The 275294-nt window shown below is 40.8% G+C and overlaps 1 protein-coding gene across 2 annotated transcripts; it reads right to left on the bottom strand.

Moving 5' to 3' along the window:
* Positions 1-22740: 22740 nt before the first annotated feature.
* On the bottom strand, positions 22741-180535 carry RORB (RAR related orphan receptor B). Of its 2 annotated transcripts, XM_077344784.1 has the most exons (11): positions 179769-180535; positions 81155-81240; positions 75586-75727; positions 67788-68189; positions 41287-41408; positions 38294-38426; positions 37252-37359; positions 35913-36023; positions 33732-33844; positions 33162-33221; positions 22741-26151 (listed from the first exon to the last, which is right to left on the bottom strand). In XM_077344784.1, exons 1-11 carry the CDS (start codon positions 179773-179775, stop codon positions 26143-26145), a joined length of 1293 nt encoding a protein of 430 aa, XP_077200899.1. In that variant the 5' UTR covers positions 179776-180535; the 3' UTR covers positions 22741-26142. The 2 variants fall into 2 exon arrangements, with proteins under 2 accessions (XP_077200899.1, XP_077200897.1); XM_077344782.1 differs by lacking the exon at positions 22741-26151 and having other exon boundaries at positions 31417-33221; positions 179769-180532.
* Positions 180536-275294: the final 94759 nt, after the last annotated feature.

Raw genomic sequence — 275294 nt, forward strand, 5'->3', positions numbered from 1 at the left:
AACTTTCTATCACTTGAGCAAATGGGGAGTGCAAAACATAAATGGAAAAATTACAAGAGCCCCGTTCTATGTTTAATTTAAAATTAATTTAAAAATTAGCGCAAAAACTGGAACCTATTAATGGTCATCCTCCAAAACTTGGTTCCCAGCATATTCCTTTGTTGTTGTATGCCGACGATACTACAATACTCTCATATACAAGGGTTGGCTTACAACGATACTTATCCACCTTTTACCAATATTGCCAAGATAATAAGTTAGTAATTAACTATGGTAAAACAAAAGTTTTGGTTTTCTCTAAGAGCTGACATGCAATGACTTGGTCTATTGGAGGCACTTCAATAGAACAAGTCAAAACATTTAAGTATCTAGGTGTTACCTTCCAATATAACAAGAAATGGCGCTCCCACTGCCAACGAGCTATCAATCTGGCCAAATCCTCATCTTCCTTGATAAAACAGTTCTTTTTCTCTGCGAAAGGTAACCAATTTATTCCTGCAGCAATTAAAATTTTTAATGCCAAAGTAATGTCCCAGCTCCTGTTTGGATGCCCCTTATGGGTTCCTGCCTTTAATAAATCTATTGAGAGTGTTCAATCTGCTTTCTATAGGCAAATTGCAGGGGTTCCCAATTGTGTCTCCTACCATGCCATTTGCGCAGAATTTGGCCAAATTAGGGTAGAGACAAGGGCCTGGATAGCTACTTTTAAATTTTGGGTCAGACTGTTTTTTAGAATAGAAACTGGCAGCCTTTTAACTTGTCTAAAAAGTGACCCTCTTAAATTTCAATGGTTCCAGGCTATTGAACAAAAATTAGTCTCCATTGACATCGATCTGAACTCCCTACTACCTCTGGAAGAAAAATGTATCTTCCAGATTATTAAACAAATAATATTAGACCATGAGCAGCAGGAACTCATACCTACCCGGCCTCGAGTCTGTTCACCAGCATTCTTTGGCATGATTATGCAGAGAAATATTATGTCTACATATTTGCCTCCTTGATGTCCCACCCCTGAGAAGAGCTTTTCTCCTGGCACGAATGAATGCTTTCCCCTCAAAGGTCTTAGAGGGAAGATTCCACCATATCCCATACCATGCGAGACTCTGTCCGTGTGGTTCTGGCTGCCCTGACTCTGTCTCATACATTTTGTTAGATTGCCCCTTATATGAGCAGTGTCAGGATGGCAGCTTTGTTGCTTTGCTGGGAAACAAGCCTTCTGTAAGTAAATCTATGACCTTGCAATTTCTGCTCTCTGACAAAGACCCAGAGGTAATCATTTTAGTTGCCAGAGTTTTAACTAAGATGCTTTTATAATATGCTGCCTACCTTGTATTTTATCTTTTATAGTCTATTTAATCATTTTAAGATCTGTTTGGTTATGTAACCCTATTTTATTATTTTGTTTAAATTTTAAACCCTATTTTTATATGTTTTATACATATTTTATGCCAATAAAAGGTTACTGACTGACTAATTTAAAATAAATATAGTAATCCCACAGTTCTTACATGATCTCTACATGGTGGATTCCTGTGAGTGCCATTTAAATGAGATAAACTTACTTTGTATAGTAATAAATTCCAGACATGTTAAAGACACTAACATTTCATTAGCTTATAACAAATTCTACAAACAAACTTGAATTTACAGCACACTTCATATTTGAGGTCAGTCTTATACCATCTCAGTACTTTCCCCTTTTCAGTCTTTTTCTTTATTTCCCCATTTTCTGCTAAGCTTGCCACATGAGGAGCACCAAAAGTAACACAATGTAAGATCAGAAGAATACAGATTTATTTTAATGTAGCCTGTATTGGATGTACATTAGGGTATTTGTCTGATGATGTGTTAATTAAAGTTGCTTGTTGCAGTAAAAGCACCTGTCTTCTTTTTCATGACTTTTTTTTTAAATAAAGAAGGAACTGTACCTTAAAATAAAGAACAGGTGGCAAGCCTACTCCCTGTCATTTATGACAACTTAAAGGCTAACATGTTTGACAACTGAAATAACTATACATAGGAGATTGCACATTTCATGCAAATGTATTTAAGGAAATTACAGGATCATCTTTTAATATGAGAAGGTAATGTTGGGAGACAGAAATACAGATTGGACAAAAGGGACCAGGTGCTTAAAGTCCTTACTTGCCTGCTCCAAGTAGTCTTCTCAGTGACTTCTGTTTCCCTGTCCTCTCTCCTGCATTCCAATACTCTCTGTGCAAATGTAAGTATGTCTTCCCAGTGCTTGGGAGAACCAGAGTATCCAACAGAGCCCTCCATTTCAATCTCGATTCAGACTAGAATTTGGAACAGAGTCTACTTTGGTCCCCTTGGCTGATGACCTCTATTCAGAACTACGGGGAGGAAATGTGACCTGTTTGTTCTACTGGATCTCTCAGCAGACTTTGATACTATTCACAAGGTGAACCTTAATCCTGACAAGAAAGAAGTTCTCTGGGTTAGCAGAAAGATACACCAGGGACTTTAGATCTCCCATTCTGGATTAGGTTGACAACCAGGTTCATATGGGTCTCCTTAGAAACCCAGGTGACTGATATGGTTTGGAATGCATTTGTCCAGCTTTTTCTGGTTGCCAGCTGCATCTGTTCCTGACTCAATCAAATTTAGTCACAGTGATCTAGCCTTTGTTATATAGACTAGGCTTGCAATGTGGTCTCTTGGGTAAGGTGACCAGATTTTAACATTGGTAAAGCGGGACACCATTGACCGGGGGGGGGGGGTCGATTTAAAATGTGGTCTATATGGAGCAACAAAAAGTTTCATAGAACGCATAGAATGCAAAAATAGTATTGTAATATATATATATTTAATTTCAACATAAGTACAATTTGCCAGGTACCCCCAGATGTCCCTCCAAAAGTGGGACAATCTGGTCACCTTACACTTGGGGCTACCCTTGAAGAGCATTCAGAAGTTGCAACTAGTGCACAATGATTGGCCTAGACTGCTAGTCAGGGCAAGCAAACAGAAACACATGGCCTCTGTACTAAAGGATTTACACAGGATACCAATGTGCTCCTGAGCCCTATTCAAAGTGTTGGTTTTGCTCTTAAAAGCCCTACATGGCTAGAGGCTGCAATTTCTGAAGGCTTATTTTCTTTATACAGTCTTGCCTGGGAATTAAGATTGTGGGGAGGTGCCCTCCTGACTGACCCACCAATTAAAAATGCTTGTTTAGTGAGTTCAGGAGAGAGCAACCTCTCCAGGGATGTGTGTCTGGTCCCCTCATTGTTGATTTTCCAAAGGCGGTTGAAGACAGTTTTATCTAGGACTTCATTTTATTTGATTTAGCCTTTATTACTAACAGTACAAATTAGATTTTTAAAATTATGAGTTTTATGGATTTTATAATAATATTTTGTGTTTTATATTTTATTTATACTGTAAGCCACATTGGGTTCAGTAACGGAGAAAGGTGGTTAATAAATATTTAAAATACATATATAAAGGTAAAGGTAAAGGTATCCCCTGTGCAAGCACGGGGTCATGTCTGATCCTTGGGGTGACGCCCTCTAGAGTTTTCATGGCAGACTCAATACGGGGTGGTTTGCCAGTGCCTTCCCCAGTCATTACTGTTTACCCCACAGCAAGTTGGGTACTCATTTTACCGACCTCGGAAGGATGGAAGGCGGAGTCAACCTTGAGCTGGCTGCTGGGATTGAACTCCTAGCCTCATGGGCAGAGCTTTCAGACGGCTGCCTTACCACTCTGCGCCACAAGAGGCTCTTAAAATACATATATACATAAGTGGTTTATAGACCCAGTGCATCATATTTTTGTTTCAGTAATTGAAAAAAAATTATAATGTAATTCAGGTTTTGCTGTTTTTCCCCATTAAAAACAAAAGTATAGAGAGGTTTCTTCTTGAGCATTAACATGCTCATCAGTTTGTATTCTTAAAACTATGTTACAGAAACAGTAACCTTGTCATTGGTAACTATGAGCATTTTTCTTCTTTTCAGACTTTTTTCAAACATTCCTTATTGTCATAAGATCTTTTAATCTTTTCTGTCCTGTACAGGATATGTCTTGAATTCTCCAAGAAGACACTTCAGTCCCCTAATTTACAAAAGCCCCACAAGGAACAAAAGTGTCAAAGAATAAAAACATTTTTCTATTCAGCATTTTCAAACATGTATAAAAATTGTGGTAACATACACAAAATAGAGCGAGAAAGCTGCTCTGTTTAAACATATTAACTGTTGGTACTTTTTTGTTAAAAGTTTTATTTATAGTGGTGAACTATGCATGCCACTCCACCAGGTGCTACTATAGAATTGTATTCAAATATTCTTTGTATTATAATTTAAGCAGCGAGGTTGAAACTTCCTGTTTCTCAAGAGTATGATGGGACAGATTAAATGCAAATTGCTACCATGCCTCTGTCAGCTTGCTGCTGAACAGAGTGAGTCCAAAGGACTAAAAGAGGCCTTGAATCCCAGAGGCCTCCTCTTTTTAGCCTATCTGCCATAAAACCCTCATCTCTTTGAGCTCCTGCTAGCACGATGCAGAACTGTGATCCCAGCTATATACTGTTAACCTGCTGAGGATGCCAAGCACTTTTTGGCTGTTTCCAACCCTCTCCTTCCCAGCTGCATCACAGGTGGCAGGCCAGTCTGCTCCCTGGACCTGGCTCTCCTTTTGCCCTTTAACTGCCCCCCAAAGCAATCTTGCATTCTGCATCAGTAAATTTTATGACTGAATTTTCAGGATGTGAAAATAGATCAGTCTGCTGGCTTCCCCACAGACTCATTGTCCCTAAACGCACAGATCTCTCTCCATACCTAGGCTCTGTCTGTGGCCAAGGCAGCACTGGCAACTTCAGGGACCAGGCCAACAGGAAAGAAAGAGCCAGGCAAGTCATTGCCCAAGGAAGAACACGTGGGACATTTCCAGATCCACTTGTACCCACCATATGACACAGCAGGGCTCCATCGCTGAACTGCACTTGCCGGCAGACCCACTGTTGAGGCGAGCAGCTTCCCTTCTTGGGCCTGTGTAGGCTGAGGAGGTCTTTTGAGGCAGTGGGGAAGGGGAGGATGTATGGAGGGGAGGTCCAAATGGACCTCCTAGAGCTCCATTCCATATCATGAGACTTTAGATGAGCCCAGAGTTTTCCTCTTCCTAGGGGCTCCTTTAAAAGGCAGGACTCTGAGCAGCCAAGGAGAAAGTTCAACATAGTACTGACTTGCTTGCTGGAAAAAGGTTGGCCTGGATGAGTTGAACCACTCTCCTACCTCAGTGGCTGAGGCATTTCCTGTGACCAACCTCAAAAGGTCACTGAAGGCCATGGCAACTCTGGATTCCAATCTGAGATCTTCATAAACTCTTTCTCAGTCACAGATGAGCCCTCATTTATAGCAAAGCCCCTTTGTGATGAGGAGAGGCCACTTGCACCATTCCTTCATGTAGCTAGTGAGAGAAGTCACCCTTGTGACCCAGGCAAGGGATGCTGCTGTTTCTCTGCTTATGGAGGGTCTGCAGCTCATTCTGCATTTGCTGCATCTTCTGCTTTAACTGGCTTCTTAAAGAAACAAACCATTTAATGGAAAATATTCTTGTGAATTTCCAAATGTTCCCATTTAAAATCACCAAATGGCCTTGAATATGGCAACCCTACTCATTTTTTTGCAACCATCGAAATTAACCGGAGTTTCCTCTATTTAAACCTGTTCGAAGTCAGTACATCCTAAGTTCTTCAAGAGGAGTAAAATGCTATTATTTATATTGCCTTGTTTGGCATGAAGTAAAAAAATAAACAGGAAGGGGCCACTGTACATGTGCATTAAATTACTTCAGGTAATAACTGTTATGTAAATAATCCTCCCTGGAGCCATTAGATAAGCCACTTCATGTGAAATTACACATTTTGTGACCACTTTGTTAAATTGGATACAACTCAGCTAGCGGGCAAATAAGTAGTGATGTAAGAGTAACTATTTACATAAGTAGCCTTTTAGTCTTAATATATACTGCACAAATGAGGACCCTGTGGAGAATCTTAATTCATTTCTTACACTGAGTGACCATAATCACTGGAAACTGTAGCCACGTCAACAGCAGCCATTGGGGGACCAGGGAGTGTTATGGTTTATGGGCTGTAGGGAATTATGCAAGGCAGCTAATTGCCACATGCCCTTTTGAGCATGCTTTCAGTCTGCAAAAGTTAACCCTTTGAATTTTAACCACTGTTCAGGGGTAATACTCATTTTTATTTTTCATGCTCGCAAGATAACTGAATCTGTCGAGTGTGTTGCTTACAATGAAAGTGACCTCACCACTCTTTAATATTCTAGAAACTGTTTATATAGCATCATTAATATTCTACAGAGTACAGTACAGACAAAAAGTGGTTCCTACATTGAGAAACTTACGTAAGGGCAGATGGATGGTGTCCTTACTGGGCAGGGCTCTCCATACCTGAACAGGAGAGTCTGTCCACTGAGAACATCTGTCTGCCCGGTCTAAACTTTTTTGTCTGCGTTATTTTATTTATGGTACATTGGTAAAATTTATGATGGACATTGTTACCAAGGGACAGAAGGGAATGCATGTGCATCTCTTGATCCCAAAGCATCTCTGGATCCCAAATTTGTGAATATACAAATGCAATCTTGAGGTTGAATTTCAGGTGAAACAGTAAAAGGCACAAAGGGAAACATCAGCTTAGAACTAGAACTAAGAATGGGCTTTGAAAGCTCCCCTCCCCCGCCCATGCTGCTTAAGGTGCTCGGACTCTGGTGCAGCTCGCAGTTGGATCAAGTGGTGCAGGCAGGGGCTGGCCATCAGCAGGCCCGGTACAGAGCTTGTTAGCAGGGTGGGATGGGACAGAGCTCATTAGCACAGGGTGGGACGGAGCAGCCCGGACGGGATGGAGGTCATTAGCAGCCCAGGATGCGATGGAGGACGTTAGGAGCCCTGGACAGAGGTCGTTAGCGGCCTGTAGGGCTTTCCCCCTCCACCACCACCGTTTGCCAAGGGCCCTCTCCCCTGACCTGCTGCTGGCTCCAGCAACGAGGCTCGTCTGAGAGCAAAGTGGGTAGCATTCAGGAACAGAGGGCAGGAGCTGTAGGGGCAGGGCCAATCAGAGTGCTGGCCACATCCTGATTGGCCCTATTCCAACTCGGACACCCTGGACACATTTCACCCCCCAGGCTGTTTCATAAATTTTAAGAGGAACAATGGATAAGAATATGTAAGCTGAAATAAGAAAGAAAGTGAATGAAGGTGCAGAAAATGCAATAAACTGTACCAAAATTTGGAGGATATGCTAAATCTGGTTACCTACCTGTTTTTGGGCACAATTCAAAATGCTGGTTCTTACCTTTTAAGGTAAATAGCTTGGGGTCAGGGCACCTATCAGGAACGACCTGGCTCTCTCCCTTTTGCGCCCCTGCCTTCAAAGGCAAGGTGGATAGTGACCAGAGATAAGGCATTTTCTGTGGTGGCACCTCACCTTTGGAATGTTTAAAGGTGGAATCTTTGCATTTCACAGCGTAGCAAAAGTGAAAAGTTCACCCCCTTCTCCATCCTGGGTGCTCAGCATCATGTCATCTTGGAGAAAGAACTTGGGGATGATTATAGCTCTTGGAAAGGAGGAGGTCAGCAGATGACAGTCCCCCTACAAAGATGCAGATCTTACCAAACCATCATACGGAAACAAATTACATAACCTTCCCACCTCTTTGGGCTCCACAGCACCCAGGGTATCCATAATTCCCCACTTCTTGGGATACATTTTTTCATGCAGTACACCAACTGAGGAGTGTTTGTGTCTCCTGAGCATTATGGATGCCAGGCTAGGCAAGTTGTTAAGCCTGTGCATTGTCCGATTTCCTCATGTCTAGAGACAGAACAAGATATACTTTTTAAGCTGTATTAAACTACTTTCAACTACATATTGCATTAAATGGATAGCCCTATTTTATTTTATGACCTGGATTTTGATTTGATGTTCATGCAGATTAACACTAAGCTAAGGGTGATTAAATAAACTCTCTAACATCAGAATCATTTTAATACCGAGGTGGAGATCATTTAACTTAGATGCCATGAATGTGTTATGGTATCTAAAGAGATGGGGGACAAGATTTTTGCCTTCCTCTACAGATTTTAGAGGCTAGCGGTTGCATTCTTGTCTATTTGGCAAACCCCAAAGAGTTCTGGAGTGATCTACCCTGGGTTTGGTCATGAGGGACAGAATGCATCTTTTCTAAAGGAAAAAAGTTTAATTCTATGTAACTTTTCAAATATATTATGAAAAGGGCAGAAAACTGTATTTCAGTATCTGGCTAATTATGCAGATGATTGCAGTTCTGGGAACTAACTTATACAAATAGTGCTTCTTTTATATGCGTGGAACACTGGTCTTGGTGTCCCCAGGGGGAAAATATGAAAGGTTAAACTGCTATATAAAAGTCAGGAAATGTCTTCATATCACTTCTTCCCAATCCCTGGAGATAGCAGTATCTCTTCTTATCATAGTGAAAAACAGTATGGATACTGCCTGGGCCACCTGTGGGGCCTTTTGCATCCTGTGCTCCTTTAATTTAATTTAATTTAATTGTTTAGATTTTTCTTTCCCACCACTCCTGGAACTGGCTTGTGGTGGGTTACCAATAGTCCATTAGTTAAAACCTAGATGATCCTGGAAATCCCTTCCAATTCTATGATTCTAACATCTTCATCATCATCATACTCAGCAATACAATTAAAATAAAACACTATGACCCCTCAATAGCACATGTGACCTTTCCAGGGTAAAAGCTCTTGCCATTGTGGCACATGTCCTGGTGACCTCTAGATTAGTTTATTGCTAAGTGCTATAAGTAGAGCTGCCCTTCAAGAGTATTTGGAAGCTACGGCTGGTACAATATGCTGATTGGAGTGGGACATAGGAACCATCTGTCTGCAAGTCTGAGTCACATACACTAGTTTCTAGTCAGTTTTGGGTCCAACTGAAGGTGTTAGCATTAACCTTTCAAGCCCTGTGCCACTTTGGGGCTAACATACTGTAGGGAATAGGCTCTGTACCTGTGTGCAGGCACTGGGTCATGTGCCACCACCGGTGCCGCCCCTCCCCCACACACCGCGGTGCTGGCCGCCTCGGGCTTGAAAGGCCACTGAAGTGGCCGAAGCACACCAAAGCGCACAAGCCTCATAGGGACTGCCTATTCCAATATGAACCTTCCCATCCATACTTGTCATCTTCAGGGACCCTACTGCCACCAGAATTATGGATTTCACTCTGGGATTCATCTGTCCACCTTGATGTCTGTCTTTTACTAGCAGGTGAAGACTTAGTTGCTCTTGTTTAGCACTCTGTCACTGACTCACCTTCCTGTTTATATGCTTTAAGTATTTATGTGTTTGTTCAATGCTTATTTAATTGGTTTATAGCATCTATTTTAAAAACTTGTTTAATTATTTTGAGTGTTCTCTGCCTTGGGGACCCTAAATTGAGGCAGTAAAGGTGTGACATGAAATGTTTGAAATAAAAAATAATACTTAAAATAGCATGCAAAGAAAAGTCTTATGTTTTCTCCAAAAAAAGACTTTTTTGTTTTGTCAGGATCAAAGTGGATCACTTGAAGCAGCAGCCTGACACTAAAGACTCATCACATTTATCTAGTCATGTGGGTAGGATTTTGGCAGGATCTTTCTTGAAGGATGTGGAGAAGTGTCTTACAGAGAAAGGTATTTCTTGACCATATTGTGTGGCAGTAAAGAAAAGAATCAGGATTTTGTGATTCATGGTTCCAGGTCATACATGTTTTTATTCCACAGTTTAAATATTTCTGTAAGTATTTTGGTCACTTAATTATGCAGAAAAGATATTCTATGTCTTTAGTCAACAGCACATTTTAGCCAGAATTCATAAGAAATCAGTGTGGATGTATATATATTGCCATCAAGTCATAGCTGAGATGGCAACCCCAAAGGGCTTTCAAGGCAAGAGTCATTCAGAGGTGCTTTGCCATTGCCTGCCTCCATGTCATGACCCTGGCATTCCTTGGAGACTTCCTATTCAAACACTAGCCAACACTAGCCCTGCTTAGCTTCCAGGATCAGATGAGATCAAGCTAGCCTGGGTTATCCAGGCCAGTAAATAGAGCTGCATATGGTGACAGTATCAAGCATACTTACCTAGAAGTAACTTTTGGTGAAACTAAAAGAGTTAGAAGAGAAAGAGTTAATAAGAGTGTAAAAGGTTTTGGTTGAGGAATTTGTATTCTGGTGAATATTATATTCTACAATATGAAAATGCATGTAGGTGGATTTAAAAAAATAGTGCTGAATTCCCACATGTGATAAATGAGCCTATTGTAATTAGGCAAGCACTTCTTTAAAAAAAATTACTAAACTGATCAGATGCATGATGTGAAAGGCCAATTGAACAGTCAATGGTTTTCCTGGAAAATTCTGTTGTTTTCTAGACAGAACATTGAAAAACAGTGTGTGCATGTTAAGAGCCATCATGTCACTTCTGACTTATGGCAACCCTATAGTGACCTCCAAACTGGCCTGTTGTTAATAGCGTTGTTCAGGTCTTGCAAATGGATGACCACAGATTCCTTTATTAAGTCAATCTTTCTCATGCTGGATTTTCCTCTTTTCCTTCTGCCTTCCTCTTTTTCTAGCATTTTGTTCTACGTTAATGCAGAGAATTCAAAAGAAGTTTAAATCCAGAATCTAATCCAGAAGTTCCAGCTGGGCTGGGTGGCTAGCAGGTATCTCAATTTTGCTAGTACTATTGTGCTACTTTGAAGGTTAGCACTTAAGATTCAGTCTTGGCTGAGATAATAATCTCTCCTGATTTTAAATAGCGGTATTTGAGGTCACTATCTATACTTCTCTTAAGTGTTGCACCAGTTGTGAATTCCATTTTGACAGTGCAATTAACTTGCAACAGCATATAAATACAATCCCCATTCATGATATGTTATAAAACAAACATTTAAATGAGAACTGAATCATAAATGTATCTTTCTTAAATATCCTAGTTTTTAACAGAAGGTTCCAAATGACCTCTCTTTCCCCCCTCTTTCCATGGCTGTATACTGACCAAAGAAATAGGTAAAGGAAGTTTATGGTATGATAAAAAAGAGCTTTATTGGGTGATAAAAGAACATTCACACAACACTATATTGCCATTGTCTTTCGGGATAACTAAAACAGACCTGGCTACAATTATTCAAAGGTATTTTCTAGAAACTGGCATCCCATCACCACTGATATTGACTGGTATTGTCTTCATTGATATTGTCTCAAGCAATGCAGGACAACTCATGTAGGTATATTTATTATTGGTATATTTCCTGATAAATATGAATCAAAGCAGAAGGAATTGTGAAGTGAATATATGCCTGAATGTACAGAAGTCAGTGGAATTTAGAGGAAAAAAAAAACATCTACCCTCGAACACTGACTTTAACAGTCCCAGAATGGTAGGGATCCATTATCTGTACATTGCCTCAAGATTTTCATTGAACTCCAGCTGTGCTTTGGACAAACTGCTGAAAACCCAGCTCTTTGAAATCATGGTTTGTGTGGATCCATGATTTGTGATATTTCACCCTATATATCTAGTCAAAGCAGGAGACCATAACTATTACCTCAAAGCACCAGTGGAGTTCATGCACGATAAGCAGTATGTAAGGCATCTTACCATTTCTGTCCTGAGTGCCAAATATCCATGTTGTTCCATCAGCAGGCTGACCCACATCTCAGGCTTGAACTTCAATGCCCGGAGTTTGAAACTCATAGTTCCTAAGAGAAGCTGGATTAATATGCTGTGATCCCATGCTGACTCCATCAATGCCTCCCTATGAACATCCCCCATTATCCGAAGAGCTCTGTTAACTAAACCTATTATCTCCCCCCCCCCCCTTGGTTTTCAAGTTGAGAGAGGGAAAGCAACTTCTTTAATGGCCCACAGATTGATGATTAACATTTTACATGTCCCTGCTGGTAAGTAAAAGAACTGCTTTGTGGACAGTGAAAATGCCTTTGAGAAGGAAGCGGGAGTCAACTTGCTTTATTAAGTTGTGCTGCTTCATTAATCACCCTCTTTTTTATTGCAGCGCTTCAAGCCAAATCCACTGTGCTTCCCTGGAATGGGTTAGATCAAAACCAAGTGCTCTTAATGCACCTTTGACATCTGGCCTAGCAGCTGGCTATCTGCTACATAGCTCTCAAGAACCGTGGAGAGCCCTGTTCACTGTGACCATTCTAGCCCTTCTGATTTAAAGCTACTGCAGAGGGCAATGAATTACCTTAAAGGAGCTTCTCTATAAAACCACTAAGTTTTATGCCAGACCCCTGCCGGCCTCACTACTTTGTGAGCATGAACAATCAGACAATTGAACTGATTTGACTTTGCCGCTCCTGGAGTTTCATTGCCTTTAACCTGGGGGTGTAATGATGGTAATGCTATGCTAAGTGCTTTTCTTACAAGGGGTGTCAGATCAAGTAGAGCAACCATTCTTGTTAGTTGAAAACTGCAGTGATTTGCAGCGATAGGGAAAATAGATTGAGCCTGATTAACTTAGATTGGAATGTAGCTTATTTTCATTTAAGACTTTCAGAGTTTGGAAGTGTCCTGATTATCTTCCTTAATTGTCTGCTCATTACAAGGCAAGATTGTTGTGAAATTCTATAAACTTCTAGGTCAACTTTTCTGTTGTGCAACTGTTAATGGGGGCCACTACATAGCATGAGGAATCCACTTATAGAGAATAGGCTCATTGATCCAGAGTGTTGGGAACAGCAAAGGGAAATCCATCATCCCTGTCTCTGATGAAAATGTGCTTGTAATTATGTACCAATCACATTGAGCTAAAATTATGAATATCAAACTAAGGGGACTTTTGTGAAAGGCAGTTAAAAGTGAAAGAAGGGCAGCTTTAGAGGTCGGAGTTTTACACACAAGAACATGCTTGTGTGGTTTCCTCATTGCTGCTGATACAGTGGAATGCCAATACGGTTTCCACATGGCATGTTTTCTTGTAGTTTCCCAGCCCCAGTGGCCTCACTGGAACCATCCTCAATCTCTCTTGTACTACCAGGACTTTACACGGGTTTTTTTTTTAAATCAGTAACAGAACATCATTATAATGTTATGACTATCTGTGTATCAGGTTTTCCAAATTCCCAGCTTTCATTTTTTAAAGTCTCTAGGCTTTTTCATTAAGTCTCAGAAATGAAAGAGACAAATAACTTTAAAAAAAAAAAGAAAGCTGGGAATTTAATGTCCCATCTAGCTCTTAAAGATGATAGGCTGTTTGACCAGAAAAAGACAGCATTATACAACAAAAAAGTTATGGCTGCTTAATATTCGATAAAACATTTAATTGCCACAGCTATATATTTGCACACAGCTAATAAGATATTAAAATCCAGGTGTGCTAATGGAGTCATTAAATGATAGAAGAGCGGGCAGGCTTCTTATTGGCCCATTATGCACAGGCCATAAGGCCCGCACTCGCGGCAGCAGCGCTTCAGTTAAAATCACCGAGAACCGCACGCTGCCACCGTGAGTGCGGGAGCCTCCCGGCCCTGGGCTCCAGAAGACCCGCGTTAAGCGAACGCAGGATCTTCCAGAGCTTCCCAGGTAAGTTGGGGCGGCGGCGGCCCGGCGCTGTGCATAATCGGCAGCGCCAGACTTGTTGGGCCGTCCAGCATCAACCTGCGGTGTCCCTTAAGGGACACCGCTCGCCCCTGCAGGCTCCGTGGCAGCACGGAGCTGGCAGGGGCAACCCCCTGCCACCCCCCACTCCCCCAGCCCCTCCCCAGCCCCTCCTCACCTCCCCCGCCGTGCCGTGCATAAAGGGCCCTTTAGAGGAGGATTCAGATATTTTCTTCTCAGATATGAATAAATTGCACAGAAAAAGAAATGCCCAATAGTTTCTAACAAAGACCTATCACAGATGCAAACTCTAGATCCCACTTTTTGGCCTGTATGACAGCAAGCGGAAGTGAATTCATTAATGCAAAAAAAAAATATTTGATAGTATTGGTGCTGTAATTTGGTATCAGGTATTGATTCAAGTATGAATATCCAAAGTACATGGGTGCTACTTCCTTTCCTGAAGACCACACCATTCTTCTGCCACAAGGTGGCTTCTAATCAAGCCAGAAGCACCAGTCTATCCTAAGGTTGGAAGAAAGAAGCAATCCAAATCAGGTGAGTTCAGTTATCTATGAGCAGATGAATTGATCTAGGTTTAAAATAATCTAATACTGACAGTTAAACTAGTGATTCTTTACTCTCTATTGTGAGCCAATATTTAATAAACATAAACCAGGCTTAGAAGAAAAATTGTCATCTGGCCACTTTCTATTAACAAAGAGGATACGACTAGGACATCTCAAAACTGATATAAGGAAAAGTGTCTGGATTATATTTGGGCACATGGGTAGTGTGATGGACAGAACTTAGAAAATAAGGCTCGAAGTGCTGCTGAAACAACAGCATAAGTTAGTGAGGAGTTTAAAATCCTTACTAGGGGCTGCAGCCTGCTTTAAGCCCTGTGATTGGCCTCACAGCTGGGTCGTTGATATGCTGGCTGTGGGCTGGATGGAGGGGAGTTCAGTCTGAGAATGGTCTGATAGAGGTCTGATTCTGATTCTTGACTGATTAAGTCCTCTGGGAAGGAACTCTAGTGAGAGTGAACAGAGTTTTCTATTGACAGTTAATTCACACAGTGTCTGAATAACTTGGGCAGTTGCTTGTTGTGGCTGTGTGGCCATAGTTTGGTAGTTTTAATATCAGACGTTTTATGGTCCCAAACATTTTCTCCCATAGCTGTGGCTGTCATCTTCAGAGGTAGGACATGGCAAGATGGGCATCTCTCCATACCATTGTGTACAGTGTATGAGTAGTTGCTGGACATTTAATTTACTTCTTAGGACGTGTATGTAACACATCACGTTCCTGTCTTGTCTGGGAGTCTCCCAGGGGATGAACTGAAATTGGGAAGTACCTTTCTTTTGTCTGTATAAAGTTCATTAGAAAGTCTATTAGGAAGTGTTTTTCCTAAGTCTTGGTGGAGTTCATTAGAAAGTCTATTAGTCAAGGTCTTACCGGTCTTATCTGATGAATTGTTGCAAGGTGTTTTTAGTGTCCCACTTTTTTTATTCTGGTTTTCTAAAGGATTGATAACAGCAATTATTCACACACTCCACACTTTGGTATGGAATGATTACCATCTTGCTATGCCCCACCTCTGAAGATGTCATAGGTACTAGTGAAATGTCAGAGACTAAAACTACCAGCCCACAACTACACTGCCCCAAAACACCACAACAACTAGTTGACTTTGGCTATAAAGGCCTTCGACAATTCAACTAAGGCAGTTATTTAACAATGGGGAGTGTTTACTCCCCAATCAGACAAAAGTGGAAGGAAAATCGTTCTAAGGAAGAGAAGGTGGATTCCTGTCTAGTTTGTAAAGGGATATTAAGGGTGAATTTCCTAAGATATGTGTGTAAGAGCATCAGTTACCTCAGAAGGTGGTGGGAGACTGGTTCATCAAAAAACGGAGAAAGTGGTGGCATAAGCTAAGTGTGACCACTTTCTAGGACCCAGAGGGGGGAATCTACAGATTCAGGAGAATTTTACAGATTAAAAGAACAAAGTAAAACTAATGTAATTTCGGGATAAGCACAGTAAAGAAACCTCTCTAAGGAAATTTTAACATATTAAAAAAGTCTAAGAACATTTGAAAAGCCTGTGTTTAAGAACCAGAAGCCATGAAATAACTGAATTGTATAAAGAAAACTGATCCCTAAATTCCAACTACCCTTTCCTTCTTAGTAAATAATTTTTTAAAATAATTTGGTGCCATTTTGACAAAGGGTTGTTTTGTTTTGTTTTTTAAAGAAAGGACAGCACTCCATCTACCCAAAAAATTCCAGGGCAAATAAAGGCAAAAAAATCGAATGGTGACAGGGCGTGACAGTGAGCATTATTATTATTATAATAAAGAAAACCACTCTTTTTAGTGATCAAGAAAATTAGTTTGGCACATCTTCAGGCAGAGAAGCAGTCATGCATAAGCAAAAATTGTATCTTATTTACCAAGGTATAACCTGGCCTTGATGTGCAGATACAAGTGGCTATATGCAGGCCCCAAACAGAGATATGATGCTGTAGCAGGGGTCGCCAATTTTTTTCAGTCTGGCACAGGTGGTGGGTGCAACTAGAAAATGGCTGCCACAGGAGGCAGAGCCAACCATAATATGTCTGCCAGAACAGGTAGAGCCAACCACAAAGTCAGAGAGTTGGCTCATGCATAACTCTGGAAGGAAATCTTCAATATTTTGGGTAAATGCTCTGTTTAACAGGATGACTTTAAAATTAACATATAGTTTAAAAATATGTTCCTGGATTCACACAGCTTGCCTTCAGTCATGCAGTGGACGTTCTTGTGCTATGTGGCAGCTGCTGTCAAAGCAACTTTCAAAGATCTATACAGCCAATCAGATCTTTAAAGGTCAATCAGAAGTTTCCGAGGCAAAAGCCCTATCAGACCTTGCTCACTTTCTAAAACACTTGGTAGTTGCCAGGAAAGGCACTGGGGGCCAGGAAAGGGAACCACAGGCAACTTGCAGGTGATCTCTGAGATATAATGTCTGCCCTTCAATGCTGCTATTTTTCCAGGGGAACTGATCCCTGTAGCCTGGAGATGAGCTGAAATTCTTTGAGAACTCCATGCCCCACTTAGAAGCTGGCACCTTAACTATGGATTACATTCATACTGAAGTTCTCTGTATCCCTGATGTGTACAATGTTTTGCCCCGAGCCGTGGATTAGCAACTAGTGCAGTCCCAGATAATGAAGTCGCTCATGCAAGCAGCTTATACATAGAATTAGAAAGACCTTCCCAAGCCACTGAGATGGTGCAGTGATTGTTGGGAAATGGAAATATAATGCACAGAGAGCACTTTAGGGACAGTCTTGTTCTGAAGTAATATTGTCAAACTCTCTTGGTAGGAGTCCCTGCTGAGTCTCTGTGTTCACTCTTCATCTTGCTGCATTATGCCTTGTGGAACAAAAATAGAAAATAGTGTTCACAAGGCACTAGAGTCTATGCAAGAAATGGTTGCCTCTTCTCATTATTTCCAGATTTATTAATTTTTTGCTTAGAATAACTTAATACCTGTACTAAGAAAAGGTTTGTTTGGTCCATGTTTTGATTAGTCTTTACCCAAATGCACAGCCCTAGTATTCACTGAAAATTCAGCGGAGACTACTGAGAACCACAGCAGGTTCCTGGAATTTAAACACTCTCAACCGAATCATAGACCAGCATTTTGTAATATCAATACAAATCAGTAGCGTAACTGAGCAAATAAGGGTTGAGGCACATGCTGAATGCACCTTTGGGGCTGGCGAGATTCCTATTACCAACCTTGGTGGGGTCCAACAACTTTGGTCTTTAAGAATAACAAGAACTTTCATGAAGCAAGTAAATAGAGAAGCTTCGACCGAGAAGGGCTGGGAAGTGATAACTGAGTTTCAAAGTTAAATATTTAGCTAAATGCCCAATCTGCTCATGTTGGACAACGTACATTGAGTGGAGATGTAGAACATTCTCCAAACTACAGTAGGTATGATTAATATAAAAGGACTGACTCCTCAGAGTTCCTATTACAAAAATAGGCGCTGCAATTGTAGACACAGAATGGCATCCAAAATATGAAAGTTCAAGATGGAATTCCAGATAAAAGTGCATTTCAATGACTCTGCTCCAGTTTGCCTTGCCATTATCTTCTTCAAATGAAATAATTCAAACATATTAATCCAGTAATTGGATTCCAGCCTTGAATATTAAAATGGGGAAAATCTTTCTCTTCCACTCTAGGCAAATGATGTATTTGATATTTTCAGATGGTGTACCTTCCTTGTTGTTTGGCCTTTTATAATCACCTATTCAGTTTCAGGTATTGGAATATGCAATACCTGCAATGTGCCTGATAAAAGACATATGATGAATATTTTGTAGGGGGCATCAGAGGATATGTGTGTTTAGCATAGTTAGACTAGGAACTTCTAGATATTTTTTCAAATAGTCTCCTCCTATGCCTGATTGGAGAGAGCCTCTTGTGGTGCAGAGTGGTAAGGCAGCAGACATGCAGTCTGAAAGCTCTGCCCATGAGGCTGGGAGTTCGATCCCAGCAACCGGCTCAAGGTTGACTCAGCCTTCCATCCTTCTGAGGTCAATAAAATGAGTACCCAGCTTGCTGGGGGGTAAATGGTAATGACTGGGGAAGGCACTGCCAAACCACCCCGTATTGAGTCTGCCATGAAAACACTAGAGGGCATCACCCCAAGGGTCAGACATGACTCCGTGTTTCCACAGGGGATACCTTTACCTTTACCTTTATGCCTATTGGCTCTTTTGGAGAATTCCTGCTTCTTTGAGCACACTTCTTCTCTGCTTGCCTCCAGAACAGACAGAATGTACAAAACAGAGTGGTTAGAGCTAATTCTCTCACCCCTTATTCTATGCAAAGTTATTTCTTTTTTTCATAAAGATAGCTTATTCTTTTAAACATCCTGTTGCTCTGCTTCTCTTTGCATATTCAAACTCTGCCCACAGCAGGAACACTCTTACAAGTTTCAGGCCTTTCTTCCCATAACTCTCCTGACAATGTGGTTCAGTTTTTAACTGGCGCTTCAGTCTAACATAGGGTTAACAGATCCCCCCTGGCCACCAGTGGACAATGAGGGGTAGATTTGCCTGATCCAGGGTGGGAAACTCCTCGAGATTTGGAGATGGAACTTGGAGAGAACAAGGGCCTCAGTAAAATACAATGTCATAGAGTCCACTCAGTCCAAGGGAATTGATCTTTGTACTATGGAGATTAGTTGTCATTCCAATAGATCCCCAAGCATCCCTAGTCTGACAGCAGGAGTACAAACCCTCTGCTTCTGCTTCCACAAGGCCCACTGGTGTCCTCACAGCTCTCAAGGCAGTTTCCTCTTAGACCGATTATACATGATGGGGGCCGTGCCACCACTGCTTCCTAGTGGCAGAGACCTGCGTATGCATGGGGAAACACCGAAGGTGTGGAGGAAGAGCCGGGCCTAAAAGCCCTGGCTTGCCCCTTACACACAGGCCTGCCCCAACTGAGTCTCTGCTAGCCACAGCAGCAAAACAGGGAATGCAGAAGAATCCATGCTCCTTTGCTGTAGGCTATCCAAGGCCCTGATTTGGGCCACAGCCAGGAGGGGGCCGCAGTGGCGGTGATATTGTGCCTATGCGGGGATTAGCCCTTCTGTCCTGTCACCACAAGCTCGACCTTTCTGTCCCATGCATAATTGGTCTTCCTGTAGTTTCCCCTCAAATTATGCTCTCTTAATTCCCTCCCTGTTTACCTGCCCTTTTTTCTGTTACTTTACCCTCAGGGAAAAGACAACTGTTACTTTGGAATGAACAAAATCTGAATCCAGTGTCATCTCTAAGACCAACAAAGTTTTACTCATGGTATAAGCTTTCATGTACAAGCACACCACTTAAATGTGCCACTGGATTCAAACTTTGTTCTGATGCTTCAGATCCACATGGCTACCCACCTGACTCTAAGTAAGAGTCAGTGCAGTTGGGAGATGTAGGGCCGAACTAAATGTGACAATCTCCTTTTTGCAATGGCACCTTTTAAAAGATGTTTTAAAATACCTTGTAGGCCTGGGCTTGCAGCACAGCTTTCTTGTCTCACTCTTTTTCAAAAAAGCAACCAAGGGTGGGGGTGCTGTTTCAGCACTGAAAAGGCACAGGGGGAACAAGAGTTCAGTGCTATAGGCCTTCATAGCTCTTGAAAAGGTCTAAAATGATGGTCCTCATGGTTGTATAGAGGTCATTGTCATGTTTAGTAGTTTATTAAATCCATTGGACTATGTTTAGTAGTCTAATACAATTTCTCTCTAGTGACCAGTCTAGTGACCTTCCCTATATATTCTAATACTAACACATTCTTTAATATGTCATATAGCCATAAAAGTATTTATTTACAATAGTTCTATGCTGCATCTTCAGTGTGTTCAAGAATGCATGAGTATTGTCTTGGAACTGTTTTATTGCTTGGAACTGTGACATGTATATTAATTAGAACAATTAATAATCAGTGAAGTTATTGCCATTTGTGGCAAATAATTTCCCAGCTTTGTCTGTGATTTTTATTTATTTACTTCATTAAAATCCCACAATTCCGCCCAGTGGGGCCCCAGAGCACCATAAATGGTTCTGTTCCCCACCATTTCATCCTCACAACAACCCTGTTAGGCTCAGCTTAGGCTCACTAAGCTTCCATTGCAGAGTGGCATTCAAACACTGACAAGATGTCAGCTATGGCTATGCCAGGCATGCAGTGGTGGAGGATTCACAAGAGGTTATGGTAATGGTACCTTGCCAAGTCTTCTGAGAGTGCTGATGCTAGAATATGGTCACACAAGGCTGTCATCTGGCCTGATCTCTTATGTTGCTATGAGTGCTCAGTTTACCTATCACTCAAATCACAGCAGTGAATTTACAACACGCAGGGTATAAAATGTGGGTCCTCAACTAAAGTATTCAGTAACTAAGGCCCACCACTTAACATGAATACGCAGATGTGGTAGAGCCCTGAGTCGGCCTAAGATCCAAACTTTGGCTCTTCACTCAGCCAAGACACTATGCCCCACCACTTGGTGTGAGCAGAGCGACAGGGTTGGCTCAGAGTTCTGACTCTACCTAACACCCAAATCCCAGCAGTGAAGAGTTGATCACAACCAGGAGGGAATAAATGAATACACTCTGCTAGCCGGCTTTTAACAAGTTCCCTGTCTTTCTGTGAAACTGTGACACAAACAGCTGACAGACAAAAGGCTGTGGAACTGAGTTGAGCATATATATGACTTTCTGATCCCATAGAGCAGAATGGGATGTTATTGGCAGCCAGCAGTGCCTGTTAAGCTTTGGAGGTATTGTAGTGGTGTCATAACCATTTTAGTGGAGTTGGTGTAGTATTGGTGTTGTAACCAGTTTACTTTAGTGGAGCTAGTTTACCAGGGAATTTATCCATTTACGAACAACACTAAAGTTCATGGAATATTTGTGCTGGACAACCTTCTACGAACATTGCTTTGCAAACCACAAAGGGGCCAAAATTCATGACATACTTTAGTTCATGAGCTGCTTCATGTCCATCCTTAATTAGAAATGTAAGCCCTATTTATAAACTGAATTTTCTTGTTGTCCTTTCAGTTTAAAAACAAACAGAACCAAATTTGTCTCATGTAAAAGTCTGAGGTAAATTCAGTGCCTGAATTTTTAAAAAGTACACGCTTAGAAGTAAGTAAAATGTTTTTCCTAAAAAGTTCAGAGGGGTTGTGCATATCCTTCCCAAGTATAGTAAGGCAGCCAAGCAGGCAATTAAAGTTTTTATTATATAGAGTTTTTCAGTATGTAGGCCTTGGCTCTTTGTTATCCTAAAGATTGCCCCTGATTAAGAAGTCTTCAAGGGGCTTCAATGTACATAGGGGACTCCCCATCTACAATGTTCATGTTCATGTGCAAAGCATTTTTTATACTGAAAATGCCAGCATGAGGAAAGCTCTAATTGTAGTAACCCCTATGTACAAATCAGAATGCTATCACACACACACTATTCAGCTGTTTATAAAATCCGAATCACAGTACCTGGCTTTTGAGTGGCATAGAATGAATAAAGTATATTCTGAATGATATGAATTTTAGCTTTCTTCTACCAGCTAAGGTGGTCCTCATTCAAATAGCTAATAGATTATATAGTCTAAATAATTTAGAATTGTACATAATATATGGATATATGTAAACAGAATAACCTGTTTATATGTTACTATCTTCAAAGCCCGTTCCTAAGAATGTGACTTGAAAGGGCCCCTCCCCTGGGCCCCGTCCAGGCAGCTTAAGGTGGCTTTGGGCCGCAGCTTGCAACCGGATCAAGTGGGGCAGGTGGGGGCTGGCCAGCTTGTTAGCAGGCCCAGGACAGAGCTCCTTAGCAGGCAGTCAGCAGGCCGGGAGGCCCTCCTTAGCAGGCCTGGCCTAGCAGGGCAAGAGGCCCTTGTTAGGAGGCCCAGCCTAGCAGGCCAAGAGGCCCCTCGTTAGCAAACCCTCCACCACAACCCTTTGCCCAGGGCCCTCTCCCCTTACCTGCTGCTGGCTCCAGGCACTGAGGCATGTCTGAGAGCAAAGAGGCTAGAGTCCAGGGATGGAGGGCGGGAGCTGCAGGGGCAGGGTCAATCAAAGCTTTGCTGGCTGCACCCTGATTAGCCCTATTCCAATTTGGGCAGCTGGACACATCCCACCCCCCAGGCTGTTTCACAAATATATAGAGGAACAATGGATAAGGATGGCCTTGATTTTTAGATACCTCCAGTTTAAAATGAGCAAAATACCTATTCTTGTGAGGTGTGGAGGGCTGGAGACAATATCTGTGTCTTGCAGGGATGACTAAGAATGTGTGAGAACACCACATGGGGGTTTTTTTGATGTGGAATGCTGCTTATGGTCCCTGGGCACAAGAGCCACTTTTGTTCCTCTCAAGCATCCTAAATAATAGTTTTTAATTTATGCCTTAGCATTTAATGGGAGCCCTGAACTACTGACAATGTATTTCTGCATTCTTTCACCCTTCTTGACAAAAGAAGCTACAACCAGACTATTTTCTTATAGATTTTTTTTATTTTGTTCAGCATTAAAGAAAGGAACTTCATCAACATTGATTGTCATTTACAGAAAACATTCAAAAATCATGTGTGCATTATTATGGAATGCTAACAAGTATCAAACTAATAACTTACAGGACATAATAAAATAAGACAAAAGGCTATTACATTCTAAAGGAATATAAAACCTTTTAAAAACTTTGACAGGGGAATGCTGGTCCTAAAACATTTATAAGAAAAAAATTTAATGGTCACTTTCTAAATGAATCAGGCTGTAGTTTTTTAAACTCACGTTCACAAAAATATCAAACAAGGGAGAAAGAGCAGAAAGAGAGGGAGGTCAGAAGGAACCGCAGATGTCAAACAAACGTTATGTCACCTGTTGTGTATTTGCTACAGGTCAATAAAATATACTGTTGTTGATATTTTCATACAATTAAGTTTCATGGGGATAAAAATGATGTTGAGACTATCTGGTGTTTGTTAAAAAAAATTCTTACAGTTGGTTTAAAGTTCTACATTTAGGGTGAACTTTTTTTTTCTGTATGCTTGTTTTCAGGCAACACAACCCCAAAGTAGTTTCTAACTGTGGTGAGCATGCTTGACAAAAAAAAAGCAAACTACTCCAAAAAGGAAAATAAAAATAAATTTACAACACTGACTAACAGCTACAGCCAAGCACCAAATAACTTGTGGCTTCAAATTTACAAGATGGACTGGCTCACTTCACATCAACAAAAATTACTGGAAACAGGATAGAATATTAAACCTTTGAAACTCGGAAGTATATGAAAATTGGTTTCTTTCAGAATTCTAAAAGTGAGGAAGAATTTCCAGGGATTTTTCAAAAAAATATCACAAAGTTTTATTTAAATCTAAATATCTTTTTTTCTTAAATAAATTGGTCATCATAAAATACTCCCCATGAAAAACAAACCTGGGTACCTAGAAAGGCACACCAAATACTTTGCACTTGGAGTTTTTCTTCTGCCTACTCCCATCCCCCCCATTGTTGTTAATATACTAGAGATACTTTTTCTTCCTATGATGATCCTTAAAACATTTATTTGGTGAAGATCAGTTATGGCTTCATATTGTAGATACTGAGTGGCTGAAGATCAAATTTAAATAGGAAATGAAGTGTACAAAAATATTCATTGGGGGAAAAAGATTTGTTTTTCTGAGAATCTATGCTTGGAAAGTTTGTCAAAAAGCATCCAGTTAAAGATTGCCTGGAAGTTTTCCTGTGCCAGCCACATTGAAAGGAATGGGAGATTCACAGGAGCATGCTAGGCTCCTACTAGGACCATGCAGTGCTCTCTGGCACAACTGTCATTCATTTCAAAGTGGGGCCATCTGGGTGGCTTGTATTCTGACGCTGTAAGGAAATCTTATTGGCTTGAGTAATTGCTTGACTAGTAGAATTTTTCTTGTGCAGTCCATGGGTGATTAGCACATTTTCCAGTTTATAGTCCCATATGGAATAGGGTTCACTAACAGCTCTTCCCCCCCCCCCCCGTTATAAAACAGGAGTATGACACTAAACACCAAGGCTGTTCAAAAGGCTTTATCTGTTACAATCAGTTTTCATTTTAAAAAAACTGAATACATTACACTCATAGGAAGCAAGTACATAATTTGCTTTTTGATGTCCCCCCTTTAAAAAAGCATTACAAAGTCTTATGCTTAAACAGAGACATAGAAAAAAATCAGCGTTTTCACTGTCCCCAAGTTATTTACAAGAAAAAATTACAGAGACAGCATACATAGTATTAGACCTTCTGTGAGTATATATTAAAAGTAATTCCATTTGAAAAAATATTGTATTTGTCCTCTACATTTCTACAATACATACTCAGGTTTTGTTTGTTTCTGTGACTTTCTTCAATGTTGATCAAATGAGGCAAACAGCAGAGCTGAGTGGTAAGCAAAGGGGCTTTGTAAGTATTCTGATTCCTAATGAATGCCAGTTGCCTCCCAGAGTCAGAACAAGTGACTTTGACATGCAGATTATCTGAAGGCTGCTTTTTGCATTGATTGTTACTCATGCAGGCCCACCTTTGTAATCATGTCCAGATTTTGAAAATATAAGCAAATACAATTTATGTATAGTTTGTCCCATTCAGAAGACACAGACTATGCCAACATACCCAATTTCATATCTTTTCCTGATGTCACCTTGAACCAGTCCAAAGGCCAGCTCAGACAATGGTTCTGAGAAATGCAGTGGCTTGAGCTTCGATGAACGCAAGTGTGAGGGAATCCTCTAAGTGAGGGCAGTCACTAGAATAGGTTCTCTCTATGTCCTTGCTTGAAAGTATCTAACATGCAGAAGATGTTCATGGTAGCTTTTAAAATGAAATAGCAGTCTGTTGCAGATGCCCAAATGGATTCTTGTGACATTTTAATTGTGGCATTAATTCTTTTGTGGACTAGACTCCATTTCATGGTACACAGGGTCAGAGGCAAAATAAACTTGAACCCTGTAAAACTTTATGTGACAATGTATCTGTTTGCTGGATTTCAAAGAACATAGTAGAGCACAATGAATGGGGTGGTGGTGGTCTCTAAGTTCTCTTGACCTTAAGCTATTTATTCATACAAACGTAAATAGCAGGGGTGGAATCTGAGGGAACATCTTACTAGCAGCAGCTGAATAAGTTCTGGGCTGAATTTGTATCTCCTTTGTCTGTAAGGTATTCAGCCTGTGCCAGTGACATGAATCTTTGGCAAGAACTGAAGGGGTCTTTGCTCTTGGCATTGCATGTTATAGCCCACTGAATGTGGTTTAATGCACTAACTTTTTTGTTCCTTTTACCTGGCAATATTAGTATGCTAATGTGGATCCCTCTTGGGGAAAAAAGTGTGTGTGTGTGTGTGTGGGGGGGGAATCTAAATAAATAATTTGTTATCCTGGCAGAAAAACAAAAATCAGTTCATAATGGAGTCACTTCATTCATGGAGCTTTCCATGACAGACTGATATCTTTATTTACCTACAGAATAGTGAAGTACCCATGTGCAGTGCTACTGGGGCTTTCTGACCAAGGCTTCCTCGGCTTTGTATTCCTTCTCCTCTCCTGAGCATTGTGGTATCTCTCCCTGGTGCTGCCGCTACTCGCTTCTTTCCCTTTAATTGACTTGCTGTATCCCATGGCAGCATTTGGCTGCCCAGTGTTCCCCTTCAGCACTGGCATGTGAGAGTCCTCCTGTGCAGCAGATGTCCTGGTCATGGAGGAAGGTGAGGACATAGAACAACTAATGCAAAAAGCAGCCTCCGGGGTAAAACGTTAGGCTAATCAGCATCACAACATCCCTACCTACCGTGTTTCAAGAGGGGTTTGGAAAGCTCAGTATGTTTCGTTTGTGCTTTAATTATGGCCACAAGTACAATCGCTGTGCCTCAGTGTTTGCATGCTGTAGGCCATGCTACAAGATCTGGAGAGGCAAAGAGAACCACATTTGTTAATGCCATTCTATGGCTTTCCAAAATAAGTGCATGAGCGAATCCCCATCATCCAGACAGGAATGCATGGGTCACATGACAGAACTTCAAAAGGTCACGTTATTGTAGAACATCATATTAAATAACATACTTTTTTTTGCCTGATTCAGACATTGAAGTGACACATTGAAAATAACACAATCATAGTGCATTTGATCCATAGAAGCTGACAGACTAATCTATTTTGCTTCAATCCATTAAGCTGGGAATCTAATCAAAGACAAATATAAGTGCTTTTTAATAAGCTGTTTAAGTAGAACACTCTGAAATGTAAAGTCTGTTCTCTGCAGCTGCCCATCGTCATACGATTCTTCAATACATATTGGGCTTCTGCTGCTCAAACAACAAAGAACCAATGTGGCAATGTAATAAAAAGGTAACATTTTCTTTTCTAGCCATGTCTGAATTTCATTTTTCGAACATACTTGACTGTTGCCAGTGCATACCTAAGCTAAAAATCTCTGCCTTTCTCAAATAAGCATACATTCCCCTTCTCCCAACATCAGTATCTTCAGTCACAAATTAGCAGCTCCACCCCACCCACCCCCAATCGGAAAAAAACCCACACTGGTATATCTACAGTAGATGAAGCTTTTTTTCCTTTATGTTAGCTTACAGAAGATAGCGTGCAAAGCAAACATTTTCTGCAAATGTTTGTAAAAAAAGAGAAAACACTCAGATTTTATTGCTGCTATATCCAATGCTGTTGTCTTTCACTCATCCTGTGTTCTGTAGCTGAACAACTGGGATGAGAAAAATAGGCAAGTATTATACATCACATTACTAAACTCACTGTACGCAGTTTAATCCTCCTTCTCTGCAGAAATGCCAAGAACTGTTTAGACCCCGTATTACAGTCACCTCTTTTCACAAATGTTTGTGCGTTTCTTTATTTTATTTTTTTAATGTAAACTGAATAGATGGAGTTTTTCAAAAAATATAAAACATCAGTAGATGAGCACAATCAATCCATGTCACTATACATTCAAACTGCTGTTTTAGGAAGTACTGATATATTCATTACCACTGGAGAAATATGTAGTACTTCCATAGTAAGGAAGAACAACTGTTTACTAACTGCGGGAAAGCATAGATTGGAACTAGGTTTTGTGAAGAAGTCCCTAGCTGTAAGTGTGCTTGGAAACAAATTTAAATTATTTTGACTAGATTTACCAAATGAGCATGTGATCTGATACTAAAGTTGTAATATTGAGGTTTTGTAACAAATTTGTACATTTAAATCTATAGGAATTAAGTGTCTGTAATATACAGATATATTATAGAATATACACTAAAACTTGTACAAAGTGTCCTACGTATATCCTGTGATCCAGGCAATATTTGTAATGGCTTGGGAGTTGATCTTCTTTGCATGTTTGTTGAACAAAAGGTGTTGGATTTGACTCCAGTAGCATCTTAGAGAGCAACAAGAAATGAGAGCACAAGGATACTTTTTGCTTATGAAGATTTCTTCTGGCCATCCTGTTTATACTGCTTTCTTTTAATGACTGAGGACACATGCTACCCAAGGATGACTGGAGAATGGCTGAGAGTAGCAATGACTGTGTGAACGGGTTCTATTATGCTGTTCAGACTAGGAATCTCCATGAAAAGCCTGAGATTATAAAAAAATAGCTGGAAGATTCTTTAATCACTACTGCTAGCTCATATATTTCTCCATGTGGTAAATCAGCAAAACTATAGAAATTGCTGCCAGCATGCTAGGATTAGTTTCCAAGATTTTGATTCTAATGTATTACCTGAATTAAGTTTAAAGTCACACAGCAAACTTGTTTCCAAGTAAGTGTGTTTATACGTGGAGTGTAAGTAATGTGTCCTTTGATCACAACAAAATGTCTTTGCAACCATTTTGCCAGTACTCTGAAATTCCATTCCTCTGTGCAGAGTTTGATGCTGAAGGAAGAAAGTTCACAATATGGATTTTGTGCTCACAATCAAATGCGAAATCAGTGAAAAGGGTGACATGGGTGTGGAGGAGCAGAGGAAATCTTGACAGTGAATTCAGTTTCTAACTGCATCTTGTCTAATAGCTGGCTTGAAAGCCTTGTCTGGGTCTTCCTCATTTTGGCATCAAAATTCGTGCCTTTCAACACATTTCTAATCATTGTTTCTTTATTATTACTGTCATTTTATATATCTTATTTTTAAAGAATGCAATAATATCCCTGAGTGGCATACAGTGCAACATCTGCATTACGCAGTGATTGTCATTTACAAAGTGTGAAGATTTAAAAGGAAATAATAAGAATGGCATTAGTTTTGACCACATGGTTCTGACAGCATTTCAGAGATACATGTTAGGTTTCAGAGAGGAAGCAGAATGCATCATTCACTCTCTTCCTCTCTTTCACAACATATCCATACATACAACTTCCGAGTGCCAGGGAAAAACAAAGCTGTTTGTCTTAGGTTTCCAAGTTCAGCTCCACAGGGACTTAGGCCTTGGACCCACATTACCATATTGGAGACTATATTTCCGTACTATTTTGAAGCTTCATATTTGATCAAATGAGCACATGAGGCTTTTGCATGTGCAATTAACACCATTAATTTCAAATGAACTAATCTGATCGGGGGGGAGAAAAAAGAATCAGTGCAATTCTACTTGTGTATCACAGGTCCCATTGCGCATATGAATGGTTGGAATGGGGGGGGGGGAATAACAGCTAGGGACACTGTCAACAGGTCTACTGGCATTCTCTGTCCTTAGTGATGTGAGCTTCATTGTACATGCTCATTCAAGAATTAAAAAGGAGTTGGAATACTGACATGGTCTTGTTCAACCTCCAGTTTTACCACATTTGCAGTATGAATGGAATTAAAGTTATAAACAGTCATAATCTTTTGTTTATATAACTGAGGAAGAAAAATAGATTTAACCCAAATGCTGCAGCTGGGAAGTCTCCAACTGCCCCACAATGTAGAACTAAGACAGAGGGAAAAGAAAGAAGGAAATTATATTAGAGGGGTTGAAAGAGCTCAAGACCTCCCAGCCTCCAATCCTGCAAGGTCCCTAACACAAACCAATCATCAAATATATATTGCATTTGGAAACAGCTTGGTTTAATTGAGTGTCTTCTATTACCCTGTTTTCCTAGCAATCAGTAAAGTAATCTTTCCATTAGAAGGAAATATGACTCTTGGAATTAATTCTTTATACAGAGAGCCAGCAGGAGTGACATTTATACAAAATTAAGTCCCTGTAGAAGTGTAACAAGCAGTCTACATCTGTCTGCTCAGACACTGAGAATAAAGTGGCTCAGTGCTCTTACATTATCACCATCACCATACAATATAAAGTGTTATTGCTGTGTTGGTTCCAGAGGAGGAGAGACAAATCAAGTAAAGGAAGAAGGGATAACATTTACAGGGACTGCTGTTGATTTGTCTCTCTCTATTCTGTTGTTTGAAGAGGAAAAGCGGGCAGGAAAAGTAGCCGAGCTTATCCAAGACTATTCAATGGATGGTTTTTTATTGATTTCAATAGGTCTATGGTCCATCTTGTAAATAATAATAGTAATAAGAGCTTCACACTGAAAAAGTGGCATTTATAGCACAATCCCTCTCTATCTCTCTCTGTGTGTTCTGTCTCTTTAACTATATTATCCTAAGTGAAGTTACACTCCTCTGAACTCACTGAGTTCAATGGATTGAGAAAGGTGTAACTTTGTTTAGAATTGCACCATATGCATCAGGTGGCCTGCAAAGATAAGAAAAGATGTCAATTACAAAAGCAGCCTAGAATGGGCAAGAGAGAAGGAACAGGCCTCTTCATGTTTGTATCATAGATTCAGCATGTCACTGGCATAAATTCTGAATCATATATTTCAAAATAATTCCACCGAACTCTTAGCTTCAGAGGTTAATAGATAAGAATAAATTAAGTGCAAGTATATTGGCCCCAGCGAATATTGGACTCTGAACAGTTCTGATTTTCCACTATCTCATTTGCAAGACAAATTTATCAGTTATGTCAGATTCCCTAGGTAGCATTCTAGTAACACTGCAAATTAATTTAGTTCTGAAGGAGATTTTAAGATAATTTGTATGTGTCAAATAATGTGTCCCTGTTTTGGAAAAATGGAGCAACGGTGGTTTCAAAGATTGTCAGTGTGATTTGTGAACTCTGTCCTGGAAGGGTACTGCAGCAGTGCATTTTCCAAACTAAAAACTGGAATGTAGAGAACTGGCTACAGCATGGAGATGATCTTCATTAAGTGTTGTGATTGCCAAGGAAAATAGCATTAGAGTTGAGAAGCTACAAATAATGGCCTTGTGCCACGCCAAAAAAGTGAGACTGGATGGAAGGCTAAAGCAAAGGGAAGAAGAGAAGAGCTGGAGACTTTCCATAGTTCACATTTAAGAATTTGCTGGAAGTCTTCCACAAGGAATGGAAGATGTAGCAGGGCAGTGCTAGAATCCAGAGATCCGCTACTTAGGCATGGAAAAACCATATATGGAATACCCAGGACTTTGCAAGCATCTTGTACAGCTATTTGAAAGCCATTGAACAGTTGCACAATCACAAAGAATTACTCTGATAACATAGACTTGGGCAGGTCCCCACCCCTGATGAAGTTACACACTATGCTGGGTTGGACCTAGTATACAGTGAAAAAAGAATTTTTTCCACATCCCCAACCACGAGGGTGAAATACTTTTAATACAAAACTCTCCCAGTAGCTAGTGGAGAAAATGCTATGTGAAACAATTAACTTCCCCTTTGTGGATTGAGGATCTGTTGTGTACTGGCCTCATCTGTTAATGATAAATGCTTTTGTACACTAAGCTACTATCACAGTTTAGTTAAGAGGTTGCTAAACTGCTATGAGAGCCCTGGATATGAAATGAACCGGTGAAAACAGCTGTCTATCCTGACACTGGAATATTACAATTGCTATTACAATAGATGATGGTATGGAAAGTTTTCACTCTTATCTCATCACTCAGAGTCATGCTTAGCTGATGAATGATAGTTTGCTATTTTGTAACTTTTATAAGTCTTCAAAGGTATAGTATGGGCTCACTCCTGTACTCCCCTGGAGACAAACCAGAGCAATACTGAACTCTATAACTATTTGTGTTTCAGGAAGTGTTACTAAAATAAAATAAACTCTTTTTCTGATTCACAAAAAATGTACCATTTGGGATGGTGCACATTTTATTCTGTGTTTTAAATACTCTATTGGCATTGAGTTCTATAATATTCATATATGTTTAATTCCTATCACTGAGAAAAAAAATCTCCCAATAAGTTTCTCTCTGACCATTTGAATTATCCAGACAAGGCTTTGGCACCAATAATACTAACCTGACTTTTTATTCACTGACTGCGTACTGCATACACATTATATACAAACTGATCAGAAAGGGCACCATCTTGTCATTATATATGGATGGATGGCAGAGCAAATCCTAATTGCTCAACGCAAGTCTAATACATTACACCGAGAGTTTAAAAATGCAGGAGAGCATCTCTAGAAAATAGGCATTTTTTTAAGCTACAGCAAGTGTGTGCGTATTCCATATATATATATTGATATCTATATATATATATAGATATATATATTATAATAAATATATGTACTGTATTGGTATATAGCAGGCATGGCTAACTGGTGACCCATAAAGCAGTTTCATTCAGACTCTGGTGTTGCTATCATATTTGAATCAAAGTGTGTCAAATATAGTTTTACCCATAAGAAAAGAACATTATTTTCAAAACAGGATGTGTGTGTGTGTGTGTGTGTGTGCGCGCGCATATATGTGGGATTCCACATTTTATTACTGCATCCCTCTTTGGGCTTTGTATAGAATGTACTACTGGCAGACTTCATTAGGAGTTAACCGCTAGTGCAGGGGATTGAGTTGTGTTGTAAAATACACTTCTTGTTCCTAATCACTGTCTGAAAGACAGAGCAGCCCTGAGAATACAGAAGTTGGCCATCCCTGGTATATACTATCCATTCCATATACACATAGGGTATGATCTTTGCCTGTGCATGCAAGAATTCCCATATGGCTCAGCTGAGGCCTGTTTTTTATTCCTTTACCCCGACCCTAGGTGCATATACAAGCAGCTCAACCAACAGTATAAAGGAATGGGAATTCTCGAAAGTTCAGAAGGAGACCAAGCAGAAGAGGGGTGGGGTGAATGGGGTTAGGAGAGCCACACAGACCTTTTGTTCTGCATGTCCTGGCATGCTCTATACAAACACTTATGAGAAGGTAGAAAATAGGATTCCTTTAAATCCCCTGGAGAAACCTCCATGCACAGGCAGTGTACCCATACAGGGAAAGATCATGCCCATATATATTACATACACGCACACTTATTTCCAAGACAGCTACAAATTGCCACATGCATTAATCTAGCTAAAAACATAGTAATTGGTAAGTCTAATTTAGTGGAGTTTTCTTAAATTATATTTGAACAATAAACAGCAAGAGTAGCACTGCAACGTACTCCTCTGTTTTCATTTATATCTACAATAAAGTTCTATAAACAGTTGTCTCCCAAAACATACCCCCCAATAAAATAAAATAAAAAATAAAGGTAACACCCAGTGTTCTCTATTTGCAAATTTATGATCAGTTAAAAATTAAAAAGGGGGGAAATAACAAAAAGAAGAGAAACAAAAACAGGCCCCACTCAGAGGTGCATATTTACATTCTTCAAACTGTAGCGGTGAAAAATAATTCTATTAAGTGCAGGACATTCCTAGTGTTGTAGTAGTGACATTTTTAGCAAGTCTTCATGAAAACAATTCTTTTGTCTTAACAGTGATGCATTCCAGGACTATGTGACATTATTAGTTTTTCCCCTTCACTTGCAGCCAGTGGTAGAATCTGGATTGAAAAGTTCCTTGTATAGCGGAGGAAATAGCGTGTTCACTATGTCAGGATGAGATTGTTTAAATACCTGCAGTTTCTCTCCGTGCAAGTTGCAAAGTGCTGTAATGGTTGGTATCTTGGCTACTAACTGCAAAACAAATAAATAAAGGAAGAGAGAGAAAGTTTATACCGAAGAACTGCTGTCACAAAATCTATGAAATACATTCAAGGTTTATTTCACACCTCTGTCTTTGTAAACCCCCCCTTTTCATTATAATGTGACATTCCTTAGACAGCTTTTGTTGCCTTAGACAGTTTTTCATTTGCAGAGTCCAGACAATTGCCAGCTACTCTTCCAGACTTTAGTACATGATTCATTGAATGCCCCCAAACTCTTGTGCGAGCAGTTTTTTCAATTTATAAGCAAATGGAGCTATCTTAGCCAGTGATGCATACCACTCAGTAGGGGAAACATGAGGGTACCACTTGTGCCTACAAGAAACCGCTGTGTCTGGGCAATTCTAATGTTGTGAAATACTACAAAAGTACTTACTAATCAGAAATAAGAAAAATTAAATATTAGAATTATGAGTTATACACTTGTACAGTTAGTATACTGAAACCTCTACTGAACAGTGAGTCCAAATTGAGGGTCTACCTTTGCCAATGTCTCATCATCAAGATGATTCTTCTGGATCACATGCTGAAGTGCAAAATATATTTTTTCCTGAAGCTTCTGGACCTTTCTTGGTTCCAACAGCCAAGCCCGATCTGGTAAAACAAAAACAAAACCAATATATTACATGGCTGATCTATAATCACAACAAATACACACACACACAGTAAAGCTAGTAGGAGATGAAAATAACAAATTAATAGTAATGACTAGTAATGAATCTATGAAGCAGCCCTTTGCTGAAACAGAATAGTGATCTATCTAACGCAGGACTGTGTATTCTGCCGTGCAGTGGCTCCACCAGACCACAAGAAGAGTATTTTTTCCTAGTCCTTTTATCCAGATTGAATCTGTATCTTTCTGCAGACAAAGCAATGTTGAGGCATCAGTAATAATCACTGCAGTGCTCACTACTTAAAACAGTCTCACTGTTTGCAGCAAGGGCAGTACTCTGCCTCTTAATCAACCCAGTCTTTGAAGAACTAAATTGTAGAAATTGGTTTGAAACTTTTTGGAATCCTGAGCTTAGCTTTCTCATTTGCTACAGTGATGTAATCCTCCTTACTCTTGCTCCATTGCCTTTCTGTTGTGCATCACAGCTACCCCATGCTGTTTGTAGAGCCCTGGCATCCAAACCCATGCTAGACATGGTTTTAGTTATCATACCATGACTTTTAGTCCACAAATTTCCATTGAAATTATGGTGATTTGTTTTCAACTCAATGTGTTTAAGGCTTATTTGGCCACACTGTCCTGATAACCACTGAACATTTTCATAACTGGCATTCCTGCTTAGCTTCCTGCTACCTAAATCCTTATGGTTGTGTTATCCAAGATAGCTCTTTCGTGGCCAATGTGAGCAGCTGTTCGACCGATATGAAGGACAGCTGCTGAATGTCCTCATTCCCTCCTCCTGTCTCATGCCCTCAAGATGAGAGCTTCCTGAATAGGAATGGTACCTACTATCAGGAGATACATTTGGCAAATTGCTTATGGAAACTGGCATTGATCAAATGGATAAGTTACAACTAACACCATGTAGTTGGGGCTGCTTTTTGCCCTTGTATTTCCTCCTTATTGTATTCATGATAAATATCAAGTTCAAGCATAACACAAACCTAGCTAGTAGTTTCCCTGTAATATTAAATCCATGGATTCTTGCCAATAATGACAGGTGTTGAAAAAATACTACAAGTTCTACTAATCTGGGAGAAAACAATTGATTTTAGGAAAAGTTTTACTATTGCTGCAAAACATATTGAACAGAAGTGGATGTGGCACAGTGGGGTCGTGTTTTGAACAATATACTGAGCTGCTTGGCTACATGAGCTCTTTGCCAGATTCTGCCTCCTGACTTCCCTTTCATTAATAAGTCTCACAACTTTCACAGAAATATATAATCAGCTTGTCAGTCTTTATTCCAGCCCTCAAGGCATCCTATTATAATAATTATCTACATACTTCATTCAGCCTAATATAAATTTAAGAGGCAGAATCTGAATAAATTACACACAGGATGTTTTTAGCCTGCAGAGAACAGAGCTACAGATACAGTAGTTATTTGGTCAAAACAGAGAAGCTACAATTGTAAACAGCCATTTTCCTCCTGCTCTGCTAATCCAACTCCATGTAGGACATTTTCATCCCTCATACTCAGCTGTAATTGCCAGTATTTTTACATTTATCAGCTACCAGAAAGACAATCACTGCTCTTGACCATTTGATGAGGAAAGCACCACAAAGCTCTGTACTATGAGGAACTTTAAAGAGCCTGCCACAAGAAGCATTCCTCACAAACCCTTTGATGCAATGCTTACTTTAATCCTGGAAGCCATATGAAGCTGCCTTATACTGAGTCAGGACTCTTGTCCATCTATGCATTGTTTCCTCTCTCTGTGGCAATAGCTCTACAAAGTCTTAGGCACAGCAAGATCTTTCCCAACACTAGCTTTCAAAGATTCTTTCACCGGGAGCTGAACTGGGGACTTACTAGATGCAAAGCATGTGCTCTACCATTTCCTCCCAAAATCAAATCCATTCAAACTTCAGTTACTCATTGCACATCTTTAGATGGTAACAATGGTAACAAAAAAAATAGCTTAAATGGTGGCATTTGTATGGGAGCTGGGTGGGAAATAATATTAATAAAGAAGTTATAATTACCAGGTGATATCAGAACAGCAGATGAAAACAAGGCAATTTCTTCCTCAGTCAACTGCAAAGAACATAAATTCTTTGCAAAGTCAAATGCTTCATTCACCAGGTCATCAGAACCTTTAAATAACACAGAATACAAATTTATCATGTCCAAAAATATGCAGCCCATATAACATTTTCCTTAAACATGAATATCTTTATTTGTGAACAACTGAATGTATATTTCAATCCTGGACAAGCACTGCTTCTCCCCACCCTTTGTTAGGCACAATCATATTTGAGTTGTGGAGTCTCCTCAATTTCTTTATGTGTGCTACCTGATTATCACTAGGCCTTCTCCATTATTCCATTTTATCAACCTAAAACCGACCCAGTGGAGTATTATTGGGTTTTTCAGGGAAATCCATGTGTGCTCAAAGGAACATATAAGTCTTCCCACAAATACATCCTTGGACTATTTCATTTTCTTGGGTAAATGGAGTTGTGAAGAAGACTCCATGTGCACACAGTTGCCAGGCCACATTGGGGCTTGTCAGAGAGTCTCCTGCTATGACAAGCCTAATACTGCCATGGCCTGAATCTTAATTGGGCACCACATGCACAAGACTGTCTGACACAAAGTAGGGCCGATACCCATGTACTCCCTAATGGGTGAAGATAGTGTATGACATGAAGAAGATCCAATAGCATCCCCACCATTCATTTTCATTACTGGGACTTCTAAGAAAACACTTTAAGAGAACTCTATAATCTGCTTTGAATAGCTTCGTTTTTTTTTTTAGAAAACTTCTGTCAATAAACTGAGAATCAGATCTCTCTCTCTCTCTCTCTCTCTCTCTCTCTCTCTCTCTCTCTCTCTCTTAGATTTGTTTCCTACCACTCCCACCCTAGCTGGCTTGTGGCGAGTTACATGGTAAAAACCCAACAATGAAATCCCAATTGAAATCCTAGTTATATCCCATCCTTACAGTTCACCCAGCAGTGAAATAGTTAAAATTCTTAACCCACCCTCCTCCCCTCAACTCAACATGATAATTGCTATGTTCTGTTCTAAAAGAAAAGGTGGTGTATCAGAAAGCAGAAGCCTCAACAATAGTAGCAAGATATTCAGATAAATGAGTATGACAGCCTTATATGCAAACAGGCAGATCTTGAAAACACTCAGAACATTTGAATTAGAAAGAATTGGCCGCAGCAGGTTATATGATATTGCATTTATCTCAAATATTGTATGTTGCAATGGTAATGTTAAGGTATGCTAAATTTGAAATTTGGTTGAAAGAGTCTGAAAGCAAATATATATCCAACTTATTCAATAATTCTAAAAACCAAAAATCCAGCCTACCTAAAGCCTTGAACATTTGCATGCCTCCATATTTTCCTTCAAACAGAACAGTGTTGTTGAGTGGATTGAAGGCACGGCACATTCTCACCAAAACCACTTCCAGGCAGCCTAGAGAGACAGATAATGTTCACATTTAAATATCCAACTAGGATATTTTCAAACACTTTTTGGAAGCATAAAGGATTTTAAAACATACAATTTCTTAACCAAATCTTCTCAGAAACAGTATACACTGCAAGATTTCTGCTGAAATAAAATTAAAATATCTTGACCTAGATAGCTTTTGCTTGGCAGATCTTGGAAGCTAAGCAGGGTTGACCGTGGCTAGTACGTGACATGGAGGCAAGCAATGGCAAACCACCTCTGAATGTCTGTTGACTTGAGAAGAACCCTATGGTGTCATCATTAGTCAGCTGTGACTTGATGGTAAAACAACAGAATATTGGGCTACAGTCTGAACAGATTTGAGGTTATCAACATTTGTTCAAACTTATTTTGGGATTGTACGTTTTGGTCCTTAAAGAGAAAAAAGATATCACTCTGAGCTTGACCTGAAAGGACAGCAGTTTATAGTTCAACACCACCACTAGCTTATGTTCCTAATCTCCTCTAGGACAGTTAAAATGTGCATGATCTCCTTTAATCTTAAGATTAGTAAAGCAAATAGAAAGAATTATCAGCAATCTGATACAATTTCTAGTCCTCCAAGCATCATTATCTAAACACAGTAACTGTGTTTATCAGCCAACTAATATATATATTAACAGTTCCATGCTTAGGTTGGAGAATCCATACTGACCACTGATTTACTAATAGTGCTATCTGAAGCAGTTTTTTGCCCATCTGCATCAAATTCCACTAGTGACATAAAGCCTTTCCTATCCCTGTGGCCTCTGTGACATTCTGTGACAAACCCTTACCACACAGCATCTATATTGCTCATCAGCATTTCTGAACAACACTCTTGTCTCAGCAGTTTGTTGCTTCCCAAACATAAAGATGCTCAGCAAAGCATGGCAACATTTCACTCTTCTCTATTCACCTGATTTGAGAAGTAGAATTTGATCATTTTGACAGAGCTCCATAAAGCCCGTTATCCGCTTTGCAAATTCCACCACATACTGAATAGCATGAGTGATCTGGATTGCACACTGCTGCCATAATGCTTCTCTTGACTTCCAGAAGAAATGAACATGGAAAAGGAAAGAATACAGTGAGTACATTTTATTTAAATAATAAAATTGATCCTGCATTGTTGTTAAAAATTACTCCACTATGTCTACTTGAAGCCTGTTTTTTAAATTCAGTATTGATGATAACGGCACATGCCAAAAATGCAGACACTATGTTAACAGAACTAACATGCAATGGGACTGAGTAGCTATGAGGATCACAAAGTATGCAAATAAAAATAGTGAGATGATTTCTGCCTGCTAGCATATATGCTACATTTAAATTTATTGCTTCCAAGAGCTCACAGAGATAGCAATACATGTTTATCCCATTTCCGTATGAAAATCATCAGAGTGAAAATAGTACTCATACCATAACCATTATTTCACATTCATTCAGAGCAACAGTAGGCTAGGTGGTGGACATGACAGAGGCAGAAAAAGAAACACCTTATATTCAGTTGTAGTGCAAACACCAAAATAATCTCTGCCCATTTTTTGGACAATATTTGAAAGAATGAACAAGCAATTAGTCCTTATGACTAAGGACTTGAGAGCCTCCCTTTTTAATACTCTTAGTTATCATTCATCAATGCTAGCAACATATTATTTTTCCAGTCCCACACAGAGATGTATTTATAATCTAGGTGGATAATTTGGCAGGTCTTGCCTATGCACTGTTGTTAATTCATTGATTTAGCAGTTTTTATGTGCATTAAGTACATTTAGAGAAGGAAATCCTATTTAGAGATTACTTGGAAATGTGAGGGGGGTTTTAAGGGGTAAATGGGTTGTTTTGGTTTCAGTGGGATCTTTGAACTGCACTGATTTGGAATCTGGGAAATCAATGATTTTTTAGAACCTAAACCCATAAATAAAATCTAAGAAAACAGTCAGAGTTGACTGCAGAATGATCTGTCTTCATTTCGGATCTGTCACAGTGGCCTCTTGACACCCCCATAGAAAGGCAGAGCAGAGAGAGAGGGCTATTATTATTATTATTATTATTATTATTATTATTATTATTATTATTATTATTATTATCATCATCATCATCATCATCATCATCATCATCATCATCATCATCATCATCATCATCATCATCATCATTATTATTTAATTTTTAGACCGGCGTTCTCCAAATAGGCCTCAGGGCGGTTTACAACATAAACAGTTAAAACACAATAAAATCCCCATAAAAAAACCAATTTACGTCAAAAAACAAGTCACGTATAACATATATACCTTATTGCAACCCTGTGAGTAGTTCCAAAACCTGTATTCTAAATGTTGATGCACAAGCCACTTAAAATGTCTGTTATATTTAAATTACAATTCTGAGGGAAAGGTAGGTGACAACACTGCCTAACAGGAACTCAAGAGCTGAGGAGTGATAACCCTGCTGCCTTTCAGCCAACCTTTTGATCTGCTTGAGGGGAGGAAGAGTCATTAAACATCCCGTACTGAAAGAACAGACTCCCCCACTGTGGTCAGTGGCTCAGCAAATGAACTATGGGGGAAAGCCATGTATTATATTTACTCCTGATTCTGGGTTACACTGGGGTCTCTGTTCTTACTTTGGAATAAAAAGGATCTTATCCCAGTGTTATTTGGCCAATTCTATGAGGACTGGAAAGCCTGGATAATCATTGTCTATGGCATCGCGATGGGTCGGACACGACTTCACAACTAACAACAAATGCATATTTTAGTAATAGCCAGATAAGACTTTGTTTCTTGGTCTAGCTCAAGGTGTTGTTTTTGATCCTTGAGCCCTAAAATAATCAGTTTTGAAGGCTAGCCCCTTCTCAAATGCTTAGAGCATGGTGTGAGGCCATCTTTCAAGTTCCTCTACCCAGAAGGTGGCCAAACTGGAATGCTTTTCTGATACAGGACCTAGAATATGGAATGCCCTCTCAAGTGAGGTCTGTAAACTCTTCATGTTTTTAGGCATAATATCAATGTTGAGTTTAGCTAGTAAACTTGTCTTTTTATATGCCTTGTCTGGTTTCATCATTTATACATTAACTCTGCTGTTTTTTATAACATAAACTCCCAGATTACACCAACAAGTTGTTTTAGAATAGGTTTATTGGGTGTAGGCTTATTTTTGTCTGCTGAGTTCTCTTTACTGGTTGTTCCTTGTTTACTGAGTTCCTTCTTTTTTCCCATTTGATTGATTTATATTAATTTTGTGGATTCCTTTATATAGCCTTCTATTCTTAGCCTGTGACCTAAAGTGCAGCATTTTCTTAGATCAGTGGGCTGCAAGGAGGAGGCAGAAAATGTCCAGTCTGCTAAGGGAAAATACCATTTTTTAAATTAATTCTAGCATGCTAGAATAATTTGGCAGGATTTACTTATGGTTCAGACTCTGATTCCATATATTGTACTTCATGAGATAGCCATGTAAGGCTATCAGGTAGGCATTACCTTTCTACTTTGGTTCTTATGAAATCAGAATTTGGATACTTTTTCTGAAATTAAGAGCAGGGTTGACAACCAGTAGCTGGCATCTGGTGGGAGGCTAGAAGGGACACTGACAAGGAGTATGCGATTGTGTAAGCAACTGGATTTCACCTGGAAATGACATCACACAACTGATATAATAGTGATTTCCGCCCCTGCAAACACATGCACACAGACATACACACACAGACAAGTCTATTACTATAACAGGAGACCTGACAATCCTATTAGCCAGAGTCCATTAAATCTTATGTTTAAACAAGTAACAGGCTATATTGAAGCTATAATAAGACCATCATTGTCAAGACTATACACCATGGAAGTTGCTAAATGATTAACAGCAAAAAAACAAAATTGAATGACCGCTATTGTGGAAGAAACAAAAGAATGGTACCTTGCTCTGGTATACTTTGATTTCTTCATATGTGTGGGTTTGCCAGGCTAGCTGATGTAGTTCCTCTATTGTATATTGACATGTCTCCAGATGGGACTTGATGATATTCTGTGCAATTCGATCTAATAAAGAGAGACAGAAGGGAAAACAAATCCTTAAAATTTGCTTCAGGAGTAATCTATCACATCAATCAGTTCTGCACGGTAGTCACCATATGACTCTGGCTGCTGAATAAAGATACTAAGAATGCTTTCTCTGGTACTGCATCTTAGAACACCAAGACACTCTTATTAAATGGTATCCACTGCTACGATCAGACCAAATGGAAAATTGAACCAATAACTCAATGCAACTCCAGCAGGCTATTAATGGAATTAATCAACAGGTTATTGTAGAAGTCTATTGAAGTCTCTAGCATAAAAATGTCTACTGGTGCAATCAACACATATATTTCATTGTACACCTGGCTGCAAATTATTCATCACTTGTGTGTTCTTGAGATCACTATGATGCAGCAACTAGCTTTTGCCTCAAAGCAGTAAGTATATACAGAATGTCATTTCTGAAAAAAACTGAAGTAAACCCGCAGTAAGGACAGCCCTGGACATTCTGTTATGAAGCAATAGTAACAAATCAGTGACCCTCAGACTATCACACAGTGAGTTATTTGTGCCAAAGAGTGTCTCAGCACATGAACCATAAAGTGTTTACTATTCTACCACAAACATTGAAAAATATAAAGATGACAGTGTGTCCAAATTTGTTTTCTGTGCACAGCCACTGAGATAGTCACGTTTTAGTCTTAAAGACTAGTTTTAATTGCACTTCTCTTTAATGTAAGAGGGAGATATTGACAACATGCTTTTAATCTGTATTTAATTTTTTTAAAATAGCACAACCCATCTAAACTATGAAATATATGAAAAATACTCCTCTCCTGGGTAAGTATGTTTGTTGTTAATGGATATTTAAATTGCTCACCAGTAACTCTTTTTAGACTAAACAGGTTTGGGCACAGGACAGAAAAAGTGTGATTTTGTTAGTAGGTTTAAGCTATATGTACACAAATGGTACACATGCACATTCTGCAAACATAAATATACAGACAGCAAGGGGTAGAGTTTGATGCCATGTTTCCAGTCCTTCGTCATCCTTTTAAATGTGTGGGAAAATCCACAGGATGATTATCTATTAACTGGTAATTCAATCAATACCAAACTTTTACCCCCATGGAATTATTCTTTTCCCATATCCTGATTCACGAGGAGTCCTTTTTTAACAAGGGCAACAAAGTCATTTTTAAGGGCCTAACTGCTAAGATTCGAATTTGGGCAGGTTTCTTGGCTTATCTGCTCAATAGTAGCTAGTTATCACTTTGACAAATCACATTTTAAATATCTCTACTACTTAAGCTGTGATAATTGCTACCAACTATGGATATTCCTAACCTTTCAACCCCAAAAGAGGATATTTTCATCAGTCCAGGAAGACGGACACCAAAAAAAAAAAAGAACATCTGGTTACATGCATAAGCACTATGTTCAGAATTTCTTAGCACATATTTGCATTTTATACTACAAATGCAACCCACCCACCTACCCTGTGACATCTTTCTGTAAGTACACCTGAGTTAGTGATGACTCGTGTCTGCAGACAGCATATTTGACTCAGCTAAACCATTTTTGTGAGTTTTTAGATTCTATCTAGCTCCAGGCTAAGATAGTGGTCTAAGAGCCCTCATCCTCAGGAATAAAGAACTGTATGAAACATTTCCTACAAGCTGGTCTGCAGGTAAAAACAAATGGAGTCTCAAAATTGTAATTTTGATTTAGCAAGCTGGTAATATTTTCATTTGCACAGTTGAGAGTTTACACCTTCTGCTTGTTTTATTCTATTTTTGAGGGGAAATCGTATCACTTTTGAAAGGAGCTGGATTAGCAGCATTCCCCATGTTTCTATGTTTGGCATCAGAAACTACAACACTGTACAGCTACACAGAGGGCTGTTTCCAAACAATCTCGCTGATTGTCACAATGATAGCAGACCTACATATATAGGTGCACGATGCCTTAGGGCAGGCAGCAGAAACAGCCACTTTCAAGAAGGCTCCCTTCTGCTGCCATTTGAACCCGAGCCAAGTCCTAAGGCAGACTTGAGATTCTTGAGCCGCAGGCCAGCAGAGCAGGAGTGTATCCTAGAAAGGCCGCTCTTGGACTCAGGGGACTGGAGTCTGACAGCTCATTCTGTTGGCTGATTATCATTGCATAAGCATTGGGGGCAGCTTTCTTTCTGTCTGAGTTGGCAGTGATGAAAGGGACAGAGTGGATTAGACTGGAAGACAGTGGGCTGAAAGGCTTCCAAAAAGTCTTTTTGATAAAAGCTGAAGATGAATAGTACAGTTGATGTGGGTTTTCTTTTTCAAAGTTGACAACAGAGCACAAGTCATTTGAAGGGGTGGGTGGGTAAAAGAGGTACAGAATGGTGCTTTATTTTGCCAGGGAACACAAGGACTACTGCAGCTTACACAGCCTTTCCCTCATCCAGGAAAATTGCCATTATCTCAATGGCCTGATAATTGGGATTCACTATACATCCTCCCACCACTCACACACATATTGCTCCTTTGGCCTCTGAACATACCCACCATGAAGCAGCTTGTTAACAACTTGTTAGAAGTCCTGTCTATGATACTACAGCAGGGAAACTTCAGTTCTATTGTCTACATTGGTTGGATGGATCTTCTGTATCGGATTATTCATTTATCTTCTGTCTTGCTGAGGTATTCATAGTTCTCTCCTCCCAATCAGTTATTTGGCGTCACCTGCTCTTCTTCAATGGAAAATAAGGCCTGTCCAGTACTGTCCATATCGGTGCCATAATTAAACTCTGTTCTCGTTTCCCACCTTTATCTTCCAATTCTCATAGGCCACAACTCCTTTATTTTGGCTCTTTCATTTCATCTTTTATCACCAGTTGCATGCCATGAATCTTTGTTAACATTGAGTATGACTTAGGTGGCCTCTTGGGGCAGAAAAATGGGATGCACATAGGAGGCTGTTAGGCATATTTTATCATTTGTTTCTTGTTCACTTACTTAGAACTCAGCCCTGTGCAAATACTTGTATTACAGTTTTATTTTCCATTTCATTCAAAGCATAAGGTGTACAACCACGAATAAAGTTGCAGTTATTAATTTTGACCCTGTTGTTCCTCCAAGAAGCACACTTATAAATCATTTCCCCTCCTACATTTTATCCTTACAACAACCCTGTGAGTGACTAGCCCAACATCACTTAGCAGCCTTCATAGCTAGAGATGTGACTGCCTGAGGGGGGGTGGGGGGTGACACACAAATTATGTGTGTGTGTGTGCATGTGTGAAAACTCAAACAAGTTTTCTACTCTTTTTTCCAGAGTACCTAAAATAATTCTGACAGAAACATTTGGAAAATTTGGGAAGTACTGAAAAAGAGGCTCTTAGGAGCAATATTTTTCTTTTGGATTGGATAGAATGCTTCTTCTCCAAGCAAGGCTATTCTTTATTTAAAATGAGTATTGCCCTGCAGGGGAATACCTTCTCGCCATAAAGACATGGAAACGTTTTGGCACTGTGCTATAATGTGTTTGTGTTTTGTGCTATCAAGTCATTTCTGATTTACAAACCAATTATGCATGGGAGGGATAAGCTGGGCTGGGCAACAGCAGGGCAAATTTCGATTGATGCACAATTTTGCTGACAGCCCAGCCCTGGCCCTGCTTTAAGGGAATGCTTCAGTGTTCCCTTTAGTAATGTGGGAGACATTAGTGGCCAGGCCCTTGCATACAGCAAAAAAACAGGCCCCTCCCCAACCTCAGTAGGGACACATAATGCCCTGTGCAGCTCCACAGCACTTTGTAATGCCATGGAGCCAAATTGGGGGGGGGTATTTTTACTCCCACAATGGTGGGATAGCATTGTGATGCTATCCCACCTTTGTAAAGTGAAGACCCCCCCCCCCACTGCCTACCACCACTGCAGCGAGGCATGGAAGAACCTTTCTGCCCCAACTTTGTGTGTGCACATGAAAAGCCAGGGCGGACTATGTCTGGCAGGGGAAATCTTCCCCCATTGGTACACAGGATACAGCAGAGAATGCTTCCTTGTAGCCAGAAACTGGTGGCGGTCTGGTGCAGTTGCCACCATGCATAATTGGTCACGTTGACCCCATGAATGAATGAATAAGTTTGGAAATTGCTAAAGCGTTTGTGCTATCAAGTCTTTTCTGACTTATGCAACCCTATGAATTAATAACCTCAAAATGTCCTGACAGCCTTGCTCAGGTCTTGCTTCATTGAATCAATCCCTCTCATGTTAGGGCTTCCTCTTTTCCCACTCCCTTCAACTTCTCCTAGAATTATTGTTTTTCCAGGGAATCTTGTATTCTCATTCTCAGGCTTGATTTGATCTAGAACTTTTAATCAATCTAGTTTTATTTGTTCAATGAATTTAATAACACATTATTAAATGTGTTGCAATGATTTCAGTATTGTTAACTTGATATCTAAATATGCTGGTGATAATGTTTCTGTAAAAATAATGGTTTATTTTGTTCACTAAAGAATTTATTTGCTGGCTTTTGTTTTTTTCTTTGCCTACTTCTCAGATGTCAATTAATATACATAGGCTAAGGTAATATATTTTTCAGCAGTTTAGAAATCTCTCTCCCTATCTTTCAGTTATTTAATGTATTTGCAATTTTCCTTAAAGAAACCAAAAACATTTGTACTTTTAAATCCCCTAAATCCCATGCTCAATCCATAACAGTCGGGCTTCCATTCTGGCAACGAGGTAGAGACGGTTTTGGTCACCTTGGTGGATGATCTCCAGTGCCAGCTGGATCAGGGTGGTTCAGTCATCCTAATGATGCTCAATCTGTTGGCCGTGACTGACATGGGTGTCAATCATCAGAAAGGCCAAAACTGAGAGTGAGCTAAGATTGGCCAGGGAAGCCCATTGTAACAAGAAAAGATTTTTCAGTTATGTGAGGAGCAAACGTAAAGTAAAGGAGGCAATAGGCCCACTGTTGGGTGCGGATGGACAAACTCTAACGGAAGATGCAGAGAAAGCAGAAAGGCTTAGTGCCTATTTTACATCTGTTTTTTCCCACAGGTCAAAGGGTTTAGGCACATCTAGAGATGGCAGTAGCCGAAGGATAGTGTCTGGGTGGCAGGTTAACATGGATAGAGAAGTTGTCGAGAGGCATTTAGCTGCACTGGATGAGTTCAAATTCCCTGGGCCGGATGAAATGCACCCGAGAGTGCTCAAAGAACTTTCCAGATAACTTGCACAGCCCTTGTCCATCATCTTCGGGACCTCTTTAAGGACTGGAGATGTCCCGGAGGACTGGAAGAGAGCAAACATTATTCTGATCTTCAAAAAAGGGAGGAAGGATGACCTGGGAAACTACAGACCAGTGAGTCTGACCTCTGTTGTGGGGAAGATAATGGAGCAGATATTAAAGGGAGCGATCTGCAAACATCTGGAGGACAATTTGGTGATCCAAGGAAGTCAGCATGGATTTGTCTCCAACAGGTCCTGTCAGACCAACCTGGTTTCGTTTTTTGACCAAGTAACAGGTTTGCTGGATCGTGGAAATTTGGTTGATGTCGTTTACTTGGATTTTAGTAAAGCTTTTGATAAGGTTCCCCATGATGTTCTGATGGATAAGTTGAAGGACTGCAATCTGGATTTTCAGATAGTTAGGTGGATAGGGAATTGGTTAGAGAACCGCCCTCAAAGAGTTGTTGTCAATGGTGTTTCATCAGACTGGAGGGAGGTGAGTAGCAAGATACCTCAGGGCTCAGGGCTCGGCCCGGTACTTTTTAACATATTTATTAATGATCTAGATGAGGGGGTGGAGGGACTACTCATCAAGTTTGCAGATGACACCAAATTGGGAGGACTGGCAAATACTCCGGAAGATAGAGACAGAGTTCAATGAGATCTGAACACAATGGAAAAATGGGCAAATGAGAACAAGATGCAATTTAATAAAGATAAGTGTAAAGTTCTGCATCTGGGTCAGAAAAATGAAAAGCATGCCTACTGGATGGGTAACACTGTGTGTGAACGAGACCTTGTGATACTTGTGGACATGAGCAGGCAGTGTGATGCAGCGATAAAAAAGGCAAATGCCATTTCGGGTTGTATCAACAGGGGCATCACATCAAAATCACAAGATGTCATAGTCCCATTGTATACGGCACTGGTCAGATCACACCTGGAATATTGTGTGCAGTTCTGGAGGCCTCACTTCAAGAAGGAGGTAGATAAAATTGAAAGGGTACAGAGGAGAGCGACGAAGGTGATCTAGGGCCAAGGTTGAAGATAGGTTGTGGGACTTGGGAATGTTCAGCCTGGAGAAAAGGAGGTTGAGAGGGGACATGATAGCCCTCTTTAAGTATTTGAAAGGTTGTAACTTGGAGGAGGGTAGGATGCTGTTTCTGTTGGCTGCAGAGGAGAGGACATGCAGTAATGGGTTTAAACTACAAGTACAACGATATAGGCTAGATATCAGGGAAAAAAATTTCACAGTCAGAGTAGTTCAGCAGTGGAATAGGCTGCCTAAGGAGGCTGCCTAACTCCCCCTCACTGGCAGTCTTCAAGCCAAGGTTGGATACACACTTTTCTTGGATGCTTTAGGATGCTTAGGGCTGATCCTGCGTTGAGCAGGGGGTTGGACTAGATGGCCCCTTCCAACTCTATGATTCTAAACTGCATGGAGCTTTTATTCCAACCTCAGGTCGATTCAGTCCCTGCCCTCTACACAGAATGCGATTTCCGTTTTGATTTGGGGTGATTTAAATTTTCCTTCTGCAGCAAGAAGGATTGATCCGGAGTGACCCTACCTTTATTGTGCGATATCTTAGAGTGCTTTTAACCCTCAATATATTTTAAAATCGCATTGTTTTGAACCTGGGCTCTCCTCTGTGGTAGAGAAACCATGATTGGCCACAGGTGGCCATGTGACAAACTTGCCTTAAAGGAGAAGCCCCTAATTTCTCTCAACTTCTGTCAGTCTTGGATTTTTTTTCTGCCTACTTCGATCCCCCCCACTTCAAGAAAAGAAAGGATTTTTTTCCTCCCTCCTCTGACTTCTTCGATCTTCTTTCCCCCTTCAAAAAAACAAAGAATGAGTCTCTATTTGCCTCCCCCCCTCTTCTGAGCCTCCCTAACCATGTGCAGAACACTTTCCTGTTTCAATGGGGAGGGGGGGGAGAGGAAGACTCGAGTTCAAATCGATCTGAATTCAACAGGATTGACAATGGAATAAACAAAGTAAGTGCTGACTCTGCCATGGTCAACCGGAGCCAGGATTTGGAGGATAACCCTTGAATGGTTGTGCTCCTTTCTCTGTAATGGGATGCAGAGAGTGGCTGTGGGGGAGGATTTATCATGCCCTTATTGACTCACTTGTGGGGTCCCTCAGGGAACAGTACTTAACATCTTTATGCACCCTCTGGCACAGCTGGTCCAGAGCTAAGGGCTGGAATTTCACCAAAATACAGATGACACCCAGCTCTATCTCCTTATGGATGGCTACCCAGACTCCCCCCGGTTAGATTTGCCTGGTGATTGGAAGCCATTGCTAGATGGTTAGAGTGGAGTCGCTTGAAACTCAGCCTCTCCAAGATGGAGGTCCTGTTGCTAGGCAGAAAGGCAGAGGATCAGGAAGTGTGTTTACCCACTCTGGCCGGGGTGCAGCTTAACACCGCAAGCCAGGAATTTGGGGGTGATTCTGGATACCTACCTTTCTATGGAGTCTCAGGTCACCTGAGTAGTTTCCCGGACATTTTACCATCTTTGCCAGGCAAAGCTACTAGTGCCCTACCTTCTGCTGGACTGTCTAGGCACAATGATCCATGCAATGATCACCTATAAATTGGACTTCTGTAACTTGCTCTATGCAGGCATACCCTTATCCCTGACCCAGAAACTCCAGCTGGTACAGAACACAGCTGCTAGGGTCTTCACTGGTATACCTTGAAGGGCCCATATCCAGCCTGTGCTCAGGCAGCTGTATTGGTTGCCAGTTGTGGCCTGGATCAGGTTTAAGGTATTGGTGCTGATCTTTAAGGCCATTCACAGTTTGAGCCCTGCCTATCTGAGGGACCGTCTGTTTCCTTATACCTCTTGCAGGGCTCTCTGCTCTGCGGGTGCTAAACTCCTGGTCCTAAGGAAGCATGCCTGGCCTTAATCTGGGCTAGAGCCTTTTTGGTCCTGGTCCTGACCTGGTAGAATGAGCTCCAGGGATAGTTTAGGGCCCTAATCGAGCTCTCAGCATTCCGCAGGGGCTATAAAACGGAGCTCTTCTGCAAGGTCTTTGGCTGAGATCAGAGTTAGGAACAGGCTATATGGTGACAGTTCCTTGCCTGGGGGTGGATGTCTGTGGGAAATGGGGGTGGGGTGGGGGTTATACTGCCAATCTTGGTTCAGGTTGCTTTTTAAATGTCCTGTCGGCATCGTTATGGGACTAGATGGAGTTTTACATGTTTTATGGGAATTTTATATTATAACCTGCCATGAGTGCCTAGAGGCTAAAAATCTAATAAATAAATATGCCAAATAGTACAATTTTATATGTTAAGTTATAAATGATGGATGATATATACTTAAATCAATAAAACACATTAGGTTTACTAGTAAATTAAATATTACATATTACATATATTCCACTTTTACCCAAATTTCCTTTTTGTTTGTTTGCTTGGTAGGGGAGGAAATGAAAGTAGTTGTTTTCTGGGGTTCAAAATTTCCAGATAGCAGATTTGAGATTCGAATTTGGGTCATCCAGTTTCTCATTCAGCCATGGAAAAGGCCTCTGTATGATTACTGTTATCAGCCACTGTACAAATGTGTAGTGTCTGCTACGTATTTCTGCCACGTGTGGCCTTGCAACAGAAATAGCTATACAATATAATGAACACATGTACAAGTTATAACAGCAGTGAGAAAGCATTTCAATTGTTCTGCATCTAACCTTGACAACATGAGCCAGTTTGTTGTAGTGGTTAAGAGCAGTAGTGACTAATCTGGAGAGCTGGGTTTGATTTCCCATTCCTCCACATGCAGCCAGCTGGTTGACCTTGGAGTAGTCAGTCTTGTTCTCACAACTATCTCAGTCCCGCCTACCTCACAGGGTGTCTACTGTGGGGAAAGGAAGGGAAGGCAACTGTAAGCTGCTTTGAGACTTCTTTGGGAAGTGAAAAGTGGGGCATAAAAACCAACTCTTCTTCTTTTTCAACATATAGTGTAGCCTCCAAACTTTATTTATTTAGATTTTTATACCGCCCTTCCATACATGCTAGAATTGTAGGTAGATATGGGTATAATTTTTTACCCTGTTATAATTAGTGTTGTGGGAATGATTTGTAGATGACTGAAAAGTCATTCCCATTTCCACAGGGATCTTACCATGTAACTTACCAAGCAAAAGTCAGCAGGGAAAACGCTATTTGTTTAAAACTACACTGTGATTTATCAAATTTCAAAAAGGGATCCATGATAGATTTTGTAAGGCTGGCCTAATTTATGATGAAAAATGAACTGCGGTGGAAAGTGACAATGTGTGGTTTACGGCTTTGATGTTGAAGAACTGGAGTTCTATAGCGCTGAGTTTCAAAATAGCACCTGACCTTTTCTATTTCTGATTTCAGTAGCTTTTCTTCCTGACACCGTAGCTCTTATTTTAGGCTACAACAGGCTTCTCAGGATATGCATGTCTTCAAAGATTATTTACAACTAAAATGTGGATTCGGCTGGAGGTTTAAACACAATATTTGGGCACCTTGGACATTTATGGAAATTGAAGAGATCTTAAGCTGTTATAAGAAAAAAAAATATTGGTTTCAGTAGAAAAGCACCAAAAATATGCAGCATACATCCTGTGCTCTCAAAGCTCTCTGCTATTCCTTATTAGCTTAGTAAAGGCCAGCTGCTCATAGTTTTTGGATCTTTCCATCTCTATAAATGTGTGAAGGATTTTGCCAAAGATAGGTTGCCTCTGACATGCCTGGGAATTGACAGACTTGATTTTCGACATTAGTGTCAAAAGCTCCTGAGCTGCAGCTCTCCAAAACCTTGAAGCTGGAGCTGAGAAAAGGTGTAAGTACATAGCTTTGGACTAAAATTGTTGTTATATGGAATTTCTGTTTTCTTTCCTCTTCCCGTGAGTGTGTTAAAAAAAGTTAAAATCAGCCAGGGATTGTGAAAGGAAATAGATGGAGAAAGGATGCTTTCCCATCTGCTCATTTTCAAGGTGAAAGAATAAATTTCCCAAGTAGTATTTTCACTTGTGGGAAAAATATGGAAACTTTCCTTATTCTTCCCACCATTGTGTGCTGGGCAGGCTGATTTTGGCTTGCATGCCACCAGATGGAAAAGAAGAAGAGTTAGTTCTTATACGCTGCTTTTCTCTACCCGAAGGAGTCTCAAAGCAGCTTACATTTGCCTTCCCTTTCCTCTCCCCACAACAGACACCCTGTGAGGTAGGTGAGGCTGAGAGAGCCCTGAGATTGCTCTGTTAGAACAACTTTATCAGCGATGTGGCAAGTCCAAGGTCACCCAGCTGGTTGCATGTGGGGGAGTACAGAATCAAACCTGGCTTGCCAGATTAGAGGTTCGTGCTCCTAACCACTACACCAAGCTGGCTCTCCAGGATTACATATACTGTTTCCAACTGTCCTTTCTAGTCTGCCTGGACTATGTAGGTTCAAAAACAAACATGAGTAATATACAGCTTGAGCTTATACATACTATACTGTGCAAGCAAGCAGTACATTTGATTCATGATTCCTTTATCCATTGTATTATGAATAGGATCTAGTTCCCTAGTCTTGGGCAATTATTTGAGAATGCCTTTTTGTCATTCCCTGTTCAGCTTCCTTTAATGTTCCTGCAAAAAGAAACAGGAGTCGTGATGAGGAGTTCTCCATTTGAAGGGTACTGTCTTCAAAGCAGGCGTGATTTTTCAAACCTGTTTGTCTCTTTCCTAAGTCTTTTTTAACCATTTCACCAATTTTCAGCCACAAAATTTATGTTTTAAAATTAAAGTCTTGAAATATGGCAATTAAATGGTAAAACCAAGAGGAAAAAAACTTGTTTTTGAGGAGTAGTATCAAAACACATCAAACATGAATTCTAAGACAACAGAGTGAAATCCCTGGATAAAGGGTCAAGGAGGATAGAGCTGGTAGAATGAAGGTAAGCACTGAAACAGAACAGAGCGGCCTTTAGTTCTTATGATAAAAGGGAGGCAAAGGGGAGGACTAAAGATGCTGCGAATTGTAGTACAGTTTCTTAATGCATAGAGAAGAGCAAATGGAGTACCAATCTAGTTTCATTAGATTTTCAGTATTTCATAAAGCTAAGCATAGAATCAGATAATTATCAGTTCAGATAATTAAATAGCAAATCTGACACATTTTTGTTTGCTGGAAACCTAATAGGGAATGCCATGCGACAGCTGAGGTGAGTAAGCAGGTCACGTCAAAGATTGATGAAACCAAGAGTGGCATATATGGCAGAGAAGTATCTAGCCCTAGCAAATGGTTCACCATAGAGCTTTCATATCTTTTAATTCAGGACTGTTCTCCCAACTAAATCTAAACTGTTCAAAGGATTGTGTGCTCAGTACATCTCTTAAGCACCTTCCTTCTTCCGTTTGTTCCTCTTTTCTCTTGAGAAAGCCTCGCTTTCTACGCATCCACTTCTTATGCACAGGGAACCACAGAACTTTGAAGTGTGTCTCCTAAAATACTGATAATCATCCTCAATTAAAATGAATAATGAATTTTAATTTGCCACTTACCCTTAGGATATAGCTGAGTAGCTAAAAGCTCATTTCAGTTTATACCCTAACTTGAGCTCTCTTAGGGATCCAGTTTGAATTAATATGATAGTGATTCCTATGATTCGCTCAGTGGTGTTTGGAAGTTTTTGTATAATTTCTTTAAAAGAAATCATTTCTTACATTTCTAATGAAAGCACTATTTCAACAATACTGCTTGCCTATAAGTGACAAAGACAAGATTCTGAATGCCAAAACTGGTGAACATTTTTGGAGAAGCTATATAAACAAACATATCCTCAAAAATGGCTGTACACAAAAAGAAACAATTTATATCCAAATAGCAGGTTTTAATAAACAAAAAATAACTGTATGAAAAAGAAACACATGTAAATTATAATAGGTGATGATGACATGTAGTCCAGATAGCATATACCTCTTCCTTGAGAGAAATCAAGGGCACTCCACTCCTCCATTTTATCAAAACAGCAAAAAATTAAATACACACAAATGAGTCAACTGTTACTTCTCAGGAAGAGAAGGCCACATAGAGAACACATGTCCAAAAGGAACACCAGGAAGAAACCCTGAACTCAACAGGCTGCCAGCAATAGACAAACTGAACTAGAAAGTGAAACTGCTCTTTCTAGTATGGCAAGCCAACTGGGCCAATATTCTTCTCTACATTTACAGATGTACATTTATACTTGCTGGCCTCTGATTTGGGGCCATTTTATGTCATATCCCCCACCCCCACCCTGCTTTTGAACTCCTATATGGAAGCTGCAAGAAAATGTTCATGTAGTATATGGTAGAGTTTCCCACTCTGGGTTAGGAAATTCCTGGGGATTTGTAGGTGGAATTTGGGGGCCATAAGATATAGGGAGGAGAAAGACCTCAGTGGGGTATAATTCCATGTAGTTCATCTGCCACAGCAGCTGTTTTCTCTAGGACCCTTTATGCACTGGAGGTTTCATGCCAGGCTGCAGGCTGGAGTTTTAGTCATGGCAGGTTGTCCCACCTCTTCCTGCACCCACACAGGCCCATTATGCACGGCCGCTGAAACGGCGATTTCGGGTCACATGGAAAACGCGGAGGGGGAAGACGCGATGCATACTGGTTATGTACGGGGCGGGGCGCGACGGCGGCAAAACCCAGAGTAACCGATTATGCACGCGGCGATCCGGGCGCTGCTTCTGGTTGCGCCCCGGTCACCCGGAAGCTGCGCTTTCTTCCACGTTTCACTGACGCGGCTTTTTCGGCGGCATGCACCGAAGCTGCGGCCGGTTGCAGCCGGCTCCGTGCGTTATCGGTGATTTTAGTCACCGCCATTCCACCCCGAATGTGCGCTAAAACCCCCGTGCATAATGGGTCACATGGGGAGCTTTTGGCCTGGTGCACCACATCTGCCCCCGATTAGTGCTCCTGCATGGGAGCTGGGGCAGTGAAGTTCCCAGTGCATAAACGGTCTAGGGGGAAAAAAATCTCTGTAATCTGGCAATCAGTTGTAATTTCAGGAGATCTGCAGGCCTCACCTGGAGGCTTGTCACTCTAATCTTTGAAACATTTTAGTGTCAGTCATGTAGAATATACATAGGGTTTCCAAAACATGTTTGCTGCTTGCATTTGACTGCTTGCATTTGACATCAATGCTGGGACATATGTTTTTATGGTTGTTCCCTTACATGCATTCAGAATAAGAAATAGTGGGGTTAGTCCTTAATATGAGCTTGCATCAAACCATATTCATTGAATGCATGTGTCATTCAAGGTAGAATTAGGAACAGAAAAGTATCCTGAGGAACTAAAGCATCCATCACCCAGCATGTTGCCATAATTTCTTCAAATTTCTGACATTCGGCATCCCATGGCAACTTGGGAAGGTTTGAGAGTGACTGAGAAACTAATATGATTATTATACTTAAAGTTTCCATTCTGCTAAGGGAATCTGTACCAAAACTTGGATTTTTAAAAGTTTGCCTAAGTTCTCCATGGGACCTTGATAAGGCAGGTAGGAAGGCTCTAGACATGAATGCTAACTTCCAGGTTGTACAACAGACAAAAACTGGGATACACAGTAAATGGAAAACACCATTTAAAATGGGCTGTGTAAAAGTGGCTCTAAAACTACAGTAAATAATGCCTCCATCAGTGCAAAATAGTCATTTACAAAACATAAAGATAATCATCAGTAATAACCATACACTACAATAGTGTACAATATCAAGGATTTGGTAGTCCCCCATTTCGCAAGGTGGCTTCTACAGTAGACCCAATAGGAATAATATAATATCAACATGTTCCTCAAGCAAATAAATAACAAATTGAATCAGAAGAATTCTCCAAAAAGGGAATTAATTTATTATATCTAATAGTACTTTTTTCAATGTGCACAGCCTGCTCAATAATCCAGGAAAGGAAGAAACTACAATGGTGGACTGCCAGATCCACTTTTAGAGGCATTTTTACTGTGGTTTTTGATCCACTGTTACATACTCTAGACTGCAGAGATCAATTTCCCTGGAGCAAATGGCTTCTTTGAAGGGTGGGCTGTATGGCATTATATTCCTCTGAGGTCCCCCCTGCCCCAACCCTGCCTTCCTTGAGATCCATACCCACTCTCCAGGAATTCCTCAACCCAAGGTTGATAACAATACTTTGGAAGAATATTTATTTAGAGAATAGGACTATCAATTTTTTGAAATGAAATGATTTCAACACAATTTGACATCGTTTTGTTATAGCCTAAGACTGCATGGACATGTGGGGCATTCCCCATTCTTAGTGTCACTCGCCAATATCCCTCATATAATTACAGCCAAAATGATCCCCATTTGGAGATTTAACCACTCATCTTTTTCTAATCTAACTTTGAACAACATTCTTGTCATTCAGAGGACTCATTGTGCAAAATGTTGGTAGAGTTTCAGCTTTAGTGCTTTCATTCCCTTGTCACTTGTAATATTCGCATTTATCAGATTTAATGATTTATTTGCTTGCCAGTTGAGCTCTGTGCCCAGGGATTTTATTCTGCTTCTATTACTATTCTTTTGACCTTTAATGAGCATGCTGGATATTTTATCCTATAGCTCACTGAGAAATGAACTTTTTATTATTACGTTCTTAGACATGCAAGTCACAAGGTCACAGCAAGAAGGAAACTACTATACTAGTATTTTGTGCCTTTAGGTAAGAACATTTCCCATCCATACAGCTCATTTTCTTGCATTTTCACACATACTAGAATTTGTACTTTAATCTGTAATATTCCAATCTTGAATTATTAACTTTGGGATTTTACCTTGAGATCTGATTAATTGAGATTGTCAGTGTTGTGGGATATTTTAATTACTGGGTTACAGGGGATGACCATGTTAACATCCCTGTTTTGTCTTTCTAAAAGGGAGGGTATTCTATTTAGGAAAGGTGCTGTTTTATCATACCATCTGATCTGATAAAAAGCATTATATAGAATCTGCACACAAGTGTATATTTATTTAAGTGCATTTATGCCCTGCCTTTCTCCCCAGCAGGGACCCAAAGTGGCTTACATTTGTCTCCATCTCTCCATGTTATCCTCACAACAACCCTGTACGGTAGGCTTGGTTAAACTGAGAGTGTGTGATTGGCTCAAGGCCATCTAGCAGCTTTAAGCTTCCATGGCACAGTGAGGATTTATAGCCAGGTATTTTAGATCCTAGTCTAACACTCTTAACTGCTGCACTATGCAGATTCTCCAATTGCAGTGAAAAGGTTATCGAGTTGTGATATAGAAAGTCCCTAGTTATAATCACACACTCATCAAGAGATCAGACAAAACTTTATCTCAGCTTTTCATCTGTATGTGCAATGTGAAGGTGTATTGACTTTTCCTACAGGGTTCATGCACAGATTGTAGAGATAATGAAACACTATGAATGTTCTTGTTATTTTCCAGTCACACTTGAAAACTAAAACATTTCTCATGTTTCTGTGGTTACATTCATTTAAAACTCAAACTCTTCAGTGTTATGACAGCTGTATGCTTGTGTCACTTTATCCAAAATTATACGTCATCCGTGCTTATAGCGCATGTGTATGACACAGGTAGCTTCCAATGTGCTTATAGCATGTTTCAGAATTACATAAATACATATTTTATTTAATTTTTTAAAAAAAAGAATTGATTGGTTGCAATGAATTGATTTGTTAGGTTACTAGAGAAATGTGATGATTTTCTTGGCTTTTTTTTAAAGACTGCAATCCGTTGTATGGATTTCCCTAGCCACATAGCATCCTTTCATTCTCTATTAAGAAGAAGAAGAGTTGGTTCTTATATGCCGCTTTTCCCTACCTGAAGGAGGCTCAAAGCGGCTTACAGTCACCTTCCCATTCCCACAACAGACACCCTGTGGGTTGGGTGAGGCTGAGAGAGTCCTGATATTCATGCTCGGTCAGAACAGTTTTATCAGTGCTGTGGCGAGCCCAAGGTCACCCAGTTGACTGCATGTGGGGGAGTGGGGAATCGAACCTGGCATGCCAGATTAGAAGTCCACACTCCTAACCACTACACCAAACTGGCTCTCTTAACTATGGCATGGGCATGTTACGCAGGATCCTTGGAACAAGCCTGGCAAATTTAGGGTGGCAACTATTGTTAGATACCAAGTATATAAAATGCAACATTTATTTTGCCTTTAGATGTTTTTCACTGTGCAACATCCTTTTAATAAATGTTGCTGCTGCTATTCTCACTTTGTTTCTTTTATAACATTTTAATTTCATTTGATTCATTCCTTTTATGCCATTTATGTGTATAAATTTGTGTATATTTACATGTATAAATTGATGAAAGAATAATTTTAGAGTCTTTCAACAGAAAAAAATGAAAGGGAAAAATGAGTGAGAAAACAGTGCACAAAAGAAAAAACAACACTGAAATGGGGATTTTCAAGTTGAAATAGTGGGGCTGAAAAATGTGGCAGCCCTTCAATTATTAGAAATCAGCTAAATGTCATCAGGTGTTGAATATCAAATGCAGACACATGAAAGCCAGTGTGGTGTGATGATTAGAGGGTCTGATTAAGATTTGGGATACCAGGTTTGAACCCCCACTCTGCCATGGAATCCTGCTCGATGACAGTGGGCCAGTAACACATTCTCAGCCTAACCTACCCCCCAAGGCTGTTGTGAGTGTAAAATGGAAAAGAACAATATAAGTAGCTTTGGGTCCTTGCTGGGTAGAAAAGCAGGTATAAATAAAGTGAATAAACAAATGATAAACTATAGAAAACAGAAGATATCTACTGTAGCCTGACAGTGGCCAGGCTACTTTGGGTGCCAGCAATGGCTGAAAAGTGTGGTATAAATATATTAAATAATAATGACAAAGATGTATCAGCTTTCCTGTCAATTCCTTCTTTAAAAGCTCTTTTGCCCGTCCCCCAACTCCCTTGAATTTCACAAGGTCACAGCAAGAAGGTGATTGATTGGCTGCCTGTCCTAACTGACAGGCAGAAGAGAGGAGCATGTCTAGTGTGTTCCCCTCTTCTGCCATTCCATACAGGAAGTGGAGTGGCAAGACATGCGAGAGGGTGGCAGAGGAGCCAGGAGATGAGGAATTGCTGGAGGCGCATTTTTTTCTAGCATTATGCCATTGTGCTTTTTTTTTTATGTGCGGAAAAGCCCTGAGAGAATTTCTGTGTGAGAACAGCTCTAACTACTGTGATTAATCCAACGTCACCCAGATGGTTGCATGTGGAGGAGTGGGGAATCAAAACCGGCTTTCCAGGTTAGAGACCACCACTCTTAACCACTACACCAAGCTGGCTCTCATGTGCACCATGATAAGTCTGAACTTCTTCTCTTTTCATCCATTTGTTCCTCCACCTTCCCATCTTCCCACTGAGCTATCTGCACTAGATGGACATTTACCACAATCTGGTGATATACATCATTGGAAATATTAAAGAGATGTAAAGTTTCTGGAAATATTAAAGCTATGGGAGGATGAAGAATGGGAGAAATGAAAACTGAAATATATTCAATAATTATCATACCTAAACTGCTTTAACAATTATGTTTTAACAACATGAAATGAGTCATTAATAACCTAACATATAAAACTGTACTACTTGGCATATCTAAGAAGTATAGAAATATAAATTCTTTAATCTTCTGTTGATGATATTGTAAATGTATCTGATACTGGAGGGATAATCGCACACAACAGAGAGAGATCCAAAATGCTCCATTTTATGCTAATTTAGTACATGTATCTTAGTTTTTGACATTTGAGGAAGGAAAATATATATTGAAAATAGAAAACAAAAGCTTTGTAGTAAGCAAAAATACCCCAAACAGAACTTTGTCACACACTTACAATGGAACTAGCAACATATTTGCATATCGTCAATAAAACTTATATCAGTCATCTCTTAAACAGAGTATTGTCCTTATACAGATCTTAAGTATATTAACTGTGCACCGAATCAGTCACAGTAAAAGAATAACTACAAAAGCATTTATCTCATTCTAAAACAGAAAAATATTACATAGGAGCCTTTTTTTCCTCCATTAGGCTCTTCATGGCTACATGGTTGAGTCCAGAGATATTATTAAGGACGAATGCATAAAGACTGTATTTTATTCTATTTTAATGTTATGTCCTTTGTTCTCTTTTTAAGTTAGCCTTGACTTACTCAGTTTTTAGTCTTCACCTCTTTCTCTCAGTGCCAACATCTCCTCTTCCTCTCTTGTTTGGGTGGGTTAGAGTAGCATGAAGGCTGAGTAGATGAAAAGTTAGGGAATTTTGATTAGTTAGGCTATTATTATTTACCTTGTAAGCACAGGGCTTTTGTTTTATTTTTAATTCAAAACATTTGAGATTTGTTTTAACTATTATTTAAATTTAATTATTTGTTCACCTGAGTGATTTTAACCATTTTAATTAACACCTGGTGAAGCCATTTGAGGCTTGCACTCTGTGCTTGAATTGTATTCATTTTACTTATGGTCTTTATAAGCTGTTTTGGTAGTCTTTGGTTTGTCTTGTCCTATCTTTGTTGTTCTATGTTACAGCTGATTTTATTGAGTGGTTTGATTGTTTTAGTAATGAGTAGCAGCCTGGATAACAGCATTCCATCTTCTTTATTCGCCTCCTCCTTCCCTTCCTCAGGGTGAGTTAGATGAATTGGTAAGGTTAGGGGAGCTTGATTGCCAAACTGTGCTTTGATTCCTATCTCAAGGGGCTCTGGACTTGGTCCGTTAGCTCCCTCTATTTCTTCTCATTTTTTGTTCAACCTTTTGGTAAGGAAAGGTAAGTGGATGTTAGCCCCACTTTTCAATGACTCCTTCTTTTTCAGTGTTCTGTTCTTGTGTCACTGCTGTCTTTGCCCCCTCATTTCTGTTATCTCCTTTTCCTCTGTTGCTGTCCTCCCGGTCTCTGTATCTTGAACTCTTCTTCCTTCAATTTCAGTTTTTTGTCCTCTTTTGTTTCCCCCCCCCAACTTCTCTCCACCCCTCTGTGAATTTACTGATAGAAGCAAACAACTCTTTCATTCTCACAACTTATACTAGTGAAAGTACTCTTAAATATGGCCAGGCTGTATGCAAACATGCTAAAAACTTCACCAGGAACATCTCAGTTGGACTGTTCAGATATTCTAAAATGGACAATCTCCCATATTCCACTATTGATGGGCTTGGGTAGATTTTAGATAACCCTCTAAAGGATTTTAAGGTTGAGTGACCAGACTGTGTTCTGAATCCTTGGCCCCCAGGAAATTAAATCGTCCTCAGCCAGGGCCTTTTCCACCCTGTTCTCAGCCTGATGGAATGCACTGGCAAATGAGATCAGAGCCATGTGGGACCTTAGACAGTTCCTCAGGGCTTGTAAGCCTGAGACCCATTCCACACAAGGATCAATGTGGCAAATTGCTTGCAGAAAGAAATAATGGAATTTAAAATAGTGGAATTCGGCGTAACGGATACCTGCCTTTGTAGTGGAATCCAGTAGCATTTCAATCATTTCCCACAGGTTTTCGGTCTCGCCAAAAATCGCTAGAAAGGAAGCGATTTTTTCCGTGCTTTGTCCCGCCTCTGGCCGTCAATCAAATGATCAGCCAATGGGCGGTTGTTACCATGCTAAAGAAAAGCCCCTTTCCCTTTAAGAACAGGTTAAAAAAAAAAAGAAAAACACACCTTGCAACGAATATGCCTTGATTCCTTGATTCCTTGCCTCCTCCTAATGTAGAGACCCATCTAGCTGGCAGCTGGCCTGTGAGCTGCCGTGAGCTGCTGATTCATCGTTGCCACGCTCCCCCGAGTGGAAAAAAAATCCCCCCCCACCGTGCACAGGAGTGATTTTCGGCCGAAAATAAAGGGAACTTGCAAACAGGGCTATGTTGAGCACAACTTAGCACAACTATTGATGGGCTTGGGTAGATTTTAGATAACCCTCTAAAGGATTTTAAGGTTGGTGACTTAGGGGAGCTTTAAAGCAGCTCTGTGGAGGGACTGCAGCCGGAGAAGCCTCGCTGGTGAATGAAGGCTCGCCGGTTCGTTGCTCTCTGCTCGCTCCGAGAAAAGAAAATGGCAAATTAGTAGCGTTTACAATTTGCCACACTCCTGCTACATTTAACTTGTGCAGAATGGGCCTGAGTTGTTCTGCCAGACCTATGATTGAAGGCTGAAATGACACCTAAACCTCTCTCCTACTATACCCTACAGTGAGGGTTGCATTATTATGAGCCCTCTTTTCCTATGTGTTAAACAAATCATCATGAGTGACATTTTATGATGTTTTAAGATTTAATTTTATGATGTTTTAAGATTTCTATTTTGTAGTTTTTAGAATTTTAAATGTAGTTTTACCTATATTGTGATCCACCCTGAATCTATAGATAAATGTCACTACAACGATATGGGAAACTGCTGAAAAGGACAGGTATTTTGAAGACAGACAAAGGGAGAAGCAGCTGCAAACAGTTCACAGAACTTGTGAGTTTTGCTCCTGAATGTAACACATATATGCTTTGTTCAAGGAGCTCAGAGTTAGATACATTGTTTTCCCCTTCATTTAAACCTCACAACAATATTATGGTTAGGCTAAGAGAGGGCTTTTAGACTAAGGAAACTTGGAGAGCTTCAAGGCAGGAGAAGGCATTGATGCTAGGGCATCTAGATCCTAGTCCAACAATCTAACCACTATAGAAAACTGCAAATGGTTGTAAACATTAGAGTAAAATTTAAACACTTTACATGTGTAGACTTTAACAGGATTTTGCACAGACCTTGTAAGCCTTTGAAGGATGTATAGTGGTGGTAGGATCGCAGAGGTAGCTTTATAATAAATTATACAATGTTTTCTATCACTTGTTCTCACACTAATTTTGCAATCTGTGGTGTTATTCTTTGGCTTTCAACTGAGATGGACACAGTGAAAAATTGGAAAATGTTCAAGGCATCCAGAAGGTCCAGGAAAGAGCTGTGGCATAAACGCAGACCTGCCAATGCCCTCATCCTTTGAAGCTGGTTTCTTATTTTCTTCCACAATTTTTTTTAAGTGTTTAAAGTAAAAATTTTTTCCAAAGTTTGTTCTGATAGTGTCCAGTTTTATTTGAGATTATGAAATTTTGGAATAGGTTTTTATGTAAGGTTTTGACTATATGATGAAGTCATGAGATGACCTAATTGGCTAAAAATGATAATTGGCTGACTGACCCTGATACCAATGCTATAGTCCTGACGTGGAGTTCTCCTAATTGTTGAAATTGTTTCCTTTCAATATTTTCTACACCCTGAGTAATACAGTTGAAATAGTTTACATTTTGTAAAAACCTTGTATCCTCGATTTGACACATGACAAAATAGTAAAAAATGACATTGATGACAACAACAATAATAATAAATAATTATTAGAACTTGCAGATGCCCTATGAATAAGTGGTGTCTAAAAAGGCTTGTTCTCTGAACTACTAGGTGGCCCAGGCTAGCCCAATCACATCTGATTTTGTAAGTTAATAGTGTCAGTCCTGGTTAACACTCTGGTGGGAGACCTCCAAGGAAGTCCAGGGTCACAAAGTAGTGGCAGGTAATGGTAAACCACCTCTGAATGCCTCTTGCAAACTCTACAGGGTTGGAATAAATCAGCTGTTACTTGACAGCAGGGGGAAACTTCCACATAAGATTCAGATTATGGCAATAGTTAATTTACTCACTAGATGGCAACATTGATCCATATAAATATAGTTGAAATTCATGCTAGTTGTCTGTAAAGATACAAGGTGTTTGTGGGATAGAGATATACTAAAAAGTCTTCTAAATACATATAAATAAATATTTAAAAGAGACATTTGGAAATAAACCCAAAACATTTTAATTGAATATTTGTGGAGTTTCCCACTTGCTTCCAAATTGATTTATGTTTTTAAAGTGCACATTTTGAAAGTTTACAGACTTGTTGTGTACTCTTGGGCAGACAGGGGAAAAATATTTTCAGAGGTAACTGTACAATATATAATAGGTCAACCCATTTTTCAGGAAAACTCCTGAATTGGTCACGTTGTGGCCTAGATCAAGGTCAAAGTTTTAGTATTGACCTTTAAGACCCTTCATGGTCTGGGACCCACATACCTGAGGGACTGCCTATCATCTCATGCTTCCTGCAGGGCTCTATGCTTTGCAGGTACAAATTTGTTAGTGGTTCCTGGCCTGAGGGAGATTTGCCTGATCTCGACCTGTCTTGGTGGAATGAGCTCCAGGAAGAGCTGAGAGTCCTGCAGGAGCTTGCATGGTTCTACAGGGTGTGTAAGATGAAGTTCTTCCACTAGATCTTTGGTTGAGGCTAGGGCATGGAAGACCTGGGACCCCTCCACATTGAACATCCACCTGTATTAGGATTGTTGGCACCTCTGAATGTTTCGGCCCCCTGAGGCACCAGGAGAAGGAGGGGAGTGGGCAGAGTTGGATTTTTATTGATTGTCACATCACAGGTGTTGGTTCTTGGTCTTATATGTAATTGGAGCTTTTAATATTTTTATTGTAACTTATCCTGATGTGCTGTGCAATACTGGTAGGAAATGAATCCAAGTAATAAATTTTAAAAATTAGTAATTTAGGGGAGTGGTCCCAATATGAATGGCTGGTGTTTGACTAGAATACCTATATAGAATGGGTCATGGTTCTCCTAGGGACTCCTGGGAAGAAGAACTCTGAGACAATTATATATCTTACAACAGTCCAGCAACAATTTTCATGATAAACTGTGGGGAGGCATACCTGTATAATTCCATTTGAAATTGATATATAAGTGTGTATAAGTTTCAAAGGGGAGCCCTAAGTCGTATGGAAAATACATGAGAGCTTTTTTCCATTTAATTTTGGGAGAATTTCTAGTACCTTCAGGCTGAAAATAAATTATTGATAATAAATAGTAAGGGTTTTTTTAAGTACCTGCTAAAAGTTTATTTGCTCAACAGTTATTTGAGGTATAGGTTTCCCATTTCTTTAGGAGCTTGACCTTCTATGCATAGTAAAACAAATTTTTGTTTCTTGGCATGTGTAAAGAAAACATTAGTAATCTATCTAGTAATCCATATCTCCCCCATATCACTGAACCATTCTTCATTATAACTGACACATTTAGATTAAACTAATTTCTAATTTTCCTTTTTAAAAAGTTAACATACTTTCATGTTTTGGATGAATCAGGGCCAGCTGGGGTGTTGCCTCTAGAGCTAATGCCTTTTTATTGGTCCCACTCTTATGTCATAAATGCCAGTCTTGGTGCTTGTGCTACTGTTTATCCTTACCACAAAAAGGTTTCAGCTGCTCCTTATGAAACTTATTAAACACATAGAAACAAGACCAGAAAAGCAGGTGGCAAACTTTCAGCCCTATATTTTTCAGTAGTGTTTGTACTTCCTTTCTAAAAAGGGACATGCCATCTAGAAGCCATGGGGACAGAGACACAGGCAGTAAGGGCTTTGATGGTTTCCACAGGAGAAGGAATTGTGGCAGGGATTCCTCATCATACAAAGAAGATGAAATGGCTGAAATTTCTCTTCTCACACAACTGTTTAAGGTACAGGAATTCTCCTTTGCCCTTGTTATGCTAGGCCTGCCTTCAGTTTCCTGCAGTGTGTAGATCAGCTGTGATTGGTCAAGCACAAGGCACTTGGTTTCTTTACATGTCCTTTGGCTGAGTTCAGGCCATGAAAACAGTCTAACAAAGGAAAGAGCTGAAGAGAAATCTGCCAGTGTCTTCAGTATAATAAGAAGAGGCTGTCAAAGGAGGGAGGCACCAGTGTTGTCATTGCAAGACCGCTTGGCTGCTGAATGGTGAGTAGCATCAGCAGGGGAAGCAGAGGCCCCGAGGTAGCCATGACAAATGAGCAAATGGCATTCCTTCATTTGTTTTTAATAAATGTAATGTGATTTATTTTTTATTTTATTTATTTATTATATTTATATACCGCCCTCCCCGAAGGCTCATGCATTTGCTCATTTTTCTAAATATTTTAAATATATTTATATTAAAAATCCAAGCTATAAGTCTTACCTCCTGACCACATTTGGCATTCTTTTTGTTGTTGTTATTCATTCCTTACATAGGACTCTCAGGCCTAGTGTACACGATATAGTCTCCACATGGTACTTTTTGTTTTTATATGAAATGTTTGTAAAGATCACAACATGCATTTTATTATGTAGAGTTGTTAGTTTGCCATCTTATGAATCTACCACAAGGACTCTGTAATGATTTAAAAAGGCGTTTGAAATCTTTAAGTTAGACTTCGTATCTGCTGGCCTTTGAGTTTTGATTCCAGATTGTCTGAAGAAATGTAGACTTTCTGTCTGTCACATATAGTTTTACAAATTACTTTAGAATATTACCAAGGACTTGTGGCATATGGAATCTCTAGAGCTATGAGAGAGGGGAGAAACATATCACAAGTGAAAGTACCATGCAATGCATATAATTGTTTGCAACAAACAATGTTTGTGGAAGATGTTCATATCACACCTTTTGTCATCAAATGGCAACAGATCAAGTGTAACATTTATGCCAAGCCTTAGTCATTACAGAACATAGAGCAAGGGAAAGTTAAATAAACACATCACTATGTGCTAATCCATATAACTAGTTCTATTTTTCATCCAGCCCCTAATATTTTCTAAGACCAGGGTAGCTAAGAAGGCTGGGGAGAAAACTGGTGGGAGAAAATTCCTGGGGCCCAAGCCAGCTGGAGGTCCTCTGAAGCTAGAGTCATGCTGCATTCAACAAATGCATCAGGATTATTATAGTTCTAATGCAGTTTGATGTTGCATTTACTAGGGGCACAAGGACAGAGCACAGCAGTAGCTCTGCTGGCTGGGTCTTTCTGCAAAATTTACTGCTAGGCTGAGTAAAAGCCTTACCCACAGTCAATGTAAGGGGATGACTATACCATCATTCCCCATTAACATGATGTAAGAAGGTAACCTGAGATGTTGCTTTGTTCCAAATGATTTTTCTATATGTATGATTTTCAAAGATGGCTGGAAGTGTCTTGTCTTAGTCCCATATCTTATGATCTTCAAACATCAAGGGCCAAGCTAGACATGCCATTGAAAATATGTGACAATTATCTCACTTTTTCTAAAAAGGCCAGGAAAATTGTATAGGAGAGGGACTGGTTAACTCTCTGCTCTGGACTAATTTTTCAATGTAAAAATTCCCTCCCCATATCTGCAGTTAGCTTTTCAGGGGAGCGGGAAGATACTGATGCTGTGGTTGTCTTCTTCCCCCCCCCCCTCCACACAGATGATTGCAGTTTGATGTTTATAATATAGATTTACAAAATAATATAGAATTACAATTTGACTAAAATTCTTTCAGAATTAGCAGATGCTAATAGGATAAAAGTAGCCAGTTTGAGGATAATAATCTGAGGGTATCAGCCAATTCTCATCTGAGCCAGAAAAATTTACAATAAGTTGATTCAGCAGTTTGTTTCAAATGGACCTAAATAATATAAATACAGTGCCTGAAAGAAAAAGCCATTGATAATTGACTGCTTATTGTAGTTAGAACCTTCATCTTTGTACAAACCAGGACATTATTTACTACATGGAGCAACTGCTGATCAGGTCATGTTGTCTATTACTTGAATCAAACCTGAAAAATTACATGGTAACATTTGGCTCCATTATCCCCCAAAGAGTTTACACAGACAGCAAGAACCCATCTATTTCAGATTCAGAGAATAATTTTGTTCATATCAAGTTAGAGTGATCAGTGAAAGATCACACAGTGCAGTTGTGTACTGTAATTACATTAAGAGTTAGTTCTCTTAATGATCCACCTTCAGATCTCTTTGTTGACAAGAATGTGTATAGTTGTCAAAAAGATCATTAAACCCTTCTGTTAATGAGCTCGTTTGATACAAACTCCCTATTTAGTAATTATCACTTGATTGATTCATCAGTAGCTTTAGCATTCCAGCTTTATAATCAGATCATGAATTGTTCTATTTAAGAAATGTAAACATTTTGGAATTCGGTTAACAGAACCCACAACAAACTCAGCCAAGGCCAGTAATTTCCACGTGCAACTTTCCAGTTCCACACATGCTTAAACGAAAATAAAATTATATACGCATGCTATTACTGCAAAAGGGAAACAGAGTATTAAATGTACTATGGTGCTTACCTATTTCCGCCATGGTTATTCCTGGAGCTAACTGCCCGTTGTTGCAAGAGCTATAGGTAAACAAGTTTGGTACAGAAGTGAGGTCATAGATAGGTTCCTGCTTGATCTGTTTGATTCCAGTCATGTCTAAGCCAGACTGATCAGGGGAGGGCTGGGCAGAATCCACATTGTAATAACCCTCTGACTTGGGCAGATCAATGACATGCCCATTGGAGTAAGTGCCACCAGTTTCATTGTTCAGGTTGCTCAGGCCATTGCTGATGCTGTTACTGTAGACACGGGCCAGAGCTTCAGCTTCACCACTCTGCTGCTGCCGCTGCTCCTGCAGTCGCTGCTGATGCTTCTGTACCTCAGCATACAGACTGTCCCTCTGCTTTTTGGACATTCTTCCAAATTTTACAGCTGAAACAAATCAAAGAAGAAAGCCAGAACTAATTGTTGTCTTTTATTATCAATCAGCTCTATAAACAACATTTAGCAAGCAGAGTACTTCAGAGTAATTAGCTCATTCATCCTTTCAACAATTCTGTGAGACAGTTTGTTGATTTTCTTATTGTAGAGGGGGAGAAACTGAGGCGCAGAGAAAATGACCTGCTCAAGGCTGCCAGAGAATTCATGGCTGAGCAAACCTAACACTTTGCGTTCCTTTCTGCGTTCCTTCCATGTGTATTCACCACCTTAAACAGCTGCAAAACAGGCAGGGCCATTCCACACAGTTGCTGAAATGTTACCATTGTGTAACCCTATTTATTTTTCGTTATTCACGACGTCGTACACAATCTGCAACACTCCTGCAACACTCCCACAAAAATCGCTTCATTGTAGCGCTTCTCAGGGAATCCACTTTTGTGGAAGCGCTACAAAATCCACAAAAGTGGATTCCCCCTAAAATACCCGCTAGACTGCTAGACTCTTGAGAACAACCTGCAACACATCCAAAAATGACATGTGCATTCTCAGTATAGCGGTAGCAAGCATGTCCCTCCCTAAGCTCTCGCACCTGAGCTTCTGGCGTTGCGATCGCCAGTTTCCCCCCTTAAACCGGCAAAAGCAATGAATAAGCAATGCTTCTTTGGCTGAAATCCCTCCATAAGCAATTGTCTGTAAAGTTTCCAAGCACAATACAGCCCCCCGTTCAACACTGCCCGTAATTTCAGCAAGAAATAGCATTGGGGGGGGGTTTACTTTAAGAGCGTGTAAACGATTAAGAGCCAACTCCCATGCCAGCGAAAAAGGTCTTTCTGATGCATATGGTAATCTATATGGTAGATTATTTCTAATTCTTATAAATTTCACTATGTTGCTTATATTGCTTTTAATGTAAGCTATTGTGACAAATGCTTTGGATTACTAGAGGAATTTCCTATCCCCACTCTGTCTCCCTCCTTGTGGTCCATTACCCCTCCTTTCTTCCTTCTTCTGCATCTCATTTCCCATTCCTTATAATCAGTCTTCTGTTAGCTCATTATTTCTTTGCTCACCAAAACTCCTATTTAATGTTTATGGGGGTTTTGGTGTCAAAATAAAATTGCCAACATTGTGTGACATCTTGGTAGGCATTTAGGTTGCCTAGGCAACCACAGACCATATAACCAATGTTGTTTGAGATTGTCTACGTAATCCAAAATGGCCACTAAACTCTTGTGTTGTATTCTTGTGATAACTTTGCACTTTAATTTACTTGCCTTTATTTTATATCCATCCACCTGTAAAATGTCACTTTCCCACAAACATTTAGCTGGACCACATTGTGGGGACAAGATGTTAAGTTAAATGAAGTTAAATGAATATATGCAGTCGACTCACAATGACTTACAAGGGGCATCTCATTTTCCTCTGTTACTCCCTACTATTTCCTCTTTCCTTTAACTGGTATTCCCCATCCCATCTCCTATTTTCCTGTTTCCTTCTACTCTTCCCACCCACCAGCCAGCCTACCTTTATCTGCTCTTAATTCTTCAGCTTTCCCAGCTTCCCTCCTTCTGGAAAAGTCTGCCTGAGTTGGGCATTGACTTCCACTGCTGAGTGGAACATAATTGTATGGTGATCAGCCATGGCATCAGGCTTGGCCTGACAGTGTGGTGGCTGGTGGCAGCACTGGGATGGGCCAAGTAGCCCAGTGGCCACCATCAAGCTAGATCTACTTGTGCAGCAACTGCCATCAATCTGAACCCCGTTTCACGGGAGCTGCTTTACCGGGCAGAGTTGGTGTGAGGAATGAGTCTCTGGTTGCTGCTTGATTCATCAGTGGTGACTTCTTCTCAATCAGGAGACATGATGGAAGTGGGAGAGGAACCATTCTAGGGCGGTTTTGGTGTTCAAGTCTACCCCTGCTCCATCCCATGACTTTGCTCTATAGAAGCCAAGGCTTGGAAGGCTCAGCAATATTGCTATGGCCAACCCCAAACTGGTGACTGAGAGCAGGATGGGCTTTGTTTTTGTAAAGCTACAGACATGGGCTTTCTTATTTGAGGGAGTTTTATTTTTCTTTGTTTGTTTTAGATTTAAGATTTTCTGAAAATTTAGAACTTTGTTTCCAGGTTTGTAGAGAAATCCATCCTATCTGTCCCTACATCCATTTTGCAGATGTGTGACTATGACCAGTTCAAAGTTTGATATGAATTAATTATATTATATTCATTTGAAGGGGTTTGTGTTTTGTTCTTTCCATGCATTCTTTTGTTTCTCCATAACAAATGACAAGCAATAAATCTCTATGATACTTGCACATATTCAATATTTGTTTCTAGAGACAAAATGCATCAATTCCCCCATTTAGAGATTTAAATTATAGAACCACTGGGGAGAAAGTTAAACCCTGAAGAAATAACAGTTCTAGCAAGACACACTAACAAAATTTTAACTGCAGCCCAGAATGCAAAAATAGGAACAAACAAACCACAGTCAGAGATTCACAGGTTTCAGAAAATAAGGGCAGATTCTGGTAAATCAGGACGGTGTGCACTGTTATCACAAAAGGAGAGCACACAGTTATCTAACATTTGTAGTAAGCCTGCTGCTGTATTTTTGACAGACAAAGCTTTAGGGCCTAGTTGTGATCCTAACCATAATCACTTGCACAAAAGTAAATTCAATTGAAATCAATAGGACATCCTTCCAAGCAAATGTGCCACGCAGCCAGCCCCCTGCCGTGAATAATGAACAGGCCTGACATTTCTTTTTTTCATCTCCACATGTTCACCAAACAGCAAACCAAAGGTCTATAAAAATGTACAGCCTTCAGATTTGTATCCTGTGTGTTTTATCAATTTTCTCCCAACCTTTAATCTGTGCACTAACAGGATTAGTACCTTCTGAAGATAACAAGCCCTAAAGCCCTATTATCACAACCTGTCAACAGGGCTGTTATCTTCACATACTTATTTTTTTTTCTAAATGAATGTTACAGGTTAGAGTTAAGGCCTAGAGGAAAATAGCAGTCTTGAAGGTAAACACTCCATAGGAATGCCACTTCCTCCAAAAAAGCAACATTCATGGATTACTTTCCAGTCATACATTTGCAACATATAATCTTTAAGTGCCAAGTGCATTCATCCCTCCTGAGAAGAAAGGGAGAAAATTGTGGCTCTGTTGGAATAAGCTGATGTTAAAATGCAAAGCTACTTCTCTGTCATTTGCAAGAGGTAAAGCAAGACTAATGTTTTCATAGTGCTGTAGTCAAATTTGATGTGTGCTGACAGTAGGTGGACTATGAAAGAGAAGAAGGCAGACTGCCTTCTCCTTGTGGCTCCTCCTTGTTTCAAGTAATACAGTACAGTAACAGGACTTTATGGGTGCATCCACATGGGGATACTCCCCCTCCCCTTCCGCACCAGAGGGCCCCTGCAGTAAACAGGAGTATCTACATAATGTTGTGACTCATCTTATTCCTGTGTTTTCCCCCTTTGAACCATGGCAAATTTTAAAATTATATTAGTACAAAACTTTAGTGCCTTTCACATGGTTCAACATGCATATAGAAAATGGATGTTACATGATACACATGGTGATCACTTTGTCTGAAAGGGGCAGCATGTGTAGCTATGCTGTTCCATCTGATAAATCCTTTTGTGATCAGTTGTGTAGAGCTGGAAGATTTAGCTTTCTACCATCTTGTGTTGGCAATTTTTATAGTTTCAAGGTTTTAAAGGGGATTTTATGAGGTTTTATGGGGTGTTATCATGTTATCCACCTTGAGTCCAAGGTCTATAAATTGATAAATATATAAAAATAGCATAACTCTTATGTGTGGAGGCTCATGTTGTCTCTTTCAAGCAAAATGGATGTTGTGCATATTGCAAGAATTGTAAGTAGTACCTTCTGCCCATACATGTGTGAGACAGACAAAGCCTGCCTGTTGCCGTTTTCATATCTGCCCCCTCCTCTTTGTACCCTGATTGTATGAAGAGAAAGTCATCAATAGCCCATTTATTCCCTTGAGACTTTCAGAAAGAGAAAGGAGGGAGAGTGTACTTTGGAAGAACTGTTATGATTTAACCCAGGAGTGGATAACTTGAATAGTGGCAAGCTCTGACAAGCCAATAATATTTCTTTGGCTGTTTTCCCAGCTGTGCTTGGTGGTATGACATCACAGTTTGGTGTGGGCAATAGTCCTCAGTTGATACCAAAATCAATACATGCTCATTGCGAGGGTAGTGGCACTGGACTAAGTGGAGGCTCTCTTGCCAAAAATATTTTAGTGGCCATTTCTGCCTCTCCAACTTGTCATAGCATGGTGGAATGTAACTATTGGAAAAACTTTCTTTAAATATCTAGGATATGGAAAGCAAACTTAACAAAAATTGTAATCATGCTCCTATTGTCCATTATGTATATCTCCTACCATACAAAGGAATCCTGCCTGGCTTACACACATTCCCATTTTCTAAAACCTGGGTTGAACTCAAAGAAAGGTCATTCAGCTGATTTGTTAGGAACAATGAATACAGTCTGGGAGGGTATGGAATTTTAGTGATAAGTTTCAGCCCTGATGCTTTTTTTGCCATCAGGTCAAACCAAACATATGGTGACCTAATTTTGTTTTCAAGGCAAGAGACATTCAGAAATGGTTTGCCATTGTCTGCCTTTGTAAGATGACCCTGGTATTCCTTTTTGATCTCCTATTCAAATACTGACCATGGCCACCACTGCTTAACTTTTGAGATTTGACAAGATCAGTCTAGCCTGAGCTATCTTGGTCATGGCAACTCTTACATGCATTGGACCCTTATCCTGTATGGCTTGTATAATCACATGACCTTCCAGGGAAGGTTTGCATGAATGGGGTAATGGTGGCAAAAATTTCTGCAGCACTGCTGATTTCCCCACTTTCTCTCTGTGTTGATTCTTTTTGGAATGTCATCTGAAAAGATTGGAATGTTGGGCCAGGAACAGAAACTGAAATTTAGAACAATGCCAAAACAACTATTTAACTCAAAAACTAACTATATAAAATTAACCAAATATTTGCAGGAATAAATATGTTAATACTATTTCCCTTAAAAGTTCAGGCATCTCTCTAGGAGCATCACAATAGAGGCCAGTTGAGGACAAATGCCAACAGAAGTCTTTCTCTGATCTACATAATAAACTTCTTGGGTTGATAGAACATGAGGCAGCTCAATATTCTTGGTGTTTCAGAGAGAGAAGCTATTTCGTACCAGATGCTAGGTACAATGTTGTGTTTTTCAGCTAAATATAAGATGATATTTATGTACAGGTAATAGGTGTGTGTGTGTAATAGATAAGATATATATATACAATGAGGTAAGAAACAGAAGTGCTAACCATTACACAGAAGGTTTAAAATAATTGTAGCAAATATGGAATTCATAATCTGCTGGCTACAATCCTGTTGCTATTTGAAGACCATATTTAGATTTTATTCATTCCAAGGGACAGGAAGACTGACAGAAAATGAAAGGGAGTTTTGCATCTTACATCATAATTTATGTGGTGACTAAAACTTATTTAATATCAGCTTGGTGTATATTGCTGTCAAGATTTTATTTTTTTAAACTTATATTCTACCTTTCTGTTCTAGCGCACCCAAGGCATCTCATAATTAATATACCCTCCCCCCTTTGAATAATACAATAATCAGTAAAAATTTACCTATTGTAAAAAAATAATAGGTTGGAACCTAGAGAGTATTTCCACAGAAAGAACAATTTCCATCAATGAAGGACAACTTTGTATGCCTTTTGTTTCCTGCTGAAGCACAAATTGTCTACAATGGGAGGGGAGAGGTAATAAAGTTGTGCTCTGTGGACAGAAATCCTTCTTTCTGCAGAAACACTGTTGGATTGAAGCCAGTGGGCTTTATAAGAGAGGATTCTTTTTTAAACTGAAAACCTCAGAGAGGTCAAACATCCTTGCTTCTTTTTATATATTCATTAATTGGCCTCTCCTGTTGTTGCCCATTAGCACTTGCCTCTTTGTAACAGAAATCGGTGTCATAAACAACTGAGGTGGGCGTGTTACACAGTCCCTTGGGGTTAAAAAGAATTCCGACAAAGACTGTTCCAAACCGCCTCTGAACATCACATTTCATTGTCTCTCTCGGAATGGCTAAACTATAAAGATTTGACAAGCATCATGGGGTGATACTGCTTTCCTGACCAAATAATAGAAACCTATGATAAAGGGTTTCAAACTTTTTGAAAACTTTTGGACAGGTCAAGGGCACAGCACTGACAGCATACCCAAACACTCGAGTGATGCTGCATCAAAACCCTCCAGGGCAGTTAGGAGATCCTCCTTTAATGGCAGTACTTTTAACACAATTTCAGTAACTTTTCAGGGGAAGAAAAGACTTGGAAGGGAGGAATGCTGAACATTGACATCCATTTATATTTTAAAGACAAAGCTTATTCACTTCCTCAGACTGACTAGCATCCTGCCCATATGAATTATAAAATGAAACTATTAGTGTGGTAGAACTTTGCATACAAACATATAATTCTAACCTGAAATTAAATATGAAGCAATATACATTATTCTGCCTCCATACAGAGTCATGTGATTTTATAATTCCGTTTGCAGCTTCCTATGCATTTTCCACTGTCTCTCTTGAAAAATTAGATGCCTGAATTAGGCTTCTTTATTATTTATGTACAGACGTGGCCTCTTGCTTTAAATTGGAGCTTTCACGCTGCATGAGATTTTTTAATTCATTTTTTTCTTTGAAAGGCTCTACTTGAAGAAGATTTATCATTCCGAAATGTACATGAGATTCTTTAAATCCCCAGCTGGATGTGTGATTTGGTATGACATTCTTTGGAGCAAATGTACTTACAGCAGACACAGTCCTATACATTTAGCAGATTGTTTTAAAAGTTATGATAGCTGATCTGACCATGGAACAAGCATACTTCAAATGGATTTTAAATTTGAAACTGGTTTCCCTTCCTGCTGGGTGGTCGGCAGCAGTCAAAACTTTAAAAATCACCTCAGGTTGTATGCATGCTGTTCCCTATCTTGTATTATGGCTGTGTTCAACACAGGCCTAGTAGTCTTTTCAGTTCTTCCTTCCCAAATCCAGCTCAGTAACACAATACCATGTTTAGGATTGCTTTACCATTCTCATGCTACCTCCTTATCCATTGTTATTTTCCTTCCCACTTGCACACCATCCACCCTATTAAAATGCCTCAGGTTTTGGAAACCACACCAGTCTATGTTACAGAGTGGCAAGCTGCCTTTCTTCCTCTCCAGACATCTGTTGGGGGTAAAAGCAGAAAGCAATGGAGAACAGTTTCAAAGGATTGATCTGTGAAGCAGGAAGCAAGCTCTTTACCATCTCTAGACATTCCTAGGGCAAGACACTTCTGCAGTCGGCAGTGTTGGCAACGATTTCTGTTGGTTCTGTCAATTAAACAGTTTCTCTGCCTTGGGCAGGAATATGAGGCATTGTTCTGTTGACTCCTCCTAAAGAATCCCTAGTGAGAGAAAGAAAGAGAGAGAGAAAGAGAGACAAAGCTAGATCACTGCATACAGTGGGGAACCCTAATACCATAAACATAGTGAAAACGGCTTGTAGTGAAATGCAGCTTTTTCATGAACAAATAAAGCCAAAAAAGAATTAACATCTCCATGCAGTGTTCTGTATGAAAACAAGGATCTCTCTATATGCCAGGCTTTTGAGATTGGAGATCTAGTGTGGTTAAAGCATTAGGCCAGTAGACTTAGTCCAAATCCCAATTTGCATGATGCTCATTAGCTGACCCTGAGTCAATCACAATTCTTTACCTAACCTACATCATGGGGCTACATCATGGGGCATCCTGAAAAACAGGATATATATGTCACCAACCAAGAACTACTTGGAGAAAGCAGAGTATGGGTTTACATTAGGTTAATGTGAACTGGAAAAAAAATCTGAAAAAATGCCTATATTATTTCAGCCAGATATAGATCAGGCTGAATTCTGGCTATCCTATATGGTCAAGCCCCCCCCCAATCCTGAAAATATTCAGGATTTTTCAAGACCACCCTATATCTGGAGTTAAAAGACGTTTAAAGAGATTGAATGATCTCTCAACTTGAGGAAGGCATTTAAGGGAATTATAAGACCTTTAAATGCCTCTAGAGTTCAATCCAAACCAAAGTCACAGAATAGAGAAGGCATTTAAAGGGGTCATGACCCTTTAAACATCTTTCCCCCTTCAACTGGAATTTTCTTTGGGTGCCCATATTGATATTTATACTCTACGGCAGGGATAGCCATACTGTGGCTCTCCAGATGTCCCTGGCAGGGACTCATGGGAATTGTCATCCAGGGATATCTGGAGAGCCACAGTTTGGCCACCCCTGCCCTATAGTAGTCCTCACTGGGTATAATGTAGCTGAAAAAATGCAGGGAACCTATTATTTAACAAATTTGAATACCATATCAATATTGGGATTCAGAAATATCAGGAAGTACCAATATTTTGAGGGGTCAATATACCCAAACCCCCCCAAATACTATTTTTTCATACCTCTAGAACAGAGTATAAACTTATGTTGTCAGGGATTAGCCTCAGAACCTGTTACATGCTAGCATTTATCTTTGCAAACCTTAAAGTCATAGTAAATATTAGAATATCATTCAGCAAGTATAGAAATTATGTGAACTAATCACCGAAATATGGCTCCTTGACAGACTTGGTAAGATTTTGTGTAGGGACTAATTAAAATAAGCATAGAACATTTTCAGAGCTGAAATAGTTTAGTCTTTACTTTTCTCCATGTTAGCAAACATCTGTATCTTTTTTGTCTATACATTGTTTTAAAAACATTTTGGGAGGACAGGAAACAATTCCCTTAGAATCCTCTCCTTAAGCAATGTTTTTATTGAATGTTAATTGGAAGTTATATTTTTACTCCTGTGAGGCAATATATGGTTGTTAAATCAGGTTAAAATAACAAATATGTGGGAAGTGTTGTCAGAGGAAAGGATTTAGAAGGTAAAATGTATACTGGTTCATTTACCACTATACTAATTCCAAATAGTAAATATTGTGTGGTTTGAAATTCAATTATATATTCAGATGAAGCATCTGCTCAGCATTTTTGGTCTGAACAGATTTATATCACTCTTGTATTTACCCTTAAAAATTACCATAGATACATTATGAAATCCTGGCAGTGATGGTAGTGCTGGACCTTATAAACAGTGGGAAATAAAGGTTTTTCCTTTTTATCACACCTCTTATCTTGGAAACTAACGAAGATTCATTTGAATCAATGATTTAAAAGATAACATTATATTTGAGGATAATAGAGGTGTGTCAGTATGTGTAACAGAGTTAAGATAGCTTTCTGGTCCTGCAGTTGAAAATAATACTAGCAGTAACAGGGACCTTCAAATAGTTCCTGCAATGGAAGCTGGCAATTCCCACCTCACACATATACTACAGAAAGGCTGTGGCAAAAGGGATTAAGCTAATTGATTTGATACTTTAAAAGTGGCTCAAAAACAATGGGACTAAACCTGCTTGAAGTGGAAGCACTTCTCCCTTATCTGCATGAGCTGTCTATATGTGGCAAAGCTGAAGGGGATCATCTGCTCACAGGCCCATACAAGGGTAACCATTAATACTAATCACATCTAAACAGGACTCAGCCTTGAAGCAATGCTGGACAGACTGAATGCCCAGAGACAAGAAGCTCTGTTCAAAGCAACACTTGTTGTGATTGTCTTTGTACTGGGTTTTCAATGATCAAATCAATCAAACTAATCCATTGCTGTGACCATGATAAAGAGATGGGGATTTTTCCTGCCCAAGAACAGTAAGTCCTTCCATTGCAATAATGAGAATATTCCAAAATTGAAAATGGGGAAAACACAGATTTAAAGATGCTGCTGCAAAAACCACTCTGTGCACATGCATTTTATGAGCGTCTCATCAAACAACCATAAACACCTATTGAACATTTTTCAAGTATTTGTTTGTGATGTTGCAAAGAAATATGAGTAGTTTGTGACTGAACATGAAGTATTTCCCCATCACTAGAGATCACTCGAAGGCATCAAGTGTTACATTTTCACCAGAGTTCCAACCTCTGTCCATTGACTTCAATGCACCTAACTCTGGTTAGATTGCCACTATGCAGTGCTGAAGGGAAAATTCCAAACAACCTCTCCTTGTTATTGTTGTTGTTATTATTGTTATTGTTATTATTATTATTATTATTATTATTATTATTATTATTAATTAGATTTATTTCCCGCCACTCCCCATAGGCTCATGGCGGGTCACAATAGTCTTATCCCCATTAAAATACCCATTAAAAGACTTTAAAAACAATCCCAACATGGCGGAAGCTCTCATTATTCCTACCCCCTGCTATCATAGTGGCAGGGAGGGTGGGGAGGAGATCTAACTTACTAGGGGGGGGAATGCTGGCACTCATTCGCTGACCCCGGCCTCAACCAAAAACCTGGTGGAAGAGCTCCGTCTTAAGTAAATCCCGCAGGGCCCGCAGCTCACCCGGGAGCTCATTCTACCAGGTAGGAGCCAGGACCAAAAAGGCGAGGCCAGGCGCGCTTCTCTACGGCCAGGAACGGTCAGGAGATGCTCCCCCGCCGAGCGTGAAGCCCTGCGGGGGATATAGGGCGGTAGGCGGTCCCTCAGGTATGTGGGTCCCAACCTGCGTATAGCCTTAAAGGTTAAAACCAGAACCTTGAACCTGATCTGGGCAGCAATTGGCAACCAATGCAGCTGCCTTAGCACAGGCTGGATATGGGCCCTCCAAGGTGTACCAGTGAGGACCCAAGCAGCTGCATTTTGCACTAGCTGGAGTTTCCAGATCAGAGACAAGGGTAGGCCAGCATAGAGCGAGTTACAGAAATCTATTCTGGAGGTGACTGTCGCATGGATCACTGTAGCCAAGTGGTCAGGGGACAGGTAGAGCACTAGTAGTCGGGCCTGGATAGATAGAAAGATAGAAAAACGCCTGACCCGCTACTCTCTTGACCTGAGCCTCCATAGTCAGGGAGGTATCGATGGTCAGCCCCAGATTCCTGTCCTGGCACGTGATGGTAAGTTGCGCTCCTGCCAGGGTGGGTAGGCGCGCTGCCTGGTCCTGCCCTCTGCCTCCCAGCCACAGGACCTTCGTCTTGGAGGGGTTGAGTTTCAGGCGACTCTGCTCGAACCATTCAGTTACTGCTTCCAAACATCTGGCGAATGGTTCTGGTGGGGAGTCCGGGCGGCCGTCCATGAGGAGATAGAGCTGGGTGTCATCAGCGTACTGGTGGCAACCCAGCCCAAAACTCTGTACCAGTTGGGCCAGAGGGCGCATAAAGATGTTAAATAACGTGGGGGAGAGGACTGCGCCCTGCGGTACCCCACAAGGGAGTCCGTAGGGATGCGAGAACTCATCCCCCACTGCAACCCTCTGGGTCCGGTTCTGGAGAAGGGAGCGTATCCAGCGCAAGGCTGTGGTCTGTATCCCCGTGCCGGCGAGGCGATGGATCTGAAGGTCATGATCCACGATGTCAAAGGCCGCCTACAAGGCACCATAGATTTTGGTGGTGGGTTCCCTAGAAGGACTGCAGCCTCAGTAACATCTAAGCTTGGTACTAATATTGAGATTAGGGCTAATATGGAGGTTAGGGCTTTGAGACCAGGAGTAGTCACCTGAATGAGGGAGGTAACAAAAAACAGTCACTTCCCAAAACTTCACCTAAGCAGTTAGAAGTGCCACAGAATGATAATGAACAATAATTAGTTGATTTTAATTTGCTTATTTTTTAAACAACACTTAAAACGTGGGAACTTATATGGTCCTAGTGTGACATGTAAGCATCACACCTCACTAGCTTCTAATTAAATAATTATTAGAAGAAGAAGAAGAAGAGTTGGTTCTTATATGCCGCTGTTCCCTACCCGAAGGAGGCTCAAAGCGGCTTACAGTCGCCGTCCCATTCCTCTCCCCACAACAGACACCCTGTGGGGTTGGTGAGGCTGAGAGAGCCCTGATATCACTGCCCGGTCAGAACAGTTTTATCAGTGCTGTGACTAGCCCAAGGCCACCCAGCTGGTTGCATGTGGGGGAGCACAGAATCGAACCCAGCATGCCAGATTAGAAGTCCGCACTCCTAACCACTACACCAAACTGGCTCTCTTACACATAAGCACGTTAATATGTCTTGGAGTTTGGGAAGTACAATAGCTAATCGGGGATTTCTGGCTAAAATCACTTAATTTAAAAGGTTTAAAAGATCTTTTTTGCTATCTTAGGGTCTTATGGTTTGCACTGAAATCCATTTGAAACCATAATATATCTGATTATTACTTATATTATCACTAATCAAAACCACAGAAAGTTTTACACATTGGGAGCATTCTGGGTGAAGGAATGAAAATTTTGATTATCTTGACTGCTATGAGAAAATGTCCAAAGAAAAGAATGTGCAAGGATAAAATGGGTGTGTGGACAACAATGTAAGCCACTTGGAGTTTCTACTGAGGAGTATAAATGAAGTATATAAATTAAGTAAATAATAAAATAATACATTTTGAAATTATTATTATCCTTAAATCTATTGGGCTTAATATACTTAACCAGAAGAAAACAGTTGAAAGCAACTTTAAAGACAATCTATAATGGGACATTTTGGTATTGACCTCTGTAAGAATGTTCTCTGAAACTATCATCAATAATTCCAAGATTTCATTGTAAAATAATTTGATTGTGGAGTCAGGAATACAACCTGTACAATTTACTGAACCTGGAAAGCAACACCATTCAACGGGCACCAAATCTGCCTACCAGAATTTCTTGTAGCCTCTCCTCTGTTTGAAATGATAAAAAACCATAAGCCCAAAAGTGCTGGAAACTATCATGGAAAATAAGAACAATGAACAGAGATCTCATACCTTGCAGCCTTCACATGTAATGACTCCATAGTGTATTCCAGAGGACTTGTCACCACAAATTTTGCATGGTATCACTTCAATTTGTGCTGAAAAAGAAACAAAGAGTTAGTGCACGCTTGGCAATGCAATTTTCTCTTTTAATTTTGCATCATGGAAGGGGCAGATGGACAAGAACTTTTCTTACCGGACGTCACAAGCAACTGTGAAATTGTCCCTGCTTGTCCCTTGCTGAATATCTTCAAACCCTTACAGCAATTTGTTTGTACCATGCTGCAATGCTACTCTTATTTGTTAGTAATGGTACTGCACAGAGTTTGCCCTAAACTTACCCTGCCGTTAATTATGACTTCTGCTTTTTGCTAATTATGACTTATTGCTGTCTATTCACTTTGTCTTTAAATTAGTTTTCTTACTTCTCACCATTCCTGAAATAATATTGCAGACATGATCTCTTTCACAGCCCTGAGTAATGTGTTGTGTAATTACATGTCCCTTCAGTTGCACTTGACTTGATGAAATTTATATCCTAAGAGCACCAATACAAATGTTCCTTTTCTACAACCCCCACAAAGCATCGGGTGGCCAGTTTATCATAAACTTATGAACTTATGCAGATTATTTGTATCCAATAGCAAGACTGCACTTGGGAAACTGGGGAGATTCTATTATTTCCCCTTCCCCCAGGCCAATTCATGTGTTTTCATGCACCTTAGTATGCTCTTGTATGGTAAGGTGTTTGTGTGAAACTATTCTCGGATGGAAAAAACCTGAAAGCAACCATGTCAGAGCAAAAAGTCTGAAAAACAGCATTTTCCTTCAAATTTTGATTTCCAAAGCATGCAAACTAGAAACAAACTTTCTTTAAGTTAAAATGCTGAGTATTAATCAACTTATGTTAGTAGTAAAAAATTATGAAGAGACTTATAAATCCGGAACTGTTGTGTATATGTGAAGGGAATTTTAACATCTGTATTTTACAGTCAACCTAATAAGTCATCATAGGAAAAAGACTTTAGATGAGTGTGCTGCCCCCCAGTATCTTTCAGGTTTGGATGCACTGAACCCTCCAGATATTGGCATTTCATATTTCTGAATCTCAATATTAGTATGGTATTGGAATTCAGTAAGTGTTTGGGAATGCTGAATTTTTTTGGCTCTATTAAATCCTATGGGGACTATCATAGTCAATGGTCTCTATGGCCTATTATGCATGGACGCTGAAACGGTAGCATGGAGAACGAGGAGGAGGAAGAAGCGAAGCAAACTGATTACGCACGGGACGGAACACAACGGCAGCAAAACCCAGAGTATCCGATTATGCACGTGGATACTCCGGAGCCGCTTCTGGTTGTGCCCTGGTCCCGGGAAGCTCCACTTTCTTCCGCATCTCACTAACGCGGCTTTTTCGGCGGCGTACGTTGACTCTGCGCCTGGTTGCCGCCTGCAGTGTGCATAACTGGTGATTTTAGCCGCTGTCATTCCACCCTGAATGTGGACTTTCCACTCCGTGCATAATGGGCCTATAGGACACATTTTCTCAACGAGGATTTTATGAAACCCTGAGGTTTCTTGATGGCCCTGGAATTTAAATTTAATAAATTAAAAAAATTATTAAACATTAATTGGGTGATATGACCATATATGGTCATGGTGACCAGTCACACCTTCCAAAAAGGCCAGTGATGTGCCTTGAGGGGGTAGGAAGGGGTGGGGATCTGGTTGGGTGTTTACACGGGTATACTTCTCAACCATGTTCTGCATGATTGTGCCACTTTTGGGGTTTCTTGAAGCCAGAAGAATGTTTCAGGGGTTTCTCCATGGTCAAAAAGTTGAGAAAGGCTACCTTAGGTTATAATGGAGAATCAATCCAGGGATATCTAGGAATCTGGGGGAGCTGTTTTTTTTGAGCTAGAGGTCTAAAATTTGCAGCTTAGCTGCTGGTGCCTCTCCTCACCCCCTGCCCAAGTCACAAAAAATTGAACCAGGGGTCTAATTCTATGAGCTTTCGAAGCAGGAGCTCCTAGCTTCCATTGATTTTAATGAAAGGGGGATGAAGATATTTATAGGGGACTCAGTCCATTTAGAATTTAAATGCCTTTTTCAAGCTATGCCGTGACTGAACTCTGAAAGTGTTTAAAGGACTTGCTATCCCTTTAAACACATTTATTAAACTATTTATTTATTTATTGGGTTTCTAGACTGCTACTCTCGGTGGTTCCAATAATAATTCTATGGGAATTGATTACCTGGAAGTTTACCTGGAAGTTATCTAAAGGGTCAGCAACCCCCTTAAATGCTTTACAACTTCAGCTATCTAATGGTCCCCCAAATCCCAAATATTTTGGGGATTTTTCAAGTTTGGCCTTTTTGGGTACCTGAAAAATATCAAATCTATATCTGGCTGAAATAATACTTGAAAAATGCCAATATGCAGTTGCATATTTAAACTCTTCCAACAGGACCAAATCAGATGGAAGTTTGAAAGAATGCATCTTACAGAAATTTTAGGCTCTGAGAGAGCTGCATCAGGCATGATGAAGGAGCAGAACCACTTCTGACACCATGTGGTAGTTGGCTCCTCTGTAAAGTGTGCACTGTGGGGGTGGGTAAATGTCTACCATAGGACCAGAGAGAAGTAACAGACAGGATGTTTTCAAAATGTGATTTAATGTGTAAATCAGCAAGGCAGGAAACATCACAAACATAACAATAGCTGGAGTCCTAACTACCAACAATCCATTTCTAATTAATATATTCCAGAATAAATACTTTTAGGACCTAAGCCTTAAAGAGTCAAGTTCCATATATGACACCCACAGCCCCAAGGAATCAGGGTAGACTGAAAGACCAAGCCCATCTAGATTGCTGAGACTGGAAGAGCTGGAACACCTCTACTTCATGTCTGTATAGGTAACTACTTGAAAGCACACATTGTCCTGTAGAATAAATGCATCCACATTCTGTCATAACTAAAGAAAGTGGATCAACTAAGTTCCACATTTGTCATGACAGAGCTGATTGTTGCAACAGTGACAGCACGTGGATAGGCATCACCACTAAGCAAGAAAAAAAGGAGATTAACAAAGTTAGAAAATGCAGACTCAGTGTCGTTCTCCTAGGCACTCCTCTTTTGTCTGAAAGACAGCAGGACAGTTTAAGCATTTGTAACAGAAAACTCCAGTCAATTAATTGCACTGGGGAGAAGAAAAAGAAGCCAGTGTATTCTCAGAAACATCTTGAATTACTGTAATTAACACCCAGTGTACCAGGTTTCCTTTGCAGATTTAATGATTGCCAGCAGCTCCTACACCTTGTTCACATTGCAGCTTTGTTCAACAGGCTAGAACTAGGTTTCATTCTCTTTTTTCATCCCACCCTTCCCCATCAGTCAGTCAAATAACTGACAAAATACTACATCCTGTATCTCGTTCCATTCAATTGATGTAAAAGAAGAAGAACACCATATCAAGTATATCTAAGGAGGCAAATTTCAAGTTTGGAAAAGTGTTTTGCAGAACTGTGATGCTTTTATATCACTTTGAACATAGGAAATACAAATGTACTGATGCAAACAATGTTCATTCCTGCTCTCTGCTTGCACTATGATGTTATCTTGATTATATAGTCTTGTCGGCTCCTTTCATTTATGCAATAAAATCCCTCACATCTAACCAATACCTTAAGGTGTAGTGTTCTTTGCTGCTTTCCAAAGGTCATGCAATATGGATCTACTATCTCTTCACATATGGTATTCTGCTATTTTCTAGCATTTGAGGTGGCTGGAAAATGACAACAAAAGGCTTTTCTTCTTCATGTACAAGTTCATAAACCTACTCTTCAAAAAGCTGCTTATATATGAAGGGAAGACCCAGAAACAGATTATAATTAACATCCCCAAGAACAAGAGGTTGTGATCTCATGCAGGCAGTCCCATGTAATTAGATATCTGACTTCAGGCCATCTTTTTAGCTTTGCATAATGAAGCCTGCCTTATATGATGTAAAGCTGCATATAGAAATATTGTGGGAAGTCCATTCAAATGTTCAATACTGAATATATGTCAGGTCAAATAGTTTTTCCTGTTCCCAGGACTAGTTGGTTTTGAGGAAAGGGAGCTCTGAAGCAACTTTCCTCTATTTACTGAAATCTTCTTTTTTTAAAGGTGCCAACAATCCAAACAGATTGGCCTTAAAATGCTAAATAAGTAGTTAAAATTCACACTGAAGTGGGGATTAGGTATCTGTGATGATAGCAGAGCAAAGAAAGATTCATGTTGCAGCAGGAACTTCCAGTTCCTGAAAGTGGGTACATTTGTACATTTTCTTTTAAAAAATCATTGTTGTTGATCTTGATGATAATTAGTCAACTTTTCAAGCCTTGAATAGGCAATATGTTCAGGAAAACATGTTTGTGCATTGGGGTGTGTGTGCTGAGATGATGCTTCCTGCAAATTCCCTACCTTGTCACTTATACCTCTACAGAAGAGAAAGTCAAAAGAACAGGTGAAATACTAGGGTGAGCAGGCACTATCTTAATTCTGCCTCCCTGGACACAGCCAGCGTAGAGCAGCAGGCTCTAATCCCGCACTCCTTCTTGAAAAGTCAGTCACAGTTCTTTCTGAACTCTCTCCGTCCCACCTACCTCACAAGGTGCCTGCTGTGTTGAGAGGAGAGGACTGTGCTTGTAAGCCACTTAGATTCCTTCAGGTAGAGAAAAATGAGTTATAAAAACCATGCTTGTTATTTTGGGTGTGGGCTTTGTACAGGGCTTCACAAGCTGCCTTTGCTGTTGTTTCATCAATCACATCATTTGTGTTCCGACTCCTTTGTAATTGTGTTCTCCCTATGCTGTGATACCCACAGTCTAATGAGGCCACATGGTTTGTGGCAGTGTCAGGAGAACATTGGTTCACTGTTCCATAATTCCCTCTTTTTTGGTTTGCATTGTCACTAACTACACCTGGGACGTTTTGTGATGGAATAAAGACAAGCAAGTGGAAGCAGCCCATGCATGAATTGAACACACAAACGGTTTGCCACTCCAGTTGCCCACTCTGCCTCTTGTTATTCATGTGGAGAGAGTCTGATTCTTTTCTCATCAGTTACAACAGCCAGGACCCACAAACTATAGTTGCTGTTCTCTAAGCACCCAAAGGGACTGCGAATGTCTGTTTGTCAAACAGCTGCTGCTTTACTGCATGGCAAATTGAGGAGTGCTTCAAAAGCAGTGTGCCAAAAGTATACACCAAAGAAAGAATGTTAAAAATCCCACTGGATATGTTCAGGCCAGCTGAATCCCAGCCTATATTTGTTAGCATTCCATGATATCATAACAGCTGAACCCAAAGTGTGTGATTTTATGTTTGGGGGGCTGTTAAGAAAGGAACCTCAGATAATAGCCACTTTAAAGTATACTTTGGCTGGTATCCCTCCAAATATGCATGCAGGAGGCTTAAGCTAGCCTCATGAAAATGTTGACCTTTTTCTTTAAGTAGTTGACCCTCCTTTATATGGAACTCTTTTCAGTTCCCAGAGCAATGTGTTATGTGGATTTTGTTCAAGGGAGGAAGAAACAAGTCTGAAACTTCTTTAGGCTTTACATATGAAAACATGCTGTAACTATTTGCTTTCTTATACCTTTCAGGATATATCTATGAGCTTGAATCAGATATTGAGAATCTGGGCCAATCATGGTTATTTAGAGAAGCTCTCTCTATATATATTCTCAGTACTTGCACTGGGCTACAAACCAAATGGGTTGTTAGTTTGACTGCCAACGAAAGACAGAACAGTGAAACACATGAAGAATTAGTGGTCCTTCGACCTAGGCTTCAAAGATTCAAGACACTGTTTTTTCTGATACTGCACATTTTCCCTAAAGAGATTACTACTGTAATCCCAAATATTATGCTATGCAGGCCATCTCATATTAGAGCTCATCAGATCCTATGTTTTGCACATAATCTCCAGCAGCTTTAGCCGGGGGGGGGGGTGTTTATATAAGCTGACCAGGTTATGGCGGTATTGAAAAAGTAATGGCCACAAAGCGAAGTAGTCATGACTATTCTTTTCCCATACAAGGGGGTTGGCAAACATTACATTTTCCTTCTTGGTTGCTGTTCTAGAAAGTACCACAATTATTAAAATCTGCATGCTAACTGAGCATGCTCTTGCTAAATATACAATACTCCATTCCTGTCAAAATGTTGTGTGTGTTTTTTTCTGGATGTGGTAGTTCATATACAACTGCTCTGTGATTTATTAACAGCATGTTTTGATTTACTCCCCAACATTTCAGCCTGATATTTTAGAGATTGGTAAAGTAGCATCTCAAGCAGGACCATTTTAAAACTGCTACAAATACCCTATTACACATTCCCCAAGAATTCACAGATGAAGACATGAATACACTATGACTATTATTTTCACTCCCCTATGCATTATTAGAGAGTCACTGATATTCTCCATGATGTATCTTATTTTTTTCCCTGCTAGTTGTCTACTGGAGTCTTCTGCCCACAGGCTGTTGAAGGAAATGAAATGTTTAGGGCACATGTCATATGGTATTTAGGTTGCATCTTCATTGTGTGACTGCAGAGGAAAAAAAATGCCTATGGTATTTTGGTGAATCTTGGCAGCCCTGTCTGAAATATGTGTTTTTTCTGATTAAAGAAAAATAGAACTGTCTGACAATAACCAACATGACTATCATCAAGACTTCTGAGACCTGGGAACCATCTGTGTACAGCAGTAGCAGCAGTGGTGGCAGACCTGGTGGCCTGGAGAGGGAATGCAAAATAACATCTTCAATTGGTCCTGACAGCAGAACCAGGAGTTTCAGCACTTGGACATCCACCTAGATTTATCTGACACTATCAAGAGCAAAACCAAATCACTTGAAGAAGGGTCCTTACCTATTTTTTTTAAAAAGTCCATTAGTACCTTAAAGACGAATAACATTTGTAAGTTGCAGTTTACTTCCTCTCTTTGCCTCCAGAATTCTCACAAACTCATGAGGTTACAATGGCTAAAAGCCATTTTTTCCATTATCAGAACACTATTACCTATCTGATGTTGTTATTGTGAACTGCTTAAAAACTGTTATAATTAAATACACACACACATATGTTACATGTTCAACATATATTTGAACTACTGAAATGTCAGCTTATAATACATTGTACTTTAATGGCAATGCTCAAGTACACATATGCAGTGGAGACAAGATACATCCACCCAGTAATTATGAGGATTAACTTTTGATAAGACAAAAAATTAAAATTCACTTAACCCTGAGTGGCCCCCTGTGCTTGCACTTTGAGCAGAGATATTCAATGACTATAAAAACACATACAATAAACTATGAAATTGTGAACAATAGTCACAAAAAGTAGACAAAATAAAATAGTTCACATGAACATATAAGAACAAAAAAGGCATATCTATGCATCTCTAGAGATAGGACTGATAACAAAATTATTATATCTGTTACTGATTGGTGACCTAGCTGTCAATTATAGGAAGAGACATGAACCAGTTCACAAACTTAAGTTCATAATGAAGGCTTGATCTTTAAGGTACAGTTTGTAAGATCCAGTTTAGGAATATACCATATATCCACAGTATAACTTGTAACATGTGAAGTGGTTTAATACTTTTCTCCTATATATGGTCTTCTATAGTAGATGTGCGATCAGTGATAGTCCCCATTTATGCGACATGCCCTTTTTGTGTGCTTATAGTAAAAATAAACAAGTTATGCACCCATCTGCTACATTATAGGGTGTACAGGGGTACATTATAAGTACACCAATGACTAGATCAGTGATTCTCAACCTTACCTTCACAGTGACCCCAGCTTGGCAGTGGCTGGTGCGGTGACAGTGTACACGCACAGCAAGAGTGTGCACAGGGGTGGTGTGCGCGTGCACGGGTGGTACGCACATGCACACAACAATTGAGGTGGTGTGGAGGCAGCCATTGCCATGGCTCCCCCATCTCTGCCAGCCACCAGCTGTCACCTCCGCCCGCTGCCGCTGCAAAATGCTGCCACCGCCCACCGCCACCATCCACCACTGCTGCTGCCGCCACAGCAGCGGGCAACCTGCTAACCCCAGGAAAGGGTCCAGGTGACCCCAATTTGGTTCCTGACCCCAAGGTTGAGAACCACTGCACTAGATGATAGTTCCCTTTGATAAGGTTCACATGGAAGAGGAACATATACTGATACTTATAAAGCCAGGACCTTTACTTAATGTTCCATTTTCCAGAACAAGATTGGACTTCTATATGAAGAAGCATTTCTGTCAAGTGTCTGTCTCATGAATATCATTATCTCAATGATAGAGGTGAATGGTTCACGGGTTCTTTCACCATATAAACCAGACTTAGAATACCTGCCAATCACAATGTCTAAAACAGTCAACATTTACAAATGAATTCAATGCATCAAAAAGAGAGCTGGAACTGTACTGCCAGTTTAGAACTACAGTGTGGTGGTGGAAAGTTCTGTCAGATCCCAGCTGACTTATGGCAACTTCATAGGTTTTCAGAGCAAGAGATGTTCAGCAGTGGTTGCCAGTGATTGCTTTTGCCCTGTACTTCCCATCCAAATATTAATCAGGATCTATCCTGCTTAGCTTTCAAGATCTGATGAGATCTTGAATTGCTTGACTTTTAACAGTGTAGCAAAGTCAAACTCAAATCTTTCTGCATTGAAAATGGAGCAGTATGGTATGATTGTGAAAAAAATAGTCTTGTGGTAAAACTTTTACTATGTCCTGGTTAATTCATGTTCTTACAAGCTTTTATATTTCTAAGCTCCTTCTGCTTGACTACATTCAAGAGATACAAGACAGCCTTGCCTTTCATTCATGAGATACAGTACAGCCTCTCCTTCTACTGTACTCTTGAACATTTTTTTAAAGGATGCTCTGGTAATGGCAAAACTTCAAACACAGTTTGCAGAATGACAGTACACTTTCAGGTGAAGTACCTGTGTTTCTGTGCTTCAGCAAAAGTAAAAAAAGTCTTGCGGTGCCTAAAGACGAACATATATACTGAAGCTGAAGCTTTTGTGTATGTAAATATTGCTTGGGTTCGTTAACTAGGTTTGAGCGTGCCACGGGACAATTTAATACATTTTCAAAAACAAGAACCACTTTATAAATCTATTTATGTTTTTTGAAATTTCTAGACTTTCTTCCAAATTAACCATCAGCCATCACTTTTTGATCTAAATAAATTTGGTTGAAATTCCTTGTACAGAGAAATAAATGTTTGAGAGCAATTCTCTTTGATAATATTTCAAGACATTCCTTAAGCTTAGTTTTTTATCACCTTGGTAAGGCATGTTTATGAGTAATGTTTAGCTTTGTTAAAATTTCAGTATTTTTGCATTTACTTAAACTTTAAAATAATAAACCATACAAAACTCTAATGCACTAAAATGAATGCTGGCTTTAGACATCTACCCTTTTGGCTGCAGTGTTTCATAGCCATTGCACCTTTGCTGATCCAAACCTGGAGCCTAATTTGGTTGCATTAATAAGATTAAACATGCAAAGTATTACTGGCATAGATTGATCAATTTAATCAAACAAAGGTGTGAAACTGTCTGAGGAAATAATGGATGAAAGGTTGTTTGGGCTCTATGTTTGCTATGGATACTGTGGTACTAATTCTCCCCACTGGGATTATTTTTTAACAGATGACATTTATGGACAACCCTGATATTGGATGCTCCCTAGCACTCACATGTGCCAGCCTTCACTGGCAACACAACAGGTGTTGGAAAAGGGGAAAGAACCACAGGAGTAAGACTCATGCTGAGTATAGAAAGGGTGAAATTGCACTGAAGAGGGACTTTGTACAGAGAGTTTTACTGTTTGATGTTTTCACATACATCTTATGCAACTCTATGGCCTATTATGCACGGCCGCCGAAATAGCGATTTCGGGTCACATGGAAAGCACGGAGGGGGAATACACAAAGTAAACCGCTTACGCACAGGACGGGATGCGATGGTGGCAAAACCCAGAATAACCAATTATGCACGCGGCGACCCCTGGTCGCCCTGAAGCTCCGCTTTCTTCCGCGTTTCGCTAACGCGGCTTTTTCAGCTGCATGCACCAAATCTGTGGGTGGTTGCAGCCGGCATAGTGCGTTATCGGTGATTTTAGGTGATGCCATTCCACCCCGAATGCAGATCTTCCCCTCCATGCATAATGGGCCTATAATTCTCACAACTTTTCCCCCAAAGCAGCTTACAAGTGCTCTGCCCCTGATTTCCCTATAACAACAGCCCTGTTTGTGAGGGTAGGATAAGAGAGAAAGAAAATGGTCCAAAGGCTACCCAGCAAACTTTATGGCAGAGTGGGAATTTAAACCTGGTTATCAGAATGTACTCTAATACTCTAAACATTCCTCCTGTATCTGTCTGAATAGAGTGAAAATTCCAACAATTCACTTTAATGAATATAGTGAATATCAAAGCAAAATAAATAATTTCCTAGTAATAGCAGAGGTGGAAAGCCATTTGATACAATTGATTACTGTAGTGAGATTCTATGTTGTATGTAAAGAGAGTAATATATGAAAAACTGCAAAGAAAACAAGCTGGAAGGTAGGTCATATGAAGAATTTTTTAAATAAATGCCATGGCCAAAAGGACTACTAATAACTTCTGTTGTGCATATGCTAGAATTAGACTCTGAAGATGACATCATGGGTTGCTGATTTAGCAGCTTGGATATTGTTGAGACATGACATGATTTTTTAAATATATCTTGTAACTTTTTGGGAAGAAAACAAACTAAAATATTTGTAAACAAACAGATGTTAAGTCTTTTGACATTAAAATATATTTCAGGTTTGCTTTTTTTCTGTATACAGACCTAAATATTCTAATATCCAGATCTACTTTTTATGAAACTGTAATTTGAATGTATATTACAAAAGAAACTGCCTTGAAAATTGGACTAACTGTTAAAAATGAAGGACAAATACAAGTCAGCTTGTATTTAAGTTTCACTACTATCTGCTGACAGTGAACAGGTTAGCTTTAACTTGCTTTTATTGTAATATGGTTTTAATGTGATGCATTTGTCTAGATTGTGCCCCAAGTTCAAGCAGGGCAAAACTGTACAAATAGCATGCCGCCTCTCTTTGTTTCATGACAGTTTAGAATTCCAAAGTAAATTGTCATATAGCAATTATGTTACATAGTCATAATACACAAGATTGCCAGGTCTTTGATGGTGATCACTTGTTCTTCTACAACTGTCAAGAAATTAAAGAAATTACAGATAGGCTCATATGATAACTACTGTCTTTTTCTGAAGAAATTATGGATATAGAAATTTCCACCGAGGTCAGTATTAATATTCCAGTGCTATTTTACTCATAGAATCATAGAATCATAGAGTTAGAAGGGGCCATACAGGCCATCTAGTCCAACCCCCTGCAGTTTGTGATACTGTTCAAGAAAACCATCATGATTGTAAATATCATGATTGTGGTTCAGTTCTTCATCTGCAGAGTGTACTTTGTAGTGGGGGGGGGGGCTCTGGGAGCTCTGGTTCATAGAGTTGGTTCACTAGCCTCAATTGAAGGCTTGGTGGAAGAACTCCATTTTGCAGGCCCTGCAGAATTTTTAAAATTCCCATTTAAAATGGGAGCTCATTCCCCAAGTGTGGGGCCAGGATAGAGAAAACCCTGCGTCATGCCCACCCCAGTTGCACTACCAGTGCCACACCCGGAGCCACCAGGAGATCCGGTCTCAGACTGCCTGGATTAAAAGCAGCTGGGGCCTAGCCAGACTGAGATGCAGCCCTTTGTGCCAGCTTATGTCAAGCCCCAGGAAAAGACCTCTATGAGCCCCAGGGATTTGCCAGAGGGGCAACATCACCAACATCAGAGCAAGACCCCTTCAAGCCCTGGGCATTTTCTGGAGGGGTAGCAACGATGAAGGTAATCTATTTTGACAGCTGTCAGAAGATCTGCAGGCTTGGCAGCTCACTGTCAAGGTAGATAGGGCCTAACTACAGCTTCCTCTGATGAGGATTAGCTTCAGGTACAGGCCCTTTGGCTGGGGGTTGCTCCACCCAGTTCTGGCTATTTCAGAAGGACCTTGAAGCAACATCCTTCATGGGGGCAATATGTGCGTTACCCTGCCCATTTTCCCAGATGACTTCTGTTCCAGTTTCCCATGGTGAACTTCTGCTCCTTGGACTCCCAGTTCCAGACCCTGGCCTGACTTTGACTACATTCCCGGTTCCAGATTCTTGACTTGGCATCAACTACATCCTGGCTCCTGACCTTCAGCTGGGCTACTGACTCCACTCTTGAATCCAGTTTGGCTTTTGACTTTCTCCCTGGCTTGTCTTGACTCCACTCCCCTCCCTGCTTGCTGTGAACTCAGTCTCACTTGACTCTGGACCTCCCAGACTGGACTCTGGTCTCTGCTTGGCCCTCTGTCTCGGCACAAACACCTGGTTGAGTAGGTGCAGCCTGGCAGAGCAGCACATCCTGGACCTAGTCAAGGCCAAATAAGCTTCCCTAGGTTCAGGGATCACCAGCTTGTTGGTGTTTATAGGGCATAGTGCTCTATTGGAGACATTGGTAGAAAGGTGGTCCCTCAAGTACTCAGGGTCCAGACACTGTATTGCCTTGAAGGTAATTACCAGTTGTAGTTTCTGGATCACAGATAAGGATAGGCCTGCATAGAGTGAGTTGCAGAAGTCTAGCCTAGAGATGACCATTGCTTGGATTACTGTGGCTAAGTATTCTGGGGACAGATAGGGCACTAGTATCTTAGCTTTACATAGGTGGAAAAACATGAGCCATGCTACTCCATGGACAGGGAGGTGTCAAAGATCATGCCCAGGTTCCTGGTTGAGTGGTCTACTAATAGTTGCATCCAGGTTGGGCTGTTGTGCTTCCTTGCCTGGACCCTTCCTAACAAACCACAGGACCTCTGTTTGAAGGACTGAGTTTCCTGCTTCATCCAGGAATGCTGTCAGTTGGTCTACAGCAGCTCTTTCTACCACCTTTCTTAGAAAAACCTGCCAACATTGTATAAATTTAATCCTTCTTATACAACTTGCCCTAGACCAACAGAAATCTGAATTTTTGATTTAAAATGATTAGTTGTCAGCCATAACATAAAGGGAGACATCTGACAGGGGCTCCCTAAAGTTACTCCACAATGACCTTTGTATTTTTTTCAAGTATCTTTTTAACTCCACCAGATCAGTGAAAATCAGAGTTTTCCAATTAAAGTGATTAGTAATGTTAGCCATGACAGAAGGGCAGACATCAGGCAAGAACATCCCAAAGTTACCCCACAACAGCAAGTATTCAGAAAAGCCTACATCTCAAGGATGACAGCATCTCAAATGGTCCTGACAGTGCTCTCCAGCCCCAGAGAATCCTTCAACATCAGGTGAAGCAGGTGGACTAGGGAGATGATGCCACTGAGGCATGCAGCCTTCACCATGACCAGCATTTTGTAGCCACAGATGATGCTGCCACTGTCCGCCCACTCCTTCAGGCTACTCTACCATGCAGCCTGCATCTATCCCCTGTGCATGGAGGAGAACTACATTGTAGCCTAATGACTGAACTGTCAACTCCTGGGACCTGGGCAGTGTCCCAACATACTAGACACTGCCAGACATACATATCCTCTGGATAGCTGTGAAGGAGACGTATTCATGCTACAGGCTGCTTCAGAGGTCTGTTGTGAGGTGCACAGTTTTGCCACATGCTCTGGGTAGCTCAGTCTTGACCATTGCCACTACAGAGTTGTACATGATGGGCAAGACTCATCAGTTCATAGTCCTCCACAATGGGATGGAATACTAAGGAGCCAGGTATTGCAGCAGCCAATAAAAAACTATATCCTCTATGAGGGAGAAAGTTTGGCCATCCACAGCAATCATCTTGCCAATGAAGCAAATGTTTGCTTCCTGGGACCTCCACTTAGTCCTTCAAGATGGCACTGTCAGTGTTCCCATGGACACTAGCCTGCCTTGATATTGCCTTGTCCCCTCATCTTTTGGTGTAGTTGTTTCATACATTTTATGAGTCCCAGGATAAATGTGAAACCTGTCAAATGAAAAGGTAACATACAGCCTATAAACATGACTATTTACACAATCCTGCCAGTTCAATACCTGAAACAAACCTGTTTCCAAACAACCAATCAGCTCTCCATTTTGCCAGCTGCTACTTTTATGAAAACACATCCACCACTCTTAGAAAAACATTTCAAAAAGCACAGCATAGGCTAGAATAAATTCTATCGGGGCAAATACTTCCAAGTTGCTCTTACTAAGCAAAAAGAATGATCTCATTTACATCAGAAAGAGGCCTTTTCTCAATCATTCATTTATCAAACAATACAATAGATTTAAAAAAAAACCTTTTAATAAGATAATTGTTGTTGTTAGGTACAAAGTTGTGTCTGACCTATCGCGACTCCATGGACAATACGATACTAGGCATGTGCAAAAAAAAAAATCCATTTCGTTTTTGGCCCAAATTGATTCGGCCCGAATCTGAAGCACCCAAACCACTATATTTTTCATTTTGGTAGACCCAAATGCACACTCCTAATCCCTTGGCTGAGTAGAGCATGCCAAAGAAAAAGCACCAGTAGTGTCCTGAGACCTGGTGAAGTTTTCAAAATGAGTGCTTTCACTGTGAGAAGCCATTATTACCCTCAGGGAACATCATCAGATGCATCTGTAGACTTGCTCTTTTATCTGCATTTCACCCATGAAAACTGTCTGAAAATTAACACAAATGTATTTCTAGATTGAAACCTTGAGCTACACTTTGGGATGTCTATGTCTGAGAATACAGCAACCGCAGAACCAAGATGAAGAAGCTTGCTTTTCAAAGATATGAATCCAATAAATATATAACAGAGAAAGGGAATCTAGTACTTATATCGCTTTATATTCTCCAGTGAAGTTCATACTATGATAAAAGTACTCATCAACAAGAAGGTATTCTAGTTTTGCTTGGTTCTATTTTTTAAAGCCTGTATCATTTAAATGGCACAAATGGGAAAGGATGGACCCATTTTTATAGCTCTATTGTTTGGCTTTCTTTTGAAAATGAATGGTATGTCAATGTTGCACTCTAAGTAATTTCTTTGCCTCACCTTTTTAGCTCTACATGCCAGGTGTGAGTTTTCTATTAATAAAGGACTACCTTATTAAAATAAAGAATTTTGGACATATATTTAGTGTTTAAGGGTTTTCTTTGATATTCACCCTTTCTTTCAACATGGAGCCATACTAGGACCTTTCATGTATATACATTTTCTATGGTCTTCTGCAATTGTATCCTAGCCTTCAAGGAGCACTTTTAAGGATATCAGAGGATCATTTTATCCTTTACAACAGAGGGTAGTTAGGCTGAAAGGGTGTGAAATGCTCAAGCAAATCTTCACATGACTAGGAATTCAAATTGGGTTTCCCATGTTCAAGCTTCGTACTGTATCTTCAGAGCCATGCAGATGGAGATAACAGCTTTCTGAACTGCATGTGTTAGAAAGTGCTATGTATCAGGAACCAATACACAGAAAAGTAACACCATTCACCGAAATTTTTAATATGGTCATCTCTTGCATTGAAAACTCTGTGAAGCTGCTGTACATTAGCAGATCAGATCAGATTCCAATATATATGTGTAAGCAATACTTTAATGTCCTCTTATACTTAGTGTAACAGATTTTTACAAAATGAGTTAAAACCTCTCATGCACAATGATCTTTACTATTCTTTCTCTGCTTAGGAACATTGTATGCATTGTCCCATTGTAAGCATGGGTGTATGTAGCAGTAGAGGGAAATACTTTTGAGCAGAATGGGAAGCCCACTGCATGCTTAATCTTCTGGTTGACACTCAGTATAAGTGGGAGTAAATGGTAAAAAAAAGGCTTGAAGATGTTCAATCCTGATCCAAATGGAACTGTAATGTTATGTTCATGTCAAGTCCTCGTAATCAATTAACAGGCATTCTCACATTAGTCTCTGCCAAACATGGCAGTTTGCCAAGCTACTTGTTTTTCAAATACAAACATATATACTTCTACACATATACACACACAAAGCACATACACACAGAGAGAGAGATGCATATATACATATACACACATGCATACAGAAGTCTGGTAAATGTTCAGGGAAGACACCTTCCCTAAATATCTGTTTAGGGATTACAAACCAGGCCAAGTTTGTGCTGAACTGTTTCGTGCCAATCCCTAGTTGTCAGCTTCCAGAGTAAGCTGTTAGTTCAGTATTAGAGACAGAATATTGTTTGGCAGATTTTCACAGCTCCAAGATTCTTATGCAATACAACACAGACCATGTATTTTGATTCAGATATGAGGGTTTAGCTGACTGGGGATTAGCCCCTACAACATCCTCCCAAATGAATCCATTGGAAATATCTTGAGAAATATGGGATTTACGAAGCAGAATACTCTGCTAGGTAATAGTTGTAGATCTTCACAATTCTAGGCTTCCAGCAAGTATGCAGATGTGTATTCCTATTTGTCTAATCAGTTGTGTGGCTATAGGAATGGAAGCCATATCAAGCTGATTGTGAGCATGGTCCAAACTTAGTTTTCAAGTGGGCCTTGGAAAAACAGGCAGGTGGCGAAGTCAGCTCTGAAAGAAAGCATCACTGCTGGGTTTCTAATCCTGAGCTCATTAATAATACAAAATACAACATCAGATCTTTCTAAAACAACAAGCCCAGAACTTCACTTTAATCACTCTGTCAGCAATTCTTATTTGTACTCCTGGAGACCAACACTGTGCTTGGCGACAAAAAGAGCTCATTCACTTTAAGCCATTCTTCTAAAACACCAAAGGCTTCTGTTTCTAAGTGCAGCCAGTGAATAATGCACACAAGGGCTGACTTTTGTTAATGTACAGAGAGAAGGAAGAGATTTTAGCTGACTGAAAGGTCACTGCTGTGGTCTGGGAAATAAACTTAATTGGAGAGAAGTAACCATCATTGTAATTATATTATTCAGCTTTCTGAATCTTTGTGCTTTCACAGGGTGTGTGCATATACTCTGGTTTCATTGACTACAGAGGTTTTTCTTTTTTAAGAAAATATTTATTGCAACTAGTCTCCTTAAAATCAACCCTGAAGTTAAAGCAGACCTTAGTTTCTCAGATGAAAGACAAAAAAAAAGTAACAGGAAAAACAGCCTATGGTAAAGCCATTTTAATCTATCTAACTCTTTAATAGTGACTAATGAGTCACATGCACATCTACCAATTTAAACATGTCACTTTTGCACAAAAGAAGTTCCATAGAGATGCTATGTAATGACTCTAAATGACAATACTCAGAATTCCTGGGAAGCCATAACAATTAACTGGTATAAAGCAGGTGCAAGTCTGAGACAGGCAAGTTTTGCTCAAGAGATAGACCTGGGTATAAACTGCATGGAGCTTTTATTCCAATCCCAGGTCAATTCAGTCCCTGCCCTCTACACAGAATGCGACTTCTGTTTGGATTTGGGACGATTTAAATTTTCCTTCTGCAGCAAGAAGGATTGATCTGGAGTGACCCTACCTTTATTGTGCGATATCTTAGAGTGCTTTTAATGCTCAATATTTTTCAAATCCGGATTGGGAAATCAAGCTCTGTGGTAGATAACCTCTGATAGGTCATACCTAGTCATGTGACAAGCTTGCCTTAAAGGAGAAGCCCCTAATTTCTCTCAACTTCTGTCGGTCCTGGATTTTTTCTCCCTTTTCTGCCTTTTTCGATCTGCTCCCCCCCCTCCAAGAAAATAAAGAGGCTTACAATAGTAAGTTTTTAATGTAAGATCTTGAATACAAATGTATAAAGAAGTGACTCCTGAGCAAAAATATCCTCTAAATTCTTATGATATGGGGCATTGGGGAGATATGCTTTTAGCCACATATACCCTGCGTTACATAACTGAGCATATAAATAAAATGATAAGAGGGTGCTGGGAGTAGTTGGGACTCTTTGCCTACCAATCAGGTAGGCTGCCCCTGCTGTCCTGTCCCTGATTGGCTATCTGTCCAATGAATGGCCAAACAGGAGGGATGTCCTGCCCCTGGCTGCATCCCCCTTCGATCTGGAAGAAGTACCAGCCTGGTAAGCAGGAGGGTGGAGGGCCTGGAACTGTGAGCCCAGTGGGGATGGGGGAAGGAGGGAGGTAGCCCCCACCAGCATTTACACCTGTCCTGAGCAGCACCGGCTGCAGCCACATCAGGCCTTGGCAGTGCTGCTGGGGGGAAAGGGCAAACCAGTCCCCACCAGCACCCCCACTGCCCCAAGCATCTCGAGCTGTGGCCTTGGCAGGGCTGCCTGGGGCAGAGGGGATGAATGGGTCCCCACCACCCAAAAAAGGTTTGCCCAAATCTCTTTTCCAGGCCTTAGCATCTAGCATCATTGATCTAGCATCATTGTTTTTTGCTAGTTATATATATAATATTGTTCTATGAAACTCCATTTTAATTTGTCTCCCTTTCACGTATTTACTTTGTTTTTTAATTTAAAAAAATCGGAAAAAAAGAACTGTTTGTATAATTCATGAATAATTTTGCTACCTAAAAGGAAATTAGGGTAAGAATGTTACAGGAAGTAAATGGGAAGAGAACAAAACCAGCCTCTCATTAGTAGCTGAGAAACTGAGAAACAACACCAATTAAATAGGACTTGGATGTTTTTATACTCCCCCTATCAGCAAGAGATCATTGCTACGTTTAAAAACAGTTTCAGAGAGGTTTTGAAAACTGAATGTCAGGATGCTTCTTCCCCATTTCTGACTGTTCATATTATTTGCCAAGCAGAATTCTTTTCTTTCAGCTTATGTCACTCTGTTGTCACTGTGGGAGTTTGGTTTCCTCTGTGAAGTCTTCCTATGTGCATGGCTCAAGTTGTAGACTCAATATGATGGATCAGAGGAACATGATGAAATAAGAGCAGGAGGCTGCCGTGTCTCCTCAACAATGTGGGTAGAACTAGCTTCATCTAGTGTGGTAGGTACTGGCATTGTAAAAATCTATTGTTAGTAGAGAGAACCACCTAAGGCAAACATACATTCTGCATGACAATCAATCTGAAACGACAAGGAGCTTTCCAGGAGCCTAGCTGACAATGGCTTATCCCTTCTATCAACATCTCAAGGAACTAATCAGTTGCCATGGGTGATTTAAAGCATTGTGAAAAATCAAAGGAATACTCTAAATGGTACATTAGGAACAACTACATTATCTTAGGTTTATGGGATGCCTTTTTGCAGCCCCTAAATCTGCAGAGAGCATTAAATGTTTCTGTAGATGAGAAATGGGAGGCAAACCTCCCAGAACCACTATAGTGCAATTACGTTAGGAGAGAAGTAATTTGTACTGTAATACACAAATGTTGAACAACATTTACAATTACCACAGGTGATCATTTACGGATAGTTTAGATGGGTGGAATAAAACTACCTGAAGTGAAATATGGAAGAATCATTACCTATCTGATCATAAAAATAATCATATAAATGTATCTGTTGATATATTGGAGTTACAGAAAATGCTTCTGCTTGTATAACAGAACAAGCTGTCTATGGTAGCTGATTTTGCCACATATGATTAAAATTCACTCACAAAAATCACTTTCATATAAGAATTTGCATGAAACTATCATATAGGATATATCATATCATATAAGGCTACTATCATATAAGTATATATACTTGATGTATGTACTAGAATGATACATGGGTATTACATATAACAAAATGACAAAAAAACCAGAGCTCTACGGGTTGTATCTAATGATGTACAAACTGAAAAAAGGAAATCTACTTAGCATAGCTCTGCTCACAGAAACAATTGAACAAGATGTTGTGCAACATCTCAACCAATCAACAGTGCAATAGGACTAGGAATACAAAATTCAAAGACAATGTGAGCAAGTTTTCTAAAGATTGTACAGGGACAGTCCTTAAATAAATTACTTTTTCCTGCTTTTAACCCAGCCTAGGATTGTGGGAAAAAATGACCTGGTGAATTCCGTATTCTAAAGAGAAGCACTTCTCTTAATCTAAAAGAGACCATTTCCCCTTTATCTCTTATATATCCACACATGGAACTTTCTTCTGTGCAACCAAACTTGTTTTCATGAAATTATATTTGAACCCATCTTGTTGTATCACTAACAAAAGAAGCTCCAGATGGTTTGAAAAAAGGTCATATCCAATTTGCATGCAGACCATAGAGACAGCTTTCTGTAGTAGTTAAGAGTGCTAGCTTCTATCTTTCAAACCAAGTTTGATTCCACACTCTTTATTATGGGGATAAAGAGAGAATGACTATGAATCCCTCTAGGATGGAGCTGGGAGAACCTGTTCATTCCCACTATTTACCCTTTCTTCATGATATAGACCCATTATGCACGGGGGTTTTAGCGTGCGTTCGGGGTGGAATGGCGGCGACTAAAATCACCGATAACGCACGGAGTTGGCTGCAACTGGCCACAGATTCGGTGCATGCCGCCGAAAAAGCCGCATTAGCAGCACACGGAAGAAAGAAAGCGCAGCTTCCCGGGCGACCAGGGCACAACCGGAGGCAGCGCCGAATTGACCACGTGCATAATGGGGGAGGCTGGAGGGTCGAGGCGGCGCGACCGCTCAAGCGGCTGCCAGAACGAACGGTGGCGCAGGCTGGGAGGAACCCAAGGGAACACGGACAGAAAGGCGGCCGGAGAGCTCACAGTGGAGGGAGGCGAGGGGATCGCCGCGGCTAAGGATGGCAGAGGATGGCCACCCACCTCCAACCCATTCCCAAACACACACCCCAACCACAAACGAGAACGGAGGCGAGGTCTCTAAGAAAATACAAAAACTTTATAAAACAGTGTGAATGAACAAAGCACAAATATACAATAGAAAGCTTAAAGTAGGGGAAACAATTTAAAGGGGAAACCTATGGGGCAGAGGAACCGGGGCAGCAAAGAAGGGGAGAGGCGAACTTGGGAGTAAACTAAGGGGAAGGGGAAACATGCTCCCTCCCTCTCCATGCCTGACAAACCCAGCAGGGCTGCACCTGCGCAGGCTGCTTCCACCCTTCCTGGCCTCCGCCTCCAACGCTCGCCAATGCAGCGGCGCGCTCGCCTCGCTTCCCCTTGGCTCTGCATCGATGCCTCGACACCCGCCGCTCCGGGTTTTGCTGCCGTCGCGCCCCGTCCCATGCATAACCAGTTTGCTTCGCGTCTTCCCCCTCTGCGTTTTCCATGTGACCCGAAATCGCCATTTTGGCAGCCGTGCATAATGGGCCCTAGAGAGCTCTAAGTAAAAGAGAATATATTTTTTCTCTTGGATCTCACTCTTTCATCTACTGGTCAAGAGGGTGCAAAACAACTAAGATGTGGCCAAGGAAAAAAACCTTCAAGGTCAAATCAGAATAGGAATTGATTAGGCATGCAGTGATTGTTGCAGAGCTGACAGCATACTTGGGCTGATTCTGCACTTACTTTGTTTTTTTTTCCGGTATGGATCCTGCTGAATCCAGATCTATTTCAACTCAGTCTTCCTCTCCCCCCCCCTCTCCCCACTGAAACAGAAAAGTGTTCTGCACAAGGTTAGGGAGGCTCAGAAGGGGAGGGTGGAGCCAAGACCAGACAGAGCCTCTTTCTTTTCTTGAATGGGGGGGGGGGGACAGAGAGGATTGAAGACAAGACAGGAGAGAGAAAAAAACCACGTTGCAAATCTCTACCCACACAAGTTACTGCTTCTGCAGCTTCTGGGGAGAGAAAATTAGGATTTTCCATTTAAGAAAAGCTTACAGTCTGGGCAGCCTTGGCCTATCATGGCTTCTCTACCACGGGAGTCAGCCCTGATCAATCATGGCTTCTCTACTACGGCAAATATGAAGCAGCCTGAGATCCAGATGTTTTCTCAATCTGATTCTGAAAATATTGAGGGTTAAAAGCACTCTTGGATATTGTGAGGAAAAGGAAGGGTGACTCCAGATCAATCCTGCTTGTTGCAGAAGGAACATTTAAATCACCCAAAATCAAAACAGAAATCGCATTCAGTGGAGATGGCAGGGACTGAATCGACCTGGGATTGAAATAAAAGCTCCATGCAGGTTACACCCTGGTCTGGATTTTTCCATTTCAGCCTGAAGAGAGACTTAATGTGTTCATGGTAAGTGGCTCAGAATAAGGCCCTCTGAAAGCAATGGCAATGATGTTATGGCCTGCTGTTCATCTAGCCTTGGGTACCACCACATTTTAATTCCATAAATTGTTATTATTATTTACTACATTTAAAGCCCATTGTAGATGATACAGTGGGCGCTAGCATGGGGAAAGGGGTGAGAACAGCAGAGGTAGAAAGAAAGAGAGTAATAAAGAGAGAAAGATAGAAAGTGACAGAGATATAGGATGGAGAAAGAAAGAACGAACGAACGAACGAACGAAAGAAAGAAAGAAAGAAAGAAAGAAAGAAAGAAAGAAAGAAAGAAAGAAAGAAAGAAAGAAAGAAAGAAAGAAAGAAAGAAGAGGGAGTGCTAGTGAGAAATGTAGGTAGAAAGTAGTATATTTTGGGGGGGGGGATGCAAGCTGAGGTGCCCCTTTGTAACAGGGCATGGCAGCACAACCACTTTCTGAACACAACCTGTCAAGAAAGGTACAGGAGGTGGAAGGTAGCTGGTGCCCTTGTTTCTTAGTACAGAGGCTGGCTTGCAGGCTCCCGCATTTCCCCTGCACTCACCAAGAAGAGTAGTCTGTGCTCTCTTGGGCTCTTGTTGGGCAGGGCTGTGCTTGGGCTATAGGCCCTCCCTCTGGATCTGAGGTTGCACAAGGATCCTGTGGGAGAGGGTCTGGTGATACAGGCATCCTCCCGCTCACCTTGGCACCTCACTTGTTGGGGCAGTGCTTGTCAGGCTGGTACAACCCAGCCAAGGCTCCTGGAGCCATGGCTGGGTCGCACAAAGCAGTCCCCCTCCCCCTCCCTTCATCCCCAGTGAGCCAAATTGCCAGCACAACCCACACCCCTCCTCCTGTTCCTGGTGAGTCAAATTGCTGGCATGACCCAGTCAAGGCTCCAGAAGCCACTTTTGTGGTTCCTGGAGATGTGGCTGGGGCACGCAAAGCAGCCCCTCCTCCCACCGTCCTCCCCCCGAAAGGAGTGGGACAAGGTAGGCCGAAAGGAGTGGGACAAGGCAGGCAGTCAAGGCAGTCAGCCCCTTCTTCCCCTCCATGAGCAAAATGCCTGGGACGACCTAGGCAATGGTCCCGGGGTGTTTGGGGAGGTCGTGCTATGCTGCTTCCTGAGACCTACCTCTGTTCCTGGTAACATCCAGTGTCCCAGTGGTGGCCACTGGACTCGCTGGGTTTCTGGGGTGTGGGCCTGAGGGGGCCCAGCCAATCAGGAGCCAGGTGGCTTTTGATTGGGCCGGATTCAAGTCCAAACACTCTGGAAGGAGCCAGACAGTCTCCACGCAGGAGGCCGTTTCACAAATATTTAGAGGAGCAAAAAGTGTTAAAGATTGTATTTATTGCCTACAATTTTTCTTTGGACTAAACTATGTTCAGCTGGGCCAGGCCAGAGGAACAACACATCATCTGAAGGCATGACAGTACAAAAGCACTAGAGAGAAAGTTATAGGGACCTTTGTTTCATGAATGATACTTCCACACATAGATTAGGGAAGCTGAGATTTAAGAATGGCATGCCAAATTTAAATGAGCTATAAAAGCAATATTCTTGGCAATCTATTCCGCCTATTTCATAAATGGGTAGTGTGGAGTTGTATGTTTAACAAAAAGAAACTACATTTTGAACCACATATTTTGCAAGTATTATCTGTATCTGAGAATGAGAGGACATTACTCACAGGTCCTAGGTGTAAAAAGAGAAGAGAAGGGAAAGGAACCATTACCTAAATCATCTAACCCAGTAACCTCTAAGAAAATGTACATGACTAGTGATTTTACAAAGACACCCCAGCAGTCTACAGCAAACAAAACATGGGGGAAAATCTATAATAGAATTATAGGGGGAAGGAAGTAATCTTTCTCAGTCTCAATCCCTAGTCTAAAGGACTATCAACATTTGCACCAAGACAAACCGATCTGACACTGAGTGCCCACTCAGCAGAGTAGAAGTCCGTCACATTTCTCGGACAAACATGATACTGCACAAAACATGAACTGATTATTATGATGCTTTGAAGGATGTTCAATTTTTTAAAAGCTAGGTGTGCAACTAAAAATATAATGTATGAAAATATATCTACAGAGGCCTCTTTATGGTAATAAATATTCGGTGCCTGAGAGGAAAAGTATATAAGGCTATGCTCTTAAATTCATTTACTGAGGAATAAGAGAGCTTCAGCCTCAGAAGCATCCCAAATAATTACAATAAGAGTGAAAGACATGCATACCTTGTACCATTTTTCAGCCTTATGGTAAAACTTATGGTAAAAGGTGGAGGTACTATATTAATATGTTGGATTTGATTTCTGTTGCAGATATTGTCGTTCTGCTGGTGTAGACAAGTATTGCAGACTGTTCCTTATGTTTGATTCTTATGCATGTTGTTCAGAGGAAAAAGTGCGGAGTGGCAGGGAATACATTTGGAACTAATACAGAATATGGGAGGGTGAAACTGGTAAATTTTTGCCCCATTTCTGAAGCCAGTCCAGAAATATAATGTCATTGTAAAGGTCAAAGAGGGTTGAAGCCCCTTTTCCCTCAACAGTAGGTATGGTAGAAATGACTTGCAAGTAGGTAAGACAGAAATGGGTACAAACTTTGCATTGTAACTCAATAATATGCAATTGGTGAAAAATTTTTAGAGTGAATGTACAAATCATTGAAAAAGCAATGGGGATGAGGGAAGGACCTTCTTTGTGGTGAAGAAAATTTTCATTGGCAATTGGATATCTTATAACCTTAATTCTGGATATCCACAGAAACCTTCTGGAACAAATCATGTATCTGTAGATTTTCTGGTTATTTCTAAATATCCTTTTGAATATAAAAAAATTATCTAAAATCTTGTTGGTCCTATAAGTTTTACCATTGATTCATATCAATTATAGTCCCTGTAAAATAAGAACCAACAGGAGACATTGAAATGGCAAGATTTCCTCCTATCTGTGATATAAATCAGATTAAGTCTCTTAGAAATAGAAGTAAAATTTACATAGGGTTTGAAATATTTCATGTCTATCCTAGAAAGACATATTTTAAATCAGCAGAACAGTTTTTGAGTCCAGTAGCACCTTTAAGACCAACAAAGTTTTATTTAAGGTATGAGCTTTCATTGACCGTTTATGCACTGGGAACCACTGCCCTGGCTTCCATGCAGGAGCACAAATTGGTTGCGGATGAGGTACACCAGGCCAAATGCTCCCCCATGTGGGTGCAGGAAGAGGTGGGGCTACCTGCCATGACTAAAACTCCAGCCTGCAGCCTGGCATGAAACCTCCAGTGTGTAAACGGTCATGTACACGCACACTTCTTCAGATGCAATGTCATTTTAAATCAGGTTTGTGTTTCAGTGTGGACAACTGGCTTGTATTTCAAACAGGTGTGCCAAGGCTTCAAAGAAGGGTTTTCCTCCAACTTCTTCTAGGAGATGCCCCTTAAATAAAGAGGTGAGCTGATGAAGAATTTCAGGACTCTAGTTTCTTTGGCCTCTAGTGAAGCAGCTTCTCTAGGCTTGGGTGGGGTCCGTGAAGAATGGATGCTAGTTCCAACAGTTTTTTTTTAAATTGTGCTTGTATACAAACTTCTCAACTTGCTCAGGTTGGTTTGCATCTAGATATATCTGTATTTTCCCCTCTGAATAATGTACACAGAAGTTTGCACATTTAGTCATCAGGCTTTTTTTTCAAATGGAGATTTAACCTGATGGAATAAGTAAAATCCTGGATTCCTATCTGTGTTAGTAGAACAATAATTTCCTTGTTATATATTGAATCTGGCAGACTATTTCATCATCCCTATCATGAGTCTCTGAACAGTCCATCTGTCTATGTCTTCAATGACCTTAAATCAAGCTTCCAAATGGTCTCCCCAAAATTTAGGCCTATAATTTGTCTATTCCCACGTTGCTGTTTTTAAACTTTAACTCTGTTATTTCCATTTCTGCTTCCTCATATAAATGAGAAGAGCAGAATTTCTTTCAAACAGAACAATTTCCAAGCCAATCAGCAAAGACTGTCTTAGCACCACTAGTTGTTGACACTTCAAATTGAAGGGAGGAAGGGAAATCTTTAAATATATACAAACTAATGGTGTTAGCAGCTGCATTTGAGACACATTTTGGCTAAAAGCCTGCTGTTACATGTAATAATCCCCTTTTCTTACTGAAGGGGGAAAGTGTCTGAGTCACCTGAAGAAACAGGATTCATTTTTTTCAGACATGTCTTTTTTTCTGCATGCTGTTTAAAGACTAAACTGTATAAAACAGAATTGACATGATGTAATTACTTGCCTTTTACACTGTGCTAACTTAATTTGCTTTTCATTCCCAGGTATTTAAAAGACCATTATTTTCGCATCAGACATTACTGTCTGCCAATTAAGGCATTAGATCGATGAAGTGGAGAGAAAAAAAGAGAGAACTTTGTTATAAAGGTTTCCAGGTAGATATACGAGCAGAGAGGAAAGAGACTGCTTCGCACCATTTGGAGTATGTTTGTTTTTTTAACATCCACATTGTTTAATGATATGCCTGGCCTTTTAATTATTCCTTTTACATCACAGTTTGGATCTGGAGACGATGGACATTCTTTGTTGACCAAATGGCATTAATAGAAAAGTAATGGGAGCTGAATCACGTTGTTGCAGATATTTTTAATGTTCGCATTGCTCTTTGGGGAGTACCAAGTAATGCTGTATCCAATTAAGGATGTGTTATCAGAGGCTGCAAAAGTGGTACCTGTCCTATAGTAATGTTATGCTTCTCACTGGCTAGCTGGCTGATTCTCACTAGGCTTACCATTACAGCTTCACCTCAGTCTTTTCAGTAGCATGATCAGAAATCATTAGTGTCCAAGGAAACATAAGCCTAGAGATGGATAATAAGGAAAGTATAACCACCCAAAATGCAAGTGCTGTTCCCTTATTCACTACCATTTTGAGTGATAAAAAGCACTAAGGTCTGTCTGTCATGTACAGTACTTTGAATTCAGGATAGCCCCCCCCCCCCGTGTAGTTATGGAAAATGTTAGCACTTAGGAGGTACAGAAAGTCATACATATGGAGCAGCTTTACATTTATACTGAACTACCTTATCCTAGAACACTGGTCTAGCTAGTCAGTGCACTGTTGCCTTCTCTGACTGGCAGCCAATTTCCAGAATCTCAGGCACAGGCAAACCTTTTTTAATGCTTGAAGTCCTTTGACTGGAAATGGCCAGGACTGACCATGGGGCCTTCTTATGCTGAATATGGGACTCATTAGGTGCTGAGCTACTGCCCTTCTCCTGAGCAATAACTGCATAGGCAAATGGAAAGACCAGGCTAATTTCCTCTTTCTAAATAAACATGAAAATATTACATTAGACATGTCATTATAAAAAGACACTTAAAACCTTTGCCTCAGGTAGTTTGTTGATACTTCAGCTAAATATTTCATTTTGACATTTTACAAGAGACAAGGCCATAGGAATTCATGGAAAATGCAACAAAAGAATACTTTAGAAGGTTAGGCATGCAAGGCCGCAGCACTGTGAGAGCTTCTGCTTAAAATGTCTCATCTTTGTCATTAAGAGATTCATGATATAAATGATGTGAACAGAATGTATTTGACTCTGTGCTGCCGTCAGTTTTCATGTTCATACACACATGCATGCACACCCATGAGCAACCATGTTTCATCTTTTTAAAAGCTTTTTCTTCAGCTAGCAGATTAATTAAGTTACAAGACACCAATAGAATCTCCTGTAGATTTTTTAAAATTTATGGGTATCAATTTTTTTATATCGTTTGCATTAATTTTTATTACCTAGGAGTCAATAACTCTCAACAGAGATTTCCATTAACTGATTGAATACTATTGCATTATATATCCTTCTCTAGCATAAATAATTCAAAAGTGCCATCACACAATATGGCAGAAGCTATGGAAGGTAGAAAAGAGGCAATCCAGAAATGAGGTCGTCATGGGCACATATATTTAACTCACAATAAACACATGTTTCTGCTTTGTATGTGATGAGCAAGTCATTTGCAAATCCCTTAAGTATCTCATATGTTAAGTGACTATCAGCAGTCACCTTCTTGCAGACTGACAGCTCCAACTCAGGCCCACTTTAAAAACTGGTCATGAAAATAATACTACACTGCTTATTATCATCAGATTCTAGCAGCAAACTTGCACATACCAGCTGACTTTAGAACATGACCATATCAGTTAAAATGTGCTGGAGAATATGTTTAAATGCTTTGCAGCACTAATACTCCCTTGCATAATGGAAAACCAGCTATAAGTCAAAGCTATATCCTTCCTCCGCGATGTACAGACTTTCCAAAAGTAAGGTTTTATTTTTGTTTTAACAATTGGTGTCACTCAAATATAGACTACTATCTGCATCTATCCAACATTTTATGGATGTGTTGAATGCTCTAAGCTTGTCCTTTGTGTCCATCTTGAGATCTTGTATGAGTTTGAGAGATGTGATATAAGATGAGTAAAAACCATAGCAACACCATATGCTACATGCAGATTTAGAAATGTGATAGAAAATATCCTAAAAGCTGGAAGCAGAATTGCCAATGGTCTGTAGAAAAATGTCCTGTCATTTTAATAAAGGCTTAATGTGATATTATTTCTCAAGTGAAGTTATTTACGTCCATGCTATGAAAAGCCTATGAACATATGAAGCTGCCTTGCACTAAATTAGACCCTTGGCACACGAATGTTAGTGTTGTCTACTCTGACTGCTCTTCAGGTTCTCAAACAGATGTATTTCATGTCACCTGTTATTCTAAACTATCATGCTAGAGGCATTGTTGAAGGCTTATCGTGCTGTGGGAAGCATGAGACATGTGAATAGGTCTCAGTTAAAACATCTCTAGTAAAAGGACCAGGTGACGTGAAAGACTTCAACCTGAGAACAAGGAAAGTGGCTCCACATCATAGTAGAAATACTGCCCTTAACACATGAACTTGGCAGGACTTGGCAAACTTCATGTGTGTTCAGATGAATGTATATAAAAGGATGGGTTGCTACAAGGATGAAAAATTAGGACATAGCAGAGGAAGAAGACAGGGCATCAGTCTGAGAATCCAATAAAACATGACAAGCTGTGCTGTACCAAAATGTCAGGAAGATGGCACAGGCTATGATGGCAATTTATGGATGCTTACTTGGGAGAAAGCTTCACTGAACTCTGTGGGGCTTACTTCCTAATCAATTTGAAAGTAATTCAATAGCACACTTACCGAGCTGCACAGAGTAGACTTATTACAAATAAACAATAATATCTCATTCATTAAATTATGTATAAAACCAGCATGCTGCTCAAGCAAGCCAAATCTGAACCAAAGAAAAGGCCTGCCAAAGACCTGGGAAAGTCACTGCCATGCCCTCTGTTTGTTGTCTGAATTATTTTCTCTTTGCACATTTTTACTCCATAGAAGCAACTGTTCCTTTTGTGGAAGATGGAAATATTGCACTTTTATTTGAGGTGTGAATGTAAAGGAAATGACACAGAGGCTATTCTGCAACAGTGTCTGTGAAATGCTGCTTAATAATAGAAGTCTCCGCTGTTCCAAGAGAAAGGATCAGAAAAGAATATGTGAAAGTTATCAATTCTCAAATTTCCTCTTATTGTAGATAATAATCACTTTCTATTGGAATTTGTTCTGACCAGTTAATTCCTGAATTTTGGTTTAATTTATGTATATTTTAACACAGTTTCCAGATCATTCTTGTAACCTATCATTCTTGTAACCTATCACACAGAGCTCAGAACAGAGAGAAAGATAGAGATAACAGAGTGGGGGAAGGGGATAGGAAGGCTCAAGCACCCTCATTTTTAAAATAGTTATTTTCACAATTGTTCCAGGCTTAAAGTCACAACTGCTTGAACCCAGGCAGTCCCTTGCCCAAGTGGAAGGCATTTGGCTGTCTCATCCCAAGAAGCGATTATTTGATTTCAGATGAACAACAGCCTCTGTAGCATATACTTTACCATTTGAGATGCAGTGATCCATAACAGTGATTTTTTTCAGGAGTACAGTGAAGAACAGGAGATGGGAAAACTCAGGTCCATTCCGCACGACTTAAATATAGCAGAAGTCTTACCTTTGGTAAATGCTACAAATTCAAGGTTCCGCATGACGTCGCACACAATCTGCAGCACTCCTGCAACACTCCCGCAAAAATCACTTCGTTGTAGCGCTTTTTGGGAAATTGGGAAAAGTGGATTCCCCCTGAAAAAAATCGCTACACTTCTGAGCACAAGCTGCAACACATCAGCGAAAGACATGTGCGTTCTCAATGTAGCGGTAAAAAGAAATTCCCTCCCCCGCTCTCGTCCCCGAACTTCCGGAGAAGTGATCACCATTTTTTCCCCTTAGACTGGGGAAAGCAACGAATGAGCGAGGCTTCTCAGAGGCTTCTCTGGCTAAAGTCCCTCCATAGAAGTGAAGCGAACTTCCAGAGAAGTGAGTGCCCTAGAGTCAGCGCTTATGCCTCAGTAGCAGAAAGACCCGTGGTTAGAACGGCTCTGGCTGAGCTCATATGGAGTGGTGCTGCCTGGCAGGCGAGGCGACAGGCGAGAAGGAGCCCTAGAGCGGGTCTGGGTGGCAGCAGCGGCGGCGGCAGCGGCAGCGGCAGCGGGGGGTCCCTGAAGACAGCAGCAGCTCCCAAGGAAGAAGACGGGTTCCTGACCCTCTTCACAGCCCCCCAACTACTGGAGTGTCAATAGCCCTGCAGCAAGTCCAGAAACCTCCCCCCCCTCGCTTTTCAGCATGCCAGCAGCCCACAGTTTGCAAGGGGATCTTTCCCAGTCAGCACGCTTATTGTCACTCTTGCCATTTTTTTCCCCTTAGACCGGCAAAAGCAACGAATGAGCGAGGCTTCTCAGGCTAAAGTCCCTCCACAGAAGTGATTAACACAGTAAAACAAAGCTCCCTACTGCAAGTGTCTTTAAAGTTCCCAAGCACAACACAGCCCCCCCGTTCAGCGCTCCCTGTAATTTTGGCCACAAATCGCGCATGTGGGAGGGGGGATTTTTTTTCTACTTGAGGAGCATGTAAACAATTAATCGCCAGCTCGTATGCCAGCAAAAAGGTCTTTCCCATGCAACGATTGAACACAGATTCGTTGCAATGGGTGTGTTTAGTTTTTTTTTAAACAGTTCTTAAAGGGAAATGGGCTTTTCAGGAGCATGAACACAACAGCCCATTAGCTGTTCCATTTGATTGACGGCCAGGGGTGGGAAGAAGCGCAGAAAAAGATCACTTCCTTTGTTGCGATTCCAGCGAGACCGGAAACCTGTGGGGAATGTATGAAATGCTACTGGGACTTCTATAATCCACTAAAAAAAAGGTATGCGGAATTACGAAATTCCACTATTTAATATAGCGTTTCTGCATTCTGTGAACAATTGGCAACATTGGTCCTTGTGCGGAATGGCCCTCAGATGTATTATTGGAACTGTTTTCATGCTTCTCTGTATCCAAGCTGTTGACATCTTAAATTCCCTCCTACCTACATGATAATTCATTCCCCGACATGTTGGGCCTTTAGAAGAGTTGATAGAGGCCAAGGTATATGTACAAAAGGTGAGATGGCCTGTATGAAGAATTTACCAGTGTTTACATTTGGAACATAAATTTCAGGGCCAGTAGTCAGGCCTTGGAATATCTGAAGTCATGACCATGATTGTGCCTTTGAATGTATGAAGTTTGGAGCATTTCTCTCCCTAGTTACGAACCAAAGACTCCATATGAATCTGAGACTAGGAGATTATGCATCCAGGACACGGAATGTTGCTTAAGCATCAGCAACTGTATTAATTCAGATCTCATGCAGCAATGCATTAGATAATCATGCTTTACCCAAAAGAATATTTGCTACATTCACTGTATATGAAGTACACTTTTCATGGTCATATTTCCTACATAAAATAGGCTAAAATTGTTGATTTCTATTTTCTTGAAGGTAGGACATCATAATGACCAATTATCTTGAAAAATAATATAATCACCTATTTAATCACATCTTCTGCTATTGTAGCCATGAAAGCCAAGATTTGATTTAGGTTTTAAAATATCTTCTGCTAGCTTAATATGTTGTACTGCTTTATGACTTTAGATTTTTCCCCCCTATATTGTTTCTAAAATCACATTTACAGTGTTTTACTTCTCTCATAATTTTTGGAGCAAACTATACATTACAGTTTAAACACATTTCCAACCCCCCCTTTTTTAAATGAAAAAAATTGAACCTTACATTTTCTTTCCCCTGTAATTTTCATATTTCAGACCTGTGATTTCCTCAGTCATTTTTAACTTCTAGGGATTAATGACCTATTTCTGAAATGCTAAATTAAATTTATTCACTGAAGGCAATTATGGTTGCATGTAGATGAAAATTGGAGTTTCGCATGCTCACTTTGAAAGGATACTTACTTTCTATTCCATGTATTGAGATGTTACAAAACTTTTTACTAATACTTAAGCCACCAAATGTACAAAGCGAAGGTATAAGATATGAAGCTTTTCTGATGGTAACTAAATTGCCTGCAGTAATTCTAAATCGTTTTGGATCATTTTCTTCCATATAAAAATCAAGAAGAACCAATATATTTATGGAAAACTCTTTAAAAATTTAACAAAGTGCATTCTTTACTCAGGGCCTTTCTGCACCCGTTAAATGTAGCAAAATCCTTACCTTAGATAGTCATTATATTCTGACCACTCCACATGATGTTGCCAACATCCAGTGTCCAGGCAGCAAACGGCTGGCTACATCCTCCATTTTAAAGTGCTAGTTGGGGAATCGCATAAAGTGGATTCCCCAACCTAATAAGCGCCAGCTAGAGGAGAGCAACCAGCAGGCCACCAACAACAAAAAAATGTGTGGAGGTGAAGAAACACTATTTCTGCCTCCATGTCCTGCCCTCACACCTGCCTGCCTCTCCCTTCTCCAAGGGACAGGATTTTTTTAAAGCAAACTGTCTGGAGCAACGAATAGGCATACAAGCATGCAGGCAAAGCCAAAAATTATTTTCCCCCAAAGTTGGCACACAAAGCATGCCTCTCTAAAGACCCCCCCCCCCCAAAAAAAAATCAGGAATGAGATATTTTTTAAGTATCAAGACTCATAATTCCATAAGGGGTAGCAATAAAAAAGCACTACGGATCTATGATAATATGCATAGGTGTTTCAACGAAGTATTGATGAAAAAAATAGTGGGCATCGCGGGCCCTTTAAAACATTCAGAAAGGAGATTGGTTGCCAGGATTGATTGACAGGACAATTAATTTTGTAGTATTATACCAAGGCACAATATCTTGTACATCAAAAGAGAAAACTAGAAGGAACTGCAGAACTACTCCTGTCTGTATCTAACAGTTCCATTTGTTTTTTCCTATTTTTAAAAAAAGTTTGGAACATGCAGTTAGTGTACTGAAAAATATAGTTGATAATCAGTTTAAATTCAAGCAGTGCACCCAAGACCTGTAGCTAATTGAATGATTTGAATTTTATGTTGCTATGATCAGAGCAGGAAATCTAAAGAAAATGAGTGAGTCTGTAGCAAAAGCTATTTTAAATATTGTTGAAATAATCTCTGGTGACCATACTGGCTCTTCTGACCTTCAGTTCAGGTGGAATAACATTCTTTGATTCATCGGCATAGTACAAGTGTACTTAGCCTCCTATTTCTTTAGGCCACTCCAAACATTCAAACTTTTTCTAAGCATGCTGGGAACGAATGCATATTTAGTTGGTAAGTGAACATGCTATGTTCGAACTCCCTTGAATACATGTGTTGAAAGCTCCTGATTGTATCATCTGCATGTTCCCTGTCAAAGTTTCTCTTGAACACAGTTTTATGTCTGCTTAGCAAGTTTTGTGTCTGCACAGTAGCTTCTTAGCTGTTTCAGTTTGTACCACTTTTTGCTCAGTTCAAGAACTAAGTCTAATTTACTGAAGAAGAGGCAGCATTTCTTGGGTTGTAAAATTGACTGACTTGTGCAAAGCATCGAGTTACTTGCAGTTTGTCCCCGGTTTGTACCTGCACAGTTGGAAGCATTCTTTAAATGACTACCATTTGGCCAATTATATTCCCTGATTTTTGCACCTCTGAAATTTTTGCATCTCTTTGAAAAATGATTGCAAGAACAGATCACAGATTAGCTTTGTTCATGAATATACACTGAATGCACAATGAGACACTCAGGCCCATTCTTCACCGGCGGCACCACTCTGGACTGCCACCAGTTCTTCGCGATGGGGCAGCTGCCCTGCCTCTTCTCATGTCCAGACAGGGGAAGATTTTCTCCTTGAGATCTGGCCTGCCCCAGATTATTGCCTCCACATGAGGCAATTGGGGCACAGAGGTTCCACTGTGCTTTGCGGTGGCAAGTGGGAGATATTTTCACAAAACTGGGATTGCATAACAGCACAATCCCACCTTTGTGGAAATTGTGAAAATTTTAAAAATATCCCAGTCAACTCCATACTGCAGTGAAGTGTCGCGGAGCCAACTGAGGTATTTTTGTCCCTTCCATGATGCTGTAGGCAGGGGACGAGCCGGGCAGGAAGGGCTAACCCTTCCCCTTCCACATGGGCCTGGCTTGATTGGTGCCTGGGGTGAAAAGGGGAATGTGGAAATATTGCTTTCTCTTCCCACAACCAATGGCCTGATTTGGGCCAGGGCCAGGCCGGTGCCAATGTCATATGGAAGCAGGGATTAGCACTGCTACCAGATGAGTGCCAGCCTGGCCTTTAATCTTCATGCAGAAAGGTCTCAGTTTTTACTCTAAAATCTCAAACTGATATTTGAGGAAAAATGGAGATCTTTTCCACATGAGGATTAAAGGCCAGGCCAGCACTCATCTGGTAGCAGCGCTAATCCCTGCTCCTGAGATTTTTTACTCAAATAAGCAGAGGTAGCATTTGCTCCTGAGTGGTGATGGGTGGCAAGAAAATATTCAAATAATATGAGCAAGTAGTGCAATTAGGAAAATGGGACATATCCTATTGAGCCATTAAACAACTGGCTCCCACTTTGCAATGAGGGAGCAGGATAAAAGCCAAACTGGTGAGTGATTGAGTGCTATCAGATCTTTCCTGTGAAATGCTATATGTTGGCAACTAGAAATTCAGCCATGTAGAGAATGCAATATGTAATCCAGGAGATCCCTGAAACCATTTGCAGTTATCTAGAAGTAATTCTGAAGGAGCTTCTATAACTGCAGATTTGCTGCAGCTATGTCTATGGAGGGACTGACTTACACTATAAACATAAATATATCTTTAAGGATGGCCATAAGAAGAACTTCTGGAATGTAACTATTAAGGCACCATTGTGTTTTACACTTGGCTGTTATACTTTGATGGATATAACATTTTATTACATATTTTAATATAAAGTTTTGTTTGCTTGATTACTGTATTCTAAATAAGCAAATAAAATAACTGATCTTGGATTTAGCTCTCCAAAATAGAAGGAGAAGGATAATATTTTAGAGGATTTATGAGACAAGAGACTAAAATATCAAGGGAAGTTACAACCTATTACCAGCACATGGTACTACAGGGTTAAAGGTAAAGGTATCTCCTGTGCAAGCACTGGGTCATGTCTGACCCTTGGGGTGATGCCCTCCAGCGTTTTCATGGCAGACTCATTATGGGGAGGTTTGCCAGTGCCTTCCCCAGTCATTACCATTTACCCCCCAGCAAGCTGGGTACTCATTTTACCGACCTCGGAAGGATGGAAGGATGAGTCAACCTTGAACCGGCTGCTGGGATCGAACTCCCAGCCTCATGGGCAGAGCTTCAGACTGCATGTCTGCTGCCTTACCACCCTGTGCCATAAGAGTCTCTAACTACAGGGTTAGTTCCTGCCAATTACTTCTCTTTGTGTGTGTGTGTCTGTGTGTGTGTGTGTTCCAGATCTCAGACTTCCATTCAATGTTGTTCCTGGGTGCTCCTGCCCAGGTAAGAGTAGCATTTTGTGCTGCAGCTGAAGGAGGAAGCAGACACTTCAGGCACTGCTGGTTGAATCTTTCTGGTTGAATCTTTCAGATGAGATTTACAGCAGGATCCAAGCCACAGAGAGGAAGTCTAAGATGAAGTAGAAAGTTTATCTTGGCTGGTTAACTATTTAGAGACCTTGCTATATATTTTTTAAAGATAACCTAATGCACTAGATAAATACTAAGGCCACAAAAGAGTTGCCTACTATTCAGCATATTGAATCTCCTACCATAGTTCCTTTTCAATGTTGGCAGTCATGGCATAGAATCATAGAATCATAGAGTTGGAAGGGTCCATACAGGCCATCTAGTCCAACCCCCTGCTCAATGCAGGATCAGCCCAAAGCATCCTAAGGCATATACTTAATGGCACATGTAAAATCTAATAATCCTTTCAGAATTCTTCTCTGTCTTCAGCTATTAAAAATATGGAATAAATCTAAATATAATAAAATGCATCATGTACTTCTGACAACAAGCTGAAGGTTCCAAAGCCTCCTATTGGTAGAATCTCCCCCTTTAGCACCAATTTCTGCTCATGCTCAGGGATCTTCACACATGCCCCTCCCCTCCAAGCCTGCTGTGAAGCCTCCAATAGCCCCTGACTGAGGCAAGAGATGTGTTTCCAAGAGCAACACAAAGAGGTATGTGCGCATGCGTGGGCATTCCTTTTGAGGGGGATAGCTTTTCCCTTCTGCCTAACCATTGGCTGACAGGGAAGCCACAGAAAAACCAGGAAGTCTTTGAAATGATGCCCTGGCCAATCAGAGAAGACTACTTTGTTCTGAGGCATGGAACAGTGAGTTAATTTGAACAAAGCAAAAATCTGCACATTTACTCATGGCGGTTTCTGAAATATTGAGGCTTATGTCCACTCCAGGATATCGTGGGGGAAAGGTAGGGTTACCATGAATCAATCATGCATGTTGCAAAGGGAAAATTTAAAGCACCCCAAATCAAAATAGAAATGGAATTCAGTGTAGAATTCAACAGGTAACAGGCTTTACTACTAGTTACACCGTGCAACAGGCTTTACTACTAGTTAATAAAAAAGAAGGAAAGGGAGAAACTAGTATCTGTAACGGTTCCGCGGGAGCGGTATAAATAAAAGGGTAAGGGGATTAAGGGTGGGCCATGTCTGGGATGGGCAAGGGGAACCATTGGCCCCTTGCCCAAGGACTAACGAGTCAGGAGTCCAACCTCGGCCGCCTTCAGGCAGCTGCCGCCATTACGTGGCTGCCCGTCTACAAAGTAGGTTGGCGACCGACCGGGGGAGCCTTCAGCTCGGGCCTCGACCCTCCGAGACCCGCGTGGAAGCACTGGGGAGGGGCCCAGACGTGGGAGGCTTCCCGCGGCCTGGGAGCACACCCAACACGTCAGGTGTGCTTGCTGAGCCCCGCGCAAGCCACAGCCCGGCCTTTGAATCTACTGGCCAAGCGACTCTTCCCAGCGACTGGAAAAGACCTTTGTTTGCTCTGCCAACTCTGTGTTTCCCCACTCTTCTTCCACCTCTTGCAATGCAAGCAGTGCCCCATTTTTCACTTGAAGTCCCCTCACAGACTAGCTCCCCATCAACAACAGGGACACTCTCATGGCCTGCTCGCCCTGCCCACCCCTTCACCCGGCTGCCTTGCCTTGCCTGGCAGCTCTGCCCGTGTCGCACCCCCCCTCGCCCCGCTCGACTCTGTGTTGCTGGGCCTCTTGGTACAGGCCTTTCTGAGGCAGAGTAGAAAGAATGCACTTCTTCAGTGCTGCCCCAGAGTTCTTTGACTCCTGTGGGGGGTGAGTTGCTGCTTTCACCCGACGCCTGCTCTTAATGGGGTTATCGCAGGCTACTGTCCCTCAGTCCTGGACTCCTGTTGCTGACAACAATGTGGCCGCTGAGGGGGGGGGGCTTCAGAGTCCGTTCTTAGGAACGGGCTTTGATTTCTAGTCCCTTATAAGTGTACAATATTGATACTATTAAGAGAAACCAAGATCCACATTATTATACAAGATTTTTCAGTGGATAGCCAAACAAGCAAGAAAAAAATCATTACTAGTACATTTTACATGTTGGTCCTGAGAGGGAGAGAAATGCCCCAACATTCTTACTGCCAGGTAAATTTTAAAGCTACTACATTTCCTGAATTCACAGTGCTATTTCTTCAAAAGTGCTATTGATCTCAACCAAAATACAGTCTGGAATGTAGCATTTTCTCCATTGAGAGCAAGCTCACAGAGGTAAAATGAATAGCTTATGAATGTGAAAAGTCTAGCAGTCAACTTCACAGTTTAAAATTCCATTCCTGAGCATAGGTTGAAACCGTGATTAAGACAGACTATTTCCCTGAGTTTCTCCAAGTGTCCTACTCTTTCTTTATAATATCAATAATTGTATTAACTCCCCAGTCACTCACTAATTATTTACACTACAAGTGAAAGTTGTTACTTGAATTCAAAGTTGACGATCAGCCATCCCATTTCAGAATAAAGCATTTAAGCATTTGACTGTTTAAAACATTATTAGACAGACAGATAAATTTATTATGGTACTAGACGAGTAGTCAATTTACAAAATACATAAAATCAACTGGCATTAACAAGATAAAAGAATAATTGATAACTAAAATATTATAAAATTTAAAAACATTCCAGCTATAAGAAGCATTCTGATTTTAAAACTCACAAGCATTATCTCAAGCAATTGAGACTATCTCTACCTAAGTTGCTCCGAATTCAACCAGCTCTTCCTTGTTTTGATAGCTCTCCAAGCAGAAGTTATTTCACAACAGAAGTTATTTCTGTGCTTTTGTCTGACAACATGTCTGTGGTTGCCTCTGAGTTGGGCTTATTCTTATACTAAAACATTATTTTACAAGAGCCTCTTGTGGCGCAGAGTGGTAAGGCAGCAGATATGCAGTCTGAAAGCTCTGCCCATGAGGCTGGGAGTTCAATCCCAGCAGCCGGCTCAAGGTTGACTCAGCCTTCCATCCTTCTGAGGTCGGTAAAATGAGTACCCAGCTTGCTGGGGGGTAAACGGTAATGACTGGGGAAGGCACTGGCAAACCACCCCGTATTGAGTCTGCCATGAAAACGCTAGAGGGCGTCACCCCAAGGGTCAGACATGACTCGGTTGCTTGCACAGGGGATACCTTTACCTTTACCTTTTTAAAACATTATTACACTGAAATACACCCCAAGGGTCAGACATGACTCGGTTGCTTGCACAGGGGATACCTTTACCTTTACCTTTTTAAAACATTATTACACTGAAATACATTATAATGTAGATTGAGCATTTCCCTAATAAAATCATAGTACCATTGATTTACAGTCCCACACATATTTCATCTGAGTAAAACCTATTGTTTTCAGAAGGAACTTTTCTTATGTGATATATTTAGGTTTAGCAGGGAGGACGTATTTCCAAACATTTTAAGCACTTCAAGGCAAAAACATATGACATTTGAGATGATATTTCCCTGACAAAGGCAAATGCATTGGAACAAATGTGTAAACCCATAAGTTCAGGGACAAGTTCTTTACGTTGCATTGCTTTGGCATGTAGTGCTGTTACCTTATTTTTCACATAGGAATTCTTTTTCTGCATCCTAATTATACTCCTTGAATTTATTTTGCTTTCATCTTCATTTTTTCTGTTCCTTCTTTTCAATTTGCAATGGCTTTTGTTATACACTTTTCTCAATGCCTGTCTTCCAGTCTTTTAGCCCTAGAGGTCTGCTATCCATAAAGCACGTAGGACACTAACATTGTATTTAACAAAGGATATCACACAGTACTTTCAGTACACATGGGTGTCATTGTAAAGTCAAGCATACTGGTTCAAAACATTACTAAAACCAAAATCAAACTCTGGGGACAACCCAAAGCCATTAACTGTTATAGAGGAAGTCTTGCATCTGATTCTGAGAGCAGGAAAATTAGAATCAAGATATAAGTTCTATTTCTGGCAATGCTACTTCAGTGTTTTGGAGCCATGGAGAATTCTGTAGAGCTATCCCTCTTTAAATGGACTATTATTGCTTATGCTGGTAATTGCAATATCAAGTTGTCTCGGGAAGCTGGAAGGACATGTTTGGCTTGCACATTCTGAATCGGAGGGCTGTATTTAGAGCTGGAAATGCATTGTCCACCTGGGTTTTAGGGACTCCATGTTTTGCTTACTTGAGGGTTTGTCAGCAGCAAAAACAAAATGTAGAGAGTAGCTTTCTATACAGTGTTTGCTATAGCTGTATTATTTGATCCAGCCATGTGAAATCATTGTCTTTTCACATGACCTGACATGGGCTAGATATAAAAATAAATATTTTATGTATGTTACAGTGGATGTCCAAAAGGCAGACGATTGGCATTCACAAGGGAATGTTAGCAATCATTCACCCATTTGATATATGGCCCAAAGCACGCTAGTCAATGAACACAGATATTCCGGTATTTTTACAAGTTTGCAAAAAATACAATCATCTCAGAGATTATCAATATAAACTGATGTAATTCCATAATTTCATTTATATGTATGCAGAATTCTCAATGTTCTTTCAGAAGTGGCCCCATAATTTTAGATGTGGCCCCATAAGCAGCAGCTTATATACTAACAACCAAATGAGTATTTCTTGTCACAAGAACTCCTTTGCTATTTTTGCTTTTTAGATAAGGCTCAGAAGAGAGCAAATTCAGCCACTCTGCTCCAAATTCTAAATCTAAATGATCGTAGTCAAAAGCTGAGAAGCCAAAACATGATCTGTCCTTTTGTGATACTGCACTAATATAATTCATGTTTTAATTGTATTCCACTTTCCACTCCAAGTGGGAACCTAAAGTGACATTTCACATTGTTCTTCCCTCCTGTACTTAATCCTTCCTTATAACAACAACGTTGGAAGCATAGGTTAGGTTGAGAGAATGGGATGGGCCCAAGGGCACACAGAGGACTTCCATGTTACAGCAGGAATTTGAACATGGTTGTTCCTAGTGTAACAATCTAGTCACTACAGAAAGCCAGCCAGCTGTTCTGTAGAGCTTTAAATAAAAAGCAAGAGAACCTATAGAAATACATTAACTCAGCATCAGAAATAACTCTTATACAGAACAATGCTCAAAGTCCAAAGGAAAAGTCTTCCAAAATAAATGTAAAATGTCAACTTCATTATCAACTCTAGAAACAATATGATAAAAATGATGATGAAACACTATGATTAAAGATCAAGCTGCTCCCGTTTCAAGGCTGCCATTTAGCCACCTAGAGGAAACTTCTCAATAGTACAGAGTCTGTTTAAGGTAATGTTATATCCTTGAAATTCACTCTTAGTGGGGGGGAAAAACACACTTTTGTGCTGCAAAGTGGAAAGGATGGGAAAGTTCCCGTGTAAAAAGCTCATGTTCATAAAGATTGCAACAGCTTTACATAATAGTGGATACATCAGTATCAATACCTTCATTAGTTCTTCTACGGCATTTAAAATGAAATTGCTTAACTGGTCACTGTGCTGAAACAATTGAACATGTTTTAAAACTACGGTACTGTTTTTTTTTTCTTTTAGGATATGGCTGAAGGCTGATTGTACATCATCAGGCTTTTGGGAAGAGAGGGGGAGAACAGCACAGCTGACTCCCTCCCCCCACGCTCCTTAACCACTTTAACCACAAGTATAACAAAAATTAGGGTTACCTGTATTTTATTCAGCAGGGATAAGATAAGTCCAAGGGTGGATTTTTCAGTGGAAAAACAGCAAATAGAGGAAAAGTTAAAAGTCCCCTTCCCTCTACATCTTGGCAGCTACATGTGCATAAGGGGGAAAGGTCTCTTAGAATTACACATAACACATAGTTTCACGCTTCATGTCTGGTGATACTAGCAACTTACATGTTCTTCTTGTTCTCAGGAAATTTCCTATTGTCTTACTAGAGATGCTCTACAATACATAATGACTTCTTCCACTATCAGAAATGTTGATTTTATGAATTTAGGCATAGTGTGAGTGGATGTGCCAGTGTTGGTCTCTCACGGCCTTTCCTTGAATACCCAAGGAAGGGTAAGCTGTGGAATGGCAGGAGTGGAGTGGTAGGTGAATTTCCTCCAGGCCAGGCTGGATTCTGGAAATTTTTGGTGGAGGGATCTTTAATAGTTGTATTGCTATTAAGTCTCATTTTGCTTTTGTAAAATAGTCAATGGTATTTAATGGTTCTCATAAAGACTGACTTTTATGGTTTTAAAAATTCTAAAGTTTTACTGCTGAAGCATTTCTAACCTCTTTATTATTTACTAGCAAGGAAGCCCATTGCAACCAGGAATGCAATGGAAACTAGGACCCAGGGGACACTGGGAGGTGCATATCTCTTTCTGCGCATCTCTCTCTCCCTCCACTGCGTGTTTCTCCATGTGCTTTGCAGCAGGAGGCATAGCAGGTAATAAGGGCTCGTTCTTAGGAGAGAAGCAGGGCTGGTGTGCAGTTTGGGTCAGCTCTCTCTCTCTCTCTCTCTCTCTCTCTCTCTCCCTCCTCAGGGGCAGCTTTCTCTGTGTCTCTTTGTGCCTCCCTCGCAGCAGGAGCGATAGGAGGGAATGAGGCTCATGTTCGGTCTGGCAGGGCTCTGTGTGTCTCTCTCTGTTTCTGGCGTGTCTGAGGAACATGGCTAGTGTCCAGGGAGGGAGGGAGCATAGGAGCTGTAGGGGCAGGGCCATTTAGGGTTTAGCCAGCTGGACATGTTCCACCCCCCCCCCAGGCTGTTTCACAAATATATAGAGGAACCATGGATAAGGATTACCTTCCTTTTTTACTGCCATTGTTTATTAGTGCATTTAAAATTTTGGTCTAAATGACTATAAATAAAGATTGATTGGTGGAGGGATCACCCATGAAATTGGGGTCACCATGGGTGGGCAGGTAGTTGTGAGTTCCTGCATTGTGCACGGAGTTGGACTAGATGACCCTGGAAGTCACTTCCGACCCTATGGTTCTATGATTCAGTAGAATAAGGGAGATACAGACATGATAGCAAGTGGGACTGGAAATGGGCAGTGGGGTTATATAGACCATATTTACTCAAAAGGAAAGTAAAACAACCTCTTTAAAAGACAATCCCTTGAAAGTAAGACAACCTCCTTAAAAATATTATAAACAATGTTATTATTGGACATAACTATTATGTATGCAAATGTAAGATTTTGTGGTATACCTGTGGGGGAGAAAAACCTCATCTTGCATTTCAATAAATACTGTACCACCTTCCTGCTTGCTGTACTGAGCTCCCTAGCCCTTTACTTCACATGCAATTTGACATTAACCATTATAGTGGTTGCTAAGCTGACAAAAAAAATGAGATTTCAATGCTTCTGCATTCACTTGGAGGACCAAATTTCATTCAAGATTGCAAAGTAATTTTTTTAATGGAGTAATGTATGACCTTAAGTCTGAATTGGTGATGGTCACAAATGATTCCAAACAGTATACAGGTAGGTGGGGGAATTGTTGTGTTACAAGGAAATACATGATGCAATTGGCCAAACTCGTTTCCTAAATCAGGGCTCACTTGTTAAACCTGACCCGGACCAAAGATGCTTCAAGGAAAGCAAGCAGGGGATGTGCTAGTCTATATTACGCTCTTCTTACCCAGGAACCCAGAGCTGTTTTGTGGCCTCACCACTTAAAGAAACATTCTAAACCCTCTCTGGCTACACCCCATCCTGCTTGCTTTTATCCATTGCCACTTTGCTCTGGCAGGATAGAAAATAGCACGCTTGTTAAAATATTAATTAAAAAAGCATTTCCCTCAACAGTCTTCTTGCCGCATCTTTGTGGGACTGCTCCATTAACTCCAATTTAGTTGCTGGGATCCATCCTGGTGACTGCAAAATGCTCTTGCCCTGTATCTTTCCCAAAGTGGTACAACTCATCAGCAAGCCCTTGCTAATTGAATTTGATTTAGTGTCAACAACACTGTCACAGCCACACCAAAGAACACCAGTGAAATTCCAGCCCTCCTTTCCTGCAATCATTAAGCCTGGTTGTCTGACAACAGGAGCTCTGCCTCTGTGCTGAAGGTTGTCAGATCAAGCTCACGGGAGCTCTGTGTTACAATACCCCTGAAATTCTTAAACGAATGGCAAAATACACCTGTTCAAATAACACGAGTAAAGCAAATGCTGCTTTTGATTTTCCTGCCTATTCGATCTTTTGAAAGAAAATATTGCCAAGGATGCATGTGAATGAGTACATGAACAGAACTATTTAAAACTGCATCAAAAATAGTTCTTCAAACTATTGCTTTTTAGTTATGGCTGAAGAGAGCGCAAAAAAGCCAGGGCACACTAGCATCCACAGTGGGACTTTTAACAAAATATTAAGCAGTTTGTATTGTATAGCTGCTGTTGAAACTTCCCCTGAGTTTAAAGGCAGTCTTGAGGTGGGAAGAGCTGCTCTCTGGAAATGTTCTTAAAAATCCTACTGGATGTGCACAGTCTTATTCATAATGTAAAATTAGAAACACATATTTCCAACAACTATACGATAGTCATTAACCCCAATCTAATAACAACACATTGCACAGTTAAAGAATAACTGTATACCAGTGTCATCTTTTAAGATATACTGTATTATTTCCCTTCCTTTGTAGGATATCAGTATTTTTCACTTAAAAATGTACATTCTTAAAGTGCAATCCAAAATGGACTAAGAAAGGTATAGCTTTGTTTAATATTACACTATAAACCTCTACAGAATGCATGCCTGTAACAGAAGGGTGACTTCTACCCTGCCTTATTAGGGGTGTGCATTGAGAAATTTGTGAACTGAAAATATACATAAAAATTATTGTTTAGGATTCTTCCCAAAACTCAATGATTCATAGGCAACTTTGTTGTTTCTCACCTTTGGGTGCATACCACCAGCAGCAGGCATCTTATTTTTCTTTGACTCTCCTGATTTCCAGGCAATGTCACTTCTTACTTCCAACCGGATCCATGAAAAGGATCAGGAGATGAGGTCACCAACTAATCATCTTTGGAGACAAGCCCCAAAGAATGAATTTTGGTGCAGTAGTTTGTGTCAAAACTGTGAGTGTTCAGACTACTCCATGTTCAGCTCCAGCTCATTGCAGATAACATCCCCATTGGGCGTTCTTTAGTATCAGGAAAGAAGTGGGGGATAACCAGATCACAAAAATGAGCAGAATGCATAGTAGTGGTGTGTGCAAACAAGATCTTGGGGGTACTTGTGGACTGTAAGGTAAATATGGGCAGATTGTGTAATATGGCAGTAAAGAAGGTGAATGCAGTCTTGGGCTGTATCAGCAGAGGCATCCCATCAAAATCACAGGATGTTATATTCCCACTGTATATCACATTGGTCAGATTACACCTAGAATACTGTGTGCATTCTGGAGACCTCACTTCAAAAAAGGATGTAGACAAAATTAAGAGGGTACAGAAGAGAACAGTGAGGATGATCTGTGGCCTGAGGACCAAGCCCTATGAGAAAAGGCTGAGGGACTTGAGAATGTTCAGCCTAAAGAAGAGGAAGTTGAAAAAGGACATGATTGCTCACTAAGTATTTGAAAGGTTGTCACCTCAAGGAGTGCAAGGAGTGGTTCCAGTTGGAAACAAAGACTAGGATCTGCAGTAATCGCTTTAAACTACATGTAGAATGGTACTGGCTAGATATCAGGAAAAAAATCCACAGAGTAGTTCAGTAATGGAGTAGATTGCCTAAGGAGGTGGTGAGCTCCTTCTCACCAGCTGGACAGATATTTGTCATGGATGCTTTAAGCTGATCCTGCATTGAACAGGGGATTGGACTAGATGGCTTGTATGGTCCCTTCCAACTCTATGATTCTATGACAGGAGCACCTCTTCCACTTGTGCTGCCAATCACAAGCAAAATCAACTTCTATGGCTTTTAAAGCAATGCTCTTGGAGCTGACCTGTGACTCTGATCAAATTCAGCAACAACTTGTAAACAGAAATATCATGTAGCGTAGACCTTGGACTCTTATACACCTCCCCCAGGAATTCCTTAAATAGTAATGCTGATTACCAATTAAAATATCCCCACAACAGATGCCCAATGTGAAGACATGTGTCTCCATTCAGCTTGAAATTTAGGTTGTCTTTAGAGTAAATTAGTTCTTGCAAATTTAGAATCATAGAAAATTACGTAGGAGTGAATTTACCCTCAGCCCCCCCCCTCCCAATTTCTTTCTTCATAGCAAAATTTCCTTGAGAAGGGAAATAAAGGAATCTTCCTTAAAAGATGTGAAAGCTTGTCAGAACACTAATGGTGTATACTTTCCTGTGCTACAAGGTCAGTGAATTGGTCCATGAAGGACAGAAAATAAGGGCCACATACCCAGTAGAACTGATATCACAAAATACTTTTAAGAGCAATAGGGTTTTTTGAGAAGCTTCAAAATCTCTTCCATTTCTAATGATACCAGTTTCATACCATCCTTTATAAAGGTTTTATATTTATTACCTCCAGTTTTGAAGTTTGTATTATCAGTGGTTTCAGATTCAGAATCATTTCCCCTTTAGATACCAGATCTTGCAAATCTGAGCATAGATGAGTAATGTTTTAGATCTAGAGAAAAAGCTAAATAAGTACCATGAAAGCTTTGTTATCCAGCACTCACAGGGAATGGAGGCTGATGGTCAGTCAAATGTGCCAGTTACTCAAGCTTATCCTCCATCACCCAAGGAATGTGCAGCAGCCAAAGCTCACTTGGTGGCATCTTTCTCCCCTGGGACCTAGAACCACCCTACACAGCAGGCAGACAAGTGGGTCAGCTGCATGGGAGTCCTCTGGGACGGCTCACCCAAGAAGACTGGCTGGTGAAGTAGACTTACTAGAATTAATAATGCCCATTATATTTTTTCAGAAATGCCGACTATCTTTTTTCAAACACATTATACTTGCAGCCATTCAATTTTTTGTAAGTATACATTATTTCCACAAACAGAAATGCATTTACATGCTTTGGGAGGAAAGGGTTTTTTTAAGTGTCATACAAAAATTAACCCATATGCCATCGCCAGTACACTTTTCAAAATCAGTCTATCTTGTTCAATGATTTTCCTATAGTCTTCTCTTTTTTACCATATTGTATATTGCACGACTTCTTAATTTCCTTTTCTTACAATGTAGACACATCCAGGGTTGGAGCTATGGTGAGTTACATATTCACAAGCATAGGTCCTGTTTTAACACACATTCATTGTCTTGGATAATTTTTCTGGATATTTTTGGTTGCAAATTGTGATTGCATTGAGATCTAGGGTGAAGAAGGGCTCATCAATCACATGGGCAAAACAGAAGACTTGTCTTTCAAAACATCCAGTTGTTAACTGCCTTGTGCAGCTCTTGCAAACTGAAGGCCATGGCTTCCTTATTCAGTCAATCCATCTCATGGGCTGTTTATGCACTGGGAACTTCACTGCCCCAACTCTCATGCAGGAGAACAAATTGGGGGCAGATGAGGCACACCAGGACAAATGCTCCCCCGTGTAGGTACAAGAAGACGTGGGGCAACCTGCCACGACTAAAACTCCAGCCTGCAGCCCAGCTTGAAACCTCCAGTGCATAAACGGTCATGCTGGTTCAGTCTCTTCTCTACAGCTCTTTCTAGTGTTATTGTCTTTTCCAGCTAGTCTTGTCTTCTCATAATGTGACCAAAGTGTGACAGCCTCAGTCTGGTCATTTTAACTTCAAGCTTGATTTAATCTAGAACCCACTTGTTTGTTATCTGTAAAACTCTTCTCCAATACCACATTTCAAAGGAATCAGCTTTCTCCATTGCCCATTTTTCACAGGGATATTTAGTAATGGAAAATATTATGGCATGACTTAACTTGCTTGTGGTCACCAGTGATATATTCACCATATATCCATCATAAAACAATCACCTCTAGTACCTGTATCAGAACTTCCATTTAAATTCACTTCAAAACAATGTTTGTATGTGTGTGTTGTCAGACAATGAATTTGTTACTTCTGGCATTTCCAAATTGTATAAACCCGTCCATTTTTCTGTATCAGATAATGCAAAACCATAGTAATTCTTTATATGCTTAAGGAGAATGATGCAGTGTGGCCTTGAGTGAAATATGCATAGATGAGAAATATTTATGTTGGTGTGGGGTTTAAAGTGAAATGCATGTATAAATGGAAGGCATCTAGGGCCTCGCCAATTGCCAATATACATAGACTAGATGGAGAAATAGAGCCAGAACAAATTGGCATAGGCAGATGAAGTTTCCACTAAAATCGGATGCTTAAGGTTCAGAAAGCAGAACAGGAAATGGAATGCCTCTTGTCAGTTTTGCAGTTGCAGCCCCTGAATAAGAATGACCTGGGAAGCTGTCCTTCCACTTGCTCATCATGTCCACACAATGCTGGGTAAAGAATTATATCTTACTAAGACATGGGCCAGCAAAATTTGCAGAGTATGACTGATGAGTCCTTAAATTGCTTTGAGACTAAGCTGCTGCCAGCAGGAAGAGAAGGGAGGAGGGAGGAGATTTACACTGCCCTCAAATCCAAATAGTTGTATATCAAAACAGCTGCTTAGCACCAGAGAAGGAAAGGGCATAAGATGTATAAAAATCAGCCTTGATGCCTGAGGCATTTCATGCAAAACAGTGGATTTCAGACTAATTCAATGAGTATATGTTTTTGACATGTTCCTCCCTCCATTGTTTTCAGTAAATAATCTCTGTAGGAAGAAGTTAAATGCATATGGTTTACTTACTCTGCTTGCTGCCACACTGCCAAAATAATTTAATGATGATGTACCATTTGTCTAATCCCATTGTGTTTTTGTACAGCCCAATATGCACAGTACATCAGGTATATTGGGAGGATTCTCTAACAGGGTCTGACTGCTGTGTAATAACCTAGCTACTTGCACATTCCTCAAAATGCATCTTTGCAAAGTGCTGTAGATTACTCTGACATACCAGTAAGAGCTAATCCTGTAATGCAAGGAATTTTCTTGAACACTTCAGCCTCCAAATGTGCAAAGTTGTTAGCAGTTACTTTCATGGTTGTAGATGTACAGCATGCACTGCAAATATTTGAATCTCTTAACATACAGAGTTGGATAGATTTATTCTGATCAGTGGGCATCAGCAGTTTTTCACTTCTTAGAGTCCTGATATTTTAAGCATAGTTTTAGCTGGACTCAGCATTGTGGTTTTTCTGAAATCCCTTAGAAAATTTGTTGGGGAGCGGGGAGTTGTATTATTGTTAATCTACTGTGTGTGGGTATGTGTGTATGTGTGGGAAGTAACAGTACCATTCTCAATCCTGAGGCTAGCTGTCATTTTTCTTGTTTCATTAGGCATAAAAGGAGGTAGAATAATAATAATTACTCTGACTTCTGTTTCCGGAAAATTAATGTAAATGCATTCAGAAAGTAAATGCAGAAACAAATTAATTCAACTTAGAAAGTGCTGTCCAGTGCTGAATTTTGTTTTGATTGTAAAGTTTAAATATTATGAACACTGCTGTGTATTTTGAACTTCTTTGGATGCTCTGGGGAGCTTTTATAGGGCAGAAACATGGTGTTTACATTTAAAAACCAAGACGTAAAATTAGAATTGAGTCTTTCTTGCCTAAGCTTCAGGGGCTAATAAGTGATTTACCTTATGATAAAGAGCTACTATATTAAGTTATTTGAATTCTATAGTGTTCAACAACAATGTGTGCAGACTTTCTAGTATGACAGCACTTATTCAATGTACATGTTCATACATGATAAATACAATTTTTCAAATCCAAATTCACAAACACTAGCAGGGAAAAAAGAGACATGTACACAGTTTTGTTTGCAGCCACAATTCCCACTTCCGAAGAGACACAGAGATATTCTATCAAAACAGGGGTTTGCCTCTTAACCAGTGGGAACTGATGCTTTAAAAAAAACCCCTGCAAGAAATGTTGTAATGGTATAGTCAATACAACATTGCTTTGCACATCCCTTCTTGGGCTATTAGTATGAAAAGCAATACAAACCCCAGCTATCCTGGTAGTGGCAAAAAAGATGCTTATTTATGCCCTATCAAGCTTTGTGGAAAATGTCATTAATTTTATCACAAGTATATCTGCTGTCCTGGGTTTTCTGAGAATCTTAGCTTTTTCATAGAATCATAGAATCATAGAGCTGGAAGGGGCCATACAGGCCATCTAGTCCAACCCCCTGCTCAACGCAGGATTAGCCCTAAGCATCCTAAAGCATCCAAGAAAAGTGTGTATCCAACCTTTGCTTGAAGACTTCCAGTGAGGGGGAGCTCACCACCTCCTTAGGCAGCCTATTCCACTGCTGAACTACTCTGACTGTGAAAAACCTTTTCCTGATATCTAGCCTATATCGTTGTACTTGAAGTTTAAACCCATTACTGCGTGTCCTCTCCTCTGCAGCCAGCAGAAACAGCATCCTGCCCTCCTCCAAGTGACAACCTTTCAAATACTTAAAGAGAACCTCAGCTGGCCAAAATGCATGTCCAAGCTTTTTAAGGTAACACTTGGGCTTTATTTTATTCCTGACCTGAAGGGCCCAGGCTAGCCAATATTGTTAGGTCTTGGAAGCTAAGCAATGTCAGCCAGGGTCTTGATATGGAAGGAGGCAAAAGACCACCCCAAATTGTTTCTTACCTTTAAAACCATATGGGGTCACCATAAGTCCTCTGTGAGTTGACAGCAAAAAAAGGCTTTATTTTGACCTCCTTTAACTTGCTGCAGACATTTCTTTTTCCTTTAATAGCTTTTCAATTAACTGAAAGGGATTTTTTTCCTTGGGAAAAAACATAAATATACTGTTCTTGCCTTTGGCCTTCTTTTAAAACACTTCTCCTTTTTTACAAACTACTTTAATTAAATCCTGAGTATTGCACCCTTCTCTAAACATTCTGGGATTAAGCAGTTAGGTCACAGTTTTGTGATGAATACTTGATTATAATTTCAATCATCACATAATTAGCAGTGGCAATTATAATTCTTCAAAAAGAAGTTTAATTGAGTAGTTCAAAATTACCAAAGGCTTCATTAAATGTAATGTGGGCCAAAAAAAGGTGGTAGCCAAAAAGTAAACTCAAGGATATATAGTTTACAAAAGATTTCAAGGTCATTTAGAAATATGGAACACAGAGACAAATAGGATACTGCAGACAATTCAGTTCTTTCAGAATCATGACATTGACTGTGTGAGATAGCCTAACAGGATTTCCCAGTGACAGATATCTGAGGGTGAGTAGCCTGAGCATTCCTGTAGGCCTGTTTTTAAGGAATGGTAATGGCAGATCCGTGCATGACTATGCAGAACAAATTTTTCAGTGCATAAAGACTTCTCAATGGCTCGTGATACCCTCATTAATTGCATCTTTCTGGATCCCCTATTTGAGCTGGAATTGGAAGGCACCATTCTATAGTGGTTCCAGACCTACCTGGAAAATAGATTTCAAAATGTGCATCTGGGGAACTGCTGTTCATTCCCTTGGCCTTTGGCCTACAGGGCCCTTAAAGTTCCATTTTGTTCCCTATTTTCTTCAGCATCTACATGGAACAGCTGAGTGAGGTATGTGCTGTAGGGGTAAGAGCAGTAGACTCTAATCTGTAGTTTCCCTTTAGTTTATTGTTATTGTTGTAGCCATAGACCACAACAACCCAGCATTACCAAACAGGATAAAATTTTAAACATTTCAAGCTAAGATGAAAGAAATAAATGCAAGACGAGAAAAAAATCCATAGGATAACATGGAGTTACAATTTAGCTAAAATTATTGCTGAATTGGCAGATACAAATTTCTTCCTTATTTCTTCATTGACAAAAAGATAAAAGTAGCCACTTTAAGGGTGACAAAAAGGGCAGCATCAGTCAGTAAAAAGTTAATACACTCCTCATCTGACCTGAAAGAAATTTCAAGAAGTTGATTTGGCAATTTGTTTTAAATGGAGTAATCAAAAGAGAATGCAGTGTACAATGTCTTCCACAAGGGCAGGGGTGTTGTTCCACAAACGTTTTTTGAAATTGGCTCTGTAAATTCTCAGAAGACATAGTTTGATCATGTGCACTAGTGAATGTATTTCTTAAACCAATTATACATAGTAGCAGCTGTGCTGGGCTGCTGCCGGTTGCTGGTGGCAGGGTACGAGCCCCTTAGCATCCAGAGAACGCATGAGGGAAGGACTCCCTGGTGCACGCAGATCGCCCTGACATTTTGCTTTTGCACGTGTAACACCGGGGCTGGGAGGGCCTACCGTGCCATGCGGCAGCAAGGAAAGAGTGGGGGGAGTGCCCCCATGGCATGCCAGTTTCCCACCATCATGGGGATGGAAGAACACCCCGGTCAGTGCCGCAAAGCTGACAGGGGCATTTGGTGTCCCTGCAGGGACACTGTTGGTTGGGGGAGGAGCTGAGCCCAAAGGCCAGTGCCTCTGATGACCCGGCAGGGCTGTGGATGGCAACTGCAGCTTCACAGGGAACACAGACATATCCACATTCCCTTTATTGTGGGCTATCCAGGGCTCTGTCTGATGCCCTCTCCTCCACATGAAGCCTGCTGGGTGACCCTTGGATAGATACAATTCTCTCTGAACTCTATCAGACCCATCTATCTCACACTATGTCCTTTGTGGGGAGAGGAAGGGAATATGATAGTAAGATGCTTTAACACTTCTTAAGGTAAAGAAAGGTTGGGAATAATAACCTCTTATTCTTCATCATTATAAAATTTGGGCTAGGCAGTCACCAATATGCAGGTGATGGCCACCTCTATTTTTGCATTTTCAGTCAATACCAGGGTGGCTGTAGAAACCCTGGACTGTTGAATGGAGGCAGTTTTGGAATGGATGCAGGCTAATAAAATGATGCTTAATCCCAGATGATGGAAGTGCTACTGGAAGGCAGATGGTCTGGTCCAGAATTTGAGGTATGACCTATTCTGGATGGGGTCGCAGGTCTGTTGTCTGACAGTGCTCCCAGATCCAGGGCTACTAATGTCAGTAGTCTTTTAAAATTATATGTTTGGGTCATCATTTGCTACTTTGTCGCATTCTCCATTACTTGGGAGACCAATTTGTACTACAGATGGGGACCTGAGCAATATTTTCCTGTCTGGGTCCATCAGCTCTTTTTAAAAAAATAGCAAAATGGATGCTAGCCAAAAAATAAATAAGAGTTTTCAAAAGTTTATTTAGAATATAATGAAATATATACATGAAGCAGGGTTTGTTGTGAGGTCATCTAAGAACTTTTTGAAAGTTTCTACTTTTCGATTTTCTCAGGGTAAATTTATTTCTTTAGCAATCTTGTCATGGTCTAATAAAAGAACCCAAATCACAGTTGAGACTAAAGTTTCCACTGTCATTTTTTGCAAAAGACAATTTAGGGTCATATGCTATTCAGAGCACAGCCTTCATGATTGAAATATAAAGCATTACATCTGTGACAGTCTGAATGATACAACATGCTGACTCTCAACTTGGAGCTACAGATTGTGCTTTAGCTCACCAGAAAGTAAAAAGAGCTGGAAAAGAGAAAAGTACAAGAAGAAAACCACTTCCTTTAATTACTGCTTGACAATTAGAGCTTTGTGATATGCAATATTCCCAAGTTCATTTGGCTTGTGCCAGTCTGCATTGTCTTTCTCCATCTCAGAAATGAGATGACAATCCTAGAACAACATGAGACAATTTCCATTTTAGCTGTTCTGTGCCTGTTCTGCTATTTTGACTGGAAAGAAAGATAGGGAGCGAGTGGAGAAGAAGAGAGCCAGTGAAAGTGGAAGGTGCTACCAAATATGCCTTTGGTTCATCAAAATTTTCAGGCTTCTGTTTCAAGTTCTCTCTCCCCCCCTCCTTTGTATTAACTCATTCTTCAACAAAAAAGTGTTTGTCTTGAAGCAGCAATCAGATAAGTGACTGAGGAAAAAGGACACCAGCCTTTCATTCTCGTTAAAAAAAAATTATTCAAACTGGATTTCTGCTGAAATTTAAACTCCAGGTACTTCTTGACCGTCTTCTCAAATTCACCTCATGATACACTAGAGATTGCCACTTTTTAATTATTCAGACAAAACAAAGCACCAGCATTAATAACATGCCAGAAGAGAAAACAGCTAGAAAATGATCTAAACATTAAAAAACAAAAGTCTGACATGAGTACCTGGCTAAATGCAACAGAAGCTCAATCAAGGCTCATGTGACAAAGAACTTGAGCCAGGAGAAATAATGGTCAATGAGACTGTACCCAATTTAGCGGAACTTGGATTTCCCTGTATGGATTGGATTTACTAAAAAGTGTCCCCAATTTATAACAATAGCAGATGGCAAGTCCCATCTTCAGACATTCCACATTCTCTATCACACAGGACACAATATCTCTTCTAAACTAGTATAAGCATTATCTGTGCATTCATCTACTTCTTTCAGAAGTATTGTCTTATTGCATTATATTGTTTTGTTCATATACAGATTTAATCAGTTAATTAGCAAAATAAATTAATTACATGCTATAATTTCCATCAGTATTTCTCCCAATACTAAATATCAGACATGCTAGTGGACATGCTATATGACTGAGAGGCTGATTCTGTGAAAGCTTAAGGGGGTGGCAGGCTACAGTGGATGAGTGATAGGGTTCTGAGTGTCCTGCACAGTGCAGGGAGTTGGACTAGATGGCCCATGAGGTCCCTTCCAACTCTATGATTCTATGATTCTATGACAAGGTATTAGGCATCCATACCACTAAGCAAGAAAATGCATTAAATCCCAGCTTGCTAGAAGACTTACTGAATGGAATTGTATATAAATCTCCACTTCACAGAAAGGTACATTCTCTATAAAAGCCTTGCCCCAATTATCTGATCAGGAGGATGATTCCACAAAATCCTTGTGAACAAGTTCGCCCATCTCTATAAAATTACTTTGTTTCTTACTGGAACAATTCAGTGCACAACACTACACACAAAGAGATATAATAAGAATGTACACTGGATTGTTATTCAGTATATCATAAGATTTTCTTTTATTAAAAAGTTGGAGGACCTCTGCTGTGTGTAGGGGGAGGACGGCTTATTGTGCTTTAAAGTGATACTGGATGATTTTGAAATTCCTTTCCGATTAGAATGAAGAACTAGTCCTGAGTTTGAAACCAGCTTTGTCCTTGCATATCTTTCTATGTGCAAAAAAGAATCTGTCATCTTTAAAGGACTGTCTAATGGAATTTATCCATATTATGGGATGGGAGGTTTTAGAGTTTTAATGCATTGTAAGTAGATAATAAAACCTCAGGGGGTTCAGTGTAATCTAAGAGTAACTGTTCCCTTCTGTGCCTCAAAGACTCCTTTCCCCCAGTTTTGCCTCTCAAAATGACACCTGGATATGAAAATGGATAAAATGTATAAAAGGTAAGACTGTTTGAGTGCTTTTATCCTAAAAAGGGAAGCTAATAGGCAGCAACTTGCTGTCAAAGAGGCCTGATATTGTACCTGAGTTTAGATGAAGCAGGTAACGACAGCCTTGACCTCATGATTTGTATGAAGCCCCAGGATGGGTTTATAAGTATATGTGCACGTGTGCATGCAATTTTTCTCCTGCCATCATTTTCAAAACAGAAAACAAAGAGAGAAGGTGCGGTCAGAACACAGATAGACATTCTAAAAAATCATTCTAAGTTTACCAATTTAACTTAGAATTTAGTCATAACAATGTTTAATAACAAACTACAAAAGTTTACATGACCTTGCATTTTTGCACTTTTCTTTATACATTTTCATTAAAGAGGCAACATCATGTGTGTCATCCTCCCCTTTTGCAACAGAATGCATAGAAAACTGACCGATTGTTATACGAAAGGCTGCTGGGTTTTTTTTTTTTAATGTAAAATAAGATACATCTTTCACCTTGTTCTCCAGGGCTCCAAACTGCTAAGCATGTGATATGCTGTCACAGCTTATGCCCAACTGACTGGTTACAGTGCCTGCTGATCTATATGGAGAGGTGAGAATTTGTCACTGTGCATAAGCAGAAAGATCAGTCAGATACAAGTGATAGATCTGTTCCTTGCCTGGATTCGTCTGCTGCTATATTAAGGAGGCTCAGCAGCTGCCAAATCAGATTCTAAGCCTAGTTTAGTGGTTAACAAAACAGAAAAAGAAGTAGTGCTGTCCTGATGGGGACATCACTTTGGGACACAATAACTGTAGAAGCAATAAACGTATTAGTCTTATTAGTACGTCAAAATACTCTAAGCAGCCCTTGCCTCCCAGCTCAGCTGCAGGGAGCCCAGTGCTATTCCTCCGTCTTCCCCAGTTTACTGTAGTGCTTGCATAAAAGGGTCCTTAGCATTTCATAGCGAGGCACTAGGACACAAATAAATATCCAATCTTCTTTTGATCTATTCAGTGTGAAAGAGGCTTCTTCAGGCTGAAATAACCGTAGACTTCTATGGCTCTGTGGTATTCTATGGGATCCATTCAATCCAGGCTCCGATCTTAGAGAGGCCCAAGACGAGGCATTATCTGAAGAACTATCTATTTTGCAAAATATTCTTGCTACAAGGCCTCATTCTGTGTGGGTAGCTTTGTATACTTTAAGTGCTATATAGAGTTTACAATATAATCCTACATTGAGACACATACAAGAAAGTTATGGAGAGGAATGTGGCTAGGAACATGTTGCAATATGCTACAAATACTTGTAAAAAAACAATTTTGGCTGTTTTTGTTTCCAGTTGACTAAGCTAACATCATTATGGCACCACCAAATTGTATAATTGACAAGGAGGGAGATACTATGGCCGGCTACTTTTGATTATTCTAGCCAAATAGCCCAGATACTCATCCACTGATGACATAAGTGACAATCAGTGTGAAAAGTGATTTAGCAATTTCGGCATCCTTCTGCAAGTAGCAATTGGAACTGTAAAATTCTGTCTTTTCAATACCCATGTAAACCTGCCAGGAGAGATCATCTGGAAATCTGGGGCAAGTGGCCACCAATATCAGGATACCACTTATATCTATTTCAAATTTCCAACAGATCCCAGGGAGGTCATGGAAATCATTAAAAGGTGCTTGGAGGCAGTTTTAGAATGAATGTGGACTAACAAACTTATTATAGACAAAATGGAAGTGCTAGTGCTGGTGGGAGGAAAATTTTACCCAGATGAAATAGTGAACAGAGGTTGGCTGTTAGCCACTTGTTGTCCTTTCTAGACAGGAAAGATCTTGCTTGGTAACATCTAGATTAGATTACTGCAATGCTCTTTACATGGGAATGTCCCTGAAATCTGTAGTTAGTACAGAATGCTGCAACCAGAATGTTAACTGGAGTTAATTATAGGGTCCATTTCACTCCAGCCTGGTTCCATATATACAGGCTCCAAATTTGCTTCCAGGCCCAAGTCAAGGTGCTGGTATTGAATTGTAATGCCCTATATGGCTTGAGACTAACATTTTTGAAGGGCTGTCTTCTCTTATATGAATCTACCTGTCCACTGTTGTCCTCTTTGCAGGTCCTGCTTTGGGTGACCTTACCATCTGAGGCTATATGGGTAGCAACCCAAGAAAGGATTTTCTCAGTCATGGTGCTAAAACATTACAATTTCTTCTGCAGAGAGATTACTCTGTCTCTGTTTACCAGTATGTTCTGAAAGAGAGTGAAAACTATTATATTTTGTTTGGAGTACTAGCAATAACTGTTATGTGCCATCCTCCCTGATTTTGTGTGTTTTATTAAATTGTTTAAATATATTATGTATAGTTTATATTTAGGTGCTGTTTTAATGTATCAACTATTTTAATTTTGAAAGGTTTTAATATTCTCTATCTCAGGGACCTATTTGAGTGGAAAGATGGCATAGAAATGTTCAAAAGACATAAACTGCATATAGAGACCCAGTGATTCTTTATAGGAAGTCACAAGCATTCTGTCTAAGAAAATATGTCTGCAGCTTTTTGTCCCTGTATTCCACCTTCCAGTTTCAACCACTGCTAGCTTCTTTCAGCCTTGTACGTCAACCAATATCCTATATTATGAACCAGAAGCTAATGAAGGGAATCCCACAGAAAATCAAGCATAAGCCCTTCAAACACCACCTGATACAGATGACTAAAACAAAGAATATTCATACACCATGGGTAAATTTTGGTCATTTGCATCATTTTATAAAGTTCTTCTGTTATCAGTGGGAAACGATCACTTATAAGACAGTTATTATCAACCATAAACAACTTAACTAATTGAACAGATCTGGAGACAAAGTAAAATAATAACACTTGTGCCTTGAAAATTGATAAAGGTAGAATCAGGATCCTACATGCCATTAATTTTTTAAAAAACATTTATGTGCCATCTTTCTATAAAAATAGGGCCCCCTAAGCAGAGAATATTAAAAATTTTCAAAATTAACTTATGTGATACATTTAAAAAAAACCAAAGTAAACTATGCATAATATATTTAAACAATCTACATTGACAAATAAAGCATTTAAAAACTAGATCCATTAAATACTGACCAGCTTTAGGAATTTCCCATCTAAAGAACTGCACACCAAAAAAGAGTTTTCCAGAATTTGGGGGGGGGGATTCCTATCTTTTGTGACTAATCTAAAATAGTCACAAAATGGTAAATCCAAGAGGGGCAGTATAAAAATCAACCTATAAATAAATGAAATAATCTTCAGTAGAGCTCCCAGTCCAGTTATTAAGATCACCCACAAATATAAATTTCCAGCCCATTGCAGAATATATCTTAGGGGGCTGAAATAGCCACCCTACTATTGGATAAAATATACTTATCAAGCAATAGGAAACATTGCCCCCCCCCTTTCACCTTGAAAATGTCCTCAGATATTCAGTATTGGGCAAGGTACCAAGCCTAATCTTCCCAGGACTACCTGAATATATTTTGCCATCCTAGGCAGCCACATCAGTCACCCACCCCACAATTCAAAATCTGGAAGGAGTGGGTAATATATCTATTCCAGCGCATTTTCCCCTTGCTTGCCTGCTTGCTTGCTTAGATCATTTACCTCCCCTCCCCCCATATTTGGTGGGACATCAATCTGTTCAGCAAGGGTAGCCTTATCCTGATTCTTAGGTGTGTGGCTGCACTTGCTGAAGACACTGAAAACAGTCTTCTGTTTGCAGCTAGCAGGAAAGAGTGAGAAAGGGGTTTCGGTTGTGGTACCCTAAGCAGTCAGTCTGGCTACTTCAGATGCAAAATAAAAATCCTTTTTACACCCCCACTTAAAATGCATCTACATCTATACAACAAAAGTAAAATTTCTGGAAACTTTAAAGCCATTGGGAAAAAAATGTTGTTGCTGCCCCCTCCCCTCCCCCCCCCCCCCGTTATTTTTTAAGAAAAAAGAAATCCAGGAATATTTTTGAAGGGGAAATCGGAATATACACAATACTTTCCTATCAAGTGGTCTTGTGTAATAAATGCCTTGTGGCCTCCCGACGCGTCAGGCCGCCGGCCAGGGAGCCCCCGCCAGCCGCGCGCAGCGCAGCTCGCAGTTGCTCCCTTGCCAGCGGCCTGACACGTCGGGAGGCGCAAAGCGCCTCCGAGGCATCAGGCCGCCATGTCCCGCGTGCCAGTGGCCTGCAGACCATCATCTAGCGCCCGGTGTATTGTGAGTACAGCGGGCTTGATTCCTAGTAAAACATAAATCTGGATATCATCAGCATACTGGTGTCACTCAGTGCCGAATTTGTGGATTATCTTACCCATTAGTTTTAAAGCATTGGTTACAAGACTAAACCTTGCAGTTCCCCATATCTCAAATCTCTGAAAAAATAACTTGGCATCTTTATTGATAACTTTTTGTTTTCTACCATAAAAAAATATCTAAAACCAGAGCTCCCATTTGGATGAATCTGATACTGCACACCTAATCCTGACCACTTTCAGCAATGACTTTTTTTGTGGCTATTGCTTATTGTTGACCAGAGCTGTCAAACACTGCACTGTCCTTTTCAGTGAGCTTTGACATTCCAATTCACATCTGGTATCACAAAATTTACACTCCAGCAAAACTGCTAAATACCAAGAAACCATGACCACAGAACATTTTCATACTTTTTTGTGTCAGTAGATATCACAGTTTATATAAAGTTGTCAAATATTTTACAGTTTCAAGAATTTCACTTGATGAAGCAAAGTAAATTCAAAACAATTAGCTAAATCCAGGACCCCCTCCTCTTAAAAAGACTTTTGAAAGATTGAAGGACTGACACTTAGTGGGAAACTGTAGTTTTATTTATTCATACATCTCTCAACTGAAATATGCTACCAGTTTGCTTCTTTCCTAAGTTTAATTGCCAGAATGTGAAGAGAGCCTATGTGCATATGTTTCATTACTGAGATTTAGAATATTTTAAAAATAAAACAGTGCTCTTAATAGCAGGGACAAAGTGGCATACAGTTTGTCATTTTGGAGTGAGATTCTTTAATTACAGAATTAAACCTGAGAGGGAGAGCAGAGTTCAAACTCCTAATTTGTATGCATTCCTGTTCTCTTTGAAGCTATCTTCTCCTTTACACATGTGGAAGAACTCATCATGTCTGTATCCCAGAGTTGTAAAGTCATCCCAGAAGTTGTAAAGTTATCTTAGAAATTTCATGGAGAAATTATCTGATCCTTCATCCTCACTGACCTGTCTCATGTTTCCTAAATGTCTATGTGCACACATAAACATACATCTCTGATGCAAGGGTGGACTGTGTATCCTTGTGAGGGAATGTAATTTGAAGTCTGTACATTTCCCTTCCTGGTCTTATAGAAAAGGCAAGAATTTTTTTTCCCCAGCTGAGCAGGCAAAGCTTCAGGAAACAAAACAGATCTCATAGAAATGGCCCATGGTTATATAGGCTCAAAAAGTCCTCCCAAAGCCCCTGAGATGGTGCAACTATTGGCAGAAAAAAAATATGATGCTTAGAAATTCCATTAGTGATCATCGTTTATGGCCGACTGACTATTCTAATAGGACAAGCAGACATATATACATGGACACTGAGTGTTCCCTTCCTCATGATTAGTGGCAATTGGAAAGAAGCACCCTGATAATAGGGGAGCATACACATGGATACTGCCTCCACATGTTCATATCATACAGATGACCAGCCCATTGCACAGATCAAGGCCAGCACAACTAGGCATAAGAAGTGCCCACTGTACCATTCCACATTCAGTCAATGCATAAAGGGGTTGTGTACAGAGAGGGGGCTTATGTCAAGTACATAACTGGTAAGTCATCCCCTGTTTTTCTGCCTTCTGCTGCAGAGAAATTAAAAAAAACATAAACATGGAATGCTTCTTGGAAATAATTATGTTGTTTCTGTTCAGTGCATTTAGAATGTTTACTCATGACCACTTTGTTGTTAGGTGCGAAGTCGTGTCCGACCCATTGCGACCACATGGACAATGATCCTCCAGGCCTTCCTGTCCTCTACCATTCCCTGGAGTCCATTTAGGTTTGCACCTACTGCTTCAGTGACTCCATCCAGCCACCTCATTCTCTGTCGTCCCCTCCTTTGAGTTTCATCTTCAGGATTTGGCCTTCTAAGGAGCAGTCAGGGCTGATCTCCTCAAAAACTGACTGGTTTGTTCACCTTGCAGTCCAAGGGACTCACAAGAGTCTCCTCCAGCACCAGAGCTCAAAAGCCTCAATTCTCTGACGCTTAACCTTCCTTATGGTCCAACTTTCATAGCCATACATTGCAACTAGGAATAACATAGCCTTGACTAGAGGCACTTTTGTTGGCAGGGTGATGTCTCTGCTTTTTAGCATGCTGTCTAAATTTGCCATAGCTTTCCTCCAAAAGAGCGATCGTCTTTCAATTTCTTTGCTGCAGTCCCCATCTGCAGTGATCTTGGAGCCCAGGAAAATAAAATCTGTCACTACTTCCATTTCTTCCCCATCTATTTGCCATGATTTGAGAGGGCCGGATGCCATGATCTTTGTTTTCTTGATGTTGAGTTTCAAGCCAACTTTTGCACTCTCCTCCTTCACCTGCATCAAGAGGCTCTTTAGTTCCTCTTTGCTTTCTGCCATTAAAGTGGTATCATCTGCATATCTGAGGTTGTTGATATTTCTCCCTGCAATCTTGATCCCAATTTGTGACTCATCTAACCCCGCCTTTCTCATGATGTGCTCCGCATACAAGATAAATAGGCAAGGCGACAGTATACAGTATATCACGACCACTACTCTTGTCAAATCTTAGTTAATTTCCAGCTTCAGTAAGCCTTCTAATAATAAGACTACAAAATCAAACTTAACCATATGAATGAAAAGCATCATCCAGAAACATGGTAATAAACTAGAGTTCTTGGATTTCAGAGGATCCAAGGTAATTTTCTATACTCATAGGGATTGGGTTGCTTCAAAACTGGTGACTGAGTAAATCACTATTACTGTCAGGCCATGGCCTTATAAGAGTGTAATTCTGTTTAAGATTGCACTATACAACTCCTAGATGGCAGCAATTGTACAAAATTTCTGTGGTGGTGCTACAAGAACCATGAAACATGTCACTGAAAGTGGACATAAACACCAGCAGAGAGTAAACTCACATTGTCATAATCTCATGGACCTGAATGGTTTCTATCAGATTCTTAATGTGAGTCATAATATTTGAATCAGCTGCACAGACACTGCATTAGTTTACAGACTGCAGTAGTGGAAGTGATGGGAAATATTCACCTATCATTTCCAGAAGAACAGCTGTATCTCCCCCCCCCCCCGCATACTACTCTGATAAAATCTCGATGAATTAAATGTCCTGCTGTTGTTGTTCCATCTGGTCAAACAGAATCTATTCTCTTCACTGAATAAACCATTTATTCATATGTACTACTATGAATGATTTGCTTCCTTCTTCAGGAATGAGCATGTTTGAGTAACAACCATCTGGTTAGAAGAAGGCTGTGTTAAGGAAGATCATAAGCTCAATAATTGAAGATTCTATCAGGTTTTTTTTTTGCAATTCCAGTATTTTTTAATATTTTAAAAATATTATGTTAATCTATTAATCTGCTATAGTTAGATGAGGGCAGTTGTTTATGCCAATGGAAAAGGCATAATTGGCATTTTTCAGCTTGCCAAAATTACATAGAAGCCACTGTTATTGCTTTATTCTCTAGTAAGTGCATTATGGTCTATGATTGTGAACATTATAGTTACAAAATTATCTTTAAAAAGAACCTGAATTCTACTTTATTAAACCTTCACGTTATCTTACATTATATAACTGATTCAACGACAAAACTAAAAAAATGTAATCTAAAGCAAGAAGCGATATCCTGCATACGTAGCTAATAGAAACAGGGTTGGGTATCCCCTCACATTTCCTCATGTTGCTCATGATTTCCACACAATTGGTTGGTATGTTTTTTGATGTAGATGCACTGTAGCTCATAGACCCACTTGTTCTTGTGTGTGACTCCTTGCCTATGGATTAAGGTTAATTACTTTAAGTTGAGACCACAGACCAGTCACAGTTACTTTTGTATGCCAGTGATTTTAATGGGAGTGAGTTAACCACATGCTTAATTCTTCTGGTCATGACTAGAACTAATCAAACTTATGATGAGGGAAACTAAATGTGGAAAGATTAAATTTGTAACTATTAGTACCACCCTGAGGACACTTTCCCAGGAGTAAGACCCACTGAGGACACTTCAATATGATTCTGAGTGGATCTGCTCAGAAGGGCACTGTTAATCTCAGTAACTTCAAAGCATGGAGGAGCTGATTCAAAGTCACCCATATTATCTTGCATCAAGGTCCAGATGCACTGCTCACTGTAGCCTCAAACCTATGTGTGTCGAAAACTGAAATCCCCTGTTACTTACATGTACTGTAAATAAGCATGCTTTACAGTCACTAGGGTTAACATCCATGAAATCTGAGACTATTGTTAGCTATAGATTTTGTGAGATGTGATCATTTAACCAAGAAATTGGCATAATTAATATGATACACACATTGTTGTTGTTAGGTGCAAAGTCATTTCTGACCCATCTGAACCCCATGGACAATGATCCTCCAGGCCTTCCAGTCCTCTACCATTGCCCAGAATCCATTTAAGTTCTCACGGACTGCAGTGACTCCATCCAGCCACCTCATTCTCTGTCGTCCCCCTCTTCTTTTGCCCTGAATCGCTCCCAGCGTTAGGCTCTTCTCTGAGGAGTCCTTCTCATGAGGTGGCCAAAGTATTTGAGTTTCATCTTCAGGATCTGGCCTTCTAAGGAGCAGGCAGGGCTGATCTCCTCAAAAACTGGCCGATTTGTTCACCTTGCAGTCCAAGGAACTCGCAAGAGTCTTCTCCAGCACTAGAGTTCAAAAGCCTCAATTCTCTGATGCTCGGCTTTCCTTATGGTCCAGCTTTCACAGCCATACATTGCAACTAGGAAGACCATAGCCTTGACTAGAGGCACTTTTGTTGGCAGGGTGATGTCTCTGCTTTTTAGCATGCTGTCTAAATTTGCCATAGCTTACCTCCAAAAGAGCAATCATCTTTCAATTTCTTTGCTGCAGTCCCCATCTGCAGGAGCCCAGGAAAATAAAATCTGTCACTACCTCCATTTCTTTCCCATCTATTTGCCAGGAATTGAGAGGGCTGGATGCCATGATCTTTGTTTTCTTTATGTTGAGTTTCAAGCCAACTTTTGCACTCTCCTCCTTCACCCGCATCAAGAGGCTCTTTAGTTCCTCTTCACTTTCTTCCATTAAAGTGGTATCATCTGCATATCAGAGGTTGTTGATATTTCTCCCTGCAATCTGAATCCCAATTTGTGACTCATCTAATGCTACCTTTCTCATGATGTGCTCCGCATACAAGTTAAATAGGCAAGGTGGTAGTATACAGCCTTGCTGAACTCCTTTCTCAATTATGAACCAATCAGTGATTCCATGCCCAGTTCTCACAGTTGCTTCTTGACCTGCATATAGGTTTCTCAAGATACAGAAGTATTCCCATCTCTTTGAGAACTTGCCACAATTTGTTGTGCTCCACACAATCAAAGGCTTTAGCATAGTCAATGGAGCAGAAGTAGATATTTTTCTGGAACTCCCTAGCTTTCTCCAAAGAGCCTCTTGTGGCGCAGAGTGGTAAGGCAGCCATCTGAAAGCTTTGCCCATGAGGCTGGGAGTTCGATCCCAGCAGCCGGCTCAAGGTCGACTCAGCCTTCCATCCTTCCGAGGTCGGTAAAATGAGTACCCAGCTTGCTGGGGGGTAAATGGTAATGACTGGGGAAGGCACTGGCAAACCACCCCGTATTGAGTCTGCCATGAAAACGCTAGAGGGCGTCACCCCAAGGGTCAGACATGACTCGGTGCTTGCACAGGGGATACCTTTACCTTTACCTTTAGCTTTCTCCATGATCCAGCATATGTTGGCAATTTGATCTCTAGTTCCTCTGCCTCTTCGACATTCTGCCTGTACTTCTGGAAGTTCTCGGTCCACATATTGCTGGAGCCTAGCTTGTAGGATTTTGAGCATAACTTTGTTAGCATGAGAAATTAGTGCAATGGTGCAGTAGTTTGAACATTATTTGGCGTTGCCCTTCTGTGGGATTGAAATGTAAACTGACCTTTTCCAATCCTGCAGCCACTGTTGAGTTTTCCAAATTTGCTGGCATATTGAATGTAGTACTTTTACTGCATCGTCTGTTAAGATTTTGAATAGTTCAACTGGAATGCTGTCACCTCCACTAGCTTTATTGTTGCTCAGACTTCCTAAGGCCCATTTGACTTCACATTCCAGGATATCTGGCTACAGGTCAGTGACTACTCCATCGTGGTTATCAGGGATGTTAAACTCGCTCTTGTATAGTTCTTCTGTATAATTTTGCCACCTTTTAAAAATCTGTTTCTGTTAGGTCTCTACCATTTTGGTCCTTACCCATCTTTGCATGAAACATTCTCTTCATAACTCCAATTTTCTTGACAAGATCTCTGGTCCTCCCTTTTCTATTGTTTTCTTCTATTTGTTTGCGCTGTTCATTTAAGAAGGCATTCTTATCTCTTCTAGCTATTCTCTAGAATTCTGCATTCAATTGGGTGTATCTTACTCTTTCTCCCTTGCCTTTCACTTCCCTTCTCTCCTCAGCTATTTGTAAAGCTTCCTTAGACAGCCATTTTGCTTTCTTGCATTTCTTTTTCTTTGGGATGGTTTTAATTGCTACCTCTTGTACAATGTTACAAACCTCCATCCATAGTTCTTCAGGCACTCTATCTATCAGATCTAATTCCTTAATATTTGTCACCTCTACTGTATATTCGTCAGGGATATGATTTAGTTCATACCTGAGTGGCCTAAGTGCTTTTTCCTACTTTCTTCAATTTAAGCCTCAATTTTGCAACAAGAAGCTGATGGTCTGAACCACAATCGGCTCCTGGTCTTGTTTTTACTGACTGTATGGAACTTCTCCATCTTTGGCTGCAGAGCACATAGTCAACATGATTTCTGTGTTGACTGTCTGATGTTGTCCATGTGTAGAGTCATCTCTCAGGTTCTTGGAAAAGAGTGTTTGCTATGACCATTGTATTCTCTTGACAAAATTCTACCAGCCTGTGCCCTGCTTCATTTTGTACTCCAAGGCCAAACTTGCCTGTTGTCCCAGTTATCTTGTGGCTTCCTACTTTAGCATTCCAATCCCTCATGATGAGAAGCACATCATTTTTGGCATTGCTTCTATAAGGTGTTGTAGGGCTTCACAGAACTGGTCAACTTCATCCTCTTCAGCAGCAGTGGTTGGGGCATAGATGTTGAACGGTTTGCTTTGGATTCGGGCTGAGATCATTCTGTCATTTTGGGGACTGTATCCCAAGACTGCTTTTCCTACTCTTTTATTGATTATGAAGGCTACTCCATTTCTTCTGAGAGATTCTTGCTCACAGTAGTATACCTGATGATCATCTGAATTAAATTCACCCATTCCTGTCCATTTTAGTTCACTAATTCCTAAAATGTCGATGTTCAGTCTTGTCATCTCCTGTTTGACCACGTCCAGCTTGCCTTAGTTCATGGATCTGACATTCCAGGTTCCTATGGAATAAAAGTCTTTACAGCATCGTACATTCTTTTCACCACCAGTTCCCTCCACCACTGAGCATCCTTCCGGCTTTGGCCCAGTCGCTTCATTCATTCTGGTGCTACTCGTACTAGCCGTCTGCTCATCCCCAGTAGCATATTGGACACCTTCCGACCTGAGGGGCTCATCTTCCAGCGTCATATCATTTTGTCTTTTGGAACTGTCCATAGAGTTTTCATGGCAAAGATACTGGAGTGGTTTGCCTTTTCCTTCTCCAGTGGATCGCCTTTTGTCAGAGCTCTTTGCTATGACCTGTCCATCTTGGGTGGCCCTGCACGGCATAGCTCATAGCTTCACTGAGCTACGCAAGCCCCTTCGCCACAACAAGGCAGCAATCCTTGAAGGGGTGATACTCACATAAATATATAAAACTGTTATCTACTTAATTAGTCAGGTATTGTGTTCTGTTTCTTAGGGCTTGGATTATGTTATAGTTACCAATAGATAGTAGATGGCATTGAGAAACAAACATAAATAACAATACATTGTGCCATGATGAATGTGATATTTCACCAAAGTATTTTGTCCTGGCATCAGGTGCATCCATAGAATGTGACCCAAAGGCAGCTCAGAGGATTCTGTTTCCCTCCTTTCCCTCCTGAGCTTTCTGTTGTTCATGTGCTGAGGGGCACGAGCACATTACAACAATTTCACCATTATTCTGAACTGAGGACCCATGTAAATTTGTAGATCTATCCCACTGCCCGTCACCTTTGTTGGGTCCTGAATGCAACTTAGTTGTGCCAAGTAGTGAGTTAAGGAAAGATAGGTAGGATGGTAGACTCCATAAAGTTGTATGCCAATCCCTTCTTGCTCAGATATAGGGGGTGGATCAGGTCCCTGTTTTTTGTCCTTCAGGGACAGAGGCAAATCTCGGCTAAACAGATAGCAAATTTGTTTGACACACTACTGTCATTAAATAAAAGGAATAAGAGAAAAACCATGGCCTCCAACATCTAAAAAAAAAATCAAACCGCAATGGTCTTAACTAAAGCCAAGTACTCATTGGTCTCCTGCTGTATTCTACAAAGAATCTTGGAAACATTACTGCTTGCTGCCATGATGTTTGAATAGGGTTTATCCTGCTTGCAAACCTTTAGCTAATAATGAAAAAATCAATATACTCTCCAACTCGTTATGATGTCTTCATTTTACATTGCTAAAGGTTTAATAATGCACAGTAGGTATTAAAGACCAGACCGAACACATTTTGTTTATTCTTCTCAGTCTTTTGCTTCTTATTTTTAACTAAAGCTACATTATGTGTTTTCTTCCAATTCTAGTATATTAAATTTTTTAAAGGGAAAATTGTTCACCTAGTTATTTTCTTATCTGAAGATTACACATATAATAATTTTCTTTAAATACAATTTTATGTCCCTCCACTAACACAGTGATGGAACTTTTACATACAGGTCAATTAACTAAGGAGTAATAACCAAAAATGGACAGCAAATCCTAGATCTAACGTAGAATCTCATGGATAGATTCAAATGGGTAGCTGTGTTGGTCTGAAGTAGCACAATAAAATCAGAGTCCAGTAGCACCTTTAAGACCGACAAAGATTTATTCATTCATCTGATGAAGAGTGCTTGCATTCGAAACCTCACGCCCTGAATAAATCTTTGTCGGTCTTAAAGGTGCTACTGGACTCTGGACTCTGGACTAACTAGACATTACAATTTTTCATGCATAGTCATGTCCACCTCGTTAGATCCATTGACATAGTGGAACGCAATCATTTAGTAGTTGAGAACGTGACATGTCTCCACTGCCAAAGCAGCATGAATAGAATGCAGCTTGCCCAATGGGAACCTTCCCACCTCTTCTTTACTCCTATAGCCTCTCATATTCTCCCTTCCCACACTCATGGAAGCTGCAGCTGGAGGGGGGGAAAGTATGGATACTATGGAAGAAGATCCTCAGATCCAAGATAACACAGTATTAAGTTTTGTATTGTAAGGGGAATGGAACACCTGTTTCAAGGATAAGCTGAATGAACTTGTAGAAGTATTTGAGAGAGCATGCCATGGACTTTTAGAGAATACTTTTAAAAGTGTAAGTTGACTTTGTTTTAGTTCAAAACTTGGTACTGAATGAAATACTTCTGGATAAAACTGTGGTTCTTAAAAGCTATGTTGTCTAGAAAGGTTGCAATGTCCAGGTTTATGACTGTAGATGAAGACCAACTCATTCTGAAAAAATCAAATATGATAAGGAGAAAGACAGCAAATGTAGATAAAGGAGAAATATAATAAAAGAAGGCACAATAGAAGAAAGTTAAACTGAAAAAAATATAAGTGAAATAGAGGAAAATACGAGGTGCCGGGGACTGAAATGTGAACAGGAATGCTCCCCTGTCTGCTTTTCCCCTGTTCTCTTTGAGAGGAATGAGGAAAGTTACTTGTGTGGCAGTTTGAGACAGAATAGTGTACTATTATTTGGCTGCTTCCAAAAACAAGCAGGAAGTTTGGGAGCTTTTGTAGTACAATGTGGAGCTTAAAATAAAATCTATTCTTGCACTGTAGAGAAGAATAAAATTCCCATTTGGAACATGCCCTCAAAATGAGGATGCACCCTCCCAAATTCACTGACCAGCTGATTAGGGGCCATGGTAGACTAGCTCAAGCAGAGGTGACTGAAGTTGAATCTATCCAAGATGGGGGTCCTTTGGCAGGGCTGATGTGCCTCAGATGAGCCTGTGCAACTCCCAGTTCTTGATAGGGTCCAATTAACAATTTTGACCATCTTCAGGAGCCTTCATTACCTATGGAGGTTCAGGTCACAAATACTGCCTGCAAGGCTTTTACCAGATGCTAGGCATGACAGCTAGCATCTGGCCACAGTGATACATGCAATGGTCACCTCAAGTCTAGACTTCTACAACTTTCTACATGCAAGGCTACCCTTGAGGCTGCTCTGGAAACAACCTGTTCCAAAATTCAGCAGCATAGTTTCTTACGGGAACCCAGTGAAGAGCACATATTCATCCTGAGTTCTCCCAGTTGCACTGGCTCCAGATTGAAGACCTGATATAATTCAAGGTGTAGGACCTTTAAAGTCCTAAATGATCTGGGACCCTTGTATCTACAGGATTATTGAGCAACACCTGCTCAAGATCCCCATCCCCAAAGTTATCAAATTGTCCCTGGCTGGGGCCATTTTCAGAATGCTCTCCCTAGCAAGACCAGGGCTCTGTGAGACTTTGGACAGGCAGGGCCTGTAAGACTGTGAGACTTTGTAAGACTCTGTGAGACTTTGGACAGGCAGGGCCTGTAAGACAGAGCTGTTCTGCCAGGCCCATGGCTAAGGCCTAGAAAGAGGACTGAAACCCTGGCCTCCTTGTTCAAAATACCAGCCACAGTATATCTGAACCCAAATATGTGATCTGTATCAACTCATCTGAGCAGAAGCGGTTAGTACTACTTTATGTTTTAAACAGAGTTATAATCTTGGTTTATTGTTTTTTTTAATGTTGTTACCCACCCTGAATCCTAGAGAAAGGGCAGGCTATAAATAACTTTTTTAAATTATTTGTTTTTTTATTAGTAGTAGTACCTAGTCAATGTCATTTTATTTATTTTGCTTAATGTACCAAGATCTCTTCTTGTAGTACCCTGAGTCTGTGCTTTGTAGAAAGAGTTGCCTAATCAGAGAGTGTTTATACAAGTCCTTATCCATCTGCCTTGGCTACTTGACATGCTACAGTGACACACATCTGTGGCATCAGCCTTCAGTGACCCATGAGAGAAGGGGGGCTGGATTTTACCTGAACTGGTGATGGCAACAGTAAAAGGGAGAGCCAGACAGTGGCTAGTCTTACCCTACAAGGTGACAGAGATCGCAACCAAGGACTACCAGGTCAGGGGAAAATGATATGTCACATTCTTGTGATTCCTCACAGATCTCCCCACTTATTAGATTCTAATTTACAACAGCATAACGATGACCATTGTGAGCTATGCAAAATGGATGAAGGAAGGCTTACTCAAACCAATTTTGTATGACTGACCACCTTGATAGGAAGATTCCCTGGTTTCTGGTCTGGTTTCTTTAATGAATGTAAAGACTGGCAGAAGCAGAGAGATTTTCCTTTTTGAAACTTCCTTAGGAACAGGGGCAAGGAAAAACTGCTGAGATTTGAGCCATGACTGGGTTGCAGAAGTCTGTTAGGTTCAGAAAGCTTTCTAAAGGATATTAATCATCATTCAATTTATGAATGAAAATGTTCAGCACTGCAGCTCCTTGTCATATCACTGCCCCAGCTTTGAGGACAGAAGACACAGAGATGGAGATAATATAAACTACAGAAGCCTACAATATGGGCTGATGGTTTTAGTCATGCATGACCTTACTCTCTTTCTGAATATTCTTGAACAAATTTAGATGGTACAAGCCTGGGTCACCTCCCAGACAATTTTTCAAGACATTTCCCCCTTTTCTCAGCAAACATACCTAGAAAATGGGAGAAGGTGGGAAATGGGAGGGCTGGAAGGTAATAGATGCCTTGTGGTCTTCGTTGCTACAGCTTGGATACCCAGTTCATTGAAGCAGTAGGCATTGCAAACTACAGTTCCTGTGCATCCCAATTTCTCTGCTTGGATGTTTAGACTTCTGGCATTACTTTTTAGCCAGTTTCAATGTAATTCCTGCATCCTCTGCAAAGGTTGGTTTATTTGAAACATGAAGGAAACAGCAGGGTGAGCTGGTTGGTGCAAGAGCATTACAAGCAGGGTCCAAGCTCACTAGAGTTGTGGGACTGGCTTGTAACGGGCTTGAGGGCAATCTGCCTTCTAAACACTCCCATTTTAATGGCTTTTTCAGCGTGGGAACAAATTGCACTGCAGTGTTCTGCAAAGGTGATATGAAAAGGGGCCCTAAATTACTCTTTAGGTTTGGAAAAGATGACCTTGAGAATGTTCGCACTGCTTGCTTAACATTAGAAACTGTTTAAAAATCTCCTCCTCTATACTTTCTTCTGGGAGACAAAACAAATGGAAACAAAGTCCTGCTGGGTCATCTGTAAGCAGAACTAAAGACACGCAGTTCAGTTGCATAAGCATGTTATGATATACCTCTGCTAGTGTATCATGAAAAGCGATATTATTTATGAAGATGGCTTGTGTGTTTTACTTTGTTTCACTCTACTACTGGATTGATGTACATGGCTGACCTTTCATTTGAACTCAGTTGGATAAGTTGCATAATTCTATCAGTGACTATAAATCTAGCTGCTTAGCAACAATAGTTTCAGCTGAGCAATAGGATACAAACTATGATATAACCTGGTGCTCTTGGGTATGGGTTTCGGGAGGAAGTCTATTTACTAATCAGCTACTTTGTATTATTGAGCCAAGGAAAATGGGGAAAGTGCTTCAACTAGAATTAGCTGACAAAACCAAGGTAACTATTGATATTATTGGGAACATTTTTTGGTCTTATTTAATTATCAGTGTCATGGCAGAAAGAAAGTCCAAGTCTCTTCAACCGCCATATGAGAGAGAGAGAGAGAGAGAGAGAGAGAGAGAGAGAGAGAGAGAGAGAGAGGCTGACAAAACATAGGGTGTTTGCATTCAGGATCAGGTCCTCTGAAGAAATGTGATGCTCAGGAGTCTTATGAAATGTGGCTTCCACTAATAAAGATTGGGCACCTCTGCTTGTTTACAAGCATGTAGAATATACAAATAGGGGAATGAAGTGCAACAGTCATTATAACATGCCCTTAATGTATGGAACAATGTCCAGATATGCAATGCACAACCCCCCAATACACACAAATATACAATGTGGAACACCCCCCCCCCACACACACACACAAATAAAATGGCCCAAGGACAATTCACCTGGTTTCTTACTAATGAAAAGCATATTTCATAACAGTGGCCACTGAACATTAAAGAATCACTCATGTGCTTTGACTGAGATCAGAATGACACAGTGCACCACAGCTACTTCCTTTCACAGCAATTTAATTGACTGATTCCCACTAAAAATTCTCCAAATGCACACAATAGCTTCACGTTGTGTTTTTAGAGTCGCGCTACTCAGGATCCAAGGGGAGCTTATGTAATGGGTACAACAGGGGATGGGTAATCAGGACAAAAACTGAGCAAACTCTGCTGGATATGATTAATGTAGGTTACACATAAAAAAGGGCCTGTGGGGATCCATTTGTTGGGACTAGAAGTGGGGGAAATGCAGGCTTGTTCACTTGAAAGTTTTAGTTCTCCATAATGCTTGATGCTCATCTACTTTGAAATCATTGTTTCTTTAAAAGGGGGGTACAGAAATTGGGGTATTGCAATTATTTTTTACACAAATGTTACCAACTAGTATGATTTTTTAAAAATTATCTTTAACATTATTTAACTTTCTTTTTAGGATCTGTTTAAATAATGTGCTCAGATGTTTTTTAGAAAGTGACCAAAACCTTGGAACCAAGGTGGTTGAGCTTCTCAAGTTTGCCCTGTTCTTGATGATAGAACATGAATAAGTGGATCTTAACATGCAGCACTTATGTCTGGCCATCCACTTGCCAAAAAGTGGAAGTCAGCATTTTCCACTAGAATCTCTTTTAAGGATTTAAAGAAGCAAACAGCAAGTATCAATATTCCCTGTGCAAACGCGTAACTTTGTTCTGCTCTGTCTTGCTCACTCTGTCTCTTTGAATTTCCTATAAAAGCTAAATTAGGTCTCAGGGGCACTGCCACACTAAACAAGGATCTCTTCTAGTCCATTGTGATGGAAGTAAATGTACTCTGGAGGGAGATGTACTTGAAGGAAAGGCTAAAGTGTCTCCCCTAGTTTTCTAATCTTTAAACCAGATTGCTTTAGCCTCTCTGGGGAAAAAATCTCTTATACACTAAGGTACACAACACTATATTGCAAGGATTTGTTGAACTTGACTATAACCTTTCTCAGGAAGAAAAATATATTATCAATAAATCCAGCATTCACGTGATCTTTTTTTCTCTTTTTGTGTTTATGTATTTACAATGTACATACAAATCAAAATTAGATTAAAAACTAAAATGTTTGGCACAAGATAAGCATTTGTAGCACAGCAGCTAAAACAGAGGATGCTACATAGCCATTTATTTAGTGTACTTATATGGTCCAGATAGTGTCTGATATAAGCAATGGCCACAGGTTCACAAGGAGGCTGCGTTTGCAGGCTGGGAGCAGAGAGAAGGAGGCTGGTGGACAGCTCCTGAGGGCAGCCTGTGGCCTTGGGAGGGGGCGCTGCAGTGCCCTGGCCAGCAGTGAGTCTTCCTTGTGTGGTCTGGGAGCGGAGGTGGGACTGGCATATATGGTCACAGCACTGCCCCCTCTTTCCCCCTCCTACTTAGCCAGACAGCTGCTGTGGGCTCTCCCACCAACTGCTTTCATTCTCAGTTCTTACAGGTTGGGGTTGGGTTTTCTGTGTTCTGTTCTATGAACTCAGATGATTATGTACAAGAAAGCTGTGGCCTATATTCCCCAACTAGATGAATGTATAATTTCTCTTCCCTCATTCACTCACTGCTGGCTCCTGTGCCCACAGTCAAAAGGCATTCCTAATTGCAAGTGAAAACAATGTAGCACAGGTAGTTATTTAAATACGTTGAGCTGAAACCTTTAAACTAGCACAACAAGTTGAGCCTTGAGACCTATAGAAGAGCAACAGAGGCAGGATAGCAGGCGTACAGTACAGTCCATGAAAATTCCCACAGAGGGCACAGCAAACCAGGCTCTTCATTGTGACTCCAGAGTTCTGCAGACAGTAGATAGATGAGAATTCAACTAGCTGATAGCACTTCCACTTTAAAGATCACCTACCCTCAGGCTTTTTAACTAAAGTTTGGGCTCCTAACACTGACATTTTTTCTTCTGAGTTTCCTCAAGGCGGTGTGCTGTCTCTCCATAGTTTCTTTGAGGTTTCACCATGTTTTCTCAAACCACCTTTCATCCAACATTTCTTGCTGGTCTGCAGCCAGAGTGCCTCTGCCTTCTGTCAGGAAGGCTTTCTGTACCCACCCTGGCACCATTTCCTCCCTGTGGGCACCAAGATACAAGAAAAAGGCAGAGAAAACATCCCTGTACAGAAGTTCCCTTGCATGCTTCAGTAGCAATTGCAGCTACAACAGCAAAACCATAGGAACTCATTACTCTGTGTAAAACTCTGAAGTTATAGACCCATCAATGAGAGTCCCAGGTCGAAATCATCGGGATGGAGGGATATGCTTTTTTGTTTTCTTATGTTTCGATGGCTTTCTATTTTCAGGACCACTGTTCTCAATTAATTTGATTCATTTATGGAAGCTTCCCACCATTTATACAGACTTTGATGCAAGAGTATCATTACAGTTGTGTAAACTGAATAAGGAAAATTCAGCATGAAGAAACAGAAAATTAAATCAAAACAACACTGAGGTTTCATATCTCAAAGAGAGAAATGAAATCTTTGAGATAAATTGGTGGGGCTGAAAATTCAGTAGCCCTTTCTTAAGGTAAAGCTAAAATATGTTCAGCTCCCTCATTTTATTTTAGAATAAACAATTAGAAATTAAGAATATTACAAAGTGAACTATCCATCATACATCCCATATATATTTGAGGGCAGATACATAGTATGAGTAGAGCTGCTGAATTTGTATCTGTCTCAGTTCTACTGAGGTTCCTTGGGAAACCCTCAGAAGAGGGGGGGGTGTAAGAGGGGGCTTAGAAAGGCCAAGGAGAAAAGCTACAAAGGCTGAGTTCAGGGGGAGCTTCCTGCCCACTCTCTGCTGTCATTGTTTTTGTCTCCCTTCTCAATCTTACACTGAGACACAGGAAAGCTAATGGCAAGGAGGTATCATACATTTTCCTGGCTTCCCCGCAGCAGTGAAATCTTTTTTAGTAAGTCTGGAAACCGGGAAGAACTAGAAACTTTTACTCCCCCCAGATGGAGCCCTTCACCCCCATGAGATGTCCCTGACCTCCCCAACACACACAGACATTTCATGAATGTCGATATAGCATCCTGCATTTAAATGTTTGCGCATTTGGCTTGTCCACAGTAAATTTTACAATATGAAAATATCATGAAACCAAATGGGATTATGTGGCTTTTCAAGATGGAAAAGTAAAACTGTTTTTAAAAATAACACTTTAGTTCCTAAAAAACAACCTATAAGGGTACAAGAAATGAATCCCTGCCTGGGGCTGTCATTATACTACTCATTTTGTTGCTGAAGATCTTCCTTGGAATGCAGCAATGAGATACATGGCAAATAGATAATCAAGCACTGCGATCCACTCTTATCCTTCTCCGTGCCAAGACTTTTAAATCTATCAAACGTAGCTGCCTTTACAATTTTCTCAATGTTAAAATGCTGTTCTTTCAAAAAGCTATTTGCTATTGAAGTCTTTTTTTGATAAAATCAATTTATGCTATCATCATTAGATACAATATTCATATGGGCTTAATATGATTTGCATTCATAACATTCTGATACCTTCACAATTTGAAGGGTAAAATAACTGCAAAAATATATATACTTTGAAGAATAAACAGAAGTCTTTCTTCTGCCAAGCAAAACTGGTTTTACAATACAATTCTAAATTTTAAATTCAGAATGTAGTTCCCCTCAGTTCAGTCAATATATCTTACAGTGCAGTCCCAGAGGCATATAACCAAGTCATTCCTCTGGAACTCAATGAGATTTGCTTTAAAGTAAACACGTGCAGTCCCAGAGACATATAACCAAGTCATTCCTTTGGAACTCAATAAGATTTGCTTTAAAGTAAACATGTTTAAATAGAGATTTTCAACTACCAGATTCATCACTTGCAATTAAAAGTGAATTATGTTAAAACTAATGAGCTTTACTTTCAAGTAAATTTATTTAGAATAAATTATAATACAGTTAACGAATTTTGGACGGTCTGTCCTTTCCATCTTATTCATACATGAACAAAGAGGAGCTGAAGGCCTATGAAAGACATATCATGAGAAGTGAAAATGAACACTGGTTTTATGCTCACAGTTAAGTATAGGCCTCGAGGTCATTGAAATGCAGGGTTGCAGCCACTGTGGTTGCCTTTGTTGTGTAACATTTTGCACTACAGCTTAGCAGGTTTGCCTTTCCCTGAAGATACAAGCCGGCTGCAGAAACCTTGATAGCTTGTCAAATTAATGTAATGAAAACAGAGACAGGACTGAAGGAACTCTCAAAGGAACAACACACAAGCGTCTCTTATGACATTCCCCTATTGTTTCAGCCTGGAACCAGAAAGAAACCTTCTTCCTGGCCAAGCCCTGGCCCTAACTGCTGAGACTACTACCAGGAATTTCAATTAGTGCTAACTGCAGTGAAGGATTCCTCCCCCTGCCGCTATGCTTTTGTGTTTTATGGAGAAAGTTCATTAAGAACTGGATAGAGACCACCAACTTCTTTAACCAAGCCCAGCAAATCGGCATCATGTTGCTGCAACAGCCAGTCACTCCCAAAGAGCAGTAAGAATCTTCAGCTGAAGTAACACAAGAAGAGTGTTATTTAAGGAACGTTCAAGGAACCACGTCTGAATGGATGCAGAGTACCCAGCTTCTCTTTTGTCTCTTAGAATACTGAACCACACAGAAACAAGTTGTGCTGCTGAAGACAGCAGTATAAATCATGTGGCCTACTTAACTGCTATAATTTTCAAAATATTTGTGTTCATCCAGTCATTTAATTAATGCTAATCGTTTTGCACAAAATATTTTTCTTGCAATTGTTTACCTTACAAAATGTGACAAGATTCTATAATCTAAATTATGCAGAAAGGTCTCTTTTCCTTCTTTTATCTCCAGGTTTCTTCTGTCTCCATTAAATCTGATCTGTCTGTTCCAAATTTCAACAGTTCTATCAACTGTAACTGTAGGCCAGACAATGTGAGAACTCTACAGAAAGAACAAGGTCCTTTGTTCCTCCTAACAGAGGTGAAATGTACAAATGCTTAAATGGCTCAAACTGTCTCACCTCACTCTTGGCAGTTATTCAGGAGCAACTTAACTTTTTAAGATGCCAAACAAAAATTTTGTTTTCTGGTTACTTGACCAGCATAGTCTCATGGGCTGCCTAGGACTATACTATGATGCTGAAATTATCCGTGCTAATGTGAGACATTTGAGATCAACCCCACTGAAAGGAATGACTGATCTTTAAAAGGTGTTTTTCCTTTTTATTGCCTTATGTAAATCACCATGAGCTGGCCAGGCTGAGAGTGACGGTCTATATATACAATAAATAAAAAATAAAAAATAAATAAACAAATAAATATCCTGAGTAAAAATCTGGTGCTTGAAAATGACAATCAATGTCATCATCCAGTCATTTGGTCCTGCCTGAAATTCTGACCTTCTGCTTTGCAAATTCCAGATATCAAGAACTAAGTGGCATTTGTTGCTGAAGCTATATATCCACTGCCCATAATATTATTTTCATCCATTGAAATTAAGAAAAATTATTTTTTCTTTTGTTTGTAAAATGATTAAAGCCATATGCATTCTTATCTTCCTCAGAATTTTCCAGCATTGCTGTGCTGAAAGTTACCCAGGGATTACAGCCTGACATATTATAAAGTGAGGTGCAGAAAATGGGCAAAATAAGCAGAAAATAAGCAGAAAAGGAAGGGGGAGGATAGAACGGGAGGTGATGGAGCAGCTTTCCCCCATCTCAATGTATGGGTCTCCAAAGCTACACAAAGAAACCAGGTCAGCTATCTACAAATTTTTAATTTGCTTCCCTTTGCTTTGCCTACAGAGATTACTACAGCAATTGATGAAAAATACATGCAGATATAGATATGCCACTGAGAAGTGATAGAACTGAAACAGCACATCATGGTCTATAGGAATAACTTTCCTTCTATAACTTTGCATGAGGTTATCAGAAGAGTAGTGCATATTGTGTACATAAGGCAAAGACTGATCAGTCATCACACAGCATGATTTTAAAGCAAAAATTCACCATCAAGGTAAATAAGACTTTTCACGCTTACTTGGAAGTATGTCCAACTGAGCTCAATGGATGATCTTTACTTCCAAGTGAGAATACAAACACTGGGCGTATTTCTGCACAGTCCAGAGATCTAGCTGAATTATCAGTACACAGAAAATGGCTTCCATGGATATCAGCTGTGGTGTGCACAGCCAGGCTACAGGATAAAGCAAGTCAGAAGTCTTTGGCAACCTGGCATTTGCAGTCATTCAGACGCCTACATGACAGCCTCCATGAGCACAGCAGCCATCACGCACCAGCTTCTGTTTTGTGAAGGATCCCCCCAACAAGTGTGGATTAGTGTGCATTTCAAATCAGGAATGGTTCTTTGTGCTCAATCAGTTTAATGTATTAATATACAATGCATCCATCTAGAATCTTGATTAAGAATTATTCATGAGACTATGGGAGCTTGTTTCACACTTTTGCTATCCAGAAATGCTATATGACTGCCCTTTTAAAAATAAGGAGCTTACATTGGGATTTATACCAGCACTCCACTCCTAATTAAGTTAAAGATAAAATTGGTAGTAGATTTTGGCAGTACTAATTGATGGCTTTAAAGGAGGGGGGGAAATAAAAAGCATACTTTAATACTCTCATTCCATTGTTAGTCTTCTTCAGAATTACCCCATTGAATTGTCTGAAATTAAATGTTTGTCAGTAAAGGAATAAATTAGAAAGGAAAACCAGAATGGTCAAATTAAAAAGATATTACCCAAACATTTAATAATTTAAGACACACTTGTGAAATTATTTAACGAGTTTGATTGATGATGATGTAAAGACCCAGTGGACAGAAGGAAACCAAATCAGACTCCTGGCCTTTATAAAGGTTTGTTATATCTTTGGTTACCCACTCTAACCAGCAGCAGCTCCCTAGGCAGCAAAGGCTCTTGTATTCTATCTTTTACCTGGAAATACCAGCAATCAAACCTGGGGCCTTATGTATACAAAGCATCTATTTTATCACAGTAGCAGGCAACCATAGCCCTTCCCCTAATAATATTCTGGATCTGTTCCTGGTAAAGAGATTAATTCAGCCTCAATTTAGCCATCTGGATTTTCATAAATTACAGAGCTTTCTTCATGGGTCATATTTACTTCTCTTTAGCATATAACAGATTTATGAAAAGGGTACTGCTGGTTTCAGGTTCTTTATTTCAGATTTGTAAAGAAAGATAGTTTTACAAGATTCTGAGTCTGATCTCCAGTATCTAATTTGCAGTCCAGTCAAATCAAGGTCCATTGAAGTCTCTTGTGTCTAATTTTCATTGAAGTTTATTGCATTGCAACTCAGCTTGCCTGAGAATCAAATGGTCTAGATGCAGACTCTTTCATCACAAGGCTTCCTTATTTGTTGCTTGAAAGCACAATTGTCACTTTATTTTTGAATAATAATCTGCCTAAAATTCAATCATGAAATCTTTTTTCTATAGTCACCTGACATTTAAAATTTACTTTGCTTTTTAGCAGCTTAAAAGTTAAAGGTATCCCCTGTGCAAGCACTGGGTCATGTCTGACCCTTGGGGTGACGCCCTCTAGCGTTTTCATGGCAGACTCAATACGGGGTGGTTTGCCAGTGCCTTCCCCAGTCATTACCATTACCAAGACATTAATACCACACATGCTTGCACGCATATGGAAATACACATATGCATAATTAGAACCGAAATTACTTGTTGCAGGTGTTTTCTTGCAGTTATCTGTGGTATTTTTTTTATAACCATAGGATAAGGAAGATTTATCAGTGTTCCTCACAAGCCACCAAATCCTGCAGGACTAGCCAACTGCATAGCATCTGATGGCCAGCATGGATCCCTGCAAAGTTAACTATGCATCAGAACTGTATTTCACATGTATTTAACAGCCATAACTCTGGGTTTGCCATCAAAAATGAACACAGCAGGAAACCTTAACCAGTTCTTTCCCCCTATGACTTATTAGTAATATGTTTCTATATATTTTGATATATTAACACTTTCCTTTTTTTAGGTGAAAGTTTAACTATGTACCTTCAAAATGAGTGCACTTTAAAACAATGAACTCATAGAACATCTGAAAATGTCATGCCATAAAAGTGAAAATCTAAGACCTGTGTTGCTTCCTACAAGACAAATCCATTTATTTTTGCCATTCAAAACAAGTGTTGGCTCCTCGTTACTTTTACAAAGCCTCCACAGACAAACCAGATGAGAGGCAGGAAGTGTGTGACTGAATAGTTTTAAAATAAGCTAATGCAGGCATTCAAGACCAAAACCAGGAGTTAGATTAGGAGGGGTTAGTTTAAGGAGATCATTTTGGGGAAAGCATGAGGTATGTGATGGATTGCACTTTTAAAAGCTTAGAAGTGCTGTGTAAACAGATAAAGGACTGTGAAGGGTTAATTCTTCACAGAGCCAGTGAATCTTGGGAGACAGGCTATTACAAAAGATCTAATTGGTTAGCTTCAGCTGAGCAGAGAAAGATTTCTGAACTGGATGTTGAAGAAAGATATAGTCTCATTTCAGCCTTAACAGAGAAGAGTCAAGCACTGAGAGTTTTTGAATTTAGCTCTGACTGGGAATAGCTTACAAAAGACAGAGAAGTGGGGAAAGTTAACAAGGAAGAGTGGATAGTTATATGGAGACTCCCATTTAGGCCAAGGAAAGGGGATAGGTCTTCTAGAGAGAGAAGGAATTTTCCTGTCCACTCAAACAGGGTGATAAATCTGGAATGTATAGAGATACCTGGTCTGGTGTGGTTAGACAAAAACCAAACAGGGGGGGGGGATAGAACTGGAACCCAAAATCCCCAACTGGTAACAGTTAAGACCTACAAAGATTGAATGTCTGTATTGTTGTTAAAATTATATTACTTTTATTATGCACAATTAAAAAACAACAACTATAGGAATTAAAAACATATGTCCAGCCCATGGGCTATTGCAAACAAGTATGCTATGTACTCTATGAACCAAAAGACCAACATGTTTCGGCCCTTATAGGGCTTTCTTCAAAGGTCTGGTTTTAACACACACCAGTTCTTAATGCAGGGCCTGCAAGACGGAGCTGTCCCGCCAGGCGTTTGTCTGAGGCCGGGTGGTGGCCCGGGTGCTAAGATCAGGCACCTCTCCCCTGGGGATAGAAGCCAGTATTAAATTGGCCCGGTTCCATCCTATGCCCAATTATCCATCTGCTTGCCTTTTTCCCCATCCTGTGGGCCTGTGTGGAAACACTTATTTATTATATCGCCATCACTGTGTTTTATGGGGTTTTAATGGGGAATTTTAATGGTTTTAATGTATTGATTTGTATCTGAAACACTGTAAACCACCATGAGCTGATTCTCCGAGAGCAGCGGTCATGCAAATCAAATAAATAAATAAATAATAATAGTATAGCAGCCATTAAAAGCTCCAAAGTGACCATTTACGCACTGCAGGTTTCATGCCAGGCTGCAGGCTGAAGTTTTAGACGTGGCAGGTTGCCCCACCTCTTCCTGCACCCACATGGGGAAGCATTGGCCTGGCACACCTCATCCGCCCCCGATTTGTGCTCCTGCATGGGAGCCAGGGCAGTGAAGTTCCCAGTGCATAAACGGTCAGTAAGAGCCTGTAAAAGATAAAGAAAGGAACTGTAATTCTACACAATCCAAGGTAATACATAACAGAAGAAATTGTAAAGTCATAAAACTTACTGTATAGTATGAGAGTCACTTAATGAAAGATGTCTAGTTTTCAATCATTAGCTCTCTGTATGAAATCAATTATGAAGAATTTCATCAAACTGTTAAGCAACTAATAACAAAAAGTGAAAAACTGGAAAGGACTGGTCAGAAACTGGTGTGGTTAGAAACTGTCTTTAGAGACCTTAATAGTCAGTTAAGATGAGTATTGGTGTTTCAAAAGGGGGTTGGGTACTGGAAAGAGTGTAACAGTCTTCTAGAAACCAAAAGTGTTAGAAAATATTCAAAGTATACTAAAGAGTTTGGGAAAACACTGGAACCTCTCAACGTAAAGATTTAAGTTTATGTGAGAAACTTAAGAAAGCATAAGAACTAAAGTCTGTACATGTATTGGTTTTGCCCTAGACATTTCATTCCCTGATTTCATCTGATATTTCTCCTCTTTGTTAAATAAAATATTTTGTTATTTTTGAATTTCAAAATGTTTCAAGTGCCATTTAAATTGTTTAAGTTAAAGTGGGCTCTTGATCCTGCCCTCAGGTTCCTGGGCTGAGCCAACAGCCAAAATATCATACTGTGACAGGGTGGGACAGCCAGTGTTCTTGAGCAAAGAAGAAAACATATTACTAGGGTGGCTCAGTCAGTAAAGGGAAAGAAAAATGGGCAGGGGGGGGGAAGCATAAAGTATAAGAAAATAATGGCATTAACTCCTCTTTCTCCAGGAATGTTGTTCTGATCAAGTTCAAAATCCACTGATCCTATTTTAAACTTTTAAGGAATATGATCGTGAATTTTGTGCAGTACATCTTGTTTGATTCTTTGGTGTGTATTCTTAGAGAAACAGACTTGCCTAAAGCTCTGATGATTTCTGGAGATAAATGGGAAGCTTTCAGACTAAAACAGTTCAGTTATCCCAAAGATTGTTTGCTGCCATCTTGCATTAATACCCACAGATCTCCATTAATTATCTCTTCATATCATATATAAACAAAGTTATTCTAGAATATAGTGAAGCATCCCCAGTCATATGGCCACAGAATCTTGTAGTTGTATAAGTCCATCAGTTATAAATTATAATACACTTGCTAATCAATATAAACTTTTTTGTCTTTGAGAATTAGGTGATAAAATAGAATATTTGACTGCTGCATAGCTGTGTTGCTTTCGATATGGTGCTTTGCAGAGTATTATCTATCTCCATACCATGCATATAACTGGACATACACCATAGAATGGCCAGAAGTTTCCAAGACTGTTATATGTCAGCAAATAAATTACAAGATTGTTCTGGAACTGATTTCAGGAAATGGAGATCATGAGACTGAGAGGCCCCCAGCACCACAAAAAATAAAAAGCAGTCAGAAAAATGCCACCAGCAATTTTGGTGTTGATGGGAGAAATAGTAATGCATGGAGAAAAAAAATAAGGGAAAGATTTAAACTACAATCAAAGCGATGCAAACTTTTGTAAAACACTGTTGTCCATCTCTAATGGGAATGCCAGGTATCCTCCTTGAAGAATGAGATAGACAGAATTATAAGTCCAGCCAACTAGGATGTCAAACTAGGATCAGTAGGACCTGGGATGAAATTTCCACCCAGTCATGAACATCACCCAATCCGTCATCTTGGAAGCTAAGCAGGGTCAGCCCTTACTAGCACTTGGAAGGGCAGCCTCCAAGGAATGCCAGTCATGACACAGGGGCAGGCATTAGCAAACCACCTCTGAACATCTCTTGCTTGACAACCAGACAATCGTAGGATCTCCTGGTTATATTACACACATGCCACAGGATACATAATAAGACTTAGTGGCCATGGGAATCACCTGTTTTCACCGGAATGTTGTGGTGATTAAGTGGGCAGACATGTGCTACTCTGAAAGAGGAGTAGATCAAAAAGATATTAATTCAACATCATCTATTAATATTTTGCCTTGCAAACCTAATTATTCAAATTCAGTCCCTTTCCCATTGGTAACTAATACAAAAAAATTTCAAAAATCTTTTCTTCTCACTGCAATCCAAATTCCAGTCTTTAATTTTTGATTCTGTTTAATCAGACCTACCTCATCTTCTGTTATGTTATGATCCTTTTGGTACTTAAGACTTACTTGTCTGTAAACAGACCTGCTTCCATTTTTACTGAAATTAATTTTGTTTTTGAAACCAAGATCAACCTTCTCCAGCTTACATTATGCAACTTTCTTGGCAGTTCATTATTTTGATGGTGAAAGAAACAGCAATTGAGAATGTGCTTTTCAAGATTTCCTTTTGATCAAATTTGCCACCCTTAAACACCTTTGCTGAACAACATCCAAAAAATATTGATGGGGAACTATGGAAACTTTAGTACAGTAACTCTCACAAGAGAAAAAGCTGTGAGCTCAGTCTGCAGTTTGGTAAATAGTGCAATAAAGACAGTGAGAAATTCTGGCATTACACCGAACATATTGGTAACTACCGTAATATTGACACATGCTCCATAGTGCTGAACATGTGTTCTTATTCATAGTCCAATAAACAGTAATCTCTTGAGTTTCATTCTGGAGTTACAAATGAACAGTGAGAGCAAAGCTAAACAAATATATTCAAAATCATATTTGGGTGTGCTTACTCCCATGAAAATGTTCTTAGGATTGCATTCTATGTTGCTTGTTTTTGATATGGCTGGGGAAGGCAATGGCAAGGCCATCCTGTATTGTCTGCCATGAAAACGCTGAAGGGCGTCACCCCAAGGGTCAGACATGACTCGGTGCTTGCACAGGGGATACCTTTACCTTTACCTTTAGATCTGTTTGTTTTTTCAAGACCTGGTAGCTTATTGGAAATGAGCATATAGTCACAATGAGTATAACAAAGGAAAAACATAAAAATTTGGAAACCCTTTTGAGATACAGTGTTAGACTTAAATTGGAAAACCTAGGTGTAAACTGCACGGAGTTTTTATTCCAACCCCAGGTCGATTCCGTCCCTGCCATCTACACAGAATGCGATTTAAGTTTGGATTTTGGGTGATTTAAATTTTGCTTCTGCAGCAAGAAGGATTGATCCGGAGTGACCCTACCTTTATTGTGTGATATTTTAGAGTGCTTTTAATGCTCAATATTTTTCAAATCTGGATTGGGAAAGAAAGCTCCGTGGTAGAGAACCTCTGATAGGCCACACCTGGTCATGTGACAAGCTTGCCTTAAAGGAGAAGCCCCTAAGAAAAGAAAGAGCCTCCCTGCTTGGCTCCTCTTCCCCCCCTTCAAGAAAAGAAAGAGGCTTGGCTTTCCCCCCCTTCTGAACTACCCTAACCACATGCAGAACACTTTCCTGTTTCAATGGGGGGGGGAGAGGAAGAACCAAGTTCAAAGCGATCTGAATTCAACAGGACTGACAATGGAATAAACAAAGTAAGTGCAGACTCTGCCCTAGTTTCAAACTAATCTTCCTCATAGGGCTGCTCTGGGTATATAGGGTGCAAAATAGGACTATAATCCCATTGAAAGAGTTGTAGAACAAACACCTAGCTAATGAATAAACGGCAGTAGATTTACATACATGAGCATTTAATATGTGCCCTTCATGCTTCAGCAGCCCTCACACTACATTCCTAAACCACTATTTACTTTTCCTGAATTTTCAAAGCAGCTTATGTAAAGGAGACATTACTTAAAAGCCCTGATACTACTATGGAAATCAAAGGACCAGGATATTTGGTCTATGAAGGTCAACATTGTCTACTGTGACTGGCTCCAGTTCTCCAAGCTCTCATACAAAGTTAATAAGAACAAATAGTTTGGATAAGAATCTTACAGGAGTAATAGAAGGAATCCAAAATGGAACCAGCTTGTGGAAGTTTACATAAAAATATAAAATCAACATAAACCCACAATACAACCAATGGCGGCAACGATTGACAATCTAAATTTCCCATGCAATCCCTCAACCCTTCTGATAACAGTTGCTGTTGCCCTAATAGATGACACAGATTATATTCTTCCAAAGAATATCCATGAGTTTAGCTTCCAGTTACATGGTAGGTATTGAGTCTACCAGTCAAATGAAGCTGCTATATAGTGGCCTGTAGCTAACCATACAGTTCTTGTGATGGAGTGGAATTTCTTCTTGCAGCAGGAGGATGGCATTTTCTATCCGTTTTCCATTCCTTCATCAGTTTTTTTTCACCCTGAGGGTCCAATTGTTGCACAATAAAATTTTGCAGGGGCCCAGTACGCTGAAGCAGAAGGGAAAAGTCCCATTCTGCAAATTATACAGATAGTTGGTCAACTGGTCTATCAAGGTCATGTTTGTTTTCTCTGACTGAGACCAGCTTTACAGTGTCATAAAGAGGTTCTTCATCTTACACACTACCTCAACTTTTGAACTGAAGATTTTAGGGATTAAATATGGAACCTTCTGCATGTAACACAGATTCTCTACCCCTACACCATGCCTCCTTCCCATGGTCAGCTGAAAGGTCAGCTGAATGCAGATGCCACCATATGTTGAAGATGTTCTTCCCCTGGACGAAGGCTTCTTGTGCTGGAGAAAGGACGCTTTCTTCTTCCTCTGAAAGAACACACTTAGAGCAAAATAATAGAATCACAAATTATGTGGCACTTCCCCAGATTGAACAGGACTTGCCTACTAGCACATTTTCTATTGGTTTTAATAGGACCTATATTGTCACACCCTGACTTGGATGGTGCAGGCTAGCCTGATCCCATCAGATCTCAGTAGCTAAGCTGGGTAGACCCTGATTAGTAGTTAGATGGGAGATCACTGAGAAATTCAAGGTTGCTACACAGAGGCAAGCAATATGAAATTCAGTTCTGTTCATCTCTTGCCTTGAAAACCTGACAGTGTTGCCATAACTAGATGGCACTTTCTACCAACACCATATTGTGGCAATTTCCTCAGAATTCTATTATTTGCATATGTAAAGGAAAATTCAGGTAGGCAGACCACTTGAACTAAAGCCTTGTGTAACCATCAAATTACACATAGCGTTCTGGATTGGGAACATGTCTAAAGGATTGTAATCCATACAAGTTAGCATATATGCAAAGAGAACAAAGAGAACAACTAACCTTTGGCACAGTAGTTTTTAGAAAGCTTTTTATAGGATATCATTAAAGGAATTATAGATAATTGTACCCATATTTTGTTAGCCAGAACATCATACAGTTTACTCCAGAAATCTCATAATAAAAGAATTTTATCTTGACAGCCTAAAATTAAGACAATGTAATATAGTGCATGAATTAAATGCGACAGTTTACTGTTAAGAGTGAAAAGATCAGAAACACTATACTTTGAAACTTAAAATGATCCCTTCCCCTGCTTGTTGTATGCTTGACACTGTCCTCTGAAGATGAAAAGTTTTTTAACGCTATCTTTTTTCAAAAGGGGATTTAAGGAGGTGGTGGCGTAAATATAGTTCTATGGCTAATCTCAATGCAATGACTGTCAGCAGCAGTTCTGCTCCAACAGAAGGAGTGGGAGTTTTGCTACAGACTTCAGAAAGGGACGGATCATACCCTTTCATATGGTTAAATGTGTTTATGACTTTGATTCTCTAGAAGCCCTTTAGAATTTTTTTAAATTTAATGCAACAGCCAGCCTCAGAGTTTTGCATGAACATATAGTACATAGCTTCAAATCTCATTCGCCTTATTCACATGAATAGCCGGAGGATAGCAGAATTTCCCTGCAGAATATGAAATGTCCTCAAGTAATGAGTTTATCTGATAAATAACCACCATTACTTGACCTTCCCTTTTGAAAGAATACTTTGTTTTCAGTGCCTTTAACCCAAGTGTAACAGATATTTTAAAAGTGGATTTTGGCCCATACATTCATCCTAAATATTACAGAAAAATGTTTTTGTGAAAAGTACCAGCTGATTGAAATTAATACAAAAATTTAGCAGAGCAAATTTCCAGTACTGAAAACTTACAATGGACATGATCAGGGATTATTAAGTACTTTGAAAGGCCCATTGATCTCAATTGAACTAATGTAAGCATCAGCTTAATTTTCTCCTTGGAATCAATAAGACTTTAAAGTGGTTAACTTTGACTAGATCAAATAAGAAAGGTTATATGAGAGTATACAAATGAACTTTGTTCTTCAAAACACATTTGAAGAAGCACCTGTGTATGTTGACAATAAATAATCAAATAAGTATCCAGGAACCTTTTGACCCATAGAACATTTTCAGACATGAGCAGTTTTAGTTTCTATTGTGCTGCTTATGCACATATGTGAATGCTGTAATGTAGGCTGGAAAGTCAGGAAGGTAGTTGATCTGATATTAAATAGTTATTTCTGCTAATGTATCTTTTCTATTGGAGTTACAGATTTTTCCCTTTGGTTATGCATACAAACTATCTATTCCAACCTTTGAGATAAATCGCAGGTTTATCAAAGATCTATAAGGACCTCATGTAATTAGTTTTCAATGGAATTTAAAATGCAGAACACAGACCAAGTCAAAATCCCAACTTCGCTTAAACCATGCAAAATGGATTAAAGGGCATTCTTACACTAGAAGATTAATATCCCCAAAGTACAAAAATTGTGGGCAACTGCATGCATCATCAGTATCTCTTTAGTGTTTCTGATGCTCTTATTTAGCATTTATTTCATTCTATTTTCAGTGTACTGTAACTCATTATGAATCCTATATAATTGCAGTTATTTACACCTTCAGTACAATTAGCATGATTTGCCATAAATGCCATTATAACACCTGTGGGCTTCCTGGTTAACAACTGAATGGAGCAGAGGGTGGTCCTGGACAACATATGGGCTATGAAAAGACTACTTAATATAACCTATTATATTGGTGCACTGGTAAAACTAATTTCTATTCATTTGATAATTAGTGCAATCAATATTTATTCCTTTGTCTTTCAGTATAAAAGCAGACATCCTTCAGTTTCACAGAACATAAGGGTAGTTTTTCTATTAATCTATTGCCTCAATTAAAAGGGATAAATGATTTATTGGCATTGGAGACCTACTCTTGTCATGGCCAGGCTGCTATCACAAAAATAATGCAAACAGTGAGCGGTGCAATATATCAACATAGTCTGTTTTACACTTACACTCTCTGACAGATGCAGTTCAGTGTCCTAGAAGAATACTAGTATTTAATTTGTGTTTCAACATCCTTATACATTTTTCTCAGGTGATATAAAGACAGACTTTAGAATAAGATGTCACCCATAAATATCGTAAACTAACAATTTCTTCTCTGAAATTATGTAATAGGAATGTCTTTTAATATCTAATTGTATAGATTAACATTGAAAGTTAAGAATACTTTCTTCAAAGTCAGTCCACTAAACAGACCTGAGTAGGATTCTGGGTAGACCTGCTTAAGGTAACATTTCTACAATACAATTTGCATGAATTAAAACAAGTGGGTAAATTCGTAGAAACTATTTCAAAAAGTCTCTGTAATAGACATTAGATTGGCAGATTCTGCACTTTCCTCATTCTTCTGTTTCAAGACATTTATTTATTATAATATCTTTACAAATGGTGTTTCAGATCTCAAAATAATACAGTGGGAAAATTAATTCGTAATGGTTTGCATAATGAAAGTAACAACTGACATGAATAAATGTGTAAAAATGATTAGATCTGTTTCCACTCTTGATTAAAATTGTCTTTCTCTCAGTATTATACACACTTCTCATATGAAACTTAAATAAAGGATAATGTTAGAACAACATTACCAGGAATAATGCTAATATATGAAAACATCCGCGAAAAGATGACGACGACTTCATTTTCTGATGTGATTTCTAATATGACTATAAAGATACCAGCTGGTTATAAGAAATTACATTTTTTTCAAAATATTAACAGCCATGACATACTATGCTGTGTACTCTATAGATTTTCTGAGCATGGCAGCACAACTGACTTATGTTTTACTTTCATTGAAGGCCTTTTACATTAGATTTTTAAAAAAACCCTAGAAACATCAACTGATGCAAAAAAAAATCCTTCCATATATTATATTATAATCAGCTGTTTTAGAAGCCATGTTTGTGTCATCTTAATCTTACTAAAAATGTTCATATTAATAAAAACATAGACCAGTAGGGAATAACTTGAAGTAGCATTGACTATTGCAGAGATATTGAAAAATAATCAATTATAAGTATAAAGATTATCCTTTAGGATGGCATTCAAAATTAATCCCTGTCAGTTACTGATTACCAGTGATGATTAAATGAGAACATTAAATGAGCATATTAATTATATTAATATTATCAAATTATCTTCTTTTTAAATCAGATTTGTATATATTTTGAGATGCGATTGAAAATTGCATGCTCTTTCATAAATTTTTCAACAGCATGCTTTGAGCCAGTACAATTTATGGTTTCCTAAATTGCTAGTGCCATTTATATAAAGTGCAGTTTTGTACACACACATGCATCTATCTATAGTGTACAAAGCTGTACTTTATAGACTGAATCTGGGACTGAATCTGCTACACACAGAGAATTTAATGAATGCTAGAGATTGAACAGAATGCTAACGTGTCTAACACACTTAGAATTCACAGTTCAGCAAACTGTTTAAAACTTGTTTTAGTTCACATGCCTCAGACCAGTTGTGGGCACTTGTAATGCTACTCGATGATGCATCTTAAACATAAGTTCTCTGGAATGTTGCTTGCTGAAACAGCAACACAGCACCGAGGGAAATGAAAACAAACATCTGGCATTTTAAGTATTCCCAGAGTATGAAAATCAAAATCTGTACCAAAGACACCTCAGTGCATCTTTGTGTGTCCTACACTCTTTGGTAAAAGTATGTAAGGTGAAATTTGTTATTTTATCCTCATGGAAAGAATTAAGTTTTTCAGTTCCATTGTGGATTTCCACTTCTAAATAGGAATTCTTTGCAGTGGCAACGTTAGGGCATTGTTTTCCAGGCAGCCCTACTCTACCTCAAGCCGCAACAATTTTGCATCCAGAGAGGTTTTTAAATCCCAAACTAAATTTGTGGACAGAAGACAACAGCATTGCAAAGCATCTTAAATCTAGACAGGATGTAATGGACGCTTATATGGTGTGCGGGTCTAAAATGACACTTGCTGAGCCCTCTCCAAAGGATTCAAGCCATCTTTTTTAAACACCGGGAAACACCATTTCAGGCGTCCCCCGCCCACCCTCCTATAAAAGCGGCCGCAGAAGACCTGATACTAAACTGCAGCCCAAGAGTCAACGTTCTGCAAATATAGGGCAAGTGAGACATGCCGAGGTTAGAGTTCAGAGAGCTTCGCTCACCCCACCGGCCCTTATTGCTCTTCAAGCCGGACTTCGGCTTTACACAACGTCGGAGTAGCATTTCAAGAGACCGGTCTGCTGCCCTGGCATCAACTTCGGGACCAAATTACTAACCTGATCTGGTTTAAAATGTATCCAATCAGGAGTAAGGACGCGAATGGAATACTCCTTACTCCCCCTCCCCGGCCTCCTTTTAAGACTTAGTGCAGACTTCACTGTATTGCTCTGTTTTTGTTTTTTTTAAAGCAAGCTAAATTAGACAGAGCCCTTTCCAGACTGCTCTGGGATAACCGCGTGTCCAGCCTCGCAATGTTAACGTGGTTTGATTTTGCTGAAAGCCAATAATCTATTGATCAGCTGGGCCTTCCCCCTCCTCTTCCCGTTAGGGGCAACATTGAAAAGGCAGCGCGATTAATATTCCATTAACAAACAACTCCGGCTCCAAATCGAACGGATCGCTCTTGCCGGAGTCCAGTCTATTAGAGGTAGGCAGCGCTTTCTCCAGATGAACCCGGCGGCGTTGCAGAGAATCATTTTAAAACTAGATCGGGGCGGTTGATTTTGCTTCCCCGGCGAAGCGGAAGGGCAGGTCACAGGGAAGGGGAGCCCAGCTGCAGCCTGGGGGGCGTCGCGTGCAGCTCCAGGTCGAGCATGGTCTCTCTCCAGAGAACCGCGTCGGGCAGTGGCACTCGCTCCCAGAGCAAGCCTGCTTCAGAGGCCAGATTTATCGGGCCATCCGGAGTTCGAGGAGCACCCTTCCAACTGCACTGGAGTCAATGGGCTTCGAAGAAGGCGCTGCCGCCATGAAGCCGGTCCAGGAGAGGCGGGAGTGACATGTGTGGTCGTGCTTACCTACTGACTGTACTCTCTTGGGTCCTTCTTGCCAGCTAGGTGGTTGCCTCTCCTCTAGTCTTCTGTGGTAACTCAAAACTCAAGAACGTTAAAGCGGCCACTCCACAGAGCAAGGCGCCGGCCAGGCACAGCGGCATGCATTTCGGACGGCTGGCGGCTGGGCCCAGTCGGTTTGTCTTCCACCACGCAAGTGGGGATCCAGGCGCATACGGAGAGCGCAACAGACCACCGGCTAAGCAGAACCGGGGCCCGGGCTACAGCCTGCTTAGGCTTGCTGTGTGGTTGAAAATGAAAGCGCCTTTCACTTAGTGATTCTCTGTGGATAGGGAGAGGAACAGGAGTGGACGCAAGTACTTGGCAACTGGCAGGCCCTGCAAAGAGGAAGCATCTGTGACCCTGTCCTCTTGTTTTAGGCTGCAATCCTAACATTTCCCTCGGAGTAAAGCCTGTTGGTTGGAGAGACTGTCATACGATTTGGAGTAGACCAGATTAAGGCCGCATAGCCTGACTCTAAGGCTCACTCAATCTCTCGGGAGTCAATAGGGTGGAAAGCGGGCTCTGGGTGTGGAGGACGCAGGTGGGGAAAGGGCAGGTGAGAGTTTCCCCCAGCCTGTTTTCTGAAGTGGAGACTCACTCAAGACTTCATCCCTTGTCTCCTAGCCTGGTCCCATCCCCAATCAAGACAAGGCACTTGAAAGCCCCATCAGGAAGTGGTCTTGCCTCCCCCTCCTCGGGAGGAGAAAGCGGAGGAGGGAGGGGGGCACCATCCTGAGTTCACTTCCCCAGGCTCATTGGGAGAATATGTGGGGCAGTGTGGACGATGCATTCTGCTCTATCAAGTATAGCACCCCTCAGGGTGATCCAGAAGAGGATCTCAGGGGAGGCATAGAATCATAGAATAATAGAGTTGGAAGGGACCTCATGGGTCATCTAGTCCAACCCCTACACCATGCAGGACACTCACATCCCAGTCGCTCATCCACTGTAACCTGCCACCCCTTGAGCCTTCACAGAATCAGCCTCTCCGTCAGATGGCTATCCAGCCTCTGTTGAAAAATTTCCAAAGGGCAGGAGATTCCCACCACCTCCCCAGGAAGCCTGTTCTGCTTGTTCCTGAGGCATTAGGGCGCGCGGCTGCAGCCCTCCCAACTACATCCCGGCACTGGCACTTGAAAAGAGACTCCATCGAAAGCCATTAACTCTCAAAATACGAATTTAAAAAAAACAAATGCGTGGATTGCGTCTTTTAGGGGGGGGGAGGGGAAGACTGGGGCATGCTAATTTACTAAAGAAGCTGCTACGATTTCCCTCCCTCCCTCCCTGTGTCCCAAGAACTAGAGTCTAAGAGGAAACGATCTGTATTTTAAAGAAGCCCACTGTTCTCCTGGCCGGCCCACGTGCGGATACTATTTAACTTTGTTGTGTATGTGGATCTGCTGAGGACCGGGTTTGAGCTCCAAAGCAGGTTGGGTGCCTTCTTTCCCTTGGCGCGACTCGTAAGGCCCCTTGCACAGCAAGGGAGGGGGGGGGGGGTCGGGTTTGCCCCTGGACTGGAGAGGGGGGGGCAGGCGGGTGGGTGGGTAAGGAGCCGAGCCGGAGGCTTTCGCTGCCAAAGCCCTGCCTGTCCTGCCCCGCTCCCTGGCCTGGCGACCTCCGCCGAAAGAAGTGGATCAGTAGCACGCAGGCCAACCCCCGACTCCAAGGCAGGAAGGGAAAGAGATCGATGTCTCGGGTGTCTCTGATTCGGTTTCAAGCCGAGTTCTTCCAGCTGGGCCGTGAGTCTAATTGACCTGGCCTCCTTCCAAACCACGGGTGCCACTCCTCCTAAGGTCGGCTCAGGCCCTTTGTGGGCCCAGACACGAGGACAATTCCCTGTCTACTCGGAAGTAAGAAGAACTGCGGGTTGATGGCAGCCTTCTTCCTATCCAGCCCACAGCGGGCCATTTGGCCTGTCCTAAGAGGGCACTGAGGTTCCACAAGCCATCCCCTGTTAGCAAAGCCCTTCTCCAGTATACCCTGGGCAAACAAGCTCCCAAACTGGGGGCTCCCCAGCAAATCTTACAGCCTTGCAAGGAAGGGAAACTTTGTGCTGCTTTCAATTTGTATTCCAGCATCTACTTCCTGTGGACCAGAGCCTCCTTCAGCTGCAATGTAGGTGGGAGGAATGAAACTCAAAGCGCAAGGTCAAGAAGGCAGGAAATGTAGAGGTGCAGGGTGAAAGGGAACTATGCACACAAGCAGGAATAACGCAGAACGCTTGGCGATGGTGAGCCAGTTAACACCTGGAATGGGTGGAGGGATCTCCAGTTCTGCTGGGCTTACAGAGGGCAGTTGCCCTGGGACCAAGACTGGAGCTTCCTCCATGGCAGAGCCTTACAGTGAACACATGCTCACTCCACTAGCTCACTTTTGTTCACCGGTCTCCTGATCAGCAATTTCTTCCAACCACCTCCGGACATCTGATTAACTCAGCTGCAGTGATTTTATCAGCGAAGTTACTCAGAAGTAAGCCCTAGTGCCACCAATGGGACTCATTCGGCAGTGAGATGCTTTCTGCAACTCAAGTCTAAATCTGTTTCCTCAGAAGTGAGTCTAAGAGCAGCAAGCACGCTTGGCCTCCCTCAAGCCCCACTGCACACCGCCAGACTCCCCCCCCCCACTAAGGTAGCCCAACCCCTTTGACCCCCCCTCCCCCAGGACGGCTTTCATCCCGGCACCGGATTCTTTTGCGGGGAGGAGGGTTGCTCTCGCTGACCCATTGCAGAATGTCCTGGCCGGGCATCCCCCAGCAGCTCAAAGGCAGCCGAGTCTCTGTGGAACTGGCCAGACTAGGGAAAGCACGTCTCTCTCGCCTTGTGTAGAGCTAGGAAGTGACCGCAAGAGACCTCTGCACATCGGACGCAGGCGGCTTCCAGGTCAGGAGGCGTCACCTGCGGCCAGGTGCTGGCTCTACATTGGGACTGAAATAACTGTAACTGCAACCAGGGATGGGCCCGTGATATGCGGGGGACCTTCTCAAGCGGCGCTACCGGACTCTTCTCCACATCCCACACAGGCGACCGTCTCCAACCAACCTGCCCGCCCCCCTCCCACCCTCAGGCTCACCCTTCCCTAGTTCCGAGTATCCTGGCTCTCTGGCTCCCCTCTTGCACACTGCCAGGACGCTTCGGGGAGACCCTTCTCCCGCCCCGTCCCCTTCCCCTTTCGCCTTCCATCCCGCCGGAGTCCCCCAGGAACTGCCCCTCTCACCCTCACCTCCCCCACCCGGCCCCATCCGTCTCCTCAGAGATCAACAAGCTGGACTACATCTGGCGCACGCCCCCCTCCTCCCTCCCGATCTCCGCCCGATCTCCGCCGAAGTCCACCGTCTGGTGTCTGTTTTCCCCGCTCCTGCCTTGCGCAACACCTGCCCCCTCCCTTCCCTCCGAGGATCTCGTCAGCCCAGGCGCCCCCTTTACCTTCCCCGCCTCCCACTCCACTGAGATCAGAGCTGGCCAAGAAGCTGCGCGGGTGCCCACACAGACTCGTACAGGTAAAGCACCAGAACCAAGCTGGTTGGAGGTGCCATTGGACCTAGAGGTTTCGTCCCGGAGAGAAGCCCCGTGTGCATGCGCACAGCATCATAGATCAAGTGTGCATGCACACAAAAGCTTACCCCCCCCTTTAAAAAAATCAAACGTTGTTGGCCTTAAAGGTGCCACTGGACTCAAGCAGAGAAGAAAGTTCGCCTAGTGAAGGCCTCGCCCATCTAGCGCGCGCCCGGGGGTTTTAAACGGAGTTTAACCCAAAAGCTAAACGATGCTATACAGATTTTTGTGGATCGCTATCAGGGCTTGGAAACATGCCTTCGAGGGATGACTGGCGAATCACTGACCGTTTTTAAGCTGGATGGCTCATGTGACTGAGAAGCATGACCGGATCTCCCACGGAGTTAAGGAGGAGCAAACTTTGCTGGTGGGACTGCCAGTGTTTAAACCCGAGCTCCCTCAGGAGCCGCTAAATGCTGGGCAGAATACAGAAGCGAGGGATGCCGTCAAGAAAGCTTGTACTGTGGTGGCCCCACCGAAGGTGGTTAGCCAATGGGCCCAGGGTGGGGGTGGGGGTGGAAGTGGGGGTGGGGGTGGAGTTTCAGCGTCACATATTTTAAAAGGCAGCAGGGCTTTTCAGGCGGGAAATGTTGCAGGTCAGGCATGGTTCTCCTCCTGAAAATCAGAATAAGGCCCTTTTGTTGGACTTGGTGCCAGGCGTTGCTGCCCTGAGTGCTGTAGACAGCAAAGAAGTCGGGCTTAACTGCAGGCGGGATCCTCTTGAGGGGTACTGGAAAGTTGCCCCTATGGACTTTTGACTGGGACATGGAGGCGAGAAAGGGACAAGTCAGAACGGAGACTTGTGCTGGGGTTGATCAAGACTGGTTCTATGAACACGCACAGAGTTTTTCCCCAGACAAAAGAGTCAGCTCCAAGGGGAGCAAGAAGTTGTTTGCCTTCGCCTAGGACCAGCCATCTGAGACTTTGATAGACCTGGAGGGGGCGGGATCCCCGGCTGTAGGCAGCGGTCCACCAACCCCTCCACGCACCCCCTTCAGCACTTCCTCTACCTCTCCCCGGGAATGAAATCAGAGTGCTCGTGGGAAGTGCCATGGAGGAGGGGCCATACGATTAAACTCATGTGCCAGGATGCCGGTCCCAACTTCGAGTTGGAGCTCAAGAGGGCAAAGGAGAGTTATCTGTCATTGGGGACCACCTGTCTAATCCAGCACAATTCTCCCAGCGGCGCAGAACTCTCTCGAACCCCTGGCTCTGGCTGGGATCTCTGGCTGCAGCTGACGTCAATGGGACTTGTACCCCCCCCCCCCTGAAGGCTAGGAAGGATAGCTGCCTGGCATTCCCCTGGGGGCTTGGAAGCCGCCTGACGTTTCTGGTGCTTCCCCTCGCCTGCTGGCCAGCGTCTTTTTAAGCAGCACTCCGACAGCGCAGACGTTCTACCCCCCCCCCGAAAGTTCCCAGTCCCAAGCCACAGGCCACCCGTCTGGGGGCGCCCACCCCGGGGGAAGCCTTCGAGCGCAGTCGCCCGCCTGCCCAGCCTGATGCCCCGCGCCCTCCATCGGCGCCACTGGTGCGCAACTGCCCGGACTCCTGCAGCGGCTCGCGGACTGCCCGGCACTTGACTTCCCGGCCGGCCAAGTTCGGAAGGAAGGAAGGAAGGGGAGGGGGACGGACGCCGGAGGCGACCCCTGCCTGTCTAGAGGCCCCGCTCGCTACCACCGGCGGGGAAGGAGACGGCAACAGTCCGAACAAAAAGTGGAGAACTTTGAAAGCAGCTCCGCAAGCAAGCCTTCCCTGCCCATCCAGGCTACACTCCCGAAACGCCTGGCGCGCGGCGAGCAGGTCGCTCCCTCCCGCTGCCCCTTTGGGTCCCCCCAAAACACCAGCCTCCCCCCACCTCATCCCCCCCCCTTACCTCGCATGATGTCGGCGCTTCCCTGCGCAGCGCAGTCATGTAGCTACCCGCTTAAAATCCCCTTCTCAGCAAGAGCGAAGACTGCGGCTGGAGCCCGTCCGTTCTGCTGGGGAAAGCATTCCTCCGAGGGGGCTCTTTCTTCCCTTGTCTGCTTCTTGCCTCTTTTTCTTTCTCACGCGCAAATTCTTATCTGGGGGAGGGGAGGGGGGAGGGAGTGAAAAATGTCTTTCGGGGTTGTTTGGCTCGTGCGTCCTTGGCTGCCCTCCTCCTCCTCCTCCTCCTCCTCCGCGCGCGCCTCTCTCTCTCTCGCTCTCAGCTTTCAAGTAGTCGCCGCACCAACCGACTCCCAGAGGTTTCTCTTTTGTGATCGCTTGAGCGGAGAGGCCGCCCTGGCAGCCGCAGCCGGAGGAAGAGACAGAGGGGGGGGGGGCGTTCTTGTTGTTGTTGGTTTGTTAGTTACCAAGACAAAAAAATAATCAGAGGGGAGGGAGGCGAGCGGGGAGGACTTTCTTTCCCCCTGGATTCAAAAAAGCCAGCAGGATGAAAAGGCGGGCTGGGGAGATGGGCGAGCATGTGCGTTTTCACATGACATCTGCGCCCGCTGGAGCAGATTCCCCGTAGCCAGTGCTGACCGTTCAGTTTTACAGAGACACGCAGCAAACAAGAGAGGTCGGCGAGGGAAAGCGGCAAAGAGGCTTATAGGCGAGGGCGGGCTGCGCCGGATACTTCAGGCTCCTCCCGCTGTCAGCGCCGCAGCCAATCTCCGGCCGCTCACCGTGGGAGCCGGGCAGAGGGGGAGCCCCGGCCTGTCTGCGCGCTGAACCGCGGGGCGGGAGGGAGGAGGGGAGGAGTCCGCCGGCGCTGGGGAGACACAGACAGGGGGCGGAGCCAAGCCGAAGGAGCGCGACACCCCCGAGGCGCCCCCCCCGCCCCCGTTGCCCCGGCGCTTGGCTGCCCCTCGTTTCAGGGGGATGGGAAGGCGTCCCACACTGGGCTGCCCTCAGCGCTCGTCAACTTTCGCCTTAAAACGCGGCGAACAGGCGTCAGAAGCCTTCGACCCTTCCTTCCTGTTTCTCCAATGAGCACAACCAGAAGAAAGGGCACCTGTGTCAAGGAGCGTGCCCAAGTGGGCCTAAACCCACTTCAGGCCTGGCCCGGCCCCTCCGGCCGCCGACTTCATATCAACTACTTTGGCGAGCGCCTGGCCCTGTGTTCCAGCACTGGCTTATGGAGAAGGGAAGAGCCTCTGGAATGGATCCATACCTCCGTATCATCGTTATTGGGAACTACTGAACAGAGGGGGGGGGGGGCAGATGGTTGCAGCAGGATCACTAAAATCCAGTTAGTGATCGGAGATTTTTTTGTTGTTTGGTTTGAAAACTGCAGATCAATGAACGCTGGTCGAGAAAACGCTTTGTTTGTGAAAGAGACATCCCTCTTCAACTAGCCATTGGACACTCTGAAGAGGATTGGGTGCCCGAAAGGAGGTTTTTGTTTTGTTTTTGCTCGTTGACGGACAGGCAGCGCTGACAGCGCAGAGATTATGCGGAGCCAATATGCAAATAACTGTACTAGGAGAGGGGAAGGGATTGGTCGGTGAGGGTTGCCGTGCTCACAAAGGCACAGGAAGCCGCTCTTTAATTCCTCTGTAGTTCTTATGGGGAAGAAGAATTGGAAAAGTGAAAATCTGCAGTTGGATCACACCTAGGCTCTTTAACTTCGACTTCCTTTGAGCTTCAGGTGGCAGCTCTCCAGCCCAGACCGGAAAACCGGTCTGAAAGGTGGACAGATACAACTGTAATCACTTTAATACTATCTTTAGAATTAATAATTATGTAGAGACTTTTAAAGTTTTGCTTGCAGTTGTAATATTTTATCACTTGGTCCCCATTTTCAAAATGGGCCAGGCTACCAAATAAATGCATATATGCAGAATGAATCTAAGATGATTTATTATATGAAGATTGGGATAACCCTGAATGTTCCTGATCTAACAAGGCACAATTTAAAAACAATTCAGACAGGTACTATTAGAGTCTTTCTCTCTGTCCTTTTTTTTTGGGGGGGGGGGATACCTGGCTGCTTTGTGGTCTCTTTGGCCAGGGATAAAGTGTTGCAGACTCATAGGCCTGAGGGAAGGAGTATGGATAAGGAAAGGGATGAGTTATCACAGCTAGGTAACACCCATTTTCAAACTTAAAGTATCAGGAATGGAGTTAATAGCTATATAGTAACAAACATTCCCCATTTATACATATTTTTAAAGGAAAGTTTCCAAACCTTTCTGGGAGTTGCACCCTTCAATATGGCATATTCAGACTGTGGGGAGTATTTGTGATTACTTGAGTGCTGCACCATTTCGGGGAGTGAGGGCTATGACATTGGATATATTTGCTTGTGTTTTTTTTCTGCCCCCCCCCCGGGCCACAAAAATGTAATTTGTTACTATTTGTTGACATTGTCAGTCACTACTCATCTTCAAAATTGGCTCCTGAATAAGGCCAGTCACCACCCATAGTTAAAACTGCCTCCTGGATAAAATGGGCTTTTAAAACCTAAGTTGGCTAGGTTCCAGTTTTGGAAGAGAAAAATAGGTTTGTATATTTGGTCAGATTTGGAATTCTAGGTTTACTTTTATTTGTATTTGTACACCTCGTTATGTAATCAGTCATGCATTTTTAAGTTTTCAGTCTATCCTCTCCCCTTTTGCATGCTAACTTGTTCTACCCCCCAACTTGGTTTTTGGAGCAAGCACATGCACGCACGCACATACACACAGAAACACACAATGAAGCAAAAAAGACAGAAATCAAAGGCATGAAAATAGAACCCACTGGGTGACCTGTAGCTTGAAGCAACCTCATTCCCAGCCATTGCATCTGAGATCTGGCCTCTGAATCCCTGACTGTGTGGTCCTTACAACAGGACTGCTTGTCCAGTGTTGTCTGCTTTCAACACTACCCCAAAGCCTGAAAAAGAGCATTAGAGACCATTTCTGTCTGGCTTCCATCCTGGCCATGGGGTAGACATGGCATTGGTCGGCCTGATGGATGACCTACTGTGGCAACTGGACAGAGGCGGGTCGGCACTGCTAAAGTTGCTAGATCTCCTGGCAAAGATCTCAAAAAAATAATGACTGTCTTCTTCCATTTTCTTGAGGTTATCTTCTTTGGAGTGCCTTCATTCCCACAAGTCCAATCCACACATAACTTGGAGGGCAGGTGGAGGAACATCCCTGAGAGATCCTGTGTGTTTAAGTTTCTAGTTTTCACAGGGTTTGTTCTATAACCTCTTGAAACTGCACCTGACCTTTCAAAAGCTCTTTCTTGGGGGTACCTTCTTGGGGTGGAAGTATAAATAACTCAGGTCCCCTAAGTCCAGTCCTCACTGAACTTGGTGGGCAAGTAGGGTCAGCTGGAGATACTCAGCAAGTTATAAGTCTTTGGCATGCTAGGAAGGGGATGTTCTGCTGCATCAAAAAGTTGATGAATCAGTTTGGTTCATTTGAATCCATTTTAGTTTGATTAAGTTTGTGCGCATTCCTAGTCTGCACAATGCATTGGATGGTGCATAGTTTCACTAAGCTACACAATCTTTTCCTTTGAGTACATACCCAGATCTGCAGGTGTAAATGCTTAGGTGTGTTCAGCAACATCTATAAAGGTGATCTCTGCATTCAAGCATTCTGAGTAGGCCTGTTTTGTGGACTTAGAGCATCATTCCATAAACCAGAGTCCTACTACATGCTTGGAGAACTGCTGGATTGGAACACCTATTTTTATTTGGATGTAATCCATCTAATAAAGAAGTAAAAACCAAACTACTAAACAAAAATAATAATCCAAAGGCATTAGTACATTAATCATGTGTGTGGATTTCAGCTGGAATAAAATGCAAGTGATCACGGAAAATAAGACTGTTCCCCAATCTCTTAGAAGCCTCAAATCTTGAAGCCTCAAAAGACTAAGAAGAGGAAACTCCACTCCATTATGCTTAAACAACTAAAAGTGCAATGATCATGCTGGTGTTAACATTTTACCATGCTATGTCTAATGTAGTTGCACCATTAAGAACAGAAAACATTGTAATGAGACAGTTTGCATCTCCTAGATGCCTCCTGCACCTGTTGAAATAAAATTGCTGCCTATTTTAGAGAGAGAATTATGTGACCCAGAATCACTATTTCTTTCTGTGCTTCATTAAAAAGCAGGCTTGGGTGCAGTGAAATATTTGAATTACATCTGCCTCAAGCAAATATAACTTAAATGCCAGGCATTCCTAACCTTTCAAAAGTCATTGAATAGCAGTGGAAACTTTCCTTTAAACATTTGCATCAAACAAAACTGCAATATGAACATTGTTTGTGGATTTGAGAACATGTTTCTGAAATGGCACAGGAATAGTTAGGGGTCTGCCAAAACCAAAAATCATATTCAGGCTGGGGGACATTTTCCATCTACAAACTCAAACCAAATTTTTTAGTACTAGAATTAAATCTAGTCATAGTAGACAGTTAATTTGATAACCTTAATTGGGTTAAATGGAGAACATTTTCCTAAATATAAACTCCCCCCACCCATTGCAATGACATTCTCACTTTCAATTGTCCATAGTTCTAATGTCTTAATCAGGCCAAGGCCATTTCCCAAAACATCCTGATCCTGTTTTTTCTTGTTTCATATTTGGAATTTTCTCAGATCCACTCCTGCATTGCATCCCGTCAGGATGTCTATCTAATTTCCCCACTTTGCCCCTGCATTTCTGCACCTGGAAACAAAATAATCTTTTGTTATAAGCTGTTGCATGTCTTATTTCCACACATGATAACTAGAATTAAGGGAAAACAGGTGTGAAAGTGTGGATTCTCTGACCGTTTCCACACAGAGAGGTAAAATGCAAGTGGCTTCCTGCTTGCAAATGCGGGATGGAAAATCTCATGTTTGCAGCCCTCCTCATGGGGGACCCCCTCCCGCATTTTCCTTCTGCCCCATCACAGCTTTTTGTCTCCTGATGAGGCTGCAAGGGAAAGCAACATGAATGTCTCCCTCCACTCCTTGGCTTCTCAATTACAGCAAGTCAACAATCACACCTTAGCAGTTCTCTCATGGACTGAAACTTTCTTCCCCTCCCCAGCCCCAAATTTTTTTAAAGGCACTTTTGCATTGCTATGCAGTAATGCCACAACACAGATGCATTTTAAATAAAAATCAACACTGTCCCCTTTGCTATGGAGAAATGCCAGAACAATACAGCATCCTCCCCCTTGGAATTCATGTTCTTTTGCAATTTATTTCTGTCTTGGGTGGATTTCTGAGATGCTGAACATGGTCTCTGGAACAAAAAAAGACTTTCTGTGCTAATGGTTGGCTTTAAAACAGAATGGCCAGACCCCTGTATGATCCGGAGAAGGCAACCCGATCACCTGCCCCCCCCCTTTTCCATTTCATTTCTCACCTCCAGAAAACACAGCCGGGGCTGTTTTTGCCTGCCCGAGTTGTAAGAAGGCTGTATATGGCAACTGAAGCTCAAAAAGACATTTTGTGTAAATGGTTGGCTTAAAACAAGGTGCTCAGATCCCTGTATGATCAGGAGAAGGCTGCTGGATCACCGCCCCCCCCCTTTCCCAGCTCATTCCCCACCTCCAGACAACAGAAAAGGGGTTGTGTTTTGCATGCCTGATCCCAAAAAGACAGTGGACACTTTAAAGAAGATTTTATTACACTTTTGACAATGTAGGTTTGTGGTTGCACTGCAACATGGATCGCACCATTACAAATAATTACTCAGAGCAGGAAATGGAGAAGGGAGGGAGGGTGTGAGGATGGGACAAAGCTGGTGAGACTACTGCATGTTTTCCTTTCCATATGGTTTTATCCCTGGTTGTTCACCAATGGTACATGCGATTTAGGGTGGTGAATCCAGTTCTGGTGATTCCCATAATTGTGATTTAAAAATGGCCAAATTGTGACCCAGCTGCTGGACAGCCTCAAAATGCAGGTGACGTCATGTGAAGGAGTTTCTAAAAGCTACCAACATTCAAAAACTGTCCAGGAACATATTCCTTGTGTGGAAATGGTCTCAGTATTTATACATGTCATTGTAGTTGTTGAGACATCTCACATCCTGAATTAATTTATTCTTGCATAGACAGATGGTCTGTTCCTTCCTAATCATCCCTTATTTGATTTGGGCTGTATCTGTTTGCACTGTTGGGAGATTATTATTATTAAGCTTCTATACTGCTCCTCCCCATATGGGCTCAGGGTGGTTCACAACAGTAAAAATATATACACAATAAAATACAATACTAAAACAGTTAAAAACACTATTCCCCCTCCCCCTTTGTCTTCTTAGCTCCCTCCTCTGTCTACGTATATAAGAGAATGCATTCTTTTAAAAAGAATTAAGAAATATATTTTACATACATACAAAACAGCTAAAACACACAAAACATTAAAATGTTGGTCAGGAAGGTGGGATCATTGAAGGAATGTCAAATGAAACAAAGAAGTCTTCACCTGCTGGTGGAAGACAGCAACAGAGGAGGGACAGAGATTTTTGAAGCTTTGGTGCCATGACCAATGAGGCCACCCACCTAATCTCAGAAGGCAGGGACACCCAAAGCTGTGCTGCTGAAGATGATTGTAATGGTCAAGAGAGTTCATAAGGGGTTAGGCTGTACTTCAGCATTGTATATGTCTCTTTCCTCCATACAACTTGCCCTGCCTGTCTGCTAGTGTGTGAGATACATTTTCCACTTTTACAGCAGTTAGTGCTTCCTATTCATCATGGAGGTGAGGGAAGCCATTTTCTTCAGCCTCTCTCCCTCCCATTTAATAGCAGAGATAGAGGGAAAACATTTCCCTTGCATGCTTGGCATGCACATAGTCCTAGTTAACCAGGACCTTGGGTTTATAAAAGTGAAAATTGCAGCTACAGGAAAGGGCTCAAATGTTTGTGGGATCAAATGTGTGTGAACTGCATTGAACAAATGTTCGGATCCACACATATCCATTGATGCTGAGCCCCTGTTCCTTCTCTCAAACCTCCTGCTGACAGAAAAGCCAGAACCAGGCAATGGGGTTCACAGGCTCAGCACATTTTCCACACTTCTAAACATTAGGAATTACTTATGTCAGAAGAGGAACCTTTCCAATGTTTCTGAATGGGGCGCGGTTTTAGTCCAATCTTCATCAAAGTTCAGTTATACTTCTCTAGTTGCAGCTCAAAGCATGTCTCCTGAATCAAAAGTTTTTGCTTTATTTTACATCACTGTATTAACAATACATTACTATTTTTTTCAAACTGAAAGTCATTTCCTTCCGTTGTCTACAGTTAGGTAGGATTAAAAAAAACACGAACCCAGAACAGCTCATTCAATTAGCTGTAATTCAGAGTAATTAAAATATTTCATTGTACTACCTTGTTCTGGACACTATTAGCGGTAATAGTTCTCTCAGTACAATAACATATTTTTAAAAGAACAAAACCTGATAATTTCTTTTCTCTCCTCCTTGAAACAGCATAAATGGAATTAAGTATTCTTAAAACTACAATGTACATCTGGACTATTCCCAATATTTTACAATATTGAGAAACAGGTGCTTCCCTTAATTTCCCATTCTCCATGCCAAGACAACAGTGAGAAATAGGCTTTACAATATGTTTTCCCATAAATAAATACTATGATGTGTTTGATTTAATTTATGGATGATGAATAGTCATGAGTAATTATGAACTGTGAATTCATGAATTATGATTTACATGTTATGGTTTATCTTAAACAATCTTGGATTTTTTAGCACAGCCTGTCCATCAATCTATGACATATGCACAAAAATAAAGTAAAATGAGCAAGCAAACATTAAGGTTCTATTGCTTTTTAAAGGGGGGAAATGATTGGCCTTTGCTTCAAATTATGACAGTATTGCGTATTCTTATCCTGTGGTCCACCTCTGCTAGTGTAAAAACTATTACAGCAATAGAAGTTTGTTAAAAGCTGAAGCATGCTGTTGTGCAAAAAAACCCTCATTGTGTCAAAACAACTATTTCCACTCACGCAAAGCAAATGCAAGCACTAGAAATGCTTATACACCAACATACTTGGAGAATGTAAATAAAGAGTGAATTAATTTGAATTATATTTTATTTTATGAAAACATTTCAGCACATACACATATGTTTGGTGTTTGGTGTTTGGTGAAGTGGTTAGGAGTGTGGACTTCTAATCTGGCATGCTAGGTTTAATTCTGCACTCCCCCACGTGCAGCCAGCTGGGTGACCTCGGGCTTGCCACGGCACTGATAAAACTGTTCTGACTGAGCAGTGATATCAGGGCTCTCTCAGCCTCACCCACCTCACAGGGTGTCTGTTGTGGGGAGAGGAAAGGGAAGGCGACTGTAAGCCACCTTGAGCCTCCTTTGGTTAGAGAAAAGTGGCATATAAGAACCAACTCTTCTTCTTCTTTTTTATATTGAAACCCACAACCAATCAACTATATGCTAACATCCTTTATTGAAAGCCCCAAAAGGGAGCAATTTCCTTGGTCTTTTTGTTAAGAAATCTCATCCTGATTTGTGTGAGACTTCATTCTTGATGCTGTTCCATTTCTACCTCAGTTTAGTGAGGAACAACTGAACCTCACAGGGTGGGACCAAAGGTGGTAACTGTAAAAGGTAAAGGTAAAGGTATCCCCTGTGCAAGCACCGAGTCATGTCTGACCCTTGGGGTGACGCCCTCTAGCGTTTTCATGGCAGACTCAATACGGGGTGGTTTGCCAGTGCCTTCCCCAGTCATGACCGTTTACCCCCCAGCAGCAAGCTCATTTTACCGACCTCGGAAGGATGGAAGGCTGAGTCAACCTTGAGCCGGCTGCTGGGATCGAACTCCCAACCTCATGAGCAAAGCTTTCAGGCAGCTGCCTTACCACTCTGCGCCACAAGAGGCTCTTTGTAAAAGGTAGATGGGATGTTTTTGTTTTTGGCATGGGTATATAAATATATAAATAAATAAAATTCACATTATCTTTAACAGGACAACTATGCTACACTCTCTTTTCTACCTGAATTCACTGAACACTCCTGACAAATCTCTTCATAGAAACACACACATGAATTTAGAAGCTGTTCAGGATTTAGTTGGAATACTTTAATCAGCAAGCCAGTTTTCATACTTGCCATTTCCCTCTTGCAATTGATCATGGTTTTCTCTTGGTTGTCTCTATCTCTACTGTCCCCATGCTCCAGTCCATTATGAATTTTGTTCTTAGCTAGTTTCTTAATCTGCCTGCAATTTCCATGTACAAGACTACACTGAAATAATGGGAAAAGATTAATATTTGGTTACTAATGAGCTAAAATGCTAAACTGGATCACGATGTAATACTTAAAATTCAGATATTATGCTGCCCTAGCTGGCCACACCCGGTAGCAGCTGCCTCGGTGAGGCCTGGGCGGCCAGCCCAGATAGAGATAACGTTCAGTCCAAGTCACTGGGAGCTAATAAAAACAATGTAGAGCCAGGCAAAGAGTAGTCAAAGAGTCCGAAGGTCTGAGTCCAGAAAGTCCTAGAGTTCAACAAGCCAAATCACTTTACCAAAATCCGTCGTCAGGTCCGAAGCCAGGGGTCAAGGATTAAGCAGCAGGTCACGATAGCAGAGCCGATCCAGGGGGTAGTCGCATAGATTGCTTCCACACTGGCTAGCTGTTTCTGTCTCCCTACATGCAGCCCATCTAATGAGCTGCACCTGCAGGATGACTCAGCCCTCCTCTCCCGGCGTGAGTCCAGCTGAACCCCATCGCTTCTGACAGCTCACCTGCAATCTCTGACTCCTTCTGCGTTCTGTCAGCCCCACCCTATGGCTTCGTCTTAAACGTACAGCCACTTCTTCTGTGTCCGATGTCTCCTCCTGTTGAGGTCTGTTATCTGTCAGCTTACAGGAACATCCCTTCCCCGGGTCCATCTCATTCCTCAAATCTGGCTGGGCTGTTGACCCTGGTTGCTCCAGCAACCCCGGGGAGCCGGGAGGCAGCAGCGGGGGTGTGACAGATATACATTATCTTTAGCCCTGCCCACAGATACAGTGCATACAAGCTATGTACAGTATACAATTTATTTTTCTTCACATGTGCATTGACATACATGCAAGATGTAAATGCATCCACAGCAATATATGAACAGGGCAACTATCACTCATGTATGTGCAAATATACTCACTGTTGGGCTTCTTACAGAAATTTCAAATTCATTCTTCATAACAAAACAATTTTTTTAAGTTAGAATTTTTCTTTCCACATGCACATGCATTACATTGAGTCCTATGCCTCAAAATGAGGGATGCTCAAACTGTTCAGCTTGCTTCCTGTTTGCTAGTGGCGATCAAGTGCTAAGTAATCAATGAGCTGTGTGGTTGTTATAACCTCTTTTGAGGAACAGGCTACTTGCAGGCATCAAAAGCTAGACCCCACTTTATAAAGGATCAGCAGAGAATTGCTTTTGAACTCCACCTGGGAAAATTTTGCTCTATACCCAGCGAAGCCTTTTGGAGGTTAGGTGGGTGGAATCAGGAGTGGGCTCCCAGTTGAGCAAGTTCTTTGCATTGTTCATCCTGGAAATTGTACTGCTGCCCAGGCTTGCAGCGAGTCACCAGATTATGGGTGTGGGGGGAAAGGGAGAGCACTTCATTAGAAGCGCAACTTATTTCTTTTATCTTCTTTCTACCCCAAGCTGTTGGGTAGAACTGCAGAGAAAAGGAGAGTTATTTTTCCTTTCCAGTTACTTATATTCCTGGAGGGGAAGGAAGATAAATGGTCTCTTTATCCCCGCCCTTTTCAATATTTTGACCATGGAGGAACCCCTGAAATAATTTTTTCAGACTTTGAGGAGCCCTGGGAGTGATGCCTCACCTCCCTGACACACCTCCCTTGGAAGTGACATCACCACCTACATTTTCAGACAGGCCCAAGGAGGACTGAGGGAAGAAAGACAGGCAGCAATTTAAGGAGGGAGTAGGCATGCAGGTCCTTCCCCTCTCAGGCACAGAAACCACAAGATAACTCATGCTCAGGAGGGGGAGCAATGGAAGCAGCCGATTCCTTAGCTGAGTCCACTAAGGCATGAAGGGAAGGACCACGGACCCTATCTGGAGCTCCCGCGAACCTTCAGGGGTCCCCAGATCCCTGGCTGGGAATCCCTGTTTTATCCTCTTCCTTTTGCAACTTCATGTGTAGATGTTTTTAAGGGTATGTGTTTGTGTGAATCATAAATCTGACACCCAGGTGATTCTCATATTAGCTGTAAGTGGGTTAATGACCCACAGGCAGCTGCGAACTAGCTGTTTGAGTTTCTCAATCCAATTCAAATATATCCCCAAAACTCACAGTGTTATTTTGTCAAACAATGTAAGGTTAACTGCCAAACTAAGTCACTAAGAAATCTGCAGCATCCCTACACAAAATACTTGAATTCTTATCTTGAAAGGCTAAAAGTCACCTAGGGAATTGCATATTCAACATTATCATTAACAATGGAAATACTTACAATTTAGCATTTACAAAAAATAACACTGCTCAAGAGAGTATATTCAGTTGTGTAAGTTGTGTTTAATCAAGCCCTCAGTACTTGCATACATTATACTAGTATCCATTAAGGTAATCATTTACTTACATATGCCTATTTATTACACCGCTGTATTAATTTCCCTTTCTTCCTCCAACAAACCCTGAATTTTATCATTCGGTTCATTAATGCCCACAGGATACTTTTCTGTAGTTGGAAGTGAGTGAACGATTGCCAAGTTATGCAGATTATGACCAATAGAACAACTTTTGGGAACTGTTTGTTGATGTGTCCCCTGCCTATGTAATGAGGCACTCTTAAGCATAGCTGCAGGTCTCCAATTGTCCTTTCAGTGATTGCCCTTATTCTCTGATGTGCTACATTTTTGCCATGTTCTGATTGTGAGCATGGGTTTCTAAAGAGTAAAGGAAGTATTAGATATGCATAGCCAACAACATTTTAAAGACAGAGCCAACTCACATAAGTCTTCCTCATGATAATTATTAAATTAAATTTAGTAGCTCAATAGTACTGGTAAGCCAGCTAGATCCTGAAGATTTCTGAAAAAGTTATTTACAGACTGGGCATTTTGAAGGTTCATGACTGTTACAGGTATTCACTATTACTCCATTCATGCGACCTGCCAGATGCACACTGATAGTTATTTCTTGAAAGCTTTCATAATATAAAGATTCAACTGATATTGCAGGTATGGCAGCAATGTGTACTACAACCACAATCTCAATAAGTGAGTGGAAGTTAGATCTCCAGAATGATGTTCTTTTTGTATTTTAAAGTGCTTCAGGGTTGTTTAGGAATTAATAAAATCTTCATTGTGTCTCATTCATGAAATTATAAAGCAATTAACAGATGACTGTTAACCAATTTTAAACAGTCTTTGAGGATCATGAGAAAACTTGAGTGAGTCCTATAAGAATTTTCTATAGTGGCGGAATAGGACTTCATTCTAAGTTTTTGCTTTTCACATCATCCTGTATATGCAAATTCTATTCTGCCTGAACGCTGTTCAGCCTGATGCATTCATCATCATCTATCAACAAGGATATTATCCAATAATCAAATATCCTTCAGTTTCTGCAGAGATTTCTAATACTCAAAAACAGTATAGCAAAGAAAAAGAGAAGAAGATGCATCTTGTTGCATGATGAACTTTAAAAGACAGTGACTAAGCCAAGAGAATGTTTTGATCTCCTGTTTTGTACTGAGGCTTTCACGTCAAACAACCCTCAGGTAGTGATTGCGCAAGGTACACACATCAAAGTCAAGTAACGTAATATAATGGATCTGTCCAGCAGTGATGACGAGGACTGGAATCTAAGGCTTGAGCTATGTGAAGGAAAGTATTTCTGACTCACAAAATGACAATGTTGGCAACATATCAGAGGAGGAATACAGGGCCCCACAGAGAAGAAAGTGCACTTGAAGGGGTACTTAGACGCTGTAAAGACAAGCAAACTAGAGTTCAGAAGAAATGGCAGTTCTTATAGATATGGGTCTGAAGTGTCAGGACTCCCTAGGATAGGAAACATAACTTGATGCCTCTAAAATTGTTTTTGTGGAGAAAGATCAGTCATCATCATGCTTGCTTTCCCCAGGAGTCCTGGTGCTGTGACATCCTCTGGGGCAAGACAGTAAAGAGCCACACTAGTCACAGGAGGTAAAAAATAAAGTCAAGGCTGATGGTGTAAAATCAGGTAACAATATTTTTTTACTCAGCTAAATTTCCAAAAATTCTCTACATGTTTTGCCAACAGGCTTCATTGGGGAATCTCTTCATCCTGCAGTAGTTCTTCAAAAAGAGTAACCTACTGATATTTTACTCTATAAAAGATCTTTTACTTTGACAAACAGATTCCTCTGCCGAAGCCTGTTGGTGAAACATGTAGGGAATTTCTGAAAATTTAACTAAATAATAAAATAAAATATTTCCCCCCGATTTTGCACCATCAATCTAGGCCTTATTTTTTACATCCTCTGTGAGACATTCAATTAGAACTAACAACGATAATGAAAGTAACAGTTATTTGAGAGCAGGCAGCATTGATTATAGATTACCCCCAGTAATTCTATTTATATCATATAGTATGATTTGTTTCCTTTTCCCCATTTCAGTCAACAAAGTTGAAGACATATCATAGAATCATAGAATCATAGAGTTGGAAGGGGCCATACAGGCCATCTAGTCCAACCCCCTGCTCAACGCAGGATCAGCCCTAAGCATCCTAAAGCATCCAAGAAAAGTGTGTATCCAACTTTTTCTTGAAGACTGCCAGTGAGGGGGAGCTCACCACCTCCTTAGGCAGCCTATTCCACTGCTGAACTACTCTGACTGTGAATTTTTTTTTCCTGATATCTAGCCTATATCGTTGTACTTGAAGTTTAAACCCATTACTGCGTGTCCTTTCCTCTGCAGCCAACGGAAACAGCATCCTGTACATCCACAAACAGCATCCACAAGCAAGAGAAGAACGACATGTTTACAGACACTTCCAGACTGGCCATCTTTGTATTAAAGCTTGTAAAAATGTAGCTGATGGAGAATTTGTTTCTCTCAAAGAACCATGGCTCAAGTACTGTGATCTTATAGCAAACTTCTACAGGAATTCTTCTGTACTATTCAGCAAGAAAGCTTTAATATGAGAGACTTTCAAAAACAGTTTAGAAATGGGCATGGTAGACTACTGTTCAAAGAAAAACCCACACACAACATGCCCAATTCCTGGGTGCATATAAAACAGCTCTTTGTCAGTATAATGGTGCTGGTAAATACCATATTTACCTGAAGGAAAGGTGAACTTTCTATTTGAATTTGCAAAAAGGTGGTGTCATCTTCCATTCATGTATATACTTAATAAGCATTCTTGTCTCTCACCTTAGAGCCTTCTGCAGAAGCTGCAGAGGCAGACAGAAGCACCCGCCCTCCTCACTGGGCTCCTTGGAGTCTGACAAGCCAGCTGTTGGCTGCCTCTCTCCTTCTACCTTTGTAGTAGCCATGGAGACAGAGAGAAAAACATGCCATCCCCAGAGCTGGTTGGCTTATAGTTTGACAAGCCATCTGGTGGGCACCTCCTTCTACTTCCATAGTAGCCACAGAAGGAAAGAGAGGAGCATGCCACCTCTCACTAGGCTTTGTGTGCTTCTGGGGTGTGAGTGTGAGCAACCTCCTCACTGTTCCTACACCTTCTGGTGCATGCTAGAAGGTTTGGGGATGGAGAGTGGAGCATCTTAAATGGAAGGATATTCTTTACCACATTTTGCTTTCTCTTATTTTGGGGGGGGGGGTATCTTTTCTAGCAAATATGGTAGTTGGTCACATAGTACCGTTACATTTTCAAAACCAAAGCAGATTATTATTAATGTTGTCTACAGCCAATGTATGTTCTTTACAACAGTTTTTTCTTGAATTCTTAAATACAATTACAATAGTTTAGATTAATTAATCCCTATAATATTTATTACTTTGCTTTCAATGAGAAATTCATTTTCACACAAACTTTCCTTTCCCTCAACAGGATAAAAATAAATCTAAGGATTGCTTGTTTTGCTTCCTAAATTTTGTCTTTTCCAAATTGCAGGCACATCTGAGAAAGTCCCCATTCTGCAGGGGTCGTTTACAGCATTAATCTTTCTTTTCCATCTAACTAAATGACATTTTCAGGGGCCATGCCCTCACTCAAGGGATCCTCCCCATTAAATTGCACACAGAAAGGAGTTAGGGTCCATGTTTTACAGGCCATTAAAATTCCTTCTTGCAGAGCTGGTGCATCAAATTTGGGTGATAACCTTCCCCTCTGTTCTTCCCCACAATTGGATTTGTGAGGCAGACAAACAGTGTGTGTGTGTCTATCTTTAAACAGAAATAGTGTGCTAAAGCTGTATCAGCACATGAGCCTCCTGTCAGTATTTAAGGTAAAGTACAGGAGGCTGAAGACTGACTTAACCTTTACCATATTTTTTGCAAAACATTTCATTTATCACCACTTAAAACATAATCAGGTAGACTCAGGATAATGTTGTAAATGGGAGAAAAAGTAGCCTGCCTTAGACATTTATGCACGGCCGCTGAAACGGTGGCATGGAGAACGAGGAGGAGGAAGAAGCGAAGCAAACCGATTATGCACGGGACGGAACACAACGGCGGCAAAACCCAGAGTATCCGATTATGCACGCAGATACTCCAGAGTTGCTTCTGGTTTCGCCCTGGTCCCAGGAAGCTCCACTTTCTTCCGCATCTCGCTAATGTGGCTTTTTTGGCGGCATACGTTGACTCTGCACCGGTTGCCGCCTGCAGCATGCATAATTGGTGATTTTAGCCGCCGCCATTCCACCCCGAATGCAGACTTTCCATTCCGTGCATAATGGGCCATAGACAGACCTTGTCAAATTTCAGATGTTAAGCAGGACTGACACTTGGAAGGGAGACCTGCAGAGGAAGGCAGTGGCAAACCACTTCCTGAAAAACTCTTGCTGGGGTCACCATAAGCTGGCACCAACTTGACAGCCATTTAAACAGAGACACAGTACTGAGTATGATGCATACAACCACCAATCAGGGATGGCACTATGAAATGGGAGCATCTGGCTGGCTGGCTGGTTAATATGGACTGAATGAACTGCTTTCTACTAACAATGGACCCTGGCTTAAGGCAAATTGCAGCAAAAAGTGAACCAAAACCTTGAGGATGCCTGAATTTCCCTGAAAACTGCCAAACACTGGTGATGATCTCATCCACATTAAGTACCCTTTCAAAGTGAATACATGGCATATAGTTGGGTTAGATTGTGAGTAGTTACATTCCCAATGCACATTTTTATTAAGGAGATAGGAAACAACAAAATTACTATAAGAACTGAATTAGTGGCAAAAAGATTATCTTTTGATATTTAAAAGTTTTATATTTCTTCCTTAGTGAACCTCTGTGTTGCAGCTCTGCCAGTGCTAAGGGTGAAAGACTCACTTAAAATAAACAGGACATTCCTGATGCCTTCTCAGTTCTCACACATATGGCAAAATGCTACCTTTTACAGCAGTGATGCCATGTGCTATTTGGATTCCTCTGTATCTCACTTTACCCCTCTAATGTAATCAATTCCCATTTTTCTTCCATGTATTTTTCTGTAGTGCACTTTCCTACACTGAATTTCCTGTACTGAATAGGCCTATGTGGGGAAGGGGATGGATGAGCTATTCAGACAATGCCAGTTATTATTTTATTGTCTCTATTTTTGGTACTAAGCCTAAGAAATTATTATTATTAATAATAATGTTTCATTGTATGTCCGATCATTTGTATTGGACCCTATTTAATGTAATGGGAGATGGAATTTTAGGAGAAAATCAGGGGGGGGGATTGGGAATTACAACAGGGACGTATGAAATCAGAGTCTAGAAGCACCTTTAAGACCAACAAAGATTTATTAAAGGTGCTACTGGACTTTGATTTTATTGTGCTACTTCTGACCATTTGAATCTAGGGACATATGAAGTTGTTCTATCAAGGGCCATTACTCTGCTCTGATTGGCAACAGCTCTCTAATATCTCTCTCCCAACTCTGACTACCTGATCCTTTTCACTGGAGATCAGAGATTGAACTGGGGTCCTTCTGCATGACAAGCAGATGCTCTACCGCTGAGCTATGACTCTCCTCTAGAAGCCATACAGCTACTCATGTAAAACAGATGAAAGTATACAATAGATGTCAGTTCACTGAGTTAAGTCCTACATTCATTTTTATGAGCTAGATAAAGTTCTAACAAGCATTAATAAGATGCCTGTGCTGATAAAAGGGGAAATTTCATCTTAAATGTGTTCCTCGGCTTATCTAAATGCATATCAAGTGCCAATTTAGTATTTAAGCAATATTTTTTAAAAATAAAATCCATCATTATTAACTAGTGATAGTTTTTGACTTAATGACCTGGGGTGATGCCAGTGGCAACTTACACTCCAAAAAACTGGTTGTTAACTTCATTAATGACCAATTTCTTCTGGATTATTGCTGTTATAAATGGCATTCAATGGCTTAGAAGAAAATTTGTGCTTTTTAAAGGAAGCGTGATGTGCTCAGAGGTTTCTCTGTGGGGTGCTTCCACATGAACACTTTTTTAAAAGTATGAGTGCATTGAATCAATGTGCTTTGCAACAACTAGACACATAGAGATTATGCCATAGGGACACATGAAGATCTTGTAGGAGTGACACAGATGAAAAGACTAACAATTGTAAATAAGATTCCAAATATGATTTTAAAAACAGCAGGGCTGGGGACAAACCAAGAGGGGCATTTTTTCAGGTTAGGTGGGATGGACTTTATTGGGTAGCAGTGTGCAGTCAACAGACAATGAATTTAGTGGCTCTCCCAAATAGCTGATTTATTCAACAAAACACCTAACATAAAACCAAAGGCCATTTGCAAATCTAAATGCTACACATTCTACTTGGTATATCTTTCCCCTTAAAAGTCTGTCTCCCCTTATCAAAGGTGACCAGATTGTCCCACTTTTGGAGGGACATCTGGGGCACCTGGCAAATTGTACTTATATTACAGGTAAAAATATATATATTACAATACTATTTTTGCTTTCTATGCATTCTATGAACATTTTTGTTGCTCCATATAGGCCAAATTTTTAATCAAGACCCCCCCGGTCAATGGTGTCCTGCTTTACGAATGTTCAAATCTGGTCACCTTACCCTCATCATCAGTTTTGCATCAGAGTACTGGATGTGGCTGACACAAAGTAAATTTTTGCTGGTAAGTGATTGAGATCTAAGTTTCCTTCCTTGCCCTGATTACTTTTTTTTTTAATAGACCACGTGTTAATAGGTTAGCCGTACATTGCAGCTAAAACACTGAGCCTTGTATTTAAAGGTGACAAAAGAAACAGGATCGTGCATGCTTCTGCATGGGGTATACAAACCACTACTGCCAAAATTCATCATAATCCACTCCAGAATTTCTTGCCTACATCTGAAAGATCCCTTTTATTCCTGCAATGTTTTCCTCAACATTCTTTCAGAATGGGATGCAATCGAATGGGAACTCCTGCAGTTCCTCATGCAAATTACTCCAACTTGCTCCCCACACAAATCAGTGTTATGTGCTGCACAATTTTGTCAGCTTGTATTTTACTTAAATAATGCAGAAGTGTTTGACACCAGTCAAATGCAATCACAGTGCAGAAACAAAACCAAGCTGGGTTTTCTGGCTTACATGAAAAGGGTTGTGCATTCTTCTAGAGGCTGATAAATTCAAAGCAAAATGCACGCCAGCAATGAAGAGCAATGCATTATCCCCCCCAACCTCCCACTGCATAACTACACTTTATAATATGCCATAACATTGGCAAGCAAAGCTCAAGGCTCTTTAAGAATAAGGCAAAGTTCATGAATAATGGTTGAATCAGAAAACTGATAATTAAATGAGACAACTGAATGCCAGTGGAGTCCCCAGTGGAAACTACTCTTCATTGGAGATCATTTCCACCTTTCATTTCCCTCCAGTTTTAGTACAATCTCGTAGTTCATTACTACAGACAGACCCTTTTGAAAGCAGTATGATTATAGAAACATTTATAAGGCTTCCCCTTTTACTATTCCTTTTTCTTTTTTAAAGCTACATTTTGTATTTGACATTTATAAGTCAGTGTACAATTGGGAGAACATTTATTACTACAGCAGCAAGATGTACATATTGCTTTGGTCCATCTCTAATTGATATGCACACCCTGAGGTTAATTGAAATTAGCTTTACAACTTGTAGTATTATAAACAACAAACTTCCATGCACATCCAGTTCTATTCCGTTAGATGAATATCTTGTAAGATACTAGAATAAATGCTTAGCTTATAGAAAACAGATAAATCAAATTGTTATTAATTGCATCTTTCCCCTTAGCATTCCAGAACCGTGGATGATTGCCAATACTTTTCAAAAGAATATTTCAGGGTATTAATCTCTGAAAATGTGTTTCATCATTGCTTTGACTTCCAACTTTCTTTTAAAATATTCTGTAATAGTGAGAATGTATTAACTATGCATGTAAGCTGTTCATTACCTGTACTCTCAGTTTAAAACAGCCACAAGGTGGCTTACAGCTGGAAAAGAATAAAGCAGCGCACCATTACAATCAAATGAGGAAATGGAAGCAGTGTATAACAGTTCCTTTGGCTGATGCTCAGTGAAAAGGGCCTTTGAGAGGAGGATTCTGACATACTTTGAGAAGGGAAGGGGCCAGGAATTCTGCACGGGCGGAAAAGCCCGAGAAGGTGGTCATATAGAAGCGGGGCTAATCCTTGCTTTTTTATGATGTAGCCACCAGGCAGGCCCCCTCCCAGGCCCGTTGAAGATAACATCCTCAGTTGCAAGGATTCTTCCCAGTTCCCTTACTGCAGGGCCAACAGGGCCTGCCCTATGGTGGCCTAGAGGGGGCAAAGAATGCCCCAGTCGGCTTTGTGGTGCAGACCAGGACATTCATTTTTATTTTTCAGGAAAGTAGAACGCAATCACACCTTTCTGCAAAATTAAAAATACCCTGCGACTGCCCTCCCCCCCCTCCGACACACACACGGTGGCACTATAACACCTCTGCTTTGTTTCCTGGGGAGACACATTTCAGTGCTGGAGTGGATCCAGCGCTGAAATGTGTTTCCCGTGGGGACACAGTAAACTGCAGAGCATAAAGCTGCCACTGTGTGGAGTGGGCCTTGGACAGACATCTATTGAAAGGCAACTTGATTTCTCCCCTATTTCCTCCGGTATCCATGTTATATTTTCCTACAACAGCAATCCAAATTCAGGCTGCAACCACCATGTCCACTGTCCATCCCCTCATGGCTTTCTGCAGTGTTCAATGGGCCTTAAACATCAATTAAAATCCCTTCATCTTGCAAAAGGAAATGCCTACACAACACACATCTCAAAGCATACTTACACTATTCAATTGCTGACTGGCCTATTAAAAAGCATCCTGATGGTGTGGTACTTCTTTCAGAAAGAATGTGCGAAAGCAGGAGCAAAGAATGGAGCTGATGAGATTTCCTTTGCTCCACTCCCAGCATCTTCCATTCTAATGCCAGTATTGCTTTTCTTTCCAGCTCTCGGAATCACTTGTAGACCTAGCCTTTTTCACAGAAATGTCAGACAAATTGTTGTCTTCTCTTTTTGTTTTGTATTCAAAAAATTATGGTTCTACCTTTGGATTTACCGGAATCTGGGTGGTCTGGTTCCTGACCCTCTAGATGTGCCCTGAGATTTGCCCTGTGCTGCCATGGCACAAGGGTTTTATCACACTAGTCTGGATCAGGAAACCAACTGAGCAAGGCTGACTACATCTCCAACAACTCTGAAATGAGTTAGGATCTCACCAAATTCAGGTAAGTTCTCAGTTCCTTTATTCTGATGTGGTTTTGCATCACTTCCTGTAGTAGAATTGGTCTGCAGTCCTCTAGAACTTTATTTACTTTAATGACATCTGATAGAAGAGGATCATTAGACAACGAAAATGCAAATGGAAAATGGATGGGCAACAAAGCTGTGTGTCAGCTCAGAAATAATTATCTGCTGTTGGAAGCTCAAACTGGATCTAAAAGACCACATGAACACTGCTCCAGGCAATTAAGAGCATTGCAAGTAACATTTAACAATTGCTTAGATTAAAAACGACTGTGGTTCTGGGAGCTTCATAGCTGGGAGTTGAGCACAGCTGGTGCTCTGGTGTCTCCTGATTCCCAGAACCAGGAGGATTCGAAGATGTGTGACAGTGTTCCAGTTGGAACTGTACACCATTTTTATTTCTCCTAGCAGAAGCTCTGAACATGCAGGAAACAGTGAACTAATGTCAAATTAGCAGGCTCCCTCATATGTCCTCCAATGCTTCTTACCTTAACAGGCATTTGGAAATAGTCTCAGAACCAAATCTGCTTCAAATCAGCCCAAGCCTCCCAAAGCAACATTAGAAGTTAAATAGAGAGCCAGGAATATAAGCATTTGACTCGCAGGCTGGCAACTACGCCAAATAAGACACAACTCTCTGGATGGCATGAACTTGGCCACAGCCTTTATTGCGTCCAACCCAAAACAGAGGGTTGGCCCGAAATTTGGAGCACTTGGAAGCAGACTCATACCCCACAGCCATCCGGCTGCTCACAATTTTGGAGCCCAGAGGCGCCCTGGGACCGCCTTTCCCAGCCGGGAAGGTTGGCCCCTTGACTCAGGGACTCTCCACCTGGGAAGCAACCTTACCAGGACCCAACGGACGCCCATCACATTTGGGCCCCTCAGTTGCTTGGCCTCGAGCTTGTGGCCACCCAGCAGGATCAGCCGTGCTCTTACTGGCCAGTCTCTTAATGAGACCCCCCAACACCTCAGGGAGTCCAGTGAACGTGCTGGCTCCCTGCCAAATGGGCTCCTCCTTGTGCTCCCTAATTCACAGCTGTGACTATATTAACCATAAACTTAAACATACATAATCATAAGTTTATAAACAGGGAGGGAGGGTGGGAAGCTGTCCCGACGGCGCCCGGGGAAGAGAGGACGGGCCGATGCACGTGACGCCTTAAATAGGCGCCCTCCGGTCTCGCCCTCCATGATGCCCAGGTGCCACGTTCTGCTTTGGTGGCTCCAGCCACCTCTTCAATCGGTGGCCGCCCTTAATGGTGACCGCTCTTTCCCAGTGATAAAGCTATTTCTTCATTGGTTAGTTAGGGATATGGTTCCCTACCTGTCATGGATGTGTCTTAGTGGTAATAGAGCTCTAATAGCAAATTAGTGAGCTTTTCCTCATCTGGAAAGGCCCCAAGTCTATAATTCATTTATTAAAGGGCACATGACACAGTTCTGCTTTCCGAGTGTATCGATTCAATTTTCTAGGTATTCAATTCAGATCTGAATGAAAATAAAGATAAACAGGATGGTCCTGTATCCCCAGATTATAAGTAAGACATTGGCAGCTTATTAATCAAAAGCAAACATTTTTGATGCAGTTCTTTTTTTAAAGTTTCATTTATTATTACTGCCTGTTTTGCTTGATAGTGTTTTTAGTAAAATAATATTCTCTTCTGTCATGGTTAGTCACTACACTTTACAAATCCACATGAGACTAATGTCATAATAAAGGTGGTTTCCTTCCAAAGCAATCTGTTTAAATAACATTTTATAGGCATAATGTGATATGTTATGAAGACAGTATCGCATTTATGGCCTCACTATAGCTTTAAAGGTTCATCATGCTTTGTGGAGTGTGTCATTAAAAATACATAGTTGTAGCAATTGATTTTTCTTCATATAGTTTAAATGACAATCTTGGATATTTATGAGACTGGTAAGAAAAGGCAGTGGGAGAATGAGGAGACTGTAGAGGCAGCAGAGGACAGGAAAATGAGCACAGCAAGAAGGCTGAACCTCCACAAGGACACAAATGTGCCTCCCTCTGTTTCTTTTGCCTGAATGACATTTTACCTTTGGAGATACTGTCAAGAAAATCACAACTGCACACCTTTCACAAGTCCCTCTGCAGTCATGTGGCTTTTGTTAGGGTTGGCAACATGCAGGTGGGACCTGAGATCTCCCAGTATTACAATTGTTCTCTCTGTTATGTTATGATTAAAGCAGAGTCCAGTAGCACCTTTAAGTCCAACAAAGATTTATTCAGCTTTCGAGTGCAAGCACTCTTCCTCAGACAAAGAACTACCATCATGACCGTGGGAATATATAGCAAAAGTTAATTCTATTAAATTAGTAAACTGTGTCATGTCATCCAAATACAGCCATGTGATAATTCTTTGCTAAAACAGCCAATCAGTCTCCTGGAATTCAGTTGTAGTTCACAAAAACATAGGAGAAATAAAACTGTCTATGTTAGTGATTAATGGCTTTCACTTTACCATTTGTTGCTGGCCCCATCCTTCACCACCCAAGTGTGAAACATTCCTGCAAGTGAAAAGCTGGGTTGGCAACTATCTTGTCCAGTGATTTCCTTACAGCCAGTGTCCTCCCCAGGTAAGCAGGACGATCCCAATGGTAGTCTTCTTCCAACGATTTATAAGGGTTTGAAACATCTTGATCACCTTGGCTAGGTTTTGTTCCACTCCACAGCACACCTTACAAGGATTCCGATGTGAAGAAACCCCAATAAAAACGCAAAATGCAATTCTGCCTCTTTTCCCGGTCATGTATCTCATTAGATGTAAATCAGGAATGATGATTGGCCCCAGAGGAGGTGTCCAGATTTTACAAAGGTTGGGGGAGGACCCACTCTTATTAACCTGGTATTTGGCCCAGCCTCAACTAAAAGCCTGGTGGAACAGCACCATCTTGCAGGCCCTGCGGAACCCAGAGAGCTCCAACAGGACCCTCAGCTTCTCCGGGAGCTCATTCCACCAGGTCGGGACCAGGACCAAAAAAGCCCTGGTCGAGGCCAGGCACATTTTCCGGGAGCCCAGGACCAACAACAATTTCATACCCACAGAAAGAAGTGCCCTGTGAGAAGCATAAGTAGATAAGTGGTCTTGCAGATAGATAGGACTTAGGCCATGTATAACCTTAAAGGTAAAAAACATTACCTTGAACTTGATCCAGATGCAAACTGGCAACCAATGCATCTGTCTCAGTAACAGCTGGACACAGGCCTTACAAGATGACCTAGTGAGGAGCTGCGCAGCCACATTCTGTATCAGTTGTAATTTCTGGGTCAGGGACAAATAAAGAACTTCCTACAGAGGAATATCTACTGGTACTTTAATTGAACAACTGCTGAGTACATACCAATGAAAATCAGATGCCACAGGGCACAGTGCTTTGCCCTGTCTTTCTTTCTCCCATATAAGCTTTGCTATTGTCTCAGAAGTATACCTGAACAAATCTTGACATGAGCACAGAGTCAATTTTTTCCTACCTTTTCAATGGTAGTGAACAGAAGATGTAAAGGAAATGGCTAGTAACACAACTATTGATGTGCTTGATATACATAATTAGTAAACAGTTTGCATAATAAGCAAAATAAGTTATTCAGATTTGGAGAACTTCAAGCTGACACCAAGGATGGTAAAAAATTCCATTAGACTATAGAAAGGAACAAATTGTCAGGGACCTATTTGCAGCTCCTGTCCAGTTAATCTTGTTACTTAACTACCTGTTCATTTGGCTGACCACTGTCATCCTGCTCCCATATAAATGGATCTGCCCCCATGATCTTGTGGTCTTATCTGCAGGTCCTTTCTCATGGCCTGGATTGGACACTAACGCTGGGTTCCTTAGCAGGGATGGGAAGTGGGGTGTAATGATCCCTCCAAGTCTTATAATGTTGCTAAAGGCTTCCACAGGGAGTAACAAAAACTGGAACAGAATGCCAGGCCTGATAAAATCACATTTGGACCTGATCCAGATTAGAAGAAGCAGCAGAAGAACAGTTGGTTCTTATATGCCACTTTTCTTTACCAGGAGTCTCAAAGCGGCTTACAATCACCTTCCTTTTCTTCTCCCCACCAGACACCCCATGAGGTAGGTGAGGCTGAAAGAGCCCTGATATTACTGATCAATCAGAACAGCTCTAACAGTGCTGTGACGAGCCCAAGGTCACCCAGCTGGCTGCATGTGGAGGAGCAGGGAATCAAACCCGACTCACCAGATTAGAAACTGCTGCTCTTAACCACTACACCAAACTGGCCCTTCTCAAATTACTTGTTTTAGGCAAACCCATTCCTAGACTGAGTCTGAGGAAGCATGCTATCATTAATGTTGTACAGAAAGGTAATCATCTGGTAGAATGTTTGTATGTGAAGTCTTTTTTTGCCTATAATGTTTTCTTCTAGCTATCTTCTTTGCATAAGAACCAGGCCTATGCACAGGAATTTTAAAGGGTGTGTTTGTATTTACAATATATTCCAGAACCTTCATGAAACTTCTTAATTAGTTCTTTCTCTTATTGAATTTTTAAACTCTTTTCTATTATTTTTCTATCACATACCATTTTAATGGGTTTTCATTGATTCAACGAGCAGCCTTTTGTATTATTTTATTTAATCTTTGTGGGGGGGAGGGCGGTCAACCCCCCCCCTCAACACTCCCCCTCTCTTGTGCATGATCTTGATAAGAACTAAGGAAACTTTTTTTGTTTTTTGTAGCTACATTTCTATTTAATAAACTGTAATGTATTCCAGTGGTACATGTGTATCTTGGATTGCCAGTTCCTTAATTAAGTAACCATTCCTATTTTAATTTTTTTATATGTCTCACCAAATGAGAACTCCTGATTACTGATGATGAGTGCAATTATTGAATTTATTGGTCTCCAATTTTCTGTGTAATTTGGCCTGCAACCGTTATAATCATTTTAACAAAAATAAAAGAAATGGCAAGGTCTTAGAATAAGAATTGTTGGATTCTCATAATAGCCTGCAGGACTCCAGGGAATGTTTCTAACAAGCCTCTACCTCTACAGGATTAATTAAGAATTGTTCTGCTTTTAACTAGAGTGTATTTACTGATCAAAAATGAACAAGTGAAGAGGAGTGGAAAGATAAAATAAATCTTCACGAAATCCTGTATTTTGGCCACATGCACATGTGGAGAATAATCTTAAAACAGACTTCTTATTCAATAGTTCTTCAAAAACTATTGCCTAGAAACTATAGGTTGATTTAAACATCACAGTGACTCTGAGACACTGCCAAATAAGTGCTTGGAATTCTTTTCTAAGTAGTGGATGTAATATTTAAAAGTCTCCTGGCAAATGTGCCAATGTAATCATGAATACATCCCCTTATAAATTTTATACATTTTATGCGTGGCATTTCCTGATGGTCTGTTCAGATTTCTGCCTATCCAAATTGCCTAACACTGGGCAGGAATTGTAGTCATTGGTGCAATCATAAAGTTATGCTAGAAAAATTTTCTCAAAATCCTTGAAAACATCATACGTTATCATGGTTTACAAATGCCTGGCTATCACACCTTCAGCACCCTTGTTTTTCAGAGCTTATTGACCATAGAGTTCATGCTGAATTCTCTAGTAAAATTTAACGTGCTTTCATACAATCAGCATAAGAAAAGTCTACTTTTCAAAAATAGTTCAGCTTTGTAGTTTCCCCCCGTAAAAACTGACAAAAATGACACTTCCCACAGTTCTCTAGGCAGGAGGCAGGAGACTCAAAGGTCTGAAGTGGCCACTGGAAAAGGTCAACTGTGAACTGGAACCATTCTGAGCTCCTTTGACATTAGGGTTGCAAGCAAGCTCTACTGCAATGAGTACAGTGATCTTGAGAGCCATGCTCAACCATGGCCACTAACTACATGGATCTGGAATCAGATTTCCCTGGCAAAGAGCCACAAAATGCAGCTGGGAGCAGTAATATGGATCAGGACTGATGCACTGGTTTTCCCTCTTGAAAATGTTGCTGGTATGTTTTTGATTGTTGAAGATAGAAGACAGGCACAATAGGTATGGCTGCTTCCCCCCCTCCCCTTCCCCATTAAAAACAGACTGGGATGGTTGATGGAGGAAATGGTGTGTGTGTAAGAGATAATACTTCCATTCCACAGTTCTGGGCCCCCAGTCTAGCAGCCACTTTTCCTATTCTGGCTACTACTGGTAGCTGAAGTATACATGGGGAGATATAATCATGGATCTCTAGAATCATGTGTCATTTGACCCACAACATCTCAGTTTAATATTTCTCACAGATTTATAAAAATACAACAAACCCTCAGTTTCACGAAGAACGTGCAGAATTCTTGAGTGATTGAGTCAGTTCTAGGTGAATTCCGAGTCCATTATTCTATGCCAGATACATCATGGCCATAATGATAGGTCATTCATTTAGCTTCAGCTAAAGTTTCCATTATAAACATTCATTTTTCAGAGGATGACAAGAAAGAGGAGATTTTTTGGGAGGGTAGATTTGGTAAAAGCCATTAGCTTGTTTTTGGCAGCTGAAAGACAATGCTCCATGCCTCTAGAACTCTGGGGTTGTTTTGTTTTCAGTTACCAAAACCAAACAACTTCCCCAGTCATATTGACTTGCAGACTGGGCATCTTGGGCTCAAGAGGGACGTGTACACAGAGAACTTTGGCTTAACAAAATGGCCGCAGCTTTTATTAACATAAACTCAACAAGTGTTAGCTGGGTATGGGGGTGGGGGCTTGCATATTGTGGTCAGCTGACCATTTGAACCCAACCCCAACAGCACCCTGGGGAGCCTGTGACAGTCCCCTGCCAAGCCCATGGGTTCCCTTACTACTGGGCTCCAGTCCTGAGAGAGGTGTCCCACCTGGGGTATCATAGGAGGCATAAACCTTCCTTGGCCTGCACCAAGACACCCAGCCCTGCAAACCTCTTTTGTATTCATCAGCTGGGGTCTGCCAGCCACTTCATAAGGAGGCCCTAACCTGGGGGAGTCCAATGACCTTGATTGGACTTCTCCCCAACAGGCTCCTCCTCCCTCACCAGCTGTGAGGAATTACGTAATAAACATAGACTAATAAACTCAACATAAGCATATATACGGTACATAAACATCAGTGAGTGGGAAGCTTCCTGCTTGGGTGCCAGGGAGAAGAGGTGAGCTCCAAGAATGTGGAGCTTTTTAAGGCTCCACAGCCCACTTCTCCCTCCCCTGGCCACTGCAAACAAGTGCACAGTGCGTACACCCATTGCCGAGTGGCTCTGAAACTGTGCCCTTCTCTTGCCTGCCCTCTGCCATGTCAATGGTGGCTTGGGTAAGTCCAAACTGCTTTTTCATAGTTTAGTATTTCGTAAGTAGAAAGCAGTGTTTTCTTATCTCTGGATGCATAAGAACCTACTAATTTGCATTATTCACATGGTACATACAGATCTCATTTCCTTAATACTTCAGCCATTAAATACTACAACAGCAGGGTACCTCTAACAGAATTTATTTATTATATATTGCTACCTATAGTAGCATTTGAAGTAATCATAAGGATATTGATGTGGGATTCATGGAGCATAAGCTTTCAAATTTCTATGGAGATTATGTGTACTAAATCACATGACAACTGCATTTCTGGCCATTGGTTTTCATTAAGGATTTGTTGGTCCATTCCCTGCCATTCTAGAAGACAGTTGATGCAGCCATATTTAAGCACTGCACTTCAGAAAACAAGAGTCAAGGACAAACCTGAGCCAGCCAAGGCCTTAAGAATGGTTAATTTGTGTTTGCAAAATATAATATATTTTATAAAATGGATTTCCCCCCATTGCTTAAAGCCAGCAAAACAGATTAAAAATATGAATTCATCCTGAAGATTTGATACATCCCTACTAGCCATACTGCTGTATTGGTTAAAGATGTTCCAGTAGCTACATTGTACCTTCATCCTATATGTGTGTGTATGTGTGTGTGAGGAGAGCACTCACCATTTTTGATTTAACACCATCAAACCACCAAATGTGGAACAAGAGAAGCGCCTGTGAATAAATGTTTATATCTAAAATGTGGCAATTCCAGACCATCTAACCTGAAGATCTTTCTTGCAGTTATATCGGGGTCTCTGCTCCTCCATGGAATTATGGTGAGGTTTTCAGAGATGCTGGCAATAGAAAAGTCAACAAAAATTTAAACCAGTGCACACACTCAACCAAATAGGAAAAAAATGTCTTTAGATAAGGAACTAAGGCTGAACTCCAAAACACTTACTATGGAGTAACACCAACTAAATTCAGTAGGCCTTGTGCATGGAGTTGGATAAAATGATAGTATTAGTTAAATTTATTTTTTAAAACCTTTAGTAGTACCCGTATAAAGGCTCAGGGTATATTTAATTCTTCTAAATTGCCATTTCTGCTTGGTTTGTACTATTCTTGTTTCTGCTTGCCTTTCAAATATGCCCATATGTATCTTGTCAAGCACGACCAATGCATTTTAAAATCACCATGTTCCTTTTAAATGGAACTTTCCCGGTGGCTCACTCTCTCCTTAGCCCAAACCCTGTAATTTTTTCTCCATTCTGACCCCCCTCCCCATATTAAAAGGTTCCCTGCTGGAATTTAATTTTGAGTTAAATCTTCACCCCACCCCTAGGGCTCTGAGATAGAATGAAATAAATCCAACTAAAAAGTAATATACCACTCCTAGCTAGGGTTTTGTAATACCAGTTGTCAGGCTGTCAAAGTACATTCAAAAGCAGAATTTACTGAGTTGGCTATTGAATGAAATGTACAGGTATACACATTTGTGGTCATGGGGGAAGAAAAGCACAATTCGCCTAATCAAACACACTCTGCCTTATATCAGTGATTACATATACTAGGATATGCATAAAATGTTTTGAAAATGGGATATTGTGACGGACAGCACTTTTAAAAGCTTAGAAGTGTTGTAGAAACAGATATAGGACTGTAAAGAGTTAATTCTTCAGTCATCCCTGAGTGGCGGGCTGTTCCAAGGGATATGATTGATTAGTATCAAGCTGAAAAAGACTTCTGAACTGGATACTGAGGAGAATTTAGTTTGTCATTTAGCTGAGAAATACAGAATACTGACAGTTTCTGACTGAGAGAAGTTTAACACAGACAGGAGAACTGGAGAAAGTTAGCAAGGAAATGGGTAGTTGCAGTCTACTATTCAAGCCAAGAAAAGGGGATAGGTTTTCTAGAGTCAGAAGGAATTTTTCTACCCAGTCAAATAGGGTGGTAGCACTGAAGAATAGAGATTCCTGGTCTGGTTTGGTTGGGTTAGAAACTGACTTTAGAAATGTAAAGGGTAAATTAAAAACTCAAAATGAGTACTGGTATTTCAAGAGAAGGGGTTTTGGTACTGGAAAGAATGTACCAGCCTTCTGGAAATCAAAAGATAAAACTAAAAGAAAGCTTGTTATGTGTTGGGTGGAAACACTGGATGAAAAGCCTCTCAACATAAAGATTTAAGCCACTGTGAAAAGCTTAAGAAACTCTCATTAGCCTGAAACATAAGCACTAAAGTCTGTGCATGCACTGGTTTTACCTTAGAAATTTCAATCTCTGATTTCATCTGACCTTTTCCCTCTATGTTAAATAAAATATTTTGTTATTTTTGAATTTCAAAATGCCTTAAGTGCCACAAATTGTTTAAGTTAAGCGGGGCTCCTGATCCTTCTCCTCAGGTCCCCCACAGCCAAAATATCATACTGTTATATGGTGGAAGAACCAGAGTTCTTTAGCAATGAAAACACATTACTAGGGTGGCTCAGTCAGTAAAGGAAAAGAAAAGTGGAGGGGAAATGTTATGGAGGGAAGTAGCTGGGGTCATCCTAGATACTCTTAAATCTTAACATATGAGTATTACCTTTACAATGAAAAACTGTAGATGGGAGAAGGGAGAAGGGAGAAAGCAAAGATAAACCAAATGCAGAATCAACTGATGTAACCACTTCTATAGTCTTGTAAAAACACACAATAATGTTATTGCTTTGTCATTTCAATTATGAAATGTAAGATAAAAAGCTATGTTGCATATGACCTGGAAATTGCTCTGTGTCTTGTACATTTGGACAGGAAAGCTAATAGCTAAACAGTGTAAACTTTTGCTTTTGAGCATGTCCGTTCAAATGGGCATGGTTAAATCATAGTGTGTTTGGAAACCTTTGTAATATGCACACATGCGCATAGGCACATAGACACATTGTTTTGGTTTCAACATAAATAATTGCACCAGAAGAAAAAAAAATTCTCTTCACAGGGTTCTCAGGCTCTGGGATTCTGGGACCAAGGCACAGTTACATGGCAGGTCTTATGGGTGTAACTAATATAAGGTGACAGCACAGTTCAGATCTGCCTGCCTGTCCTTAGCTAGACCATTTTAATGAAATGTTTGTTTACCCATGAAAAGCCGAACTTGGCTTATAAGAAAGGATGACTAGTTCTCATCTCAGTGTCCACCCTGGGTGAGTAAAATTTTATAAACCTTCAGCAAGTCATGCTGTTGGTGATTTGGTCTTTTTTGTGGGAATAAGAGCTCAGCAAATTAACATCCAGCTTTTCTCTCAAGAAGGCATATTCTTGCTTTCGGGAGAACCATCTCTGTGGGAATTCTCAGGGGGCCAACTGCAGGGGGGGAGGCTAGAATATATTCTAACTGACAGCACTGGAGTGCATCAGCAAATGAGATGTTTTCAACAACTACTGCTGCCTTTCTGTTATTTGGAAATACATATTTCTTGTTTGCCCAAGAAAACCGTTCAAGGCTATAATTGCATGGGGCAAAATTAAGGCATTTTGTAGGTGAGAAAAATAAACAGGAATGAAAAATCAAGTGTTATTTCATATATGCCATATTGCACTGGGGAAATTATTTCAAACCATAACATACATGTTCACAATTTATGAATAGCGCCCATCTATCTAAATCAGAGATTTTGCCAGCTAAATACATTTAAGCAGATGTCATGTCTTTCTAACTTGCAACTTGCATGTATTGTGCATGCAAAAGCTATGATTTGAACATGTGCATCCATTCATGAATTGTGCCAAGCACACGTTTTGCAAGCAAAATCTGGTTTGCAAGAACACTTTATGCATGAAATAGTCTTAAATATACACTGTATGTCATTGCTTGTTTTTAGATAAACAATTAAAACATGCATTTTGTTAAATATGAGCACCTTTATCATTATCAGATGAACTCAAACCAGATACAAAATACAGCATAATGGTCTCTATTGTATTCCTCTTCTGATGGGGCGTCAAGACCCATAAGCTAATCATGATCTGGCCTTGATATAGCTTGCACTTCGTAGTGCTACCCCATTTTGTTTTTTTACAATATATTTTTGATTAATTTTTGATAATTAGGAAAGAAGCAAGTATACAAAGTGGGAAAATATCCATCACAACTTTTAAAAGAAAAGATTGAAAAAATGCTTGCCAATAAGAATTAACACCATCTCAGCTACATTTTATGTAAAAAGGGAGTAAGTAGCCAAAAATAGGAGAGTGGTGAAATTGAAAGTAAAGGAGGTTTTTTTTTTTAAACACACCCTTAAAAACTGGTTTCAGGCTAGAGTTAGAAGATGTTATCCAAAACTCAAACAATTTAAAATCACTTCTGTATACTGTAAAGGAAAAGTTATTAGATGCTGTAATGTATGGCCACCAATTCCAAAGACTTTAAAGAGATTATTTGGAGTAAATAGGCCATGGATTGCAGCCTAAATCATGTCACCATCATGTGGGTTTTAATGGAGTTCAAAAGCATATGCTTTCACCACCCTTGGGGGAGGTAAGTAATTCAATAGCACTGAATGTGTATTTATAAAAAGATTTTGATTATAAAATTAGAAATACTTCTCCCTCAGAATCTTATAGTGTAATTTTGCGAGTGGAAAAAAATTGATCAGCATGAAGCTGTTATTTTAATATCTATATAAAAGTGTAAATAACATATAGAACTTTATGCAGTTAAAAATGACCTTAACTACTAATCACAGACAGTAAAAAATAGCATCTTTTTAACAGATGAGATAAGGTTAACCATAACTACTGGATACCAGAAAAATATTTAAAACTGCCATATCACTTTATTCTAATTATGATTTTAGTCCACTCTCTAAGAGGAACAGTGTACCTCAGAGGGGGAAAGATGGCAGTGTTTCCAGAGATATAGGTTGTCATTTAAAAGGCTTTGCACCCCAACAGGAATTTCTTGTTGAAGTCTCCAGATGTTTACGAACTATAAGTCCCATAAGGCCCTGCCAGCAGCATGTGTCAGAGTGGCAGTCATGTGACATTGCTGCTGACCACAGCCTACCATTGAGCTTCCAGTACAATGGAGGAACTACCTCTCTCACTTGAGAATTTGTCACCTTAAATGTTTCAAATACATAATCATTTACTACAGCAGGGGTAGTCAAACTGCGGCCCTCCAGATGTCCATGGACTACAATTCCCATGTGAATTGTAGTCCATGGACATCTGGAGGGCCGCAGTTTGACTACCCCTGTACTACAGTATGCAAAAATCTTTGAAATAACAGTGTACATGCATAAATGGGACCATTTTTAAAAGGGACAATTTAAAAGAGACAGCAGACTGACTTCAGTGAAAAAAGGTAAATGCATAATCTACCCTGGATAGCACTGCAGTACTCTAACCTAGGTGGAACCAGATCACGTAACACTGTAGACCAGGGGTAGTCAAATTGTAGTCCATGGACATCTGGAGGGCCGCAGTTTGACTACCCCTGCAGTAGACAAATGGAATGGTATATAAATCAAATCAGATCAAATCAAATCAATCAATAAATAAAATACCTGTTGCCCAGGAAATGTTGAAGCTGTAAAAATTCCGAGTGTGAGATTGTAGTTGGTTTACGCTTGTGTAGTAGACATTGGAGGACTTGTAGCATGATGTTATGATCTGCTTGTGTGAATCAAATAAAAAAATCATGACACAAATTTTCATTGCATCTTATATCATCTTGGACAAATGGTCCAACCCAGCTCATGGTACTCATGATGAATTCTTATTAAAAGAACAGAATAATAAGTAGCAAAATATTTTATCCCACAGATTTCAAAGGGACAGTCATAATGAACTTTAGCTGAATCTGATTCCATGTTTTCAGAATGTGTGTGTGTGTCAGCCCACATATTAGCATATGGAATATATTATGTATATGTTCCAACCTCCATTCAAACATATGTTTAAATATCCTGGCACTTTCTCTATTGTATGCATTCTATTTTTGCCAATGTACCTGCATTTGTGGCTTAGCCAATAACATCTTTTTGCAGTCTGTCTGTGGTCACATTTGGGAGACCTTCTACCATCACATTTTTTATCCTACCCTTCTTCCAAAGAGGTTAGAATAGCATAAATGATTCTCCCTCCATTTTATCTTCATGACAACCTGAAGATAGGCTAACCTAAGAGAAAATGAGTAGCCTGAGAGCACCAGAGAGCTGCATGACTGTATTAGATGTCGTGTCCTGACCTCCCCAGTCCTGAGCCCTCTTCAGATGACATCTGTTTGGTAACAACAACAAAACACACATGTAGGATGAACAGGAGCAAGCACACTGGACCTTCTCTTGATTACACATGATCACTAGATTGTGAACATAAATCATAAAATGTATGTCATCTGAAGTGGAATCTAGCCAGACACTTGTAACAACTAAACCTCATTGCTTTTTGTTAACAAGGTGGTGAAAAAAACTACAACTTCTTCTTGCTAGGATATGATGGATATGATGGAAATCCTTTAGGCTTTGACCAGCCTGACTTGGAAATCTATGCATAAGGGCCCTTTGGTATCCCAGCTTAAACCACAGTTCCTATAAATAAACATCTCCTCCTTAAGAGTGGCAGTGCCATTCTTAGCTGAACGACACCCTTCCAAACTATATTGCCTGTAAAAAGATAGGGAGGATGGGGAAGTTAATCATATCATACCTTCTTCTGCTGCTAATGAACTTGTTCATAAAAGTTTGAAAATTTCTAGATAGTATTGTCACTACTGTTTCAGCACAAATGCCTTTTACAAAGTTGAAGATAATTTAAAATAACTGTAGTCCTTTGGCTGCCGGAAGAGAGCCCTGTCTTATCCAAGTAACTCTTCTTTCTCTACTTTAATTTTGAAGCGTTCGGCTATTACTGTATTTCTCCCAGGGTATTATATGCAGAAATTTGGTTTAGTCAGACTCCTCCTTTCTTTCTTTAAAGAACTGAGTCCTTTAAAAATATTCTGTTCTTTTGTTATGCTTGTATGCCAGTTGATTTCTGGTGTGAAAATATATCAACCATGGAAAGTAGGAGGGTATTGATTATGCAAAGAAATAGTTGTCAGGGTTTGAAGTAGATTGGTGTATACTTTGGGGCATGAAAACCATGCAAGCATATGGCCAGCTATTTGCATTTTTAAAACTTCATAATGTAGGAGATGAAAAGACTTTTTTTGGTCTAAGGCTCTGGGTGTATAAAAAGAGGTGAGAATGGAAACATTTCAGACGAGATTGACAAACTAATTTTGCCCCTCTTTCTGAACACCACATATGCAATTTGAAGGCATAGTTTAGAATCTGTAGCAGCTACTGAAAAAAAATTAACTTGTACTCGTTAAGAGGTATAACTTTGTCTGAGGGACATGTTGACATTATGGATTAAACAGATATAGCAGTCACACCATCTTTCATTTCCATGAGGGGACATAAGGATCCCTGACAGAGAAATTATCAATACTTTCACTAAACTAATATTCCCAGGATGCATTGAGGGCTAATCTGGTATAAAATCAAAATATATTTTAAATGTAGGTATACCCTAAGACATCACCTTCATGGACTCTCTTCTCTTATGCCTCGATGATTTTAGAACTCCTAGAAACTCGAAGGCTTTAAAGAGACTCTGATCTCTAAGTCTTTCTATTTTGGATTTCATATTTTATACTTTTATGAACAAACTAGAGAAAGCCCATTGCAACCAGGAATACAACAAGCTGTAGCACATAAACCTAAACTATGACCTTACTGGGTTCTGGCCATCCTCATCCTCTCTCCCACTCCCTGCTTGATCTTGAGATCCAGTGTAGTGAAGTGCTTATAAAGTAGCAGTCTTCATATTAAAGAGCAGAGTTTGATTCCTGACTTCTCCTCTATCTGCAGCCACCTAGATTGTCAACATCCAGGCAGGGCCTGGAAACCTTCAGGAAGATGAAAGAGAGAGAGGCTGAAAGAGAGAAAAGAGACAGAAAAAAGACAGAGAAAGAGAAAGAGGAGGGAGGGAAGTGAGGACGGAAGGAAGGCATCAGATCTCCAGGAGAAAACAGCTGCTTTGGGGGGGGGACACTGGCCCTCCTACCCCAGCCCCATACAACAGTGTCTACATAAGTAATAACTGTCTTTACCTTCCTATCAAACCCCATATCTTTCAAAGGCCAGGCAGCCTGTAGAAGGGCAGGATGCCACCTTCCTGCACCCCACATCTTCCAAAGGCTAGGGCAGGATGGCTGAAGGGGGGGGGGAGCTGCCACCTTCCTGACCCTGCACATCTACCAAAGGCCGGGGCAGGCAGGAAAGGACATAAGGGGGCTGCCTCCTTCCCACACATTCCGCCACATCTCCTAAAAGACTGGCTGGGTGGGGAAGACCACAGGGGTTTGGCTGTGTCCTTCCCACTCATTCCTATCTCCTAAAGACTGGGGCAGTCAGAGAAGGCCACTGGGGGGTTGCCTCCTTCCCACCTCCTTTGCCACATATATCAAAGCTCAAGCTTGGTGGAGAAGGCCACCGGTTGCCTCTTCCCCCCATCACCCAAAGGCCAGACTGCTTGGGGAAGGCGATGGGGGATGGGCTGCCTCCTTCCCACCCACTCCATCTCCCAAAGGGCAGGCCAAGCAGGGAAGACCATGGGCTGCCTCCTTCCTGCCTCTCCACATCTCTCAGAAGCCAGGCAAGGAAGGTTGTGGGAGGTTGCCTCCTAACTATTCCCCTACATCTCCCAAGGGCTAGGCTGCTAGATCCCCCCAGCCCCTCTGAGGAGAGGGAGGGAGGAAAACAAAGAGCATTCTGATGGCTAGTTGCAGGACCATGGGGAGGTGTTGTGAGCCCAAGTCCTGTTTGGAAAGACTCCTTAGAGGAAAAACTTTGCCAGAAAGTCCCAGCTTCACCCAAGCTTCAGCTGGATGACAGCTTAGTCCAGCAAGATGTTTAACAGGCAGAGAACTCTAACCTTCAGGAGGGAATGGAGCTGTAGACAAAGCAGAGCTTAGATTCCAAAGTTGTTGCTGGAGTTTCTCATCCCTTTCCCCAGCCTCCAGCTGCAGCTCATCTTGTTAGCACACTAGGCTCACCAGAGCCAATTAAGCAATGTGCTGGAAGAGAGCTCTAGTCTAAAAGGCTCCACCCCATGTTAGTAAGACAGTTGCTGACTGCAGAAGATGGAGAGTCATCACAGAGTGCAGATTGAGAGGCTACTGACAGCCTATTAAAACTTGAAGCTGGGTGGACTGGGTTGCAGATACAACTTGTGACCTGCTGTTTCTGGTAATGCCCTCGAACTGCCTGAAGGAACCCATATCACTGGACTGAGTTAAGACATTCATTGCATTATGTTTGTCTCTTGACATTTTGTTTTTGAAATACTGATTCTCTGGCCATTGGCAGAGTGCTCTCTCCCTATTGGTAGCACACTCCCAGGGAGGGCCAATCAGTTAGGGAGTGAGTTGACTGCATGCAACTTCAACTTTATAATGTTTAGTGATATATATGGTCATCGGAACATGAATCACTTATTTCAGTTCACAAGTAAATAGAGCAAAATCATAGCATTTAAATCCGAAAGAGCAAGAGTTTTAGAATGTGAGATTATAAAATTCATGGTAATATTTACATTTCAGTGACAGGGGTCTTCGTACTTATTAACTTTTCATTTTCATGTGTATACTTTAGGCAGAAAGTAGGTATGTGCAGATTTTAGTGCTAATTCACCATTTGGAAATTTGAAGACTTGACAGAGTTGCCAGACTTTGCTGATGGCTCAGTAGGAGAATGGAGGCCAGGAGCAATTTAGTATTGTAGTGAGGAGTGATATCACTTCCAGCATAAAACTGGAAGTGATGTCATTGTGTTAACTTCATTTCATTGGGGCAAAACTATAGGATTCACTCAAAGCTCTATGGTCAAACTGCTATAGTGGGAGTCCTGGCCTCCCTAACCCTTATCTGTAAACAACAGGTTTAATATACTCAAAATCACAGGTGCCTTATCTGTTTACTGATGTTTAAATGATATAAACATAAATGCCTCAGCAATAAATAAATAATAAATATTATTCCCATAGTTATATCATATGCATAATCCACAAAATGACAGAAAACAATAGAATAAACTTTCTATAGCAGCTGTGGAAGCAAACACATCTCAAGTTCAAAATCTGCTATGAGAAAATATTTTTATCCTTTCTGTCTTCTCCACCAAAGGTATTCAAGGTGGATTGCACACAATTAAAACAATATTCTTTTAAAATATCAGCATAAAATAATCATATATTAATATATGGCATCAGTAGGGGAGATGTATACAGAGAATGGTCCAGGGTGAATTTATGTACATATTGTAATAACTTTATTGGGTGACAACTGTATGATTTGTGTGCATTCCCTTTTCCTCTGAACCAGCTCTGGTGGTCACTGCTCATAATAGGACATCAGGTTGGGTAGACATTCTCCAGAGAACGCTATTTTCCTCTGAGAAAATGTTGTTACCCCATGTGTTTCTTTACACATTTTCCCCTGAGAAATATTTGCAGATGGGACTTGCTTTCATTCTGCTTCTAATTATATTTTGTGTTAGAAGACTATTTTGCACGTCAGCTTTAGTATTCAAAGATTTGAGTACTGTCATATTGTATACTGTCAGAAGGCTAAATTTCTAAAGACAAACTTTGGAACAAGGCATATTGGCAAAACATATTTCCCAGCAAAAATATTTAGATAATTATTAAAGCTATTCATGTCCCGCATTTCCATATAGACATGTGTAAACTAGCTTACAACAATACAAATTCCAAAAACAATGGAACCACACAAGGTGAAAAGATAAGTACAGCAGCATACTGTTCTATTGGTTTTAAACTGTTGTAAAATGCTCTTGGATGGCTATGCCAAGAGGGGAAATTCTATGAATGCAATCAATCCATCAAAGGCAGACAGAAATTGAAATAAAACAATGGATAATATTGGTTTATAAAACCAAGGCAATGTCTAATCAAATAGCTTTGGCATACAAGCATACAATAAAACAACTAACAAAACTTCACAGGAGAGGAAGATCTAAGATGCCTAGCAGTTAAATAAAAAGAGCGTCACCTGTTGGAATGACAGTGGGGGAGGGAGGATACAGGGGAATCAGAGGGTGGGACAGGGAAGGGGCAGAGGGAAGCCAATGATACGATATCACTTTTAGCAAATACTAGAAGTGATGTGACTGTGATGTAAAACCAGAGAGTTTTGTCTGAATCCTAGTATATCACTTCACTGTCATTCAGGTGTCATTCATTCTGGGAAGCTTATGCCTAGAATTAAACTTTGTTGGCCTTTGCTTAAAGGCCAACAAAGAGTGCTCAAAGAACTTTCCAGGGAACTTGCACAACCCTTGCCCATAATCTTCGGGACCTCTTTATTCGTCTCTCCACAATGATATAGGCTAGATATCAGGGGAAAAATTTCACAGTCAGAGTAGTTCAGCAGTGGAATAGGCTGCCTAAGGAGCTGGTGAGCTCCCCCTCACTGGCAGTCTTCAAGCAAAGGTTGGATAAACACTTTTCTTGGATGCTTTAGGATGCTTTGGGCTAATCCTGCGTTGAGCAGGGGGTTGGACTAGATGGCCAGTATGGCCCCTTCCAACTCTATGATTCTATGATTCTACGATTCTTTGTTGGTCTACTCATACTTCAGTTTCAGGTGATGCAACATTACTTCCAGGTCTTTGCCAGAAACAACACCGTACAATCAACTTTATTGATTTATTATGGCTTTATGGTATAGGGGAGCACTTTAGGGAGATCTATGGATGGCAGAAAGGGATTTTCTTCAAGCCATTTCCCCTTAGTTTATTTCTGGTGTTGGAAGGAACTTGAAAATGACAGGTCTGTACTCCTTGCTATCCACTGATTCTCTTCCGCAAAATGCCCCATGCCTGAAATCTGTATTGTTAAAGAAATAAAGGATTAAGAGTCCTATGTTTATGTCATAGCTTTTAGCGTTATTCTTAACCGATTGCATTGTTACATGTTACCTAGATGAGCAATTCTAGGGCAAAAATAAATGTGTAATGGTATTCTGCTCCCCCTTGTCAACTTTTTGTAGACAAGAATAGTGTAAAATAATGTTTTAATTTTTCACATACTGGGTGGGTTACTAAAGTTTTATATTGTAACTGAAAAATGTAATACCCTGAAGTTTTATCAAATCAATTTGTCACAGTTTTATCACATTGATAATCACTGAATGTTTTAAAGTCTGGGGCTTTGTTCCAGTTTTAAAAGATGCCACATTTATTAAAGGAACATGAAGAATACAGTATGTAAGACTTTAACAGGTATTTGTTACGGGATCTCCAAAATGTACTTATAGCAAGATTTCATCTTCATGGTGATATTGTGCCTGAAAATGCTCAACAGCTTTTTGTTGGATACAAGTTAATCAGACACCAAATTAATCCATTTCAGAGGCAAAGTTTACACAAGTCCCATGAAAGACTTTGAATGCATATAATCTTGTAGACTAATGCCCCTTATTTGGAAAAATATGAACAGACCCACCCAAATAAATTCTCCTACACCAGATTTCAGATGCCTCAGCAGATTGTGAGAAAAGAACACCTCAGAATCAGTTGGGGCCCTCAAACTCCTCACTGCATCAGGCTGAGTTACACTGTTGTCAGGTTATGTAATTTAGGGCCAAATTAACGTCAGAGTGCTACAAGTAGGGTTACATGAGCCTAATCTGACCTTTAGTCACATTTTGTTTGCAGGGACTGACCTGGGCAAGCCTCTCCATCACTCCAAGCAGCTACAAATGCTATTGGAGAATGAGGGGCTTCAAGATTTCTTCCTGTGCCATGTTCACCAGGAAATAAATGAGCAGGATGGGCACTGTGTGCTCCTCAGTTAGGCTCCATGTGTCCAGGCATGTGGAGCCTGAGGAGAGGACAACAATCCCATGTGGGTGTTTCCACTGATATAAAAGGCACATGAGGGAAGCATAGTCAAAATTTACCATTAAAAGCCCCAAATTAAGTAATTTTAATAAATGTGTGTGCTGTCATCATGTATATCTTGACCCTTAGTTATTCTGCACTTGCAGTACAAGTGTGCAAAAGCTCTGGAACCTGATTCTATTCTTGAACACGCATGAGAAATCATTCCTGACTACTTGCTTCTCCAGTGATGTCATCAGTATATGTTTCCAAGTTGTTTGCAGTTTGCACAATGTTAATCAGATCTTACCTGCTGCTCCTTGAGATGATGAGCAGTTGTGGTGCATCCAGAATATCAATGAGACTGAACATCTAGTAACCTCTACTTAACTGAAGCTTTCACAATACAAATTGGCCTCCTTGGTTCTCATTCCCATTTAATTCACAGGCAGAATGATGAGCATGTTTTATGTTATGTATGCCACACTAGACACAAAGGTCTCTATGCTGTAGTTCATGTCAATGATCCAATCTATGCATCCAAAGCCTAAAGACGTTTGTTGCAATGGAAAAACCACTTTGTATCCATTTCCCATGGTTTTAGGTGAGCTTCTTCCAACAATCTGATTGCCTTTGCTTGGACTGGTCTCTAAACTTCCACAGTGCTCCAGTTAATTCATCCACCTGTTGCATCCAGTATATTTCTCCTGTTCCAGAACATCCTAGTTTTCTCCCACAATCCTTTATGGTAAGCTTGGCATAGTTCCACTGAACATCATAGAACAGATCAGAAAAGTCTGCAGTGTCTCGTATTTGAAAGCATATCCTGGCACGACAAATTGCTCACCGAAGATATTCCAACTTAAATATTGTTGCAAGTTAGAACTGGGTCAGCCTGGACTATAAGCAATAGAAGTACTGCTACTGTCTAGCATTTTATGCTGAAGCCTGCTTATTTGAGTATGTATCAGTGTCAGCAAATGAAATGCTACCTTTGGAACATAAGAGGAACCAAGGTTAACTAAGTGTTTATTGCAAGACAAGGGTTGATTTGAATTTATAATAAAAATGATTGCACAAAATTGTGGAAGAAGGAAGGGGTTTATTCTAATCTAGTGACACCCTGGATTCTTCCTTTAATTAGGGATGGGGTGGGAGATGGTGTCATGATAGGGGTTTCTCATTTGTCATGCGGCACTGGTTCCAGGACACCTTGGTTAATCAGGTGGTCCAACTCCTCGTCTATGCGTGGCTTGAGAGTGAAGGGCACTCGGTGTGCCTTCAGATGAATTAGATTGACTGCTGGGTTGAGATCAAAGGATATTGGTGGGCCTGTGTAGCAGCCAAGTGTGCCCTCGAATGCGTCTCCAGACTCACTGCAGTCTGCCTCAAGTAGTGAGGACCGTAGGCAATGGATGCAAGAGATAATGTTGCTGAGTGGGGTCAACCACTCAAGACCCAGCAGGCTGGTGTAGTGACCCTCAACGATGACTAGCTGCAAGGACTTGATGATAGAGTTATGTTGCACCTGGAAAGTGCCAATGCCAGTGATGGAGATGTGGTTTCCCTGGAATTTGGTCAATCGCAATCCAAGGGATTGCAGGCATGGAGCTCACTACAGTCAGAGCTTATTGAGGGTCTCCTTTGAAATGATGGAGAAGAAGGACCCTGAGTCTAGTTCCATACTACAGGGAGCTCCTTCTATTTGGACTATCGCACAGATCTTCTTTTGCATAGTGTCTGTTGATTGGATTGTGATAGATAGCAATTCTTGGTAGATGGCGTTCAAATTTAGGTCTGTGCCATGGCACCAGCCATTGCACTGGAACATGGTACGGTTAGAATTTTTGTTGTTGATATTTCTGTGCTTGTCCTTGGCAGCCCTGGAACTGGCCATCCCTCAGGTGTTCCAAAACTGCCAGGTTGGACTGGCAGGCCCTGGAGATGTGGCCAAGTTTGCCACAGAGCTTGCACTGTACCTCTTGGAAATAGCACATCTTCTTTGGGTGCAGGCCACCACAGCTGGTGCAGGAAGTTGGCTGTTGTTTCCAGTCCCTGTATCTCTCAAATGAGGAGGGTTGAACCTCTTCTATCTCCTCTTCGGACGTGCTGGCCTCGCTGTCAGCATTGGCAGCATGGATCGGGACTGTTCTTGGGCAAAGTCCAGCAGCTGTGTGAGCTTAGCAAACAGACTTGGTGCTGGTTGTGGCCGCCTCAGCCATCAGTGCCTCATCAAGGGCTTTCTGGAATGTCAGGAAACTAATAACTGCATACTTTCAAAATGATTTGGTACTTTGCAGCTCCATTTCTTACTTTATGCTCAACCCAGAGCCAAATTTCTCAATGAGATCTTACGGGGTTCTAACCTTCACTCCGTTGCTGAAAAGATAATCTATCTTTTATCTGACCAGGTTGATGATGTAACATATAAAACCGCCCTATTTGCCTTGGCTGCAAGGAAAATAAGGGCCAATGTTACAACCACTAAGGCAGCCTCTTAACACTCTTGCACTTTGTATGCTGTTTCAGTTTTTTGGTCTTAAATTTTATATTTTTATACAGTTCCTTTTATTCTACTTTACTGTTTGTAAATTTGTATTTTATATTTTGTAAAGGCCTATGGCTATATACAAATAAATGTACTACTACTTTGGGTAGCTCCATTTCTGTGGAGGGACTCAGGACCAAGCCAAGTCCAAAAGTCCCAGCAGGAAGTCCTGTTGGCAGTGCACCACAGCTACAGCTGTGAAGGGGAAACTATACAAGCATATATTATCTGTGGAAAACAACTTAGTCACAAGGCTAAGACTGGAGGAACCACTAAATTTATTTCCATTAACATTTTTTTTTGGGGGGGGTGAAGTCCAGCTAGTATTAAAGGAGCGTACTTTATTTCTTTTGACTGCCTGTCAAGAAGCCAAGTGCAACAGGAGGCTACTTGTCCCTTTCTTTCTTTTCATTACCGAGCTGCGGGGGGGGGGGGAGATGAGCCAAGCTGAGCCAGCAGCAGCCTCACAGAATGAGGCAAATCTCTGCCAAGAGACGTGTAGGATTATGGAGCGCAGTCACTTTAAATCAGTAGTCTTCCCTGGCCAATCAGGGAAGACTGCTTTGCTATGAGGCACAGAGCAAGAAGTTAATTTGCAAAAAGGAGCAATCTACACACTTACTGATGGCAATTTTTCAAATATCAAGGCTTATATCCACTCCTGGATATCGCGGGGGAAAGGTAGGGTCACTCCGGATCAATCATGTATGTTGCAGAGCAAAAATTTAAAGTGCCCAAAATCAAAATAGAAATCAAATTCATTGTAGATGAGAGGGATTTATCCGAGCGGGGGGTGAATAAAAAGCCCCGTGCAGACTACACCCTGGTCCCTAGTCTTGAGAAGAATCCAGTCTAATCACGGGGGAAGTTTTGCAAATTGTTCCATTATCATCAGTGGAGGAAATGCAACATGTGTCTGGGGAATTTACCTAGGTCATGTATCATCCCTTATTATAATGATTTGTATTAGTAAATTATTCTGGCCCTTCAGTGGTAAATCCTGAAAAAATTTATCCAGTCTTTAGTTTTTGTTTTTGTTTTTTAATTCACCGGATTCTTCCATTTTTGGCTCTTGTTCTTAACATGGCATAGGCCAAACAGGATTTGGTAATCAAACACTTTTCACTTTTCTCTCAATGTGGCATGTTTAAAGTTTCCACTAGGGATTCCCAAAAGACGTACAAGTTTATAGTATCACTCCTCATGTATGCCATGTAACAGGAACCACTGCATATAAAAATATGTATGTTAAACAACATGTGTACTACAGAGATATTAAAGGGAGCGATCAGCAAACATCTGGAGGACAATTTGGTGATCCAAGGAAGTCAGCATGGATTTGTCTCCAACAGGTCCTGCCAGACCAACCTGATTTCCTTTTTTGACCAAGTAACAGGTTTGCTGGATCGTGGAAATTCGGTTGATGTCATTTACTTGGATTTTAGTAAAGCTTTTGACAAGGTTCCCCATGATGTTCTGATGGATAAGTAGAAGGATTGCAATCTGGATTTTCAGATAGTTAAGTGGATAGGGAATTGGTTAGAGAACCGCACTCAAAGAGTTGTTGTCAATGGTGTTTCATCAGACTGGAGAGAAGTGAGTAGCGGGGTACCTCAGGGCTCGGTGCTCGGCCCGGTACTTTTTAACATATTTATTAATGATCTAGATGAGGAGGTGGAGGGACTACTCATCAAGTTCGCAGATGACACCAAATTGGGAGGACTGGCAAATACTCCGGAAGATAGAGACAGAGTTCAACGAGATCTGAACACAATGGAAAAATGGGCAAATGAGAACAAGATGCAATTTAATAAAGATAAGTGTAAAGTCTTGTATCTGGGTCAGAAAAATGAAAAGCATGCCTACTGGATGGGGGATACACTTCTAGGTAACACTGTGTGTGAATGAGACCTTGGGGTACTTGTGAATTGTAAACTAAACATAAGCAGGCAGTGTGATGCAGCGGTAACAAGGCAAATGCCATTTTGGGCTGTATCACATCAAAATCAAAATCACAAGATGTCATAGTCCCATTGTATACGGCACTGTATACGGCACTGATCAGACCACACCTGGAGTACTGTGTGCAGTTCTGGAGGCCTCGCTTCAAGAAGGACGTAGATAAAATTGAAAGGGTACAGAGGAGAGCGACGAAGATGATCTGGGGCCAAGGGACCAAGCCCTATGAAGATAAGTTGAGGGACTTGGGAATGTTCAGCCTGGAGAAAAAGCCCTCTTTAAGTATTTGAAAGGTTGTCACTTGGAGGAGGGCAGGATGCTGTTTCTGTTGGCTGCAGAGGAGAGGACACGCAGTAATGGGTTTAAACTTCAAGTACAACGATTTAGGCTAGATATCAGGAAAAAAAATTTCACAGTCAGAGTAGTTCAGCAGTGGAATAGGCTGCCTAAGGAGGTGGTGAGCTCCCCCTCACTGGCAGTCTTCAAGCAAAGGTTGGATACACACTTTTCTTGGATGCTTTAGGATGCTTAGGGCTGATCCTGCGTAGAGCAGGGGGTTGGACTAGATGGCCTGTATGGCCCCTTCCAACTCTATGATTCTATGATTCTATGAGATATAACAGAAAAGCTACCCAAGCAATTGTCTTGATTTTAAAAAAACACCCCTGAAATTAACCCTAACTCCTAGCAATTACTTCCATATAAATTAATAGGAAGGTGCATTGCCATAAGACCTAACTCTGAAAATAAAAGAAGAATACACCCATGCAACAGCAGTACATCTTTTCTATTTAAATGAAAGGTTATATTATCTCCTTTTCATTTTAAGCAATGCCTTCTTGCTGAGCTTCTTTTCAACTGAATAGTTAGCAATATCACACCTAAGTCAATTATGACTAAGAAGCTGTCTTACTTTGCTTATCTTGATCTCGAAGGGGGGGGGAATATACATATTTTCCTGGGAATTCAGAGGTCAGTGGAAGAAAACACATAGCCTTTTAATCAAAGAGAAAATTGTGATTGAAAACTTAAGCACTTTTGGAAACTTGTGTTTGGGTGGATTGTGAACTTATTAAAGACAAATGGAAATAAAACTGAAACATCTTTCTGCTTCAATCACTGTGAAGATGGGATCTTATAAAATGTAACTGCAAACTTCTGTTGATTTATTGTTTAATGGCATTTGTAATCTGCTTATCCAAAACTCATATATTCTAGTATCATTTAGAATGGACATAACTACAAAATAAAGCACCGGTAAAATTGATAATAATGTAAAATAGCCACAGTACTACAGAAGACAAAACAATCTCCAGCCATTCTGAATTACAAATCAGGTATAAGTGTTGGTTAAAAACCCCCAAACAAAACCAAGATATTAAGGTCCATTCCGCACAACTTAAATGTAGCCGAAGTATTACCTTTGGTAACCGCTATTAAATCGACGTTCCGCATGATGTCATATACGATTTGCAACACTCCTGCAACACTCCCGCAAAAATCGCTTTGTTGTATCTCTTTTCGGGAAATTGGGGAAAGTGGATTCCCCCTGAAAAAAACGCTACACTTCTGAGCACAAGCTACAACATATCAGCAAAAGACATGTGCGTTCTCAATGTAGTGGTAGAAAGAATGTCCCTCCCCCGCTCTCACCCCCAAACTTCCGGAGAAGCGATTACCACTTTTTTCCCCCCTTAGACCAGGGAAAGCAACAAATGAGCGAGGCTTCTCCAGCTAAAGTCCCTCCACAGAAGTGCTTAACAGTAAAACAAAGCTCCCTGCTGCAAGTGGCTTTAAAGTTCCCAAGCACAGTACAGCCCCCTGTTCAACACTGCCTGTAATTTTGGCCACAAATCGCGCCCATGGGGGGGGGATTTTTTTTTTACTTGAGGAGCTGGCGCCAGCTCCTATGCCAGCAAAAAGGTCTTTCTGAAACAATGACTGAACAAATATTTGTTGCAGCTGGTGTGTTTGCATTTTTAAAAAACAGTTCTGAAAGGGAAAGGGGCTTTTCGTGAGAACAAACACAACAGTCCATGGCTGTTCTGTTTGATTGATGGCCAAGGGCAGGAAGAAGCACAGAAAAATATTGCTTCCTTTGTTGCGATTCCAGTGAGACCGGAAACCTGTGGGGAATGGATACAATGCTACTGGGACTTCAATATTCCACTAAAATTAAATGTATGTGGAATGATGAAATTTCACTATTAAATATAGCATTTCTGCATACTGAAAACATTTGGCAACATTGGTCCTTGTGTGGAAAGCCCTTAATTGTCAGAAGGAAGGGCTCTGCACCCCGTTGCAGCCACCGGCTGGTGCGCCACCGCCACCCTCCTCTCTGTGTCGCACCTCGGGCTTCAGTGATTGCCAAGGTGGCCGAACCACACTGAAGTGCACAACCCTAGTATAGACTCACAGAGTTCCCTAAGAAATGAAATGAAGTCTATAGAGCTGATCCCATTGTTGAAAAGATTGCTTTGTTCTCTACATTGGGAAGGGACTTGGAGCAGAACCTGTTTGGCAGCCTGAGAGTGCAATCCTAAGGAGCTGACTAGTTATTATATTGGTAATAACCAGCACCCTGGAAGTACATCAGTCAAAGTTACACTGGCACCATGCCCCAGCACTGCCCTGTGGCAGCTGCTGTTGATGAGCCAGTGGAAGAGGTCCTGCCCCAATGTGGAAGTGGGTGACCTTTGGATACGTTGTTTTAGCCTGGGAATGTTCCCCATCCATGGCAGAAACTTATGCCAGCAAAAAAAGAAACAAACAAAAACAAAATGTTGCTTTAGTCCATTATTCTGCACTTTGTAATCCCTGTTTTATTCCAATAATTATCATTTAGTCCAGGGGTAGTCAAACTGCGGCCCTCCAGATGTCCATGAACTACAATTCCCAGAAGCCCCTGCCAGCATTCGCTGGCAGGGGCTCCTGGGAATTGTAGTTCATGGACATCTGGAGGGCCGCAGTTTGACTACCCCTGATTTAGTCCTTTTCCAATTGATTATGTTTCCTGATGTGCAAATTGTCTAACTTCTCTTTTGTTTCATGAGGGATAGTGTCATTAGAAAATGATCTTTTAGCAGTTTATGCTCATGAGTGTTCAAAATTATCAACACAGCAAAGGAATGTTCAGAAAGTAGAACTTCCAATTAGAAAAAAAATATTAATTTTTAGTCTCAAACAACAGGCTAATGTTCAATAAAATCCGAAAGTACAGTGAGGCCCAAATCCCCCTAAGGAAAGGCAACTAAGAAAAGTTAGCAATTACACCATAACAGGGTAAGATCTCTCATAGCCAAGAAGCAGGGTACAAATCTGGAAGAAGGGGCAAAGAATAATGGGTAGTTTTCACAATGCTGTTTTTTTGTCAACAGCTTAACAGATGCCAAATAAATTACTAAAGTCTGAGTTGAGCTAGCAAGACTACAGCATTCTTCTGGATCTCTAAGGACAAAGGAAGCCGTTCCCCACACAACATCTCAATTAATTCATAGCCATAAGATATGATGGTGATTGGTTTGGATAGTTTTAAAAATGAATGACAAGTTTATGGAGGACAGGTGTATTGATGGGCATTAGCCAGGATATTTATATGCAACTTTTATATTTAGAAGCAGTTTCCCCCAGAATACCGGTTTCTAGGGAAGATGACTCTTGCCTTCCTATGTCGCTTGTTAGGATTCCAAGAAATATCTTTTTAGCTATTGCTGGAAAACGATGCTGGACTAGATGGCCCTGGTTAGTCTATCCAGCAGTACCTTGGTTATGTTTCAGAGTTCACTTTTATCACTAATTTATTGTAGTGGTACAGCTAATGAGAGCTCCTGATTGTATTTAATCACCTGGATCTCTGTCAAAAGGAATACAAACATAAGTGAGTGTAATATGTTTTCTTGTACACCTACTATGCACACAAAGCAATGTTATTTATGTCTGCCTGGCCCAATATTGTCTAGTCTGAGAGTCCAAATAGACATGATCGAAATCACACAAATCTGTAAAGAGTAAACTGGCACATGCACATCTGCAGCACTGGAAAAGAAGAAGGCCTCTGAATATGGAGGTTCTCCTCAGTTACCATGGCTAGAAGCTGTTGATAGACTTATCCTCCATGAATCTATATAAATTTACATCTGTTTCTTCCTGTAGCCATCAATACGTCCTCTGACAGCTAATCCACATTTTAATAATTCTCTGTGTAAAGTAATATTTATTTTTGCCAGTCCTGAACTTAATACCCTTCATCTCCATTGGATGCCCTTAAGTTCTAGTATTTTGTGAGAGTGAGAAAAATATCTTTCCACCACATGAATAATTTCATAAACCTCTATCATGTCCCTCCTTAGTCCCAGACACTTCAGCCTTTCTTGATAAGGAAGGTGCTCTAACCTCCTAATCATCATGGTTGTCCTCCTCTGTACTTTTTCCAGCTTTGCAATGTCCTTTTCAAGATACAGTGACCAGAACTATAGTATATAGTATTTCAAGTGAGTCTGGACCATAGTCTATATGGAGACATTACTGTTTTGACTGTTTTAATCTCAACCTGTTCCCTAATAAAACCTAATATAGAATTTGCTTTTTTCAGCACTGCAGCACACTGGGATGACACTTGCATTGAGCTGTCCACTCCGACCCCAAGATCTTTTCCCTTCTCAGCCTCAGCAAGTTCAGAACCCATTAGCCTATACTTGGTTGGGATTGTTTGTTTATAGACGAATACAATTCCACAATGTCTGTCACATTTTTTTTAGCACATCTGACTAGCATCATCTCTTGAGGGTCACAAGCAGGGATCATTTTTTGATCTTTGGATTCATCATAGGTATTTCTGCTTTAACAATAGGCCCTCCTCTGAAGTGGTATATGAGAAATATTTTTAAATGGCAGCAATTTAATGGCAGCAACTTATACTGTATGCATTTTAGGATAGCTACAAAAAAGTGAGCAAAATATCCATTTCCAATATTTAAGATCTTTACAGTGAAATACAAGCTTTAGGTTCATGGCGAAGAAACTGCATCATGAATAACTCATCAATGTTGTTGATATTTTATTCATTATTTTCTAGTCCTTAGGGTCCAACCAGCCTTGAACCTAGCACAAATGTAAATTATGCCCATGTTATCATCTATATCAGTATTTAGTCAGGAACTTCAATTGACCATTTCTCTCCATTTTATCATAAATGGGCTTCAGTATGGTGCTCAGTTTTCATGATCATTTCGTGTTTAGATGCGGCTTGCATAATTCTTGCAAACACTCATGCTGGCACTTATAGGCCATTTTATTTTCAAATAGACTTCATCCATAATAGCTATGCATATATACATAAACAGATCATACATAAAATTACCATGTATGCAAAATAAGGAAAAGGAAGGTTTCCCAGATCAACAAAGCACTGTGGTGGCCTGTGGGGGAAGTTTGTGCTTTCTGGAAACATAATTTGAAAAACAAAATAAGCCTGCATTGAGCTCTGTGACTAAAGGGAGGCTATCTTTGGTAGAACAATGGAGAAGCTAAGAAGCACTTTTGGAATCATTAAGCCTTGTGTTTTATCTGTTGGTAAGTATATATTCCCCCTGACTGAGCAAACCATTATCTGTGGTAGGTTGACTATACTTACATAAGAATCCTCAATTAGTTTACAGTACTAGAGGATAGACCTAACCTGGTTAGCTAAAGGTAGCCCAGACTCCATCAGATCCATTAAGCAGGGCTGACCCTAGTCTGTATTTGGAATGGAGACCATCAAGAAATATCAGGGTGATGATGCAAAGGCAGGCAATGGCTAACCACCTTTGAACATCTCATTTCTTGAAAGTTTCCGTAAGTCAAGTGTAACTTGACAGCAGCATTTTTAAAAAGATCTAGTGGATGGTTTGGACATTTTTTGTTTATAATATAAAATTGGTGCTTCCAGCATTATTAAATAACTTGAGAGAAAACTGAATTCAGTATTTATTAGTAGTAGAAATAATATTTATTATTCATTTATACCCCACATTTCTCCTCTCTGGGGACCCCAAAGTGGTTTACAGTTTTCTCCTCTCTCCTATTATGTTATCATAAGAACCTTGTGAGGTCAGTTAAGCTGGCCCAAGGTCATGCAGAATGCTTCCGTGGCAGAGTGCAGATTCAAAACTGGGCTTCCCAAATCCTATCAAACACTCTACTACACCACAAATCCTGCCATTCTTCCACAAAGTGGGACCCAAAATGGGTGATAACACAAACCAAAAACAATACAACAATAAACTTCCTCTTGAAAGCACAGTAAAGAGGGGGTTTAAGATGACTTTCTCAATGGTACAATCTTTGTGTTGACTCAGAGCTCAGCAGTGAGAAATTATAGTAGGATCCTGATGCACATAGAACACAGCTATAGTTCACCCTTCTCTCCCACGGATCATCTGGTAGAAAGGGCAGCTAAAGTTCTCAGCAATACACACTTGGTTTAAAAAAATAATAATTTGGTTACTGCTGCTCAATATCCTGGCACCTTCGGGAGCATATCTGGACTGAAAGATGACACAGGAATGCTTAAAATAAATAAATAAAGCTTAAAGAAGCCCACTGGCAATAAACCACCAATCATTCTTTTGGCTCTTGTTCTTTGGTTTGCTTTAAAAGGTGTATCTTGGACAGGGTCTCCAAAGTACCTATAAAAGAGGAAATACCCAGCAGATATGACATAATTTCCTTCCAAATTAAAGAAATACTTATTGACATATCAGTGAAAGTCTTTTGAAGGACATACTCTGAGGGCTGTAATATGGTTCACAAGCATTACAATTGGGCAGGCATCTTTTAATTCCCTAGTGATTCTCTGGATAAGAATCTGATGAACAGAGGCCTCATCATGTTGCAAAATATTAGTAATGTAGCTGGGTCCACAAGTTGCTGTTGCTGTTTCCACAAGACTGGTGGTGAGATGTGTGGCCCACAAATTACATATGTGGCAATCCTTCATTCTAATAGTCACAATGAAATTAGAATAGAGTCTTTATTCCAAAGTCATAATTCCATTAGAGCAACACTCGAAAGTGCTGCATTTAAATTGTGGTTTTACTGTTTTGTTTAATGGTGTTGAATTGCCATGTTTTAAAAACAATTTTGAAAAAAAAAACAATATCTGCAGTTTAAACAACAATTTTTAAAATGACAACTTCAGAATATATAATAATTTCAAGGTTTGGGGGTATTAGCTATAAAATAGTTGATCTAGTTGTAACATTGCCCTTAGTAAGAAGATATACTTGTCCTCTTGTGCTTCCCTTACTGAGGGAAATTACTGTCATTTTCTAGCTAAAAATATTGCTGATAACTGTCACTGCAGTTTGGGGCTTCCAGTTTGTTGTCTGAGTGTCTTTTCCTGTGTCTCATCATGTTTGTACTTTGGCAGATGCTAATAAGATTATTCCATTTATTTTAACTTTATTAGGTTCTCAAGGAGAATTTAGATCCAACAATGTTTTTCTGCCAGCCATGTAATGGGCCCAGAGGTCAGTTTTAGCTCCCATATTCTTCTGTATTTTTGCCTATTGATTTGGCATGACTCCCTCCTCAGTACATATTATGAACTTTGTTGTTAATCATGACTTTGGATTTTTAGGTTTTGAAACTATGTATTTTCATTAAGTATGGCTTCTTTAATTAAAGGATATATTTCCTATTCCAGAACAGTTCTAAAAGAATGCTATACTTTGGAAATCGAGACAAGGATTAATGAGTGTGGAGGACTGTGAACAAAGAGGTAGCCAATTATATGCAGACAGTATTTTACTCCCTGTCACTGTACGTTTTAGAACTTTAAAAAGCCGTAACAGTTTTTACCTGCCTAGAGGATACAGGGAATTGAGTAAACAATAGTATAGTTATTTGGTTTGGGAGAAGATTATTCTTGGGAATGAGGTGAGCAATGGAGCCAACCTTTAATATTTATGTGTCACGCCCCTTCAGATCATAAGGTGACATCATTTCAACCTGGATGTTCTTATCAAGGCTGTTACAAAGTTTCAGACTTTTATAGATGAATGTTCCTTTTTAAGATCTGTTTTTGCAGGTCAGCAGATAAAAGTTACCTCTTACCAATAATTTTAAAATTAATGTTTTAGCTCTTCCACCAGGCATTTGGTTGAGACCAGGCACAACCAACAACATCTACAGGGCTCCTGCCCGCCTCCCACTCCCCACCCCCAGAAATCCATCAAGGCTGCTGGAACTGTTGTATTATTACTGTTTAATGTTGTTCTGTTACCCTGTTATCAGTTAGTATTATTAATGTGATACTTATAAATAAGTATAGTTCTTTGTATAGTTCTCAGTTCTATGTAAACCGCCCTGAGCCTTTGGGGAGGGCGGTCTATAAATGTAAATAAATAAATAAATAAATAAATAAATCATGTGCAGTATTTTTAAATATTCCAGGAGATTAATATTTTGAGTATTACACTGATCTACAAAGAGGAGAACATAGAGAGATTTCATATAACAATAAGCATAGTTCAATGTTAAAAAATGCTTTCCAATTGTTTCCCTGAAGGGATTTACAAGGGAAAGGAACAAACCCCTCTCCTTGGGAGCCAGTTACTCAACATTTTTTGCCACATTGAAAGCCATCCCTTTTGTATTGATTAATTCATAAACTTTAAAAGTATAAACAGAGGAACTGGCCAGGCATTTTATGGTGGAATGGGGGGTGGGGTGGATGAATGGTCTATAAATGGTATTTCAAATTAAATTAATTAATTTGAGGGACTGATTGGCTTAAACCTTAAATACTACCTTTTTCCAAATGAGCCTGTCTGTGCTCAGGACTGCCTCAAAGGCCTTGCTGTGTGTCACCATGAGGACAAAGCCTCTTTTGTAGAGGCACCTAGTTTTTAAACACCCTTCTCACATCTTATCCGTCAGACACCTTTTCCACCAAAGTTTATACATCTTTTTATGTATTCAGGCACTCAGTTGTTAATGAATATTTACTTCTTCGGAAAATCTACATGCCGCTTCTCCAGAGAACATGCTCAAGGCAGTGGTTAACTTGGTATTACATTGATGCTTGAATGGACTGATCATTGTTTATTATGATTATTTGATTGAATAGGATTTGCTGCAAAATGTCAGTATTTTGTAATTTATGAAGTTTTTAAATATTTTAACTCTGATACTATTATTGTATCTAGAACAATATTTCACATTTTCCTGTTTCTATAGGTTTATCTGCTGCTAAAGTTATTACACTGTAATCTAGAATTTTATTGCTTGACTGTTTGTGAGCTATACCTTTTCTTTATTGCAATAGATTTTTATGACCATTATGTATTTTAATGCGGTTTTTATTTACATACTGCCTAGTATGGAGTAACATCTAAATAATTAAAAACAAACACATAAGTCACTTTTCTGGGAACAGTGTTGCAGGAATAAAAGCCTCCCCCTATAAAATATATAAAATTCCTCAGCAGTGAAAATATTACTTTAGGCAACCCAAGGAATCTTCTCCTCAGCATGTTCCATAAATCCATAGTTGTTCATATTGAACTGAAGGGCCTGCTGGTTCTTAATTCTATGTGTTATGTATGCAAGTCATACAGCATCATTCTGGAAGTATTATAGTGCAAATTATATAATCCCTTTTTAATAGCATATACAGTCTTCTGACTAGGGCACCAGACCAGATCTGTGATTTTACCACAGAAGAGGGATGTTCTAACCATGTGACATATATTCAGTTAGAAGAAATCATACTGATAGATTTTGATGAAACCGTCATAAGCAGAATTTTTCCAAGTGTACATATTTTCCAATAAGATTAGAACACAGATCTTGGCGTGCTGCATTTGCTCTTATCAAGTGCTTGGCAATGAGGAACAAGCACCACGCAGCTGCGGTCATGTCCCCAGATATCATTCCTGTTCCTTGTCTCGCCTCCAGCCTGACATGAATGCAAAAGTCACTGTTTTCAGGCCCAGCCATTCCACTGCCATGCAATGTACTTGAGTGCTACTGTCACAATGCCAACAAGACCCTCTATTTGCCAGATGTTAACAGGCTAAATAAAAGTGCCGAGCAGGTTTCACTGTACTATTGGAATTGCTTCTCTGCTCTTCAGATAATCAAGCCGTTCATTGTGATTTGACTGAGATCTGCCGCATTTAACTGTCTTGTCAATTATGCATCTCTTTTGGCACTTGAAGTCAAGCATCGAGGAGAGTACAGAGGGTTACGCAACTGCTGCTTTGAACCTGCATCAACAAAACCCCTGACATTAGTTTTCTCTAACAACCCTCCATTGATCTGAAGCTTTCAGTATGGATGAAGCGCAAGCATGGTTGATGTTGAATGTTAAAGAGATTCTTGCAGTTTTTCCACGTTTCACATTTGGGACAGCCTTGGGATTGTAACATTCACTTGGTAATTTTCTTTTTAAAATCTGCAGTTTTCTCAGTCATTCAATATGGTTTGGTGCGGTACTAGAGACCTGCACCAATATATTTGTCTATGGTACACTGAATATAATTCCTAAAACGTGTCCCAGTCTGGACACTCATTTGCCATGAGAAAACTGCTAGTTGTATTGGGGGAAATGAATGAATCTGAAATGAACAAACACATCTGAAATCTCCCATGAGCTCAAAGCCTTTTCACAGAAGAGCTGTTTGCTGCCTTTCTGTATTTACTGTTTGTCTTTTATTACCTAAAAAAAATTCACCTTTAGGAACCTAATTAAGTGAAACGGAGAGATCCATGTCTGGGATCCTTGAATATTAAAAAAAAAATACTAACGTCAGATGTGCAAAGCCCCAGGTTGGATCAGAGTCATGCAGTGAGAAGAAGTAAGGATTTCATTATTTCTCTGTGTTGTTCTAATAATAAAAACTGGTTCATCTTGTCAACTAATTTGCCTTTTTTCTTTCTTTTTTTCTTCCTAGGGCTACTTACGACACTGGTTTGTGTGTGAGTTCAGTCACTGAGACCACATTGGGGACAGGGGAAAGTTACATTGCCCCAGTTAGAATGGGATCCCTGCATTGATGATATTCAGATTTTTCAAATGTTGGCAGGATCCCAACCAAGGATTTCCCAGCATCCTATCTAGTTGTACATATGGCTGTTTTAAAGTGATGATTTAAATCAGGAAAATGGCATGAAGAGCAAGAATTGATATACCTCCCTAGTGCTGTCCTATAATTTTATCTTTTTTTCTATAAACAATGTCAAGGAGGTTTTCTGAAGATAGAATTATAAACAAGAAAGTGCCTTTGTCCTTGATTAATTACAGTCATCATGCAGCAAGAAGTTAACCTCAGAGCTTAGAATGAATTCACAGCAGGCTTGAGCTATGGTACCTCTTATTGCAGAAAATAAGGGTATAAGGGCTTAAAAAATTATTTAGACCCTTGATTCACCCATACAGTATGATCTACTGGCATGAAGTGTCTTCCTAAATGTTCAGGCAGAGGTCCTTTCCACCTCTGCTACAGTGCCTTCCTTTTATCTCCAGCAGGGAAAATATGAAAGAGACAAGCAAGAATTGTTAGGACATGAAATGACTATGCAGATATAGTTGCAAGCTGACTCCCCTCCCCACCACCAGCAGGATGGATGCACTCAGGGATGGTTCAAGGTTTCCATGAGACCTGAGCAACAAAGTGTAGCTGAACCCCCCTTTCCCTTTTGGCACACCCTCTTTCTCTTCTAAACACACTCTTCCATTTGACCCCTCCCCTTTTTAACCACTCCCTTTCCCATTTCAATTTGCTTGATCTGGTAAAGGGTAATCATACATATTTTTACCTTTCTTTGTTAACTTTTATTTCTTTGTATAAAAACAGAGGGGGAAAAATACATGCATTCCATTATTTTATTTTGGAGTGTTTATTGAATAAAATTGATATTCTTTGTGTAAAATCAGAACAAATATTGTTCTAGAGAGACCTTAGTCTCAATGTCTGGAGAAATGTTTCTCCATTACCATTACTGAAAACAAGGAGGCCAATCCATATTCATCCAAAATGCTTAAGAATCTGAACAATCCTGACATATTGAAGATTTTCATTTGGAAACATCCAGCAGAAAAAGGGAACAATTTTAGCACTCAAGACTCGGTCAAAGAATCCATATCATTGCTAACAGAAGAGGAAAAAATTCTCCAACAAATAACACAATTCAAATATAAATATTGATTTATATGCAATGTATATACCATTTAAAAATTGATTTGTGCAGTCTTTTTAAAAATGTTGCTGGCTTGTGTACAAAGATGACATACAAAGTACATACATAATTTTTGCCTTCATATCCTAATCCTAATCCTAATATGTACCATGAGAAAGCTTCTATAATGCATCATAAGGGCCCATTATGCACGGAGTGGAAGGTCTGCATTCGGGGTGGAATGGCAGCAGCTAAAATTACCAATTATGCACTCTGCAGGTGGCAATCGGGTGCAGTGTCAACATATGCTGCCGAAAAAGCTGTGTTAGCGAGATGCAGAAGAAAGTGGAGCTTCCTGGGACCAGGGCGCAACCAGAAGCGGCTCTGCAGTAGCCGCATGCATAATCAGATACTCTGGCTTTTGCCGCCGTTGTGTTCTGTCCTGTGCATAAGCGGTTTGCTTCGCTTCTTCCTCCTCCGCATTCTCCATGCTGCCGTTTCAGCGTGCATAATAGGCCTTAGTTGTGGCATCTGCAAGAAACCTGATTTGACACCATCTTGGTGAGTACTCCAACATGTGATGCAGTGTGATACAGTAGTAAAAATGGTTAATAAGATCTTGGGCTGTATCAACAGAGGCATCATATCAAAATCACAAGATGTCATAGTCCCACTGTATACCTCATAGGTCAGACTGCACCTGGAGTACTGTGTGCAGTACTGGAAGCCTCAGTTCAAAAAGGGCATGGGCAAAATTGAGAGGGTGCAGAGGAGAGTGATGAGGATGCGGCCCAGGGAAAGGATTTGTGAGTGTTCAGCCTAGAGAAGAGGAAACTGAAAGAGGACATGATTGCTCTCTTTAAGTATTTGAAATATTTTCACTTGGAGGTAGGCAGGGAGCAGTTCTTATCGATAGCAGAGGATGCATTTAAACTACATGTAGAATGGTATCAGCTAGATGTTAGGGGAAAAAAATTAAGGGTAGTTCAGCAGTGGAATTGGCTGCCTAAGGAGGTGATGAGCTCCTTTCACTAGTAGTCTTCAATACTTATCATGGATACTTTTGGTTGATCCTGCATTGAGCAGGGGGTAGGATTAGAAGGCCTGTATGGCCCCTTCAGTTCTATGTTTCTATGTCTGAGTCAGTTGTGGCAAATTCTATGGCCATTTTTACACAAGTAAAATGTTCCTGGACAGCCTTGGCATGTTGGTGGCATGTAGAGCCCCCTCCATATGATGTCGCAAACATTCCGAGGTTGTCCAGTAGCCGAGTCTCCATTTGGCAATTTTTAACTTGCAATTTCAGGAATACAGAAAACTGGATTTATCGCCCTAAATCACGCAAACCATTGGTGAGCAACCAGGGATAAGACTGTATGGAGGAGGAAACATGCAATAAATAGCCTTGTCCTGCCCTCATACCCACCCTTCCCTCTCCATTTCCTGCTCTGAATAATTTTTTTAAATGGCACAGTCCATGTTGTTAGTCCCCTGGCCCTAAATCATCCTTGTCACAGGGCAGAAGGAAAATGCGAGAGGGGTTTCCCATGAGGAGGGCTGCAAACATGAGATTTACCTGCATTTGTATGCAGGAAGCCACTCATGTTTTACCCCTCCATGCGGAAATGGCCTATAAATGCCAGTGTTTTTCTGAGGGGCTTTGCATATCTGTGTCCAGCATAAGACAAGAGACAGTTGAAGAGACAGCAAGATACAAAGAACTCCTGAAGATTCCCTGCCCTCCAGGCTGAACATTCCCAAGTTTCTCAGACTTTCCTCTTAGGGGTTAGTCCCCTGCCCTGAATCATCCTTGTCACTCTCCTTCACACCCTCTCATTTTTGTCCATGTCCTTTTTGAAATGAGGCCAACAGAACACACTACTCCAGGTGTGGTCTGACCAAAGTGAATACAGGACCTATGTTTTTTTTTTCTATTACTGCCTATCAAGATTATAGCTGAGTTCCCTGAAATTCTACTTAGATTTCATATGATAGTAATAGTTTCTCCTTGTTTTAGTAAAATAGCTTTTCAATGTCTCAAGGAAATACAGCCCTAGAAAATTTCAATTTGAGACTGAATCTGTTGCATGATGTTCTTTTAACAGTGACATAATAAGTGCATTTAAAGCCTTGGCAAAATATGGGCATCTTAATGAGCCTATCCCATTTCCTTTCACATCATATTAAATTGGTTATAATTTATTTGGATCTCTTGGCATCATCTGGTGGCATGATAAAGAGTGATCAACAACACTTGGCCATAAGAAGAGGGCAAGCATCATAAGTAGAACAGAATGGTCTTCACCAACACTCAATAAAATCAATCAGGGTGCTTTTAAACATGCTAAATCATGCAAGTTCAATCAACTTCAGTGGCCGTTTGCTACTGGATCTTGCCATTCCACACAGAAAAATCCCATTGCAAAGTGCATGGGAAGTGTTGTGTGCATGGAAAGTGTTGTGTGAACATGTCTTCAGACTGTTCCACTTGGTGAGCTTCACCAAGAGTCAGTTTTGTGTCATGGTTAGGAGTGAGGACTTCTAATCTGGTGAGCTGGCTTTGATTCTGCGCTCCCCCACGTGCACCTTGGGCTTGCCACAGCACTGATAAAGCTGTTCTGACTGAGCAGTGATGTCAGGGCTCTCTCAGCCTCACCTACCTCACAGAGTGTCTGTTGTGGGGAGAGGAAAGGGAAAGCGACTGTAAGCCGTTTTAAGACTCCTTTGAGTAAAGAAAAGTGGCATATAAGGACTAACTCTTCTTCTTCAGATCAAGAGGACTGACTTTGTTCTGGGATTCAGAGCAGGAGTACCATTTCTCACTTCAGGATAGGAATTTAGCTACAGGAAGACTCACAGCAAGGGTCAAAGACCTACTCCTGCATGTAGGTGCAGAATGAAATTGTAATAAATCTCAACAATCTATTTGTAGAAGTATTCATTAAGGTTACCTTTGTATGGCTCAGGGGGTAGCCATGTTGGTCTGAAGCAACAGAACAGTGTTGGAGTCCAGTGGTACCTTTAAGATCAACAAAGTTTTATTCAAGGTATAAGCTTCCCTGTGTATGCACACTTCTTTGTATGGCTCATAATAGGAAAAAATGTGCCTGAGGAATAATCATGCCATCCGAAATTCAAGGGGAAGGGTGACTGTTCTTCTGTCCTTGCAAAACAGTGCCTGTTTTTTTTTACAGAATATTTTAAAAGTAGTTTTTGCACCAAAAATATCTTGCACCAATTAAACCCCCCCCCCACGAATTAACACCCTTGGAATTAATTCCTCACACACTTAAAAACAGACAAGGAAGTGCATATTTACACATGCTCCCTTTGATGCATACCACACAATTCTACACAGCCAAGTACAATGACCAAGAAATTTATACACACACATCTCTTGCTTCCTGGCACCTCAGCAGAATGAATCATTGAAAAAGATATTCTTCTGCTATTTGATGCAGATATGCAAAGCCCCTCAGAAAAGCCTCATAGAAACAAAGGACACTCCAAGCCCTGTACTGCTGAGAATGGTTCAGTGAGTGAGGCCTGCATCTCACTGTCACAGTGCTGCCATTTCAGAATGAATGTCCCTGTTTGGATTTTGTTTCTTCTCTGTGCAAACAAATGAATCGTAATTTCCAGGATAGTATTATGTCAATTTCGTCATATCCTGTTGTCCCCATTAAAATGAACCGTTTTTCAGCAGGTGCATTATTTTATATAAATGTTGCAAAAATGGTGTCAAAATCCCACAAAAGAAACTAATTGGGAATGTGAGCGGCAAAACCAAGACAGATGAAAAAACTCGTGTCAACATAACGAAATCAAGCAGGAATGAAAAAGAGTATATTGATATATCTGTATGGCGTGGCCATTTGGGAAGCCAGTCAGTACTAGCTGAAATCTTTGATGTAGGGGAGAGTCCAGGATTAATCCTACTTTAATGTAATAATGGTGCCTGTGATTACAGTGCCTCTGTGCATATGCAACAGCTCATCTTTCTGGCTTTTTGTACGGTTTCACTTCTGCAGTCACAGTACATTGCAAGTAAATCTGGATACTCCTGAATCAATTAACTCACAGCGACGATATATCCTTCAGGATCTAAGAATGGTGGACCAAGCTACATCATATAGGAGGTGTCTGCAATAAACAGACTTAGAAAACAGAAAGATCTCAATGGAGACACATCCTGCACAGAAGAATGGCCAGCCTTGAACACAGAAACAAGTAAAGTTCTCTCAGTGTCCTAAAAAATGCATGTCATGTATCTGTGAGTTCGCATGCTACGAAGGTGCTACACTTGTGTGAAATATATAATTTTCTTAGAGTAAATATAAATTGACGCACTCTCACGTTCCGTCTCACGCTGTGATCAAACCTTTCCAGATTCCTATTTGGATGGGTATTTTTATAATACTGCATATCTTTACTATGTATATTAAAACAAAAACAAAATCTCAGACACTGGTAAAAAAGAAACCTGGCATAGCCTGAACCACCCAATGGAATCCAATGTTGAAAGCTCTGTTAGAGATATGTTTGTATCTATGCTGAGAATTATTTTTCTTGAATTCAAACACTTCCCATTGACTGTAAGACCGAGAACAATTTGCACAGCACATTCTTGCAGCGGTCCAGGGTATGATGGCAATAAGCCAGGATAAAAATTAAATGGTGGTCTAATCCTCTGGGGAAGATAGACTTAGATTTTTCTTTTAATGGAGACTTTGTTTTGCAGACAGCATGTACTTTAGCTGGACAAATGGCAACAACATCTGCTGATGGTGGTAACACTGACCTCTTAATCACGAGCTACTCATTTCAGAATAACTGCAGGCTGTTACAACAACACAGGCCTTCTCAAGGAGTCCCTCTGCAACCATCTTGAATCTGGATTAATCATCACTTACTTTTTATCTCCACAACATACAAAGGAGTCCTGGAACATGCAAATCCAGCTCTATAACTAAGTCCTATAACTAATAATCCATCAAAATCAACTGGCAACAGTGGATTTATTCTTATGAGATAATTTAATGACATTTTGTTTTTGGAGGGAGGGTTTACATTTAGGATCTAAGTAGTGATGCTAGGATGAGATGTTGGGAGATCTATAATGAGATGCCAGTTAAAACTGACCCATCTCCCTCTCACAGAGAATAATAGCTTCAGAGGAAACATGATGGGTGCCATCTTTCTGTTTTGAAAAATGCTGTGAAGATGTGATCCTTTTGGCTCCTTTGTGTCACATAATTAGTTGTTTTTTTGCCCCTGGATTTAATTCAGGGTTGCCTTATATTTTCCCATCTCACAAAACACCCCCTCCAAGATTTTGATGGAATATGCCAGATCTGTAGTTGTTTCTACATTCTCAATAAAGCTATTTATTCATTTAAAAGGTGGTCCCCCACCCCTTTTCATATTTAAATGCTGCCAACACCTATTAGGTAAGGAACAAATTCTCACAGCTCTGTTTTATTATTTTGGGGCTTCATTATGAATTGCATTCTTTTGTGTTCCATCAAAAAAGAAGAATTTGTTAGAATTGATAATAATTTTTTTCACATAATCATACACAGATAAAGCTGATATCTCTGGAATTTAGAAACATACTAGGAAGTCAAGAGCTTCCGATTATTTTTGTTGGCTTTCCACAGAAGCACAACAGTATAAGGGCCATTCTGCACGACTTTAATATAGCACTAGTCTTACATTTTGTTTTCGCCACTAAAACTGCGTTACGCATGACGTTGTGAGCAATCTGCAACACTCCTGCAACACTAGCGTCAAAATCGCTTAGTTGTAGCGATTTTCGGGGAATCGTGAAAAGTGGATTCACCCTCAGAAAATTGCTACACTCTTGCCAACAACCTGCAACACTTGCGGAAAAAACCTGTGCATTCTCAATGTAGCGGTTCCAACAAAGTCCCTCCCCCTGGCTCTCTTCTCTGAACTTCCATCAAAGTGATCGCCATTTTTTCCCCCTCGGAGCGGGGAAAGCAATGAACCAACAAGGCTTCATTCACCCAGCAAGGCTTCTCTGGGTACAGTCCCTCCACAGAAGTGCTTCAAAGCTCCCCTAAGTCCCCAAGCACAACACAGCCCCCTGTTCGCCAGTCCTCTTTAATTTCGGCTGAAAATCGTGCCCGTGCGGGGGGGGGGATTTTTTTTCCACTCAGGGGAGGGTGGTAACAATGAATCGCCAGCTCACATGCCAGCTAGATGGGTCTCTCCATTGCAACAAATCAATGCATATTCATTGCAACTGTGGTGTGTGTGTTTTTTTAAAACTGTGCTTAAAGGGAAAGGGGCTTTTCGGGAGCATGATAACAACTACCCATTGGCTGTTCCGTTTGATTGACGGCCAGGGGCGGGAACAAGCACAGAAAAAAATCGCGTCCTTTCTAGCGATTCCTGTGACCGGAAACCTGTGGGGAATGAATTAAACGCTACTGGATTCCACTACAAATGAAGGTATGCGGAACGCCGAGATTCCACTATTTAAAATAGCGTTTCTGCTTTGTGAAAGCAATTGGCAACATTGGTCCTTGTGTGGAATGGCCCCAAGTGTTCTTGTGCAACATAACTCCCCATCTGTGCCAAGTTCTTTGTGTGACATTAATAATCACTGTCCAATTTACGTTGCATTCCTTCCCTGTGCATTTGATCCATGTGGTAGTGAGAAAATTTAAATATCTGTGTTGCACATCGTGAAATGCAGAATGAAGTTTGAGTCCAATGATACCGTTAAGACCAATAAAGTTTTATTCAAAGTTTTATTTCCTGTGTATGTACATTTCTTCGGATACAAGAAAGCTTATACCTTGAATAAAACTTTGTTGGTCTTAAAGGTGCCAACAAAGGTGCCAAAGCTTTGTTCTGATGCTTCAGACCAACATGGCTACCCACCTGAACATGAAACACAGGATCCTATCTTTAGTTTTTTATGGCTTGGGTCATGGGTACCTAAGAGAGTCATTCCTCTTTAAGTTAAGATCATCTTTACAAACTCTATTTTCTGAATCACTTTATGGATAACATTCAGGATCTAGGATCTAGTATAATGTAAAATGCTTTATTAACCATTTATATTAGAAAGCAATATTGGAAGGAGCAGAACTGACTTGCTGCTTCATCCATGACTCTGTTCCTCAGTAACTACTCTCTATTATGGTGAGCAAGGGTATGTGAAGGTGCAGACGGGTAATAGGGGCATTATGGATTATCCTGTCTCCTTACTTCACATATGTGCACACACTTAGCTTTGACAATTATTTTGGCACTGCATGCTGCTGCTTGAATCATGGCCCTGTACATTGAATCCTCTGATGCTCTCAAGGGCTTGTTTGTGATGGTTCACAGTGCAACATATCCATAGCCATCTAAGCCCATGTTAATAGTCCCTATGGCCATAATGATAGATGGAAAACTGCTATTCATTATTGGTGCAATACTTTGAAGATCTGGCATTAACATTAAATTCTGTTGCTGTCATGGTCAAATTAGTTTTCATGGAATTGGAAGGATTTCCCTCTCAACTCTTCTTTTTTTTAAACAACCTTGCTGAACTCCTCTGTTCATTGTGGGAAATGCAGGTGAAGGTTTGAAGTTTAAAATTTGACAAAACAAAGGACATTCTTGAAAGTTAATCTGATCTACAATGTATTCTGGCATAAAAAGGTCTATTCAAATCAGGGCACCTTAGCCAGCTAGTTAGTGACTCAAGTTCAAGTGAGGTGAGTCTGGCCTCTTTTACCTTGTAGTATTTCATATTTTAATTGACAATATTCACATCTTTGAGCTTTTTTCATTTAGACTTTGATAAAATCTGCTCACAAAGGCAGATGGCAGGCTGTTATTTTTAATTCACAAGCCATGTTAAATATATGGCATATGTTAAAGAACTTCTCAGGAGCAGTCTTTGAATGCTACCACAATAAACTTACAAACTTACATCAAAAGGCAATCTGACAGGAGGAATTATGCATTTGCACATACTTTTTCTGGAGAATGAAGCAAATGGTATGACTCTTTATTTTATAAAATATTATGAAAACCATAAAACTACTACTGAAAGCTAACTCTGCTATAAAGGAAAAAAGTAGGCAGGGGATCTTGCTAATTAAAGAAACAATCATGGGCATTAAAATAAAGGGTTTTTTTAGAGTGATTAGGTTATAGGCTTCACATCTTGTCTTTGTTTTCCTGTGCAAATTGCAAATCAGGCTTTTTTGTGCAGTCTGGTCTTGGGAATGCCATATCTAAGTTAACAATAGTAGCAAAAGTAAATAGTATAGGCTAGAAGAGTACCTCTCCCTTGGGTACTGTTTTAGCTGAAGTCTAATGAACCCTTCAAGATAGTTACTACTACCCTTTCCAATTGTCACAAAGGGTGGTACTGGTCAAGTCTTCATTTTCTTCAGAGCATGTCCTCATGGTATAAATGTTTAAATGTTATAATTCATACTACAGTGTGGACTGTAGAAGAACTCTGCGATTTCTCTAGTCAATAATAGTTATGGGGCTCCTCCTGCCTTCTGCTGATCAATGTGGCTGCTTCAAAATGGACACTGTATGTTCTCTGTAGCTACCCCCTCACAATAGTTGGGCTACCACATTGTGGACCAATTGTAGTTTCTGGGTTGTCTTCAAGGGTGCCCACACGTAGAGCACATTGCAGTAATCTGATTGTGAGGTTACGGAAGCAGGAATCAGAATGACTGAAATAGATGGAAATTGGCAACTCTATTGCAGCTGACAGAAGGGGCTCTTGGCCACCTGAGCATAAAAGTGATTGGGTCTCCCTAAATAAAAAGTCTCTCTCAATTGGAAGGACACACTCAATTGGAAGGACACATATCATCTGATGCAAATTTACATTTTCATAATTTTAGTGAGTTTAGACTGGAGTAATTCAGTATAGCAATGCACTATTAAGTTACTATGACAGCAATTCTTAACAGAATCCTATTCAAAATCCTATTCAGGTATGTAGTATGAGGCTTACTCCCAGAAAAGTGTTCTTACGCTTGAACTCTATAGATGGCCTGATCTTCTGGACAGACCAGTGGACAGTTATTTCATTCTGGTCCTAAATAGAGAAGAATTACATGGTTTCCAAACTTGAGTATTTTGTTTCAGCAATCATATATCCTATTTAAGAAAGGTCAAGATATAGTATATTCTAATCAACAGCCGCTAGCACAACTTCTGAGGTTTGCACACTTATTCAAAGCAGTTACTGGATTTGGCAGAAAACAATGAGTTTGATCCAATCATCTTTTTAATGGTGAAAAAACAAGGAGGGGAGTAACTTTTGACCACCAAAAAATCTTTTCCGGGGATTATGAGACCTGACTTAAAAGAAAGAAAAAAAAAGTTTTGTGAGACGGGCTGTAATAAGGAGGGGAACTGAGTGAACTTTGAGCAAAAACTCAAAACTTTCCTTTTGCCTTCACTTTGGAACACCTCCTGCAGGTCTTCATTGCCTTCACAGAATTAGGAGTTTACTAGGACAATTGTAGGGGGTCTAGATCATGCAGCAATCATAACATGTATGACTTCTCAGTGCACTAATGGCATCCCCTTGTGGAGAACTGGATTGACAATTAGTCTAAGTCATTTTGAGTGGGAAGTTCATTGCAATTGCAGATTTTATTCCGAATTCTGGTACACTTGAACTGCTGAAAACTGCCTGAAGCCACTGGGATGGAAGTTTTAAAGAAATATTATAAATGAGTGCCAAATAGCAAGTGCATTTTCTGTACAGAGTTAGGAAGGCTGGGCTGTTCATTATGAATAATTTATCCTTTCAGCATTAGCCTTTTTAATGAATAAATTATTTGAGATTTTTTTATTTACTAATAAATTAGATAGCTGAATATTTGGCATATAGAATTTGTTATCCATCATGGACTCAAATATTGAGATTTCTTTTACCTCTTCTGAATTTAGCATTTTAGAAACTCCATTTAAATAGTAGCAACATTTGGAAGAAGTGAATTTCTGACTGCAAATTAAACAATGAACTAATGAGATTCTAGCATGTATGAGAAAGCAGCAGGAGGGGCTGGGATCACATTTTAAAAGTTCTAATATCTGCTAAAATGTTCATTACTACATAGAGTTAGTTAAAACTGTATGCTTAATATTATCACTATAGATGTATTTTGAGACTTTTGGTAGTTGCTGCTATTTTGGCTTCTACAGAAACAATGAAATGACCTCAATCTTTCTCTAAATATGGTAGATCTAAAAAATGGCTAGACTTGAAAATACAGGTCCCCCCCCCTCCAAATAGTTTTTCAGTCTAATATTAATTAGATTTACTCAAAATCCTACTCAAGTCTGTTCAGTGGGGATTACTCCCAGGAAATCGTGAAAATGGGGTTGCATTTACATGTTAGCATTGAGTGGTCTTTTATACATGCACACATTGGGACTGTGTGTGTGTGTTTGCTGGTGTTTGTGTTTGCTGGTCAGCCACAGAAAATATTTCCAAAGCTTTCTAGTAGAGTAATACACCTCATCCCTCTGGTGCTATCCTGCCAAAACAATCACATTACTAGGAGGGGCTCTACTCTACAGTTCTCCCCATGCCACAACCAGAGACCACAAGAAACAAAGGTTCCAGTGGAATACGAAGAAGGGATGTGTGCCCGTATAGAATAAACAGTAGTTACATGTAAGTGCAACCCTGTTTTCATCTTTCTGATTTCTATGCAGTTCCACATTGGGAGACTAGCAGAACTAGTTCTGACCCTGGGATCAAAGCAGTCTCAATAGAGTGAGTTCTAAAATAAAGCGGGTCTTAAGCATAAATAGTCTGTCTCCCAATAGGACTAACAACAAGAACAGGAAACTCCATTTACTTCAGCCTGTCTCTAAAACTACAGTGGCTGAAGAAGTAAAAAAACAAAACAAAACCAACTAAAGGATTCAATACCCTTCTGACACATAACACTTATCACCAAAAAATCAAAAAATGTCAAGGCTCTTGTTAACCAATGTCTCCAAGAATTTCATCTTGAAATTGAGGTCAGCTAGGAAAGGTTCCTTTAGTCAGGCCTATGAAACAGTCTCCTATCGAGGCACACTCTCAGGCTTCTGGCCAGATGTGGATAAAGACAAAGAAGAGGCAGGTTTCCTTCAGCTAAGCAATGTCTGCCAGGCTACAGCACCAGGCTTCTTTCTCTGGATCTGAGAGAAGGAGGCGAGGGGAGTCCTTTAGTCAGCCAGTCTGTGCCAGGCCACACTTCCAGGCTTCTGGTTGGATTTGAAAGAAGCCACGGAGGGAATCTTTCAGTGAGGTTAGAGAAGAAGAAGAAAAAGAAGAAGAAGAAGAAGAAGAAGAAGAAGAAGAAGAAGAAGAAGAAGAGTTGGTTCTTATATGCAGCTTTTCTCTAACTCGAAGGAGGCTCAAAGTGGCTTACAGTCTCCTTCCCTTTCCTCTCCCCACAACAGACACCCTGTGAGGTGGGTGAAGCTGAGAGAGCCCTGATATCATTGTTCAGTCAGCTTTATCAGTGCCGTGGCGAGCCCAAGGTCACCCAGCTGGCTGCATGTGGGGAGCACAGAATTGAACCCGGCATGCCAGATTAGAAGTCCGCACTCCTAACCACTATACCAAACCAAGGAGAGTGGGCTTTCCAGAAGTGTGCACTACTGTCCTTGGAGGAAGGGCTTCAACACTGATTCTTAGGACTTTAATGCTGAAGGGGTATGGCATCACTTCTGGGGTCCTTCGAAGTCTGAAAAAAATGAGGGGTCCCTCCATGGCTGAAAGGTTGAAAATGGTTGGGTTAGGGTAAACAATAGGGATAGTTTACCCAAGGCTGTGAGTATGCCAACTCACAGAAGAGTCATAATGATTTTTTTTTCTTTAGAAAACAATCACTTTAATTTGTGATGCAGCAGCAGCCATTTTTAAAGGCTTTTTTATAAGGAGAAAAAATGTGGCTGTTATTTCCAGTCTTTGAGAACAATCTAAGACTACCTGCATGAACATGTGAAGCCACCTTAATACTGAATCCGACCACCAGTCCACCCAAGCTGTCATTGTCTACCCAGACTGGCAGCAGCTCTCCAGAGTCTTGGGTCTTTCTCATCATTGACCTTGGAGGTGAGGCTGATGGAAAATGGCTTGGGGACACTGCAAAACAATTCCATGTTGATGATGGTAGGAAGCAAAAATGCTTTGAAACCTTGGGGATTGTGCACAACCCTGCAACAACTGTTGGAGTGAAGAACACTGACTCTGAGGAGAAAGACACCAATGGCACTGGAAGTTTCAGCTTTCAGTTGGGATCAGTTTACCATGGCCACTAAACCAAAGGTTCTGTTAGGCAACACTTCCAGGTTTCTCCTCTCAGGGCTGACCAAGCCAAGGATGGGAAATGGCACTTTATTCAGGCTGGTGTGCAGTCAAAGCCTTTGAAAAGAGCCAGTAAGTCCACGGCTCTGTCTCACCACGCCTCATCATGGAGGGGAATGTGCCTTTATTCCGACTGGCACATAGCCAAAGCCTTAGAAAAGAGCTCTTCTGATTCCACTTTATCCATTAGGAATTGGTGAAAGCAAGAGGAGTCAGCTGTGTAGTGTGAACCCCTTGGCAGTTAACACACAGAGAATGGCCATTTTACTGCACCATTCTAAAATAACAGTTGACACAATCCGAATAAAATCCAGCAACATTTCACCTTTAAATATAGTTTCTTCTTCACTAGAATGAGAGTTGGTGACAAAAAGGAAAACTTTTGAGAGAAATGAGGTGAGGAAAGAACATAGAACAGCAGTGGAGCTTCTCTTTCCATGTCAGCAAAAAAAGAACTATAGGAGTAGCATCCCTTCTAGACATGTGATCAGTTTGGCAGAAAAGCACCAGAGGAAGGAGAGGTACAACTAGTCTACTAGAATGATTTGTGGGATTGCACAGAACCCCCCGAGATAAACATAGGGTTCATACTACAGATCTTTTCTCTAAAATTACCTTCCTTCATCAATTCCTAGAACATATTTCTACATATTAGTTCAGACGTTTGCTTCCTCAGCAAATCAGGTGGAAAGATCTGGTATATGAAACAGTGCTGCCCTGAACAGTACCCTTTTGGAGGTGCCAAGGAACTGTGGAACTAGAAGTATTATTGGGTTGTATTTCTTTCCTTACACTTCTAGCATATTGTGCAAAAAACAGCATAATAGTAAAGTCAGAAGTCTGGGTGCAGAAACAGCTTGTACAATTTAAACTCTGCTTTCTTACAAGCAAGGGAAGAAAATGCACTATAATTTCACACAGTTCTTTAGAATGTACACAGGTATTCTAGTTCTGGAGAGTTTTTAACTATTACCGCTGAATCAAGAAGTTAAACTAAATTTATTATACATTTCTACCCATCAGGTAAATCAAGCAAACTTGCTTGGATTTAGCCAATTTTTCACACTTGGGGAGAATCAAGGCCAATCCATCTGTCTGCCTAGATTTCTGAAACATTCATGAATATAAGAAGAAAAAACCTGGCACAGACACTGGGAAATCGTTGAGGGCAAGGAGCATGTCACTCTCTTGGAAGAATACTGGGCTGTACCAAATATTTCTCAGCTTAATTTTTTTTTAAGTCCAAACTTTTGTTTGGTGGTAATTAGAAATAGAAAAATAGAAATAGATTGTTATAACATTATATCAATTACTAGTAATCAAGCCCGCTGCAGGGGAATGCAACGGGCGCTAGGTCCTAACCTCAGAAGTCGGCGGGCTGGTCGGCGGCGGCGGCGGGCTGGTCGGCGGCGGCGGCGGGCTGGTCGGCGGCGGGCTGGTCTGTGGCGGCGGCGGGCTGGTCCGTGGCGGCGGCGGGCTGGTCCGCGGCGGCGAGCTTCTATCGTTGGCGGCGGGCTGACGCGGCGAGAGGCGCTTTGCGCCTCTCACCGCACCAGCCCACCAGGCAGGGAACCCCCGGCAGCCGCGCTTCGCGCGACTGCCGGGGGCTCCCTCGGGTGGCGGCCTGACGCGGCGAGAGGCGCTTTGCGCCTGTCGCTGCGCCAGCTCGCCAGGCAGGGAACCCCCGGCAGCCGCGCTTCGCACGACTGTCGGGGGCTCCCTGGGTCGGTGGCCTGACGTGGCGAGAGGCGCTTCGCGCCTCTCGCCGCGTCAGGCCGGGAGGAACTGCGAGCCGCGCTGCGCGCGGCTTGCAGTTCCTGGAGCTGGGAATCAGAGGGACCAATCGGCAGGCGCTTCGCGCCTGCCAATTGGTCCCTCCGATTGTCTGTCGTGAGGAAGGGTCCAATCCGGACCCTTCCTCATCACGGACACATCCCGCCTCGGCAGGCCTTAGCGAATTATTTAGTCCGTGAAGCCCGTGGCGCCACGGGCGGTTTAAAGATAGGGTTATGGCTGAACTTACTGGGCTTTTTTCAAAGCCCTCAAAAAGTTCTCTGATGGAAGGGCAGGAAAATAATGCTGGAAATATTGAGCATGAAAGGGGCTAATTGTGGGGAAAAGGCATTGATGTGGGTGAAATATTTGCAGAGCAGAAAAATGCACACCATTCCTTTCAGAGGGCCCATGCTAACACAATGTTCTTAGAAGATCCAAGTAAAGCATGTTTGGGAATGATGGGATTGAGGATGGGGAGTATCTAGAAACAGGACACTGGAAGCCAAGATGGAGAAAAAGCAGCCAAGGTGACTAATTCTCCTAGCAGAGAATTAAATCATATCACCAGCGATTCTAAGGAACTATTGGAGCATTACTTCAAGAGTCAAATGTCTGAATGTCACAGAAAGGAATATGTTTTGAAAAGAACTCACCATATTTTCAAGGCCCATCCTTGCTCTGTACTTCCAAACACATCCATTATGGTTGGTGTCCTGCTCCACTGTAAATCTCTTTTTTTTTTTGTATAATACACTTGAGCTGGAAATCTATAAGATCTCATTATGTTCAGTGTGCAAATTTCCTATCACTGTATTTACTCCAGTGTGTATTTCCATTGCCAAATTACTGTATTTACAAAAGATCCATAATGGAGTAATGAGGAGAAGGTGTTTCTCCTAAGATTACAGTCTTGACGAGAGATAAGCATTTTTATGGAACACAGTAATTATTATAGTAATGTATAATTTTCCCCTGGATTGGCTGCCTCCTACCATACTAATCTAGAAAGCACTAACTCATTCGTAAATAGCATCATTAGGCACTGTGGTAAATAAGCAGCTGATCTGCTTCATACTATGCACTAAGGCCTTGAGACTCCTTTTCCTTCCTTCTCATTTTTTTATTTGCACTCATTAATTCAGTTTTCATGGCTGCTGCAGCAGGTGGAGTATTTTATCTTCTCATCTCATTAATCACTAGTGGGTTGCAGAGGAGAACTCTATTAATACCTGGTCAGGAGACAGCAGCAGTATAATCCATAACAACCTTTGCAATAGCACAGCCAGCTGCGGAGCCAACATGCAATAATATAACCAAGGCTTAAGTAATGTATGCAGACTAAATGGGAGGCATCTGTAGGGTAAGCCTGCGCTGCTTAAATAAGGAGCTGGCTTACTGCTTAAAACCATGCGGACTCTTGCAGTGAACATAAGACAGAGTTGTAATTAGGAAACTGTTTTTTTTTAAGCTTTCCAAATTGATTGGATGATGAGTTGGATTGGGGATTTTGCCTCTGCTAATTTCTAACTGCCTGTTCTCCCATTTGTGCGGGAAAACTATTCCATCTCCAAGCAGCTGCAGGATTTACACATTTAAAGCTGAATTGCAGAACAGATTGATATGGTGCCCGTATGAGCCATCGTTTTTCATCCCCCCCCCTTAAGTAGAAAAGCTCCCTGTTACCTATAAGCTCATGAGTTTCATAAATGTACTACTAAACTCTTTCCTCCTTAATGCCTCCTTATTGGTTCATGTTTGGATGGGTGTGCAGAGATGTTGGTGCTGCTTCTGGAAAGCTGAAAGAAGTCTAATGCAAATATGCAAAATAGTATTTCAAGGATGAATATTAACATTAAAAAGTGTACCAGGAACTACAATAATGTAACACATACTTGCAAGTCTATCAGTTCACCTTCTCCTCCTGAACTTCCTTGCTAGTGTGAATAAGATCATAATTATGTGGAGTATATCTATCTTCTAAAAGGAATGAACAACAGAGCATGTTTGAAAATGTGTAGCTTTTGCCTTTGTGTGAGAGCTCCCCAAATACTGTTTCCCACTAACAACAGCATTTGGGAATTTAGCTGTTTTCCCCCACCCCCAGGAAATGGACAAGTGCCTCCATGACACCAACAACCAGCCTCTGTACCAGTGCTAACTGAAAGGACATTTAGATGTGGGCAATACTCACCATCTCCTCTATTCAAGGCCATACATGGTCTGGGCCCTGAGTATCTGAGAAAGCGCCTCTCCACCTATGCCTCCCCCAAAGAGTTTTACGCTCCTCTAATAAACTGGTGATCCCTGGCTCTAAGGAAGCTCATCTATCAAAGACCAGAGCCATGGCTTTCTCAGTCTTGGCCCCCACCTGGTGGAACGAGCTCCCTGAGGACATCAGGGCCCTGCCTCAGCTACAACAATTCTGTAGGGCCTGTAAAAAGGAGCTCTTCCACCAGTCATTTGGCCAAACAGAGTGAACAAGCCCCTGTCACCAACCAGAAGCCCCATAATCTGCACTAACTGAAAACCAGACCACAGTGCACACTAACCAAACTGTTGTTGTTATTGAATACTGTTATATCACACTGTTTGTAGTTGCTGTTATTAAGTACTGTTGTTATATTTACACTGTTTGATACAAGTTCACTATTAAATAAGTTTCATATTGAATGTTCATTGTACTTTACCACATATGAGAGTTAGAATCATAGAGTTGGAAGGGGCCATACAGGCCATCTAGTCCAACCCCCTGCTCAACGCAGGATCAGCCCTAAGCATCCTAAAGCATCCAAGAAAGTGAAGAAGACTGGCTTGAAGACTGCCAGTGAGGAGGAGTTCACCACCTCCTTAGGCAGCCTATTCCACTGCTGAACTACTCTGACTGTGAAAATTTTTTCCTGATATCTAGCCTATATTGTTGTACTTGTAGTTTAAACCCATTACTGCGTGTCCTCTCCTCTGCAGCCAACAGAAACAGCATCCTGCCCTCCTCCAAGTGACAACCTTTCAAATACTATCATGTCCCCTTAATACCCTCTTTGGCTATCATGTCCCCTCTCATCCTGAGTTGGACCATAAAGGTTTTGAGATATGTGTTTCAATTGGATTTGAGAAAAAGATGTGAAGTACTACATGCTAAGAGTAAAGCCAAATTTCATGATAGAGCAATGTGAAAACTTCTCAGCTGGGACAGGTATATATTTTATTTTGGGGCCCTTGGCAAATGTTAAGGATGCCCCCACCCCAGATACTCTGAACAAGAATACAGGAAATCCTCTACTGACAAATGGGTTGTGTCCCAGTGTTTGGGAATTGTAATACATTTCCCTTAGACATACATGTAATAAATGGTGTCTGGTAAAGTTGCCAGGTCTGGGTGTGGAAATCGCTGGAGATTTGGGATGTAGCCTTTGGAATGTGGGCTTGGGGAGGGGGAAGGGCTTCAAAAGGGTATCATGTCATGTGATCCACCATCCAAAGTATTCATTGTCTCCATGGGAACTGATCCGTTATCTGGGAATTAGTTTTAATTGTGGAAGCTCTCCAGGCCCCACTTGGTGGTTGGCACCCTAGTGTTTAGGTTCCTAAATTAATCTACAGAATCCTATTTAATCCAACATTAAACAGAGAAAAAGAAATGCTGTTGTAATACTGAGCTTTCCACATGTCATCCAAATACCTGATTTTCCTGTAGCTCCTATGTTACATCCCCCCAAATTCTCAGCATCTCTTTTTATCCACTTTTAAAGCTAACCTCATCTTTACAGGCTCTCCTCTGAACATCCCCATCTTCATGTCATCACATTTCTTTTACCTCAACAAATGCCAAATGAGCAGTTCTTCTCCCTGCTGTGTAAACTAACCCTCTAAAGGCTCTCTTCTTGTCCAATACACCAAAGCAGTGTGGTAGCTTTCAGCCATACATGTGGGTTGGTACAGGGGAGAGCATAGAAACTTGGGGCAGGGAAAGGGTAAGGGAGAGTCTACACTTATTTGTATTGGTCACTGCTCTTCTTGAAAGAGGAGGAGAAAAATGACTATCATTATAAACATGATGATGGACAGGGCCAGCAGCTGAAATGTAGTGTAGCAGCAAGCAATCAGCTGTAGGGTTGTGAGAGGGCCTCCCCAACTGCTATACTGTTGATGCTGACTGTTGCCTGAGATTCAGGCTGGCAAATTCTGTCAGCTGTAGGGCTGTTGACTGCCCATTTGATTTTTTAATTATTTATTCAATATATATACTGTTCCTCCCTGCAACCAGCATCATTGTTGACTGGCAAAGGATCTGGCAATAAGAGCACCACAGTTACAAATTAGGGCAGCTCAGTAGTTTGATGCCCCCAGAGCTCCTTCTGAGCAAGGAGCCTGGGGCAGCTGTCCCATGGCTAAGACTAGCAAGCTACCATGACCAAGAGGCTACTGCACGAGCATAATCACTATGGTACTCTGATCAAAATGAACTTTGTCATGGAACAATGAGGCTATCCAACCAGGAACCTGTCTCATATGTAATTCAGGGAGTTGAAACACAGTATGAAAAGTTATATATTCCCCTGAATACCAAGTTGCTCAACTCCAAATGCTGTTTAAGACATCGGCAAGATTAGCAGTTTTTCTCAATATTACAGTATTTAATTCTCACCTCTGGGATTTCGGCTGAAAACTTCTCTCTTCTTCTCTGCCAATCAAACTGTGCTTCTTTACTTTTCCAGTTTTCTGTTTACTTCTACTGATTCCCCTCCATAGAATGTACAATTTTTAACATGATATGATGTTATAGAACTAAATGTTATCGATCTAAATATTATGTTGTCCTTTATAAAATGTACACCGTTCACATACAGCACAATGAATTTACAAAACAGAGAGCAGCAGAGAAACAAAATCCCAGGGGGGAAATGAATTTTATTCAGCACAAGTTGTCTGTAAGAAGCACATTGTTTTTTAAAAAGCAATGCTGTAAACCTTCAGTATCTAGGAATGCAGAAGGAAGAGATTCTCTGTTCTCAAGTATTTTGGTAATGTTTTGTCCAAGTTTGGAGGGAATAGGAGAAGTGGCACCCCTCTAAGCCTTCTGAATTGCAAAATACTTTTAAAGGATTTTCAGATTTTGCCTTTAGAAGTTCAGCTTTGAGATAAAATGATGAGTAGGGTTTACCACTGACTTTTACACTTTTGAGTATTCTTTTTGTTGCAAGTTATCAGAAATGTTTCAGTCTCACTTCAAATCAGAAGAGCATGTTACATTCAATAACCCTGTCGTCTATTCCTCCCCTTGTTGAAGGGAAGCTCATTCAATTTTATTAAATAAGGGACCATTTCTAAGACAGATTCATCCTAGTGATAAATGACTAGTAGATCCTCTCCCGTCAAAACACGTCCTCATAGACCTTTCTCAAAATCAGTCCTTGCTATGAAGTGTCCCATTAGCAACTTCTTTAGACACTGAGAGCTGGGGATGCAGATAGGGAGCTTAAATATCTACTTGAAGAACAGACTGCTCTTCCCAAGAAAATGTAGAACTTTCTCTAGGCATTAGCATACAGCTGCTAAGTGGCACAAAATACAGGCTTTGGACCTCCCTCCTCCCACAAACATTTTACTATAATGTCTGTGTCAGTCATTTAATCCAAGCAATAAAAATAAACTCAACAGCTAGCTGGAATAAGTCACAGATGATACTATGAAAATAATAATAATAAAAATAAACAAGAATTGACCATTTGGGATTCCAAAGTCTATTCTGTGACATACTGTATGTGTTAGACCACTAATCACTCTTGATTTAATGATACATTTGAATAGTAATCCCCTTTGAATAGGGATTAAGCTCCAGTGAATCAGGGAGGAATCATTAGAATTCTTCTCATCAAGATGCAGCTTGAATGAAGTTCTGTAGATCCTGTGTATAACTGTCTTTTCAGAGCTGGCAACCTATTGGCAAAACTAGCCGAATTAGGCATGTGGGGGGTAAATGCAACAAGTAACCAGTCTATATTCTTATTTCCTCCAATCAGGAGTATGTGTTGCTTTTGTACCCAGAAGGCTGCTATTTGAACCCAGAACAATCACAATGACAACTAATACACCACCATTCATTGGAAAACAGAGATCTGCTCTCAAAGTCCTGGAAAAATAATGGTGGTGAAAAAAATGGGAGAAGGAATGCATTTTAATTTTGACTCATATATCTTACCTGCTGCATTCAAAACTGCAAGCAAGCTGCATATAAGAAATTTCACACTGGCACATAAAATCCATATGGTTCTCTACTGACAAACACCTCAGTCTCTACAAAACGAATGCTGAAGAACAAAGTTTTTATTACAGTACCAATGTGAATCATCCCTCAGGAATGGTTAAGATCTTGGAGATAGTTAAAAGTACACCAGCATGTGACAAAACCTCAATTTAGGTCAAGATGTGACCTAATGAGTCACATTGATCCTCTCAGTCTTGCATTGCTAAAATTGATCACACCATCGAAAGAACACACTATTGAAGTTGTAAAGCTATTTTGCCTTGATAAATGGACAAAGCAAGAAAGCAGCTCAGTAGATGCAGCATTTCTGCTCATACGTGCACTGTGGTGGAAAAAGATTCACATACAGAATTTCTCCTTAATTTTTAAAAACATGGAAACCTGCTCTTGATCCAGATGTTCTACATACTATTTCTAAAACATTATCTAGGATAATAGCTGATACAAGCACTAGTGGCTGAAATAAGCTGGGTTATATAAGCATGACTTCTGAAAGTTGATGACTACTAAGTGGTTGGAGATATTGAATTCTTAGGTGAAGCAGGAGAGAAACACCTGAATGAAGACTTCAGTAGTTTTCAAGAAGCAACCTTTTGAAATTAGGGACCTATTTAAAGCATGCCATTTGTTTTTGAGGAAATGAATGCCACTTTATAGGCTAATACTGTTTGCCTTGGTGTTTCTCTGGAGCTCAGTGTTCAAACTGTAAATAAAGCTGGTTTGAATGCAAATTGACAACATTCAAATGCAAGCTGGAGGCTATCTTAGCACCTACTGGGTGAAAGTGAAGATGGCTAAGAAGCATCCCTTGTAATACAATAACATCTAGTACTTAATCCTTTGGCTGGACTTTGTAGATTGAGTTGGGATAGTTACTTCCGCCATCTTGTAGGTTGTTGTATGTATTGTTATTGTTTTAATTGGGTTTTTATGGGATAACTGTTTATGGTTTTAATTGTGAGCCACCTCGAGGCGACAAAAGTAATGAGAGGTGAAATAGAATCATAGAATAATAGAGTTGGAAGGGACCGCATGGGTTATCAAGTCCAACCCCCTGCACTATGCAGGACATTCACAACCCTATCGCTCATCCACTGTAACCTGCCACCCCCTTGCGCCTTCACAAAATCAGCCTCTCTGTGAGATGGCTATCCAGCCTCTATTTAAACATTTCCAAAAATGGAGAACCCACCACCCACCAATGGAGAACCCACCACCACCTCCCAAGGAAGCCTATTCCACTGAGTGCTCTAACTGTCAGGAATTTCTTTCGGATGTTTAGATGGAATTTCTTTTGAATTAATTTCATTCCATTGGTTCTGGTCGGTCCCTCTGGGGCAACAGAGAACAACTCTGCGCCATCCTCTATATGGCAGACTTTTAAATACTTGAAGATGGTTATCAGATCCCCTCTCAGTCATCTCCTCTCCAAGCTAAACAGACCAAGCTCTCCCAACCTTTCTTCATATGTCTTGGTCTCCAAATCCCTCACCATCTTCGTTGCCCTCCTCTGGACACGCTCCAGTTTGTCTACATCCCTCTTCAACTGGGGTGTCCGAAACTGAACACAGTACTCCAAGTGAGGCCGAAACAGAGCAGAGTAAAGTGGTACCATCACCTCCCGTGATCTGGACACGATACTCCAGTTGATCCAGCCCAAAATCCCATTTGTCTTTTTAGCCGCCAAATCACACTGTTGACTCATGTTCAATGTGTGGTCTAGTAAGACTCCTAGATCCTTTTCACACTTGCTACTGCCAAGACAAGTCTCCCTCATCCTATATTGTTGTATTTGGTTTTTCTTACCTAAATGCAGAACTTTACATTTGTCCCTGTTGAACTTCATTTTATTCAGTTTAGCACACTTCTCGAGCGTATCAAGATCATCCTGTATTCTGATTCTGTCTTCGGTTGTGTTTGCCACCCCTCCCAGTTTAGTATCGTCTGCAAATTTAATAAGTATTCCCTCTAAACCCTCATCCAAATCATTTATAAATATGTTGAACAACACAGGCCCCAGAACAGATTCCTGGGGAACTTTACTTGTCACTCTTCTCCAAGAGGATGCTGAACCATTAACAAGTACCCTTTGGTTATGATCTGTCAACCAGTTATCGAACTACCTGACAGAATTAGGATCCATACCACATTTTACCAACTTGTCAACAAGAATATCATGTGGAACCTTATCAAAAGCTTTACTGAAATCCAGATAAACCATGTCCACAGCATTCCCCTGATCCAGCAAAGTAGTCACTTTCTCAAAAAAAGAGATAAGGTTGGTCTGACATGACTTGTTCTTGCGAAACCTGTGCTGAGTTTTAGACATCAAAGACCAAAACAATCCTAGAAAGGCCCTGTCCTTCCCCCTGTCTTTTACTGTCAGAAACAAAGGCTTGAGGTCTGGCAATACTGTTGTGGTTGTCCAGAAACAGCTAGTGAGGATGTTCATTTTTTTTAAACTACAGGTGTTGCTTCTATAATTTTGAAGAGTCCCCCCCCCCAATTTTTTTTTATTTCAAATTTTTCTGGAAATGTTGGACCTTCCTCAGATTTGAAGAAAGAACAAGCTGTTCTTTCACAACTTGGTGGGTAATGCTAAATTAGGCTCTGGCCAATGACTTTTGTGGATAGGAATACTTTTCACCAACATCAGTTAGTATATGAACTTCATCTCATCTTGTAGACAGATGACTGATGCCTTCATAACCTATGGTTGGTCTACTGCAGTGTGAACACTAAAAAGTGTTTTGAAACTACACCTGGTTGAGTATACAGCAGCCAATGTTCCACACAACAGAAAACAAATCTCTCTTTCTCTCTCTCTCTCTCTCTCTCTCTCTCTCTCACACACACACACACACACACACACACACACACACACACACACACACACACTGTTAACTAACAGCAGTTCTACCTTACATCAACAGACCAAAGTAGGTGGGAAAAGCTCTGCCTTCAGAAGGCAGCTTCTCTTTGTGTTTCCAAGAGCTAGAGGAAAGGGGTAAAGTAGGCACTAACAACTCTGCCCCTGTGGGAATGGTAGAAACAATTTTACCCCAATCCTGTCCCCTTCTCTTTGAGATTTTATGAAGAAGAAAGGGTTTATTATCAAGGGAAAAAATGTCTTCCAAGTTATTTATCTATTTCTAAAATTAAACAGTAATCCATTACCATTAGACTAGTCCTATTTCCCACTAACACTATACAGCTCATTTTAATTACATATTTTCTATCAGTTAGGCAGGCCTTAGTGTTTCAGGCTCACACTGTTTATTGACCACACCATTTTAATTACCGTTACTATGCTGGTATCATATTGATTATGGTAATTAAGTGGCTGGCTAGTACATCCTGCATTTGTCAGATGAAAAAAGGGCAATTGAAAACTGAAATTATATGCGGGTACAAGTACACAAAAATCTGAACCCAGCAGGGAAACTATGCTGGAAAATATGAGACTAACATAGGTGTATCTGCAATAAACAAAGAACTCACATTTAACAATTTATTTAACTTTTACATGGGTCACTGTCATATTGTGTGTGGGTATACTATATGCAATTTGAAGAGAAACCAGAATATATTTTCATTTAAATATATGATATAATATTTCAATTTGCAACCTACTATAAAAACAGAGATCAGTGTGTGGGTGTGGCTGAGTAATGGACTGCACTTTAAAAGTTCATAAGCACTGTGTAAACATGTGAAGGACTGTGATGGGTTAATGCCTGATGAAGTCACTGAGCCTTGAGTGACAGGCTGCTTAAAGGGATTTGATTGGTTAGAATTCAGTTTAGCACTGATTGAACACTGGGAAGGTTGGTGAGGAGAAGTGGGAAGATTGCTAAATGCTCCCATTTGGACCAGGAAAAGGGATAGAACTTCTAGTTGAACTGCCCAGTTGAAAGGAAGATAACTCTAAGGACTGGACTAGCCAAGTGCATAGTGGGAGATGTTGAAAGGGCCCACAAAGGAGTTGATCTGTCAAGTTCAGCTGCTTGTGGACTTTCTCCTACCCACCTCAGCTGATGCCTGAGAAAGCAGAGGTGGAGAAGCATTTAAACTAGCTGAATCACCAAATCAGCATTGATTCCAATACTTTTTGGCTTATCCAAACCGAATCACCCATGCCTACAGGGGAGTGACTCCTGGCTTGTTCAGACAAGGCATTTGCATGTTTTATTTTAGTGTACCCCTTCCTTCTGAAACCTGAAAAGTCAGTTAAACTCAAGAAAGTATATTGGAGTATTTAGGAAAAACTGAAACAAAAATCACTCATCTCAAAGATTTTAAGGCTGTGAAAAGTTTAACATTTCAATTTCTGGAAACATATGAATTGTAGTTTGTGAAAGTATTATGTTGCCTCGGGATTCTTATTGATTTACTACAGACATTTAACCCCTAATTCCACCTGACTTTTCCCTCTCTATGTGAAATAAAATATTTTAATTTTTAACACTATAAAGCCTCCTATATGCCATTTAAGAAGTATAACTTCAGAGGGTGATTTTGTGAATGGTAGAATTGCTATTTCCACAGAGAAGTGACAGAAGTACCACCATGGAACAAAAGAAACTGCTACCCTTGGGACAAAACCTAACTTTGTTAACAACCATGAGACAAGCCATATACAGTACTATCTAGAGCTAATTCATAGTGTTGTGTGTGGCCAAAAAAGACAGAGACCTTTAGTCAGAGCAGATATATTTTATCTCCGGCCAGCACCCACTTACAAGCTGTGAGCCTAGTAATTAGGGAAAGGAAAGCAGTCTTCAGGGAGGATGACTACAAAAATGATCCAACGGGAGAAGTTTAAAATTTATCAAGGCAAAATCTTTTAAAATCTTTTAAAATAGTGTTCCTGAGATAAATGTGAACCAAGCACCCAGAGCATCTCAGTTGTTCTAGCTGCTTAAGGAGTGAGATTCGGAGGGGGAGGGTTCCTCAATTTACCAGTGTCTCTCAATGTTGTTTAAATAAACAATTACAGCTTTCACTCCCACTCTTTCCTAAATGTTGGTCTAATAGATAATACAGTCTGTGTGGCAGGGAAAAGTTAGTTTAGCAGGACAGAATAGACAGAACTTCTCAGCTCTGCAGGTGGGTGCGTTTGCTTTCTCCGCTTGCTGGAGAAATCATCATTGATGATTTCTCAAAGTATACAGTTATATATTTAATCGAGAAAAGCCAAATACTGGAGAAACTTAAGACATATGTTACAATAATAAGCAACAGGTTCTAGAGAAAACCATTTACCATTCATACAGAAAATGGAGGAGAATATGTAGGATGTGAAATAAATTACTACTTGGTTAACAAAGGAATAGAGCATCAGCTCACTGATCCATACATTCCAGAACAGAATAACATAGCAAAAAGAAAGAATTTGTCCCTAACTGAGATTGGCATATGCATGCTGCCTGAAAAATACTGGGGAGAAACAATTAGCACTGCTATACCTACAGAATAGGTGCCAGGAAGATGCCATATGAATTATGGTATGGACACAACCAAGCATGAACCACTTGAAGGTGTTTGTGTCAAAAGTCTATGCCTACATTCCCAAGAAGAAACAAAGCAAGATGGACGTGAGAACTGAACAAGGCATTTTTGTAGATATGCCTTCAGATGGAAAGGATACTGGATTCTTAATTTGAGAACTGAAATTATATTGATCTGTAACAGTCTACATTGAGAAGAGACACCTACAAATATAGAAAATGTAAACCTCAAAGAATCCATACCAATGGAAGAAAACAGAGTACAGTAGCCAGAATCGGTGCAAAAGAGCATTATGTTGAAGCACCAGCAGATGAAGTACCGGCAGAACCCAAAAAACCAGAAGAGGATACAGAAGCTGAAATCAACTAGAACAAATACTACTAGATTCTCTAACCAAATGAGAGGCTGTAGAGAACCTTCCACATAGGAAGACGTAGAGAAGATGCCTAACAACGAAACAAAACGTTGGAAGAGGACTGCAGAAGAGGAAATTGGAACTCTAATTAAGTATCAAACATGGACATTCACAGACCTGCCTCTAGGCAAGAGAGGAGCAGTATGCAGATGGGTTTTCTAAGAAGAATCCCAGAAGACTTTACAGAAGAAGATGAACCTGAAGGACTTGAGTAGAGGTATCTGAATATGCAAGATTTGGAGTGTTCATGACTCAAAAGCAAATGAAGAATATCCTAAAGGAGCATTGGAAGAGGTGTATTTAACATCATTAGTATAGGAACTCCCAGATATTTTTCAAATAATATTTTCCATCTTCCTGATTGGCACATTTGGAGACTTCTTAGTCCTTTGAGTAGACTTCCCCTGCTTGTCTCCAGAACAGAATGAAAACAGTGGAACAGTTAGACAAGTTACGTCACTTTCCTTTCTTTCTACACAAACTTGTTTCTTTTTTAAATTAAAAAAACACATTTTATTCTTTTAAGCAGTCTGCTGCTTTGTTCCCATCTTGCATATTTAAATTCTTCCAGCATTCAGAAGTGACATCACTGAATCAATGTAATGGTCTAGGATTCCCCCCAAACTCAGTGTGGTCACTTCTGAAGCTACACCATAAGTGGTATTGCAGCATAGAAAAATACCTTTTTGCATCTCTCCCGTACCCCAAATCTGCCAGTTGCCAACAGTGGGCTTGCATCCCTATTGGATACCAGAATATGAGTAGCATGCCTCATGCACCCTTAGTACAGTCTTGGAACTATATTTCCCATGGATTCATCTCTGCTTTGAAAGGAAGATTGAAGGTAGAAATGGAAGGAGAGATTATAAACCTGCTCATTGGCTGACTTGCTGGCCAGCTGCCACTGTCAAGTTGGAGCCATCGTGCAGCAACTAGTGTTGTTGGGGAAGGGAAAGGAGAGGGGTCATTCCCAATAGAAATTAAAATGAATATAATGGCAAGAAAAAACTTGTGGAAAAACAAAAATAATGAACATAAATAGAGCTTTTACAATGACAAGAAAAATCTCTCTCTTTGCAGGCTGAATTTAATAACAATACACATATTAAATGTTCTATGTAAATGTTCCAAAATGTTTTATGTAAACCGCCCAGAGCCGTAGGGAAGGGCGGTATAAAAATATAAATAAATAAATAAATGACTTTGTCTATCATATTAGTATCCTTCCTCCAAGGGTTTCATCATAATACTCTGTCTAGTAGGTTAGGCTGATTTAGAGCAACTATCCTAAGGTCACCCACAGTGAGTTTCATGGCTGAGTTTGAATTTGAATTCTGAGCTTCCCCAGTCATAGTTCAGCATGCAAACTATTACATCTCACTCATAATCTCTTGTACGACTTTATTTCCTGTCATTGTTCTAAATAGCTAAGAGAGTCAGGGCACTGTTTTTTGACCTGTCCCAGCTAAAGTGAGTATTTTCAAAACTATCTTTATGCATACCATATAGGAATTTAATCCTTACTCACATGAACAGCCTCATCAGTTCAGGAGAAATGTGCTGAGTGTCCTTTTTGAACAGCAGACAAGTCTATGTTTTTGGAGAAAATGCATAACAGAACAGGGAACTATTAATATCAGCTCAAATTCATCAAAAATTGTTTTCTCTCCCTCTTGAATATATTTGTTGAGCCATGGATTCAAGCATAGCACATTTACATTCTGCTACATGATCCATTCAGCTAAAAACATTGATTCACACTCATCAATTCAAAATCTACAGTGGAAACTGGACATTTAATGAATTCAAAGGATATGGCTGAATCTGCTCAAATTAAATATTTTACTTATAAGATGTCCATATTATTCCATTTACAATATCTATACAGTGATATTAGCCCTCTGCAGTTGTTATATAAGCATTCCATTCACATGAAGAGGGGGCCTGCTAGCTGTATGCATCAGTATGCTGATTCTTGTAATGCACTCAATACATGTGATCACACAATGTATGAACACATGTGTATAAAGATTTCTCTCCAAGTCTGCTACATCAGGCCCTTTAACTAAAGACGTTAAGCACTGGGATTTTCTGCATGTAGAAGCATGTGCTTTGCCATTGATCTCTTCTAAACGAATATACAACTTCCTCACTATCTAAATTTTTAACAGATATTTTATAGACAGCAATCTTGAGGGGGAACATATCACAACATGCAACAGGTATAACAGAATGACAACATGAAGCTTAAATGCAAGATGAAGAAGGGCTGCACTAAAGAAGCTGTAGAGGCACAGATCAGTCGTATCTTGAGCCAAGCAATGAGTTCAGGCCCTTATAAACATTCTAGAGGGGGGCACTTTGTTGCAACCTACTCTCTCTAGAAGAGCACAAAGGAAAGCATTGCTTTCAATCCCAGACAGAAGAAGTTGTATTGTAATATGATGGGGCCACACTAGCTGTCAGACATTATATTATTGCTCTAAAACTATAACCAGGGGCATTGTTCGTTCATCATATTTAAAGATATCCATACATTTGTGTGATGGAGATGCATGTCATACTGTAGTAGTTATTAAAGATTCAATCATCCATACAAATATTTATCAGTTGCCAATTTGTCTTTTATACAGCAAGACATTTCTGGTCATTTGTTCCCAAAAAGATTCTGACTGAATTACCTTCTTCATATATGGAAATCTTGCCTATAATAGTCCTGCAAATGTGGATACACAAATGTCATTTAATATCTGAAGGAAAATGATTGAAAGGGAATTTTGGAATCACATTTCTTACTTGCTTCAAAAAACTGCTCCTAAATTTCTTTAAGAAGATTAATACTGTGCTCATTAACTTTCTGGTCGTGACTCCAAAGGGCAGAAACCTTTCCTAATTCAGAATACCAAAAGTCAATTTTCCAGATAAAGATATTCAGAAATGCTCCATATATTTCTTGGGTGATACAAAAGTTCCTCAGGACACACCATTTTTTCCCCCCAGCTTAATATTTTATGTTACCCTTGGATGTTTTTCAACAGAAATCTTCCCTCTGCACCCCAGCTTCATGCATAGCAAAGCCTGGGTTAATCAAATCCATCATAACAATAGGGGGAAGTGGGGAAAGGGATATGCAATTCATAATGGATTAATTTGCTAACATAGATAACCACTACCCAATTTAACATCTCAATTAAGCAGCACCGTATGTGGCTGGAGCTTTTTGAGTTTTGGAATAAAGATGATGAGATCTGATTAACTTTAGCTTAGCTGCAATGCAAAGTTTTTATTAGATATCAGATTCAGAAGAGAAAATATCCTCCGTGGTGACCATTTTATTAACAGGCAAATCATCAGTCTCCCACTCTGACTTTGATTCCTGTTGCTACTCCCATTTTAAAAAAACTTTCATTGGAAAAATGTGGTGTCTCAGAGGCTACTTAATTGGAAAGGCCTTGCGTTAAAGCACCATCCTAAAACAGAAAGCAAGTGCATGTTTCTACAATGCACATACAGTTGAGGTCCTTGTTTTGATAGAAATGTCAGTAAATGGTCAAACTTCAATTACTGTGTGCTTCTGTTGCCCCATGGGCTTAGATGCATGATTTACCAGTAATTTTATTGACAACTGTCTATTGAACAATGGCAGTTGAAAGACAAGTCCATTAAAGTAATCCAGGTAAAATGCTCTTTTGCTTCTTCTGAATGCATATTTGTAAAAAGCTGAATGCTGATTCAGTGCTGCTGCTGGCGAAAGGTTGGTCTCTTTTAATCTTAAGGCAAAGCTCTAATGTTTGGTTCATTTTAGTTTGAACAACAAACTGACAACAGAAAGATGAACATTTAGCTACAGTGTGAAAGGCTCATATGAGATTGGAAAAATTGAGAAGAGCAGAAGTGATCCTACAACACTGCTAAAAACAGTTTCCAAAAATATAGCATTCCCTATAGTACAAGGTGACAAAAAGCTAACATAGGTTCATCATGTGGCCTAATCCACAAGCCATATGATCAGATGTACTAGGATTTCATTAAATGTGCAGCCTGGGGTAAGGCTACATGCAGAAGGTTGTGGTGGTGGTGGTGGTGGTGGTAGTAGTAGAAGAGTATTGTTTTTTAAAGAGAAGTATTGCAGAGTTCTCTCTCATCGTACTGATGTTCCTTTTTTCAGTCTATTATCATCTGTGGAAAAATTGGTTTTGCAGTTTCTGTAGTACTTCTACCGGTATGTAGGGAAAAACTCTATGAGCTCTCAGAAGGACATTCAGCTCTTTTGCAAAAGACAAACATATATTTGGGAGGTTGTTATCTGTTTTTGGCCCCTGTATGATATTATCTCTATAGAGCAGGGATACTGACATTGCCTCCCCCAGAGCAGGATTAAGAGTGTTTTATTTTCTATCAGGTATCAGAAAATATGAGCACCTTATTGGTCTATTCTAAATATATTCAGGAGTTTGGATGGCATCCAGGATTTTTTGAGATACCAGGCAATGGGTCCTGAAAAATCCCCAAAATATTCAGAAGTAGCCAGCCATATTTCTTATGGTGAGTTTGCATCTTCCTGGGACTGGTTTTGGGCTTGCCATGTTGGCTTGGTTTTATTCCAACTTTTGAAATTGGTTTGGTTGATCTTGCAACACTATTTCCTGTGTTTAAATTGGTTTGTGTTTGGTTTTCAGTTTGCTGTGGATTCTTGAATTGTACGTTAGGTTGGATTCTCTAATTTTACATTTGTTGAGTTTGCAAGAGCATTCTTTATCCAATTTGGCTAGTGGTTGCTTTTTTTTTTTTTTTGTTCTTATGCCTTTAGCAGTGCTTTGCCCTGGAGAAAGCATGGAATTGCCTCCCATCCACCTATAGGAAGCCACAGAAGGGAAGGGGAATGGAAAGGAAGGGAAGGGAAGGAGATTGAGGTTTCTCCTTTGGTTTTCTCTCTCTTTGGTGCTGGTAATTTTTAACTTTAATCTTTGTGGGTTTTATATTTTATAATTGTAACCTGTCACAAGATGAACCTCGATAGCAGAGAGATATATCTAAATAATAAATAAAAAAGATGGCCAGCAGCACCTTGTTCAGGGGTCCACCAAGAGGTCCAATTCACTTGAAACTTGGGGTTTATTTAATGTTAGTGCCATTTGTTCAAAAATAAGCCCATCCAGCCCTCTGTATTTGGAACCCATGTAACCAGAAATACTGGTATTTCTTGGCTCCCTGATATCCAGATCTGAAAAAATACTGTTGTTTTTTTTTTCAAGGAGCATATTCTTCTTCTTCTTATTATTATTATCAGCACTGTGATGAGTCCAAGGTGGCTGTAAGTGGAGGAGCGGGGAATCAAACCCAGCTCGCCAGATTAGAAGCCACCGCTCTTAACCACCTCACCACACTGGCTCTAGTCCATGGTTATGGCCCCGTTACCGGAGGGTGCCTCTGCACCAATGCCAGAGCCTGTTTTGCCAGATCCCTCGGAGGAGGAAGATGAGGAGCTGGGGCATAGCAGCAGGATGCCGGTTACAGAGGCAAGCTCCGATAGGGACACACAACCAGGTCCCAGCCAGACATTCTTCATGCCCTCTGCACCAGCAGCACCTCAGCCTGCAGCAACACCCCTTCGCAGTCCAGACTCCTCTCCAGAACGCAGTAAGGAATGGAGATGAACGGCGTTGACAGCACACCGTTCAAGTGCTCGGCTGAGAGCAAGGGAGGAAGCTAGATGAGGCCCAGGTGGGGCTGATTCAATGGACGGAGACTGAGTACAGGTGCCAGCTTAGCCTGCATTTATGCACGGCAACATTGCTTCTCAGTGTGGGTGCAACTTTTGCACAAGCCCACCCGTTACCTTAACCGGTTTACCTATGTCTCAGCGAAGCTCTGCCTGACTGATTCCCGGCTTGATGACCCTTGGTACGATAACTGACGACGAATAGATATTGTGGCCTTGATTTATGCTTGACTAACTTTCAGGCTTTCGACCTTGGTGAGCTAAACGACTCTCCCTTTGGTATTCCTTGGAACATTGGATGTCAAGGCTTCGGATAAGACCCGGACTGGACTTTTGACTACTCTCTGGTATGCAGTCTGAACTTCGGTGACTTGGAAAGCGTGCATTCCTTTGGACTAACCCTGTGTGTGGCTGGCTAGGGCAGCACATCCATCTCTAAATCTGTAGATCTGGTACACCTCTAATTCCCACTTCCGTTCTCTGTTTTGCATACCGAATCTTTTTTTCAGTGCCATGCTTAATTGTCCAGTTACTGAGGACAGAATCTTTCCTCAAACGATCAAAGACCATTTCTGCATGAGGAATCTACCCCTGGATAGCCTTTGAATGTTGGTGGCTTTCAGAGCCCCCTCCAGATGATGTCAACTGCATCCCGAGGCTATCAAGGAGGTGGGTCGAGTTTTGGCCATTTTAAAATCACTACGAGGGGAATCGCCAAACCTGGATTTACCACCCTCAATTGCACATCCCACCGGTGAGCAACCGGTGAGCAACCAGGGACAAGCCCACATGGAAGGGGAAAAGTGCAATCATCTCTGCAGTGTTGTTCTACCCTTGCACCTTCTCGTCTTAATTTCCTGCTTTGAGTAATTTTTCTTCCTAATGGCACAGTCTGCATTGCAGCACGACCGCAAACCTACATTATCAAAGGTAAAATAAAATCTTATTTAAAGTGTCCATGGTGTTTTTGGGAGCAGGCAGGCAAAATACAACCCACTGGAGGTGGGAAATGAGCTGGGAAAGGGGGGGTGATCAAGCATCCTTCTCCTGATCATACAGGGGTTAGCACCATATTTTAAAGCCAACCATTAATAAAAAATGTATTTTTGGACTCCAGGGACCATGTTCAGCCTTCTCACAATTCAGGCAGGTAAAAACAGTTTTATGGAGGTGGAAAATGAGCTGGGAAAGAGGGGGCAGGCGGGTGATCAAGCATTCTTCTACCAATCATGCAGGGGTCTGAGCACCTTGTTTTTAAGCTAACCATTTACACAAAATGACTTTTTGGGCTTGAGGGACCATGCTCAGTGTCTCAGAAATCCACCCAGACAAAAATAAAGAAACACTAATCCCTCCAAAAAGGGGGGGGGTGCTGTATCATTCTGGCGTTTCTCAATAGCAATGCAGCAGTGCTGATTTTTATTAAAATTGCATCTGTCTTGTGGCATTACCACATAGCAACACAGAAGTGCCTTTAAAAATTAATTTGGGCGGGGGCAGAAAGTTTCAATCCACGAGAGAACTGCTGTGCTGTGATTGGTGGCTTTCTGTGATTGACATGCCAAGGAGTAGAAGGAGAAGTTGGGGTTGCTTTTCCTTGCAGCCTTGTTAGGCAAAAAGCTACAATGGGACAGAGGGAAACCATGGGAAGGGTCTCCCCATTAGAAGGACTACAATTTGCAAGCACGAAGCCACTTGTGTTTTACCCCTGCGTGCAGAAATGGTCAAAATATTTCCTTTCCTTTGTATGCAGTTTGGGCCATTATCTGATGCAGAAAACATGTTTCAGCTTTTTCTTTTTGGATTTGTTTCTGCTCAGCCATACGGGCTTTGCATCAGAGTTAAATCCTCCATTTTATATCAGAGTTGATAGCTAGAGATCTCTCTCCCATCCACTTCTTTTCCAGCATATCGACCTGGTACTGCCACAAATGGTTAATGTACTCAAAACTCTTGGTTCTTGGAATTGCATTCATATCCATATTTGCCAACTACCTCTGCCTTGATGCTTGTATTCTTCAATCAATGTTATTTCCATTTTACTCTGTTTACTCTCTCTATTCCTTTGCACTTCTCAAATGTGCAGTCAAGAATAATTATCTCTGGCATTTGGGAAACTGCTTTATTAGTTGTTTAAAGTATGTGAATGCAGGTAAGAATACTGTTCCCGAGGATATTTTGCTTCCACTAATGTCACAAGGCAGCAGGTCTAAGAGTGAGAGGTTATCTGGAAAACAGTATCTCCACACAGAATTCCTATTTCATGGAGTAGGAATACCTTCACAGAAACATATATCTAGAGTACACATGTGCCTGACAACACACATTAATATACTATCTTCTTTTGTTGTGGGGATATTTTATTGTAACTTGCCATGAGCCAGCTAGCCTGGGAATGGTGGGTAATAAATAAAATAATAAATAAAAATAATTTTTAAAATGTTCCTAGAATTTTCAGAAGCCATTTACTGGTATCTGAAATAAATCCTAAGAAGGTCTTTGTGTATTTTTAACATTCAAGTTTTCTTTAAAGTTGCACACAATAAATGTTCACATATTCTTGTAACTCAGTGTCTAGTTTACACAGATATTCAACCTTTTAAGTCTTAACTAGGGCTTTTATTTTCTGTTCTCTGTAACATTTCTCACCTCCTTGTTCTTTACTCAATAATTCTTACAGCAGGTATTATTGCTATATTGCTGATGGTGAATGGACCTGTGTTCACTTATTAAGGGTTGCAAATAAATGTATCTGTACTAGAGGCAAACCCATTGCATACAGGAATGCAACGAGTTCTAGAGGTGACCATGCGGTGGCTATGCTGGTGAGCAGCACCAGCACCTGCAGTGTCACAGAACAGGCCCAACCCTCCTTCCCTCACTCCCTGAGTGGTCAAGTGACCTGGGGCAGAGCAGTGCTATCAAGGAGCCCAGTTCTCTTTCCCTAGGTCTCAGGTGGAAAGGAGGACATAAAGGTTGCACTTGTAGCCACAGGTGAGCCTGGTTGCCTTTCCCTCTCACTCCCATTCTCGGGTGAACAGGTGTAAAGGACATGCTTGCTGTTGCAGAGCAGATGAGCATGGCCTGGCTCCCTTTCCCGCCTGCCTGGTCTTGGGCAGGCATAGAGGCTACACTTGCTGCTGCTGGGTGTGTGAGTGGGCCTGGTTCACTTCCCCCATCCCTGGTCTTGGGTGGACATGCTGATGAGTGCACTTTACCATCTACATTCTCCCATCTCATGACCTCATTTTCAGACTCCAAAGGCTGTAGAGCAGTTAATGAAAAATTAGCTTAAAATTATCTCTACTTACTTTCTCTAGCATTGCATATCATTGTGTCATATTAGCAGGGCAAATGGAAGGGAGAGAGAAGAAAAGTTTTTTCTGCACTCAGGGCTTGAGACCAACTGTTAAGCAAATTCTCAAAGCAGTTTATAATCACCTTCTCTTCCTCTCTCCACAACAGACACACTGCGAGGTACGTGGGGCTGAGAGAGTTTTGACAAAAATGTTCTGTGAGAACAGTTCTAACAGGACTGTAACTAGCCCAAGGTCATGCAGTTGGCTACATGTGGAGAAGTAGGGAATCAAACCCAGCTCTCCAGATTAGAGGCTGTTGCTCAACCACTACAAGAAGAGTTTGCCCAGTCATAGATATGTGATATTGGGGCAATAAATAAATCTCCCAAGAGGTATATTGCAAAAAGGTAAATTTATATTTATTCAAATAGTTCAAGTTCACATTTAGGTTGCAGTGAAAAGAAGAGAAAAAAGCCTAATCTAAAGAGTACTTTATCACAAATAGCCAGCTAATCTGGCATCATGTATATGGGAGTATTTTATTTATTAATTAGATTTATCCATTTCCACGCCTGAAGCCAGTCTAGCTCATGTCGGTTTAAAATAAAATAATAAAACCCCAAAACAGAAACAACAAAAGTGCTCAATGGTGGGTAAAATAATTTATAACTCTCCCCATACCCCAATCACAGCCTGGATCACCAGGGCACACCAGTCTCCAGTATCAACCATCATCCTCAGGAGATGCGCCTCTGACCAGTTGACCAAAGGCTGTTCCTCTGCAGGGGCCTATATAGGGAGGGACACGATCTTCCTGGCCTGGCATCAATCAAAGGCCTAGTGGAAGAACTTTCCAGATCCATCAGGGCCCTCAGCTTTTCCAGGAGCTCATTCCACCCGGTTGGGGCCAGGACTGTAAAAGCCCTGGACCTGGTTGAGGCCAGGCATGCCTCCTGAGGGCCAGGGATAACCAGCAGATTCATACCTGCAGAGCAAAGAGCCCTGTGGGGGGTATGAAACAATCAGTCCCTCAGATATGTAGGGCTCAGGCCACAGATGGCCTTAAAGGTAAGAACCTGATCCAGAAGCTAATTGGTAATCAGTGCAGGTACCTTAGCATAGGCTGGACATAGGCCCTCCACGATGACCTCATTTGCACCAAATGAAATTTCTGGATCAGAGACATGGGAAGGCCCATGTAGAGCGAGTTAATGAAGTCTAATCAGGAAGTGACAGTTGCATGGATCACTGTGGCCAAGCGTTCTGGGGATAGGTAGGGTGCTAGCTTAGCATGGTGCAGATGATAAAATGTCATATGGGCTACCTTCTTGATCTGAGCCTCCTTAGACGAGAAAGCATCAAAGATCACCCCCAAATTCCTGGCCACAGGCACAGCCATAAACTACACCCCATCCAGGCAGGAGAGGCTCGCTTCCTGGTCCTACCCCCTTCTATCCAACCACAGGATTTCTGTCTTGGTGGGGTTGAGTTTCAGGCAACTCTGCCTGAGCCATCCAGACAGAGTTTCCAAACATATGGCAAATGTTTCCGGGGGGAGTCCGGGCAGCCATCCATCAGGAAAAGGAGCTGGGCATTGTATTTATAGGAGAGACCTGCAGTGATAAGTCTCCATGGAAGGCCATGTAGAGTGAGACGATAAAGAGAAAGGAGGGGGGTCAGTGGACAGCTTCCAGGTTAAGACAGGCATCTCATTCAAGGAGATAACACCTATATACCCTTGCCTGGGTTCATTGATCTTTCTATGACAGTTCAATACTCTGTCATAGGCAACATAGCATTTTCCTAGCACTGACCTCTTCAAACATTATCTGTTTCCCCCCCTGATTTTTGTCTAGTTCTTGACTTTTAAAATGTAACTTCTTAATATATTCTAATCACAGTCCTTTTCATGCCATTGAATGCATTTGATCTTCAACAAATTTCTCAGTCTACCTTTGATTAAGAAAAAAAACTAGGTGTCTTTGAAGACATTGTTCTGCTCTGGTGTGAAGTTAATGGATTTATTAAAAATTAGAGTTTCATCACTTAATATATATCTGGGTATAGTGTATATAATATGCTAAAAGAAACACATCACAATCGTTTCCTAAAAATGAAATGGTTCACAGATCATACAATGTTCGTGGTTACAGTTGATTTTATGTCATAAAACGGACAGGAGGAAAAATGTATTCTGTTTCCATGTTAGTAAGAAGAATATTACTGATATCTAATCAAGAACAATAGTATAATTTTCCCTTATATTACATTGTAATAA

This window comes from Paroedura picta, chromosome 7, assembly GCF_049243985.1.
Source record: "Paroedura picta isolate Pp20150507F chromosome 7, Ppicta_v3.0, whole genome shotgun sequence".
NCBI lineage: Eukaryota > Metazoa > Chordata > Lepidosauria > Squamata > Gekkonidae > Paroedura > Paroedura picta.

What these genes read in the sequence shown, in the direction of transcription:
- RORB (XM_077344782.1), bottom strand. An exon ending in GCAAATGTTCAAGGCTTTAG is followed by an intron (nt 36,024 to 37,251) that starts GTAGGCTGGATT and finishes TGTTATTTAAAG; the next exon opens with GTTCTGATGACCTGGTGAAT. An exon ending in TGCTGTTCTGATATCACCTG is followed by an intron (nt 33,845 to 35,912) that starts GTAATTATAACT and finishes TTGTTTTACCAG; the next exon opens with ATCGGGCTTGGCTGTTGGAA.